The sequence below is a fragment of the Trichosurus vulpecula genome, chromosome 4 (genome assembly GCF_011100635.1).
Source record: "Trichosurus vulpecula isolate mTriVul1 chromosome 4, mTriVul1.pri, whole genome shotgun sequence".
Taxonomy (NCBI): domain Eukaryota; kingdom Metazoa; phylum Chordata; class Mammalia; order Diprotodontia; family Phalangeridae; genus Trichosurus; species Trichosurus vulpecula.
Genome location: NC_050576.1, coordinates 391,845,282 through 392,133,639, shown reverse-complemented (window position 1 = coordinate 392,133,639; position 288,358 = coordinate 391,845,282). Strand labels below are relative to the sequence as shown.

At 40.2% G+C, this 288,358-nt stretch overlaps 3 protein-coding genes across 6 annotated transcripts; 1 reads left to right on the top strand and 2 right to left on the bottom strand.

Moving 5' to 3' along the window:
• Window positions 1-92,202: 92,202 nt before the first annotated feature.
• GRK1 (G protein-coupled receptor kinase 1) lies at window positions 92,203-111,873 on the bottom strand. Its single transcript, XM_036758095.1, has 7 exons — window positions 111,172-111,873; window positions 107,677-107,804; window positions 105,278-105,435; window positions 103,735-103,818; window positions 98,345-98,469; window positions 94,892-95,093; window positions 92,203-92,501 (listed from the first exon to the last, which is right to left on the bottom strand). Exons 1-7 carry the CDS (start codon window positions 111,871-111,873, stop codon window positions 92,203-92,205), a joined length of 1,698 nt encoding a protein of 565 aa, XP_036613990.1.
• A 10,406-nt stretch (window positions 111,874-122,279) lies between these two features.
• Window positions 122,280-147,604, top strand: ATP4B (ATPase H+/K+ transporting subunit beta). Its single transcript, XM_036753185.1, has 7 exons — window positions 122,280-122,391; window positions 128,599-128,727; window positions 136,746-136,859; window positions 137,778-137,977; window positions 141,015-141,074; window positions 143,986-144,087; window positions 147,443-147,604. Exons 1-7 carry the CDS (start codon window positions 122,280-122,282, stop codon window positions 147,602-147,604), a joined length of 879 nt encoding a protein of 292 aa, XP_036609080.1.
• Window positions 147,605-151,714: 4,110 nt separating this feature from the next.
• TFDP1 (transcription factor Dp-1) lies at window positions 151,715-283,887 on the bottom strand. 4 transcript variants are annotated; one of them, XM_036757617.1, is made up of 12 exons: window positions 283,760-283,887; window positions 281,270-281,344; window positions 220,815-220,881; window positions 182,699-182,805; window positions 175,391-175,512; window positions 174,026-174,191; window positions 173,517-173,660; window positions 171,842-171,910; window positions 166,423-166,574; window positions 165,234-165,400; window positions 158,910-158,991; window positions 151,715-152,516 (listed from the first exon to the last, which is right to left on the bottom strand). In XM_036757617.1, the coding sequence occupies exons 2-12, from the start codon at window positions 281,279-281,281 to the stop codon at window positions 152,369-152,371; spliced, it is 1,236 nt and encodes a 411-aa protein (XP_036613512.1). In that variant the 5' UTR covers window positions 281,282-281,344; window positions 283,760-283,887; the 3' UTR covers window positions 151,715-152,368. The 4 variants fall into 4 exon arrangements, with proteins under 4 accessions (XP_036613512.1, XP_036613510.1, XP_036613513.1 ...); XM_036757615.1 differs by having other exon boundaries at window positions 173,517-173,663; window positions 283,760-283,883; XM_036757618.1 differs by having other exon boundaries at window positions 283,482-283,764.
• Between the last annotated feature and the right edge of the window lie 4,471 nt (window positions 283,888-288,358).

The window sequence follows — 288,358 nt, the reverse complement described above, 5'->3', positions numbered from 1 at the left end:
CACCTGAACAAGAGGAGGAGTTGGTGAGAACTAAGAAGAAGAGAGATACTGGTTTTCTGGCTTCTAGCTTGCAGAGAAGAGTGACGAGCTTTCACAACCAATACTCCTCTTCCCAAGGAGAAAAGGGTATTCTGTGAGTAAATAGAGTGCTGTAAGAGAGCAGCAGAGCAGTTTATTTAGAAGACTAATGAACAATCAATCCCCTGTTAGTCACACTTTCAAAACTATTATTTTTAATAGCTTAATACCTCAAGATGGAAGCAGAGACAAACATGGCTTAGTGGATAGGGAGCTGGCCCTGGAGCCAGCAAGATTTGGGTTTAAGTTTTGCCTCTGACATATGCTACTAGTATGACCCTACATAAGTCTCCATGCTTCTAGATCAGAGATATCAAATTCTTTCCAGTGAGCCCCAACGCACTGGAAAAGTAAGAGTACCCAGCTGGATTAAAATGTAATTGGGATTTTCCTTAAAAATGACATGTGAGTGGTTGCGAGCAACATGGAAATGTCATGCGAGTGACGTGGGAATGACATGTCAGTGACATGTGATTGTCATGTGAATGACACGGGGAGTGCCGTGCGAGTGACATAATATTGTCGTGTGAATGACATGCGATTGTCCATGGAAATGCCATGCGAGTGACACTCGACTGTCATCTGAGCAGCATGTGATTGTCGTGTGACTGACATGCTATTGTCATGTGACAGACATGCTTATGACATATGAATGACATGGAGGTGTCATGAGAATGACGTGCTAGTGTAACGAGAATGCCATGTGAGCGACATGCTGATGACATGCTATTGTCACGTGAATGGAATGTAATTGCCGTGTGAATGACATGCGAACATCATGCAAATAACATCCTATTGACGGGTGAATGACATGCCATTGACATGTGAACGTCATTTGAATGCCATGGAAATGACATGCGAGTGACATGCGGTTGTCGTGTGAGTGACATGTGATAGGATGGGGGAAATTCAAATAGTAATTATAACTTTGAATGTGAATGGGATGTTTGTAGCAGCTCTCTTCGTGATGGAAAAGAACTGGAAATTGCAGGGATCCCCATCAATTAGGGAATGGCTGTACAGATTGTGGTGTATAGTTGTGGTGGAGTACTGCTGAAGAGGCTTGGGGTTGAGGGGTGCTCGATACCCCAAAGTACCCACACACCGGGTCCTGCCGAAAGAATTCCACTCAAGCCTTCTCAGCCAAGGGAAAAGACAAAGTTTATTAAGGGTTAGCCATATTGGTTTGTCTTAAGAAATCCCACCCTTTATGACGCTTGTAACAAGCGGGCCAGATCAATCTGAGCTGAGCTAGATTGGATCTGAGAGTCTTCATGGAGGCAAGATGGAGATTATATGCACAAAGATAGTGGGAGGGATTGAGGGGTGGTCTGGGGTGACTAGAGGATGGGTTTAGGGAGGGACTTGAGGAGGAGTCTAAGGAGGAGTTTGATGGGACTGAGATGAGGTCAGACTCCAGGGTGGGAAATAGATGAAGGCTACATGGAGATGACAGACAATAGAGGGCTAGGGTAACAGAGCTAGGGTATAGATATTTTGATCAGGATTAAGGGTGGGAAACAGCTGGACAATAGAGGGCTAGGCTAGGCAGAGACTTGGGCCATGGCCTTAGGGGAAGGCCAGATCCAGTTGGAAGACTCAAGGAGAGTTCAAGGGGGCTCCCAAAGACTGTACTCCAGGTTCAAGGGGGTCCCCAGAGACTGTGCCCTCATCACTACTGTGCTATAAGAAATGATCTTAGAAAAACATGGAAAGATTTGCAGGAAACGGTGAAGAGGAAAGTGAGCAGAACCAAGAGAGCTTTGTGTACAGTAACACAATATTGTTTTAAGAACAACTTTGAGTATCTAAGTCATTTTGATAAATTAAAAATGAAGGACATATGAAGAAAGACACTATCTGCATCCAGAGAAAGAACTGATAAATAGAAGTTATGTATAGATTAATTTAATTAAGATGTATTTGTGTCTAATGGTAGCCATCTTTGGAAGGGGGAGAAAAAAAAAGAAATTTAGATGATAACTTTATTATATATTTAAAAGAATAACACATTGTACATAACAGATTTGCAATTTCATGTGCAATTATCTTTTTTATTATCCTATGTTATACAAATGCTTCTTTTATGCCATAAATTAAAAATAAACAAATAAAAAAGAATAGACTTAGAAGCTTAAAAAGAATACTTGGAGGGACATACAATCACGCATAACCGCCACCCCACCACCACCCCTCCACCACCACCCACCACCCCCACCAACCCCCCCCCCCGGTCAATTATCAGCATTAGGTATAAAACAGGTTAACATGCAAGTGTTCACTTCTGGGTCACTTAAGCTGCAAGCTGTTTCAGTGCTAGTGAAGGATAAAAGCACAACATACTTTTGGACCCTGGAGCCAACATCCTGCCTGTTTAGTTTTAACCATGAGGATCACTGCAAACTTCAAATCTTGGTGTAAGCAAGTATATACATACATACATACACAAATATATACATGCATATGTATGTGTATATACATATATTTGTATGTGTGTACATATGTGTATGTGTGTATTCCCACATGCATTTTGAATGGGATGGATAATTGTGAAGATTTCACAGCGTATGTCTAATGGAGAGGTTTTGGGATTTGATTTAGCTTTGTGATTTTGGAAGGTGAGGGCCTGGAACTGTGGGCATGCCCTTCTCCCTCTCTCTCTCAGATGTTAGAAGATAATGAACTTCCTGTGAGCTATTTGTTCTCTGCTCCAGGAAGGGTCTTTCCTTCCCCCACCCCATTTCTTCTCCTAGACTTTCAAATGCCATCCTGGCAGTTGAATTCTGATAGAGAAAAACCTGAATGGACTGGATCAACCTTGGTCCTCTGTGTAGTTTTCACGCCTAGACTATAAGCCCACCTCCCAGCCAATGGTGAGAAGGGATAGAGGTGGGTGGGAATCCTTTTCATTAAGACTATAAATTAAGGCAGGTTCCCTTTTACCTCGCCTCCTCCATTATGGAGGTGTGCCCAAATCTTGCAAGGTTTGTAGAATAAATTTACTTTGTTTCTCCTAAGGATGTCTCTCCTATTATTTTAAAATTCTGTCCCATACAATTTCCATTACTATCTGGGTCACTCACAACTTTGACATTACTGAGATTTGGAAATTCTAAGATTTATAATTATTCATCTTATATCTAATCCCCTCATTTTGTAGATTAGAAAAGATTCATGTGAGTTATAGGTTAAAGGACTTAGTCAAGATCACAGAGGTAGCGGCTGCAGTGATGACAAGCTTTGGATGGGGAAAGTATGTTTATTGAGATTACCAATCCCACAGAATAAAGGAGATGCAGGCCTTTCTAAGAGAGGGGGGTTTGCCAGTGGAAATCCATTAATTTAAATAATTCTATATGTAAGAATGGTTAAGTCGTCCAGGCACATGCCTAACTTGCTCTTTTTTGTCCATTCCCATGTACCCTTCTGTAGGGGAGGGAGAGAACTCCCTTAAACACAAATCCTCTATAAAGACTAGTTCTCAGATTCAGAACACTTGGTGTGGCTCTGATGGTAAAATATGACCCCAACTTGTAACCAAATAACCAATGAAATGAAGTCTGGCAAATAAATAATGTAGACTCTGCAATTAAGGAAATGGAGAGATGGGGGGGGGGGGGGAGAGGGAGAGGAAAGAGTTTCTGAGCTACATGAATTTAAAAAAAATCCACACACCATGGCACTCTAAGAGCATTGCTAAAAGACATTTGTAATCATGATCTCCCAGACTTCCCTAATGAACATTAACAGAAAGGTAAGCTCATGGCCTCCACATCTCAAATTTGAAAGGCAAAGCATTTTGGCTCCTGACTCATGTAAAGTGAAAAACATAAAAAATTCATTTTCTGGAGCCCAGTCCCCAGGGACAATAGGAACTTTATGCTCTGTGTTTGATTTTGGTAATTGGTTGGTAAAGAACAATGGTTTGGCCAAACAGAGGATTCTAAAATGTATGGGAACCACAGCCCACTCATGTGCACTATCAGTGAAGGCTTTGTCCATCAGTCTCTTTTCATTATCTTATTGAAAGAGGAGAATTGTGACCTTTTGCAGTTTAGGAAACTGGATCTAGCTTTGTTGTTTTGAACTGGTGTCTGAGGCTCAGATGAAACACTGAAGTACAAAAGAAAAAGGAGATAGGATGGCCTTTTACTCTTCCCAGAAGCAGTGGTAGAAACAAAGAAATAAACAAAGACCATGGAGCCGTTTGCCCAGCTTAGAATGGTTTTACTGCCAGGCATTTTCACTGAGCCCCAAACTTAACTCATCTGCTTTTGCTTATAAAAACCGATACCTGAACCCATACCTTCCATTTACGTCTCTTGAAAATGAACAGATTGGACATTCCCCTCCACCCACCCTTAAATGGAGATATTGGTGCTTGGTTTATTTAAAAGTCGAATTAATCTTTGTTCTGTTCATTTGGGATGAGCTAAAAACAGAAACAAGCAAAAAAAAAAAAAAACCAGCCCAAGTGACCATTTCCTTTTCTTTTTTTGAAATTTCATGCTTTCAACCTTCCTAGGAGAAAATTGTTCTCCCTCCTGTTAGAGGAAATGATGTCTGTAATCTTTTTCTTTTGATGCTCAATTTTGGCCCATTTATGCATTTAAACACTCCCAGAAATGGATGTTTTTTTCCCTGTAGAGTACAAAACCCTGCAAGATAAAAAGCTTTTGGGCACCCAGGCATCGAGTAATAAACAACCTTTCACTGACGCTGTAGATAGAGTCATTTTTGCCAAGTGCTTGTGGAGGTAGCAACAATTTTAGTAATCCAAAAGAATAGTTTGGAGGAAGCCTTTTGTTGTCATGAGAAGAGGAAGAAGATTGAAACAGATACTGGCAGAAGATAACATTTTAAATAACTAACCTGACAAAAAATGACCAGATAAAAAGTTTTGATGACTTTTATAATGAACTTTTTTCTTCGTTCCCTGCACACACACAGATGCACACACACACAGACATACAGACACACACACACAACACACACACACACACACAAAACCAATTCTTTATTCAGAGTTCCTCTGACTGGTCCACTTGATGGTGTTGTTTGTCTCTTGTTCTTGAAGAAGACCATGATATATGCTAGAGTAAGGGATAAAACTAGGGACAGGCAGAAGGGAAACAGAGAAAGCTGGAGATGCAGGCTCCTTCCCATTCTGAAAATACAATTCACCAAATGTTTAAGTATTAAGCCTATAATGTAAAAGACACTATGATTGGTGCTAGGAAGGGAAGACAAAGACAAAAATGAAACACCCCCTCACAGCCAGGAGCTGATTTTCTACTGGGGGTACAACTTGTAGAGAAGTTCATATAAGCATACACAAAGCAATATGACATAATTTCAAGAGGGAAAGACTAACTGGAGGGATCAGGAAGGAGCCAGTGTGTGGGTTGGGATCATCAGGGTATAGTGACTTTTATAGTGTTAGGCATCCATCAAGTCTGAGAGGTAGCAATGAAGAGGTTAAGAAAAATGATGATGGTAATGAAACCATAGGTTTCTAGGGGTGCTCAAGATCCCAGATACCCTGGGTCCTGCGGAAAGAATTCGATTCAAGCCTTCTCAGCCAAGGGAAAAGACAAAGTTTATTAGGGATTCACCATAGTGGGTCATCTTAAGAAATCCCACCCTTTGTGGCGCCTGTGGGCCAGATTCAATCTGAGCACCTCCATAGAGGCAAGAGGAGACTTATATACACAAAGATTGTGGGAGGAATTGAGGGGTGGTCTGGGGTGACTAGAGGAAAGGTTTAGGGAGGGTCTTGAGGAAGAGTCTAAGGAGGAGTTTGATGGGACCCGGATGAAGTCAGACTCCAGGGGAAATAGCTGAAGGCTACCTGGAGATGAAGGACCACAGAGGGCTAGGGTGTAGATATTTTGATGAGGATTAAGGGTGGGCTAGGCTAGGTGGAGATTTGGGCCTAATGAAAATGTAAGGCTTATGACCTTTGGGGAAGGCCAGATCTAGTTGGAAGATTCAAGGAAAGTTCAAGGGGGCTCCCAGAGACTGTATTCCAGGTTCAAGGGGGTTCCCAGAGACTGTACCCTCATCAGCAACTATATAAGGGTCGGGACCTTTTATGCCACTATACCAGAAATCTGTTTCAGAAAAGTTGGGGCCAATCAGGTCTGGGGTAGGGAGTAAGAACAGGTGACAAGGTAAGGGAAGCTATCAATAAACTTTTGTCCTACCACATACCCAGGGGCAGGTAGGTGGTGCAGTAGATAGAGCACCAGGTCTGAAGTCAGGAAGACCTGAGTTTCAATCTGGCCTCAGATACTCACCAGCTGTGTGACCCCAGACAAGTCACTTCACCCTGTTTGCCTCAGTTTCCTCATCTGTAAAATGAGCTGGACAAGGAAATGGCAAACCAGTATCTTTACCGAGAAAACCCCAAATGCGGTCGCAAAGAGTCAGACCCAATTGAAGCAAGTGGACAATAAAAGCAACAACCTCATACTCCCATCCACTTGATGAGATTTTGGAATGGAAACCTTAATTTATACAATGGAAGGCATCTTTCATGGAGATGCAAATGCATATTAGCTTTTACCAAGAAACATATGCCCTAGTGCTTTACTGGGATGGCCAGGAGACCTCTCAGTTGGTCCTCATTGACTAGGAACTGTATCAAATGCTCCAATGCAGAAATAATCAGAATAATGCAAATTCAAGTCACCCTAAGGTTTTTTCATTCTTTCATTCATTCATAACAGTGGAGATTTAGGTTGTTAAACCTGAAAGTTTGGTTGAAGGAAACAACAGAGCTAGGTGATAGAAAAATCCATGTTGTTTATTATTTTCCCTTAAAGCATAGCTAAGCTAGCTTACTTGTACGTACAAGGAGTCAGAGCATAAGCTCTGGCTGCTTGAACAAAGGAATGAGAAAACTTATGTATGTTATTTCAGCAGACCCAGCAAGCCTGTATTACCTCATGTTTATGATCCCCATGTATGTTTAACCATGATACAAGAAGAAGATTTTCCTTAATGGAATAGGGTTGTAAAGAATGTTGACAAAGGTCAGTTAATATTAAGCGAGGCAGTCTCTCTTGAAGTTAGGGTCTCATCCTTTAATGGCTAACAGCGGTAAGAATGTCCTTAGGTCAGTCTAATCTGGCCTCATTGACGGTGGTAAGGGTGTTTCCTGAGCAAACTTTTAGAGAACAAAGAAGCCCAGGTCCTGGATCTTCATCCAGTTACTCATTAATTCAGGTTCTGGGTCTGGTTGAAATTAAAAATGATATAAAATAGTATAATATTTTCCACAAGGTACTATACTGCTTAGATGAAGACATTTTGGAGATAGAGTATTTTCCCAGCACTCCTTGGATCCTGTATTGTAGGCAACTGTTTACCTCACCTGTAAATAATACCTCACCTGGCCCACAGATTGAATAGCATTAGTAGCATAGATTTACGATATTAACAAAGAGCATTAGTATCAGTGAAGGGATCTTAAAGTCAATGTAGTCTAATTGTTTCATTTTACCTCCCTAAGGAGGTTAAGAAACCATTCAAAGGTCATACATGTAATAAGCATCAGAGGTGGGATTTGAACTTGGATCCTATGGCTGGAGAGGCAGCACTCTTTCCACTTCCCATGTGGCATTCCTTATTCCCTATAGAACTATACAGGAATGAAGGTGCTATAAGCATGCACGGTCCACCACAACCCTCAATGACATTCTTTTGGATGCCACCTTTGTAGACTTCCACCATATATACATATTACCCACAAGAGGAGTGGGGATCCACAGGCTACCGTTGCAAGAAGTTGTTAGTGTGGTCACAGCAACACACACCCACTCATGACTGTTCCAGGAGCCATGGAGCCACTGAGGGTGAAGGATTGAGGAGAGCAACTTTGGATGTATGGGGCATCCTGAGATAGGAGAACTCTGGTTCTGTTTCTATAACTTATCAACTATTCTAAGAAAAGGTCAAAACAGACACCATCATCATCACAGCTAGCATTTACGTAGAACTTTAAGGTTTGCAATGTACTTTACATAATATTACCTTATTTTATCTCCATAACAACCCTGTTTTCTTTTTGTAGGTGGAGTCTGAAGTTAAGTGACTTGTCCAGGTTATACAGCTAGTGTCTGAGGCCTTATTTGAACCCAAATCAGTCCAACACTCTACCCATACATAGCACCATGTAGCTGCCTCTGAAGAGGTTTAATCAAAATGAATGTGGTAGGGAACCATAGGTTTCTAGGGGTGCTCGTGACCCCAAAATACCAAAACACTGGGTCCTGCTGAAAGAATTCCACTCAAGCATTCTGAGCCAAGGGAAAAGACAAAGTTTATTTGGGATTCACCATAATGGGTTGTCTTAAGAAATCCCACCCTTTGTGATGCCTGTTTCCACAAGCTGGCCAGATTCAACCTACTGAATTAGATTGAATCTGAGAGCCTTCATGGAGGCAAGATGGAGATTATACACACAAAGATTGTGGGAAGGATTGAGGGGTGGTCTGGGGTGACTAGAGGACGGGTTTAGAGAGGGACTTGAGGAGGAGTCCTCTAAGGAGGAGCTTGATGGGACTGAGATGAGGTCAGACTCCAAGGTGGGAAATAGCTGAAGGCTACATGGAGATGACAGACAACAGAGGGCTTGGGTAACAGAGCCAGAGTATAGATATTTTGATCATGATTAAGTGTGGGGAAACAGCTAGACAATAGAGGGCTAGGCTAGACAGAGACTTGGGCCCAACAATAATGGAGGCCCATGGCCTTAGGGGAAGGCCAGATCCAGTTGGAAGACTCAAGGAGAGTTCAAGGGGGCTCCCAGAGACTGTATTCCAGGTTCAAGGGGGTTCCCAGAGATTGTGCCCTCATCACCTCCATAGAGACATGATACAGAAAGTCACTATGAAACCTCAGCTCATTGAGAGGCTAAACCAGGGCTCACGTTTCTGATAGAATTCTCAGACTCAAGCTTCTCCCAGGCACACAAATTAACTCTATAATAAAACCAAACTGGGTGTTTATTTCAACATTCTGAAAGTTTGAAAGTAACTCAAACTATATTCCTCAAAACAAATTACTTTACAAAAGCAAATCAAACAATAAATGAATGAATAAATAAATAGACAAGTATCTAAAAAGCTTAAGAATCATGAAGGATTATGAGATGAATGTGAAACTGATAGAGGGTATAGTCGCATTATAAAACATATAATAGGAGTTTCAATTCAAAATATAACCATGTATCCTACATTACATTTTGTCATGAAAATGTTCAACAACACCCCTGAAAAATTACTTTAAAGTGGTCACACTTAGGATCCTTTATGTAGTTGTTTTTGCTATTTAATGCTGTGTTTAGAACTCCTGTAGTTTGCAAAAACAGTGTTGTGCTATAGCTACAACTCACTTTTGGTGGTTGTCCTTTGTTCTTGAAGAGGACCAAAATGACATCTTTATGTCAGGGTCAAGGTACGGTATGTCTGACTGTGTCTGCTTTGGATACAGCATTGAACAAAGTCTAAGAAAGGGAAAATTGATAGGGTAGCTTTAAGGCCAGACTACACAAGGTAAGAGTCCCAAAAGAATCAAACTGCTGAATGTCATTCTCAAAACTGGCCTGATCCTTCACCCAGATTCCTTGTCTTAGCTTTCTTGCCTGGACCAGGTACAGGTGTGCTCCCCTACTCTGGCTTTCTAGCTCTGCTATGCTTCCTGTGCCAGCCGGACACCCCTTTTACACCACATACTCATTTATTGCCTTGACAGCATGGCGTCTCAATGCTTTTTAGCTCACTCCATCCAAGCTCACAATGATCTCCCTATTGCTAAACCCAGTGGCCTTTTCTTGGTCCTCATCCTTCTCGACCTTTTTTGTACTTAATCACCCCTTCCTCCTAGACAACATTTCATCTGTGAGTTTTCATGCCCCTGCTTATCATGGTTCTCTTCCTACCTGACTGATCATCCTCTTCCTACTTGGCAGGTTCATAATACCATAGTCGCATAGATTTAAAACTGGAAGGTACCTTAGAGGCTACTGAACTGACCCCCTCATTGTGCACCTAAGTGAACTGAGGCACAAAGAGCCCGAATGACTTACCCAGGGTCACCCAGCTAGTAGGTGTCTGAGATGAGATTTGAAATGAAATATCCCTAGGTCATCATCCCCGTCCTTTCCCCGCTGAGTCCCCCTTTTTCCCTTCTACACTATGTCAGTGATCTTATCAATAACAGCTAACATTTATATAATGGTTACTATGTGCCCGGCACTGTGCTAATCACTTTACAAATATCTCATTTGATCCTCATAATAACCCTGAAGGCAGGTGCTATAACTATCCCTATTTTACAGCTGAGGAAACTGAAGCAGGCAGAGGGGTAAGTGATTTGCCCAAAGTCATAGAGCTAGTAAGTGTTCCAGGATAGATCTGAATTCAGGTCTTCCTGAACCCAGACCCAGCACTCTATTCACTGCACCACCTAGCTGCCCACCTCCAACGTGACCACACCTCAAAGAGTTAAGATTGGTGTAAGCTTAGGAAGCAAAGATCCCAGTGAAGTCATCATCACTTATCTAGGAAACTTCTACCTGGTCCCTTAACTCAGTAGGGTCAAAGTCAAATAGAGATCGGTCCCTGCTAACAAATTAACATTATCTATGTTGTATTGTATTTTTATGTATTTGATTAAACAATTCCCAATCTAGCCATGAGTGGGGGAATTTTGCCTTGATTTCATGCCTGCACACTGGTACCTGAATCCCATCTCATGATCCTTTCATGATGACCGCCATGAATGTTATCATTTAACCTCTATCAACAGAGAACTAATTCTACTCCACTCATGCGCTGGTCCAGGAAAGGATCTTGTAGGCCAGGGCTGTCCAACCTTAGGTTATCTAAGGCCACATTAAAATAAAATAATTATTTGAGGGCCGCACCCAGAATGAAAAATGCAGTACACTAATAGAAAGTGGGGAAACATGCGTCATCAATATGACAGGCAAAGGCATGAAGCGTGAAAACAAACACAAAACAACAAAGCAACAACACAACAGTATAAAGGTAGGTGCATACTGACTAGTGTGCATCATACAGATGGAACACATCCCACGGAACAATTGAAAATTCTGTGCAATATGTTCCATCCATAATACTGCTTAAAAACACCAAGGAAAATTAACATCAATTAGATTATTTATTAGTGATGGAATTAAAAAATCTAATATGCATTCCATGCAAATTATTATTTTATTTTTTCATTCATGAAAATTAAAACCCACAGGCGGGCCTCATAAAAACGTACTGTGGGCAGCATGTGGCCCTTGGGCCATATTTTGGACAGTCCTGTTGTAGACCATCAGGAGAAATTCAGGGTTCCCCACACAGGTGGTGACAGTGAAAGGACACCTTGATAAAAGGGTAAAGAAGGCACAGCAAAAGAAAATCATACAGATAGGAGACAATCCCCCCCCAAATTTTTTTCCTCTAATACAACCTGCCAATGATACACTAAACAACCCAAGAGAAAATGGCTCCCCATCCTACCTTAATAGGAAACCCTTATTCAGTCCATGCCACCGTTGTCCATTACTGGCTCTCATGCTGCTTAAACATCAAAAGGTGACTCTGGATTTGAACTTCTCAGCCAATATCTGGTACTAAATTGTGCTATTTCCTCATACTAATGCTTCATGGCTCTGCAAGGAAATTATAAGGCCCATCAGCGAATTTTGTTATATTTGGTAATTAGAGGAATAAAGACTAAGACCAATTTGAACATAGTATGTATAGTGAAGAGTCCCACATAATGTCTCCATAATTGTTCATCAAATGCATTCATTTTCCTCGCACAGGGTACTATCACCAAATCAAAATGTCTGACTTCTCTAATGCAATGTACTGTTTATCCACATTTTTTAACAGAACCCATGTTCCAAGTGCTAAGCTTTTGGATCAATGGGTGAAAAAAGTATGGAGATTAAAGAAACTCATTTGTCATAGACATCATGTCATTGGAGACCCAAGCTTTGGGGGCAGTGTATGATTTAGCCATCCGTAAATATTAAATAACTTCAATGTGTCTGGTACTCTGCAGGACTCTGGGAAAACAGGTTCAGGGGGAAAGTTGGGTGGCACAGCAGATAGGGTGTTGGGCCTGGAGTCAGGAAGGCTCACCTTGCTGAGTTCAAATCTGGCCTCAGACACTTACTGGATATATGACCCTGGGCAAGTCACTCAACCCTGTTTACCTCAGTTTCCTCATCTGTCAAATAGGCTGGAGAAGGAAATGGCAAACCACTCTAGTATCTTTGGCAAGAAAACCCCAAATGGGGTCACAAAGAGTTAGAAACAACTAAAAATGACTAAACAACAATTTTGAATGCCTCTTACTTAATCATCTTTATGTCCCTTTGTGAATAGCAGCGAAACCATCACAAACGCCTAAAGCAGGGTTGAGAACTCTTTTCCCAGAGTAGGGCAAGAGCAAAAAGAAAAATTTCTGTCCTCTTCTGGTGGGACACAGTGAATGGGGAGAAATCGGGCCAAGAAGAGTAGTGGTAATTGCAAGGAATTAGTGGGGAACACTTTGAACCATGTCCTGGGGACAGAAAGGAATGGGGGGGATGCCACAGGTATGATAGAACAGGCCTCATGCCAAAAACATTGTAACTGCAAAACAAGAAACTGTGTCACAATCAAAGTATTTGGCACTCTGGCTTTTTTCTCTATTTGGACATGCTGCTACACTCAACTTACTGTATCCCACTAGATAACTTTATCTACTGTCATTGGGCCTATTGGTGAGAACTCACCGTATTTGGGGGTATCAGGAGCCTAGACCCACCGTGTTGCTTTCTGTCCATCTTCTTGTCTTTCTATCACATGTACTCCTCCTTTGCTGGTTTCCCTCCCCTCCAATACTTTCCACTTCTTGCTTTATGAGCGATAATCAAATCAATACTATCAGCCCTATAAAAGATGCACCAGATCAATTGCCTTACGAAGCCACTCACCATCACTTTGGCTGCCCATACCAAAACCCCTCCCTCTACGTGTTGTCTTCCCTCAGTAGAATGGGAGCTTCTTGAGGGCAAGAACTGTGTTTGGGCCTTTGTTTGCTTCCCACCGATTTTTGTATTTGTACCCATAGCACTTAGCACAGCATATGACACATAATAAATGCTTTTTCACTCATTCATCTCTTGCTTTTGCCATTCTTTTGGCTAGATGAAGAAATAAACAAAGAAGTTAAAGCTGAAATCAGTTTTAATTGTGGATTATCATCTACTCTGCTGCTGCCCAACCCATCCATACCCAGACCTCCAGACCGCCTTCCCCACCTATCAATCATTCCCTCCATTTGGAGGCTCTCCCAGGATGAAGCTGCCTGAATTATAGAATGGGTCAATCCTAATTGGCCCCAGACCCATAGACCATGATTTATCCCATCTAGGCCCCCTCTAGGGCATCAAGACATTCATCTTGCCATTTGCCCTCTTCTTACTAGAAGGAATAGCAATACTCAGATCAGGAACCACCAGAGTATCTGCTTCCCCACCCAAGGAAGTTAATCCCTTTAACTCCTAGTAGAGAATAAACATATTAACCTTTACCTGAGTCACTTCTATCTAGCTGACCTCTGACACCTAGACCATATTTTATCACATTCAGACACATAACAAGATAGTATCCATCCAGATAGGGCATCTTGCCATGTCCCCCTCAACATCCTCACTGCTAAGCTTTTCACCTTTTACTCAGAAAACATAATTAATTATACCATTGCCACTAGAAATGGTGTAAGAATCTTCTGCCCTGTGCCTTTCCTCACAATCCTTTTGACTGCCCCATTTGCTGGCCACCATCTGTGTTGTATCCCTCCAGTAGATTAAAAACTCTTTCAGGGCAAAGACTGTCACACTTTCATATTAGCATAGTGCTTGGCACAGAACATGCACTAAATAAGTGCCTGCTGGTTGCTTGTCGTGTTAGCATTAAAAGAACAAAATTTGCTGTTCTAATTTGCATGATTTAGATAATTTCTATGTCACACAGTGGCATGTGAACATATAATTCAATGACACCTGCTATACACTTCCACTTTCACAGAAATTAAAGATTCCAAAAGTTGTAGGCTACTTCAGAGACTAACAGAGTTACTGGGAAATATACAGAACTTCCTGGACAAAGAGAGGGGAATCAAAACTGGAAAGAAAAGAAATTATGCCTTTGTTCTTAACACTGACCATGTTAGGTGGAAGCAGTAATAGTTGTGAAAACACACAAACAAAACTTACATGGGCTTGGAGAAAGATTACCTGAGATACGCCCATACTCGCATACTCCAGTGGAGCCATGAACATACAAATGTAGGTATGGCTTCTGTTAGTGCAGATCATAGGCCAGCCATGACTTCCCATGCTATACAATTCTTGTCTCCATCTTCCATCCACAAATCTGCCGGAGAAGAAAGAATCTACTCAATGTGTTTGAGGTTTTCCTCTTGGTCTTTTAGCAATTCATGGGTTGCCCACTGCAGGCAAAAGTCAGGCTATCTTTCTGTGATGCCTTACTCTGGTTACAGGACTGACTTACCTTTTCCAATCACACATCTATTGAATTATATATTTTATGCTCCTTCTTGTATGCAAGCCATCATTAGTCATATGGTGCCGCTTATTTATGCCCATTATGAATCTTTACTATCCTTTGCATCACACACAGTCTTGATTTTTCAAAGGCTATGGTGTTCCAAGATTGCAGCCACTTAGCATTGCCAGAAGAACAGATGTATTTAAAAGATAAGTTTGTGTGTCAAGGAGCAATTTGGGATATAATTTTTATTATATATATAATTTTTACCAAAAATAATTCAACTTTCACTTCCTCCTCTTCAGTCCTGGGTACATTTCACCGTCCATCTTCAATTATTGTACTCAAGGGCTGACTCCTTAGGCTGCCCAGTCAATTATATGTCATAGTCTAGAACAGTGTTTCTTAAACTGTGGGGAAAATTTGGCAACAGTAAAAAGTTTCTGAATGTGCAAAGACCAAAAATTAATTAAAAATCAAACATGTAATGAATCCAAGGTGCTTCTGGCAGCCCTTGCCTGGGTTGCATCGTTCATCACTTCAGCCTTGGTTCTGAACACAAAGCCCTCAGGCCATGAATACCAACGAAATAGGAAAAAGGTTTGGGAGTGGAAAAGGTTTAAGAAGCCCGGGTCTAGAATAGGCATTCTTCATCCATTTGATTTTTTCTTTTGTGTATTGTTAATAGGACCTCTTTTGAGTGGTCGTACATCTTACTGACGAAGCTCTGTAGCATTATGGGATTTGAGATAAGCAGTACAGCATTATTTACCAAGAGCACTTATAAGGAATCTCTTTTTCCATGTGAGCTTGGCACAGAAAATACTCCAAGAGAGTTCAAAATATCTTTCAAGAGTATATGTCTATTTATTTTATGACTCATTTAGTAGTGGTGATAATCAGAGAATTGCTAAACAAAATTGTCTCTTGTCGTATCTATCAGGAATTTGTGTATTATTTTGACAGAATGCATGAGAGGTATCAGCATTATATAATAGAGAGTCCTGGAAGTGGTTTCAAATTCTGTCTCTGACACTTGGAATACATGATCTTAGGATCATGTCTAATCCTCTCATTTACAGATAAGGAAACCAAGGCCCAGAGATATTAAATGACTTGTAAAAAGTCACACAGAAATACCCTTCAGTGAAGGAAAGTCTCTTAGGTCATGTTTTGCTCTAGGGTGTTGTTGTTTTTTTTAATAATGAACAACTAAAATATACAAGAAGATATTGAACTTTGTACCTTTCAGTCAACTTTGTGGTTCTAAAGATGCGTTCTATAGAACACCATTTGTGAAAGCCTGCCAACTTCTTTCTTATATTTTCATTAAGGGTACTCAACTCAGACCTGGATAGATCTGACCTCCTTTCTTCTTTTCTCACTCTAATCCATCTTTCCCACGCTTTTCCTTAAACAAATACCTGACCCTGATACTCCCCTACTCAATCAATTCCAGTGACTCGCTGTTGCCTCTACAATAAAATATAAACTCTGTCTTTCAAAGCCCTTTGCAACCTGATCCTAATTTATTTTCCTAGCCTCTTTGTATGTAATTCCTTCTGTGCTCTACTGTCCAACCAAACACATCTTCTCTCTCACTCATAACATTCCATTTCTCATCATTTGTATTGGCTCCCCTGATGCCTGGAATATATGGACTCCTTCACAGCAACCCCCATTTCATAAAATCACTTACTTCCTTCAAGGCACAACTATGAGGGCCTTCCTCCCCAACTTTGTTTGTATTTAACTCTCTTATACTTACTTTGTATTTTTCATGTGCATGATATCTCATTTTCGATATTCATCTTTGTATTCCCAGAGCCTGGCACAGTGGCTTGAACACAGAAGGTGCTTAATAAGTGCTTGTTGGTTGATTGATATGTGTAGCTCATTCTTATAAAGAATTAATAGATGCTGTTGTGTGGGGAGGGGAGAAATGGGGAGAAAATTTGGAACTCAAAATCTTGTGGAAGTGAATGTTGAAAACTAAAAATGATTAATTGATAGAAAAAGGGAAAAAAGAATTAATAGAGATGACAAAATAAAAAATGAGTAACAGTTACAAATATTCTCTTGATTACTTTTATTGGCTAATAATTCTGTTCATGATTTTTTTGTTCCAGAGAGAATTCTCTATTTGCACATATTATGGTATACAAATTACACATGGTTACTCTTGGGACCCTCCTATCTATTATGACCTCTGTTATCGTCGTTCAGTCTTTTTCACTCACGTCCGACTCTGTGTGACCTCATTTGGGGTTTTCTTGGCAGAGATACTGGAGTAGTTTGCTATTTCCTTCCCCAACATATTTGACAGCTAAGGAACCTGAGGCAAACAGGATTAAGTTACTTGCCCAGGGTCACATAGCTAGTGTCTGAGGCCAGATTTGGACTCAGAAAGATGTTTTCCTGAGTCCAGGCCTGGCACACTGCCACCTAGCTGCCATTATGGCAGGTATTTGGATTTATCTAAAAAGTTTACTGAGCTGCACAATTCTCACTAAAAACCAGGTGTGTTGGTAAGCAAAATGGGTTCCTTAGCACTTAGTTCAACCAAGTGCCCTTGAATAGTTTGGCTTTTGTTCTCTTTGAGTAGTTTAGTGTATTTCATTGAGCCTTACTAGGTGCTAAGCCCCAGGCCCAAACCCCTATTAGGTGTAAAACCTTAGTGGGTGTAGATTGGCAACTAAGGTGGGGCCCAAGGTGGGGCTAACTCCAGGGGGGGCCTAGTTTACATGTCTGGGAGAGCAGAGGCTCTTAGACCACGTGGGTTTAAGTCGCCTCTTTGTGACGATTCTAGGTCACGTGGGTGAGTTGCATGTGTGACTGACCAAAAAGATATAAAACCAGAGGTTGGCCTCCTCTTCCTTGGAACTCTTCCCCACAGCCATGGTGGCGCGCGTGACTCTGGACCAGCCCTTGTTCTGAGCTCCCGGGCTGAACCTAGGTGTTGGTAACTATGAATTGCATTGGGTCTGTCTGTTGATGTTCATAATTTGTTTGCATTTTGCTCTGAAGTTCACTGTGCTGGTCTCTTCCCCTGAACTAAGTGAATGATATTTGTGTGCTGAATTAAAGTAAGCTTGTCAACCCCTTCACCTTGCTTTCCTTAGTTAAGCAGATCAAAAGAACCTGTGCTGTTGGCAGCTTTCTGGGTGCTGGCTGTGGGTGGATCTTAAACCCCCACAGAAGCTGCTAGCCAGATTGTTGAAACACCAGGAAAGGTAGGAAGGGGCATCAGAACAATTAGAAAAAGAAAGAGAGAGAGCATCAGTTATGAAATCCTCCTTCCAAACCAAGATTACACAAAAAACTACTGAAATCCTGTAGAAACAGTGAATAAAGACAAGCCAGCACAGTAGAAGAGTGCAGTTCAGAGCAGTCACACTCCAGCTAACCCCAAGACCTCAGCAGAAGAACAGAGTGACCTTGGAATGCAGGCCACAGCAGGAAACAAGACAAGGAACAATATGCAGACAGCCCAAGCCCAAACCAGCATTCAGGTAGCCTAGAACTGTCACAGCAGGAGACAAGGACAGTTCTTGCAGATGGTGGGACTTAGTCTTCACCACCGCACTCAGAACCAAGCAGGACCTGCCCATACCATTCCATAGTGTGAGAACAGAGTTTAAGCCTAGAATAAACCCTCAACCCAAAAACTGAGGCTGGAGATATGAGTAAACATAATGAAGATGTACTTTGGACTAAGATGTCCAAAGAATAAACTCATGAGAAGAGAATAACTCCACACTTTGAAGCAGAGCCTTAGCAAAAAAAAAAAAAATCCTCATACGGACTTGAAGCATACCTGGAAGAAATAAAAAAAGAGACTAGCTAGAGAAGAAGGAATGACAAAGAGAATCAACAATTTAGAATAGATAGTGCCCTGAAAATTAGAATGTGCCAAAAAGGAACCAATGAGACAAGAAATATTAAAAACAGAATATAAATAATGAAAAGCAGTGTAAGGAATATAATGTTAGAAACAACTGTCCTGAAAAACAGACAAGGAAAGAGAGAATCTAAGAATCATCAAACTATCTCAAAATCATAACAAAAAAGGTGGTCATGTTTCAATAAATCAGAAATGAAAACCGTCCAAACCTGTTAGAATCATGTGACAAAGTGAAAGTAGAAAGGATCTACCTCCCGAAAGAAACTTCAAAAAGAAAACTCCCAAAAATATCATAGCCCAAATTCTGACCTTTTAAGTCAAAGAAAAAAAAAATCAGAAAGCATCCAAAAAGAAAGAGCGCAAGTGCCAAGGAGCCACAGGCAAGCTCACATAAGGTGTGGCAATTGCTACTACAAAGAATAATCTACTAGAGAAACAGAATAGAAACCTACAGGGGGAAACTGGATCTTTGATGAAATAGACTTCCAAGACTTTCTGATGAAAAGGACAAAGCTGAGTAGATACTTTGAAAGAGGAACATGGGAATAAACAGATGGTTACACACATCTGATCCACTAGAATGGGAATATGTAGGGATGAATTATTTCTAATATAATAGAGGGACAAGAAACCAATGTTTTTTCAGAACTCTTGTGTGTTCAAGAATCATTGAAAAAAATAAATAAGATCAACGAAAGGTCTTGAGGAAGTTTTGTTCTGCTTTGATAGTCTTAGGAGAAGACAAATAGGGGTGACAAGGAACTATACTGGGAAGGAAAGGAAGAAGAAAGGGAAGAAACTCAGTTCACATAATAAAGGTACATGAGATAAAAAGTATTCATATTTGAAGAAAGGGATAGGGGAAACAGGCATCTGATAAACCTTACTTTCATCCAAACCAGACAAATTAAGGAAGGAGAGAGAGAGAGAGAGAGAGAGAGAGAGAGAGAGTGAGAGAGGAGAGAAAATATGGAACGTATAATATTTAAGGGTGCAGAGAGATGTGATTCTAGTCCTGAACACCCTCTCTCTTTGAAGGTGTCTCTGCCCCAACCTCCTGCTTCTCTTTCTGGCAGAAAGCAAAGTCGCCATTGGAGAAAGATGAGGGAGAGAGGCAGAGAAAATGCCAGAGATGTCTTTTCTTGTCTGCCTGCAAACCACATGAAGACAGGCACACTATAACAGTGTAACGGAAGGTAATCTCAGAGGGATAAGTCACTCAATTTCTAAAATGAAGGGGTCAGACTAGAATATTTCTAACATCCCTTCCATGTCTAAATCTAAGATCCTAAGTTTTCATTCACATGACAGCCACGTGCTGCTCATATGACATTCATATGCCACACAACATTCCCATGTCACTCACATGCCACTCGCACATCACTTGCATGGCATTCCCATGACACTCGCATGACATTCCCATGTTTCTCACATAGCATTCCCATTGATGAAGGCACAGTCTCTGTGAACCCCCTTGAATCTGGAATATAGTCTCTGGGAGCCCCCTTGAATCTTCCTTGAATCTTCCCTGCTTGATCCAGTCTTGGCCTGAGGCTATAGCCTTACATTGTCATTAGGCCCAAATCTCTACCTAAACCTTGCCCTCTATTGTTACTATGCATGCTTTCAGCTACTTCCCACCCTTAATCCCATTCTCTTGGTTCCCAGACTCTGACCTCATCTGTCCTCCTTAGACTCCTCCTCAGGGCCCTTGCTAAAGCCCTCCTCTAGTCATCCCAGACCACCCCTCAATCCCTCCTACAATCTTTGTGTATATAATCTCCATCTTGCCTCCATGAAGGTGCTCAGATTCAATCTAGCTCAGTTTAGATTGAATCTGGCCCACTTGTGAAAACAGGCATCACAAAGGGTGGGATTTCTTAAAACAACCCATTATGGTGAATCCCTAATAAACTTTGTCTTTTCCTTTGGCTGAGAAGGCTTGAGTCGAATTCTTTCGGCAAGACCCAGTGTGTCGGTACTTTTGGGTCTTGAGCACGCCTAGAAACCTATGGTTCCCTATCTGTCATCATTTTTCCTTAAACCTCTTCACCATGGCATTACTCACGTGATGTCCACATGTCACTCACATGACACTCATTCACATGACATTCCCATGTCACTCACACGACATCCACATGACACTCGCACATCATTCGCGTGACATCCACGTGTCATTTTATAGGAAAAACATACATACACATGGCTGAAAAGTGGAGGACAGCTGGAAGGAAGGAGTAGGAAACTGGCATGTATGTAGGCATGGTAGAGAAGGCAAAGAAGTACTATGCTGTATTGTGCTGAAAGGTGCCATAGATGATGAATTAATATCAATACATATAAATACTGGATGATACAGTATCTAAATACTTGAAGGAAAAGCAAAATGAGATATGGGAAGAAATAGACCAAAAGAAAAAACTATCATAGTTAGGAATATCCATGGGCACTTGCTTTTAAGACCTAGATAAATATAACAAAAAATATAAATAATAAATAAATTAGGGAAATGCACAGAACTTTAGAAATGTTAGAGCTCTGGCGATTACTGGCTAGGAACATAAGGAGTTCACATGCTGTGTATAGAATCTTTACAAAAATTGACTATGTTAAGGTATTGAAAATTTTACCCCCAAAATGCAGAAAGACAGAAATACCAAGCACATCATTTACTGATCACAATGCAATAAAATTATATTCAATAAAGAGCTTTTGAAGAAAGAATTAAAAATTAATTGGAAACTAAATAACAATTTGAAAGAACTGGTGACTAAAAGAACAAATCAATAGAAAATTTAATCAGATAAAATTACAACAATGAGACAACATGCCAAAATTTATGAGATGCAGATAAAACAGTGCGTAGAGGAAAATTTAGATCTTTAAATTAACAATATTTATATCTCTCATTTATTTGTATCTCTTCATCAACAAAAGAAAAGAATAGATCAAGAAATTGGTCATGCAACTAAAAAAATACTAGAAAAGCAACAGATTGAAAAACCTCAACTAAACAATTAAATATAGATTCTGAAAAGCAAAGAGAAGAAAATTGAAAGAAAAAAAATTGTTGAACAAAACTGGGACCTGAGTTGTTGTTTTTTTTAGGGGAAAACAATAAAAATAAGCAGCTAATTTTATTTTAAAATGAGAGGAAAATGAAATTGTTCATATCAAAAATGAAAAAACAATCATAATTGAAGAGAAAATAAGGGAGATTTCAGAAAGTATTTTGCCAATTACTTGGTAACCAGAGAGATAACTTAGATAAAATGAATACTAACAAAAATACAAAATCCCAAGATTAACAGTAGAATAGATTATTTAAATAACCTAAGATTGGAAGGAAGAAATCGAACAAGCCATAAATGAACTTCCAAAGAAAAAAAAAACTCCAGGACCAGATGGATTTACAACTGGATTTTATTAAATTTTATCCAATTGATTTTATTATTACAAATACCTTTTGGGAGAAAAATAGAAAAAGAAGAGATTCTTCCAAACTCTTCTATGATGAAAATATGGTTTTGAGCATTAAATCAGCATTACAGTCTGCCTCTTGTTCTCAATTTGGTCTTTCCTGGTCTCCATTACCAGTGTGTTTCTGATGCTGTTTAAGGGGTTCAGGGACCCCTTAAGGACTAAAGTGCAGGAAAGGGTCATCTGGAATGAATTCACAGACACTAGCATTCTTTAACTCGAGGTGCAAAGGTTTATTGTAAAGGCAATATAGTGGGCAGAGCTCCTTAAGGAACTTGCCACTTAACAGGAATGATGCTAAAGCTTATATAGGAAAAGCAGTGGATTATCTGGCAGATGTGCTAATTAGGTGATAACTTACAACCTTGGTCACAGGTGTCATTCACTACTGGAAACCAAGGGAAGGTGTTTCTCAGGGGTGTATTTTTGGTCTCTTATGTCTGTAGCAAGATAACTTTGAGAGTTGATGTCTATAGCTTGACCTCTGGATTGAATATGATAACTTCGGGAATCAATACATGATAATTCTATGGTTACAAGAGAGTCCTGTTTTTACAAGAGAATTTCTTCAGAGGTCAGCTTGTTCTTGGGATGGGGAAAGATGGTTTGTTTTACTGGGGCCCACTCATGAGTAGTTGTGGGAAAGGGTAGTTTGTTTTACTGGGGCCCACTCATGAGTTATTGTTAGGCATAGTGTCCTTGGGCTGGGGAGAAAACTGTCAGGGATAGTGTTTTGAGGCTAGGGAGAAATGTGATCTTGGAATTGGGGTCTAAGCACAAGCACCCAAGCACCCCATCAGTTCCGTCTCAATGTCCATCTCCTCTCAAACTGAAAACCAGTCAGACAAATCAGAGTTCGATGTGCAGGGCCTCTGAGCATGAGTTTTCACTATAGCAAGATACCAACTCCCCAAATGTTACCACGAAAGGCTATGATAATTTACTCTGGTCTTCAATAGATCTGACACTCCCTTTGACACCAAAGTAAATGTCAAGGTTTCCTTTGATGTGTTTACACAGGGGAGAGAAGAAAACAGCTCCTTCTCCTTATTAATAAGGCATTATATTTACATTGTATCCTAAGTGGTTTTTTTAAATAGACTACCTCTTTAATTTTGTAAGTCTATTTTCTCTTTCTCTCTCTTGGCTTGCTTGAGCTAATGCATTCCTCCCTGGATTGGTCCTAGTCAATATTGTAAAGTAGAGTGAAATTGGTGTCTGGCACCTCTGACCAAGAAGACCACAGATACCAACTCCTTCCAAAGAAAGCAAAATCAGGCTACCTCCTTGATGATCCTTCTCATAGCTGACCTCTCAGAGCCCTACCAAGAAGCATACCTGGAAAAATGAGTCCATTGTCCTAGGGGGCAAATGAATCAGGGCTATTGTTAGGCCTGGCAAACTTTCCTGAGCTAAGCTAAGATCAGAGTGCTCCAGCGTGATTCTCACAGTCTCTGTAATTCTTCTGAGAATTTCTTTGAACAAAGTCATAACCTTTGCTAAGCCTTTTTATCCCCACAGAAATGCAGAGCCCACCCACAAACCTTAGGTCATGACCCTCTGAAAACCATTCTCTAACTATGGGGCTAAGAGAGCTATTTATAACTCAATTCTCTTCTGTTTCTCAGGCTCTTCATCTTCCCTCTTCCAGTTCATCACCCCCTTAAGAGATCAAGACAGGAATTAATTCCTGGCTAAGTAGCTCCATCTTGCTAAGAGAAGGTCAAGCAAGTTTTACCTGTAGGTGGCATGGTATGACTCCAGGAAAAGGGAGTCCTCTGACCTGAAAATGATATTTCTGCCTGCTGTGAATATCTTGATGTTTCTATAAAAGGACAAAGTAACCTTTCTCAATGAGATGTAAGGCTTAAAATACAAATAGCCATTAGAGAAACAACAGGTCAATTTAAAATTGAAATGGAATAACGATAGTAGTTTGCATTTGTATAAGCTTTCAGGTACCTCTGAAGTCAATAGACATTTTCATTTTTATTTCTATATTCACCAGGTAAAATGTAAATGACTGGGGGGCGGCTAGGCAGTGCACTGGATAGAGCACTGGCCCTTGAGCCAGGCAGACCTAAGTTCAACTCCAGCCTTTGTGACCCTGGGCAAGTCACTTAACTCTGCCTCAAAAAAAAATGTAAATGACTTTACTTCAAGTTGTCTCTCCTTTCCTGCTATCAACAAGTTCCTAAATTTGAGGCCAATTTTGTCTGGTGGGATGATTCCAAGATCTGTCTTCATCCTTTATAAGAATAAAGATTTTATTGTTATAATTGATGCCTTTCAAAAGCCAATTCATTGGGGGTATCTCTGAAGTAGCAGACCTTTGAGAAATTACCCGTGGCAACTGTATGTTGCACAAAGCCTGTGATACTAGGTACAACGTTAGTTTCTATATGATGAGAATTTTTACACTACTGTTAGTTAAACACACAGAGGATGTATGAAACAGTTAAAAAGCTATAAGATTACTAAAAGATTAAATGTAAATTTTTTTAAATGAACAATGAATCAGGATCCAACTCCCCTCCCCAAGTTTGCTCAAGGACTATTAAGGAACTCATAAGGTCTGGAATGAGACAGGGAAAAGCAAAGTCCTTTTCCTTCTGAAACTTGTGTTTAGAGCTGGGTATCATAAGAATCATCTTGGACTACCTATCTTCTCTAGTCTTTGATAAGAATATTTTAGTTGGATCTCTCTTCTATGAAAGCTCCTATCTTTAGCAAATGATCTTTGGGGATGATTTTAGTCCTTTTGTGCCTTACTCCATTTTTTCCAATTTTAGTCCACTTAGTTGCACATTCATGGGATCTCAGAATCAGAAAATCCCTCAGAAGTGATCTAATCAAACAGACACAGATTTGTAGAATCTCCTTTGAAAGAAACCTCAGAAACCACCTGGTCTAACCCATGTCTGAATAGGAATCCCCTCTACAACATGCCTGAAGAGACTTCCCAAGATAGCAAACCCACAACTCCACGAGGTGGACAATTACACTTCTGAAAAGAAAGTTTTCCCTTAAATTGAACCCCAACTGCCTCTGCAACTTCCCGCCCATCACTCCTAGTACTGTCCCCTGGGCCCTAACAGAGCAAATTGAATGCCTCTCTCACATGATAACCCTTCGCCAACTTGAAGGCAGTGAATATGTCCTCTCTAACTCTTGTCTCTTCCAGGCTAAGCGTCCCCAGTTCCTCCAATTCTTTCATTTCAACATGAGAATTCAACACAGTGCTCTTACCATCTTTTCAACCTAATTCATTCATTGATTCCATTGCCTCATTCCCCTTGAAACAGAACACATTTATGGATTCTCTTATTGAGGGATGCCCAGAAAGGGAATTGTGATGACTGTTTAATGACTGATCAACAAGAAGCAGACATTAGCATGTAAAGCTCTTCCCCAGGGAGTCAGAGACACTAACACACAGGTCAACAAAGTCTTTTATGATGTAAACACATCAGTAGTAGGACCTGAGTTGGGACGGTGAGGCAATGAATTTAAATTGGGGAACTGATGGCTCAGTATGGTTTGAAACGTCACAAAATCCCAGATGATGGCAATGAATGATAGTAGCTTACATTTATATAGCACTTTTAAAGACTTATATGGCATTTTCCATGCCACCATGTTCTTCCACTGCAGCCTCCACCAAGGATTCCAGCTGCTAACCAGGTTTCTAACCCAATCTAGTTCCATATTTATGCCAGGCCACCGCACCTACCCTCCCTCCCTCGTTCCATCTCTAGCTCTGAGAACAGAACTGCCATACCTGGAAAGGACATGGGTCCTATGACCCATCACCAGTCCTATGACTCTACTAAACAAAACACTGTTTCCTAGTCACTTCAGAGTGAGGCTGGTGACTTTGCACAGCCCTCCCTCACTTAAATCCAATTCACTTGCATGTGTATGGGACAGAATTTTCAAATAATAGGAGAGACATCTTTAGGAGAAACAAAGTAAATTTATTTTACAAACCTTGCAAGATTTGGGCATACCACCATAATGGAGGAGGCAAGGTAAAAGGAAAGGCTGCCTTAATTTATACTCTTAATGGAAAGATTCCCACCCACCTCTACCCCTTCTCACCATTGGCTGAGAGGTGGGCTTACAGTCTAGACTCAAAAACTAGACAGAGGACCAAGGTTGATCCGGTCCATTCAGGTTTTCCCTCAATTGCCGGGGGTGGCCTCTGAAAGTCTAGGACAGGAAATGGGGGTGGGGTGGGGAAGGGGAGACCTTCCTGGAGCAGAGAACAAATAGCTCACAGGTAGTCCATTATCTTCTAACATCTGAGAGAGGGGGAAGGGCATGCGCACAGCTCCAGACCCTGACCTTCCAGAGTTACCACAAGGCCAAATCCCAAACCTCTCCTACTCCCTTAGACATTCCCTATTTCAGAAATACGAGAAGAGTGTAACCCTTGTATTTTACCCTATGAGGTCTTCACAATTATCCATCCCATTCACATGTAATGGCATCATGTCCCTGATGTTGTGGTCCTCTTCCAGAAGGAAGGACAAACAACAACTTTGTCTTAAATCCCTTGAAGGCAGGGGCTGTCTTGCTTTTTATATCTGTAGGCCTAGCTTAGCCCAGCGTCTGGAATGTACTAAATGTTTAATTTTTGTTTTTCATTCATTAAACAACCTCATGAGATAAGTAGATCAAGTGTTATAATCTTTAAATCCTTGTTATTACTTTATGAAAAATCTCCTCCTTAATATAATTTTGAAAGATCCAGCATTTCACTTATGGAATGATATGGACATTGAGAGAGAGTTCTGATCTAAAATAGTTAGACACTTTCCTTCTTACTCACTGTTATTTATGCTAGAAAAGCAAGGAATTTGAATAATTGTTTAGAGTCTTTGAGGCTAAAACTTTCAAAGGGCATTATTTTCAATTAAAAAACCTTGAAGCTTGGCTATTGATCAACAAATATTTATTACGGGCCTATTGTGTGCCAGGCACTGGGGACAAAAAGAAATCAAACAGTCCCTGCTTTCTAGGAGTTGCATTTTAAAGGGAGACAATAAGTACACATTATAACATATACAAATAAATATCCACTGTTTGGGGAGGAGGAAGAAGCACTAGCAGATAAAACTTGTTGCACATCAAGCTGCTGATGAGAATCTTTGAGTTAGAAATGTAAGTACATACCTGAGATTTATCATTTCCAAAATACAAAAAAAAAAAACCCTCTCCCTTTACTAAAAATGATCAGTGATTCATCTGTTGATACTTGGCTCCTGGAACTCCTCCATAATAATGACACTATTCTAAGTCAATCAAATGTCAAGAGCCTGAATAACATTGATTGCAAAGACCTTCTCTTGGGGTTAATAATATATGGCTAAAGAACTCCAAGTCTCTGGTTTCTCAACAACAGACCAGAATGCTGTAGGATTATGCATCTGGACCTGTACAGTACAGAGCAGTCCTTCCATTACCTATATGTCTATTTTCAGTGACAATTGCTTAAAGATCATTAAACTTGTGAGGTTTAGCAGTACGCCTTGAAGTTGTCCATAAGTGGCATAGGCTTTGGACGTTAGATTTTTTTAAAATTTTTTTGGAGTGGGGTGCAAAGCACAAGCAATCTCCTCCTTCTTCGAGTAACTTTTGGGAGGACATGCCAGATGATGTACTTACCTGAACAGGATGGCCTACTCAAAAACAGCTCAACTTTTCAAAATGGCTTAAAGTTGGGAAATTTTTAAAAGATCAGCTCTGAGATGTGACGTTTCTGAGGCATCTGTGCCCTGATAATACATAGGGGCACAGACAGAGTGCAGCTATGATTAAGTAAGAAATCTCCAGTGAAACTTTGACAGACTTAGCTCTTCTCAGCAATACAAGGATCTAAGACAACTCCAAAAGACTCACGATGGAAAATGCTGTCCACATCCAGAGAAAGAAGTCTGGAGTCTGAATGCAAATGGAACATACTATTTGCTCTCCTTTCCTTTTGTTGTTTTGCTTTGTTTCATCTTTCTTGTGGCTCTTCCCATTAGTTCTAATTCTTCTTTAAATCATGACTAATGTGAAAATATCTTTAGTATTAATGTGTAAGTAGAGATTGCATGCCATCTTGGGGAGGGGGGAGGACAGGAAGGGGGAGAAAATTTAAAACTCAAAATCTTATGGAAGTGAACATTGAAAACTAAAAATTAATTAATTAATTGTAAAATCTCCTGGGAGTTCTGACTGATAAGTCTATCATCTTTGCTCTGTTCCAAGTTCATTTTCCAATTGAGGAATTTAAAAATACAACAACCTACTGTCAAGGAGAATCATGGCTCATTTAAATAATTATTAATTACTTGAAAAGTCAATCTTGGGATAATTGGTTCTCTGATACTGATGTAATTATCACTTTCAGGATGAATAATTCTGAAAAAAGCCTAAAGTGTAAGAGTGATCTCTACAAACAACCATTTTAGGACATTATGTCATGGCCCAAAATGCTGAGCACCTCAAAACCTATTAATCAGGCAAAGTACCTTGGAGGAGGAGAGGGGAGGTTTTAATAATTATTATCAATCACTGTGCCTCTAACTTTTAAAATTTACTCCATGAAAAATATTCACATAGCAGATATTTAAAATATTTCACATAAGCCATTGTCTATTGCTGTCAGACCTGTTAAAGGAGTGTGATGACTCAAAGAACTCTTGATCTTCTGAAAGGATAAATGGGAAAATGGAAATTCAGGCCCAACACTTGTCTTATTGGGCTCCATTGGTATTTGAACACCTTTCTCATCACCAGTGGGGCAGCTAGGTGGCACAGTGGATAGAGCACTGGGCTTAGAATCATGAGTCTTCTTGAGTTCAAATCTGGCCTCAGAGACTTAGTAGCTGTGTGACCCTAGACAAGTTACTTAACCCTATTTGCCTCATTTTCCTCATCTGCAAAATGAGCTGGAGAAGGAAGTGGAAAACCACTCCAGTATCTTTGCCAAGAAAATGCCAAATGAGGTCACAAATAGTTGGACAACTGAAATGACTCTACAAAAACAACAATAACCCATCACCAGGAGACATGTATACTAGCAAGGCAATAAACACAACATTGATGATAACTGTGAATATGCCTATGTAATTCTGTATCACAAAATATGATAGACTTTCCATACAGAAGGTAGAAGAAGTAAAACATTTATTCAGACACCAGAGGACCAAATCCCATAACCAATAAGTCCAACCCATCCAAGCAGCAACCAACTCCCCAAACCAGTAAGCCCACTTTATCATAACAGCAAGGAACTTAAAACACAATATCACAGCATGGAGCCTCGCCATCCCATTTGCCTTCTGCCCCCTGCTGGGACGTTGCCACCAACAATCACTCACAGCACAGCCACCACGTCTGCTCTTCACCTCAGTTCTAAATGCTCTCTCTCCAAGCATTTCCTGTGACACAATTTCCTTTTCCTCTCTGTAAGCTTTTCCCACCACATGTGACTTAAAGGTTTCCTGAAATGTAAGCAGGTCACATGGCCTCTTAATGGGTGGGAAAGATCTTCACATCTAAATTGTCATTACAACATTCAAGCAATCAGCTCACGCAAGTGAACAAAATGGATGATGTCAAGTTGGGATCAAGGGATGGACCTTGGCCTATGCAATAGGCATTTCTTATGTCAGGGTCCCATGGCTTCTGACACAGGTGCATCTGTGAGAATATGAAAGGGATCAGAAAACATTATGAAAAACACAACTGTGGCTGACCAGGTAAAAAGAAAGTCATAATTCCCTCAATCCCTTGAGTCCTGAAGATAGTCATTGGTATGCCATACATTGCCAACCCTGAGAACTTTGTCCTTCATCACTGGCCCCCACTTTCATGGGCTCTGTTTCTCTTGCCTTTCAGAGCCACCCACTTGTCTGAGGCCTTAATTCACTCTTGACTTCCAGAAAATCTTTTATTGATGTAGACCTGCCAGAATATCTTGAAATGAGTGTACTGCTAACTAATCCTGAAGCTTCTCACATAGTCAAGTCCCTTCTCAAATATTGTCCTTAATACTAGTAGGCACTTAATAAATGTCTATTGACTGACAGTGCCTTCTCCCAGGCTAAAATAGCATTTAGGGGTCAGAATTCTCTTCCTGTAACATATAGCTAAAGTCAAAATGGTAGCATCCTGTTTTCTCTGAGGATCCCCTGCAATTGCCAGGAATTCAACTTTTAAAAGACTGGTAGTGCCTCAGAAACTGGCTTCCCTCTGCCACAGGAATTGTCCAATTCTAGGTGTCCTCTCTCACTTTTCCAAGAATAGAACCTATCCTAACCAAAAATTAGGGGGTCTCGCTCTTAAAAACCAGCTTGCTCTCACCTGGGAAGTCTGCCCTGACAGAAGGGTAGAGGTAATACCTCGGAAGCCAGAGGCCCTGTTGGAGTTGCCATGATCACCAGGATGGGGTACTCTTCTCCTCACTAGCTGAGACGCCCTGCAGTCTTGCAAATGTTCAGTCAACCCACAGAAAAGCTCCATGAGAGTCTTGTACGCAGCTGGCTAGCTGAGTATGATCCTTTCTAAGGGCAACTAGGTGGCTCAGTGGATGGAGCGCTGGGCCTGGAGTCAGGAAGACTGATCTTCCTGAGTGCCAATCTGGCCTCAGACACCACCCTGGGCACAGTCACTTAACCCTGTCTGCCTCAGTCTCCCCATCTGTAAAATGAGTTGGAGAAGGAAATGGCAAACCACTGTAGTATCCTAAATGGTGTCAGGAAGAGTTGGACAAGACTGAAACAAATAAACAGCAAAATCCTTCAGGTTTACAACCTCGGAGTTGTCCTCTACCCCTTAATCTGCCTCCCTCCACCTATGCAGTCCATACCAAGACTTGTTGGTTCTGTCTCCATAGCATTTCTCGTGTCTTTCCCTTTCTTTCTGTTCAGGCCCTTATCACCTCATAACCTCTTGCCTGGACTATTTCAACAGCATCCTAATTGCTATTTTGTCTCAAATTTCTTCCCTCTCCAAAACCCATCCTCCACATAGCTGCCGAAGTGATTGTCCTAAAACCCACATCTGTCTACCTCAATTTGTTCCTCCATAAACCTCAATGACTCCCTATTGCTTCTAGAATAAAGTAAGAATTCCTGCATTTGCTACTTTTTGCTCTTTTTTTTTTTTTTGCTTCTTGCAACTTGGCTCTAAATTTTCTTTCCAGCCATATTATACATTGCCCTTAGCATATTAGTCCCATCAAACTGACCTTGCTGCTCCTAGTCCCCTCCCTGTCTGTGCCCTTTACACTCGCTATCCCCCATGCCTGCAGTGCACCCCCTTCTCACTTCTGCTTCATAGAATCCTCAGGGTCCTTCAAGCCTCAGATCAAACACCACTTTCAGCATGAGCCTTCCCTTTTTTTTTAAACAAGCATTTATTTAGCATCTACTATGTGTCAAGTGAGTCACAAATATTATCCTGCTTTATCCTCACAAGAACCCTGGGAGGTTAGGAGCTATTATTATCTCTATTTTGCAGATGAGAAAACTGAGGCAAAAGTTAAGTGACTTACTCTGGGTCACACAGCTAGTAAGTGTCTGAGGTCAGAGTTAAACTCAGGTCTTCTTGATTCCAAGACCAAGGCTCTATCCACTGGGCCACTTAGCTATCCCCACCCCCAACTAAAATTACTTCGGATTTATTTTGTTTATACTTATATAGGTACACGGTTGTCTCCTCTACCCCCAATAAAATATAAGTAACTTAAGGTCAAAGACTTTCATTTCCCCCCCCTTGACCTCCCAGGATGCATCACAGTGCCTAGAACATAATAGTCGCTAAAATTCTTGTTTATTAATTGCTTAACAAATGTTTGTTGTATTGAACTGAATCGACATTCGATAGAAACTGTGGGAGGGAAACATGCTGGACAAATAGAACTAGCAGTTCTATTGTTACTATCAGGATCCCGTGATCCCCTGGTTGTCTCCAATTCTGTTACAAACACACCCAAGACAATATGAGAGACTTCAAAAAGCATTGTCAGTGTTATTGACCTAAGCCAAAGGCATCACAGTTTGCTTTGTGCTCTGTGCTCAAGACCTCAGGCAGCCATCAGCACAGCACATACGCTTTCTCCAGGAACACACTAGGTACTTGGGAACATGAAAGCAAACCAGCCTCCTGGGACTGTATTGCTCTGACATGAAGAAGACTCAGTGAATTCTCTTGCTCATTCTCCTATCAAGACAGTCAGCTCTGTAACTTCAGGTCTGTATAAGAAGCACCAGCCCAGAGGTTCTAGATTGCCCTGGTATTATCTTTGGCCCATAGACAACCTCAAAACCCAGATACCAGTAGGAGCAGTTGTTAGGCCTATGAGAAATGCTGCTGCATATCAGCCTCTCCTACTCCTAAGAATGATAGAACAATCTCCTTTCTCCCTCAGGGCACTGATTTACTTGGAAGGATTGAAGTCCCACCTTTTAGTTTAGTCTTTCCACAATCTAGTCATAAATTACCTTTCCAGTTTTTCCTCCCACAATTCCTTGGCATGAATCCTCTACCAAACCGTCTCTTAAACACCTTCTGTGATTTCTGAGACCTTACTTCTTCCAGTTCAGTTTTGTAAATTTGTAAATTTCAGGGTAGAGAGACAAGTGTATCACACCCAGTTGCGTGCAACATTAGTTTCAAAATATTATTTTCCTTTCTCCCCAAATTTGCTGCTGTATCAGATTCATTCTGAGAGCTCTGGGTGCTCTCAAGTACCAGCCTATAGACTCAGGCTTGGCTCATTTCTCTGCTGTTTTTAGCATTGTCGAAATGCCTTGAGCAGACCTCTTTCCTCCATATTCCGAGGATGCTGCTGCTGGATTCTCTGTGCACATTGACCCACACAAGATCACAAGGTCACGTTTAGATCAGGAAGGCACCTTAGAGACCAGCTTAGAGAACCTTAGTCCAATGCTCAGCAAGGCATGCTGGGCTTGGAGTCAGAAAGACTTAGTTATAGATCTCACCACTCACACTTGCAAGATCATTTGACCTCTATATACCTCAGATGCCTAAGGACTTACCTGTCAAAATATAGATGGATTTTGGTGTAGTTGGGTAGAGAGAGTCTTCTTATAACTTTCCGGGCAAAATATTGGAAGCATTGTGGTCCAGTGGAAAACTCATTAGCTCTTGTCAGAGGATATTGAATGTAAATTATATTTCAGATATTTGCTATTTGTTTGATTTAAGGCAAATCTTTCAACCTCCCTGGACCTCAGTTTCCCCATATGTAAAATGAAGAGAGTGGGACTAGACAGCCCCCAAGGTCCCTTGTAGCTCTAGAGCTATGAGACTCCTCCCAAAAAAGCACAACTTCCCCCCCAAAACCAATGAAATATGTGTTCTCCTCTCTAGTCACTGATAGTCCCGTTTCCAAGCTTCTCAAGCCTTGTCTACTACTGAGACATTCATCATCTTTCTTCTTTCAGTTTATTTGGCTTTTCCCATAGTGCACTGCTATTCCCAGTGACACCATAGATTTTCAGAGGTTTCTTGGAGCAAGATCCCCATCTTAGGACTTCCAGCTCCCTCAGAAGACTGGAGAAAAGACCTGAAAGCAACCTTGAAAGGTTAGTCCCTAATTCACATTTATTGAGCTTTCTCAGGTCATTAATCCCATGTTCTTGCCTTCAAGCAGGACTTTATTAAATCCTTTTCAATGAACCAGTCCACCCATACATCCCAGTGACCTTCCTGCCTTTAGGTAAGCATCCTTGGAAAAGGAGACCTTACCTAACTGGAACAGGGGATATTCTGCTCCACAAGGTTAGGCAAGGGGAGAGACCCCTGAACCAGCAAGGAGAGAAGTTCATTTGACAGGTAAAGAAGAAATGGTTGTACACATGGAAATATTCCTTATTCCTGCTTTCTTCTTTACCTTCTCAATGCACTCCTGTTGTTACTGACTCAGGTCTCTCCCCCCTTTCATAACCAGAGGTTCTTCCATCTTTTTTTGTGTGTCATGGGCCCCCTTGGCAATCTGGGGAAACATATGGATCCCTCCTCAGAATATTTTTTAAATAACTGAAGAAAATGTTAAATTTCAGGTAGAGCAGTAACAAAAATAAAGATGTCAGTTTTTTCCCATCCAAATTTGCATATACCCTAAAATCTATCCACAGGCTCTTTGTGGGGGGTAGGGAGGCAGGGATCTGTGGACCCCATGTTAAAAGGCCCTGGCCTCATCCTTTTGGGGTACAGGAGGAAACTACAAAAATTTTTAAAGAAGATACTCAAACAAATCTAGTGCATACTTCATCGAATGCCATTTTTCTACATTTCTAGAATAATTTAAAAGATAAACATTTTGATTTTTATTGTTAATAACAATAGCTAACATTCATATAATGTTTTAAGGTTCGTAAAATGTTCTCATAAGGATTATCTCATTTTATCCTCACCACAACATTGGGAGTCAGCTGTTATTATTATGTTATGATGTTATATCAGTTATTATTATGCCTATTCTACGGTGAGGAAACTGAGGCAGACAGAAGTTAAGTGACTTGCCCAGGGTTCGAGGCAGTATTTTAACTTGAGTTTATCTTCGTTTCAGGTCCAGCACTCTGTCCACTATACCACAAAGCGATCTCCAACTGCCTGATTAATTTTTAGCAATGTGAGATTGACTGTTTTTGCTTCTTTTTCTGTTGCATTTCCCAAAAGATGAAATAGTTTGCCACCCTGGTAGGACAGGGTCTTTTTGAAGGATTCTCTCCTCATTTCCAATTTAGGACATTACTCCCCAGTCAGTTTGACACCTGGATTGCCTTACAAATCCCAAATTTGCTTTCTTGCCCTTGAGCGTTCTTCGACTGTTCAATCATTAACATTCTCTGCCAGCATGACCTATCATATCCAATCTGAATTCCATTCAAGTATGAAAAAAATCATTCAACCTGCAAGCTTTCTAATAGCAGCTAGTAGACCAGAAAAATTAACATCTTACTGAGGACGTCCCAATCTCCCTCCCCTTAGATTCTTGTGGAAGCCAACCCGGAGAAAGTCAAAATCAGCAGTGAAGGAAGCAGGGTACAAAGGTTTTCATTTCTATTCCACCATTTTGATTCTCATACTCTTTGCCACACTGGAGCTTATGGTTGTTACATATATATATATATATATATATATATATGTAACAACCATAATCTTTATCAGTAACAATAACAGCTAGCATTTATATAGCACCTTAAGGTGTACAAAGTACATGTTATCATTTGATCCCCACAACAACTCTGTAAGGGAAGCACTATTATCGTCTCCATTTTACAGACGAGAAGACTGAGAAAGGTTGAGAGATTCAGTCAAAGGGCTGCATTTGAGGACCTAGAGGGTCACACGTAGCCTGGAGGTCACAGGTTTCCCACCCGTGGCCCAGACTCTTTCCAATAAACCCTGCTTGTTAATGCCAAAGTCTGTGATTTCTAGGAAAAGAGATTGTGAGGGTATATGATTAGAGAACAACATCAATTCGAGTTTGTACGTCACTTTCTCCACAACAACTCAGTGGGGTCAACAGTGTAAATGTTACTGTCACCATTTTAGAGACTAAGATCTGAGGCAAAGAGAAGCTAAGGAATTTGCCTAGGATTGTTTATCTGGTGGGTGTCCAAGCTGGGACTCGAATTTAAATCTACTAACTCCCCAAACCACCTGTCTTAACATTCATTATACTGTACGACCTCTCTTCACAATCTACTACTGTGCCTGGACATTTCCTACTCATTCATTCATTCATTTATTCAGCAACTTTGTTAATTGCCTTCTATGTCCAAGGCACTGCGCAAGAGATAAAAAGACAAAATGTCTTATTATTGTCATTCTCTTGAATGAAGTTATTCATTGTTTCTCTGATTTGTTCTTTGGCCCACTCATTCTTTAGAATTAGATTATTTAGTTTCTAATTAATTTTTAGCTTATTTTTCCATGATTCTTTAATACAAATAATTTTTATTGCATCACGATCTGAAAAGGATTCTTTGACTACTTCTGCCTTTCTGCACTGGATTGTGAGGTTTTTATGCCCTAGCACATGGTCAATTTTTGAGTATGTGTCATGTACCACTGAGAAGAAAGTATATTCCTTTTTATCCCCATTCAGTTTTCTCCAGAGGTCTATCTATCCGCCTTTTCTAAAATTCTGTTCACCTCTTTAACTTCTTTCTTATTTATTTTGAGGTTAGATTTATCAAGTTCAGAGAGGGAGAGGTTGAGGTCTCCCAATATTATAGTTTTGCTGTCTATTTCTTCCTGTAACTCCCTTAACCTCTCCTCTAAGAATCTGCATGCCATACCACTTGGTATTGCTTCATTACTTGTGGTGACTTTTAGCAGGATGTATAGTGTCCTTCCTTATCTCTTTTAATTAAATCTATCTTTACTTTGGCTTTGTCAGAGATTAGGATTGCTACACCTGCTTTTTTTTTTTTACTTTAGCTGAAGTACAATGTATTTTACTCCAGCCTTTTACCATTACCCTGTGTGTATCCCCCTGTCTCAAATGTGTTTCTTGTAAACAGCATATTGTAGGATTATGGTTTTTAATCCATTCTTCTATCTGCTTCCATTTTATGGAGTTCATCCCATTCACATTCACAGTTATGATTAATGTCTGTGTCTTTTTCTCCATCCTATTTCCCCGTTTTATTTCTCACTTTCCCCTTCTACTCCTCAACAAAGTTTTGCTTTTGACCCCTGCCTTCCTCAGTTTACCCTCCCTCTTGATTCCCCACCCTTATTTTACCATTTTCTGCTTTCTACTTTTTCCCTCCTTTCTGACCACCCCCCTCCCTTTTTATCCCCCTTTCTCCTCCTACTCCCTGTAGGACAAGTTAGATTTCTATACTTATCAGGGTGTATTATTACCTTCTTGAACCAGATCAGATGACAGTAATGCTCAAATACTGCTCTTCTCCCTCCCTTCTTTCCCTCTACTATAATGTGTTTTTGTGCCTCTTCATTTGATGTAATTTACCCCTTTCTACTACCTCCTTACCTCTTCTCCCATAACCCTCCCTTTACATCACTTAATTATGTTTTTTATCCTTATATCCGTTAATTTATAGAGACATTCACAGTCTATGTGTATCCCTTTCAATTGTCATAATAGCTGTACTATTCTCAAGATTGACATATATATATATATATATGTATATGTGTGTATATATATATGTATATATATATATATGTATAACGTACATAAGATGATATAATCCTATTCGAAGATGTAAATAATTTGCACATAATGATTAATAAGGCTTGTGGGGGGTTTTCCCCCTGTTTATCTTTTCATGTCTCTCTTGAGTTTTGTATTTGAAGATCAAATTTTCCATTGAGTTCTGGCCTTTTCATCAGGAAGTTCCGAAATTCCCTTATTTCGTTGAATGTCCATCTCCTTGCCTGAAAAATTATGCTTGATTTTGCTGGGTAGTTGATCCTTGGTTGTAGTCCCAGCTCCTTTGCCCTTTGATATATCATATTCCAACTTCTCTTGTCATTTAATGTAGAAGCTGAGAGATCCTGCGTTATCCTGACTGTAGTTCCACAATATTTGAATTGTTTCTTTTTGGCTGCTTGCAGTATTTTCTCCTGGACTTTGTAATTCTGAAATTTGGCTATAATATTTCTTGGTGTTTTCAATTTAGGATCTCTTTCAGGGGGTGATCAGTGGATTCTTTCAATGACTATTTTACTTTCTGTTTCTATGACCTCTGGGCAGTTACCTTTAATAATTTCTTCGAAGATACTGTCAAGGTTCTTTTTTTCATTATGGATTTCTGGTAGGCCAATCATTCTTAAATTGTCTCTCTGGGATCTCTTTTCCAGGTCAGTTGTTTTTCCAATCAGATATTTCACATTTTTTTCTTTCTTTACATTTTGTTTGACTACTTCTTGATTTCTCATAGAGTCATTAGATTCCCCTTGCTCAATTCTAATTTTTAATGAATTGCTATCTTCATTTTACTTTTGAGTCTCCTTTTCCAATTGGTTGATTTTACCTCTCAGGGTGTCATTTTCTCCATTTAGATTCTGAATCTCCATAGCCATTTTGCCTATCTTATTTTTTAAGGACTTGATTTTGTCATTGTTTTCTTTTTCCATTTTTTTTCCATTTTTTTCTTTTACCTCCCTAATTTGATTTTTAAAATCTTCCTTTAGCTCTTCCAGTAATGCTTTTTGGGTTTGAGACCAGTTCACATTCCCTTTTGAGTTATCAGATGTGGGTATAGTGTCATTGCTATCCTCTTCCAAGTTGGTACTTTGATCGTGCCTGTCTCCATAAAAAGAATCAATGGTCCTCAGTTTTTCTTCATGTTGGTTAGCCTTTCCTGACTTTACAATGAATTTCTGTTTTTGGAGCTCAGGGCTCTCTGTCCCAGGTTTCTTATTCTGAGGATTGTAAGTCTAGTTATTGGTTTTGTGAACTATAGCCTTCAGTTTGCTGAGGTGTGGGGGAGGAGTCTGGCTGCCTGAAGTCTCCCCTTTCCCTGGGGTTGCTCTCCAGCACTGTTGCTCTTCAGCAGTGGTCTCAGCTGTTTGTTGTTTGTGCTGGTGTCTGGCACTTCCCCTGGGGGAGCAAGGGTAGGTCTGGGCTCCTGGTGTTGACCCCTGCTGCCTCTGCCCCTCTGGGACTCAGGAATCCCCAGTGCTCAGCCACTGAAGCCCCACTTCTGTCTCCTCTATTGCAGCGTTTTTTCCCCGAGGAATTCTCTGGGGGGAGAAGGGGGAGAGAGGGATTAGAGCCATTTACCTGGCCCTCCAGGAAGTTCAAGAAGACTTTTTTATACCTTTGGGCTGCAAGCCTCAGGAGTTGATGTCTCACAGGCTGTGGTGTTGCGCTGTTGCCCCTCCTTGCTTCCACAGACTGCCGTCCTGTGTTGGGAGGCCTGGGGATCTCCGCTGGTTTCAGTCGCCCAGCTTTCTCCCAGCCTTCTCCCAGCTGGTCTCCCATGTTGGTTTCTGCAGCCACTTCCGCTTTGGTGCTGTCTGGAGCAGCCTACAGATTTGTCCTGTCAGCCTTTTGGACTCTCCTGGCTTGCAAATTTGCCTTACTCAGACTGCTCGGGGTTTTTAACTCCCTCAAATCTGCTCAGATTCACTTTTTTATAGTTATTCTGACAGAACTTGTGACAGAGCTCTGGTAAGATGCTGTTTTCATGTGGCCATCTTGGCTCCACCCCCCAAGAGATGTATTTTTGACTAAATAACAGAAGGAATTACAAAACATAAAGTAGATAAGGTTTATTACTTGAAACTGAAAGGCTTCTGTACAGACAGCTTTAATACATCTAGTATAAGAAGGGAGGTATTCAAATGGGGGGGGGAATCTTTGTATCTAATTTCTCTGATAAGGGTTTGGTTTTTAAGATCTATGTGTGTATGTATTTATGTGTGTTTATTCATACATATGCATTTATGTATATGTATGTGTGGTGTGTGTGTATTAATAATAACCAATGCCCAATAGATAAGCGGTTGAAGCATATTAAAAAAAATCAATTCCCAAAAGAACTGCAGAGTATTCACAGCCACATGAAAAAGTGTTCCAAATCACTAAGAATAATGAAATGCAAATTAAAACAACTCTGAGATTTTATTTCACACCCTTCCAATGAGCAAAAATGACTCAAAAATGACAACAGTCAATGTTGGAGGGGTTGTCAGAAGATAGGCACACTAATACACTGTTGTTAAAGCTGTGAAATATTACAGCCATTTTGGAAAGCATATTGGCATATGCAAATAAAGTAACTGAAATGTCCATACCGCTTAAACCAGAAGTTCTATTATTGTGCTTACACCACAAGAAAGCCATTGATGAGAAAAAAGTACCCATATATACTTTAAAATGTTTTTAAACAGCACTTTTTGTGATAGCTAAGAACTGGAAACCAAGTAGATGCCTATTGATTAAGGAATGACTAAGCATTGTGGTACATGTATGTGAAGGAATACTGCTGCACTGTAAGAAATGATGAATATGATAAACGTAGAGAAACATAGAAAGATTTACATGATTTGATGCATAGTGAAGTGATAATCATTTCATTTCAATTTAGTAATTTCAATAAGGGCCAGAGACTGAACTGATAATCAACGAGAAGAAGAGCCTGGACCTAAGCCTCTCTGTTCTCTGAGTAAAATCAGGGAATACTTCTTCTTATCTCCACAAGCCCAGATGGGGCTGACTTCAGAAAATTCTTTAAGAACGTTCTGTTCATGGCCATTAAGGATGAGACCCTTAACCAGAAACACTATCTTGAATAATGGGACTTTTTCTTATCTTAATATTTTATGGACATATACTATGTTACAGTATGTTAATGATAAAGAAAATCCAGATGTCCTGGATCATAATTTCAGTGGCTGTTTTGTCAACCCTCTTATTTTATTTGCCACTTATTTAATTAAGAAGTTCCTGTCTTACACTGTGATTAAACATACATGGAGATGATCAATTTCAAGTGACACAGACATGCTGAGTTGGAGCTGTCCTAAAATGCATTTGAGCCTTCTCATTCTTTTGTTCAGACAGTCAGATTTTGTCTGGTGCCATACATGTATGCATGCTGCTAGCCTTAAGGGAATAAACAATATGAATTGACACATCACCTAGCTTGTTTGCTTCCCTTAACCAAACTTTCAGGTCGACAGTTATGGTGCCATAGACTGCAGATGGAACTGCTGGAATGGCAGAACAGTATTTCAACCTCGCCAACACTAGACTCAGGCACCAAAGGATTCATTTTTTCCTGGAGTCTTAACCTTGATGGGATTGGGTAAGGTCCCTATTCCCACCTTCCAAAGAATTCCCACTAATTGGTTGAAGTCTGAAATTCCCTTTGGGCTAGCTGCAGGGGCGGGTACCAAATCGAGTTAACCTGCCTTGGATTAATTAGGTCCCCTTTGCAGATGAATCTTTGGAAACTAGTGCAAGTATTGTCATCTCTAGTGTCAGTTAACTAAAGATAGCCCCAATTATGTTGGCCACAATAGGGCTCTTTTGGACGGGTCAAAGTTACTTTATCTTAAAACCAAATTAAGTTTAAAGGCCAATAAAACATCTACCTAGGAGTGGAAACGTTTTCATCGTGGGTTTGCTGAGATGGCTGAGCTAGAACAGAAAGCAGAAGTCTCTTCCCGTAAGGCTTGCAAAGTTGATTCAGAGTCACACCCCCCCAATACTGGCTAATTCTCTCCACCTCACTCTCCCCTCTTATCCAACAACTCCAGCCATAGCTGTTCATCTAATCTTTCAGCCCTATGCCTTGCCTTGCCTCCTTCCTCCCTCCCTTCCCTTAAAGGCTCTGATTCTGGGGAGAATAACTGCACTTTGCCTTTACCCCCTCCCTCCTCACCTTCCCTTACCTGCCCCAGGCCAAAGGAGGATAAGAAAGAAGGATAACTTTGTTCCACTGCAATGACCTCCTCCCTCTCCCCTTCCCCCCATTCCCTTAAGGGCTCTGTTTTTGAGATGGACAGCTACACTTTGGATGCAGGTTATGGAAAGTCAGAAACATCAGGGGTGCCACGGCTTCCCCCAAAGACCTTAGAGGTCCTCCGAGCAAAGGTTGCAGTATCTGACCTCCATCCACTCCTCCTCTGTCAGGTCTTAGATCCTTGCAAATTCCCCAAACCCCCTTTTCTTGGAATAATACCAAGTCATGATGGGGATTTCTAATAAGCCTCTAATTCAATTGGGAGCTCAATTTATATTTGTCCTGTCGTTGTCAGTTTGTCTGTCAGTGTGTGTGAGTGTATATGCTGTGCAAAATGAGTCCATTTCTTTGTCAAATTTAAAATGCAGACAGCTAGAGATTTCTGAGGGCTGCAGCTAGGGAAACAAACAAAACAGACACTTTTCCTTGTAATTTCTGGTCCATCCAATCCGGAATTACAGTGGAAACAGATAGAGCTAAAAACATTTTAGCAGATTCTGGGATTAATCATGAAAAAGTTTGGAAACTGATTAGTTGGAATTTTGGGAGAAAACTCCTGAGACTGTAGGTAACTCCAGGAACTCTCACTCATGCTGAAACACCTCCTCCCAATCCTGATCACTTATTCCCCACTCCCCCCTCAGAATTAAGAGAGTATCACAGTGTGAGGATTTTTAACAGCCACAAGGATTCTTGTTAACTCCTCTCATCCCAGGTCAGATTAAGAGAAGAGAATGCTAGAGAGTTGTAGAGTAATCTTAAATCACCCGTTCCCACCTGGCAAAAGGAGGGGAGCGGTAGCAATTTGCACACTGGCAGTGATCCTGACAGTTCTGTGTCCCTGGGCACCTGGTAACCTACCCTTCTAGGCAAAGCTTGGAAATGTCACCCAGGTCCTATCCATTCTTCCCACCCTATCCCAGCAGCTGCAAACAGCCCTAGGCTCAGTAAATTCTGCCGTTGTGGGGGAAGGAGAGGGGGATGGATTGGGCCTGTAGCTAGAGTTCCCTAAGCCCAGGCTCCAAGAATTATAATCACTGAGAAACCAGCTTCTGCTCTTGCTAAACTTCACCCTTCTGTGTTCCAGTTGCAAAAATGGATTTTATCTCTGTTTGACCCATTTCCGGATTTGCGAAGGGAAAATAATAATGGTTGTTGTTATGGGATCAAAATGATAGAATGATTGTAAAATGCTTGACATAGCATCTGATATATGTTAGACACGACATTATTCTCTCTAATTTAATGTAATTATTACCTTTGAAGTGGTTTTTAAATACCAGAAGTAGTAAATTTAATTAGATCCAAGCTCTTCTTCTGACTGATTATTAGTTCAGGCTCTGGCCCTTGTTGAAGTTACTAAATTGATATTAAATTATTATCATATGTTAATGGCAAATTAAACACAGAAACGCTGGGTTGTAGTTTCAATTCTTATTGTATTTACAACCTATTCAATTTAGAAAAATCCTTTCTTGTATCATGGGTAAACATACATGGAGATCATAAAATTGAGTAACACAGACACGCCGAGTTGTGACTCTTCTGAAAATGTATTTCAACCTTCTCTTTCTTCTGTTCAGGAAGTCAGCTTTTGTCTGGCGCCATACATGTATGTATGCTGCTAGCTTTAAGGGAATACAAAATATGAATTTACATATCACCTAGCTCGTTTGCCGCCTTAAACCAAACCTTCAGGTCAACACCCTCAAACAATGAACTCGCATTTTGTTTATATTTATACATAATTATATTTGTACTTCTTGCCTCCACCAATAGGACTTAAGCTCCTGGGAGGCTGAAGCTGTTTGAGTATTGTTTATATCCCCAGCATCTAGCTTTGGGCCTCATACAGAGTACAGTAATTCCCCCTTGTATAAGATGCACCTTAATTTTGGGACCCAAAATTTGAAAAAAAAATTTCTTAAATAAAGTTATTGAACTCAAGTTTTATTTATCATAAAATTCATACAATAAAACAATGAAATCCAAGGACCACCTGCTCATAGCTTTCAGGCGTCCTTTGGGCAAGTCTGCTGCGTGTACACACGCTTAGTCTATTCCATTTTATGAACCTGAAGCACCAATTGTGTCCTCCTTTGATATCAGTAACTTCTTTGTCATTAGCAATTCTTCTTGCCTCGTGTTGAACCATCTTTGTGGACAGGAATTCCAATTGCCCTTTGCTCTTCGATCCATATATTCAATTCCTTCTCTAAATCAGGCCATTTTGCTGATTTCCTTCTCATCGCCTTTTTCTTTCTTGGCGTTTTCAGTAGGGTTTCTTCTTCCGGTGCCCAGTCTCGGGTTGTTTTCTCTGTTGGAATAGGACCAAACTTATGTTCAGCAGCACGATTTCCATTCACTTTCACAAACTGGATCACTTTTAACTTGAATTCAGCACTGTACAAAAATCTTTTCTGAGCCATTTCTGGGCAGAACCTGGCAAAACGTAACCTAATGTGCCGATAACAAATGTGAAACAGTGAGCGCAAAGACAAGAAGGGCAAAAAAAGCAAGAAATACAAGTAAAAAAATCTAAAACCACTGTAAAGACCCACCCAGTTTTGAGATGCCAGTTTTTGGGGGGAAAAGTGTGAGTTTTATAGATGGGGAAATATGGTAGATGCTTAATAAATATTTGTTGACCACTTCATGGCTGTTGAAAAAAAAAAGTCTTTCACTGACATCTGCTGACCAGAAAAAATACTGCAGCATATGAAAAAGTTTGCTCAGTCATTTCAGACTCTTTTTGACACTGGTTGGGCTTTTCCTGGCAAAGATACTGGAGGGTGTTGTCATTTCCTTCTCCAGCTCATTTCACAGATGAAGAAACTGAGGCAAACAGAGTTGAAGTGTCTTGCACAGATTCGCACAAGTGGTAAGTGTCTGAGCACAGATTCTAACTCAGGAAGATGAATCTTCCTGACTCCAGGCCCAGCATTCTGTCGACCTGAAAGTTTGGTTAAAGGAGGCAAACAAACTAGATGATATGCAAATTCATATTGTTTATTCCCTAAAAGCTAGCTTACTTGTACATACGAGGAGCCGGAGCATAAGTTCTGACTGTCTGAACAAAGGAATGAGAAGATTTAAATACATTTTTAGCTAGCCCCAACTCAGCATGACTGTGTTACTCAATTTTATGATCTCCATATCATAAGAATGGAAGTTTCTCAGTTGAACAAGACAATTGACAAGGTAGTGTCGTTGAGAGATTATGATCCCAAGATGCAAATGTCCCTTGAACATCAAGATAAAAGAAATCTCACTGTTGTGGTTGCAGACATCCTGTCACCAACAGGACAGATACCCCTTATCAATCTTATCTGGTCTTTGAAGTTGCTAACACAGAAAGGGGCATTTTTAGGACAGAGGAAAGCACTTTGGATGATTAATTCAAGCTTTGGATTTTATTGGGGTTCAAGTAATTTGAAATGATGGTCATTTCCTCCTTTTGGTCAAAGGTGAGCAAAAGAGACACCTGTAGATGAAGAAAGGTATGACTTTTGTTCAGGGAATGGGAAAGGAAGTTCTTAAAAAAAATCTTCCTTTGCTGACCAAGGAAAAGAGCTGCTCTCTGTGTCTGGAGCAGGTCCTGCAAATAGAGGGAAAACAACCATGGACAGCATTGTTTTGTTTACAGAGTTGGTGGAAAATTTGTAGGCCTAAGTCAGCCCTAGTTGGACCCTTAGTAAGAGGAGAGCAAGTGTAGTAAGCACCCCAGCAACAGAAAGTACAAGGAATCTGAGCAAGCTGCCCACCCCCAGGAAGAGGCTTCAGGTGGGGAGGGAGCTTTGTTTCGTGAAGGCCTGGTCCAGACTCTTGGGAAAGCTGTCTATGTCTAATGTCGTCTTTTTCAGGCCTCTTGGAAACTGGAGGGCAAGTTCTCCTATGGGCTCAGATGTCCTCTCCAGAGCAGGGCAATCTTTAGATGTGATAGACAGATGGATCTGAGAGTCCATATCCACATGTTGGCAGGTATGTGGGTAGTCAGACCTGACAGGGCTACGAGAAAACACATGATTTGATGATTGAGAAGAAACTGCACAACATAGGTAACATGGCTAAGTTCAATTTCCCAGCCACACATGGCTAGGTTCAAACAGTACAATAAAGTTTTAACCACAATTCACAAAATTACATAATTATATTAAGTCAGATACAGATTAAACAACTTTGGAGAGGGGACATTTACATGTCACATGTTTACATTTGCACATTAGATAACCAAGAAAACTTAAATATGAACCATACAAAGCAACATGGTAATTACTAACAATGTTAAAAAACATTAAATTTCTTGTATCCCAGTTACTTATTCCCAATATCCATTTTAGCAGGACCTTTTATTTGAATCCCAAATGCCTGAAGTAGGTCTCTAGTCCCTAGATGTCCTTTCTTTAACAATGATGTTTTATTCTTAGGACAGTTCTAAAAGGGAGCTCTGCTTCTTCTAGTTCAGATCTAGAATTTCCCAGATGCTTCTTACTTAGTATAACTAAGTTCAATCTCTTAAACTTGGTTCTCCTTTTTTGAAATTTCAGCGAATTTTAGTTTATATATATTATTTGCTGTCTGTATGTCCCTCTCTCTGTGTGTCCCTCTCTGTCTTTCTGTATGTCTGCTCTCAGTCTGTGTGTGTGTCTCCTCTCTGTGTGTTGTCCCCTGTCTGTCTTTCTGTGTGTCCCTCTATGTCTGCGTGTCCCTTTCTGTCTTCCTGTGTGTCCCTTTCTGTCTCAGTCTATCTTCATGTCCCTCTCAGTCACTCTCTGTTTCTCTGTATGTCCTACTCTATCTCTGTGTCCCTCTCTGTCTCTGTGTCCCTCTCTGTCCCCCTCCCTCTGTGTGTCCGTCTATGTTTGTCTGTGTGTCCCCCTCTATCTCTGTCTGCCCCCCTCCTCTATTTGTCTAGATCTGTGTTTCCTGCTCTGGCTCTGAATCCCAGCAGTGTATATCCCTCTCTGTCTCTGTCTGTGTATCCTTTTCAGTCCCTCTCTGTTTCTGTGTGTCATTTATGTGTCTGTGTGTCCCCTCAGTCTGTACGTGTGTTCCCTCCATCTGTACGTGTGTCCCCTCCGTCTGTCTATGTGTCTCCTCTCCTTAGGTCTCTGTGTCCTTCTGAGTAACTGTCTGTGTGCCCTCTCAGTCCCCGTCTGTCTGTGTGTCCCTCTCAGTCCCTGTCTATCTGAGTATCTCTCTCAATCCTTGTCTGTCTGTGTGTCCCTCTTTGTCTGTCTCTGTGTCCCCTCTTAACTTTGCCTGTCCATGTTTCCCCTCTCTGTGGGTCCGGTCTCTGTCTGTGTGTCCCCACTCTGTCTTTGCGTCCCCTCTTTCTCTGTCTGTCTTTCTGTGTCTGTCCATGTGTCCCCTCTCTCCCTGTCTGTGTGTCTCCTCTCTGTCTGTGTCCCCTCTGTCTGTCCGTGTGTCCCTCAGTGTCTCTGTGTGTGCTTTCTGTATCTGTTTGTGCCCTCTATCAATCTGTCTATCCATGTGTCCCCTCAGTATTTCTGTGTGTAGCCTCCGTCTGTCTACGTGTCCCCTCTCCATCTATCTGTGTGTTTTTCTCAGTCCCTGTCTGTCTGTGTGTCCTCTGTCTGTGTGTGTCCCCTCTTTCTCTATTTCCCCTCTCTGTCTGTCCATGTGCCCCCTCTCTGTGTGTCCCCTCTGTGTCTGTGTGCCCCCTTTCTGTGAGTCTCTGTGTCCCCTCTCTGTATATCCCTCTCTGTCTCTGTCTGTCTGTGTCCCTCTATTTTTCTCTCTGTGTCCCTCTCTGTCTGTGTTGCCATCTTTGCCCCCTCTCTGTCTGTCCCTCTCTTTCTCTGTATATCTGTGTGTCCCTCTCTGTCTCCGTCTGCCTGCGTGTCCCTCTTAGACTCGGTCTGTCTGTATGTCCCTCTCAGTCATTGTGTAATCTATGTGTTCCTCTCTGTCTCTGTCTGACTGTGTGTCCCTCTCAGTCCCTGTCTGTTTGTCCCCCTCAGTCCCCCTCTGTCTGTGTGTCCCTGTCAGTCCCCCTCTGTCTGTCTGGGTGTCCCTCTCTGTTTCTGCCTGTCTGTGGGTCACTCTCTGCCTGTCTGAGTTTCCCTTTATGTCTGTGTGTCCCCCTCTGTCTGTCTGGGTGTCCTCTCTGTGTCTATCTGGGTGTCCCCCTCATTCCCTGTCTGTCTGGGTGTCCCTCTCATTCCCTGTCTGTCTGGGCGTCCCTCTCTGTCTTTGTGTGTACTGTCTGTGTCTGTGTGTGCCCTCTATCTGTCTGTGTCCCCCCCTCATCTTTCTATGTGTCTCCTCTCCATTGGTCTGTGTGTCCCTTTCAATAACTGTCTGTTTGTATGAGCTCTTACTCCCCATCTATCTGTGTGTCACTCTCATTTCCCATCTATTTGTATGTCCCTCTCAGTCCCTGTCTGTCTGTGTGTCCCTCTCTGTCTATCTGTGTGTCTCCTCTCTGTGTGTTCATGTTTCGGTCTATGTGTTCTTCTCTATTTGTGTGTCCCTCACTGTCTGTCTGTGTATCCCCTCTTACTCTCTTTCTTTTTTGTGTGTCACTCCTCAGCCTGTTTATCCCCTCTCTGTCTATCTGTCCCAATCAGTCCACCTCTGTCTGTGTGTCCCCTTTCTGTCTCTGTGTGTCCCCTCTGTGTCTCTGTCTGTATGTCCATCTGATTCCCCATCTCTCTGTGTGTCCCCCTCAGTCCCCCTCTGGTTGTTGCTCTGAGTCCCCCTTTGTCTGTGCATCCCTCTCAGTTCCCATCTGTCTCTCTGTGTGTCCCTCTCTGTCTCTGTCTGTCTGCGTGTGCCCTCTCAGTCTCAGTCTGTGCCCCACTCTCTCTGTTTGTGTCCCTCTCTGTCTCTGTCTGTGTGTCCCTCCCTGTCTTGGTCTGTCTATCCCTATGTATCTGTCTCTGTTTCCCCTCTGTGAGTCTATGTATGAATTCCAGTTAGCCAAAAAATTCTCCCAGAATGCTTTTCTTAAATTTTTCTGAACCCTTTTATCAGTAGCCAACTTATACTTGAAATTCAAAAGTGATTTTACAAATAAAGTTGCATCTCAGTTGGCTGACTCTTTTTCCAATAAATTTAATGTCAGTATATCAGATAGGTAATACAAGAGTAATTTCAATGGTGACGATTTAGTCTCAATTTCTATTGTAACTGAAAGAATTCATTACCGACATCAGTTCATAAATCCCGGATTTCATTTGTCTCCATTCTACTTTTCTAAGACCAAGTGATTTTTCAGAAGGACAAAAATCCAGGAAGAAAAAATAATTGAAACGGGAGAAAATGTAATACTAGGGTTTGGACACGCGATGGCAGACTAAAACTGTAATATCTAAACTGGCCACAAGGCGGCAGGCGTGCAATGCAGAGATTTAATGAAATGTAATATTCTTTCTGGACACCAGATGTCACCAAAAGACCATGTTATCTTATTCCAAGTCAATTAATTGTTCAAAAAACTTTTCTTAAGCACCTACTATGTTCTAGGGGGTGCTCTGAGCGCTGAAGATACAAAGACAAACATGAGGCACTCCGTGGCACGGAAAACATAAACATATATATGTCTATACAAAACATCAACGAAAGGAAGGGCAAAGGGGTAGGGGTCTAATCATTAGAGGGGACCACATTTAGTCAGTAACAAGCATTTATTGAGTGCCTGCTAAGGGCCAGACACGGTGCTCAGCTCTGGGGGAGGAAAAATAGGGCAAAAAAAGAATTCCATACCTCAACTAGCATACAATCTAATTGGAGAATCAAAAAACATATGAAAAAAAAAAGCTATATACATTTTGAATAGGAATTAAATTACAGAAGGAGGGCAGTGGAATTGAGAGAGTTTGGGAGAGGTTTCAAGTCAAAGATGAGTTGTTGACTGCAAATTTAAAATGCACGGGAGCCAGGAGAGAGCAGTGAGTACAGCCTCTGCCTTGGAGTCATGAGGGCCTGAATTCAAATCAAGGCTCGGACACTTGACACACTTACTAGATGTGTGACCTTGGGAAAGTCCCTTAACCCCAATTTCCCGGCCTTCCCCCCCCAAAAAAAAAAGAGAAGTAAGAAGGAAAATCTTGCCAGGAATGTTGGATAGACAGAGAAAACGAGATGGAGTATCTTGATCATGGAACATCAAGGAGGCTCTTGTCACCAGTTCAAAGAATAAGTGGAAGTGGGTAAAGGGAAAGAAGATAGGAAAGATAGGAGGTAGCTAGGTTATAAAGGACTTTGGAGAGGAGAGGAGAGGTACCTCAGATCACAGGTAGTGGTTTGTCATTCATTCTCACATAGGACCATGACATCAGGTGGATAATGTCATGACTTGCAGTTGAATTGGATTTCAGTGAGGGAGGGCTATGGAGAATCACCAGCCTTACTTTCTCCTCCAGAGCCATCTGGGTCCAGTGGCCAGATATGTATCAGGATGACTAGAGATGGCCCAGGATGCAGTGGGAGACATTGGCCTTTTGAAGCTAAGGTCTTTCCCAGGTCTCAATATGACAGAGGCAAGTCCCATTCAATGAATAAGGCTAGCTTGGTTGGTTGTTGTCCTTTCTTGAAGAGAAAACTTGGTGTTTACTGGCTAGACTTCTTTATCAAAGACCATTCCTTAAACCCAATTCCTTCTGGATCTCATTGATTGGGTCCTGAGAGGAGACATCAGCTAGAGAGGCTTCAAAAGTGGAGGGTACTTCTGAAGTGTGAGTTCAAGACCTAGAGTCCAGTCTCAAGATGAAAAGCAGGAATAAGGAAGAGGAAATCCAGGACAAGGAGAAATGAAAACAAGTGGGGAATGAGAGCTAGGTTTTAGGAATGGCAAGACTTGGAAACTACTTGGATATAGGGACTGAGACAGTGAGGACCATAAAGTGAATTCACACGCACAAACATTAGTTAATTGCCTACTATGTTCCAGGTAGTTTCCTAAGTGTTTTGAATAATAATGCAAAAAAGAAAGAAAGAAAATGAATGAAAACAGTTACTGCCCTCAATGAACTTTCAATTTCATCAGGGAGGAAAACAGAGAAAAGGAAGCAGAAATGGGTGTCAGGGACATAATTCAGGGACCTGAAGGAAAACTCTGAGAAGTCCCAAAGAAGAACACCTAGATAAATGCTAAGTCTGTCCTTAACCATCTCCTTAAATGGAGGTTTTCATGTTCACGGTTCTGCTCACCAATCACTGTGGAGGGAAGGTAGTGAAGAAGTATGAGTACCTTTACTATCATTTGATAGACAGATAGATAGAATTGAACATTTATTAAGTGCCTTCTAAAGGCCAAGTATTTTGCCAATGGATAAATGGAAAAATACAAGCAATCAAGAAGGTCTCTGCCCACAATAAGGAACATTATAGTAGAGAAAAAGATTGCATGAAGAGAAGCTGGACGTGGTAGAATAAGACATGGTTTGAAGTCTGTAGTCCTTACCCCACTGAGAATAATGGAAAGGTGCATAAAATATTTAGGGATCGGTCTGGAAAAGCATGCAGAATAACTGTATGTTTAATTACAAAGTTGCCCTGCCCCTACAGAAATAAAGAACAGCTTTACTAACCAGAAAGATATTCAGTGCTCATGGATAGATCATGCCAATATAACAAAAACATCAGGGCTCCCCGACGTGTTTCTGGCAGCCCTTGCCTGTGTTGCATCACGCAACTTCACTTCAGCCTTGGTTCTGAACACAAAGCCCTCAGGCCATGCAGTGCCAAGGAAACAGGAAAAAGGGTTGGGAATGGAAAAGGTTTAAGAAGCCTGGGTCTAGAATAGGCATTCTTCATCCATTTGATTTTTCCTGTTGTGTATTGTTAATAGGACTTCTTTTGAGTGCTCATACATCTTACTGACGAAGCTCTGTAGTATTATGGGATTTGAAATAAGCAGTACAGAAAAAACCTATAAAAATGGCTCTGAACAAATTCTAGAACTGCAGAACCCACAAAATATCAGAGGGAAGCAGGGATCCAGCCCAGGACAGCCTGGATGGTCGCTGGATGAGGTCTATCGGGCACGGAGTAGAGGGGAGTGGAGCTCAGCGTGGGAGGCAGCAAGACCAGCCAGACCAGGAGCTGAGGAAGAACAGGCCCTAGCACCCTGAATCAGTGAGCTGTGGCAGTTACCAGACTTCTCAACCCACAAACACCAAACACAACAGAGAAGGTGTGTTGGTAACCAAAAATGGGCTCCTTAGCACTTAGTCAACAAGTGCCCTTGAATAGTTTGGCTTTATCCCCTGAACTAACTGAATGCTGTTTGTATGTTGGATTGGAGTAAGCTTGTCGGCTTCCCTTGCTTAAGCAGATTGAAAGAACCTGTGCTTTCCCGGTCAACCCCTTCATCTTGCTTAAGCAGATCGAAAGAACCTGTGCTTTCCCTGGCGTACCTTACACCCCCGCAGAAGCTGGATGGTTAAAAACAGCTTCCGTTGGAGCCAGAGGCTGCCACAGCCACAGCCACAGCCACAGCCGAAGTTGAAGCAGGAGCTGCTGGTAGCAGAGCTGACCTAAGGGAGGAAGCTGAACAAGGACTTGAGGCCAGTGGGTAATCTTTTTACCATACAGGGGAAGCATGTATATGATTTTGCTTTACACCATCATGCTTCTCTGTGGCCTCCTGGTTACTCTTGTGAGGCGTACTTATTGGGCCTGGAAGCTTTTGACCAATATATCAAAATGGGGATGCTGGTTCATGGGTTGGTTACTGTGGAGCCTAAATATATGCTTTGATTCTTCTGCCTCCTACTTTGAGAGTTTCTTATATCCAGCGGTTCCAAACCTTTCAGACATATATATGATCCTCTTTGAAATTATAAACTCTGCCCTCCTAATACAGAAGGTTAGTGGGAAAAGCTGTGGGGGACAGAGTTCACAGTTCGGTCACCACCCCAGGGGCAGCAGGGGAGGTGCAGCTACAGAACTATAGCTGCAGTTACTTCCAGCCCCAGGCCCACAGTGGTGGGAGGAATTAAGTGGTGGATCAGAGCAGGAGTGAAGAGCCTGCTGAAGATTTGCATCAGGTCCGGCTTGGTGGTTCTTGAGGAAGGAGGAGTGCTGGGGTGGCAGAGCTGGCTATATAGAAATAGCTCTGAAATCAACGGCACATCCCCTCAAGCTTGGAACAAAGTACTCTTTGCTCTACAAGCAGTCATACCCCGCTGAAAAACTCAAGGGTCAAGTAAGTTGGCTGGGAACATGGCCAGGCATCAAAAATGCACCCAGATTCGGTCTCAGACTTTGGAATCTTTCTTTGGTGACAAAGAAGACCAAAACATACGGCCTGAAGAAGTCAACAAAGTGCAAGAGCCTACAACAAAAGCCTCCAAGAAAAACATGAACTTGTCTCAGGCCATGGAAGAGCTCAAAAAGGAGTTGGAAAGGCAAGTTAGAGAAGTAGAGGAAATATTGGGATGAGAAATGAGAATGATGCAAGAAAATCATGAAAAACAAGTCAATGACTTGCTAAAGGAGACCCCCCCCCAAAAAAAACTGAAAAAAAATATTGAAGAAAACAACACTTTAAAAAATAGACTAACTCAAATGGCAAAAGAGCTCCAAAAAGCCAATGAGGAGAAGAATGCCTTGAAAGGCAGAATGAGCCAAATGGAAAAGGAGGTCCAAAAGACCACTGAAGAAAATACTACCTTAAAAATGAGACTGGAGCAAGTGGAAGCTAGTGACTTGATGAGAAATCAAGATATTATAAAACAGAGCCAAAGGAATGAAAAAATGGAAGACAATGTGAAATATCTCATTGGAAAAACCACTGACCTAGAAAATAGATCCAGGAGAGATAATTTAAGAATTATTGGACTACCTGAAAGCCATGATCAAAAAAAGATCCTAGATATCATCTTTCAAGAAATCATCAAGGAGAATTGCCCTGATATTCTAGAGCCACAGGGTAAAATAGAAATTGAAAGAATCCACAGATCGCCTCCTCAAATAGATCCGAAAAAGAAAACTCCTAGGAACATTGTCACCAAATTCCAGAGCTCCCAAGTCAAGAAGAAAATACTGCCAGAAGCCAGAAAGAAACAATTTGAATATTGTGGAAAAACAATCAGGATAACACAGGGTCTGGCAGCTTCCACATTAAGGGACTGAAGGGCTTGGAATACAATATTCCGCAGGTCAATGGAGCTAGGATTAAAACCAAGAATCACCTACCCAGCAAAACCGAGTATCATGCTCCAAGGCAAAATATGGATTTTCAATAAAATAGAGGACTTTCAAGCTTTCTCAGTGAAAAGACCAGAGCTGAATAGAAAAATTGACTTTCAAACACAACAATCAAGAGAAGCATGAAAAGGTAAACAAGAAAGAGAAATCAAAAGGGACTTACTAAAGTTTAACTGTTTTGTTTACATTCCTACATAGAAAGATGATGTGTATGATTCATGAGACCTCAATATCATAGTAGCTGAAAGGAATATGCATATATATCTATGTGTGTATACATATATATATACATATGTGTATGTATATAGGTAGGTGTATATAAATACACACACACACACACACACACACACACAGGGCACAGGGTGAGTTGAATACGAAGGGCTGATACCTAAAAAAATAAAATCAATTTAAGGGATAAGAGAGGAATATATTGAGAGAGGGAGAAAGGGAGAGATAGAATGGGGTAAATTATCACACATAAAAGTAGCAAGAAAAAGCAGTTCTGTAGGAAGGGGAGAGGGGGCAGGTGAGGAGGAATGAGTGAATCTTGCTCTCATTGGATTTGACCTGAGGAGGGAATACCATACATACTCAACTGGGTATCTTACCCCACAGGAAAGAAGAAGGAAGAAGATAAAAAAGGGGGGATGATAGAAAGGAGGGCAGACGGGGGGAGGAGGTAATCAAAAACAAACACTTTCGAAAAGGGACAAGGTCAAGTGAGAAAATTCAATAAAGGGGGATAGGTTAGGAAGGAGCAAAACATAGTTAATCTTTCACAACATGAGTATTGTGGAAGGGTTTTACATAATGATATGCATGTGGCCTACGTTGAATTGCTTGCCTTCTTAGGGAGGGTGGGTGGGAGGGAAAGAGGGGAGAGAATTTGGAACTCAAAGTTTTAAAAACTGATGTCCAAAAACAACAACAAAAAAATGTTTTTGCATGCAACTAGGAAATAAGATACACAGGCAATGGGGCATAGAAATTTATCTTGCCCTACAAGAGAAGAAGGGAAAGGGGGATGGGAGGGGAGTGGGGTGACAGATGGGAGGGCTGACTGGCAAATGGTGCAACCAGAATATGCCATCTTGGAGTGGGGGGAGGGTAGAAATGGGGAAAAAATTTGTAATTCAAAGTTTTGTGAAAATCAATGCCGAAAACTAAATATATTAAATAAATTTTTAAAAAAAGAAAAGAAATAAGCAGTACAGCATTATTTACCAAGAGCACTTATAAGGAATCTCTTTTTTCATTTGAGCTTGGCACAGAAAATACTCCAAGAAAGTGCAAAATATCTTTCAAGAGTGTATATCTACTTATTTTATGACTCAGTAGTGGCAATAATCAGAGAATTGCTAAACAAAATTGTCTCTTGTCATATCTATCAGGAAATTGTGTATTATTTTGACAGAATGCATGAGAGGTATCAGCATTATATAATAGAGAGTCCTGGAAGTGGGTTCAAATTCTGTCTCTGACACTTAGAATACATGATCTTAGATTCATGTCTAATCCTCTCATTTACAGATAAGGAAACCGAGGCCCAGAGATATTAAATGACTTGTAAAAAGTCACACAGAAATACCCTTCAGTGAAGGAAAGTCTTTTAGGTCATGTTTTGCTCTAGGGTGTTGTTGTTTTTTTTTAATAACGAACAACTAAAATATACAAGAAGATATTGAACTTTGTACCTTTCAGTCAACTTTGTGGTTCTAAAGATGTGTTCTATAGAACACCATTTGTGAAAGCCTGCCAACTTCTTTCTTATATTTTCATTAAGGGTACTCAGCTCAGACCTGGACAGATCTGACCTCCTTTCTTCTTTTCTCACTCTAATCCGTCTTTCACACAGTTGTCAAACTGCTTTTCCTTAAACAAATATCTGACCCTGATACTCCCCTACTCAATCAATTCCAGTGACTCGCTGTTTGCCTCTACAATAAAATATAAACTCCTTTGTCTTTTAAAGCCTTTTGCAACCTGATCCTAATTTATTTTCCTAACCTCTTTGTATACAATTCCTTCTGTGCTTTACTATCCAACCAAACACATCTTCTCTCTCACTCATAACATTCCATTTCTCATCATTTGTATTGGCTCCCCTGATGCCTGGAATATATGGACTCCTTCACAGCAACTCCTATTTCATAAAATCACTTCCTCGCTTCAAGGCACAACTATGAGGGCCTTCCTCCCCAACTATGTTTGTATTTAACTCTCTTATACTCATTTTGAATTTTTCATGTGCATGATATCTCATTTTTGATATTCATCTTTGTATTCCCAGAGCCTGGCGCAGTGGCTTGAACACAGAAGGTGCTTAATAAGTGCTTGTTGGTTGATTGATATGTGTAGCTCTTCTTATAAAGAATTAATAGACACCATTGTGGGGGGAAGGGAGAGATGGGGAGAAAATTTGGAACTCAAAATCTTTTGGAAGTGAATGTTGAAAACTGAAAATAAATTAATTAATTGATAAAAAAGGAAAAAAGAATTAATAGATAGGACAAAATAGAAAGTGAGTTAACACTTATGAATATTCTCTTGATTACTTTTATTGGCTAATAATTCTGCTCATGATTTTTTTCTTTCTGAGAAAATTCTCTATTTGTACATATTATGGGGTACAAATTACACATAGTTACTCTTGGGACCTTCCTATCTATTACAATAATCTATTATTATGTTGTTCAGTCTTTTTCAATCATGTCCGACTCTGGGTGACCTCATTTGGGGTTTTCTTGGCAGAGATACTGGAGTGGTTTGCTATTTCCTTCTCCAACTTATTTGACAGCTAAGGAACCTGAGGCAAACAGGATTAAGTTACTTGCCCAGGGTCACATAGCTAGTGTCTGAGGCCAGATTTGAACTCAGAAAGATGTTTTCCTGAGTCCAGGCCTGGCACACTGCAGTGCTGCCTAGCTGCCCCACTGTACCACCTAGCCGCCATTATGGCAGCTATTTGGATTTATCTAAAAAGTTTACTGAGCTGCACAATTCTCACTAAAGACCAGGGAAGTAGGGAAGGAGCCTCAGAACAATTAGAAAAAGAGAGAGAGAGAGCATCAGTTATGAGATCCTCCTTCCAAACCAAGATTACACAAAAAACTACTGAAAACCTATAGAAACAGTGAATAAAGACAAGCCAGCACAGTAGAAGAGTGCAGTTCAGAGCAGTCACACTCCAGCTAACCCCAAGACCTCAGCAGAAGAACAGAGTGACCTTGGAATGTAGGCCACAGCAGGAAACAAGACAAGAAACAATATGCAGACAGCCCAAGCCCAAACCAGCATTCAGGCAGCCTAGAACTGTCACAGCAGGAGACAAGGACAGTTCTTGCAGATGGTGGGACTTAGTCTTCACCACCGCACTCAGAACCAAGCAGGACCTGCCCATACCATTCCGTAGTGTGAGAACAGAGTTTAAGCCTAGAATAAACCCTCAACCCAAAAACTGAGGCTGGAGATATGAGTAAACATAATGAAGATGTACTTTGGACTAAGATGTCCAAAGAATAAACTCATGAGAAGAGAATAACTCCACACTTTGAAGCAGAGCCTTAGCAAAAAAAAAAAATCCTCATAAGGACTTGGAGCATACCTGGAAGAAATAAATAAAGAGATTAGCTAGAGAAGAAGGAATGACAAAGAGAATCAACAATTTAGAATAGATAGTGGTTACCCAAGAATCAATGCCCTGAAAATTAGAATGTGCCAAAAAGGAAACAATGAGACAAGAAATATTAAAAACAGAATATAAATAATGAGAAGCAATGTAAGGAATATAATGTCAAAAACAACTGTCCTGAAAAACAGACAAGGAAAGAGAGAATCTAAGAATCATCAAACTATCTCAAAATCATAACAAAAAAGGTCGTCATATTTTGATAAATCAGAAATGAAAACTGTCCAAACCTGTTAGAATCATGTGACAAAGTGAAAGTAGAAAGGATCTACCTCCCGAAAGAAACTTCAAAAAGAAAACTCCTAAAAATATCTTGCCCAAATTCTGACCTTTTAAGTCAAAGAAAAAAAAATCAGAAAGCATCGAAAAAGAAAGAGTGCAAGTGCCAAGGAGCCACAGGCAAGCTCACATAAGACGTGGCAATTGCTACTACAAAGAATAATCTACTAGAGAAACAGAATAGAAACCTACAGGGGGAAACTGGATCTTTGATGAAATAGACTTCCAAGACTTTCTGATGAAAAGGGCAAAGCTGAGTAGATACTTTGAAAGAGGAACATGGGAATAAACAGATGGTTACACACATCTGATCCACTAGAATGGGAATATGTAGGGATGAATTATTTCTAATATAATAGAGGGACAAGAAACCAATGTTTTTTCAGAACTCTTGTGTGTTCAAGAGTCATTGAAAAAAATAAATAAGATCAACGAAAGGTCTTGAGGAAGTTTTGTTCTGCTTTGATAGTCTTAGGAGAAGACAAATGGGGGTGACAAGGAACTATACTGGGAAGGAAAGGAAGAAGTAAGGGAAGAAACTCAGTTCACATAATAAAGGTACATGAGATAAAAAGTATTCATATTTGAAGAAAGGGATAGGGGAAACAGGCATCTGATAAACCTTACTTTCATCCAAACCAGACAAATTAAGGAAGGGGGGAGAGAGAGAGAGAGAGAGAGAGAGAGAGAGAGAGAGAGAGAGAGCGAGAAGGAAAGAAAGAAAGAATGAAAGAAAGAAAGAAAGGAAGGAAGAAAAAATGTGGAACTTATAATATTTAAGTGTGCAGCGAGATGTGATTCTGGTCCTGAACAGCCTCTCTCTCTGAAAGCGTCTCTGCACCAACCTCCTGCTTCTCTTTCTGGCAGAAAGCAAAGTCTCCATTGGAGAAAGATGAGGGAGAGAGGCAGAGAAGATGCCAGAGATGTCTTTTCTTGTCTCACTGCAAACCACATCAAGACAGGCACACCATAACAGTGTAATGGAAGGTAATCTCAGAAGGATAAGTCACTCAATTTCTAAAATGAAGGGGTCAGACTAGAAGATTTCTAACATCCCTTCCATGTCTAAATCTAAGATCCTAAGTTTTCATTCACGTGACACTCACGTGTTGCTCATATGACATTCATATGCCACATAACATTCACATGTCACATGTCATTCACACATCACTTGAATAGCATTCCCGTGACACTCACATGACATTCCCATGTTTCTCACATGGCACTCCCATTGATGAGGGCATGTTGTGCCAAAAAAAGCGAGCGAGACCCGGATATAAATTTGGATTTATTGAAGCGCGACTGTTCGGAGTAATTACTCAAATCTAACAGCCTCGAATAAAGGAAGAGAAAGAGTATTTAAAGGGAAAGAACACAATTAGATTTCCATGAAGATGGGGACACAAACAGTGGGACAAGCTGAGGCAGGATTATTTCCGTGGAGAAGGGAGCACAAACAGTGGGGTCCATGGAGATGGGAGTAAAAACAGTGGGATGAGCTGGGGCAAGATGGAGAAACTGGAGGGGGGGGTAGGGCATAACATTCCCCACTTTTTTTTTTAAGTGTGTCAATTCTTTGACACATTCTCAGGGGATCTGTCACAAGAATCAGGGGGACTGGGATTTGCAAATCGGTAATGGAGATCCCTAATCAATAGCAGTTTAACAGAGTTTATGCCAGACTTGACAAATTGCAGAAAACAATTAATTAGACAGGGGCCCACAACCAGAGCTATAATGAAGAGGAGGAGGGGGCCAGCCAGGATCGTCACCAGGGCAGCGAGCCAAGGGGATCTATGGAACAGGGACTGATACCAGTCCTCAGAGTTTTCCAGCTCCTTTTGTCTATTGGCAATATTTTGGCGTACCAACCTCAGGCTTTCCCGCACCACCCCAGAGTTGTTAGCGTAGAAACAACAAGCCTCTCCCAGGGCCATACATAGGCCACCCTGCTTGAGAAAAAGAAGGTCAAGGCCTCTGCGGTTCTGGAGGGCCACCTCCACCAACGAGTCCACTTGTTTTTCTAGGTCTGAGATGGACTGCTCTGTGTGGGAGAGGTCAGTGTTTACCTGTGCACTTAAGGCCTCATAGTTGAGATCCCCTTTGACTAGGGCTGCCGTTCCAGTGGCAGCGGAGCCCACAAGCCCCAGGCCCACTAAGATGGGGATGAGGAGTGGTATTGTTTGCCTTTGACAGTAACTTGGTTGCCCTTGGGGGGAAAAATAGCGCCAGCCTTCCTCACCCAGGAGGAGGGAAACCCAGGGAGTTATGGCCACCAAGATGCACAGGCGGCCCTCTGGGTGTTGTTGGTGTCTGAGGAACACAGTAGCAGAGATACACTGGGTAAGGCCTTCGTGGCACGCCCACCAGGCTCCAGGAGGAGCCGGGAAGTAGTCTGAGCTGGAGGCCTGAATCTCCTGAGTATGTTTGCAAATGGAGCCATACTGAGAACTGGATAAAGTGGTGTTAGATATGTAAGGCAAAGGCCTGTTCCCTGTACATCCCCAAGGGTGAGCCGTGGTTGGGTCCACTCACAGTTCTCCGTGTTGGAGGTAGGGGTCATGGAGGCATTTAGTGCCACCACTACATAGTAAGGAGGCTAGGGCTTAACACAGATCCAACAACTTTTGCCCAGTATGTGGTTAGAGCTGTTAAGTGTCTTATGAACAGCCGATAAAAGGGCAAACAAGGAAACCTGATAGGTGTGGGGTTCCTGAGTAATAGGTGTTGGGGCAGGGATGGCTAGGTTCCCTAATGGGGCAGGGATGGCCAGGTCCCCTATTGGGCCAATGGGATGGGGACCTGGTAAAGGCTTCTTGGTCACAGTCAGGGTCACAGTCTCTCCCACGTGTGGCAACCCCATGGTCACCCAAGGGATAATAATGAGTCCCAGTACCCGAGAGACTGGGCCTCTCTAGGCAGGGTCAAAAGGGTTTAGGACAATAAGATTGAGTTTCGGGTGCCAAGGATTGGACCTGGTGGTATGGATACGGAGTAACGGTCCGAAGGTTGGTCTGAGCCCCTAATGCTGTCCGGTGGGACACACAGGGAGTCTACTAGGGTCAGTTGAGGGGAGGTTGTAGACCGTGACACAAGGGCAGGCACATGTGGTTGGGCATCCTGAAGTAGAGCAGAGCAGGTAGCCTGGGTCTGCTGGTGGGCTGCGGAAAAAGGGTATTGAGGGGGAGATGTATGTCTTCGTAACTTTGGAAAGTCCAGGACTGTTTGTTCCCTGTAGCGATTACCCAAGTAGAGCTTAACTTGGGGGCATGGAGATTGTGAGGGACCACAGAAGGGGTTAATAGGAATATTAAGAAGGCGGAGTGGTCAGAACAGTCCTAGCTTTAGGGGGTTGTCGAGGGGCTCTGCCTTCCATTGTGCGGATGTAGCTGCTTTCACACGGCTGTGGTGGAGCCAGACAGGAATGGAGTTAACCTTGAATGCAGATGGGGTGGTCAGGGTGAGAGTGTACGGGTCCTTCCACTTAGGCTCGAGACCAAAGGCTGTATGTTTTCAGACTAGCACAGAGTCCCCAGGCTGGAAGCAGTGGAGGTGGTCAGAAGTTGGAGTAGGCGGGGCTTCCCAGACAGATTTATGAAGCTGAGACTGGGTATGTTGCAGACCCCGTAGGAACTTAATGAGCGAAGCGTTAATGGGAGGCAGCCACCCAAAAAGAATTTCAGAGGGGGTCAAACCTAGTTTATTAGGGGTGCATCGGCTGCGGAGCAGGATGAGGGGGAGCAGAGTGACCCAGTTCTCCTGAAACTCCTTAAGGGTGTGGTTTGCTCATTCAACCTGACCAGAGCTCTGGGGCCATGGGCACACCTTAAGATGCTTTGGCAACAAAGCTAGGGCCATTATCTGAGCCAGTGCTAAGGGGAAGGACAAAACAGGGGATCAGCTCATTCAAGAGTTTCTTTACAACCATCGGGGCTGTCTCTTTCTTCAGCAAAGACCAAGAGACATTTAAAACCTGCTGCTGGTGGTTTGACTTCAGCAAAATCCATTTCCCAATGTTTCCCTGGTTACTCCCAGCAGCCCCACCCCCAGTGGAGCTGTCTCTGCCTGCCTTGCACTCACTTGAGCACAGGATGCGCATCTGATGACTGTGCTGGTAAGGATGTTGTCTATGTGGGGGATGTAATATCATTGTCCCTGAGTAGCTCTCCCCCCAGGGATGTGACCTGATGGAGTCTTCCCACCCAATCCCTCCCCAAGACCTCAGGAACAAAAGTTTGGCCTTTTCCCAAAACTCACCACCCGGACTCCTTCTTCCCCGCCTTTTTTCTTTTGGCCGCAAAGGAATCAACCGAGGGTGAATAGGAGGGAGGAGGGGTGGCAGAAGGGAGGGGGTCTGAAACAAGACGAAGGGGGGCAGCTTCCGAGAGGGGTGTTGCCCGGGCAGCGGCTGCGGCTGCGGTTGCCAATTGCTTCGGGGGAGTCACCGAGTTGATGGCCCGGGCAATTGTAACCAGAATGGCCTTTGTTTTCTTTGAATGACTCAGCTTACCTCATTGAGCCTCTGGACACTGTAGCCTGCTCTTCCGGGGCAGGAGGCCCGGGGAGCATGCCGGGAAGCAGACAACTTCCTGTGTGATGAGTCATGAGGCTGGCTGAGGGGAGGTGTTAACCTCTACCCTAGGGGGAGGGGCCAACTCAGGAACCAATCGGCCCTGGTCATTCGGGCGGAGCTTGATGATGTCAAAAACCCTATAAGAGGGGAGAGGACAGCTTGAAGAGCTCTCTTTTCCTTTTCCGGTTGGAGCCAGAGACAGTTACAACGACAGTTACAGAGGCAGTTACGACAGTTACGTCAGTTACAGCCACAGCCACAGACACAGCTGAAGCAGGAGCTGCCAGTAGCAGAGCTAACCTACGGGAGAAAGCTGAACAAAGACTTCAGGCCATTACAGCGACAGTTACAGCGACAGTTGGAGCCAGAGGCAGTTACAGAGGCAGTTACGACAGTTACGTCAGTTACAGCCACACCCCACAGCTGAAGCAGGAGCTGCCAGTAGCAGAGCTGATCTACGGGAGGAAGCTGAACAAAGACTTCAGGCCAGTGGGTAATCTTGTTGCCATCGAGGGGGAAGCATGATTTTGCTTTACGCAGTCATGCTTCTCTGTAGCCTCCTGGTTACTCTTTCAAGGCGTACTTATTGGGCCTGGAAGATTTTGATCAACATATCAAAATGGGGCTTCTGGTTCATGGGTTGGTTACTGTTGAGCCTAAATAAATGTTTTGATTCTTCTGCCTTCTACTTTGAGAGTTTCTTATATCCGGCGATTCCGAACGTTTCAGACATGTTTATGATCCTCTTTGAGATTATAAACTCTGCCCTCCTGATACATTTGGCGTCACGAACAGGATCGCTAGGTATAAGATCTCTATTTAGAAGCAGAACAATTCCAGAGGAGGAGATGAATATCCCAGGATGGGAGGATCCATTTTATTCCTCCCTAGCAAAAGAATTGGCTAAAAAAGCTGGACCCTGTGAAAACTGGGAACCAAGGCTACGGAGAGGAGATCCTAGGGATTTGGAAAAGTGTTTACGAGAAGTTGGGATTCAGTCAGGGGCATCACTATCTAGGCAAAGCTGGATAGTGTTATCAGCCTACCGGCTAGTATACGAAAGATTGAGATTAAGTGAAAGACATGGGGGCACTCCTACCCCACAGGAAGAAGGGAAATCTCAGATAGCAGGAGACCAAACTGACTCAAATGAGAACTTTTCTATTAATGTGGCTAAGAGCAACAGGAGACCAAAAAAGCCCAGAGTGCATTTCAACCCAGCCCAGAAAGAGCCGGCTGAGGCACAAAACACTACTGGGGTTCAGGATGTGCCTCACACAGAGAATAGGAGATGGTTAAATGATCAGACAAGGGCTCGACCCATACAAAGGAGGAAGACAGAAACCCGAGGTGAAGATTCAGTTACAAGGGAAATTCAGGAAGATTTCTCACCGCAAGAGGTCACAGATATTTTGAGTAGATTCAGCCAAAGAATAGGAGAACCATTGATATCTTGGATGGTAAGACTCAGTGATCAAGGGGCCGGTGGAATATCAGTAGATGGGACAGACTGCATGAGATTCATAGGTATCAGCCATGATCCTCTAGTTCAACGAGCTTTTAGGGAACATCATCAGCAAGGAGATGGTGATAGCAGGACTACTCTGTTGGCATTAGCCGCTGTGGGATGCAATAAGAGATATGCTACTGATTCTATGTGGCCCACTGAGCACAGACCCTGGTATTCACTTAGAGATTGTATCATGAGACTAAAGGAGGAGGTAATGAAGACTGCCATTATGGTAGGAACTGCAGACAAATATTACAATGATTCAATGGAACTGCCTCATAGGAATTTAATAATTAGGACAGCTCCCCCTGCTTATAAACAACTAATTTTGAATTTATTACTTGGAGAAGTAGGGAGCCGTCTTACAACAGTGATAAATAAGATTTTACAGTTACATGACTTAGGTGACTGGGGAAGGGATAGATCTCCTCGAGAGAGAAGAGTGTATAACCAGCAAACTTGGCGCCAAAGGAGAGTAACAAGGAAAGAAATGTTTACTGCTTTATTGAGAGCAGGAGTAGGTTTTGAAATGATAGATGGAATTCCAACCAATGAATTATACAGAATGTATAGAGGACTTGATAACACGAGAAATAGGGAAATAAGAACTGCTCCTGCAAGCCTACAAGCCACTCAGACTGAAGGTGACCTTGTGTGATTAACGGATGAAAACTTGTACATTTGGGGAAAGGCTGGGAGGACAATCTTAGTCTATATCTAGGGTGGGATCCTCTTGGCTTCCTCATTATGTTCCTTTTGAAAAGAAACATTTCCCACCTGAGTTTGGCTCTGATGTTGGATCTTTGCATAACTGAAATCTCAACCAAACTTGAGATGATTTTATTTGAAGAATTATAGTCCATACTTGTCTATTCTTTTTGTCCTTTGTTTTGGCTAACCTTGTTGCTAGTTTTGTTTCCTTCAGGCTTAAGCACCCTGCACTTTCCGGTGACTGCCTAAGCATGTAGCATTCTTGGAATTCCTGCCAGCTTGTTAAAGAAATGACCTCTGGAATGGGACTTTTTGGGGGCAGGGCCATCTCTACATCCAATTTCAGCATGAAGAAGCTATGGAAAATGAGACCTTCACCCCTCACCCCAAGATTTTGAGCCCCAATCGTTCAAGGGGGGTGGAAATGATGATAGTGTTCTGTTTACTTATTTTGTGTTATCCTTGCTGTGTTGTTTTATTGTTATGATATTATTGATCCTATGTAATGGATACAAGGATTTAGGGGTGGATATTTGAATTATTAATAATTATTTTGGGGATGATTGATTGAAAAGATTATTTTGCTGGGATCTAGGGGTGGATCGCATTTGAATCGTTAACCAATGTTTGGGAATGTCACTGAATGATATGTTTTGCTTTATAATGAATGATATGTTTTAGTTTCCTTTGTAATTGGATCACAATGTATGTTCTAGGATACATGGCTGATTAGATTATGTATCCTATAACAAGGGGTGGAGTGTAGCCATAATGGCTTTTGTTTTCTTTGAATGGCTCAGCTTGCCTCATTGAGCCTCTGGACACTGTGGCTTGCTCTTCCGGGGCAGGAGGCCCGGGGAGCATGCCGGGAAGCAGACAGCTTCCTGTGTGAGGAGTCATGGGGCTGGCTGAGGGGAGGTGTTAATGTCTATGCTAGGGGGAGGGGCCAACTCAGGAACCAATCGGCCCTGGTCATTTGGGCGGAGCTTGATGATGTCAGAGACCCTATAAGAGGGGAGAGGACAGCTCGGAGAGTTCTCTTCTCTTTTCCTTTTCCGGTTGGAGCCAGAGACAGTTACAACGACAGTTACAGAGGCAGTTACGACAGTTACGTCAGTTACAGCCACAGCTGAAGCAGGAGCTGCCAGTAGCAGAGCTAACCTACGGGAGAAAGCTGAACAAAGACTTCAGGCCATTACAGCGACAGTTACAGCGACAGTTGGAGCCAGAGGCAGTTACAGAGGCAGTTACGGCAGTTACGTCAGTTTCAGAAACAGACACAGCTGAGGCAGGAGCTGCCAGCAGCAGAGCTGATCTACGGGAGGAAGCTGAACAAAGACTTCAGTCCAGTGGGTAATCTTATTACCATCAAGGGGGAAACATGATTTTGCTTTACGCAATCATGTTTCTCTGTAGCCTCCTGGTTACTCTTTCAAGGCGTACTTATTGGGCCTGGAAGATTATGACCAACATATCAAAATGGGGTTGCTGGTTCATGGGTTGGTTACTGTTGAGCCTAAATAAATGTTTTGATTCTTCTGCCTTCTACTATGAGAGTTTCTTCTATCCGGCGATTCCGAACCTTTCAGACATGTTTATGATCCTCTTTGAGATTATAAACTCTGCCCTCCTGATACAGCAATGGACAAGAGAAACTTGAGAGGGGAGCCAAACAGAGTCCAGGAGGGCGTGGATCTCCCCCCTGCCTCCGACTGTCCTACTAGAAGACGCGAGGGGGCCCCGTTCTTTGTAAATAGACAGAAAAATTGTCGAAGTCAGGAAGGAGTGTGGCAGGGTTATGGGCAGAAGACTTAGAAAGGGTAGGGCGGGGGCTGATCTGCCACAAAAAGATGAAAGGGCTTAGTGATGTCAGGGAGAGCAAATGCAGGGGCAGAGGCGAGGGACCTTTTTAAGGGATCAAGGGAGTTCTGTTCTGCCGGGGCCCAGACTAGAAGGCCAGACCCAGCAGTAGAAGAGTAAAGGGGTTTTAGCAAGGTCAGCAAGCCCAAGGATCCAGCAGTTCACGGACCTGCTTCTTGGTAGTAGGAACTGGAATGTTTAGGATGGCCTGGATACGAGCTTGAGAAAGAGATTTCTGGCCTCAAGGCGGTACTCAAGGTAGAAAACAGAGGTGCAAGAGATCTGTACGGTAGCCGAGGGAATTTAAAAGAGACAGAAGAGGGTGAGTAGCTTGAAAGCAACCCCCCTCAGTGGATGTAACTAACAAGAGATCATTAACATACTGAATGAGGAAGCAAGAGGGGTTAGATTCCCGGAAAGGCAAGAGATTACAGTGGAAGGCTTCATCAAAGAGGGTGGGGGAATTTTTGAAACCCTGAGGCAACGTTGTTCAGGTCAGCTGGCCAGAGAAGCCCGATGAAGGGTTAACTCAGGTAAAAGCGAAAAGGCACTGGTTTGCAGGAGCCAAAGGAATGGAGAAGAAAGCGTCCTTAAGGTCCAAGACAGTGTACATAGTGTGGGTGGGTAGCAAGAGGCTGAGGAGGGTGTAAGGATGGCTTATTGCCCTCCCGAAGATCTTGCACTTGCCAAAAGTCAGAAGTGCCAGGCTTTCTAACAGGAAGCAGAGGGGTGTTCCAGGGGGACCGGCACGGGACAAGGATGCCAGCCTCCTTGAGGTGGGAAATATGGAGAGTTACTGAGGAAAGAGGACGAGTCTGTCTGAAGGCTAGAAAAGCAGTTTTGGGTCCTGGTGGAGGGCCACTGGAGGAGAGAAAAGCAGAGAGCTATGCCCCTGTGGGCTTCAGAAGGGATACTGATGAATAGAAACCGGAGAGGCGGTGGCTAGAAGCCAGGAGGGTGAGATTCGGCCCAAACCCCAGGGACCAGGGGAAAAAGGCGATCCAGGTGGGGGCTGGCGGAAGCTGACTCGGTGGGCTCATGAAGGAAGAACTCAGCACAAGAAGGGCAGGTGGAGGGGGGGGCAACAGGAAGGGAGGTTGGGGCTAGGTCCAGGGAGGCTGACTCACCATGGTATCACAACTTGACAATAATAGCTGTTTCTGACAAATACCTTTTCTTTTTGAAGCTTTTACCTGGACCTCACAATCAAATTTTAATTTTTAAAAGAATATCCTAAAAGCCAATTATTAAAAATTAGTCCTACTGACTTTAAAAACCAGGTTCAGAGGTCAGCTAGTTTCTGACTCCACTGTTCTTTTTTCTTTCAGTACAAACTTCCACTTCCAGGTTTTTCCCAATTTATTGTACAAATAGGGATCCCGGTACTGCTGTTACAAAACCTGGAGGTTTATAACTTCTTAAATTAAACGTCTTTAAAAGACATGGTCATATGAAATGACTTAACAGTTTCCTAATCCATTGATTATTTTAACAGTACAATTGTCAATCTAACATCACTTAGAGAAATTGTTTCTCTAACAACACAGATGAACCAAACAGTTGTTACTTAGCAACATGAACTTAATTTGTTATCAAGAAATATAACAAAATTTTAGAAATACAATATCATAAACAGATGTAAACCTTTAGAATCATAATTAATTAATTACCAATCTGACTTGATGTATTTTCACCTTCATCTTCTCACCATTGACATAGACTTCACATCTGAGAATATTCACATATGAAGCAATTCTATTTAACTTGACATTTGTTTTTGCCAATCAGTATACTAAATAATTTTACAATTAAGAATACTATTACAATTTGGAATCACCTGTTATAACCAGGTCAGTTTAAAGTGACATACTAGACCAACATTCATGTTAAATTTAATAGAACCTACTCACAGATCTAGTCCAAACGGTGGGTGGACATAATCCTTTCCACCTCTCTATAACTTCATCTATTGGGTTTTTAACTCAGGCTATCAAGCCTTTTACTCAAAGCTGCTTGCTCAAGATTTTAATTTACTAATCTTCCACTTTTTATCACAGTCTCTCTTTTCCTTTTCCCATAAACTTTAGTGACAAGAAGTAAAATGAACTCTAATTTATCTTAAGCATTGAATTAGGAATGACACATCTTCACTTTTCACTTCTTTTCTGGTTGGGTCCCATTACACAAAAACTTTTTCTGCTTTATGTAGGCAGAAAAAGGGTTAAAATACCTCTCTATCTGTTTCCCTTTTGCACTCTAGGGAGGAGTTAACTGTTCCTTATCTTGAAACTTTTTAGTGCAGAGAAGTTCAAGGGCACTTTTCCCACGTACCTTTAAGTTTTTCTCCTGAGCTGTTACCTTTAAGTCTTTCTGCTCGGATAACTCTGCCTTTTGAGCAGAAGTTATGCCAGAGCCCTGAGAACTCGGTCTTGACACTTCTCAGGCTTTCTTTTCTCACATACCCTGTTTTCTCCTGTCTTCGACATAAATCAATCTCCCCACCACAACTAGACTTTAACTTATGGGTACTTCTCCTTATGGTGCTAAACTTCAACCAGACTATGGACACATAGCCTGCTCTGCTCCCTCCTCAGGAATGCCAGTGTGATAGGGAGGGGCAAGGGGGGAGTTTGCTGCCCGCTGCTGCTGCAGCTGACAGGCTACTCTCACTCACTCATGAATGGACACACGCACACACAGGCACAAACAGACAAAAAACACACAAAGACAAAACACAAAACAGAGAGACACCCCGGGACAGATACCAGAAACCAGAGCAGGCAGAGGGTGGACCATCTCCAGTGTGCCTGGGAGATGGTACTTCAGAAGGTGGGCCTGTCAGACTAATTAGGTCTGTCTCCCAGCCTTACTGACAGCTAAAGCCTCATCCACCCCAAATCTCCACCAGAACCACAAGGGAATTCCCACCAGAAACCAGAAAACAGAAACTTGACTCAACTTACCCTCTGGGGCTCTGGAACGTCTCAGAGATGGATTCCCCTAGAGGTTTTTTTTTTTTTTTTTGATCCACAAAAGTCCGAATAGAGGGCAGGTCGGCATCGGAGGGTGGGTTAGTTCTCCTCCCTCTGGAGCTCCAGGGGCTCTGAAATGTCTGGCCTAAAAGCCAGTTATTAATGTCTCAGAGGCCGGCCCCCCTTAGAGGTCGGGACTAGGAGACGCCCACTACCCAAGGACAAGACCCTATCTGGCCCAGGTCTCAGTGGGGGGGGGGGGGGGGTGCCACAGACCACCCCCAAATCTCGCTTGGGCCTCCAGAAATGTTGTGCCAAAAAAAGCAAGTGAGACCCAGATGTAAATTTAGATGTGGATTTATTGAAGCGCGTGACTATTCGGAGTAATTACTCAAATCTAACAGCCCCGAACAAAGGAAGAGAAAGAGTATTTAAAGGGAAAGAACACAATTAGATTTCCATGGAGTTGGGGACACAAACAGTGGGACAAGCTGAGGCAGGATTATTTCCATAGAGAAGGGAACACAAACAGTGGGGTCTGTGGAGATGGGAGTAAAAACAGTGGGATGAGCTGGGGCAAGATGGAGAAACTGGAGGGGAGGTAGGGCATAACAGGGGCAGTCCCTGGGAACCCCCTTGAATCTGGAATACTGTTACGGGCTCCCAAAGCCTCGCAACTATACTCGGGGTTCCTCCCAAGCCCCAGGCCTTTGCCTAGCAAAGGACCTGATCTCGCGGACAATGAATGGGGTGGGAGCCGAAAGATGGTGAATGACTCCGTTTATTATTTCAGCAAGCAGCACTTTTATATCTTTAGTGATGTAGGTACATTCTTCGGTTACGTGGGTGAAGGACAGGTAAAAATCAATACACCTGGATACTAGGACCGCCCCGACTCCGCCTACTCTCCTCCCCTCCTCTTCCCACGCTAACCCGAAGCTCCCTGCGGGCAGGCAGTCCAGGCAAAGAACCGGAAGTTCCACGTGCTCTGGCAAGCCCAGACAGAGAGCTGGAAGTTCCATGTGGTCAAGCAGGTCCGGGCAAAGACCAGGAATTGCCAGGGAGGCAACAAAGGCGAGACCCCTCCTCCTGGCTCCACCCACATCCCAAAGCCCCGAGTCTATCTCAGCAGGCCCCTGGGCCTGGAGGTCCGAGGAGGACAGGGCTCAGCTCTAACTCGACCCCTAACAGAACACAGTCCCAGGGAGCCCCCTTGAATCCTCCTTGAATCTTCCCTGCTTGATCCAATCTTGGCCTGAGGCTATCGCCTTACACTATCATTAGGCCCAAATCTCTACCTAAGCCTTGCCCTCTATTGTTACTATCTGATATCCATGCCTTCAGCTACTTCCCACCCTTAATCCCATTCTCTTGGTTCCTGCAGTCTGACCTCATCTTGTCCTCCTTAGACTCCTCCTCAAGGCCATCCCTAAACCCCTCCTCTAGTCACCCCAGACCACCCCTCAATCCCTTCTACAATCTTTCTGTATACAATCTCCATCTTGCCTCCATGAAGGTGCTCAGATTCAACCTAGCTCAGTAGATTGAATCTGGCCTACTTGTGAAAACAGGAGTCACAAAGGGTGAGATTTCTTAAGACAACCCATTATGTGAATCCCTAATAAACTTTGTCTTTTCCCTTGGCTGAGAAGGCTTGACTCGAATTCTTGCAGCAGGATCCCGTGTGTAGGTATTTTGGGGTCTTGAGCACCTCTAGAAACCTATGGTCCCCTACCTGTCATCATTTTTCCTTAAACCTCTTCACCATGGCATTACTCATGCGATGTCCACATGTCACTCACATGACACTCATTCACATGACATTCCCATGTCACTCACATGACATCCACATGACACACATCATTCGCATGACACTCGCATGTCATTTTATAGGAAAAATTTACATACACAAGGCTGAAAAGTGGGGGACAGCTGGAAGGAAGGAGTAGGAAACTGGTATGTATGTAGGCATGGTACAGAAGGCAAAGAAGTATTATGCTGTATTGTGCTAAAAGGTACCATAGATGATGAATTAATATCAATACATATAAATACTGGATGGCATAGTATCTAAATACTTAAAGGAAAAGCAAAATGAGATATGGGAAGAAATAGACCAAAAGAAAAAACTATCATAGTTAGGAACCTCCATGGGCACTTGCTTTTAAGACCTAGATAAATATAACAAAAAATATAAATAATAAATAAATTAGGGAAATGGACAGAACTTTAGAAATGTTAGAGCTCTGGTGATTACTGGCTAGGAACATAAGGAGTTCACATGCTGTGTATAGAATCTTTACAAAAATTGACTATGTTAAGGTATTGAAAATTTTACCCCCAAAATGCAGAAAGACAGAAATACCAAGCACATCATTTGCTGATCACAATGCAATAAAATTATATTCAATAAAGAGCTTTTGAAGAAAGAATTAAAAATTAATTGGAAACTAAATAGCAATTTGAAAGAACTGGTGGCTAAAAGAACAAATCAATAGAAAATTTAATCAGAGAAAATTACAACAATGACACAACATGCCAAAATTTATGAGATGCAGATAAAACAGTCCATAAGGGAAAATTTAGATCTTTAAATTAACAATATTTATATCTCTCATTTATTTGTATCCCTTCATCAACAAAAGAAAAGAATAGCTCAAGAAATTGGTCATGCAACTAAAAAAATACTAGAAAAGCAACAGATCAAAAAACCTTAACTAAACAATTAAATATAGATTCTGAAAAGCAAAGAGAAGAAAATTGAAAGAAAAAAAATTGTTGAACAAAACTGGGACCTGAGTTGTTTTTTTTTTAGGGGAAAACAATAAAAATAAGCAGCTAATTTTATTTTAAAATGAGAGGAAAATGAAATTGTTCATATCAAAAATGAAAAAACAATCATAATTGAAGAGAAAATAAGGGAGATTTCAGAAAGTATTTTGCCAATTACATGGCAACCAGAGAGATAACTTAGATAAAATAAATACTAACAAAAATACAAAATCCCAAGATTAACAGTAGAATAGATTATTTAAATAACCTAAGATTGGAAGGAAGAAATCGAACAAGCCATAAATGAACTTCCAAAGAAAAAAAAAACTCCAGGACCAGATGGATTTACAACTGGATTTTATTAAATTTTATCCAATTGATTTTATTATTACAAATACCATTTGGGAGAAAAATGGAAAAAGAAGAGATTCTTCCAAACTCTGCTATGATGAAAATATGGTTTTGAGCATTAAATCAGCATTACAGTCTGCCTCTTGTTCTCAATTTGGTCTTTCCTGGTCTCCATTACCAGTGTGTTTCTGATGCTGTTTAAGGGGTTCAGGGACCCCCTTAAGGACTAAAGTGCAGGAAAGGGTCATCTGGAATGAATTCACAGACTCAAGCATTCTTTAACTCAAGGTGCAAAGGTTTATTGTGAAGGCAATATGGTGGGCAGAGGTCCTTAAGGAACTTGCCACTTAACAGGAATGATGCTAAAGCTTATATAGGAAAAGCAGTGGATTATCTGGCAGATGTGCTAATTAGGTGATAACTTACAACCTTGGTCACAGGTGTCATTCACTACTGGAAACCAAGGGAAGGTGTTTCTCAGGGGTGTATTTTTGGTCTCTTATGTCTGTAGCAAGATAACTTTGAGAGTTGATGTCTATAGCTTGACCTCTGGATTGAATATGATAACTTTGGGAATCAATACATGATAATTCTGTGGTTACAAGAGAGTCCTGTTTTTACAAGAGAATTTCTTCAAAGGTCAGCTTGTTCTTGCAATGGGGAAAGATAGTTTGTTTTACTGGAGCCCACTCATGAGTTATTGTTAGGCATAGTATCCTCGGGCTGGGGAGAAAACTGTCAGGGATAGTGTTTTGAGGCTAGGGAGAAATGTGATCTTGGAACTGGGGTCTAAGCACAAGCACCCAAGCACCCCATCAGTTCCGTCTCAATGTCCATCTCCTCTCAAACTGAAAACCAGTCAGACAAATCAGAGCTTTATGTGCAGGGCCTCTGAGCATGAGTTTTCACTATAGCAAGATACCAACTCCCCAAATGTTATCATGAAAGGCTATGATAATTTACTCTGGTCTTCAATAGATCTGACACTCCCTTTGACACCAAAGTAAATGTCAAGGTTTCCTTTGATGTGTTTACACAGGGGAGAGAAGAAAATAGCTCCTTCTCCTTATTAGTAAGGCATTATATTTACATAGTATCCTAAGTGGTTTTTTTAAATAGACTACCTCTTTAATTTTGTAAGTCTGTTTTCTCTCTCTCTTGGCTTGCTTGAGCTAATGCATTCCTCCTTGGATTGTTCCTAGTCAACATTGTAAAGTAGAGTGAAATTGGTGTCTGGCACCTCTGACCAAGAAGACCACAGATACCAACTCCTTCCAAAGAAAGCAAAGTCAGGCTACCTCCTTGGTGATCCTTCTCATAGCTGACCTCTCAGAGCCCTACCAAGAAGCATACCTGGAAAAATGAGTCCATTGTCCTAGGGGGCAAATGAATCAGGGCTATTGTTAGGCCTGGCAAACTTTCCTGAGCTAAGCTAAGATCAGAGTGCTCCAGCGTGATTCTCACAGTCTCTGTAATGCTTCTGAGAATTTCTTTGAACAAAGTCATGACCTTTGCTAAGCTTTTTTATCCCCACAGAAATGCAGAGCCCACCCACAAACCTTAGGTCATGACCCTCTGAAAACCATTCTCTAACTATGGGGCTAAGAGAGCTATTTATAAGTCTATTCTCTTCTGTTTCTCAGGCTCTTCATCTTCCCTCTTCCAGTTCATCGCCCCCTTAAGAGATCAAGGCAGGAATTAATTCCTGGCTAAATAGCTCCATCTTGCTAAGAGAAGGTCAAGCAAGTTTTACCTGTAGGTGGCATGGTATGACTCCAGGAAAAGGGAGTCCTCTGACCTGAAAATGATATTTCTGCCTGCTGTGAATATCTTGATGTTTCTATAAAAGGACAAAGTAACCTTTCTCAATGAGATGTAAGGCTTAAAATGCAAATAGCCATTAGAGAAACAACAAGTCAACTTAAAATTGAAATGGAATAACGATAATAGTTTGCATTTGTATAAGCTTTCAGGTACCTCTGAAGTCAATATTTCTATATTCACCAGGTAAAATGTAAATGACTGGGGGGCGGCTAGGCAGTGCACTGAATAGAGCACTGGCCCTTTGTAGCCAGAATGGCCTTTGTTTTCTTTGAATGACTCAGCTTACCTCATTGAGCCTCTGGACACTGTGGCTTGCTCTTCCGGGGCAGGAAGCCCAAAGAGCATTCCAGGAAGCAGACAACTTCCTGTGTGATGAGTCATGGGGCTGGCTGAGGGGAGGTGTTAACGGCTATGCTAGGGGGAGGGGCCAAGTCAAGAACCAATCGGCCCTGGTCGTTCAGGCGGTGCTTGATGATGTCAAAAAACTCTATAAGAGGGGAGAGGACAGCTTGAAGATCCTCTTTTCCTTTTCCGGTTGGAGCCAGAGACAGTTACAGCGACAGTTACAGCGACAGTTACAGCGACAGTTACAGCTACAGTTACAGCCACAGCCACAGCTGAAGCAGGAGCTGCCAGTAGCAGAGCTGACCTACGGGAGAAAGCTGAACAAAGACTTCAGTCCAGTGGGTAATCTTATTACCATAGAGGGGGAAACATGATTTTGCTTTACGCAATCATGCTTCTCTGTAGCCTCCTGGTTACTCTTTCAAGGCGTACTTATTGGGGCTGGAAGCTTTTGATCAATATATCAAAATGGGGTTGCTGGTTCATGGGTTGGTTACTGTGGAGCCTAAATAAATGTTTTGATTCTTCTGCCTTCTACTTTGAGAGTTTCTTATATCCGGCGGTTCCGAACCTTTCAGACATGTTTATGATCCTCTTTGAGATTATAAACTCTGCCCTCCTAATACACCCTTGAGTCAGGCAGACCTAAGTTCAACTCCAGCCTTTGTGACCTTGGGCAAGTCACTTAACTCTGCCTCAAAAAAAAAATGTAAATGACTTTACTTTAAGTTGTCTCTCCTTTCCTGCTATCAACAAGTTCCTAAATTTGAGGCCAATTTTGTCTGGTGGGATGATTCCTAGATCTGTTTTCATCCTTTATAAGAATAAAGATTTTATTGTTATAATTGATGCCTTTCAAAAGCCAATTCATTGGGAGTATCTCTGAAGTAGCAGACCTTTGAGAAATTACCCGTGGCAACTGTATGTTGCACAAAGCCTGTGATACTAGGTACAACGTTAGTTTTTATATGATGAGAATTTTTACACTACTGTTAGTTAAACACACAGAGGATGTATGAAATAGTTAAAAAGCTATAAGATTACCAAAAGATGAAATGTAAATTTTTTTAAATGAACAGTGACTGAGGATCCAACTCCCCTCCCCAAGTTTGCTCAAGAACTATTAAGGAACTTATAAGGTCTGGAATGAGACAGGGAAAAAGCAAAGTCCCTTTCCTTCTGAAACTTGTGTTTAGAGCTGGGTATCATAAGAATCATCTTGGCCTACCTATCTTCTCTAGTCTTTGATAGGAATATTTTAGTTGGATCTCACTTCTATGAAAGCTTCTATCTTTAGCAAATGATCTTTGGGGATGATTTTAGTCCTTTTGTGCCTTACTCCATTTTTTCCAATTTTAGTCCACTTAGTTGCACATTCATGGGATCTCAGAATCAGAAAATCCCTCAGAAGTCATCTAGTCAAACAGGCGCAGATTTGTAGAATCTCCTTTGAAAGAAACCTCAAAAACCACCTGGTCTAACCCATGTCTGAATAGGAATCCCCTCTACAACATGACTGAAGAGACTTCTCAAGATAGCAAACCCACAACTCCGTGAGGTAGACAATTACACTTCTGAAAAGAAAGTTTTCCCTTAAATTGAACCCCACACTACCTCTGCAACTTCCCGCCCATCACTCCTAGTACTGTCCCCTGGGCCCTAACAGAGCAAATTGAATGCCTCTCTCACATGACAACCCTTCACCAACTTGAAGGCAGTGAATATGTCCTCTCTAACTCTTGTCTCTTCCAGGCTAAGCTTCCCCAGTTCCTCCAATTCTTTCATTTCAACATGAGAATTCCACACAGTGCTCTTACCATCTTTTCAACCTAATTCATTCATTGATTCCATTGCCTCATTCCCCTTGAAACAGAACACGTTTTATTGATTCTCTTATTGAGGGATGCCCAGAAAGGGAATTGTGATGATTGTTTAATGACTGATAAACAGGAGGCAGACATTAGCATGTAAAGCTCTTCCCCGGGGAGTCAGAGACACTAACACACAGGTCAACAAAGTCTTTTATGATGTAAACACATCAGTAGTAGGACCTGAGTTGGGACCGTGAGGCAATGAATTTAAATTGGGGAACTGATGGCTCAGTATGGTTTGAGACATCACAAAATCCCAGATGATGGCAATGAATGATAGTAGCTTACATTTATATAGCACTTTTAAAGACTTATATGGCATTTTCCATGCCACCATGTTCTTCCACTGCAGCCTCCACCAAGGATTCCAGCTGCTAACCAGGTTTCTAACTCAATCTAGTTCCATATTCATGCCAGGCCACCGCACCTACCCTCCCTCCCTCATTCCATCTCTAGCTCTGAGAACAGAACTGCCATACCTGGAAAGGACATGGGTCCTATGACCTATCACCAGTCCTATGACTCTACTAAACAAAACACTGTTTCCTAGTCACTTCAGAGTGAGGCTGGTGACTTTGCACAGCCCTCCCTCACTTAAATCCAATTTACTTGCATGTGTATGGGATGGAATTTTCAAATAATAGGAGAGACATCTTTAGGAGAAACAAAGTAAATTTATTTTACAAACCTTGCAAGATTTGGGCACACCTCCATAATGGAGGAGGCAAGGTAAAAGGAAAGGCTGCCTTAATTTATACTCTTAATAAAAAGATTCCCGCCCACCTCTATCCCTTCTCACCGTTGGCTAGGAGGTGGGCTTACAGTTTAGGCTTGAAAACTAGTCAGAGGACCAAGGTTGATCCAGTCCATTCAGGTTTTCCCTCAATTGCGGGGGGGGGGGGGCGTCTGAAAGTCTAGGAGAGAAAATGGGGGGTGGAAGGAGGAGAGACCTTTCTGGAGCAGAGAACAAATAGCTCACAGGTAGTCCTTTATCTTCTAACATCTGAGAGAGGGGGAAGGGCATGCCCACAGCTCCAGACCCTGACCTTCCAGAGTTACCACAAGGCCAAATCCCAAACCTCTCCTATTCCAGAAATACTAGAAGAGTGTAAGCCCTGTATTTTACCCTGTGAAGTATACACAATTATCCATCCCATTCACATGTAATGGCATCATGTCTCTGATGTTGTGGTCCTCTTCCAGAAGGAAGGACAAACAACAACTTTGTCTTTTTCCATTAGATTGTAAATCCCTTGAAGGCAGGGGCTGTCTTGCTTTTTATATCTGTATGCCCAGCTTAGCCCAGAGTCTGGAATGTACTAAATGTTTAATTTTTGTTTTTCATTCATTAAACAACCTCATGAGATAAGTAGATCAAGTGTTATAATCCTTAAATCCTTGTTATTACTTTATGAAAAATCTCCTCCTTAATATAATTTTGAAAAATCCAGCATTTCACTTAAGGAATGATATGGACATTGAGAGAGAATTCTGATCTAAAATAGTTAGACACTTTCCTTCTTACTCACTGTTATTTATGCTAGAAAAGCAAGGAATTTGAATAATTGTTTAGAGTCTTTGAGGCTAAAACTTTCAAAGAGCATTATTTTCAACTAAAAAACCTTGAAGCTTGGTATTGATCAACAAATATTTATTAAGGGCCTATTGTGTGCCAGGCCCTGCAGACACAAAGAAATCAAACAGTCCCTGCTTTCTAGGAGTTGCATTTTAAAGGGAGACAATACGTACACATTATAACATATGCAAATAAATATCCACTGTTTGGGGAGGAGGAAGAAGCACCAGCAGATAAAACTTGTTGCACATCAAGTTGCTGATGAGAATCTTTGAGTTAGAAATGTAAGTACATACTTGAGATTTATCATTTCCAAAATACAAAAAAAAAAAACCCTCTCCCTTTATTAAAAATGATCAGTGATTCATCTGTTGATACTTGGCTCCTGGAACTCCTCCATAATAATGACACTATTCTAAGTCAATCAAATGTCAAGAGCCTGAATAACATTGATTGCAAAGACCTTCTCTTGGGGTTAATAATATATGGCTAAAGAAGAACTCCAAGTCTCTGGTTTCTCAACAACAGACCAGAATGCTGTAGGATTATGCATCTGGACCTGCTGTTCCTCATTCAGTACAGAGCAGTCCTTCCATGACCTATATGTCTATTTTCAGTGACAATTGCTTAAAGATCATTAAACTTGTGAGGTCTCAATAGCAATATGGCTTGAAATTGTCCATAAGTGCCATAGAGTTTGGACATTAGATTTTTTAAAATTTTTTTTTTTGGTTGGGGTGCAAAGCACAAGCAATCTCCTCCTTCTGCTAGTAACTTTTGGGAGGACATGCCAGGATGGCCTACTCAAAAACAGCTCAACTTTTCAAGATGGCTTAAAGTTGGGAAATTTTTAAAAGATCAGCTCTGAGATGGGATACTTCCGAGGCATCTGTGTCCTGATAATACATAGGGGCACAGACAGAGTGCAGCTATGATTAAGTAAGAAATCTCCAGTGAAACTTTGACAGACTTAGCTCTTCTCAGCAATACAAGGATCTAAGACAACTCCAAAAGACTCATGATGGAAAATGCTGTCCACATCCAGAGAAAGAAGTCTGCAATCTGAATGCAAATGGAAGAGTACTATTTGCTCTCCTTTCCTTTTTTCCTTTTGTTGTTTTGTTTTGTTTCATCTTTCTTGTGGCTCTTCCCATTAGTTCTAATTCTTCTTTAAATCATGACTAATGTGAAAATATCTTTAGTATTAATGTGTAAGTAGAGATTGCATGCCATCTTGGGGAGGGGGGAGGACAGGAAGGGGGAGAAAATTTGAAACTCAAAATCTTATGGAAGTGAACATTGAAAACTAAAAATAAATTAATTAATTGTAAAATCTCCTGTGAGTTCTGACTGATAAGTCTATCATCTTTGGTCTGTTCCAAGTTCATTTTCCAATTGAGGAATTTAAAAATACAACAACCTACTGTCAAGGAGAATCATGGCTCATTTAAATAATTATTAATTACTTGAAAAGTCAATCTTGGGATAATTGGTTCTCTGATACTGATGTAATTATCACTTTCAGGATGAATAATTCTGAAAAAAGCCTAAAGTGTAAGAGTGATCTCTACAAACAACCATTTTAGGACATTATGTCATGGCCCAAAATGCTGAGCACCTCAAAAGCTATTAATCAGGCAAAGTACCTTGGAGGAGGAGAGGGGAGGTTTTAATAATTATTATCAATCACTGTGCCTCTAACTTTTAAAATTTACTACATGAAAAATATTCACATAGCAGATATTTAAAATATTTCACATAAGCCATTGTCTATTGCTGTCAGACCTGTTAAAGGAGTGGGATAACTCAAAGAACTCTTGATCTTCTGAAAGGATAAATGGAAAAATGGAAATTCAGGCCCAACACTTGTCTTATTGGGCTCCATTGGTATTTGAACACCTTTCTCATCACCAGTGGGGCAGCTAGGTGGCACAGTGGATAGAGCACTGGGCTTAGAATCATGAATCTTCTTGAGTTCAATTCTGGCCTCAGAGACTTAGTAGCTGTGTGACCCTAGACAAGTTACTTAACCCTATTTGCCTCATTTTCCTCATCTGCAAAATGAGCTGGAGAAGGAAGTGGAAAACCACTCCAGTATCTTTGCCAAGAAAATGCCAAATGAGATCACAAAGAGTTGGACAACTGAAATGACTCTACAAACACAACAATAACCCATCACCAGGAGACATATATATTAGCAAGGCAATAAACACAACATTGATGATAACTGTGAATATGCCTATGTAATTCTGTATCACAAAATATGATAGACTCTCCATATAGAAGGTAAAAGAAGTAAAACATTTATTCAGACACCAGAGGACCAAATCCCATAACCAATAAGTCCAACCCATCCAAGCAGCAGCCAGCTCCCAAAACTAGTAAGCCCACTTTATCATAACAGCAAGGAACTTAAAACACAATATCACAGCATGGAGCCTCGCCATCCCATTAGCCTTCTGCCCCCTGCTGGGGCCTTGCCACCAACAATCACTCGCAGCACAGCCACCACATCTGCTCTTCACCTCAGTTCTAAATGCTCTCTCTCCAAGCATTTCCTGTGACACACTTTCCTTTTCCTCTCAGTAAGCTTCTCCCACCACATGTGACTTAGGTTTCCTGAAATGTAATCAGGTCACATGGCCTCTTAACGGGTGGGAAAGATCTTCACATCTAAATTGTCATTACAACATTCAACTAGTCAGTTCATGCAAGTGAACAAAATGGATGGTGTCAAATTGGGATCAAGGGATGGACCTTGGCCTATGCAACAAGCATTTCTTATGTCAAGGTCCCATGGCTTCTGATACAGGTGCATCTGTGAGAATATGAAAGGGATCAGAAAACATTATGAAAAACACAACTGTGGCTGACCAGGTAAAAAGAAAGTCATAATTCCCTCAATCCCTTGAGTTCTGAAGATAGTCATTGGTATGCCATACATTGCCAACCCTGAGAACTTTGTCCTTCATCACTGGCCCCTACTTTCATGGGCTCTGTTTCTTTTGCCTTTCAGAGCCACCCACTTGTCTGAGGCCTGAATTCACTCTTGACTTCCAGAAAATCTTTTATTGATGTAGACCTGCCAGAATATCTTGAAATGAGTGTACTGCTAACTAATCCTGAAGCTTCTCACATAGTCAAGTTCCTTCTCAAATATTGTCCTTAATACTAGTAGGCACTTAATAAATGTCTATTGACTGACAGTGCCTTCTCCCAGGCTAAAATATCATTTAGGGGTCAGAATTCTCTTCCTGTAACATATAGCTAAAGTCGAAATGGTAGCATCCTGTTTTCTCTGAGGATCCCCTACAATTGCCAGGAATTCAACTTTTAAAAGACTGGTAGTGCCTCAGAAACTGGCTTCCCTCTGCCACAGGAATTGTCCAATTCTAGGTTTCCTCTCTCACTTTTCCAAGAATAGAAGCTATCCTAACCAAAAATTAGGGGGTCTCGCTCTTAAAAACCAGCTTGCTCTCACCTGGGATGTCTGCCCCTGACAGACTTGGTTAGAGGTAATACCTCGGAAGCCAGAGGCCCTGTTGGAGTTGCCGTGATCACCAGGATGGGGTACTCTTCTCCTCACTAGCTGAGACGCCCTGCAGTCTTGCAAATGTTCAGTCAACCCACAGAAAAGCTCCATGAGATTCTTGTACACAGCTGGCTAGCTGAGTATGATCCCTTCTAAGGGCAGTTAGGCGGCTCAGTGGATGGAGTGCTGGGCCTGCAGTCAGGAAGATTCATCTTTGTGATTTCAAATCTGGCTTCAGACACCTACTAGCCATGTACCCCTGGGTAAGTCACTTAACCCTATTTGTCTCAGTTTCCAACTAGGTAGTAAAGTGGAAAGGGAGTCAGGAAGACTCATCTTCCTGAGTGCCAATCTGGCCTCAGACACCTACTAGCTGTGAGACCCTGGGCACAGTCACTTAACCCTGTTTGCCTCAGTTTCCCCATCAGTAAAATGAGTTGGAGAATGAAATGGCAAACCACTGTAGTATCCTAAATGGTGTCAGGAAGAGTTGGACAAGACTGAAACAAATAAACAGCAAAATCCTTCAGGTTTACAACCTCAGAGTTGTCCTCTACCCCTTAATCTGCCTCCCTCCACCTATGCAGTCCATAGCAAGACTTGTTGGTTCTGTCTCCATAGCATTTCTTGTGTCTTTCCCTTTCTTTCTGTTCAGGCCCTTATCACCTCATAACCTCTTGCCTGGACTATTTCAACAGCATCCTAATTGCTATTTTGTCTCAAATTTCTTCCCTCTCCAAAACCCATCCTCCACATAGCTGCCGAAGTGATTGTCCTAAAACCCACATCTGTCTACCTCAATTTGTTCCTCCATAAACCTCAATGACTCCCTATTGCTTCTAGAATAAAGTAAGAATTCCTGCATTTGCTACTTTTTGCTCTTTTTTTTTTTTTGCTTCTTGCAACTTGGCTCTAAATTTTCTTTCCAGCCATATTATACATTGCCCTTAGCATATTAGTCCCATCAAACTGACCTTGCTGCTCCTAGTCCCCTCCCTGTCTGTGCCCTTTACACTCGCTATCCCCCATGCCTGCAGTGCACCCCCTTCTCACTTCTGCTTCATAGAATCCTCAGGGTCCTTCAAGCCTCAGATCAAACACCACTTTCAGCATGAACCTTCCCTTTTTTTTTAAACAAGCATTTATTTAGCATCTACTATGTGTCAAGTGCTTCACAAATATTATCTTGCTTTATCCTCACAAGAACCCTGGGAGATTAGGAGCTATTATTATCTCTATTTTGCAGATGAGAAAACTGAGGCAAAAGTTAAGTGACTTACTCTGGGTCACACAGCTAGTAAGTGTCTGAGGTCAGAGTTAAACTCAGATCTTCTTGATTCCAAGACCAGGGCTCTATCCACTGGGCCACTTAGCTATTCCCACCCCCAACTAAAATTACTTCAGATTTATTTTGTTTATACTTATATAGGTACACGTTGTCTCCTCTCCCCCCAATAAAATATAAGTAACTTAAGGTCAAAGACTTTCATTTCCCCACCTTGACCTCCCAGGATGCATCACAGTGCCTAGAACATAATAGTCACTAAAATTCTTGTTTATTAATTGCTTAACAAATGTTTGTTGTATTGAACTGAATCAGACATTCGATAGAAACTGTGGGAGGGAAACATGCAGGACAAATAGAATTAGCAGTTCTGTTGTTACTATCAGGATCCCATGATCCCCTGGTTGTCTCCAATTCTGTTACAAACACACCCAAGAGAACATGAGAGACTTCAAAAAGCATTGTCAGTGTTATTGACCTAAGCCAAGGCATCACAGTTTGCTCTGTGCTCTGTGCTCAAGACCTCAGGCAGCCATCAGCACAGCACATACCCTTTCTCCAGGAACACACTAGGTACTTGGGAACATGAAAGCAAACCAGCCTCCTGGGACTGTATTGCTCTGACATGAAGAAGACTCAGTGAATTCTCTTGCTCATTCTCCTATCAAGACAGTCAGCTCTGTAACTTCAGGTCTGTATAAGAAGCACCAGCCCAGAGGTTCTAGATTGACCTGGTATTATCTTTGGCCCATAGACAACCTCAAAACCCAAATACCAGTAGGAGCAGTTGTTAGGCCTATGGGAAGTACTGCTGCATATCAGCCTCTCATACTCCTAAGAATCATAGAACAATCTCCTTTCTCCCTCAGGGCACTGATTTACTTGGAAGGATTGAAGTCCCATCCTTTAGCTTAGTCTTTCCACAATCTAGTCATAAATTACCTTTCCAGTTTTTCCTCCCACAATTCCTTGGCATGAATCCTCTACCAAACCATCTCTTAAACACCTTCTGTGATTTCTGAGACCTTACTTCTTCCAGTTCAGTTTTGTAAATTTGTAAATTTCAGGGTAGAGAGACAAGTGTATCACACCCAGTTGTGTGCAACATTAGTTTCAAAATATTATTTTCTTTTCTCCCCAAATTTGCTACTGTATCAGATTCATTCTGAGAGCTCTGGGTGCCCTCAAGTACCAGCCTATAGACTCAGGCTTGGCTCATTTCTCTGCTGTTTTTAGCATTGTCGAAATGCCTTGAGCAGGCAGGCCTCTTACCTTCATATTCCGAGGATGCTGCTGCTGGATTCTCTGTGCACACTGACCCACACAAGATCACAAGGTCACATTTAGATCAGGAAGGCACCTTAGAGATCAGCTTAGAGAGCCTTAGTCCAACCCTCAGTAAGGCATGCTGGGCTTGGAGTCAGAAAGACTTAGTTATAGATCTCACCGCTCACACTTGCAAGATCATTTGACCTTTATATACCTCAGATGACTAAGGACTTACCTGTCAAAAAATAGATGGATTTTGGTCTAGTTGAGTCTTCTTATAACTCTCTGGGCAAAATATTGGAGGCATTGTGGTCCAATGGAAAACTCATTAGCTCTTGAGTCAGAAGATCTTGAATTTAAATTATATTTCAGATATTTGCTATTTGTTTGATTTAAGGCAAATCTTTCAACCTCCCTGGACCTCAGTTTCCCCATATGTAAAATGAAGAGAGTGGGACTAGACAGCCCCCAAGGTCCCTTGTAGCTCTAGAGCTATGAGACTCCTCCCAAAAAAAGCACAACTTCCCCCCCAAAACCAATGAAATATGTGTTCTCCTCTCAAATCACTGATAGTCCCCTTTCCAAGCTTCTCAAGCCTTGTCTACTACTGAGACATTCATCATCTTTCTTCTTTCAGTTTATTTAGCTTTTCCCATAATGCAGTGCTATTCCCAGTGACACCATAGACTTTCAGAGGTTTCTTGGAGTAAGATCCCCATCTTAGGACTTCCAGCTCCCTCAGAAGACTGGAGAAAAGACCTGAAAGCAACCTTGAAATGTTAGTCCCTAATTCACATTTATTGAGCTTTCTCGGGTCATTAATCCCATGTTCTTGCCTTCAAGCAGGACTTTATTAAATCCTTTTCAATGAACCAGTCCACCCATCCATCCCAGTGACCTTCCTGCCTTTAGGTAAGCATCCTTGGAAAAGGAGACCTTACTTATCTGGAACAGGGGATATTCTGCTCCACAAGGTTAGGCAAGGGGAGAGACCCCTGAGCCAGCAAGGAGAGAAGTTCATTTGACAGGTAAAGAAGAAATGGTTGTACACATAGAAATATTCCTTATTCCTGCTTTCTTCTTTACCTTCTCAATGCACTCCTGTTGTTACTGACTCAGGTCTCTCCCCCCTTTCATAACCAAAGGTTCTTCCATCTTTTTTTGTGTGTCATGGGCCCCCTTGGCAATCTGGGGAAACATATGGATCCCTTCTCAGAATATTTTTTAAATAACTGAAGAAAATGTTAAATTTCAGGTAGAGAGCTGGCAAAAATAAAGATGTCATTTCTTCCCATCCAGATTTGCATATACCCTAAAATCTATCCACAGGCTCTTTGTGGGGGGCAGAGGGGCAGGGATCTGTGGACCCCATGTTAAAAGGCCCTGGCCTCATCCTTTTGGAATACAGGAGGAAACTACAAAAATTTTTAAAGAAGATACTCAAACAAATCTAGTGCATACTTGATCGAATGCCATTTTTCTTCATTTCTAGAATAATTTAAAAGATTAACATTTTGATTTTTATTGTTAATAACAATAGCTAACATTCATATAATGTTTTAAGGTTCGTAAAATGTTCTCATAAGGATTATCTCATTTTATCCTCACCACAACATTGGGAGTCAGCTGTTATTATTATGTTATGATGTTATATCAGTTATTATTATGCCTATTCTACGGTGAGGAAACTGAGGCAGACAGAAGTTAAGTGACTTGCCCAGGGTTCGAGGCAGTATTTTAACTTGAGTTTATCTTCGTTTCAGGTCCAGCACTCTGTCCACTATACCACAAAGCGATCTCCAACTGCCTGATTAATTTTTAGCAATGTGAGATTGACTGTTTTTGCTTCTTTTTCTGTTGCATTTCCCAAAAGATGAAATAGTTTGCCACCCTGGTGGTACAGGGTCTTTTTGAAGGATTCTCTTCTCACTTCCAATTTAGGACATTACTCCCCAGTCAGTTTGACACCTGGATTGCCTTACAAATCCCAAATTTGCTTTCTTGCCCTTGAGCGTTCTTCGACTGTTCAATCATTAACATTCTCTGCCAGCATGACCTATCATATCCAATCTGAATTCCATTCAAGTATGAAAAAAATCATTCAACCTGCAAGCTTTCTAATAGCAGCTAGTAGACCAGAAAAATTAACATCTTACTGAGGACGTCTCAGTCTCCCTCCCCTTAGATTGTTGTGGAAGCCAACCTGGAGAAAGTCAAAATCAGCAGTGAGGGAAGCAGGGTACAAAGGTTTTTATTTCTATTCCACCATTTTGATTCTCATACTCTTTGCCACACTGGAGCTTATGGTTGTTACATATATATATGTGTGTGTGTGTGGGTGTGTGTGTGTGTGTATGTGTATATACACACACACACACACATATATATATACATATATATATATATATATGTAACAACCATAATCTTTATCAGTAACAATGATAACAGCTAGCATTTATATAGCACCTTAAGGTGTACAAAGTACATGTTATCATTTGATCCCCACAACAACTCTGTAAGGGAAGCACTATTATCGTCTCCATTTTACAGACAAGGAGACTGAGAAAGGTTGAGAGATTCAGTGAAAGGGCTGCATTTGAGGACCTAGAGGGTCACACGTAGCCTGGAGGTCACAGGTTTCCCACCCGTGGCCCAGACTCTTTCCAATAAACCCTGCTTGTTAATGCCAAAGTCTGTGATTTCTAGGAAAAGAGATTGTGAGGGTATATGATTAGAGAACAACATCAATTCGAGTTTGTACATCACCTTCTCCACAACTCAGTGGGGTCAACGGTGTAAATGTTACTGTCACCATTTTAGAGACTGAGATCTGAGGCAAAGAGAACCTAAGGAATTTGCCCAGGATTGTTTATCTGGTGGGTGTCCAAGCTGGGACTCGAATTTAGATCTACTAACTCCCCAAACCACCTGGCTTAACATTCATTATACTGTATGGCCTCTCTTCACTATCTACATCTGTGCCTGGGGATTTCCTACTCATTCATTCATTCATGTATTCAGCAAGACTTTGTTAATTGCCTTCTATGTCCAAGGCACTGCGCAAGAGATACAAAGACAAAAATGAAAGTCTCTATCTGAAAATGCCTTACATTCTACAGCATGATGAAACATTAAGAACATTTAAAGGCTACCTAGGGCAACTAGGTGGCACAGTGGGTAGAGTACCAGGCTGGAATTGGAAAGAGTCATCTTGAGTTCAAATCTGACCTCAGACACTTCCTATCTGTGTGACCCTGGGCAAGTCACTTAACCTTGTTGACCTCAGTTTCTTCATCTGTAAAATGAACTGGAGAAGGAAATGGCAAACCCCTCCAGTACCTTTGCCAAGAAAACCCCAAATATTTGAGGTCACAAAGAGTCAAACATGATTGAAAAAATGACTAAACGATAATAAAGTAAGTTTTACAGATTACAGAAGAAAAAGATAATCTGTAATATTTTTTCACAAGTCCTAAGAGAACTATTTGGAGCTAGAAAGACTCTCAGAGGCAATCTAGCCCAACTCCCTCATTTTAGAGATGAGGAAACTAAGGATCAGGATCAAGTTAAATGACTTACCCAAAGTCACATAGGTAGACAAGATTCAAACCTATGTCCTCATGATAACAATGCTGCATTCCATATATATCTTTTATGTATCTATGTATATAGCTCTTTCCTAGCCCATTGGAATGTTTGTTCCTTGAGAGTGGAGACAGATTCCTTTTTCTTTGCATCCCTAGTGCTTAGCACAGTGTCCCACACATTTTGTTATTCAGTCATTTTTCAGTCTTGTCCAACTCTTTGTGACCCATCAAAGATACTGGCATGGTTTGCTATTTCCTTCTTCAGCTCATTTTTATAGATGAGGAAACTGGGGCAAAGAGGATTAAGTGACTTGCCCAGGGTCACACAAGGCTAATGTTTGAGGCCAGATTTGAACTCGTGAAGATGAGTCTTCCTGACTCCCAACCTAGTGCTCTATTCACTGTACCACTAGCTGCCCTACACACAGTGAGCACTTAAATGCCTATTGATGAGTTGGTTCTTTAATTGTTGTTAGAGGTCAGACCACCCGGGTCCTACCATATTTGAAGCCTCTTTTCCAGTTCTGGGTTCCACATTTTTGGAAAGCCACTGATAAGCTGGAAGGCATTCAGGATGCCAAAGCACCTTAGAATCACACCATTTTGAGAATCAGTTGAGGGGAAAAGGGGATATTTAGCCTAGAGAAGAGAAGACTTGGCCTGGCACGATACCTACCTCTGAATAATTGAAGGGCTATCGTATAGCAGGATCAGACTTGTTCTGTTTGGTTTTAGAAGGTAAAACTAGAAACAATAGATGAAAATTGCAGAAAGGCAGATTTAGGTTCCATGTAAGAAAAAACAAACTACTTAACAATTAGGGCATCCAAACATGCCATAGTCTGCCTTGGAAGGCATCAGGTTTTCCCAGATACCTGAAGACTAGACATCTTCAGGAAATGACTGGGTGACCACTTGTCAGGGACATCAGAGAAGCCATTCTTGGTCAGGCGCACATAGGATAATACATCTTCTGAAAGTCCCTTCTAACTGACATTGGAGATTTGGTGATGTGTAGGCCATATAGAGTTCATCTAAAAAGGTCTCATTAGGGAAGTCAACTTATTCCACTCTAAAGAAAAGAAAGAAGCAGTGGGTTGTAGGAGATAGGAAGCAGCCCTCATCCCAGAAGACCTGGGTTCAAACCCAGCATGTCTACCACACAACATGTGACAATGGGTAAGATATTTGACTTACCTTAGCTGCCTTCTCCCGTTGGTGAGTTACTCCTAGAACCTCCATTGGACCAACCAATCTTCATTATCCAGACTTCCTCCGCATAATTACCTTCTACTCCAGCATCCTCCCTCCCCTACTTTTACCCCAGCTTTTCAGCTCTTTCAGAAAATGTCTCCCTTGTTAGAATCTAAGCTCATTGCAGGCAGGGTCTGTCTTTCTTTTTGCTTATATTTATATCGCCAACATTTAGCACAATGCCTGACACACAGTAAGGTCTGAATAAATGCTTGCTGACTAACTAAACTGACTTTTCAGTGCAGTCCAGGCCATTCTCTAAGACTATAAAATATAGAGAAGTTGTTCTGATAGACCTGAAATTTTTATAGCTAAAACAAATCCCTCTATTCTTTCTCTTTTAACTTGTTAAAAAAAACCTATTAGACAAAGATAGAAAAAACAAAAACAGGAATAGAGTTAAGGAAGGTATTTTCAATACAGTTTATTTCGGTGGTTCAATATGCATTTCATGATAAAGCCATCATGTATATAATTTTAGCTCTAGAGAGACTATTCACTCACACAAGGTCTCACTGATAAAATACATACACTAATTTTCCAAGGAAAGTATTACTATTTCCTTCAAAACGGCTGCTGCGCTAAGTAATGGCTACTTAAGGGATTAGGTCACCTTTCTTTCAGGGGCTTTGACTAAAGCCCGACAATGCGTACAATCTGAACTGGAGGCAGCAGCGTCCTCAGGAAATCAATCAGAGGGGTTGGCAGACTTGCAAACATGGCATGCCATGGACCCAGCTCTTTGTTTTCTTGTGCTTAGATGAGGTGGGAAAGGGTAATGAGTGTGTGTGTGTGTGTGTGTGTGTGTGTGTGTGTGTGTGTGTGTGTGAAACAGACAGGGAGGGAGGGAGAGAAAAAAGAGAGGAGAGAGAGAGAGAAAGAGAGAGAGAGAGAGAGATCTGGTGTATGTATGAGCAGGATTGTGCTGGTTTGAGATGGGTGTGATTGCAACAAGTGGCTGAATGAAATGTATATGTACAGCCACTTGCCATCTCTTTTTATTTCATTTTTTTCAGTTATCAACTATTCATTTTTTCTCCCTTCTGCCACCCCTCCCCTTGAAAAAAAAAGAATAAAAGAAAGAAAAACATGACCCTTGAAACAGATATGCGTAATCAAGCAAAACAAATTGTCATATTGGCCAGGTCCAAAAATATATGTCTTGCTGTGCAGTCCAAGTCCACCACTTCTCTGTCAGGAGGTGGGTAGCTTGTATGCATCTTTGGTTCCCTGGAATGATCATTGGTCATTGCACTTATCACAGCTCTTAAATCTTTCAAATTTATCTGTCATTATCATGTCTTAGAGTATAAATTGTTCTTCCAAGGCTGCTCATTTAATTCTTCCTGAGTTCATGCAAGTCTTCCCAGGTTTCTCTGAAACAGTCCCTTGTAACATTTCATATGGCACACTCATATACCATAATTTGTTCATCACTTCCCTAATTGGTGGGCACCCCCTTAGTTTCCAGTTCTTTGCCATTATATGAAGAGATGCTGTAAATACTGTTATATAGAAGGGTCTTTTTTCTCTTTCTCTGCTCTCTTTGGAGTATAGGCTAGTAGTAATGTCACTTGATCAAGGGTATGCTCAGTTTAGTAACTTTTAGGACATATTCCTAAATTACTTTTCAGAAGTCATATGACATCAAAAACAACCTCTGACCAGTAACAGGCAAAACCAGATTTCAATCCTTTCAGAAAGACGGCTACCTGAATCTTCTGAAAATCATGAGTACAAGGCTCCCTCACAAGTCCAACGTCATCCAGCAGTCAGTCTTCAGGCCACACTGCCTTTTCCCTGGCCTACTGGGATTCACAACAGGAAGGAAAGTGTGCCTAGGCTGCTTGCCTTGAGAGTATTTCCAACAGAGAGGCAATATGGCTGATCATATTCTTTCCTCTCCCTCTGGTCAAGAACTTGAGCTGTAAGCAACTCTCTATCCCCCTTAAATCATAAGACTTGTGGGGAAATCGAAATCACCCTCTTAACTTAGAATAGACACATTTCAGGGGCTGATGATACAGGAATTTAACCCTAAAATTAAAATGCCAAAGAACTTTGGAATCCTATTAGAGGTGAAAAGTGACATGTCCAACTCAAGTAAGGCATGGAGCATAGGGATTAGTGGGAGAAATGGCCCCTAGTCAGTGCTTTCTGAGTCTTCTGACTTGGGCTAAGTTGTTAAATCTTTATTATAGGAACTGCAGGTTTGGGGGATTTTGATGAAAACCTCTTAGTCTGGACAATCCCATGGACCAGTCAGCCTACAAAAAATACACCAGGTTTCTCATTGCAAAGGATGAGATCCATTGACAAAGAGCATAAACACCCCTCAGAGTTCCATCAGCAAATCTGTTCTACTGTAGATACTGACAAATGCTAGTAACAAAACATCAAAATACTCTCTCCGAACCTCTCTATGGTTGCCCAAAATTGTCCCCCAACCGTCAGATTGCATTTCTATGCAAGATACATTCTAAGAGGTTTATACTATTCCTCCTGGAGAGCCAGAGCCATAACTAGGGCTGGACAAGAAAGGCTTTTCCCCAGAATTTTGTACATCTAGAGTAGCATGTTTTCTCCTCCCCCCAATACTGAGGGTCTTCATACATCTTCTGCTCCTTTGCTAGCTCCACGTCACAGCTCCCACATCCATAGCATGATCACTTCCACTTTTTCCCACACACCCCAAGTGACCACCCCAGCAGCAGCTCAGGGTCTCTTTTCTCCCCATGGTGTGATGTTTCAGGGTCTTCCCCTCCATCCCCCAGAAGACCTTGTTCCCAAGAGGGTACAAGTAATGGCTAGTAATGGCTTTATTGGTAATTCTTTCTTGTCTATTCTGACTCAGTATGAGGTCAAAAGAAGCTTATTATTATAGATTAGAAAGTTATTACACTTCAGTCCAGCATGGCCACCCATCAGCACACACTCCTTTCCTTTTCTTTTGTTCCAGGTAGAAAAGCTACCAAGTGGTTAGCTCTACTGCTAAGGAGGCAGTCTGTTATACTAGGGGCAGCCTATAGCAGGCAAAGCCTACTTGCTTAAGAGGGTAATGAGATCTTAATCATCAATTAGGTGGACTGATATCTGAGTACAGCTGAGATTTCCAGATTTTTAAATCATTATTATTTGGTTTTACTAAGTAGACTGGTCTTTTCTCCCTTTCTTGGCCTGGTCTCCCAGTGTTAGGCTTCCTATGAAAAAGATTCTCAGGCCTTCGATGAGCTTTTCTCTAGGAGATCAGACACATTCCTGACTTGGCTGATGAGGATGGCTCTTCCACAGCTATCCCCTTCATGTCATCGGGCATCTGGCCATCAGCACGCCACACATTCAGGTCCCCAAAAATACCCATTTCAATCATCTCTTCCTGCCAGGGTATGGGACAATTTCCAGTTGCAAATTCCTGAAAGAACTCAGTATCTGCTTTGTCAAAGATAATCCCTTTAACAGTGGAAAAGGCACCAACATCCTGGATGTTCTTTGCATAGACAGTTCTAGAGTCAGGGATAAAAGGAGGTATCAGCATACCTGTTGGAAGAAAAAAAATAAGAAAGGATAGATGGGCCAAGACAGAGTAAGGAAAGAAATAGCCAGTTAAGCAAAGGAGAAATAAACTAAATATTATTATAATAATAATAATTGTCATTTTTTTCAACTAGAGACATTGCCTAGTGCCTAGTAGAGAAAGTGAAGCATTATCTATCTAGATCAGAAACTCTTTGAGTACAGGGACTATATCTCATGCTTCTTTGTATGGCCCAGAGTTGCAAGTATAATCCTAGGGTATATTGTAGTTATTTAATGTCATTGTTGTGGTTGTTGAGTTATTTCTGTTGTGTCCAACTCTTCATGACCCCATTGGGGTTTGCCATTTCCTTCTCCAGCTCATTTTACAGATGATAAAACTGAGGCAAACAGGATGAAGTGACTTGCCCAGGGTCACACAGCTAGTAAGTGTCTGAGGTCAGATCTGAACTCAAGATGAGTCTTCCTGATTCCAGGCCTGGCACTCTATCCACTGTGCCACCTAGCTGCCCCAACAGCTCAATGCAATTTGAAAATTCTTTATGTAATTTGCAAGATTAAATTGGAAAGCCCCCAAACACACCCTTAGATTCTAAAATGTAAGCGAATGCATAATGCATACAACCATGTTCTCATCACCTCTTGCTCAGACAGGTATAAAAAACTCTTAACTGGCCTCACCACATTCCATCTTTCCATTCTACCAGCCATGCTAATCACCCCTTCCAGATTATCCTTTCTAAAGCACAGCTTTAATCACATGCATCCCCTAACCAAAAACCTTCAATGGCTCTCCAAACTCCTCAGCCTGGCATTCAAGGCCTTCTGTAGTTTGAAATTTTACCTCTCCCGGTTTATCTTCCATTATATAAAACCTCTAATCTAATCAGAGTGGTACTTTTTTTTTTTAACCATGTTTGCTCCTGCTGGCGATTTGCCTCAAATACCCTACCCTCCAAATCCATTCATCTTTCATATCCCTCAGTTCAAATGCCACCTTTTGCTTGAAGACTTCCCTGATCATCCGATCTGGGTGTCAATTTTTAAAAGTCATTATAACACTTAGAGTCTGTACTGTTCAAAAGTCTTCCTTTCTCACGAGGAATTCTCTACCATGCCTCCAGAAAACCCTTCATTCTGGAAAGGTGAAGAAAGACTCCAGCAGTGGAATCCATACCTAGAAAGTACCTCCTGCTTATAGTTCCTCCCTCTAGAGGATTAGATGGTTCTTCCCAGAACCTACATTTAAGGAGGGCATGCAGGCCAGCCATGTCTTCAGTTCTCACGGGGCTGTACTCCAGAATTTTGCAAGGTGGTTCCCGTCTTCCTCATCCTTCATCCCTACTCTTCGGCTTCCTTTTATATGTTATCTTCCCTTATCCCCCATTGGGATGGAAGCTCCTTGAGGACAGGGACTGTCCTTTTTGCTGTATTTTTTCCCTCAGGGCTTAGCCCTTTGTCTGACACACAGTAAGTACTTAATAAATGCTCCTTGACTGAAGAGTACCTTTCATATTCTGCTTTGTCTCCTACTTATTTGTGCACATCTTAGACACTAGACTACATGCCAGGCCTTAGACCTGAACTCAATTTTATTATTTATTCAAATTTATCAATAATTTAATATCTCCATTGGACAAATTTCAGCTCCTTTTTAAAGAGAGGGTTTTAATAGATTTAGAGCTAGAAGACACCTCAGAGACTTTAGTCACTTAGACCTGAATTCAAATAGAGCTTCAGACACTGACTAGCTGTAGGTCACTGGGCAAGTCACTTAACCCTGTTTGCCTCGGTTGCCTTCATCTGTAAAATGAGCTGGAGAAGGAAATGGCAAACCACTCCAGTATCTTTGCCAAGAAAACCCCAAATGGGGTGGACAAGACTGAAAATGACTAAACAGTACCAGCATATACATCAATGTGTATGTATGTGTGCATATATATACATATAAGTGTGTGTATAAAATACAGGGTGTCCCAAAAGTCTTAATACACTTTTAAGCTATTAAAATTTATATGAGAGCTACTAAGTTGATGTGTGTGTATGTGTGTATATGTGTGTATGTGTGTGTGTGTGTGTGTGTAACTACACTAAGACTTTTGGGATGCCCAGGACTGAATTATCTGTGTCTATATTGTCTATATATGATCTCTCTCAACATTCCAGAGAAGCTCCTTGAAGGTATATAATATTTTTTTAAGTATTTGTATCTCCAGAGTTTAGCACAGTGCCTGGCTAATAATAGAAACAAGCAGTCACTTGTTAAATACATTGATAAATTATCAAGTGAGATATCTGTAAAGCTCTTTGCACACCTTAGAGTGTTATACACAAGTCAAATATTGTTACTATTTTTTTTCAGGTATGGATACGTTAAGTCCTTGGTACAGTACCAGCTTCTAGTTGCCTCCAGTTAATATCCTTGAAGAGGACGTTGACTCGGAGTTCATCGCAGCTGCCATTTTTGAATCCGAGGCGCTTCCCTGGATCTTTTTCAAGTAGGGCTTCACAGAAGTCCTTGCTGGCTTTGGTGAATTTCTCCGTGTACTTCACAGGCTCAGAAATAATTCTCTGTTTGAGCTCTTTATTTTCAACCTAAGGGGAGAAAACACTGCAGCCAGTTCAACTCTACAGACAGATAAAAGTCACTAGTGGCCCACCATAAGCAAAATTGTAAAGTTTTTGAATTGGGGGTGGGGGGCGGCGCTTACTCCACTCTGTTTAGATCCCTAATATGTTTGATCTTCCCTACATGTATCCCACCAAACTCTGCTCTTAGGAAAGGATGGAGGGAAAGCAGCACAGGTTAGTGGAAAGAATGCTTCCAGAATTTGGAGTCAGACAACCCAAGCTTGAATTACTGCTCTGCCACTTAACACCTGTGTGACTTTGGGTAAGTAGCTTCACCTATTTGAGCCTCAATAGGGGGTTAGAAACCAGGAAGTCTCTGAGGTGTTTTCCAGTTCTAAATCTATTAAAACCCACTCTTAAGAAAGGACCTGAAATTTGTCCAATGGAGATTATTAAGTGATTGATAAAACTAACTATCCCTTTAAATTGGAACCTGGAAGAAATTTAGTTACTTTGTTATGCCAAGAGCAAGTGAGACACACCACAGAGTATAATTTTTAAATGCAGAATTTATTAGCCAGCGGCCATTCGGGGTTCAACCCAAATCAGAATGGCCAGGAGTTGGGGTGGAAAAGTCGAATTTATACAAAAGATCAAGGTGCAGTGGTTAATTATCTCTTGAAACTTACATATGTCATTTTAGCAGGCTTGGCAAGTCTTTGTTATTTCACTTTTATGATCATGATACACGAAGAGGAACCTCCTGAATACATTGTAAATACAGCATATCAGACAGCTGACAAAGTGTCAACTGAATTACAACCCAGGAACTCTCCGTCCAATTTGCCATTTACATCCCACAACATAAGATAAGAATAAGGAACAGTCACATAATTCAAGAGAATGTCTGGGGCTGAGGCCTTCAACCTTCAAGGCCATAGGCAGACCAAGGGATGCTCCAGCTGGGTTTGTTGACACAAGATAGAAACATCTCTGAGCCCACTCAGTGAAGCAAAAAGAGATTGTTAGCATCAGGCCCCTCCCCTGGCCAACCAGTCCACACTCCCCAGAACAGTCACTGGGCCCAAGGATACCCGCTGAATGCCAAATGGCAGGAACTAAGTCTGTTTTTCTTATGCAAACGGGGGTTTTTTTAGTTAGGGGCTGGGGGCAGGGGTCTCCTCAGCAATAACTGATTTCTCCAGCACCACAACTTCCTTAATAGTTATAGACTGCCAGTATTTTACTTTGGTGATGTTTCTTTGACTTTACTAGGGGCAAGATTACTTTGATTTTTGTTATTTCTGTGACCAGAGATTTAGGTCCTGTGGAACATTTTATACCATTTTATATCATTTTTGTAATTTCAATCAAGGGCCAGGGCCTGAATTAATGATCAGCTGGACCTGGGCTTCTTTGTTCTCTACAGTTTGCTCAGAGAATAGCTTTTCTCTGTCAACAAGGCCAGATCCAGCTGACCTAAGAACATTCTTTTCCCTGTCAACCGTTAAGGGATGAGACCCTAATCCCGAGAGAGACTACCGTGGCTTAATATTCTACGCATATATACTTTAACTGACCTTTGTCAACACTCTTGTCTTTACAAACCTATTCCATTAAGGAAAAATCCTCTTCTTGTATCACGGTTAAACATACATGGGGATCATAAAAGTGATGTATATAAGTTTTCTCATTTCTTTGTTCAGATAGCCAGAGCTTATGCTCTGACTCCTTGTACGTACAAGTAAGCTGGCTTAGCTATGCTTTAAGGGAAAACAATAAACAACATGGATTTTTCTATCAGCTTGTTTGCCTTCTTCAACCAACTTTCAGGTTCATGGTAAAATTTGGGTAGTTTCTTTCTGGTTGGCAGTACTTCCAGGTCACGGACATCTTATTTTTTAGCTTATGCGCTGAGCCACAAGATAAGAATCCCAGCCCCCAAAGTTCCAAGGATTCAGTCATTAATTCAAGACTTTCTCCTCTTATTCTTCACTTGATAGAGCTGAAGATACCTTCTCTTATGGTGAAAATCTGGTTCTAGCCCCCCTAATCCTCTATGCTTATTTACCAATCTTTCCAAATCCAGTCCCAAATTGTCCATAAATCTTGCCCAAGGGTAGAAGTTAGGGAGCTCTTTGAAGAATGAGGGGAAGACATAGGAAATGAATACAGTTTAAATCTTGTTCCATGGTTTGGGATGGTAATTAATAAAATTAAGTAGCTGATGGTGGTCTCAGGTTTGGGCAAATCAATGAAAATTTAGTGGGACTGAGGTGCTGAAAGAGGCATAACTGGAGTTCAGGGTTAAGTCTACTGAAACTTGGGAAAATAAAAGGATGTATAAGTTATCTGAAGATGCTTTATCTGACATATGAGGCATGAGTCTGAGATATGAGTCTGAATCTTGCCTCAGATACTTATTAGCCTGCTCTAGAGATATCACTCGACCAAGAATGAACACTAACATAAAGAAGCCCCTGACACAGTTTCAGAGAAACCAGAGAAGACATATGAATTGATACAGTGTAAAGTGAGCAGAACCAGAACAGTTTATACAGTAAAAATTTTTGTTGTTAAGTCATTTTTCAGTCATGTTTGACTCTCTGTGACTCCATTCAAGGTTTTCTTAGCAAAGATGCTGGAGTGGTTTGCCATTTCCTTCTCCAGCTCATTTTACAGATGAGGAAACTGAGGCAAACGGGGTTAAGTGACTTGCCCAGGGTCACCCAGATAGTAAGTGTCTGAGGTCAGATTTGAACTCATGAAGATGAGTCTTTCTGACTCAAGCCCAAGAGAATAGAATAAGTGATACAATAATAACACCATTGTAAAGACAAATAACTTTGAAGACTTAAGAACTCTAGTCAATGCCATGACCAACCATGATTCCAAAAGACCAATGATGAAGTATGCTCCCCACCTCGTGAGAGAGAGTGAACTCAGACTGAGATATGCATTTCTTGGACATGACCAATCCAGGTATTTGTTTCGCTTGACTTTGCATATTTGTTAGAAGGGTTTTTTTTTCTTTTTTTTAAATGATAGGGCAAGTGGGAGGGGGAGAATAGAGAGTTTTAATTGAAAAAAAAAAAGAAGTAAGTCCTTGAAAGCTGAAGTTACAATCCCAGAATACGTGGAGGTGTCTCTTTGCCTGACATACAACCCTCTCTCCACTCTCATGCTCCCTTACCATCACTGTAAATAAGATTCAGTACCAAATGACCATCAGTGTAATCATAGATGCACCTTGTCAAGAGAGCAGATTCTAATACCTTTTCTCCTCTGGCTCGAAAGGGTCCTCTGGCTGCAATCATCTCATATAATGTAACCCCCAAGGCAAAGTAGTCCACGGAGAAATCATATTCCTCACTCCGGAGTAGTTCTGGTGCCATAAAACCTGCAAAGACATTAGCACCAGCTGAATGCCAGATCCCAAAATCACAGCTGTACTAGCCATGAGCACTTATCCCGAGACTTGCAATCATGGAAATGATGCTTTAATGAAATCAAGAACAGCAGAGGATATGATATGAATTCTTATTTCTTGGCCTCAGTATGCACATAACCCTAATGGAGAAATGACAGAAATATCACCCCAGAATCCATTGGAAAAGAGGAAATTTCCTCCTTTCTGTGTGTCTGCTGGGAAGTATTGGGAATCTGTGACTGAAGAGGATATGGTAGAAACCAGTTAACAAACATTTCGTAAGTGCAGATGTTCAGGCACTGCGCTAACAGTGATACAAAGAAAGGCAAAAGAAAGTTAGTTTGTCCTGTGTTTGGCTTAAGAAGTGATTTCCTCTTGTTTGTTTTCCTTTTATGTCCATAAAAGGATAATCGATAACAGCAGCGATTCCAGGCCCTCCTCCAGGGCCTCATGCTTTGGAGGAACCATGCAGCTGCTCCCAAGGGGCTTACATACAATGCCAGTACTCTAGAAGGAAGGGAAGCAGTCTAGATAACTGGTGTACTTTAAGAGAGCGTGGGGGAGGGGGAAGAGTGTGGAAATAAGAGGTATTTAATCAACATGAAAAGAAAAGGGGGAGACTGGCCTCCTGGTTACAATTTATTTCCACACACCACTTCATGTGTTCCTTTTTTGAAATCTCCCCTTTTTTTCTTTTACAAGGTTATCAGAGACATCCATTTGAACCAAATTTCGCCTATGTAGAAAATGTTGAGAGTCCACAAAGATGATTTTCCTCAGCCCTGATGATTTTCCATGACAAACAACCTTGGAGTGAAACATAATGGAGTTCCAAATTTGTGAGATTATTTAGTATACTATTAGTAAACTAACTTGGTATTTCACAGGAAAAATGGTTCCCATTCCATTGTCGTTGTGTTTGTCCTTTGTCTTCAAAGAGGACCATGACCATGACGTCAGGGAGATGACGACATGACTTGCAGTTGACTTTGATTTGAGTGAGGGAAGGCTGTGCAAGGTCAGCAGCCGCACTTTCTCCTCCAGAGCCATCTGGGTCCAGGGGCCAGACATTCATCAGGATGACTGGAGATGGCCCAGGATGCAATGGGGGACCCTGGTCCTTTCAGGCTAAAGACGTTACCATTCCATTCTAATCATAACAATAACAACAACAATAATAAAACTAGCATTAATGTAGTGCTTGCAGGTTTGCAAAGTCTTTGTCCATGTTCTCATTTGATTTTCACAACAACCCTGTGCGGTAAGTTTTCTTATAATAGATAAAGAAACTGAGGCTGAGAAGTAAAGTGGCTGGCCAGGAACCACACATTTGGCTTCCCCATCTGTAAAACGAGGGAATTGGAGAAGATGATCTCTGAAGCCCCTTCTAGCTCTGACATTCTAGGCCACTGTGAAATAAATACACAGCATTTATCCAAAGGAAAATATTAGTGCCTCTCTTCATGGCAATGACAGGGGGGCCCTCTAGTGGTCATGCCTATTAATGTGATGAGCAAAATCATGTATTCTATTCAACTGCCAAATGAGGGGACTCATGCCATCTCAACATTTGGATTTGATTTGGTTTTTATTAAATTGTATTTAAATTAAAATTTAATTAAATTCTGTAGCATTTTGGTGTCAAGCAATCGTTTATATTTCTGTTCTGAAACAATATCATCCCATATTGAGGATCTACAAGATAGGAATATCCTAATAAGGATAATAATAATAATAATAATAAGGACCTGGGTTCCAGTCCCACCTCTGACATACATTAGCCATGTGACCCTGGGCAAGTCATTTGGCCTCTGAGTGTTTTAGGTCAGAGGTGTCAATCACACCATCCACAGGCTGCATGTGGTCCACAACACTGGTTCTGGCCTGAACCATATTAAAATGTAGTTCCTATATGATTGTAAGGTGTTGATGTAGTAACAATAACCAAAAAAAAGGAATATATAAACATATGTGGTTTTCTAAGTCAATATGTGGCTTTCAGGGATCCTTATGTATGGGTTAGTGGTACTAGTTTTTAATCGAGTTGGACACCACTGATTTAGGCAATTCTCTGAGACTATTCATCGCAGAGAAGGTGCTGACCCAAATTAGCAGAGAGGCTCTCTAATTGAGAATTCTCTATGACAAAAAAAAATCACAGGTCCAGTCTCTTACCCTACTCCTATCCCTACCTTCAAATGTTTTAAAGAGAACGAAGAGATTGCCTTTGGGGAATTAAAAGGTTCTTTTAGTAACCCCCTAAACTTCTCCCTAAAACAAGACTTGTTTTTTTTATACCAATATTCCACTTGTAGATTATGGACTCAAGTTACAGAATGCTACAGTCTCAAGAACAGACTATGAAGAAGATAGTGGTACAATCCAAAGTACACTAACTCAGAAGATCTGGGTTAAAATTCCACCTTTACTTACTACATATATGTACTCGCTACATATATGTAATATGGTACTACATGTGTGATGAGGTATTTACTACATATATGTAATATGTTGCTACATTATATAATATTGTAGTTACTACATATATGTAATATGGAACTTATATGCTTGTAATATGGTGCTTACTATGCATACATAGCATGTTACTACATATATGTAATGTGACACTTGCTACCTATGTGTGATGTGGCGCTTGCTACATATATGTGATGTGGTGCTTACTGCATAAGTGTAACATAGTACTTACTACATATATGACCCAAGGCAAGTTGCTTCACTTCCCTGAGCCTCAGTTTACTCATCTGTAAAGTGAGGAAGTTGTACTACACAGCCTCTGACTACTCTGGACTACATAGTCCATTCCATCTCTAAAGCTATGATCCTATAAACATTGGAATAAAAAGGTCATCGGAGGGCTGTATGATTAAAAAAAAGAAGCCAGAATGGTGATGTGGCCAGAGTGGTCTCATTGATACATACACTCATATGATTTTATGAAAAAGCAAGGAAGAACTTATCGCCATATTGGGTGGGCCCCCTTTAATGAACTTTTGTGAAGGCGTGAGCAAGAGTCAATTACACGTGATAGGAAGAATTGGATGGGTTGCATTTTTGGAGGGAATTTCCACATGGATGAGATCACAGAACCATTTGTGTCTTGAGTCTCATAAAATGCATGACCGAAGTCTTCATAGTAAGACTACTGCATCACAAATCTAGAGTCAGAGGCCATCTAGTTATGGAAGAGAAAAAAAAAATGTTGACTTGCACCTGGTTTGGGGATGAGCTACGTGAAAACCCAAGGAAGAGTCAGGGCTTATGTAATAAACTGAGATAGGGCAAAATGGAAATGTAAACCAAGCTATCATGACAGCCTCATTCGGACCCCATCCTCAGCACTGCCTTGTTTTTTTTTTTGTTTGTTTGTTTTTGTTTTTTTATTGAACTGAATGAATGATGAAGAAGCCCTAGATTGTATCTTCACAGGTGATGAGAGTGGTCATATGATTTCATATATCTTTTGTTGTTGCTCACTCATTTCAGTCCTGTCTGACTCTTCATGACCCCATCTGGAGCTTTCTTGGCAAAGATACTGGGAGTGGTTTGACATTTCCTTCTCCAATTGACTTTATAGATTAGGAAACTGAGGCAAACAGGGTTAAGTGACTTGCCCAGGGTCACACAGCTAGTAAGTGTCTAAAACTGTATTTGAACTCATGGAGACAAGTTTCCTGATTTCAAGCCCAGTGGCTATCCACTGTGCCACCTAGCTGCCTTTTCATATATCCTAATATAACCAAAATCATGCTATGACAAGACAGGCTCTAAAGAGCTTTCCTGTCTTTTGTAATCCTTGAAGGGTTTTGCACAACCACCTGACGGAAGCATAAGGTTAATGGCCTTAGGGAAGAAGACTAACCCATTGCTTTAAATTACACTGACTTCTTTCCCACTTAAAGGAGACCCACTTAAAGCCATAGCCACAATATTCACGCATCCGATGAGCAACTGGACCAAACCACAAGGTTTTCAAGAAAATATAGCCTGGAATTCAACTGCCAGATCCCAGGCTCTCATGTTCAAAGTGTTACCAGAAGAAAGTCTCACAGATGGCAAGTACTGTGTGATTTGGGTCTTTGTATCCCAAATGCCTAACACCAATGCCACGCACAAAACAGGTGCCAAATAAATGTTTGCTGATTACCACATAAGGGAAGGCTATGGACTCGCTTAGCTAACAAGGCATCAGCAAAGCAATTATAGATTATGATCATTTTGTGACAGCTGGATGGAATAATTTTTAGAGCACTGAACTGGAATCAAGAAGATCTGAATAAAAATCCTGCCTCAGATTATTTACTAACTGTGTGACCCAGGACAAGTCATTTAACCCTGTTTCCCTCAGTTTCCTAATCTATAAAATATGGATTATAACGGACTCCATCAGGGTTGTTGTGAGGATCAAATGACATTACATATGCAAAGTGCTTTTCAAACTTTTCAAGTGCTACATAAATATTATTATTATCAATATAATGTTATTAATAAATATATAATATATTGATACATAATAAAAATATGTGTTATTAATAAAATATAAATATTGTTATTAATTAGAAGATACAATGGGATCAGCTGGGAAGGTTAGGATTGGAGCAGTAACAGATTAGCAGGGGAGCCACTAGCCACCTACCTACAAGCACAACTGCACCACTCCTCCAAGGTCCCAAGGGAGAGCTTCATTTCTTCCTCTACCCCTCCTAAGAGACTCACTCTCACTATGACCTTGAGCAAATCACCACCCCTTAGGGCTTCAGTTCCTTATCTGTAATTGAGGAGCTGGACTAGTTAGCCTTAAATGTCCCTTCCAAACCTATGGGGCAGGAAGACACACCCACCAGTGGAGATCTAGCATCAGATTGCTGAATTCTCTTACAAATGCTGAGTCTCCCAATTAGAGCAGGGACTGTCTTGCCTTTTCTTTTTACATCCCCCAGCACTTAGCCCAGTGCTTGGCACATTGGAGGCACTTAATAACTGCATTTTCATTCATTCATTCACTCATTCATTCATTCATTCCAGGCCTAAACCTGATTTGGGGAGGAGGAGGGCCAGCATTGCTTCTTTAAGAATTTCTATGCTGACCAAACAAAATGACATCCTCCCCTCCTTAAGAAGGGGATAACTCTTGGTTTCTCCTAAGGCGGGACTTGGCCGAGCAGCTCCTCTGGCTTTCTCCACCACCCTATCCCTTACAGATTTATGGGTGTTTACCTGGGGTGCCCGCGTAACCCTTTGTCTTTGTCTGTCCTTCCTTCAGTTCCACAGCAAGGCCGAGATCAGAAATCCGTACATTCCCTGAAAAGCAAACATCAATGAGGCCAAACATGAAGGAAGCAGGCGTACCCAGCACCTTGCTGGAGCCACAATACAGTGCTATGTACACACCCTGCCCAGGAAGGCGAGCAATAGAATAAGGTCACAGACGATTCAGAAACAACCTCTTCCACTCCTCTCCGTTGGCAAGCCCTAGCCATGTCCAAATAAAACTAAAGATAAGCTTCAGTCCTCTGCAATCAATTAGAATTTGCAAAGACAATTTCTCCCCAAATCTAAATATTTGCACCATTCCTGAATTTCCATATGGATTTAACTATGTGGCTATTTAGTAATTATTCGATTCAATAAATGTTTATTAAGTATCTTGACCTTGACACCAGTTGCTGATACCAAGACAATAAATGAAACAATCCTCACCCCCACAGAACAAAGTTTATCATAATTGCAAAGAGAAATTAGTTAAAAGGAAGTCAAAAGCCCATTCTGTATATATTTAGGACTGCATTTTAAGAGGTCTCTGATGTGTCTTAATCAATCAATAAAAATCCACTTATTAGTCATTGATAAGTACTTTTTATGTGTTGGGGATTGTGTTAAATTCCAGGATTGAAAAAAAGGCAGAAAGTCCCTGTCTTCAAGGAGTTTGCCCTCAAATAGTACAGAAAACACATACGTAATTGAAACACATTCAAGATAAATATAGAGTAGATGGAAGGTATCTATAAAGGTGGAGGCACTGGCAGCTGTAACTGCACATCATAGGCAGAAAGTACAAACATTTGCTAGAAATTTGACCATTAAATCATAAATACTCACTAGTGATTCTATATAGGGCAGCTAGGTGGTGCAGCGGATAGAACACCAGGTCTAGAGTCAGCAAGACTCATCTTCCTGAGTTCAAACCCAGCCTCAAACACTTAATAGCTGCGTGACCCTGGGCAAGTCACTTAACTCTGTTTATTTCAGTTTCCTCATGGTTGAGCTGGAGAATGAAATGGCAAACCATTCCATTATCTCTGCCAAGGAAACCCCCAATGGGGTCACAAAGAGTCAGATACAACCAGACGAGTGATTCCATGAGTTGTAGACTCCACACAGTTAAACCACACCTCTGTAACCTGCGCCTATCTTCCCATTCTCATTCAAGTTTGGTAAAAATGATGGATGAGATGCCCGTTTGAAAAATTTTAATGGTGGCCATTTTGTTTCAAGATGAAAGCCTTAGACCTCAAATCAAACAGAAGGTACACATCAATACCTTTTAATAGTGCACCAAAACATGAGCCCACTCCTCTTAAAGATTCTGTGGGTCAGCCAGACACACCAATTCAAAGTGCTGAGTAAGCGGACTGGAAGAGACCTCCCTTCCCTGGATCAATCATATTGACAACTGATCATCCCAAATCTGGGGAGAATACGTTGAAAAGCAAAAGGTACAAGGCAGACTAGTTGGTTACCCAGGGCAGGTTACACTTACCGTCGTTATCCAACAGGACGTTCTCTGGTTTGAGATCCCTATACACAATCCTCTTCTGGTGGAGGTGTTCCATGCCACAGATGATCTGGGCAATGTAAAACACGGCTCTTGGCTCCTCAAAACCGGGATTCTCCTCATTGACGTTGTAGATGTGGTACCTGGCAGAGCAGAACACCGTGGAAGAAGTGGGTACTTCATGGGGTCTATCTATAATCGTATTAAGAGCTGACATTTTTCTGAGGTTCACAAAGTGCCTTGTGGGAGATTATCTCATTTGATCCTCATGACAACCCTGTGAAGTAGGTACTATTATTATCATCCCCATTAAACAGATGAGGAAACTGAGGCCCAGAGAGGCTAAGTGACGTGCCTAGGGTTACAACTCCAAAAGACTCAAGATGGAAAAAGCTATCCACATCCCGAGAAAGAACTATGGAGTCTGAATGGAGAGTGAAGCACACTATTTGCTCCCTCTCTTTTTTGTTTTGTTTCTTCTTGTGGTTCATTCTATTGGTTCTAATTCTTCGCAACATGACTAATGTGAAAATATTTTTAATGTGAATGTCTATGTAGAGCCTATATCAGATTGCATGCCATCTTGGGGAGGGGGGAGGGGAGGAAGGGAGAGAAAATTTGGAACTCAAAAGCTTGTGGAACTGAATATTGTAAAGTGATAATAAGTAAATTAAAAGGAAAAAAATAACAGAGGTGCTATGAGAAAAAAATAAATAGCAAAATCGTCATGAAGGGATGATCTCTAGATTTAGGGGAAAATACAATGTCTCACCATTGGATAGCTCTAAAAACATTTTGTTCAGTTTTTATCCCAATTTTCAGTTGCCCAGGGAAATGAAGAACACAGATAAACTGAATGAAAGTTCTAGATGATTCCAAGACCTCATTTCAGCTTCCATAACAGAAGATAGAGATCATCTCATTCATCATTCCTCATTTTGCACATGAAAAACCTCATGGCCCAGAGAAATTAAGTGATTTAGAAATTAAGTAGCACTAGAGCAGCTAAGAGATGCAGTAGACAAGGCATTTGGCCTGGAGTCAGAAAGATATGAGCTCAAATCCCAACTCAGACATTTACTACCTGTGTGACCCTGAGCAAGTCACTTAACCTCCACTTGCCTCAGTTTCCTCCACTGTAAAGTGGGGATAGAATGAGATCATGTTTGTAAATTGCTTAGTGCAGTGCCTAGAACAGAATAAACTTAATAAATGCTTGTTCCTTTCCCTTTCCCTAAACTAGAACAATAATCATTCAGCCCCCTTCATTTATCAGGTGACTTCATTTTATGTCATCCATTAGCAACACATTGTGTTACATACCACCAAGTTTTTATTCTTGTGCTATTCAAAACTCTGTTTCTGTCTGTCTTTCTGTCTCTCTCTCTCTCTTTGTCTATCTCTGTCTCTCTGTCTGTCTCTGTCTCTGTCTCTGTCTCTGTCTCTCTCTCTCTCTCTCTCTCTCTCTCTCTCTCTCGGCCTGGAGTCAGGAAGCCCTGAGTTCAAATCTGACCTTGGACACTTACTAACTGGATGACCCCAGGCAAGTCACTTAACCCTGTTTGCCTCAGTTTCCTCATCTGTAAAATGAGCTGGAGAAGGAAATGACAAATCACTCCAGTATCTTTGCCAAGAAAACCCCAAATGGGGTTGAGAAGAGTTGGACATGACTGAAATGACTGAACAACAACAAAAACAACAATACATTGGTTCTCTCTAGCCTAGTAATTATTCTAACACGTCTTTCAAGGCTGCAACCTGAAGAACAATTAGGAAGTTAGCAAAGCTTATCTTTTGTGTCCTTATTCCTCCATCACACCCAGCTTCCTTCTTCTCCACTCCCCAAACAACCCAGTGCCCACATCCCCTCAAATCCTTCTTCCAGGGAAAAGTGCTAAAATCTAAATCACATAAGTATGCTCCTTCTTCACCAGGGGTATAGATGCCAGCTGAGAGCCTAAGGAAAGAATCTTCTTATAACAAAATTCCAGCCAACCCAAGAAGGCGATGTAAGAGATCTATTTTTGGTTGGTCCTTTTCAGCTAGAGGAAATATGGCGTAGTGGTTAGAGAACCAGAAGGAACTAACCTACCTCTGACACATCCCGGCTGTTTGACCCTGGACAAATCTCTCGCTAGTCTAGGCATCTCTTTAAGACCCAAAGTTACAGAAAAAGTACCAACCTGCATCGTCTGTGGGGAGTGTCCTCTACTCCATTCCTACCTCTTCCTGGCTATGTCAAATCACACCACGGAGACAGTTTTCTACTATACCCTATGTCTAGTTTGCATCTTACTAAGACCACTTTTCACAGAAGGGTACTGTCATATCACTTTGGCCCATACCAGCCTTACCTCCCACTTTGGCCCATGGGTTCAATTTACCTTAAGTCTCCTCCATTCATGATCGTCATCACCAAACAGAGGTCAGTTTTGGTTTCAAATGCATAGGCCAAAGACACTATAAACCTGCTATGGACCTTTGCTAGGATCCTCTTCTCTACCATAGCGCCCTAGAAAGCAAAACTTTGAATAAGTACACACATTCTAGGCTGAAAAAAATGCATTCTCTACAAATTCCCCAAACTCAATTAAACAAAATAATATTTATACATTCTGTACCGCCCCTCCCTCCAAGGGATTCTCTCCACGCATATGCAATATTTATATAATCTAAATAGGAGAAACAGTAGCAATGATCGAAAATACTTAGCCTTTAGTTAGCAACAAGCAAGCTCAAAGAACTTCACCAACACATACTAGCCCCATTTCACAGATGGAAAAACTGATACCTCATAAAATCATAAAGGTACAAGGGACTTAAAGAAGTCACCTTGTCTAATCCCCTGCTTCCAGACAGGCTAATGTCTAAAGTAGCCAGGTTAGAAGTCGCTGCATTTTGTTTTTAAAAGATAGCCAGAAATGACAATTCCACAACCTCCCTTGATAGCCTGTTCCAGTGTTTAATCCCCTTACAGTCAAGCAGTTCTTCCTTATGTCTAACCGAACTCTCTCTTGCTGCAATGTCAGCCCATTTCCTCTTGTTCAGGCCTCTGCAGAGATGGAGAGCAACTGGTCAGTGTCCTCCCAAATTGTGTAATACCTTTATTTTAAAACCTTTTAACTTTCTATTTAACTGTGTCTTTAAAAATTTGTTCTGTTAACCTTGGATATTAACTAGAAAGAGGATATAATCTCTTGGGGAAAAAAAAGAAAGCTTGGCATCAGAAAGGTTTGTATGTAAGCCTACACTGGGGGAAAAAATGTAGATTTTATTTCATTTTTACCTATACCTAGCTAGCTTATTGATCTGGAAGAAGAAGGTAGTATGGTAAGTATTGAGAGAGGGACTGGTCCTGGGATTTCACTGGCATGAGGAACTCCCATGTGAAGAAACTCTCTTTACCAATATAGGTCAGCACCTACTCTGCAACTCATAGTCTTAGAAAGCTGCCTAGATTCAGCACACAGAGAAGTCGTGTCCTGCCCAGGATCACACAGATAGTGTGTGGAAGAGGCAACACTTGACTCCAAGTCTTCCTGGTTTTAAAGACAGCTCCCTCTCCATTATGCCAAAGTACCTCTCTTCCGCAGGTAAAAGGAATATTTATTACTTTTCTAAGACCCCATCATCAGAATTCTACAGGCTTTTCCTTGGAACTCAAGTTCCCCTGGATTGATTTAATATTTTCATCTTTAACTTCTTCAACTCAGATCAATTGACCAGAGATATGGACATACCAAGCATTATCACCATCTAGTTGTGTGCTAACTTCTCTTTCTTCCTTCCTTCCTTTCTTCCTTCCTTCCTTTCTTCTTTCCTTCCTTCCTTTCTGTCTTTTTCTTCCTTCCTTTCTTTCTTTTTCTTTCGTTCTTTTTCTTTTTATTCTTTCCCTCCCTCCTTCCTTCGTTTCTCCTTTCCTTTCTTTCTCTTCCTTTTTTCTTTCTTTCCTTCCTCCCTCCCTCCCTCCGCTCCTTCCTTCCTTCCTTTCTTTCTTTCTTCCTTTCTTCCTTTTTTTCTTTTTTTCTTTCTTTCTTTCTTTCTTTCTTTCTTTCTTTCTTTCTTTCTTTCTTTCTTTCTTTCTTTCTTTCTTTCTCACAGTAATAGATTGTCTCCACTCACCAAATAGTACTGGTTTCTGTCTTTCTTCCTGTCATAGACTGTCCCCACTACACCATCTAGTTGTGCACTATTTGTTTCTTTTTTAAACAAGTCACAGACTGATCCCACTTACAAATTTCCTTCATTTGAAATGTGCCTCAGTAATAGCACTAGCTGCCCTGAACAACTTTTGGAGGAAAATAGAACACCTCACTTGGTCGGGTATGTGTCAAGGTTAATGGGAAGGCCAATAAGATGTGTTTACAAGTCATTTTAAAGCAACTTAAACAGACTCTTTCTCAAATGGAACAATGGCATAAGTTAAGGTGGAGTGGCCCCCATGCAGTAGGACCCCATCATGACAAGGAGAAACTGCAATTTTTAAAAGCTAGGATGAAATGTGCGTTTCCTATATGATGAAGGGTAGTGTTGGTCTTTACTACCAATAGATAGATAGATAGATAGATAGATAGATACATCTACTATAATAGATATATACATATATATTATAATAGATATAAGGCTGGCCTCCTAGCCAGGAAGACCTGGGTTCAAGTCCTACCTCTGACATATACTGGTTTTGTGACTCTAGGCAAATCACTTAATCTTTCAATGCCCTAGGCAAATAAATTTTAAGTTGCAGAAAAGGTGCCAATCTGTGTTGTTAGAGGGAGTTTCTTCACCTGGGATTTCCCTATTCAGTTGAAATTACAGGTCCAGGCTTTATCCCTAGCCGCCATGGAAAGCTGTACTACTCTTTAGAGCACAAAGTAAGTTACTATTGTGCTGAGCATATTTCCAAAGGCCAGGCTGAGGCAGCTGGAAGAATGAGGCATTCCTACAGCTATGGTAGTGGTTTAAAAATGTATATATGAGGGGCAGCTAGGTGGCACAGTGAATAGAGCACTGGCCCTGGAGTCAGGAGGACCTGGGTTCAAATTTGGCCTCAGACACGACACTCACTAGCTGTGTGACCCTGGGCAAGTCACTTAACCCCAATTGCTTTGCCTTCCCCTGCCTAAAACAAAATGTATATATATGGTAAGATCTGTACCAATATATCCTGTGGGTTGGCTACAAACCAAAACCTAAGAATGCCCAGTTTACTTTTAAAACAAGTGATATTAATTGTACCAATAGAACTGGAGGAGGTGAACCATATAATCACTGGACTGGAAGGGGTGTTGAGAGGTCATTCCATCCATTCTCTTCCCTCAGTGATCTAGCTTTCAGTGTCATAAAACATCAGAACTCAGCTCCTGTACCACCAGGTACAGGTGACCCATTTTAATAATATAACATATATTTTTTGGTCTGGATCTGTGATTTCATCTCTGTAGGGAGCTCCAAGGTGGAAAGACACCCTCTTCCAGTGAAGAATTGTAACTGTTGTTCTGGCCACTAAGAGGTTAAATGGCTTGCCTACCATCACACAGTCATTATGTGTCAGGGTTGGGACTTGAATTCAGATTGGCCTGACTCAAAGGCCAGCTTTCTATTCGCTATGTCGTGGTTGCTTCTCATTACAGATTGACCAGAATCAGAGCCAGGAGAGTTTGGCTACTCCTCCAAGTCAGCATTTTCTATCCCCAAAATGGAAGCCAGCCACCTCTACTCTGTTAAAGACATATAAAGAGAATGACTGAATTTCTACATCCCAATTAATGCACCACCGTGCCCCCTGCCCCACAACCTTGCCACCTCCCACCTCTGCCCCATTTTGGGAATCTCAAAGGCATTTACTTTGGACTTGCTGGGACCTATTTGCTGCTGCTTACTTGATACCCTTTTCGTTTCTTCAGCCTCTTCTTATTCAGTTTTTTACAGGCGTACATCTTGCCTGTGGCTTTCATCTGGCAACCTGACACCTCCCCAAAACCCCCTTTTCCCAGGACCCTGAAGTCCAAAAACCAGTCTTCCCCGATGGGCTGGGCTTCCAGCCACTTCCACTGCAGGAATCTCAAGAAATACAAGCTCTCCAAGTACTCTCGGAAGGGAACCTCACTCAGGTAGCAAAGGGCTGCCTGAAGAAGAGGCTGGAAGAGTCCATTGGGGATGCTTGAGTGCTTCTCCTTGACTTTTTCAACCGTCGCCTCCTCCAGGAAGCTGCAGAAAAGCTTGGCCTTGGGGTCCAGGTAGTCAGCAAGGATGCCCTGGGCTTTCTGAAGGCGAAAATCATCGTCGGCAGTGTCATAGTCCTCGATGTCCCTCCATAACTCAACTGCGGGGACATGCCGCTCGTCATTCTTTAGAAACTGCTGGAAGAGGCGCTTGCCGATAGGCTGTTCAGAGCAAATGTTTTCAAATTCTAAGTTAAGAGTATCGCGTAGGGATTCACATTTGGAGAGAGGAGGCAGTTTGAGCTTCGAAAAGTACTTCTTGTCCCGGGACAGATGGGAACTACCACTGGCATCAAAACTGCCCCGGGCAGCTATGAAGGCAGAGTTGGCCACAACGGTCTCCAGCGATCCAAAATCCATCTCTTGGGCTGTTCAGTCTCTGTGTTCACGCGTGAGAAGTCATGAGTTAAAGCTGAATTGTAAGAGTCCACCAGGATCCTGAGAACCAGTTTTCTGGGAATGACCTGTTGCCCTTGGCCCGTGGCACCCTCCTGCCCTCACAGGGAGGAGGGAGACGTCCTGTCCAGTGCAAGGAGGAAGAAGCAATGCAAAAAAGCAAACAGATCCCCTGGGTCCTGGGGAATATGCAAGATCAGCACCAGCACTAATCCCTGGGATCCTCAGATACAGGTGGAGGTTGAATTAGATATAATGAACCAGGGGCAGAAAAAGATAATCCTTCTGAGTCATCACCTCTCTGTAACCTTCTTATCTGATTAAACAGATAATTATTCTCGTCTCCTCCCTCTTTGGGATCATATTTATTTTGTTGCCTAGAAAATTCTGAAGACTTTGGGTAACATTCCTTGCAAGGCCACTTAAGAGAGATGAAATACCCAGAAATGACCAATTTGTCCCTCCAATTCGGCATTCTGCTTGGACAAACACAGTTGGACTCCCTACCTAGCTGTTCCAGTATCCAAAGATTGTTAGCATATTTGACACTTCTTTAGCCAGAGCCTTGAGTTCTTTTGGAGGAGGGGTGTTAAATAAACACAGAAGATTAAATACCTCTATGGTATTTATATTGGAAAATCCAATTAATGAGGTATTAACATAACTAATCAGAACCCTTGTCTAACTGGATTTTTATTTCTGTAGTTTACTTTTATGAGAAAGAAGAAAGTGAAAAGAAAAACCAGTGATAAGAAGGCTTGAGAAGGAAAAAAAAAACCACCTTTTTAAAATATACAAAACCACTTCCTGGAAACATTCTGAATTTAAAAGCAAAGCATTATGCTCCAGCTTTTAGCACAGTGCCTGGCACAGAGTAGGCATTTTAGAGATGTTCATTGATAATGGCAAAAGAAACATCTGAGGTGTTGACTCCTCAGAATGAGGAGATCCATAACTGAATCCTGGCCCTGTTGCTTACTGTGTGACCTTGGACAAGTCAATAAATTACTCTGAGCCACAGTTTCCTTGCCTGTAAGATGAAGGGGTTGGACTAGAAGCCCAAGGTCCCTTGCAGCAATAACTCTCTGATCTTACAATCTATAAAATGGAAATGATATTTTCATGGATATTGTGAGGAAAGGATTTTGTAGATGACTTTTTTAAAATTGGAAATAGTGTTGGAGAGTCTATGGGAGAACGGGCACATGAATGCAGGATAAGAGTAGCTGTGAATTGGTGAAACCAGACTGTAAAACAATTGGGAATTATCTGACAAAAGTCACTAAACCTTTCATACTGCTTAGTCCACAATCGCTTCTCTGTCTGCGCCCCAAGGAGATCAAAGTAAAAAAGACAGGCCTCATTTATACAAAATTATTGTTAACAATATTAATGTTGAAAGAACACATACGGGGTGTCCATAAAGTCCATGTGCAATTTAAAATAGTTGTAACTTTGTAACTATAGGTGATAGAAAGAATCTGTAACAAGGATTAGAAAGATTGGTGTATCTAGTTTATTTTTGTCTTTAGAAATTTTATGTTTATTTTATTTTTATTTTTAGAAATTCAACTTAAAAATTACTTATTTTTCAGGATTACTGTTGACCCATGGCTTCACTAGAAGAGAAAGTTCTTTGTTCTTTGGTTGGCTGAACTAAAATCTACAACCGCCGTCCAAAGTCTACCATTTTCTTGGCCTCCACATTCGCCAGATTTGACTTCACTGGATTTCTTTTTATGGGGACATGTGAAAACTAATGTTTATTCAACCAAACCTTGATCTAAAGAAGACTTGCAAGCTAGAATAATTGATGTGATTATTGGCATTACTGAAAATCAGCTTGAAAATGTTTTCCATGAACTACAGAATCGTATTACCCTTTGTAGTAGTAATGATGGCGGACCTGTTGAAAACCAACAAGAACAATAAAAAAATTAAGTGTTCCTTCTTTCTTTTGCTTTTTACAGATTCTTTTTATCAAATACAGTTACAAAGTTACAAGTATTTTAAATTGCACATGGACTTTTTATGGACACCCTGTATGATGATAATATAAATGACACTCTTCTCTGTCTCCTGGAAAACCGGTAAGGAAACACACGTTTGTTTCTTTTCTCCCCCTTTTTAGTAGATGTCACCAGTGTGGCAGTTTGTCCATACTGCTCTCAGTAGACAGATAGAAAATTTTTTTTCCAGAGCATACCAATTTGGAGATGAGATCAGGGCTTTACAGATTGTTTCAGAAATAGTCTGCATAACAAAGGAATGGGCTGGAGAGTTAGAAAGAATAGAGAGGATCCAGGGTAGGGTTGGGAGAGGATAAGAATTTAAAAGTAGCAAGGGATGGCTATACATCAAATAATGGAGGTAACATGCTTTGTAAACTGTTATACGCTATACAAATGTCAGCTCGTTATTACTGAGGGGTGGATAATCTCTAAGATTTTTTGTGTCTCAAGCAACTTTCTAGGACATATAGATTAAATCCCAGATGAGTTGCAATTTTTTTTGAGGTGGAAAGAGTTCCTAACTAGAGACTTCCTTATACTAATGAAATCATGGATGTTTTGTACATTTATGCACAATAAATGTATAGGAGAGGTCCAAATAGCATAGTAAGAAAAAGCAAAGATTACTTATCGCTGGGAAAATCAAGGAAGGCTTCATGGAAGTGATGATGACACCTGACCTGAAACTTAAAAGAAAAGGATTTGAAGAGGTGGAGCTAGCAGGGAGACCCTTTCACAATAACTACTTACTAACTTGAATTTGGCATGGTAGGTGTTGCAGTGGATGGAGCACTGGACCTGGAGTCAGAAAAACTCCTCTTCCTGAGTGCAAATCTGGTCACAGACACTTACTAGCTGTGTGACCCTGGGCAACTCATTTAACCTTGTTTGCCTCAGTTTCCTCGTTGTAAAATAAGCTGGAGAAGAAAATGGCAGAGCACTCTAGTATCTTTGCAAAGAAAGCCCCAAATGGGGTCAGAGTCATACACAACTGGAAATGACTGAATAACAACTTGAATTTATATTTCTTTCTAACCTTTGCAAAAGAGTGAAAATAGGAAAACAAAATCACCCCTGAAACCAGGTTTCCTGCAAAGTCCTTCTGGCTAGGATGATAGGATCATAGTTTGGGAGCTGAAAAGGACCTGAATGGTCAAATTCAACCCCTTTTACAGATGGTGAAACTGAGACACAGGAGTTAAGTGACTTGCCCTGGATCATATAGCATGTGGCACGATTTGAACTCACGTATTCCTGATTCCAAGTCCAATGCTCTATGCACTTGGCCACCCAGCTGATTTAGGATAGGAATACAAATTAAAAGAAGATATAATTCATCATCAAATAATGTCAAAGCTATAATTATGCATGAGTTGGCTGGCGTAGTAGCATGAATAATACAAATATATTTAAGACACTCCCCCCAACTCAGTTTAGTCACTCGTTTTAATCAGCACTAAACCTTTAATCAGAACTCTTCACCATAATTAGAGATGAAAGTTCCTTTGATTTCTCCATGAGAGGATGATGAGGTGCTGTGGTTTAGCAGAAAGGGTCACAGGACTTGGAGACAGGGGAATGCTCGGTTCAAACAAAGCCTCTGACACTAGCCACGAGCAAGGACAAACCTCTGTGAGCCTCAACCTTCTCATCTGTAAAATGGGGCTAATAACACCTGTAGGACCTCCCTCACAGAGCCATTATCTGGATCAAATGAGAGGACCTATGTAAAGTATTTTGTAAACTTTGAAGTATCATGTAGATATCGGCCATTATTATTATGAGGAGCATAGGAAGTGCAGTATAATGGAGCAACCACTGGAATCACGCAATCTAGTTTCTAGCCCTGGCTCTACCATTTATTAACTAATTTCTGAGCCTCTCTTTTCTCATCTGTAAAATTGGGATAATAAAGTATAGTCTTTCTAACTTACGAGATTGTGATGCAGATTAAATGTGTGATTGAACGAAAGTCTACCAATGTTTTCCCACCTGGGTAGGTTAGGTCCATCCTTCCTTCTTTCTTCCTATGTCAGAGATTTGTTCTTCAGTTATTTTCAGTCATGTCTGACTCCTAGTGACCCCATTTGGGGTTTTCTTGGCAAAGATACTGAAACGGTTTGCCATTTCCTTCTCCAGTTCATTTTACAGATGAGGAAACTGAGGCAAACAGGGTTAAGTGACTTGCCCGGGGTCACAGAGCTAGTAAGTGTCTGGGGCCATATTTGAACTCAGGAAAATGAATCTTCCTGATTTCAGGCTTACCACCCTATCCACTGCACCACCTACCAGCCCCATGACAGAGATTTGTTTTCCCTAAAAAGAGACAAAAGAGGTCCCATGCTTCCCTGACGAATGTAAGGGCATAAAAAGTCCCATATGTGCACAGTCAGTGTCCTCCAGTGTGCTGGATTTCCAAAAACCATCTAAGTCACCACGTCCTTCACCGTATACTGCCCTGTTGACCATTTTTCCATATGGAGGGGATATACCCAGTGCCACTGTATCCCTGCTGCATATCCTGGCTACAGTGAGGCAAAGCGAATCTCCTCTTGTTAATTGTTCAATTACTTGTAAGTTCCACAATTCATCCCAACATTGAACCTGAATCAGGATGTTAGAACTGACTCCAACAAAATGAAATCGCATATCAGAAAATGATCTGTGAACTGGCCTAGAAATAGCGCTAGGCTTGGAGTCAGGAACACCTAGGTTTAAATCCCATCTCACATTCCTAATAGCTGTGTGATGCTGGGCAAGTTGCTTAACCTCTCTATGCCTCAGTTTCCTCACCTGTAGAACGAGGGAGGGAGCGGGGCTGAATTTGATTTGTTGATCTTCTGACCTAAAGCAGAGGGAGTTTGCAAGCACTGACTATTGGAGAGTGCTGGTACCCCAGGGGAAGGAAAAGGAAGTCTTAAATGCTGTATTACCAAGAAATTATTAATGTTTATTTAATTAAATTAATTATTACATATTATATAATAGTATGTTTTATTTATCATACTACATATTATAATATATTCTGTGTATTATATAATATATTTTACATATATAATTATTATAATATATTAAATACAAATGTTAAATAAATAAAAATAATATATAATACAATATATAATAATTAATTTTTAAAAACTTTAATAATTAAATAATGCTGGATTATCATAGAGTTTAATGAACACAAAAAGGACCCTCCACCTGGTAGGCTAAGTTTTGCTCTGCATAGACTAGAGAAACAGAACATGTTTCAAAGTCATCATTCCTTTTCTGCCTCTCCTTTCATAAAAGATTTCTGAAGGAAACAAGGTCATTTTGATAACGCTGAATAGCGATCGGCACACGGTGTGCACGTCTGGGATTCTAAAGGCTAAGTTAATAAGTAGACCCTGGAGAGCCAAGAAGAATGGGGTGACATTGAGGCTGGAGGTCAACACCTTTTTCCTCAGAGTTTTGAACCAGCATAGATTTGGTTGCTCATGGGTCTCTCCAAGAAGGGGGACAGTTCATTATAACTTGAGGGGCTACAATCAAGCAATGAGTCTGGAAGGGCCACCCCATAATCTGAGCTAAAAATAGTAGTCTGACATTCGGATGAAGAGAGGTGATAGGCAGTCCCGCTGAATTCGGCTTTGGTCAGACCTCATTTGGAGCATTGAAACCAATCCTAGGCACCTATTTAGGGCAGTGTGGCCTGACTATTCAAGAAACAAAATGGCAAAGGGATTCTAAACCATAACATATTCATTGAAGAATCTGGGGGTGTTTTACTTAGAACAGAAAAGACTTAGGGAGGATCTTTCTGCTGGGGGAAACAGAAGGATGTTGGCATTAGCTTTTCAGGATGACTTTTTCAGAAATAGGCTCGCGCTGATAGAAATCAACCTAGCCATGGGGTCAGAGAATGGGAAGCACCTTTTTGCTTCAGATATCAGTATACTTGCCTTCTGGGGTCTAATTTTGTCCTTAGAGTCTCTTCTCTGCTATCAGATACTGGCAACATTCAATTTCATGAGCACCCTTGCAATGTCTATGCACATGAGAGAACAGACAAAGGCTATATAACTAAAACTTGGCCACCCAACGAATAATTAATGTCATCAGCATTAAAATGCTGAACTGCTTGACCCTGGCATTGGTACCATCAGGGTACAAGGCTTTCCCCTTTTCCTCTGTGTATATAGTGATCCCAAATAAAGTTCAAGAGCATAAAAATAATACCTGGAGAAAGCGAATGGCTATTTTGACCCTTGGGAAATTGCAAGGCCTCCACTATGCAGTGGAGATAGTGCTGGAGCATTGGACCTGGGTTCAAATACTGCTTAGACTTACTACCTGTGTGACCTTGACAATTCACTTAACTTACCTGGGCTTCAGTGTCTACATCTACAAAAGTGAGGGAGTTAGACTAGATGCCCTCTGAGGTCCCTTCCTCATCTACTCATCTGTGATTCTATCAGATAAATTCCATTTAAGCTTTAAAGCATTCATTTTAATGTGCTGTTAAATATGTTATCTCCCAAATGAAAATAAATGATGATAACTCCTGAAGAGTTGTGGGCTCTCTCTTCCCAGATTCGATGAATAAATCAAAGGAAGAGGTAGAGGTGGTGAGGTTAAATGATAGGAAAGTTCTTTGTATCTTCAAAACACCAATTATTTCAAAAAGAGTTTGACTTATCTACCTTTATATGCCATTACTGCATAGAACTCAAGAAGAAATAACTCAGCAAACGAAACTTTTATTCTTAAGTTACTTTCTCTTCAACTCCTCTCAGCAGCTGTTCCAAACTTTTTCTTCCAACAAGTCCCCAGTGTTTTCTCCATCCCCCTCTCTCGGCAGATGTCTTTGCCTCCTATTTTGCTAAGAAAATAGAGGCCATCTGTCAGTACTCCCTCCTATTACATACCTCAAAACCTTCATCCTTTCTTCCTTCATTCATTTCTGAGAAAGATATAGGTCTTCTTACAATGGCTAGTCTCACTACCTTTGATCACATCTTCCCCACCCCCACCTCTCTGTCTCTCTCTGTTTCTCTCTGTTTCTGTCTTTCTCTGTCTCTGTCTCTGTCTCTGTCTCTGTCTCTCTCTGTCTCTCTCTGTCTCTCTCTCTCTGTCTCTCTCTCTCTCTCTGTCTCTCTCTCTCTCTCTCTTTGTCTCTGCCATTCTTCATTCTCTCACTCTTCAGTCTCTGTCTCTCTGTCTCTCTCTTCCCTTCCCACCTCCTACAGCACTGTCCAGGTTTACCCCAACCTTAAAAAACTTCTTGGCCTTGCCACCCCTCAAGCTAACATCTTATTTCTCTCTTCTCCCTTCACTTCCAAACCCCTGGGCAAGGGAATCATTTCCATTTAAAGCTTCCCCTTTCTCATCACCTACTTGTTTTCAGTCCTTTGCAGCCTGGCTTCTGACTCTACTACTCAACTGAAAATGGTCTCTACAAAGTTACCTGTGACCCCTTAACTACTAAATCTAATGAGTTTTTCTCAATCCTTATCCTCCTTGATCTTTCTGTGGCTTTTGATACTCTTGCCCATGACATCTTCCTGGAACAGGGGTGGGAAACCATCAGCTCCTTGAGGCCACATGTGGCCCTCTAGGTCCTCAGATGTGGCCCTTCGACTGAATCGAAGCTTCACAGAACAAATTCAGTCAAAGAGCTGCACTTGAGGATCTCAAGGGCCACATGTGGCCTTGAGGGCTCAAGTTCCCCACCCCTGTCCTAGATACTTTCTATTCCCTTGGTTTCCACGACATTTTCTCTCCTAGTTCTCTTTCTTACTTTCCGAATGCTCTTCCTCAATCTCCTTGGCTAGATGATCAACCATTTCCTTCCCCTTTAGTGGGGATGTTCCCCAAGGCTCTATCTCGGTCCCTCTCGTCTTCTCTCTCTACATTCTCTTTCTTAGAGATCCCATCAGCTCCCATAAACCCAGGCATTGCCTCTACTCATATAACTCCCAAATCTATATATCCAGTCTTAATCTCTCTACTGAACTCTATTAATATATTATCAATTGCCTCCTGGATCTCTCAAGGGCATCTTAAACACGGTATGTCTGAAATAGAACTGATTGGGTTTGCTTTTTTTTTTTGTAAATCTGTCCTCAGGTTCCCAGTATGAATACAGAATCCTTCCAGGATCCCAGGTTCATAACCTCAGTGTCACTCTGAGTTAAACGTGACTCTCCATCAAGGATCCCCTACTCCCATATCTGACTGTCTGTTAAATGTTGTCAATTCTATCTCCACCATATTTCTTGATCTGCCCCCTTCTCTCCACTATCACTTACATCGCTTCTCACCTGGGCTATTATATTAGTTTCTTAATTGGTCTCTCTGCTTCTAATCTCTCCCCTTCCAACCCACTGCACACAGAGATGCCACAGCACAAAGATGCCAAACCTTCCGAAAGCACAGGTCTAATTGTGTCATTCCACATTGCCTGTAGGATTAACTATGAAGGCTGTCCATAATCTGGCCCCCATCTACCTTTTCCGGCCTTATTTTCTACTGCTTCCCTTCATAAACTCTATATTCCAGCTAACCTGGATTATTAGCTGTTCCCTGACCTCAATATTCCATCTCTCGGAGCAGGCATTCACACAAACTGTTACAATGCACTAACTCCTCTCTTCATCTCATAATCCCTGGCATCCTCCAAGACTCACTTCCGCTACCCCTCTGTTTAAATCCTTTCCTGAACACCATAGTTTTTAATGCTTTGGCCTCAATTTTCCTCATACTATACTTGGGTTATTATTGAGTAACCCCAATAGAATGTAAGCTTCTTGAGAGCAGGGCCTTAATTTTGTGTCTTTGTATCTCAGCACCTAACATAGTACCTTGTACATAATAGATGCTTAATAAATGTTGGGGACAGCTAGGTGGTGCAGTGGATAGAGTGCTGGGCCTGGAGTCTGGAGGACCTGAATTCAAATCCAGCCTTAAACACTTACTAGCTGTGTGACCCTGGCCATGTCACTTTACCCTGTTTGCCTCAGTTTCCTCATCTGTGAAATGAGCTGGAAAAGGAAATGACAAATCACTCCAGTATCTTTCCCAAGAAAACTTCAAATGGGGTCACAAAGAGTCAAACACAACTGGACAACTAAACAACAAAATGAATTGAATCAAATCTCCTTCTGCAACCAGGCAGAAGACCTCCAAAACACCGATCCTGGTAAGTTGTTTACAAATAGACTGCAGAAGACTAAGGATATGAGGTCCACAACAGAGGCATAAAGCTTTTCCTCAGCTCAACCTGGTTATACAAGTCATCATCATTACAATTATGGAGGGGGAAAAAGCTATCAACAGATCGATAAGCATTTATTGAGCATGTGTTAGGTGCTGTGCCAGACAGTGGGGAAGGCAAAGACAAAAGTGAGACAGTCCCTGCCCTCAAGGATCTTACATTCTGTCAGGAGCGAGGTGCTCACATACAGGCACACACAAATCCAGCAAAATGAAGGAAGGACATTCGACCATGGGGATACATGTTCACAGATAAGTAAATACAGCCTATATACCCCACAAAATACACAGTCATAGAGGGAGATGCTAATAACTAAGTCATTATGAAAAGTTTTTTGCTCTGAGTGACAAAAAGCCCTGGAGGATTTCCACACCTCACAGGGTCACAAATATAATATTATGGAATTATGTTCAAGTCAACAAACATTTGTGAAATGCTTATGACATAGGGGCAGAACACTGCGGTAGAAACGGGGGAAGACTAAAGTGACTGACACAGAGCCCCTGCCCTCCTAGAGCTATCTACGTAGGACTGAATATGATGCACACACAATATGATACAAAATGGAACATAAGTCCTACATACAAAGTGCTACATGAGAGTGTAACTTAAATGACGTCTGTCTTTTTGGACTCGATTTTACGGCAGCTGCAAGAAAGAAAAAAGAACTATTTCTTGTTTAAATCCAGCCAATGAATAGAAGTGAGTAAAGCCTGAGCCACAGATGGCCCCATCAGTCAAAGAAAAAAAAAGCACTTTTTTGTTAGTCATTCCAGAAACCATTGAAGTGATCAGGCTGGCCAAGGGCATAACAAACAGTAGGTGGGCAGAGGAATTGAGGAGAATGGTAAAGGGCATGAGATAGCAGGTTAGCCTTCCATTGCCTGCCGGAATGCAGTCCCCAGTCCCCAGTGTTTGCCCATGAAGATAGCTGAGGCAGGTATGATAACCCCCTTCGGGTGTTTTCTGTGGAATAAAATTACCCACAATTCCTTTGACCTCCAGAAAAGGAAACTATATAAATCAAAGAAAGGGCTTTTCTTTTCTGACTCTTGGGGCATTAATTTTCACAGAGTGGGGAACTCCTCAGGTTGGGGAAAATGGCAGCTTTACAAGAAAAAAAGACATGCAGTCAACGGATGGAAGAATTCCGCCACTACTGCTGGAATCCGGACACAGGGCAGATGCTGGGAAGGACCTTGTCCAAGTGGGGTATGTGCAATTGGCAGCAGGTTTTCTCCTCAAAGACCAGGAGGGTTAATGGAGGCATTCTATGTACGGGTGAGGAAGAGGAAGGTGTTCTAACAAAAGCTGTGCAAGCTTCCTTTTACAGGTGAGGAAACTGAGGGCCAGAGCCATTGAATACTTGTTCATAGTCATACAGACAGTGGTAGAAACCATAATTCAAACCCAGACCCTCTGACTCCCAGTCTAGCACTCTTACCACTGCATCACGACACTTAACAACACCAAAAGAGACAAGGTAGAAAGTAATTAGTCACTCTCTCTTGAATAACAATGTATCTGGTCTCTCCATGGCCTCCTTTCTCTCTGTCTATAAACTACTCGGGTCCCCCATTTCCTTTGGGCTCCTTGTAACATGGCTTCTACCTCCACCCCCTCACTACTATGCTGAAACCATGACCTCCAAAGGGCTAAATCCACCAGCTAGTTCTGAGTTCCCATCCTTGATCTTTCAGCAGCTTATTGGGATTATTATTCTACCATGATTCCACTGGTATCAGGAACTACCAAATGAGGAAACTCTAAAAGTAATATTATTGACCGTCCCCTGTCTTTTGAATATAATCTTCATTGACTTCTATGACAGTTTTTACTCATCTTCTTCATTTTCCTCTCCCACAGCTGATCCTTCTATCTCTCACAAGGTTCCCTTCTTCCACCATGTCCACCAGTGGCATCCTTGGTCCTCTTTTTGTCTCTTCCTACGTTGTGATATCCACTTTCATAATTTCATCTATTATTTCTCTGCCGAAGGATCCCAAACCTGTGTCTACAGGTCTACAGTCCTGACCTCTCCCTCTCTCTCTCTCTCTCTCTCTCTCTCTCTCTCTTCACATTTCTAATTGCCTGTTGCATAACATTGCCAATTGTCTCTGCAACTCAAACACATTGAAAACTGAACTCATCATCTCCCAAACCCAATCTCCTTCTTTAATGCAAAGCCCAGTAATCATTCTTGACTCTTCCCTCTCCCTCACTCCCTAGAACTGGTTTTCTACAAATCCTTAGAACTGCCCTCAGGCAGGGCAAAAAAAATGGAACAGGGAAGAGAATGAGAAGTAGGTCCAACAATATCTGTTCTGTTGCACATTTATACTACCTCTCCATGTGTCTTCATACTAAGTCTAACATGAAGGCCTTATGGCAAGATTTGGAGACAGATACAAATTGGACCAAAGATTCCACTGGTATTGGGAATTTGTGGATGAAGAAACGCTACCAATGCAAGCCAGCAGCTTCTCTGCAAAGTGGTGCCAGGCCACCAAGAGGTTAAGTGATTTGCCCAGGGTCACACGGCCAAAATTCACCTATTCTAGCTCCCAACCCATTACAGGCATGGGGAACCTGCAGCCTCGAGGCCACATGTGGCCTTTTAGGTCCTTGGGTTCGGCCTTTTGACTGAGTCCAAGTTTTACAGAGCAAATCCTTGTACTGAGGGGATTTGTTCTGTGAAGTTTGGATTCAGTCAAGGGGCTGTACTTGAGGACGTAGAGGGCCACATGTGGCCTTGAGGCTGCAGGTTCTCCAACCCTGAGCTATACCCTACTGTCTTTAAGCAACAGGATTTGGACCACATAATAATTATGATTTAAGAATGGGGTTCCTAATTTCCATTCAACAATTTTTCAGATTTTTACTGCCTCCTACACAAATGACACTGTGCTAAACCAAATCCCTCAGAATCTTTTCACATCCCAGTGAGAATGTGGAATTAGGGAGAGCCATATCTGCCACAAATATCTGGGAATGGTCTCCCCCTTTATTTAAAAATGATTTCATTTTCTCTCAGCTTACTGACATTAGGTGACCTTTGCACAGTGAGCCACTGGCCTCTTTTCACCCCACATCCTCTTGTCAGGATAGATGGGGGAGGGAAGGAGAGGGGAGAAAAGGGAATTATCTCTTGACCAGAGTTGTTATTTAAAGAAGGGTTGAGCTCATCTAAACGAGCTGGCAGCCATTTGCAGATTAGTTCCGGGGGTGATGTGATCTGAGGTCAGCCCCTGGAGACAGCTGCTCAGCTACCCAGGAAGAAGGAGCTGTCCGCTCCACCCTCAGAGGCAGAGCCACCACCAGACAGCCCCTGAAAATGCAGGGTTAAACTGATTAGCCAGCCGCCCTTCCTCTACCCACAGAGACCTCAAGGTGTCAGGCACTCCCGTTGAAAAGTCATGGGAACCTAAACTTACATCCAGCTGCTGGTCTGGAACTGTCTGAGTGTTCCACAGGCAGGCCTAACCTGAATGGGTCTGGTGGAAACGTTCTCAGGGTGAAGCCGCCTGAGCATAGACTCCCAAATCTGTGGCCCAGGAAAACTCAATTTAAATTTTATCTTTGACTAACTCAGGCCCTGGCACAGGGCTGGGAGGGGATCCTAGGAGGACACTTAGTGCCACATCCTCATTTTATAGATAAAGCAACTGAGGCCTAGAAAAGTAAAGTGACTTGTTTAAAGTGACACAGATTGTACTTAGTAGAGCTGGAATATGAATCCAGGTTCTCTTCAAACCTAGCATTCTTTCCATTGTTTGAGTAAAAAAGAAAACATGATAACATGAAGGGGGGAAGACTTTTCTAACCCCAGATAGGTAATCCTTTGATCTTTATATTTCTTTAGGCAGTTAAGTGGTACAGTGTTTAGAGTCAGGAAGACCCTGAGTTCAAATGTGGTCTCACATGCTTACTGCCTAGGTGACCTTGGGCACATCGTTTAACCCTGTTTACCTCAGTTTCTTCATCTGTAAAATGAGCTGGAGAAGGAAATGGCAAACCACTCCAGTACCTTTGCCAAGAAAACCCCAAATGGAGTGAAGGGGAGTCAAATATGACTGAAAAATGACTGAAAACAGCTATGTTTCTTTGGATATAGGACACAGATCCCTTGGTTTGAAGAGAATAGGGTCTTATCTCCTGGTGTAATTTAGAGAGACAAGTATAAGAGGCAGCTTGGCATTATGGATGGCCAGCTGATCCTAGAACCAGGAAGACCTGATTTCAAATGCCATCTCTGACACACACTAGCAGTGTGCCTCGGGGAGAGAGAGAAATGTGATCAACAGGTAGGTCCCCCAAATGGCTTATGGACTAGACCTGTGATGTCATTGGTATAACTAACACCTGAACAAGGAAACTCCCTTCACCTATATAGGTTGTGTAATTTATAGTCTTAATTTCCTGGAGCACTGAGAAATTAAGTAACTCTCCCAGAGTTACCTTTGTAGGATCTCGATTTTTTTTCTAAACTTAACGAATATCCAATAAAATGGACATTTCTATATGTATAGTAAAAGAGGAGTATACACGAAACTGTGAATCTCTTAGGTAGAGTTAGTCTTTCTTTTTAAATATGCAATAAATTCAGCACATATTTTTTTCTTTAATAGTATTTTATTTTTTCCAATTACATGAAAAGATAATTTTCAACCTCCATAGGTTCCAAATTTTTCTCCTCTCCCTCCCTTTCCCTCTCCCCAGACAGCAAGCAATCTGTACAGGTTATAGACAGCACGTAACTTTAAAAGCTGTCCTGCTTGCCTGTGACTCTTTCTGGCCTTCCTTCTTGTCTCTTCCATGAATTTTTTAAATTGCTCAGTCATTTCTCCCTCCCTTCTTTTCTGTTTTTTATTATTCAGTCATTTAGTCATGTCTGACTCTTCCTGATCCCATGTTGGGGTTTCTTGACAAAGATACTGGAGTGGTTTGATTTTTCCTTCTCCAGCTTGTTTTTACAGATGAAGGATGGAGACAAACAGGGTTAAGTGACTTGCCCAGGTCAAGCTAGTAAGTGTCTTGAGGTCAAATTTGAACTCAGGCCATCCTGACTCCAGGCCTGGAGCTCTATCCACTGCACCACCTAGCTGCCCTTCCTTTCTGCTACTTTTTCCATAATCACTTTTCCTTCACCCCTCTCAACTAGGGGGAAAAAAAGAAAGAAAAAAGAAAACCCTTGTAACAAATGTGGATAGTCAAGCAAAAACAAATTCCTACATTGGTTTTGACTGAAAATGTATGCCTTATTCTGTTCTGTCCGTCCATCACCTGTCAGGAGTTGGCTAGTAGCATGCTTTATTATCAGTACTCTGAAATCATGGTTTGTCTTTCAAAGTTGTTTCTCTTTATAGTGTTACTGTTATGCATATTATCCATGTGGACCTCATTACATGGCAAGAAAAAGCACCCCGGTGCAAAATCCTGTCCCCTGGGGGTCAGGAGACCCAAGCTAGTTTTGTGATCACTAGCTAATGTCATACAGGGGAAAGGCAGTTTGATTTGGAAGCAAAGGACTTGGGTTCAAATTTTGCCATATACTTCTTATATAACCATGGGCAAGGGACTTAATCATTCTGGGCCTCAGTTCTTCATCTATAAAATAAGTGTTCTTTCTCTAACATCCCTTCCAGCTATAAATCTATGACCTTATGATCAGAGGAATCATTTAACCTTTATCCTTCACAATTATGAATTGATATTAACTCTCAATTAACCAGAATTCTCTCCTTTTCCTAGTCCTTTGTTGTAACTGAACTGAGAGAGATGTCCTTGGAGGGAGGCCAACATCTGTCCATAAAAAATTGTAGCAATCCAACAAATAAATTGGAAGTGGCATCCCTGGACACAAAAAGCCAACACAGGGTTTGGGCCACAAGACCAAAGGTTAGATTTAATCAATCAACAAGCATTTATTAAACTGCCTACTATGTGAAAGGCATTGGCATAGAAAGACAAAAATGACTCGTTGCCCTCAAGAAAATTACCTTCTTATTTGAGGAAGATATGAAAGTCTACCTGTGCACATTAATCTGAAGGACAGAGTAATTACAACACTTTAGCCATAAATTCCTAGGGTGCAGGGACAGTTTTGTTTTTGGCTCTGTGTGGCTAGCTAGCATGGGGCCTGGCATATGGTAGATTTTTAATAAGTGTTTGCTGAATCTAACTGAATGGGGGTGCTGTTATGGTCATCGGTCAACATTTCTGTTACAAATGGTTTATAGTTCTTTTTTCATAGTGTGATAAATAATCTGAGACAGGTCAGTATTTGGATCACTACATCACAGATGAGAAAACTGAGGTCCAGACATAACTAGAGTTGACCAGCCAGTTAGGGGAGTAGAACCAGAATATAAACACAGTCTTTAAATATACGGTGCTTGGTCCTGCTCCTTTTGCCTCCTCCCACACTTTAATTCTTTGGCTCCTGGCCTTTAATGCTGCTGTGGGCCATTGGAGAGACTGAGTCACTGACTGGTGCCTACTCCCAGTCACATGGCAATTTATGAAGGAAAGAAAAGCTTGGAGTCCTTATTACCTTATCTAGAAAATTATAACAAACAGAAAGTCATATTCTACCACATGAAGCTTCAGTTCTTTAGAGGAAAAAAAAAGAATATCTGCTTTAACACAATTTTTTTTATTTATTTGAAAATTTTAAGATATGGGGACAACCATCCCAGGTAACTAAATGATCAGGATTTAGTCACAAACCAAGAAAATGAAAAACAAAAACAAACACTCCCAAACTTACTCATCTGCATATTTTAAAAAACAGGAAAATCAAATCCTCCCATATAATTTCCTCTTTTGAAATATCAGAGTGCTCATCAGACCTTCTTGCTCACACTTTAAGCAGAGTTGGATGAAGTCCATAAAGCAGGTTGGGCAAATTTCCAGGATGCCAAAGTTTCCAGAGTGCTATGCACTTACCATTCTCATCCTCTCCCCTGGAAAAGTACAAACATTTCAGATTACCCCAAAGGTTGCTGGGTAGATGCCCAACTAATCTGGCTGAAATCAAAATCCCCTTGTCATATTGATAGATGTCACCTTGACCTCCTCTAAGTTATACTCCCCTTGAGGTGTCATTGAGTTAACATAACAAGAAATTCAAGGACACTCCTTCAGGGTAGGCAGTATTGGGATGCTGTGGGAGGAGAGTTAGACTCAGATGCTGTCTCTACTAAATAAATGACTGTCAGTTTAGCCTTCATCTCCTCACCTGTAAAGTGGAATTCTTGAATTAATCACTTCTAGGGTGGCTGTGGAAGAAGAACTTTATAAAGCCTAAAGTGCTTTTAGCACATTCACCTGGCTAATTCCATAGCTTGCCTAGCCGAGCAACAGGGACCAAATTAATATGGGTAGCTATTTTTAACCTTGTTTTTTTTCTCTTCACAGTGTGGATTAGTCTCTACTATGTGGCGTTCTATGTGGTGATGAGCGGGCTGTTTGCCCTCGCCATCTACTCTTTAATGCAGACGATAGATCCATATACACCAGACTACCAAGATCAGTTAAAGTCACCAGGTAAATATGATGACTTGCTTCTACCCAATATTAAAAATATATAATTTACACTGATGTCTAAACTCCTCAGATATTTACCTGCATGGCAAAGCCAATGGTAGAAGCAGGGCTTGGCCTCCAGAGTTTTCCTCCTTAGGAAAAAAAACAATCAAGTCCAGTTAGGTCCAGAATATCAATTAATTTGTCAGTCAAATATTTATAATGTACCACCTACGTGCCCAGCACCATTAATTCATCTCCTGCAGTTCCTGGCTTCTCATCTCTTCTTGCGCACATTTTAAGCAGAGTTGGATGGAAGAAAAAAAAAAGCAGATTGGGCATAGCAGGGAAAATAGAAAGTCTATGTGCTTCATATCCTCCAAGAGCTTATAATCTAGCTGGGGAGAAAAGAGTAATGCCAGGAAAGCAACTAGAGAACAAGTCAAAGAGTATAAATACAAAAGGATGTTAGAAAGGGGGAGATGAACTGGCAATGACAGGTATCAACCTTATTGCTTATTACTGAGGACTTCTGGGAATTAGATCTCATCTCTGTATGACTTCCATTAAAAAGTGCCCCACATAAGCATCTGGACATGGGATTATAATGAGTGTATTAAAATACATATACATGTGACACGCAGCTCAGCATAGTGGAGAGCTGGCCCTGGACCTGGGTTCAAGTATATTGACATATACTGGCTGAGTGATCTTCGGTATTTGACTTAACCTCACAGTGCTCCAGGCAAATCTCTTGAGTATAAGATAGAAAACAGATTTTGAACGACAGTGGCAAAGAGTTTCCTAAATCGATAAACAGGTCCAGTCCAAAAAAAGGAAAAAAGTATAGATTATTAATTTATTTATTTCTATCTGGAGGTCAGTTAGAGCCAGCCTCAGTCAGGAATGATAATAGCTAGCATTTATTTATACAAATGAATATAAACTTATTATAAATATCATATATTATAGACAATTAATAAATTATAATATACAATGTTATATATAACTATTACAATATAAAATTATTATAAAACTAAATATAAATATAGCTAGCATATATATTTATATATAGCTCTTTACAAATGTTATCTCATTTTATCCTTATAGCCCTGGGAGGTAGGAGCTACTACTATCTCCATTTTACAAATGAGGAAACTGAGGCAGAGATAAAGTGACTTGCTGATGGTGACACAGCAAGCAGCTGGGGCTGGATTGGAACCCAGATCCCAGGCCCAGCACTCTGTGACACCTAAAAGCCTAGGTCAAGCCCTACCTTTGATATAGGGACTGTATAGTCCTGGGTCAACCATTTAACTTCTCAGCCCCAGGACTTCTCTGTGACTAGAGGCTACAAAGCAGTTGCTGGTCTGCATTGGAAGGAGCTTCTTCACGGGGAGTTCCTTAGACCAACAAAATCACAAATGTGATCAAAAATCATAATTTGGTTCTAGATCTGCTTGTACTCTTTTTTTTCCTTCAATAAATCCATTTAAGGAGGCTAGATTTAACTCATTTCTCATTAAATTTTTTTTGGATCCTGCTTGTTTTATTTGTTGTGTAGACTATCAGCATTGTAGCATCTGCATATTATAATATTTATGCCTTCATCAAATCATCAATAAAATGCCGGACACAGTGCTAAGGGAAGCTCTGTAGGATACTCCATTCTCCCTGAATCACTCCATTCTGAGGCTTGTCTTTAATTCTACTTACACTCTTAAAAAAAATGTTCTTTTGGGGCAGCTAGGTGGCACCGTGAGTACAGTACTGGCCCTGGTGTCAGGAGGACCCGAGTCCTTACTTAGCTGTGTGACCTTGGGTAAGTCACTTAACCCCAATTGCCCTGCCTCCTCTCCTCCGAAAAAAACAAAAACAAAAACAAAAAAATGTTCTTTCAAGGTACCATATAACTGTGACTGTGGCCTCCAAAGCAGGTTCAAATATGATCTTTTTAAAAATAAATCTTATTGTTTTTACGTCATCTATGTTACCTAATATGTCCTTCTATCTTCCTCTTCCAGAAAGCAAACCATAAACAAAAAAATAAAAATGAGAATACAACAGTTTACCAAAGCAGACCAACATATGTGACATTGTATGCAGTATTTCACACTCATAGTCCCCCACTGCTTCTTTGGAGATAAGTTTGGTCATTATAAGTTTCTAGAAAATATAATGCCTTTTTTAAAAATGAATTTTGTATAGAAGCTTCCATTTTGGACACTGGAATCACATTTTATTTTAACAGCATGATCAGCTAACAGGGGATTTACAATGACTCATCCTGGGTCAAGGATGTCCCAAGGTCCATTTGCCCAACAATAGAGAGTCAGTTGTTAGGTACATTTTATGAGCTGCTCCCCGCCTCCACCCCAGCACAGAGCTGCTTCACTTGGTACCACAAAACTCAGTTAACAGAGACAGAAAATCTTAGAATTGTTTGAGTTGGAATAGATTTTGGAGATCATTTGAACCAATTTCCTCGTTTTTCTGACGAGAAAACTAAGGTCCAGCATAACTAAATGATAGACTGTACTTACAGAGTTGAAAGTGACCTCAAAGGCCATCAAATTACAAGTAAGGAAACTGAGACCTGGTGAGGTTAAATGACTTGCTCGAAGTCACACGGTAAGCACCAGAGGTAGTTCTTTCCAGAAATAGCAACTGATTACAGCTAGTTAAAGACGGAGTGGGGCTGGGACTCAGGTTCCTGACTTACATAGTCCAAAACGATTTCTGTTATTCCACAGAACTATTTTTGACCTCATAAAAGTAGCATTATACTGTATATTATATATACACATTTATCATGCTATATTATAGTACATTCTATTGCATCATATCACCGGATTATAAGGTACTTTATCATGTTTGTGCAGCACATAAGAGAGTTGGACCTATAGTCAGAAAGACAAGAGTTCAAATGTGACCTCAAACCCTTACTAGCTATGACCCCTGGCAAGTCGTTTAGCTTGTTTGCTTTTGTTATCTGAAAAATGAAGATAATAAAAGCACCTAAAGATAAAATATGTTAATATTTGTAAAGCTCTTTGACAGCTTTAAAGCACTGTATAAATGCTAGTTTTGTTATTAAACAAATCTATAGACTTATCATAGAGATAATTGAACTAGGCTCCAAAAACCCTCCCTTAACGTCCTCCCCTCCCTTCCACACACACACACACACACACACCCTCACCCCTGAAGGTGACCCCTCCAGTTAGTGCAAAGGGCATTGGATTTGAAGTCAGAAGTTCAGCTCTTGGCTCTGCTACTGACTAATGGTGAGACATTGGGCAAGTCAATCTCTCTGGGTCTTGGACTAGATCATCTCTGGGTCCTTTACAGTCCTAGGTCTAGGATCCTCTGAGCTCTCCTCCAATGTTTCCTCATACTCTGCGAGAAGTGCCCTAAGAGATTACTTAGTCCAACCCTTCCGTTTTACAGAGAAGGAAACTGAGACTCAGTGGTGGGAGCTAGGCCAAACCAATAGTAAACAGCAGAGATGGCATTTGAACCCAGGACCTCCAACTCAATGTCCAATATTCTGTCCACGTCTACTTGCTGCTTCTCCTTTGCCCCTGTGACCTTCCATTTTGTATCATGCTTATGTAGCTGTTATATCTCCCCATTCTATGCCCCTCCCCCCAAACCCCACTTTTTTTATAAACTCCTGGCAGGTGTTGCGCCCATTTTCATCTTCATCTCCAACAAATAACCCAACGCCTCACACATCTCTGGGCCTCATTTATAAAAAGAAGGGGGTGGACAAGATGTTCTCTAAGGTTCCCTTCCCCGCCCCCAAAGTCTCTATCAACTCTAAATCCTAACCATGTTGTCTATGAATACGGCAGTTATCAAATATTTGTTAAACAGCAGAAAAGCACACTTGAAAAGCAAGTGAGTAGCCACCTAATGAACAAAATGGAGAGACCAGGGACTATGCCCAAAACAGCCTTCTCATCCCACCATTCCAATGACCTGTCCATCCCTCCCTGTTCAATCTTTTCACAGCCCTTTGCTTGGTTCTCATAGGGTCATAAGACACAGAGATGAAAGTGTTCTTGGACATTACCTATTTCCATCATTTCATTTTCTAGATGAAGAGATGTGCCCAGAGAAGGGAGGTAACTAGGTTAAGGTCACATGGGCTTTGGGACGTGATACGATGGAAAAATCATTTGCAAATTCTGTTCTGCTTTATGGTCACCAATTAGCTCTTTCACAGTCTAATGTTTCAAGGATGTGATCTTTGATGCTTACAGCTTGTGTGCCCTAGGGTAAGTCGCTTCACCTCCCTGGGCCTCAGTTTCTCCATCTGCAAAATGAGGGGGTTGAAGTAGATAGCCTCGGGGATCTCTTTCCAGCTCTAGTGGTCCTATGATCACACAATCTGTGATTATGTTGGCGTGATGGTATACCTTAATAAGTGCAAGCATTTATTAAGTACCTACTGTGTGCAATGTCCTGTGCTATGAGCTGGGGATGATAAGGGGGGAAAGTTCCTATTATTATTAAAGAGCTTAAATTATAGTGGGAAATGGGTGGGGAATACAACATTTCAATACGTACATGATAATTTGAGGAAAAGAATAAATATTAAGAGAATAATGAAAGGATGACTATTAGGAGGACACATATCAGCTGAGTCTTGAAAGAAGTGAGATTCTAAAAGGTGGAGATGAGGTGGAAGTTTATTTCAGGCATAAGGAAGGCAGGGGAATCCAGAGAGGTGAGAGAGGGATGCTGAACCAAGGAAGGGCAAGTCAGTCTGTTTCATTAGAACATGGTGTAAGTGAAGGTGAGTAATTGGAAATAAATCTGGAAAGTCAGCCTGCGACCACATTGTGAAGGGCTTTACATGCCAGAGTAAGGAATTTCTATTTTATTCTAGAGGCAATGGAAAGGTATTGCCCAGTTTGAGCTTTAGAAGATTTGTTTTGGCAGTGATGGGATGGATGAATTGGATAAAGAAGAGACTGGACAGTAAGGATACATTAAAGGAGAAAAGACTTATAGAAAAGGCTACTGAAAAAAGATCCATGTATGAACATTTTAGTCACTTCTCTCCCCTGCCATCCCCAAATGCACATGCACCTACAATCACGTGCATGCACACACACACACACACACACACACACACAATTCCAAATTTTCAGAAACGTTCGGACCAATATATGGCTCTGTCAACAACACATCAAACAGTTCCTCCAACATTAACTAGTCCCATCTTCTGTCATCTTGGCCAATTTTGATGAGTATGAGGTGAAACCTGTTATTTTTGATTTGCATTTCTCTGATTTCATGTCATCAAATGGCCTATTTTATCTCAATTCCAAACAAACTTAAAAACCTATCATTTAATTTATTCTCTCAATACTTTTTATGGTGAAAGAGGGCTACATACCATTGCTTTTCTTTTACAAAGTAGGAAACTTAAAAAAAAATAGGAATTTATCCATTTGGGCTTCTAGGTAACAAAGTGGACCTAGGCAAATCTTGAGTTCAAATCTTCCCTCAGACAATTCCTAACTGTGACTCTGGAAGAGTTACTTAATTAACTCTGTTCTTCAATTTCTTCAGCTGGAAAATCAGGAAAACAGTGGCACCCACTTTCCAGAGTTGTTGTGAGGAACAAAAAAGATAAAGTTATGTATATATGTACTTTGCAAATCTTAAAGCCCTGTGTAAATGCTAGTTATTAATGTTATTTATTCCATGTTAAAACAAAACAAAACTCAGACAACCTGTGTCTCAAGAGCCAGGCCAATATTCCTTCCACTACCTAGGTTTATTGCCAAAGGGGAGGGAGGAATCTGGAAGGTCAAAGACTAACAAGTGATGAGCTTTGGGGTTGAGGGGTGTTCGAGACCCCAAAATACCGACAGGCCGGGTCCTGCCAAATGAATTAGACCCAAGCCTCCTCAGGCAAGGAAAAAGTCAAAAGTTTATTAAGGATTCCCCATAATGGGTTGTCTTAAGAAATCCCACCCTTTGCGACACCTGTTTTCACCAGAGGGCCAGATTGAGTCTGAGGGCTTTCGTGGAGGCAAGATGGAGATTATATACAGAGAGACTGTGGGAAGGATTGAGGGGTAGTCTGGGGTGACTAGAGGAGGGGTTTAGGGTGGGAAGTAGCTGGACAATAAAGGGCAAGGCTAGGTAGAGATTTGGGCCTAATGATTATGTAAGGTTATAGCCTCAGGCCAAGGCCAGATCAAGTGGGAAGATTCAAGGAGAGTTCTAGGGGGTTCCCAGAGACTGTACCCTCATCAATATGGCAGATAGTATTGGGCGTGAAGCCAGGAAAACCTGATTTAATTGTTGCCTCAGACACTATGCAACTGAGGCCAAGTACTAGGATCATAGATTTAGAGCTGGAAGGGGCTTAGAATCCTTTTAGTTCCCTCTGCCTCCATTTTGCAGATGAGGAAACTGAGGCACGAGGCATTATCTGTAAAACAGGGATAATGGCTGCACCTACTCCAAATGATTATAAGGCACTATACACAGAACACTTCGCAAACATTAAAACACTACATCAATATTTGCCATTTTTATTACTGAGAGCCAGGATTGTTTTCTTTTTGTCATCATATTTACCTGCTCCTATCACAGTACTCAGCATGTGGTAGATGCTTAAGAAATGCTTCTTGCATTTATTAGGAATAATGATTAAGTGACTTTCCCAGGGTCACACACTTAGGATTTCCCTAAAGTAGGATTCAAAGTCAGATCTGCCTGAATTTAAGTCCACCAAGTCTGTCACTTAGGGGGCATCAAGGTGGACCAGTAGAAGGAGTGGTTGGCCTGGAGTCAAGAGTACTCATCTTCCTGAGTTCAAATCCAGCCTTGGACACTTGCTAGCTGTGTGACCCTGGGCAAGTCACCTCACCCTGTTTGCCTCAATTTCCTCATCTGTAAAATGAACTGGAGAAGGAAATAGCAAACCACTCCAGTATCTTTGCCAAGAAATCCACAAATGTGGTCCAAAAAAAAAAAAGTCAGACATGATTGAAATATCTGCACAACAAAAACAGTATCACTTAGGAGTGAATTATTAGTGAATTAGAAGGAATTCCCTCCTTCCTCAATGCCACCTCTGCTACTCTTGCAAATCGGATTACTAATCCATAGTAGATTAAGATAAGAAGTGGGGACCAGGGTTAGGAGAAAAGAGATACTCCAGAGACAGCGGCCAAATTGAAACAGTGGTGAAGGTTTTACCACACTTAAGGGCCTCTCTCACAGGTGTTCTTTAAGAGATGAACCTACCTCAGGCCCAGAACCAGCTAAACACCTATTTCAAGCTGTATTTATCTCCAACCAACCAGCCCATCTCCATACACCTCCTGGTCACTGTGATATTAAATGATGACTTTGATGTTAATAACCACTAGCATGTGTATGCTCCTTTAAGATACGTAAAGCACTTTACATATTGTCCTATTTGTTCCTCACAACAACCCTGAGAAGTGGGTGCCAGTATAACTCCCATCTTACAGATGACAAAACCGAGACAGAGAGGTTATGTGACTCACCCAGGGTCACACAACTAGTAAGTGTCTGAATCAAAATCTGATTTTGATCTGAGACCTGAACTCAGCTCTTCCTGAGTCCAAGTGTTACTGTGCCACCTAGCTCCTTGGGGATGGCAATGAGTCATATGATATATTCTAACGACTCCCATTTATATTGTGTTTTAAGAAGTAAGCATTGCGTTTCAATCAGGTTGTGGCCACATTCAGACAAACTGTCTTTAGATCTAATTAAATCCCCTGAAACGTTTGAAGAGAGGAAGCCTGGTGTACAGGCAGCACAGGGGTCTGCTCAGGGGGTGCTGAGGTTTTTATTCCAGCTCTCCCAGATGCTTACTGCATAACTTTGGGACAAAACGACCCGTGTGATGTATCCCCATCAAGAAGCTAAATACACCGCTGCTTCCCATTTCTCCCTGGTGTGCCAGTGTAGACTGAGATCACTGAGCCCGTGTCTTAAGAAGACAAACACGTCGAGCATTTTCTTTTCTCCCTCAGGGGTAACATTAAGGCCGGACGTTTATGGTGACAGAGGTCTACAAATCTTCTACAATGTTTCTGATAATTCTTCCTGGAAAGATCTTACCCAGACACTTCACAAGTTTTTGTCAGGTAAAGTCAAACTTTTTTTTTGTTTCACTTTGACTTTCCAAATGAGAAAATAACAAAGAAACCGAGTTTATATCACATATATTATTATCCCCACTTGAGGAAAACAAGTTGGGAGGACAAATCTCTTGGTCACTAGCACAAAGACCATAGATTGCCTCAGGAGGAATTCAAACCCAAGTCTGGTGCTCTATCCTCTCTACCACCTCATCTCTCTAAACCAGGACTTCACATGTCCATGTAAAACATTGAAGCATTTAATTTTTCTCCCCTGGAATCATCCTAATATCAGGATATTTTAGGCAACAGTTGGGAGGATTTTTTTGGCCTGGATTATACAGATAATGCTTCATTTGCTTTGCACGTGTAGACATAGCTCTCTATGTCCATGTCTGTGTCTACACATCGACCTGTATCGATGTCTCAGATCTTTCAATGACTTGCCTTGTGGCTTTGGGCAAATTCCTCTACTCATGAAAGGGGGTCTCACACAACCTCTCAGGACCTCGTGAGGCTATGGGACATCAGAATTGGAAGCTCTTTGGGCAGTTGAGAAGAATAGATTTGGTGAAATCCAAGTCATATTCTACTATGACTTGACTTGTCTTTAAATGGATTTGCTCTTTCCCCTCGTTTTGGGTCTGGACCTGTGACCTCACAGGTATGTGGAACAAATAACAAATTTTTTTTTAATTTTAAAGGAAATCTCTGTTGTGAGGTTCTCAAGGGCAATTTAACATTGTGTGAAATTTAATTTCTTTCTGATTGAAAATCCTTCCTCCTCAGTGAGTGAGCTAAAACAGGAACTTCTAAGTAGTAAATTGAGAGGATGGCTATAACACAAATAAGCAAGGAGGTTCATTCCACCAGTGCCAAGGCTGGTGAAAATTCATTGTTTGCCAAACTGTCATCCTACCCCAGCTTACTCTCCGGCCGCACAAGAGGAAAACATAAACTGCTCATCCGGGCAGTACTTCATTCAGAAAGAATTTCATGCTCCAAACCACACCAAGTTTTCCTGCAAGTTCACAACAGATATGCTTCAAAATTGCTCAGGCCTGACAGATCCTAATTTTGGATTTGAGGAGGGAAAACCATGTTTCATCATTAAAATGAATAGGGTAAGTATCGAGTTTCCAAAAGGCTGGTGCTAAGACTTCAAGTATAATTTCTTCCTTTAGACAGGGTAGGTCGTGGAATGATAGGAATCCTTATACTTAACCTATCCCCAGGTTAAAGCATATTCAGTTCAGGAAGATCCTGCCTCCCACATTACTCTTTCATGCCTTTGCTACAAGCGAACAAAATGGACAAATGATTATCCTGGGCCCATCACGTGCATGGCGCTGTGGTCGACACTGTTAGACACTACAGATGGAAAACTTCTCAGAACCATGATTTCATAAAGAAAATATATGTTCAGACCCCTATAAAACCATTGCACAAAATGCTAGCATAGAAAGTTTAAAAGGTATGTATGTCCTTACCTTACTTGTGTTTATATAGACATAACACACATATAAATATGTGATGTACCATTATACACCCAACAAATTTGTGGAACTTCGTGGAGGATACAAATAAGTTTTATAAGACATAATAATAGGCAGCTAGGTGACACTGTGGATAAAGTGCTGGGTCTGGAGTCAGGAAGACTCATCTTCCTCAGTTCAAATCTGAACTCAGACAGGAGCTGTGTGATCATGGACAAGTTGCTTAACCCTATTTGCCTCAGTTTCCCCAATTGTAAAATGAGCTGAAGAAGGAAATGGCAAACCACTCCAGTATCTTTACTAAGAAAATTTCAAAAAAAAAAAAAAAACCAAACCCAACCTCTCCCCTCTCCCCCCAAAAAAGAAAATTTCAAATGGGGTCATGAGTCAGTGGGACATGATTGCAAATGACTGAATAACAATTACAGACAATCAAATGTCATAGGTTAAGGAACTTTACAGATCTTTGGTTCAAGCCCTCTCAGTTTATAAAGAAACTGAGGCCGGGGAAGCACATTTAAACTGTGCTTTAAGGTTTATAAATCACTTTCCTCCTAACAACCCAGGAGTAGGAAGCGGTGCATGAATCAGGCACTCCCATTTACAGCTGAGAAAACCAAGGTGACATGAAATCAAGTATTTTACACACAAGTGTCAGAGTCTAAGATGTGAACCCATCTCCTGATTCCAAGTTCAACATTTTTCTTTCCTTTTGGGAATTTAAGATCTAATTGAGAATATAATGCATGTGAATAGTGATGCAAAGGCTACAGAATCAAAAAAGCAGAGATTTTTGGAGCTGGAAAAGCCCCTGGAAATTTACCAAATCCAACTCGTTTTTACAAAGAAACCAAAAAACAATACCTGGGCCCATCAAAAGAAAATTGGTCTCAATGATCTAAGGTCTCTTCCAGCACTAACATTTGGTGGTCTTTGATTATGTCAGAATATGATAAAACTCATAAGTTCAGAGACTTGTGGAAGCTTGCTGCTACACCACACACAAAGCCTCCTGATGGGAAGGTTAAATGTGTACAAGTGGGATGGGCAATACAGGCTAAAAAAAGAATGGGTCATTTCCTCCTAGGGTGATCAAGAAAAGCTTCATGAAAGCTAAGGATTTGAGCTGGGCCCTGAAGGATAGTTAGAGTTCCAATATGTGGAATTTTGGATTGAGGCAGGGAATGAGGAGTATTTGGGGAATGAGGAAAAGCAAAGGTGTAGGAAAATCTATGTCATCAAGAAATGGCAAGTTGGCTGCTTTGGCCAGAGCAGTGGGAAGTGTGTGTAGGGAAGGGACAGTTGGGATTCCTATTCAGAGTTTTTAAGGACCAGCAATACTTGGCTAAGTCCATTTTCCATTAACCATTGAAGGTAGGTTTGGGAGTTATTCATTAATTCATTATCTGGAAATAAATCATTCAACAAAAGTGGAATTAATTAATCATTGCTATGGTCTTTGTGAAGTTCAGAATTTAAAAACAAAACAAGATTAGTCATCACAAACAACATGTAAATAAGTTGGTGAAACCCAACAATTCCAACATAAAACACACGAATATGGAAATATTATATATTTAAAGCCTCTTCACAGAACCAAGTTAGAGGGGTTTCCCCCCTTATAAGTAAAATGACTTTTAAAATAGGAATTTCTTTCATATAAATGTAGAAATGGCCACATTCACTTTTTGGATGCACAAAAAAAAAGCTTACTTTCTTACTAAACCATGTATATCTATGACCCATCTGTACCACTATCAGCCTTCTACCTCAAAGAAATTAAAGAAAGAAAAACAGGATCTATATGTACAAAAATACTTATAGCATCTCTCCTGATGGCAGTCGAAAATTGGAATTAAGTGGGGAAAGGAAGGAGTCCTCCCATTGGGAAAGGGCTAAACAATCGTGGTATATGAATGTAATGGAATGTTATTGTGCCGTAAGAAATGATGAAATGGACAATTTCAGAGGAAACTGGGAAGACCTTTATGGGCTGTTGTTCAGTTGTTTCAGTCCTGTCCAACCATTCATGACCTTATTTGAGGTTTTCTTGGTAAACGTACTGGAGTGGTTTGCCGCTTCCTTCTCCAGCTCATTTTACAGATAAGGAAACTGAGACAAACATGGATAAGCCACCTGGCCAGGGTCACATAACTAGTAAGTGTCTGAGGCCAGATTTGAACTGAAGAACATGAGTTTTCTTGACTGCAGGCCCAGAACTCTAATCACTGAGCCACCTAGCTGCACAGAGCAGATAGAATTAAAGTAGGAGAACAATCTACACAATGATAACACTATACAGAAAAACAACTTTGAAAGACTTTAGAACTGCGATCGATGTAAACATAAAACACACATCCATTACAATGAAAATGAAACACACCGCTCACCTCTAAACAGAAAGGAGATGGATTTAAAATGCAAGAGACAAACGCTTTTGGACACGGCCGACGTAAGATTTTGTTTGGCCGTGTTATTCAGCTATCTGTTCTGGGACTTTAAAATCTCTTGTGTTTTTTAAAATGTGGTGCTCAATGAGGAAAGGATAGTGAGGACTGATTAATTTTTAAAAAAAATACATATGAAGAAATAAAACTAATAAATTAAGAAAAAATAAGTAGTTTATTTTCAGTGTGTTTAACAGAAATGTCCTTTTCTTTCCCAGATTGTCAATTTTCTCCCTAGCAACAATAATACTGCTCCCAGAGTGGACTGCACGTTTCTAGTAAGTCTGACTCTTCCTATTCCAGACCTATTTCTATGATAACCAGTGTGTAACACAAAACCTGGCAAACCGTAGATATTTAATACATTCTTTCTGATTGATGATACAAGCTTGATGAGTGAACAGCGTAACTAGAGGAATAATATGACGATAATGAGACCAATGGTTACATTAATCAAAACACTGTTGAAAACAAGAGTTGATAGCCCTAGACAAACCGCATGAGGACAACTGTACATTCACATCTGGATGCCATATTTTAGGAAAACTATTAATGAACTGGAGTATGTTAAAAGGATGGCAAGGGTAGTGAGAGGGCTGGAACCTATGCCGTGAGGATCTAAAATAACCAAGGGGGCTTTACCTGGGGAGGGATTAGTCCTAAGGAAAACAAGATGTACAAAAATATTTAAAGCAATCTTTATTGTGCTGGCGAAGAATTGGAAACTGGTAAGGCGCCTATCAACTGGGGAATAGCTGAACAAGTTGTGGTGTATGAATGTCAGAGAATACTATTGTGCTGTACGAAATGATGAAAGCAACGATTCTGGAGAAACCCGTGAAGACCTATATAATGAGACAGAGTGAAGTGAGCAGAACAGGACAATTTATACAATAAAAACAATATCATAAAGACAAAAAACTTTGAAGAACTTATGAACTCTGATCAGCCTAATTATTAACCATGATTCCAAAGGACTCAGGATGAAACATGCTACTCACCTCCCGATAGAGAGGTGGAGGATGTAAGAGTGTCGATTGAGACATATGTGTGTATATATGTATATGGGTGTATACATACATAGATAAACATGTGGAGTCACGCACAACCAATTACGCACAACCAATTACAGAACTTGTTCTGCTTGACTATACATGTTTGTAACAGGGGTTTTATCTTCTTAATTGGGGATTGGGGAGTGGGAGAGAAAGCATATTTTTGCTGATTAAAAAGACAACAACCTTAATAAAGGATGCTTTACCTGGAGAAGGAAAGGCTTGGGGGGCAGGCTGGGTGTAGATAGCCACTGTCGGCCATTTATTAGGATGTCTTGTACAAGAAGGATTAGACTTGTTTTGATTGGCTCTAGACTGAAGAACAATGAGAGAGAGCAGCAAATGGGCGTTCTAGTGAGATGTGTTTCAATCTGACTTAAACAGAAAAACCTCTGAATAATGAAAGCTGTTCAAAACCCAGAGGCAATACAGTGTGGTAGCAAGTTCACTGAATTAAGGGTTAGGAGGTCCTGGATTCAAATTGTGAGGCTGTCACTTACTACCTTGTTTGACCTTGAGTAAATAGTTTACTGTTTCCGGGCCTGTTTCCTTACCCATAAAAGGGGGGACAGGCTGCCTCAAGAAGCAAGGTATTCTGTATTTTATTTTATTTTTGTAAGTTTTCAGGGTGTTATATATTTCAATTCCATAAGCATTTATTAGACACCAAGTAAAGGTTGCATGACCATTTGCTAAGAGATGTATAGGTTAGGTTTGGACAAGATGATTAGTGAGGTCTCTTCCAAATCTGAAAATCTACAATTTGAGTCATGTCTTTCAGACAAGAAGTAATTTCAAAAAAGGAAAAAAAGGAGCTACTAGGAATTCGTTTCCCTGACAATTTTAAATGTGTTTATGCTATTAGAGAATCAAATTCATGATAACTTCACATTTCCTGTGACTATCCTTTTGCTTAATAAAGCAATTTTTAAAATAACAATATATAATTTCAAGATACATCAGTAAAAGAAAAAAAAATCTACAAACAATGACGGCAGAAACCTTGTTTAACAAATGTATCCAGCATAGATAGCATCACTTAGAGAGGAATACTCAAAATGTTTGGTGACAATTATAATGAAGAACCTAGGCAGTTTTGCTTCCTCGTAAAACGATATCATAATTCATTTTGTATATAGTTATACGTTCATGTTGTTTCTCTGCTTTAGAATGGAAGCACCTTGAGAGCAGGCACTATTTCATTTTTGTTGAATACACTGTTAATATTAATACATAACATCGTTATATGTCAAAATTGTGTGGTATCATACAATTATAACATTATTATTAATGTAATATTAATATGTTAATATACTAAACTTGGCATATTCCTTGCTAGATAGTGCTTAATTTTTGAATGATTATGAAAATGAAGTTTAGTTGAATTCACATTACCAATAGTTACCACGCATTACCAACTTAACATCAGTAAACATATAGAATATAATATTAAGAGAGTCAATAATATATTCATATTTAGTTCCATCAGAACCTCATCTGCTAGCTTTTTAAAAAGACTTGGAACATTCCTTCTCAAACTAAAAATAGGGTTTTTGTGTTAACTGTTTAAACATACCTATCCAATTTGTATATTAGTTGAAAACGAAGTATCAAAAAATAAATGCTCAGCTATAGAGCCTCTGGATTTCAGTAGGTATCATATAAAATATCTTTTCCCCCTCCAAACTGAAGATCTAATACAAGACAATTTGTTGGTCCGGTTAAAAAAAGCGAAAACAAAAACAAATCAGGTAGTTATCAATGAATTCTGAAAAAGGTGTGAAAAGGAAATTTTATCGCAACTTGGTCTCCCATATAGCAACAAAACACATGTAGTTCTTATTCCTAAATGTGGAAAAACAAACAATTTCTGCGCTTATGAACATATTTTGACTTGTCTATACCTCAGGAAATAGAAGTTCTCTTCAGGCAATTTATTCAGGAATGTGCTCTCAGCACTGTTGCTTACAATTATATTCCACAGGCCAAGGTGATTATAAGGATTAAATAGTTTACAGGAATGGCTCGATATTTCTATTATCGCTTATCTGATAAGCTATACCATAAAACTCATAAATAAGCAACTTGCTACTTCTCAAAGTAATTGGATTAAAAGTTTATTTCTTGCTCTTAGGAAGAGGACCACAAAGACGTCAAACCTCTGGAAGTGGACTACTACCCATCCAATGGTACTTTTAGTCTACACTACTTCCCTTATTATGGGAAAAAAGCACAGGTATATTTTTCAATTCCTACTTTTCTATCATCCTGACATCACTGAATTCTTAGAGAGGCAGCTGACATAGCAGATGAAGCTCTGGCCTTGGAGTAAGGAAAGCTTCAGTTAGAATCATCCCTGGCATTTGCTAGCTATGAGGTCATAGGCAAGTCTCTGGCTTTGGGCAACTAAGGCTACCAACTATAGGCTTGTTAAGGATCTGTGTTTATGAAGGAATTTCTTTCTTCTTTTTTTTGGGGAGGGGGGAAGACAAGGCAATGGGGGTTAAGTGACTTCCCCAAGGTCAAACAGCTTGTATGTGTCAAGCGTCTGAGGCCACATTTGAACTCTGGTCCTCCTGACTCCAGCGGCCGTGCTCTTTTTTCTAGCTGCCCAGAAGGAAATTTCTTACACTGATGACATACAGCTCCTTTATGTACTCACTCGTGTGTCCTATTCTTATTGGCATTCTCCAGTGAATGCTACCAAACTTCTCTAGTCAAGTGTTCAACTGCACCTCCATACTTAACAAATGACTTAGCCTCTTATTTCACTGAAAAGAGCTTCTCCAACAACCTTGAGTTCCCGGCTAGATTTCTTTCTCAAAAATCAAGCCTTAAACCCACTTCACTCTGGATCTCATAAAATTGGACAATAGGTCCCGGCCCTCCTAGCACAGAGTGAATGTAAGTACTAAATAGTAACTGTTTCTCTTTTGGCAAGGAACCCTGAGGGTCTTCCCCTCCCAGTTTGTTTTTTTTTTTTTTTTTTGAGTTTTTGATTGAAGGGGCCAACCCTTAATTAACTTCCTATTCACTGAATGGACTTTACCTCACTCAAATTGAGAACCTGAAAAGACTTTAGCTTGAAAGGGCCAGGGTGTCCCACTGCATCCTGAGATCCTGGGCCATCTCCAGTAGTCCTGGTGAATATCAGGCCACTGGACCCAGATGGCTCTTGGAGGAGAAAGCGAGGCCAGTGACCTTGCACAGCCCTCCCTCACTCAAATCAAAGTCAACTGCAAGTCATGTCATCATGGACCTCTTCGAGAAAGGACAAACATAACACACAACTCCTCAAAACTTCACAGCAGTATCAACTCTCTTCCTCCTCTCTGGCCGTAGAGTAAGAGGCACCTACACCAAAACTAACACTAATTTCTTAACTGGGCCCTTCATCCCATCCTTTCCTACCTTCCTCTGCACTTTGTTCCAAGCATTAATTTCTTCACTCTTGGGTATCTTCAACCTCTGGGTCCTCCCCATTTTTCTACAAATATGTTTGGGTTAATGAGATTCTAAACATGCCTTCTCCTGATTTTTAAAAATATCTCAATTTTATATTTACATCACCTTCATATCTGACTATATCTTCTCCCTTTCTCTCAATAGGCCTCTCTAGCAAACAAAAAAAGAAAAAAATAGGTGATTCAGCAATTTTTTTTAAACATACCAACAGTTTGACAATACAATATTCTGGTCTACAACAAATCCTCTCAACTCTAAAAAATTTAGACAGGAGCAAGGTGCATTTTCATTTCTCATCTACCCCATCCCCTTATCAACGACTGAAAAAGTTGCCTACCCTGGACATCTTCATTACAACTCATTTCCTCCTCAAATTTTACACCTATTATTACTCATTGAAATTGCTCTCTAGGTTCTAATGAAGTCTTATTGTAACACCACTTCCTTGTTTATACTCTCCTTTTCTAGCTTCAGGCCCATGTGACACACTCCTGATTCTATTCTCTCTAACCAGTGTCTTGTCCATCGACTTCTTGCCATCTTAAGGTGGATCTCCATGGGGTTTTATACTTGAGTCTCTACTATGCTTACAATACTCTACCTTTGAAATCTCAATTTTATGGCTTCAAAAATCTTTGCTTACGATCTGCTCAAGGCCTGACCCTGTCACCTGCAACCTGAGTGTCCAGTTGCTCATGGTCTGTTTCTGCTTAGATGTTCTATCTTTCCACTGCAGCACACCTAACATGTCCACAATTAAACATAGCCTTCCTAAATGTACTTCTTGTGACGTACCACTTATTTACCAGTGGCCCAGGTTTGAAACTTTGGTGTTGTTTGGTTATATCCTCACCCTCACATTCAGTAACCAGATCCTGCTGATTCTACCTCTGAAATACCCCTGACATCTGCGGTCCTTTCTATTCCCAGTACCACTCTCCCAGTAAGGCCCTCCTTGTCACTCATCCAGACCATTATATTACCCTCCTCAACAGGTTTTCACCTTGCCTCCGCCTTCAGAGCAATGAGGGGCTTTCCTTAGTCATACACCTTGTACAAATTTAGCTGCTCCCTATTCCTCAATGAACCAAATTCCAATTTCTTTGTGTCCCCAGTCTCGTACTTCTCTACCTTTCTAGGCTTGTTTCACATCTCCCACCTAGCCAAGCTTGACTACTTTATAACAAAACTAAACCACTCTGGTCCCTGAATTCCATGCAATGCAGAGATACTTCTGATTGTCTTCCATATTTGAAATGTCCTTCCCTTCTCTTTCTCATATTCCCACTTAACTCTTTAGAACCCAATTCAAATGCCACATTCTCTATAAAATATCCCAAAGCACCATAACTTTTCCCATTTCCCACCTTATTCATCTATCTTTTCCTCCAGACTAAACTGTAAGCTCTTTGAGGGCAGGGATCTCTGGTACACTTATATAATGTACTATGCTTTATTATATGTGTCATTCTCTCCAGAGTAGATTGGAACCTCTTCAGCACAGCAATCTTACCTTCTATCTCTTCCTAGTACTTAGGTGCAGTCTTCAGTAGATAATCGGTAGTTAATAAATATTTGAGGAAGTGAATTATTAACTACTGATGTCAGGTAAAAAAAAATACATGTAGAAAAATGAAAGGCATTATTTAATGCTAACCTTTGCCTATCAGGGAACCCAGTATTTCCCTACTGATCTCACCATGAAATCCTAAATCATTCCTTTCCTTGTTTAAGGAGAGATATGATCTATTCTTTCTTTTAATGAAAAGGGGATAACACACTTTCGGAAACCAGTCGCCCACTTTCTCAATCTTGCTTTGAGTATACTTATCTCAAATGGACTACACCTAATTTGTTCCTGCATGTACTTCCCTCCAGTAGATATGAAGAGTGAATGCTGCTAAAATAACCCTGAGAAGGGTTAGATGTCTGCAGCATGGCCTCTCACTAGGGTACTCAGTTTTGTTGGGGGACATGACATGATCTTCCTGCACGGTGATTGTTTCCAATACCAACTCCAGTAAAATCACGTTTCACGTTCACTTTCCTTACATTTGTTGCTTAAACAAAACCAAAAGCAATGCAGGAAACCTAAAACTACTTATTTATCTTATGCTTCCCTTCAGCCCCACTACAGCAACCCACTGGTAGCAGCAAAATTCCTCAACATTCCCAAGAATAAAGAAGTTATCATAGTGTGTAAAATCATCGCAGAGAACGTAAGTTTCGACAATCCTCATGACCCATATGAAGGAAAAGTGGAGTTCAAGCTTAAAATTGAGAAGTGAAACAAGCATTGTTCGTACTCCAGGTGAAGATTCTTTCAAGAAGGCTGGTCAACATTCATAAAATTATGAACTGCTGCTTGTTTTGCATCGATTTGCTTATTTCTATTCCATATGAAATCGGCTTCAGTTTTTTTTTCCTCTTAATAACAATGCTGAAGTCAACTTGGTAATTTCTGAGAGGCAAGTGGGTAAAACCATTAGGTATTTCCTATGACATCCATACTTCCAAGGCTCCACTGGTTAGACTTTGTGGCTACAGTAAAGATTTGCCCATCTATTACAGCTACCTTTACTCAGAAACCATTTAGTGAAGGATGTTATAACTGACATCTCTATCTTTGTAGTCACTTTCCTACTAAAATTCCATGTATTTTTCTATTGTTAATGATTATTAGATTAATGTAAAACCATGTGTCATAAATAATGGCTTGTGATAACAGATATTCTGTATTCTTGCTTTTAGTAATGATAAGAAATGTTAAGAGATATATCCAAGTTATTCTTATAGTAACAAGAATTTAGTTTTCTTTAACTGGACATCTACAAGTTTCATCTGGATTATAAAAAAGGAACTGATGTGAAAACTCAACTTTCATTTTGATGTACTTAAGTTTCCATGATAAATGACTTTTGGAGAATTACAAAATATAACTATTAACCACTAAAAATTATTACTTATACAACATTAACTTAAAGAGTAAGTGCTCAACTAACCAAATATTATGTGGGGTTTTTTTAAGCAGTAAAGAATGGTGCCCAGACCTCAAGTAATTAATCCATGACAGCAAATTTGCAAAACCAAACACTTGCAGGATCCATCATGACATTGACGTTGGCTCTCCTTCCTCTCTTCCTGGTTGTAACTCTTCTCACCTTCATAGGGAGTCTCTGTGAGGGGCTGGGGGTGAAAATATTTATCATGCAAACCCTCTGGTGATGAGCATCTCTATTGCATAAGGGCTACTCTTTGGATGATGGCTATGCCATCCGTCGCTAGGCCCATACTAAAAGCTCAGTAAGAAATGCAGTGTTTAAGTTCTACTGACAACCTGTTTGATAGAATCATAGTTTTAGAGTTGAAAAGATCCTTAGACATCACTGAGCCAACCTCCTCATTTTGTAAGTAGAGTCAGGATATGAATCCAAGTCCTCTGGAACAGAGGTATTAAACGGGTGGCCAACAACATTTAAGTGCAGCCCGAAACAGATTAAAAATGTAACCGGAAAATATTTAACAAAATAAATAAATATACAATAAAATACGGAAATAACATATTCCAAAACTAAGCCAACAGGCAGCCTGCTGGAATCATTGTGTCCAGATTCGTGGCCCTTGCTTCGATTTGATTTTGACATCGCCGTTCTAGCTGTCTCCAAGTAGAGCGATTTTTCCATGACACTCTACTGTGTCTCCCTTTTCAACTGCTTTTAGTGTTAGTAGGTATTTCCTTATAACAGGATGAAACATCTCACCATAATTTGTACCCATTTATTCCTGGAGTTGTTATCTTGCATTAAGCAAAAGAAGTTTTATTAGTACACTTCCCAGAAGACAGCCCTTCCAACACTTGAAGACGGCCATTCTGTCCACAGATCCCCACAGGCCTTTTCTTCTCCTTCAAGCAAAGCACCAGGGAGTCTATGGATCACACATAGGTATGACTGCCATGGTCTGGTGGATATACAGATTGGCTAAATCCTTAGGCCAAGGTCACAAAGGAAGAAGCAAGCGGTTGAAGTAGAATTCTGGGCTAAGATTCTTTTGACCAGACCATATAACCTCATTCAGGAAGGACCACCACTATCTTGACTCATCATCAGGAACACGGGGAAGAACTGGAGAAACAATACTCAGAAACAAACAGCTAAGAAGGAACTATAACTCTCATATGAAGTGACACGTTAAAAACCATTCAATAATCCAATACTTTAACCCTATGTTCTGTTTTGGGGGTAACCCTTGCCAATTTTCCATGGCAATGAAAACCAGCCCCAAATATTTACCATTAATACTGTTGACCCATAAACCACTTAACTAATATCTGAGCCGCCATTCACTCATCGATAAAAATGATGTAGGAATAAAAACATTATCTCTAAGTCAAATCCTTAGTCCAACTTTACAAATCACCATATTGAAAATGCAATGGTTAGATTATCCCTAAAATATGCTATATGCAGCTGCAAATACCCAGTGACTAAAGGTCCTAATTTCAACACAAGGGACTATTTTGGGTGTAGATAAACAATTCACAAAGATGCAGGAAGGGAATTTCCACAGTGCCCTTTTGCATTCTCCATTAACACCTAATTCCACATAACTGATATCTGGGTTGTGAATGACAGACCATCTAAGCAATGTGTATGCAAGCTTTTGACTATGTTTCAGAGTCAAATGGAAATTCTCAGATTACCTGTTTTGAATTTTCTACTCCTCTTTCCCAATAGCACAAATAATGAAGAATTGCTTAATACATTAGCCATAATAATGTTTTCTAATCCACCTCTGAAATGTAAAAGTCAAAAGTGTCATTGGTATTTCCTTGGTATTTAAAGTTCATTCTTGAATGGTTGATTCCAGTACATTACTAAAGACAAAGATGTTTAAAATACACGAGAGGTCTTTTGATGATAGAAAAAAAGCATAAGGTATCAGAAACACGCTTCTATCTAATGGTGAAGTCTCAATCTTATATAGCAGGAGGAGTATGGAATAGCGTGGATAAACAAATGTAAAGTTCATTGAGTTTGTTATTCCAAATTCCAATTATACACAAACACTGTACTGAAATTAGCTGATGAGATTAATTGATTTGAGTTTCATGTTTTTCTGTTCATTTGGCTTTTTACATATGAGATACTTATCTTGAATGATCAAAAGTTGACTGTACATCTACTACATGGGTCATTTTTGAGACTTTCTACCCTTTTGAATTTCATTAACCTATTTCACTTACTAAAGGATATCAAGATTAAGTAAATGGACATAATCTCACTTTTTCCTCAATAAAAGATCATCTTTTCTAATGGTCAAAAACCTTAAAAAAAATCCAATGTTATGATGTTACTTGACTCAAAATGAATACATTAGCAAATCAGTAGCATAGAGATCGAAATGTATGGGGTTATATAAATAAATAAAATTTGCAAGTCACTTTCAATTACCTATTATTAAGAGAGTGAGATGAAAATCTGTCCCAATTATTAGGGCACTGTAAAAGTTACTGTCTACCAGAAAATAAAGCCATCTTTTATGTTATATACATTATTATCTATCTCCTTCAGTCTTCCACAAATTAGCCAGGAGAACACTGGTTCTTCTGGCCCCACCACCTCCATGCAGGCAGGTAGTGTGGCCAGGTATAATGAACATTTGAGAGGCCAAGAAATAAAACCCTTCATAAATGCAACACAGGGCAATGCTGGGAATTAAGGGCGTCACAAAATTTATCACCAGGGTAAATCTTTTAGGTCCTGGCAATTAAATTTCACTCAATTTTTAAAGCAAAGCCAGACCAAAAAAATTCTAGACAAAATGATCCTGAATTAGAAAAACACAGAGCTTGTTTAAAATGCCCATGCGCGTTTTATTAATAAAAACTAACAGTGCCAAGTTAAACAAGTCAAACAATTAAAGTCTCTTTAAATTCCATAAAATATTACAGAAAAGTTTATTTGTGTTTCAATAAAAAGACTATCGTCTTTGAACAGGCAGCTGACAGCATTTGTGCAGTTAATTTTGCTTTGTGAATAAATTTAAAAAGAGACTACATTGCCTGCCTGAAATGCCTTTTTTTAATAAAAAAATGAACTATTAAAAATGATTGACAAATTTTGAGTTAAAAAACTGTTAAAACATTTTCTATATTTAATTTCAACTTTATAATAGATTACAGGAAGATGCTTACGAAACAAATACAAACATTTGTTTCTGTACATGTCTTTAAATGATAGACTTATAAGTATGTAAACAACTATATAATAAAAAGTTTCCAAAGTCTGCCTGTAAGAAATCAGGCAAATTTTACATAAGCAATAAATCATTCCAAACCTTCAAGATATTTTATATAGCTGCACCAGCATGGCAGTAAACTTTTGCCAAACAAAAACTTTTTTTTAAACCTTTTTAATCCATACATACCAACATATAGAGGAAAATTATATAAACTTGATGGAATTACAACAGTAAATATAATTTAAGGGAAATAAATTCATAACATTCATGGAGTTTAATGTTTAAAAAAACTTTTTTTTGTTTGGTTCTTTGGACATTGCATGATTTAGCAAAATAAAAATCTTGCTATCCACCAACTAGTGGCACCACTCGAAACACTCTTCAAATAAATGGCCATTCAGTGAACCATCTTCCACAAAAGGATAGCCTTTTATTTTCATTGATGTGGATGAAGTACAATTTCTTCAACAAATTCAGCGAGAATTGTTATGGGGCAAAATGGACATTCCTTCAAGTAAAAAATATTAGAAAACAAAACACAAAATCCTACCGAGTAAATAAAGGATCTGCATTAGCACACTGGTATCAAAACACACATTCACGCCACATTTTAAAAATCCTACGAAAAACAATCCTTGCTTGCTTATCAGAGCCGCACTCTCTAAATTCAATAGCTTACCAATATTTCCTTAGGGGTAGGATCAAAAATAAAAATAAAAATCCACATTTTTAAAAAAAGTTCTCTTCCCTAGAACAATTTATTCCTGAAGCTGAATTTGAAGGGAGGGACATGTCTACACGCCAAGAAATCAGTCTTCGTCGTCATTTTCATTAAAGTCCTCGTCATCGTCGTCATCTTCCCCAACATAAGATACTGGAGTTTCGACTCTGGAGCCACTGTATTGAGAGCCGTTGGAACTCGTTGCCAACATTCCATCTGTACCATTGGTAAAATCACTGCAGGGTGAAAAATAACAGCGTCATTGCAGTTCCCAAGATGAGCTTTTTTTTAAAAACCCACTTACATGGCAGAAGGGCAGCATGCAGTGCAGTCATAGCATCAAGGTTTTAAGGTCTGGACATAGAAATGTAAACAAATAGATCTACTGCCACTGACACAGAATCTTTGCCCCTCCAGGAACTTTCACTTACAGTGGCATATTTGTTATCACAGTATTCCCGTGAAGATGGTGACAGGTTAAGAAACAGCCTCTCCAAAGATCCGTGACTTACTCAAGGCTACAGAGTAATCACGACGGCAAAGGCATCTAAACGACACCTTCCCGCAAGGGGCACAAATGATGGGCCAATTTGTATGATGGGTTTAAAAACAAAAACAATATTTGCTGCGAATCAACATATCAGACAATTGGATTAAGTATTACGTGACTTGTTCAGGGTCGCAAGTGGCTGAGGCTGTTTTCCTGACTCCAATTCTAGCACTCTTAACTACTGAACCTCTTCTCATAATGTATGCAATGACTGGGCTAAAACAGGAGATGCTACCAGGTTTACTTGAGAGCTACACACCTTCCTGTCAGTAAGACCTACCCCAATGGGACTGTTTCTGGAACATTTCTGGGATTCAATCTACTTGGTTCAGGTTGAAACCAGAAAGATGTCCCAGAGCAAGAAGATCCATGGGCCCAAAATGGCTAAGAACTCGTGAGTCGTCATGCCCAAAGCAGCTAACCAGAGATGCTGGGATGTCTTTGGTACCCTCCAGACATTCTGGCAAGTTACCCAAAGATATCTGTGAACTAAATATCACTGTTGATCAGTATTCAAAACAACCTAGAAACTTTAACAAGCACAGGCATTCAGGAGGCCCCAAAATACAAGTACATGGCACTTTGCGCATACTGCAGAAGATGCAAAATCCTTAGTAAATTTTAGTTAGTAGTGATGACAATCATTTGCAGCAAAGTCAAGCATCAAAGCAAGCTTTTTGGACTTCCAGCGGGTTTCTTTTACCGTAAGATCACTGTCCTAAACATGACACAAGAAAGAACAGCTATAGATCTGTCAAAGCGACTTATTTTCATCACTAATGCTTGCTTGATACGGTGATGAATCAGTGTCATGCGGTAGGTAACTTTTCTAATGGTACAAATGGCAATATAGTAACATCTTGTCATTCTGTCAGATTCTTGTCCATGTCCTTCTACAAATCCCCTATAGAGGATTTCCCTGATACAATGGAGAGCTTTAATATTTTATGGATACCACTGCAGGTGTTAGGCCATCCACCTCTCATGCCTATAGTCTAGTCAATCTCAGATAATTTGCTTGACGATGGCTTTGAAACCACTTCTTGTGTACAAGTTAAAGTTGGCAATGAGAAAGTATATTGGGGTGTAAAATTATCATGTCTTTCTCCCATGTCCTTTGTCAACTAAGATTTTGATTTACCAGTGATCATAGTGGTCCATGACTGACAGCCATATCCATTAGGAGAATAGTGTTAAAAAAAAAAAACAAAACCAAAACGATTTTGTGGGTCATGGAGATGTTTGGAAACGTTGCATAATTGTCCCAAATAAATCCTGCCTGTCTGTTTTTATTCAATTCTTCACCTACATCATATATAGTCTCCATTTAAGACAGATGTACTCAAACAACTCAGTGGGCTTCCATCCAACTGCATGTCATAAGTTGGGTAATAGGTTTTCTTTGTCCATTTTTTTCTTCCCCTCTGTGGATGCTAAAATGTTTTAATTGTCTATGGATCTTTTTACTGGGGAAGGCCTCAGTAAGATGCTGGAAGCAGTATACTCACACTATCTGTGAACAAGAGCTAGAGGACCCAACCCCTCTTTCTCTCCAGCTTTATGCAGGACATCTTCCATGACATGCTATCCTTGATCCTACAACATGTAACATTCACACAGCACTTTTTAAGGTTTGGCAAAGCACTTTACACACATCTCGGTCCTATTTGACTCTCACAACAACCCAGTGAGTTAGGTGTCATTTTCAATTTCATTTTAAGGATGATGAAACTGAGGCTGAGAAGTCAAGTGGCTTGCCCATGGTCAGAGAAGTAGCAAGTAGATCACACAGGATTTGAATCTAGTCCCATCATTCCGTACAAAACAGATCAAGGAATTTTATCATCTTGTATGCATAAAGGATAGCTTGTTTTAGTTTTGCAGGCTACATTTCAATTAACCAAATCAAATCATTTTTTATAATCAAAAAATACAAAGACATGTTATTTATACTTTTCAGGCAATTGTGTGACTCCAGTGATACAGAAATTATGTGACTAGTGGTGTAGATGCTGAAGAAAACTGTAAAAGCCTGCAGGTTTTCTTCATAAGGGATCCTCAAAGATACCTTCAGTTTATGTACAGATCATGGATACGAAAAAAAAAATAGGTATATTGGCTAGTAGTTGATGACATTTTCTTAGCTGCTTTTTTTCCTAATGATGCTGTCTGGGTGCTTTTTTCATTTTTTTCTCCTCTCCTTGAGACAGTTTTAAAGTCGATGCCCGAATCTATTCAAAAGTGTGTCACTGCCAAAAACAGGTTTCTTCTGTGTGTTCTTGCTCTGGTCAAGCTGCTCTTTCTAACTTCATGTGTCTTGATGGTTCCAATGACCAAGATGAGAAGAGATCATTATATCAAGGATGGCAAATCCACTCCATTCTGTATCACGATGCTTTATAGTTTAAGCTCTATTAGGTTAGATTTGCTTAGTTGGTTTTCAAACAAAATTCCAGTTGCTTGTTTTGAGATGTGGTGCCTTCCACTATCTTCAGTAATCCTCCCCCCAAATTTTTGTAAATGGTCTTATATTCAAAATGAGTGTTATCTATGGCTGCCGTGTTTGTCTGCTTAGTTAGAAAATCAAATACATTTACAGACTGTGGTGGTTTTCAAGACTGTTTTGGTCTTCCCATCGCGGCAACTGTTTTAAGCAATTAAGCATCTCAAAGAAATGGTGATAATTAGATGCCGTTCATTTTTCCTCCACTTCTCAGAGTCCACATATCTACGTATGTTGGGTTTTTAAAGACTTTCTTTGAACAAAGTAAATTTCATGTAAATGTTAAGATTGTACCAGAATCCTTGATATTTATAACAAGAGATACCTCTGTTTGATGATCCTCCAATTATCAAGGAAGCCATAAAACAAGTGTATAAGTGTAAGGATATTCACCACTGTCATGAAGCATGTGTGCTGCACAGAATCCAAACCGAAGACAGATTTTTCCCTATAGAGAAGTCCACCTGATATTCCTGTAAGTGGATGTTTTTGTGTTGGATATATTAATCACTGAAATATCCTCAATGAGATCCACCACCACTCAAAATAGTTCAGCCTAATAATCCACGGAAGAAAATCAAGGTGACTGAAGAATGACCACTGTAGAGACTGTGATATTCAGATAAAGAGGTAGTCCATTAAGCTGATCCATCAGTAATACTCTTTATCATGGAGCTATCCACCGATGGACAATGAGCCAGGACCCAGAATCAAATGGGAAAAGAGAGCAAGTTAGACTGCATTTGTGAAACTGCACAATGCCTCAGGGGTGCCAAGCTCTCTTCAAATCTTTGTCTCTTAAACATAAATATTTTTTGAGTAATGCTAGATGGCTATGAATCATCCCCAAAGCACTAGATACAGATGAATGAAACGAATGGAAAAGCACTCGAGCCATTCCCATGTGCAAATCCCTAGGAATACAGATGGAAAAGCAGTAGTCCTTGCCCTCAAGAAGCTGGTATTTCAATAGGAAGCAACGACACACAGATTCTAGGGCGTTTTAGTTGCAAGTCAGGGGGGCAGGTTCAGAGGTGCTTAGGGTGCAGAGGGTGGGACATCTTCTTTAATGTCATTTCCAAGATTAAATTAACATTTCTTATGGTGAGCCGATGGACAGCGTCATGGACTTTGGTGGTAACCGCTTCTGTGCTAGGCCTTCAGGGGCTTTGGCTGCCGACAAGGTGATGGCAACGACCCCTGCAGAAGCAGTTACTGGTCCCCATCTCCACAAGAGCTGATTCCCTGTATGATGGCTGAGGTGGATGGGTCAGATGTAGGGCCTACGGTCTGGGAGGTGTGTGAGGTGGGGGTGGGGAGGGCCACTGCCATTCTTAGGACTCAAGCTGTCCCCACATGGGATGGCGTGAAGGGAGATAGTGGCAAAAATCTGACACGCCTAGCACATGCTGCCTCTCGTCTTTTTCCTTTGTGATATTTTTTAGAACTTCTTGTTGTTCCAAGTATTGTTGTTGGTGGTACTGAAAAGATGAGCCATTGCCTTGGGGCCATTAGAAGAACTCCACAATTATTTAGAGACAATCTATTTTCCTCCCCTCATCCTAATCACGGGTTAAATCGTCCATCTCTATGGTCTATCACGGATATACATATTGACAGACAAATTTTATAGGGAGTCCATCCAAATGCGTGTTGTAACTTGGACAATGGACAATCTGCACCCACAGGTTTTTCCTGTGTGGATGGTCAACCCAAACGCTTCTGAATAATTACACCATTTTTCCAGGAGGGAATGTTCTAGAGCTTGATGCAATCAGCACAGTGCCATCCACCAGAAGGAACTTGTAGAAGACACCATCCACAGGGAATCCCAGTTCAGCTCGTACTTCGTGCTGGATCTCATCTACCACAGTGGCACACATGTCTGGGGAGGATATAGTTTCCCATTTTATGTTTCAACCGATGTTATCACCAGGGGGTCACTGAATAGACTTATTTTTTTTTTAATTTTTTAAGGAATCTGGAATGATCTTAAATGGATGGGTGGTAGATGTCGTGTTGAAAAAAGGCCCATGTAATGGTGCTTTGTTATAACAAAATCAAATCAAAAGGAATTTACTGAGTGCCTACTATGTGCCAGGCACTAAAATGCTTTGTGCGGGTGGAGGGTGGGGAGAAAAGAAGTGAAGGTGTAATCAGTAATAAACACAATGGTATCTTACACTCTGCATTTCTGAGACAATTATAAGATGGTAAGTGCGGCCCACTATTGAATATAACTATGAATGTGCACTTGTTCCCTATTAAAACCTCCATCAAGATGCCCCTGAGTCACATATTTATATAAATGAGAGTTAGCATATAGCTCAGTAGTTTTTGACAATCTGGTCTCCTTATTGTGGCAATAAATTTACATTAGTTACATGCCTATGTAAAATTATTATGCTCCGTATTTATTCATTTGTTTCTGATGTCACTTTAGCCATTTCTGACTGACAGAATTCAGCTGTTTCAATTTAATAGCATATCCTTTTCTCACTATCATTCCTTCTTGGTTTTCACTCATTCCGACTTTAGCTGCACCAAGTCAGTAGTCTGACTCTTCATGATAATTTCAACATTGATAACAAGTCTTCTTTTCTGCTAAAATATTGATTTGATTTTTTTGTGTGATGTTACTTGGTGCTCACCAAATCTAACATCAACCAATTATTTTCTCAAATAAAGTGTTTATGATATAAAGGTATGAGGCTTCAGTTAATTAGGAGGGTCTTACTGAGTTCTTTAAAGAAATCTCTCTATTTCTTCACTCTTAGCAAATCTTAGGGATATATGTCAATACTTCTGCAGTGATCTTTTTTTGTAAATACTTATTAATACTGTAACACGTGATATTCCACACAAGGTAATGTTTCTTACTGCCTTTGGATGTGTGAGCAAACCCATTTCTCCAACTGTTTTTTGTACATGGGTGAGCCATCTTTCCATTTAGGGTGGAATTTCCTTCTTCCTTCTGTTTTCATTTACAGTGAGAATGTCTTCCACAAAGTCCTTGTCAGATGCTTTGTCATGGTATGCAGATAACCCCGATTTCCTGAAGGCTGTATGAGCAAAGCATAAGGCTTGGCAGGTTCTATCTTGCTCAAATTTTTCAAGGATGGCCCCAGCAATAGATGGAGTCTGTTTCCCAAGGACCAGCCTAGCTGAGCAGAGAGTGGCAGGTACATCACCAATAGGCTGACCACTTGGTGGTGATGGAGTTTTTGGTCATGGTAACTCATAAAATGCTATATAAATGTGAATGATTACTATCGCAACAAGCAAAGTTTTAAATTCAATTAAGAGTCCAATATGATAAGAGTACCACTTGAGGGAAATTTGTTAGGAAAAGAAAGTAATGTAAGTAAAGGAAAAACTTACAGGTAAGTTAGACAATATAATAACTTAAGAGGCAGAAATCTAATTTGTTATGTGGCACAGCTAGACAAACTACTCATGTTTAACCAGTATGTCAATTATGCACTTATAAGTACTCAGCCATGTTGAAAACAAAAAGTAAAACACAGTTTTTAAAAAGATATGCTCTTTTGTATTAATTCTATAAACTGGTTTCACCTGGCAGAAAACCTTGTGCCACTTGAAGTTGAACCTGATGATGATGTGACATATACACTGCTGATTGATCCCTGAGCCATTTCTGAAAAACAGAAAGAAAATAAGTCACTTAATTTAAAAATGAACAAGAAATGTGAAAAGGGAAAGGAAATTGAGGTTATGCACAAAAAAAGAAAAAAGGCAAAGAGGCGGAAGCTTAATGACACCTTTCGTACATGTAAGCAAATACACGAATGATGGTGATCAATTGTTCCTAATATCCATGAAAAACAGAACAGAAGGAAACAAGTTTAAAATAACTGCAGCATGGGGATATAAATAAGCCTGGAAGTCAGAAAGAGAAGAAGCCTGAAAGTTATTTGACTTTATGGAAATAGATTTTGCTTTCTCTAGGATGGTTTGGTCGACTTCTACCCAACTGTAAAGCAATAAACTAATCTCTTCTAGCTTGTTCGTAGTCTTCTTCATTTTTTCTCTCTCTTTTTTTTTTGCCAATTGATGTTTTTTATAAAATGTTTTATTGACGGCTTGCCTTCAAATAGCAGTCATTTCCCATTCTTCCCTCTAGACTAGAACCTCCCCAAGTGACAAAGCAAAACAATGGAAAAAAACATTCCATAAGGAGACTGTCTGACACTGTTACATCCTGACAGGACCTGACCCTTTTGAGACAAGGCAAGAAGTCTATTTCATTATCTCTTCTTTGGGACCCTTCACTGATTTGAATTCAGATTCTTTCAGGTAATCTGTTCATTTACATTGCCCTAGTCACTGTGTATATTCCTCTTGGATCTCTTATTTTGTCCTGTATAAGTTTGTACAAACCTCCCCACATTCCTTTGAATTCCTCTTATTAATTTATGCATAAAAATATTTCATGATATTAATTTGCCATAGTATTTTCAGCCGCTCCCAACTGAGGAGTACTCGCTGTTTACAGGTGTTTGCTACCACGAGCAGCGCTGTTACGGACATTCTGGCATGTTTACCTGGTGTTTTCTTGAGCATCATTTTGTCTGACATCCTTGGGGCATACACCCAGTAATGGGACTGCTCAGTGGGGACAATTCAGATATTTTATTTCCACGGTGACACATTAAGAGAATGCTGGGCTCATTCTACAAGTCCACAAATAGTAGTTAAGTGTGCCTGACCTCCAGAAGCTCCTCCCATAATATTCTCATAGCTGTTTGCCTCATTACCATTACTAACAATATGGAACATATTTTCAGATGGTCATTTAGGGTCGGCTATTCTTTTGAAAACTATTCAAATCCTCTGATCATGAACTGGGGAATGCCACTTGGTACAATTTCCTGTATACGTGGAGCATCAGGCTTGAATCAATGATATCCGAGTCAAACACTCTGCCCACTTTATTCCTCCAATTCCACAGGAACAATTACTTTGTGCAAAGGCTTTCTAATTGTATACTCATGATCATCCACTTCCTCTTTTGTGCCTCTGTCCCGTTTTAATTCCTTCCCTAGCCACAGGCATAAAGGGTACCTTATTTCTTTCCCTTCTTACTTGTTAATGATATGCCCTTTTATATTTCAGGTCATGTAGACGATTTGATCTCATTGTGAAACATGGTGCAAGATAATGGGGATAAACCTAATTTCTGCCCAACTTGAGTCTAGTTTTCACAACAGTTCTCATCAAATTGAGTCCTTCCCCCCAATAATTTCGGTTCTCAGGTTTATCAAACACTCGACCTACTGCTTCCGTTTGACCCTTATCTAGTCTGTTCCATCGATTTATTTTTCCATTTTCCTTTCTACAACATAATAAAGGTATGACAACACAATGCCCATTCCATTTGTATCTTTTCTCATTATTTTCCTTAAGATTCCACAACTTTTGTTTTTTCAAATGCATTTTATCATTTTTGTCCAGTTCCAAGAAAATATCTGCTCGACAATCTGACTGGTATATCAATAAATCTCCAAATGAATTCAAGAAATAGCTATTTTTATTATAAACGACATAGTCCAAGCAAAAGCACTGACTATCATCATTTATAGAAGTCTCCCACTATTTCTGTAGCATGTTTTACATCTCATCAGTTATTAACATTTAGAAGAGGAGGGGAACTTCAGAAGCTAACTAATCCAATCCCCTCATTTTACAAATAAAGAAACTGAGGCCTGAGTAGGTTTAAGTAATTTTTCCAAGGTCTCACAGGCAACAAGTATTAAAAGCAAAATTGAACCTAAGTCTCCTGACACCAGAACTTCTTTCTGTTATATAACACTGTTGTACCTATGTAAATCTGATGGGAGCCTTCATAGTTGTTAACTCCTACATATTTGGTGCATTTTATGTTTATTTTCAGTGAAATTTCTCATCATCATTTCTTCCCTGTTTTTGTTAGACTGTACAGAAATGCTGACGATTCTTGTGGATTTATTTTATACTTGCTACCCTGCCTTATCTATTAATCACTCTTATCAATCTCTCTGCTGATTCTTCAGAATTTTTTCATTATGCCATTGTATCAGCAAACAGAAATAGTTTTGCCTCCTTTCTAGATATTTGATTTTGTTTTCTTGCTACTACAGCTAGCATTTCTAGAACTGTGTCACGTAATAGGGTCTATTTGTTTTGGCCTTTTTGAAATAAATGAGTGCAGTATTTTGTCAAAAGCTTCTCCTGTATCTATACAAATAATGATAGGGTTTTTCTTACATATTTGGTCTAAATGATCGGTGATCATTTAAGTGAGCAAAGAGATTACATTTTCCTAATGTCAAACCATCCTTGCATCCCTGGTAAGAACCCAGCTTGGACATACTGAATTATCTTCTAAGGATTTTATTTAAAAGTTTACAATGATGTTCTTTACTAAGACTAATTTATAGTTGCCTTCTACTTTTTCTGCTCTGTGTATCAGTACCATTTCTGTCAATAACTCCAAAAATGTTAATGAAAACCACAGCAACAACAAATGGTTAAAACTGAATGCTGTAAAATTATAATGACCGAATTCGGTCCCTAAGAAGTTCTATGGAAAGAAATCTCTCCTTGCTACTTTGCAGAACTTGGGGGGAGGCGGAAGGCTTCAAGGGCGTAGAATACTGATCATAACAGAGATGGCTCTCTGCTGAGAGTGGGGTCAGGGACACAATGGATAACGTAGGCGATATATCAGTAGATCTGTATTTTTTAGAAGTTTGGTGATGTACTTTCTGTTTGTATTTTAGAGAATGTTTTTAGTGGTATAAATGTCCAAAAATGTTCAATTATAAATACATTTGTCTCAGGGTGTTTCACCTTTTTTGGCAAATCATTTAAGGACTGGTGACATCTTTCTCTAAAGCAGGGCTGTAAGATCTCTACTTTATCACTCCATCATGCCCTACCATATGATCAACTTTTATAAAGTTGCCTTGTACACACTGAGAAATACGCATGTTATTTAACATATCCATTCACAAGTCATCACTGGTCAAGCAAATCTAGTTTAACAATTCATTCACTTTTCGATTTTCCTTATCTTCCTGTTTAATTTTTCTCCCTCCTAGAGCAATACTAAATGATTTTTGTTACTTTCATTGTCTTTTTACAGTTTACTTCTTTTTTAAGAACTGAATTTCTATGCCATCTGATGCATACACATTTAATATTGTTCATTTCCCAACATCTTTGGTTCCTTTAAACATAACAGTCTCTCTGTCTACCTGGAATTGATCAATGTTTATTGCTGTCTTATCAGAGAGCATTATTGGGGCTCCCTTTTTCAAGAGTTTCCTGAAGCATAACATCCCTGTATTTTTTTTTCTCCATGTAACTGTATTTTAATTATGTTTCTTGCAGGCAACAAACTGTTCAGATTTTGTTCTCTTATCCGCTTCTTTGAAATTGAAGAAGTTAACTTCACATTCGGGGTTAAGTTGGTATAGTCCTCATGGTTATTACGTTTGTGTTATCTTCCATCAACCACTCGACGTGAATGTACTGATGTAGATACATACGCTCTCGGGGAAGTGTTCCACAACCAGCCTCGGAGTGGAAGCAGGGGTCATCCTGTCTTTGTCCTTTTCTTCATTACTTCTTTTAACCTCTGCAGCTCAGTTCGACCTTCTCTCAGTTCTATCCTTCCAGGATGTCCAACGATCCTCTTAGACAGTGGGAGTAAGTACTGAAATGCATCACTCAGTCTAGTAGCAGCCCCCACAGTACAGTCCACTGCGAGACCTTTATCTGCTTCCTTCCTCTTGCCTCCTTGGAGTCGCTACACGATGAAGCCAGATCACTTCCTGTTCTGCGGGCTATACCTAAATCCTACTTTTTCCTCTGTATTTTGTACCTCAATGATACTCCCCAAAGACAGAAGGAAGAACTGAAAAATTCTAATCTCCCTCTCCTCTCCAGTGCTGACCAGTCACTACTTTGGTCCTTTGTTTCACTCTCTCCTGTCTCTATTTGGGAGAAATTTCTTTGTATTATCTTACCACCCATAATATTGGCTTATCCAGGGCATAGGATTTTTTTCTCACAAAAAAATAATTTACTTCCTCTACCTCTTCTCCTCCTGATTTTTCCTATTATGCCTTTTACTCCTTAGAGTACCTGTCCGTTAATATTCTTTTTGCTTTCTCCCTCTCAGCATGTCAAGGTGTTTTTTCTTTTTAAAATCAAACAGAACCTATTTTCAAGTTCAGTACTCTTGTTTGGCAGAGCTCTCATGTTTCCAGTGTGTGCTTTTCTTTTTAAAATTCTACTCCAACATTTTTTCCTTCCGGAGCTTCATTTTTCTTTCCAATCATCACTTTGTTTGTCTGACTCCAATTCTTTTATACATACACTGTCTTTTCAGATTGCTCTTCTGAATCATTCTAGACATTCCTGGAGTTGCTTCACTGTTACTTAAGAAGGGCCTTGCAAAATCTGTTGCACTTTTTTCACCTTCTTCAAATGACTGTGATTCAATTTCTTATTATAAAGTACTCATCCACTGAGAGGGCTCTTTTCTTCAAACATTTACCCACTTCTCCCCTTCAATTAGCTCTTAAACAATGATTCTGCTGTTTTTATGGTATTCTTTCTGAAAATGTGTTGGTTGTTAATCATCTCCCCTCACCAGGTCTAATGTTCCTGCGCCCCCACTCTCAGCCCTGGCTGTGCTTTCAAACCAGCTCCCTCCACAGGCTGGATGAAGTCTGGTTCCTATCTGAGGGTGAGGGTGGTCAGCTGGGACACAGATGCAGGGAAACTCTGAATGTCCACTATTCATTCTCTACCTTTCCCAGTCCCACTCTTCTGTTTTCCATCATCCTTTCTGGAAATGAAATCCCTCTCACCAGAAGAGCTGCTTGTGAAAGAGAACAGAAAAGATCCTACAAGATGCCTCCAGAAGGGGTACTTCTGGGAAGCCTCAGAAGCGGGTGCTCTCTTCTACCCTCTTCTGACTCTTTCCACTGACTGCTTTTTCCCCCTGCTCCTGTGCTGTACTCATCAATTTTCTTCAGCATGGAGTTTCTGGTTTCCTCCATTTCCTCCCCCAAACTCCACAATCCTCCATGACCACTTCCTTTCCAACTTCTCTAGACTCAGGGCTGTCCAGTTTCAAAGGCTTCAAAGCCACCCAAGGACTGAGATTTCCAGTGGGATGCTGACACAGGATTAGTTAGGGAGGGACAAGAAGGTGAAGGGTAGGAAAAGGGTACAGGACAAGAGGGTGGCTAATTGGTCTTCATAAGCAATTTCTCCTGCAAAAATTATCTATGCCAGGTTTTTTTACTTATCTTCTTGATGTCACTGCTGAGTTTTCTAAGCTTGGGGCTTTTAAATGGTATTACCTGATGTGGTGGGGAGAAAGATGTCCTTCACAATTCTAGCAGGATTCTCCAATCCATATTGTAACAGAACACATTCAAGCCATACTTCCAAGGACAACATGTCAAACTTCTCAGAAAGGGGTTTTAATCATAAATCCTGCTCTCTGCAAGCTACCACATGCTAACATACTCAACCAAACAGCCACCAGAGAAACACATTGCTTTTCACTGGGTACATGGGATTGAAATGATGCTAAAGTAAAAGAACTGAATTTGTGCCGCCCTGCTCACTGCATCTGAGCACTCTGTGACTTACACATTTCAACATCCCCTAGTTTCTGATTTTATGCCCAGTCTTTTCATTTCATTATTATCCCTGGGTACTTTACATTTGGAATCCTTTAGAAAGGAAAGGTGTAATGTACTTTCACCAGAAGAGGAACGACCAACTCTAAAGTTTGTCATAACTTTAAAACATTTTTGTCTTTGCATACTGTCAAATGTGAATAGCATCATGGCAATTAGATATGGCCTCACTGACCTGTCACATAAGGTTCCAGAGCTTTAGGTACCAAACTTCTTGCCATCTTTAGGTCTTCTGCAGAACAGCTTCCAGATTCTAGCCCACAAGCCATTCCCATTCGCTTTAATACTTCTATGTCATCGTGGATTTCAAATGTGTTGTCAAAATTAAATAGATACTCAAATCTGAAAGGGAAGATTTCATTATTAAATCACCAAGAAGACTGTGAAGACATCCCAACAATGAACACACACACACACACACACACCCCCCACATGCCTGACTGACAGGACAACTGCTCTTGAAAGTGAAGCAAAGCCAGCAACAAGAGAGAAGGGCTGGTATCCACAGGGAGAGAATCTGCTGCCTGGGAGCTACAAGTAGAAACAAAGAACCCCAAAGCTTACATCCTCAACTTCTCCCATTCTCCAGTACAATCTCTCTCTGAAAACTTACAGGCTGATAATTCCCATTTCCTTAGCTTCGATAAACACTCACTCCTCCCCTCCAACCAGAATCATGTCTTTAACACTTAAAAATACTGGAGCAGGGGTCCCAGACTCCCAGTGAGGAAAACTCCCCACGCCACTGAGATGAGCAAGTGTTCTACCTGTAACAGTTTTACAGAGTTGGTAAAAGGACTTGCCCAGGATGACAAAACTAGCACATAGAAGAAGTTGGACTTGAACACAGCTCCTCCAACTTAGAAGCTTGCCCACTATTTACCATACTAGGCTGCCTCTCATATTTTTAAACACCTATAGAATTTTTAGGTTATTATTTTCTTTTAAATAAGCAATCTGCAGGCAAAAAAAGCAAAATTTGTACTTTAATAATAAAAACAATGAAGTGTCACTAGGTTGCATTTACAAACAAAAATTAGTAGAAGCAGAGTGATACAGCCAGTCTGGGAGCCAAGAAGACCTGAGATCAATTCCTGCAGCTGCTGATACATCTAGGCTCTGTGACCCTGGGCAAGCTACAGAGAAGGTGCTGACTAGCTGCACCACCGATGAGTTCCTCATATCAGATAAATCACAGGGGTGGTCCCTAATCCTGTCCCTAATTAAAATTAACTGAAGGAGGTGATATATGGATATTTTGTTTTTAACAAAACCAACTATGGGATTTCTTCTTTTTTGATTTGAAACTCACAGCTGAAGCAAAGGGGCAGATGGAAAACTTCTCTTTTCCATGAACAACCTACTTGTCGTTAGAAATACTGCAGTCGATCACTGTCTTCTTGCTGGTGTTCACAATGATAAAAGGTAGGTGTATGACAGAGTTGGAAGGTGGTGGTCGGCTGGCTTGCTGCTCTGCTTGACGATTTCTCTGCACCAAATTCTTGAAGGCAATTTGCTGAAATAAGATATACCAACTTATAGACGCACCATGTTAGTCACTCACTTTTGATACTAAATTTATCTTGACCTCACCCAGAAATATAACACCTTCCTCCCAAAGAACTCTTCATACTCACATCACCATGAGGTAAGAAATCCTAGGTTAGAGCTGGCAGGTAGCTTACAGCCCACACAGTTCAACCCTCTTATTTCATATAAGTGAGGCAATTCACCCAAGCTCCCACAACTAAAAAGCCCCTGACCTGGGACGAGAACCTAAATCTCCTGTATTATAGTCAGGAAGGGAGGCTTAACTCAGAGAAGACACCAGAAATCTCCTGATTACAATGATTAATTCATGTAACCTCTTTGGCATTCAGAAAACTTCACAGTCTTAGTAAAGAAAATTCATTTTGAAAGTCCAATACTCAAAGTAGTGATATGGAGTTAGGGAGTACCCTAATATGTAGATTACTCATCACATCATGTAAACTAAAAAAAGAGTCCATGCAAAAAAAAAATTAATCTATTTTTAAAATATCATAGCCCACTCCATTACTCTACCCCTCACCCATCCCAACCACACCAATACATGACTGGGGGAAAAAAAACTTTCATTGTAAACATAAGCTAATTGCAAAGTCCTAAAGTTCTAAAGTTTGAAAAAATCTAGGATCACTTATTTAGCCCAGAAACAACACTAAGCAAGCTCACATCTAAAACACCCCAGATAAATGGAATCTAATGTCTTCAAGGGGCTATACTTTTAGTTTCTAATTAATGTGAGTCATCCCACCAATGACATATGTTGCAACCCATCTATGCCTGCCTTTGTGACTCTTATTGTTTTCCCCTCCTAAGTTCACCAAAGGGTGTCCACTCTTTGTGCAGGGGGTGAATATAGATTTTTCCTCACGTGACAAGGATACCAGAGAAGCAGCACAGGAGGTGGCTGGGCTGTCCATCCCTCAATCATGACACATGAATACGCTGTCTTCTTTTTTGTTCATACATTTCTTTGATGATATTCTTCATTATAGTTCTTGGTAATTCTGCATTTGTTATGTTTTACAGCTGCCCCACAACCACCATGAGCCCCTCCCTCACACTCAGAGCAATGCATAATTTTAATTCTTTGGAGATTATAATGTTCATGATTTGCAGGCATACAATGTCAACAGTAGAATACTGGTATTAAAAATATGGGCCTTCCTTTCAGCCAAAAGTCAGATCACTAAAGAAGTGCTATAACTTTCTATTCTCTTGTCCTACTCTCTCCACTTCTTGGGTCTGACTCACAAACAGCATCCATAATAATACATGAGGTCTAACGGTCAACTATCAAACTGCATGTTATAGTCTGGAAAACAGGTATTCTTGAAACACTTGCATTTTCGTGCATGAATGATTAGGGCGTATTCTTTTGGGTGGGTATGAATTTCATCTTAGGAGGCTCTAAAATTTGGGGGTGTCTTGATGTAATCAATAATGTCACCCACAAACTTCAACATTCAAAGAGCCTCACAATTTATCCTTCATTTAGGACGCTATACCGACTATGAAAGACACTTTCAGAAAGTACGGATCTCAGGTTTAATCCCTTACCTAATATGAATGAATGAGCCAGATGCCCAAGTGATCATTAATTGAAAAAGTCTGGGTGGTATTGGTTAGATCACATGGTAAGAAAAAAAAATTAAGTCCAATCAGGAAACCAAATCTAAGAGTTTATATGTAAAGATAAAGTACTACCACAATGGAAAACCACCCTGCAGCACGCCATAGTGCCGCACGCAGATGTTTCAAGCAGAACACAATTTATTGCTTCTATCACCTTTTCCCTGAAAATATAAAGGAAAAAATTAAAATGCAGAGGAGGTCACTCTCCAGACTCCACTGCACACTCTCTGTCTCTGTCTCTCTCTCTCACCACTATGACCATTTCCTCTTCTTCCTCCCCCTTCCTTATTTAGTATTTCCTCAAGTCTTAACTACCTTCTTGTTTCTCTTGTAGTCCATTCCTTCTTTGTTTTCTCTTTTTAAAATCAAACAGTCCTGGAGTTAGAAAAGACCCTTCACAGCCCATCTACACTGGCTAATTCCAGAAGAGGCATTCCTTCTTTAGCACAGCCTTGTCCTTACAAGGGTTCAAGAAGCTTTTGTTAAAAGACTTCTAAGATCAGGGAGCTCACTATCTCCTAACAGCTGCCCATATCCATTTTAAGTTTTGCAGAGCACTTTATAGACATGCTCTTCATTTGAGTGCTGCAACACACCTGAGAGATAAATGCAAGTATCAACCCCATGCTGGTGGGAGAAGTGTATGAGGAGGAGTTTAAACCAAATTCTTGTCTCCAAGTCCGGCACTCTATTCACCTCCTCCATTTGTTAAGAAACCAACCCTACAAACTGAGCTAAAATCTGCACATTTCACCCTCTGCTCCTCCTCTAGCTGCCTAAGGCCACCCAAACCAGTCTGCTCTTTGATTCAGGACCGGTAAATACAGCTATCGATAGATAGCAATTGATCACATCTCCCTACATTATCTCTTTTCCTGGCTAAAAAAAAAATTTCCAAAGGCTCCTCCCAATGCTTAGATACTGTGCTTCTTCCCTTGACAAGCCTTCAAAAATCTGAAGCCACACGCTAATAATAACAACCCCACCAACCTACCACGTTTTCTCTTCTCACAAACATTCCCAGTTCTCTCAACCTGTCTTTATAGGTATAGCTTCAAGTCTTTCCATCATCCTGTTCACCCTCTTTTGGAAGCACATTAATTTGTCAAAAATCCTTTCTAAAGTGTGACTCTGAAATGAACACAATATTCCTAATGATAATAATAATAATGATAATGATAACTATCTATTGGGGCAGAGGGCAAGAAGAGTACCATCTCCCTTCACTGATAAGACTTAAGTTTCTATTAGTGCAAACGTTACACTGTTGATAATAATGGAGCCATCAGCCTCTATGTTACTTCCACGATGGCAGATACTCTCAAATCTCCCTCTCTAACTCAGTCTTCTTTTCTCAAGGTTCTGACTCCACATTTCCAAAAGCCTAAAGGACACCTCCTCCTGGGTGTACCCAGCATGTTCACAACAGACCTTGCTCCTCAAAACCAGCTCATTTCATGCCTTCCCTATGCCTTATAATGTCACCTTCAACTCCTCCTTGGCTCTTACCTTCAACCAGTCGTTAGGGCTTGTAGCTTCTACCTCTCCTAAAGTCTAGGCAATCCAATCCCACTGTCAGCACCTAAGTTTAGGCATTCATTACTTTCCCCCTCAACAAGCCCAACAGCTTGTTTCTGATTTCCATGACTCTTATCTTTCCCCAATCCGTATTAATAACAGGTTAATTTTTCAAATCATGGTCTACTACAAAGAGCACAGCACTGAGGCAGAAGACCCCTGGGTTCCAAACACCCACCTCCAATACTGACTAGCCATGTTATCATGGGCAAGGAATTCAACCTTACTGAGCCTATTTCCTCAGCTGTAAAATGCTGCAGTAGATAACTTACAAGGTTGTCTTGGAGATCCAATGGACAGTATATAGCAGTGTATCGTAAATATTGACATTTTATATTAAGATGAAGGTGCTATTGCCATTCATAAGTGATAAAACACAGTTCTGGCCATACGGATCCTGTAATTTCACATACTGCCCAAATGCTTTAAATGACTTCCTCATACTTCAATCGAACTATTTACAGTTCCCCAAACACATCCAGCACTTCCCCACCCAAAGAACTGAGTTCGGAAGGTTCTTCCCCTGAATGCACTTATTATCCTTTATATCTATTAAGATCTTAGTGATCTTTTAAGGCTTAGATCAAAAGTAATCTCTCTTCCACAAAGCTTTCCTTAATTCTCCACCCAACAGAATAGCATGGTTGTATCTCTATGGCACCTGTCATATTTGGATTCATTATTAGTTATTTCCATACTTATTTAACCTTTCCTATTACAGAATAAATTTTTAAATGTCAGGAAATGTGTTTCATTATTCACTTTTATTTCCTTACATCATACCTAGTAGGTCTCTCAATATCTGAAATTTCAAATGCAGACGAAAAGAAGCACGGAGATAATCAGTGTTTAACATATCAATTGACATGAAGAATAAAAGTATCTAGCAGTTATAGACTGCTTTACAATTCATTAAAGGCTTTTTTCCTCAAAGAGCCCATGAGGTCAGTCAGGTCAAGTAAACAAGTATTTACCATGTGCTTATCATGCATTTATGCACTTACCAAGCATTACCTGAAGTGCTGAGGAAACAAAGAAAAGCAAAAAACCAGCCTCTCCCTCCCCCCAAGCAGCTTACATTTTAATGGCGGAAATTGGAATCAAGGAGGAAGATACATGAGGTCCTCCAGGGGAAAGGAATTAGAAGCTGAAAGGCCTCCAGGAGCAGGAAGGAGGGAAATGAAGGGTGGAAGTGAGGGAGCAGAGTCATCAAAGCTTGGGTAAACCAGTTAGTGCAAAGACCCAGAGACTGGAAACAGGGTCAGGTTTGAGGCACTTCAGGTAGGCCAGTGTCGCTGGAGAGCTACATGTGTGTAGGAAAAGGGCTGAGAAAAGGCCAGGAGATTTGGAAATTAAGGGATCACCTGAAACTCTGGAGAGGGAAGTTTTGGTCCAATGATGGTGTCAGAAGGGAAAATGTAAAGGGTTTATAGGTGAATGGGAGTTGAGGGAAATGGAAAGACCTACAAAGACATTTATGTGTCTTTCTGAAGGAGTTTAGCCAAGGAGGGGAGAACCCCAGGATGATAACTAGCAGAAACAGTAAGATCAACTGAGAAAACTATTTTTTAAGGATAGAGCAGACATAGCAGCAAAGAAGGAGTCTGAAGGTAAGAGAGTGGAGATGCCAGTGGGAGCCATCTATTGGTCTGCCAAGGTCACAAGGCAATGAATTGGAAGTAAAGTACAAACCAAGTCTGCCACATCACACTGCCTCTCTGACTATAAAAAATTATTACTATTTTTTTTTTTTTGCAGGAGGGAAGGCAGGGCAATTGGGGTTAAGTGACTTGCCCAAGGTCACACAGCTAGTAAGAGTGTCAAGTGTCTGAGGCCAGATTTGAACTCAGGTCGTCCTGACTTCAGGGCCGGTGCTCTACTCGCTGCGCCACCTAGCTGCCCCTCAAAATTTAATTATTTAGATATTATTACTTAAAGCTACAGTGTATTTTGTTTCTTTGAAAGATATTAATTGAATGAAGGGAACAGAAATTGTTGCCCACACACAGAGAAGTATTTCATTACCTGTAGAATAAGTTCTTGAAGCTGAGACTGCTTTTGTTTTATTCTTTCAAGTCTTCTCTGCCTCTCTACCTTTAGGAATAAAACACAAAACAAAAAACATCTCAAGAAGTTATAGATGGAAGCAATCTCAGGATTCCAGGGCAATTTAATATAGCATTTTTTAAAAAGATAAAACAACACTAGTTCTATTGTTGAAAAAATAAAATTCTTGACTTCAGGGACTTTTTGATGTATGTTTCTAGGATCCTTCATTCAGCCTCTAAATATACTTGTCAAATATTTTTAAAGTTGAATTTCAATTTCCCTTTAATACTGTCCATGTTCATATAACTATCATTTGTTTTAATGATGTTTAAATCTAATTTTTAATTTGTTTTAAGACATCATATATTATAGGAACAAAGATTTAGAACTGGAAGGACCTTAGATCCCGCCTAGTCCAGCTTTTTCATTTTATAGTTGAGCAAACTTAGGCCCAGGGAATTTATTTCCCAGGGTCACAAAGCTCCTAAGGGTCAGACTTTAATTTGTGGGTCTTCCTATATTAATTAAATAAAAAGAACTCTCAAATCAAGAGATGCTATTTCTGTAGACATGTACCATGGAGAGGGAAAACAGGAAAAGATTCACTTTCCCATCATGTTGAAGTAATAAAGTCCTGATAAAGTTAACAATTATTTTTAAAATGGCAGGCTAGCTATCCTCATTAAAATTCAGATAAAACTGATGTCATTAGGTCCACCGTGCCCACAGCCATAGTATTACTACTTTAGATTTGGATCCATATGAAGGGAATGAATGAAGGGAACCCCTTTTCACAAGGGTTAAAGATGAGAAAACGTGTCTCTTCACCAGCATCATTCAATGCCTTCATGCAGAAGCAGTAATCCTAATATTGTATCTGATTCTATTACCTTTAACAAATGTAGGCCCATTTAGGAAAACAGCAAACACCGCAAATTCTCCAGCTATTTTCCCAAGAACAAAGCTAAAGCCCGGCATGCTCACTGTAAAGGATAACCAATCAGCTAGAGAGGACACCGATTCTAGCTAAGTGAGATAATTACTCACTGAAATCCAAAAGGGTCTGGGGGTGGGGCAAGGAGGATGATTTTCTCTCCTCCAGAATTCTAGAGAACATACTGAACAGAGAAGGAGAAACCAGGCGGGCGGCTTCAAAGGCTGAGTCATATAAACGCTAATTAGTGACACGAGGATTGTATGAGAGCACAAGCACCATTTATGCTCCTTCAATAATGGTTGTTATACCAAATAATTCAGAAATGATTTGCATTTTCAATTAAGCAACAAAAATTACTGATGGCTCAATTACTGAGGTCTTTAATTATATAATCTGCACATATGTGCTGTCATTAGGCCTGGGAGGACAGACAGCTGAATTGATAAGTGGATGGGGAAGATAGGTAAAAAAGGAAGCAAGAATATCCCTCCATCACCTGACTCACAGAACAAAAAATTCTACAAAACCAGCAGGGATGCCGTCTGTGTGATTTGTTTCATGCAGCGAGCAGAACCATCTGATAAGAAGTGACTAAGAAATGTTTAGGTAACCTCAATGGAAATATAAAAATACCTACCTCATTATACAGAAGTAAGCTTGAGTCAGATTAAAATTAGTTAATTAAGGAGAAAGATAGTTTTTTGTCAGTCATACCTCTAAATTCTGACATTCTTGAGCGGAGTTGGTCGGCAGACCAATCCATTTTATTTCCTTCTTCTCCTTTGAGATAATATTCATGGCCATTAAGACGTTTAAGGCATCATAGACTCTTCGTCTTATATTCTTCTGGTCATAAGCCTGCTAAAGACATTATGCATTAGAGGAAGAAAACAGAAAGCTTCCTAAAATTGGTGTTTAAAGACATGTGGCAGGAGATGGGCAATTCTAAAGGAGGTGAGATAGACTTTGTTTTATACAGTGGACTGCTAAAAACAGTTTGTTATACTCCTCCCCCTGCCCCATAGGTAAGACAAAACCAAAGTCCCAAAACAGTAAGCCTGATAGAGTGTCAATACATTAACTTAATGTTATTGATCTCTCTCTCTCCCAAAGCCTTGATTATAATTAGCTTGACAGCTCTTGAAAGAAAACACTCTTCAAAAGTCCCAAAGGGAAGCTTTGTGGACCCTCAGAAAACATGTACCTATCTACACGATACTTACTGATTCATTTGGTAAAATGTGGTTATCAGCAGCACTGAACTCTGCGACCAACTCATCTGCCACTTCGTTATATGAAGTGGTTCCTTTCCTCTGTACCTTCTCACAAACCTTCATTGAAAAATGTCTTAATCCCTTGCCATTCTTCTCTCCTTTTCTATTGCGCTTCCTTAAAAATAAAAAGTGAAACCATATCACCTAAAATCAACCTTCAACTAAAATCTAACCTTATCTAAAACTGAAATCACTGTATTTACAAGCCACAAGTGTAACCAGAGCAAGGAAATCCTATGGGATGACTGCCGCTTGAAGCATGCTTCATTATATCAAGGCAGAAAACCATTAGACAGACCAGGGGAAGTTGAGGGAAGAAAACGAACATTCCAAGAAGTCAAATCTCACATTCATACATTCATATTGTTAAAATACTGTGAGAAATCTGTACACTACATAGTAAACTTTTTTGAAGACACTGTTCAATATAAAAATTCTGCTCTTCTTAACAAAATTCCAAGAAAGTTAACATACTTAAATAATGAACGTAACAAGAGTGATGTTTATCTACAAGGTAAGATACATGATTAAGATCTACCTTGTAAAAATAAATAAGATTCACAACTATTAAAGAAAATTTCTAGCGTTTTGGGTCACATTAGGAAAAGAGGTTTGGGATTTTTAAAAATAGGCATAGTAATAAAATATTATCATTTGGCTTTCCACCTCTAAAATAAGCTTAAAATGCAGGGATGCAGACATGTTTTTTGTAGGGAAGACACATAAGACTGATCATAAAGCAATTCTACTTAAAAACCTATTTAAAAGTGACCTTTTGCTTAAAGGGAAAAACTATTTCAGGAGGAGTATAGCTAAAGTTAAAAATAGAAGTGTATTATATAACATAGGATATCACCATCCCCTTCTACAGGGTTTACAGTCATTGAAATGATACTGAACTTCCCAAGGTGTCATTTTCTAGTACGGACAAGGAAGAGTTTCAAAGTTACCATCGTCTCATTGAAGACATCTCAATTCCTCATCTTCAGCCAAAAATGATAAACCTTTAAAGTGTAACTACAACATTAATGTAGATGGAGCCGTTGAACTGCTTTCCCAATAATCTGATTTCTCAGATGCTAAAGTGAAAGTGTGTTCTTGATTATATACCTATTCTGGGAATGGTATGAAATTTTTTCACATGCCCTAATTTTTTCAATATCTTAAAGGAATAAGATCTCTGAAAAATAAATTTAAACTGAAGCCCTAATATATTTGTTTCGGTTGTAGCTCATTTAGCTAAGACAGAGAAATTTATGACTAAAATCCTAAGAAATTCTTTAAACTTCTAATAATTTGAGGAATATTGCTCACCCCGCCGACCAAGGTGAGGAGTCTGAAGCCTGGTTCTGTGATACAAAATGTGTGTTAGGCGTATGTGGACTTCCTACAAGGATAGTATTTGGCGCGGCAGATCTCTGAGGTGTACCAATTACCTACAGTTAAAAGAGACAATTCAAAATAGAATTAGAAATCTCCCATGTTATGAAGATGTCATTTTTTTAATAACTTACTAATCAACTAGAGCAACTTAATTTAATCAACTAAGGAGCTGCCTAGAACAATCCATCACTCACAGCCAATCCTTAAGGAATAATACAAACCCACCTCTTCTAAAAACACATTTTTATTTTTCCTTCATTAGCCTTAACTCCTTCACCACTTTAAACAAAAAACATCAATTAGCCAAGAGTCTAAACAAACCAAAATCAAAATAATACATGTCATAGGTGAATAAAATAATAAAAGCTTTTTTTTTAAAGGGGGACAGTCAATTGCTAGGGGAAAAAATTAGTGAATTAGTTCCTACAATACACTGACTTAATTACCATATGTGTGGAGGTGGAGTGAGGAGGAGTGATTAGAATACTTCAGTAGATTTAACAATACTAAAGAAACAGGCAAACTGAAAACTCTTAGAAATAAAGTACAGAAAGACAACTCCATGGATACATGTACATATGATCGACCTCAATCAATGAGGTAAAGTCTATTAATCATGAATAAACTGATAGCTTAGGGCTCCCACTGACATTTGTTTCCAATTTCATTTTCTTTACCTGTCCTTATGGAGGGTGGGGATAAGACGAGAATAATGCAAACCAATTCAATATAGTTTAATATACACTAGGCACTGAGAACAGTGCAAAGATAAAGAAGGCACATAATCTAGACTAGAGGTTAGCATACTCTCGCCAGTTGGCCATATAAGAATAAAGTTAAGAATGATTTTTGCATTTTTCAATAAAGTTTTATTGTATTTAAAAAATATAAAAGCCATTCTTCAGTCCAGACAGCCAGATTTGGCCCACAAGGCCATAGCTTGCAGACCCCTGATTTAAAAGATTGGAATAAACTGTGCACACAAATAGATATAATACAAACGTGTGTGTGCATGCGTGCCTGCGTGTGTGTGTGTGTTAGGTGAAGGAAAGTTATTTGACAGAGACAGTGTTGGAGCTAGCAAGGCTTGAAAGGCAGGCTGAAAGCAAACAAAGGACTGTAGTCAGCATACCACTAGGAGCTACTGAAGATTTCAGAGAAGGGGAGCAATATAAAAAGATCAAGCTGGATGCAAGAAGACCAAAGGATTTAATAATGATGATCGCAGCTAACATTTATCTAGTACCTGAAGATTTGCAAAACACTTTACAAATGTTATTTCATTCGATCCTCACAACAGCTCTGTGAGGTGGTGCTCTAATTCTCACTTTACAGATATGGAAGCAATTAAGTGACTTTGCCAAGGTTACACAGCTAGTAAGCATCTGAAGCATGATCCAACCTCCTATCTTCTTGTCCCCAAGTCCAATATTCTAATCACTGCACCTCTCAGTGGCCTTACAACTACAAAAGACCTTACATAATCTAATTTAATTCCTTCATTTTACAGAGGAGGAAGCTGAAGCCTGAAGGAGTAGCCTGATCAAGGTCACAAGGGCACCAAGCGACAGCCCAGATTCAATGCCAGACCTTCTCATTTGAAAGGCAATATTCACTTCACCATTGCAGTCCTAGTCAGTCACAGTCCATACAAGACAAACTAGACTGGAATTGTAGCAGCGGGAATAAAGAGAAGAGATTAAATGGGTTTAACAAGCACGACTTGTTAAATGATCAGGTAGAGAGCAAGAGCGTGAAGAACCAAGGTGCTGTTGTTAGAAATAGGTGTGTTTCGGAAGGAAAATGATGTATTCCATTTTAGACATGCAGAATTTGAGGTACTAAAGGCTGAAATAACCTACAGGCAATAGGAAACACAAGCTGAGGACTGAGGACACAGGGCAAGGCTAACAATAGATTTGGGCACCATGCATCTGGGCAGAGGTCAAGAGTCATGAGAGGATGACAGTGGAACTTGGGAGAATGCTAAATTGAGAGAGAGGAAAAGAAAGAGCAGATGCCGAAGTCGACAAGGAAGCAAGAGGAGAACAATCAACCACATTGTCAAAAGATTAAATTATACTATTAAGTAAAATACATGGTCACATTGTCAGGCTCAAATATACACCCCATTTCCTCGTACCCTGAATGCTTAAAAGCACTGACATCAGTCAAGATTTCCTTACTTTCACACACATGCACACATACACACTCTTCCATAATCCTCCCACTGTGCCGTTAACATAATGCCAAATGAAATACTGTTCAATGAACAAGTAATTTTAAATCCTTTGATAATAATTCTGAAGTTACATATCAATTAGTGCTTCAATATTAAAATGTAACAAAAGTACACCCCATAACACGTACAGTTAAAATTTTACCCTTTCATAGATTCTGTATTATATTTTCCTTCAAACTTCATTGCATTATTCTCAAACATTTCTGAATAAATTCTCAGATTCCACCTATAGCTAAATTTAATCATACAGCTATAACGTGTAGTCAGTGTATTGAAAAACTTCAGCAAAATGTATTAAAGTTAGATACTGAAGGTCAAAAAAAAGACCCCCAAAACAAAAAAACCCCAACTCAAGAAAGAATCTATCATTGAAAAGCTTCACCATAGATAATATCTTGGGTTATTTTAAGCTTGCTGTCCCCTTTTGTTCCCCTTCTTAACTGGATAAATGCATTACCTAATATGACACCATTAAGAGCTGACAGAGGAGCTTTTTTTATTATCTTCCTTAAGTCCAGGTGACCTCATTCAATGTTAATGGTTCACACATCAAGTTATGGTCCATGAAAGGAGAAATGAATTTTCACTCCTTTCCTTTAAAGAGTATTTAAATTTTCAATAACATGTTTATGGAGCTAACCCTGAGCTGTTAAAGTCCAATTTTATGCTGAAGTCACAGTATTTTTTACTTTCATAAGGAAGTAATCTAAAGACCCTCCCTATTAATGAACCCCCTTGCAGTACTTGTTAGTTACTCTACATGTACACAGGCAACATTCATTTCATCTAAATACTAAACTTTAAATATAAATTTTGTAACCTAAAGTATCTGTCCCTTTGGGATTAGAAAACTAATTTGGGGCAGCTAGGTGGCGCAGTGAGTAGAGCACCAACCCTGGAGTCAGGAGGACCTGAGTTCAAATCCGGCCTCAGGCTTGACACACTTACTAGCTGTGTGACCTTGGGCAAGTCACTTAACCCCAATTGCCCTGCCTCCCCCCTCCAAAAAAAACCCCCCAAACAAACCAACACTAAATTCATAATGTTCCACTTGAAATTCTGGACACTGTTAATATACCTTTTGAATTATGCTGCAATATAGAATGGAAATGTGCATATTTACAAGTAAAATTGGTATTTATTCCTAGGAAGACATTTTTGGGAAAATATAGCTTGAATATTACAAAAACTCATCTCCACTACACTGTCCTTATGTTCTATTGTTTTATAGAGTATTTCCAATTTTTTAAAACTCCTTAACATATGGATACAGTACTGAACCTAACAAAATTAATTCACTATACAGACATTTACTAAGCACCCACTGTCGTGAAAGAAAAGCTGGGACAAAATCTCATCTCTGCCCTAATACAATCTTGGTCTCCTTATAACTCGTCATTTGAGATAATAAAACACTGGACCCCAGAAAAATAAAGTTTTAGCCTGATAGGATCATCAGGAAATGACTTGTTCTAGAACAGGGGGTCCACTGATAGACTTAAGGCTGGGGGAGAGGGAGAAGAGGAAGGATGAGATGGGGTGGGTAGGATCAATAAACTTATTTTTAATAATGATGAAAATAACAGCAGTTAACATGCATTTACTCTATGCTGTATTTACTATGCTGAGCGCTTTACGTATTCTGACACCCAAATTTCAACTTGGTTGGGTTTCTATTTATTTTATTTTATGCATTGAAAACATCATTCTAAGAAAAGGACCACATGCTTCACCAGATTAACAAAGGGATCCGAGGCACCAGAAAATGTCCTGGAGCAACCTTGTTTTTAGAGTGACAAGGTTTCCATAGTATACCTAAGGAACCTTTCTACAATAATTTGGTTACTCTAGATGGTGATCGTCTTAAGATATATCACATCCTGCCTTTAACAAATCTAACCTTTTCTTGGTTACTCTTAGCGATTTTTATGAAAGTCAGTTATTATGCTATTTTCCTTTGCATCAAGCCCAGACTGTGGAGATTTTTACCTATTTGGGGCTACCTTTTATAGGTTTCCTACAACGTCCATTATTCATCAGCAATTATTTCTCTCCACCTGAACATAACGGTACTTTCCCCTCCTTTTAAGTGGCCGTTTCTATGATCCAGTGGAAGTAGCTAGAGTCAGAACACCTGGGTTATAGCTTTAGCGTAATATCTATTTGGGCTGTGTAGACGTCTTGTTGCTTAATTCCTTCTTCTTGGCTGGGTTCCAGATAGGAGAGGGTGACTTAAGGTATTCTATATATTTGATTAAAACATCCTGCTATAGGTATACGGTGACTTAAATTGTATCTTTTGTCTTTAATCTTTATATTTTCATGTTAAAGAATTATTTTAGATAATAAAAGTGTAACAATTTCAAGGAAAATGAAAAGAGGAGGTGATGGAGAAAGTGGAGGGAATAGACCAAAAAGCAGGGCAAGAAATGAGAGAGAAAGAGAATCGTTACAATTATAGAATTTAGGAGCTTGGAAAATAATACCGTAATTTCATTTCAGGGTAAGGCTAAGAGCAACATATGAAAAGAAATCACAGCATACTGAGGTTATATGAATAGCAAATAGTTTAGAGCAAGCTCAAAAATGGCTGCTTCTGAGTACAGCAGGTCTTCTCTATGCATTCCTGAACCACTGATAACTGAGTGGGAAGGAAGTCACATCTTGTGGAGCCAGTAATGACTGTGGGACTTGAAAAGAAAGCAAACGTTTAAGTAGTTATTTTTATGGATTCTCTAATATTATCAGTCTCCAAGATATTCAATTAAAACCCCTGTCAATAAACATTTAGTAAGCACCTACTCTGTGTCAGGCACTCTGCTAAGTAGGGAAAGTATAATAGTTCAAGCCAAAGAGAGTCACCTCTAAGAGTGATCTGATTTATTGTCAAATACTGACTTCTTATGTAAATCAATACAAGGAATGATTACTCATGATGGAAACTGAAGACACTAAACCAACTCACTAGACAATCACAACTTTCTGTTAAAGATAAGGGTTCACTAGCTCAACTTCTGATCAGGAATCAACAAATTCTTGCTTCTGAGCAGCACTAAAATGTTTAGTGAAATTTGCTGGGCGGTTTTTCCTGTTTGTTTTAAAATCTACAATCACGTGATCTTTCTGGATATAAACTATGCAAGATCAAAAGAATCAAACAGCTGTAAGAAACTTTAAAATGCTAAACTTAAAATCATTTGACAGAAAGGATCCTCTCATCAATGAAAATATTTCTACATATTTATATTGACAAACATAATAGAACTGCTGAGGGAATGAAAACCTTATTGAAAATAACAAATTAAACTCTAATTCCCTTACAGATAAATACAAACTGCAGTTTAAGCCAACATGGAGAAAACTGTTAATAAGATAAATGTTCAACCTATGAAAATGTACAGAATCATAAATTCTCAGGATAAAATGGAATTAACAAAGTGCCTATGTTTTGAAAGCCCTAAGCAGTCTGTGGACATGGTAGGCATAAAACAGAGAGCTAGAGATACAAAGAGGAGTTCTGTTACATACACAAGGTGTACAGCTATTCTAGACAAAGAAGTATGAAAGGAACCATAGTATGGAAACTCTCTAACTAGGACCTAAGGAAGGTGCTGTTGGAATACAAGCTGGAACAAAAAGCAGTAGGGAATGAGCTATAGATAGATTTTTTTAAAAAGGATATGACAATGGAGCAGGTGTGTCATGACTTTATTGAAAGCAAAACAACACAAGGTTACTATACAGACAAGATGTTTACAAAACATAAATAAGTATTGTAGGCCCACTTAATTATGGGATAGACTACTTAAATCTGTTAAAAGTGGTAGAAAAGACAAAAGGACAGAAGCTGAATGTGAAAGGAAACAAAAAGAAATCAGCGAAACAAAGATGTGTACTTATGTCATTTGGCAAAAACAGCTTATTACTAAGAAAAACAGTAATTACTAAAATGAGCAGATATTTTCTGAAAGCTGTTGCCTTCAGAATTGTCCCTCAACAATACTGTAATCTATTCTTTCCCATTTCCTTTATAATCACTTAGCAAAAGGCAAAAATAATCTTTCCTTCTGACGCTTTGATCAGAATCATTCAGGGGTTTTCCAACGTCATCCACAACTTGAAATTACTCACATTCCATCTGACTGCTCAAGCCTGTACCAACTCTAAAAAGACCTGTTTCTTCCTCTACTTCTACATCTTCACCCCTTCTATAACTTTCCATAATCCACAGACTGAAAAGTCTCCTGCTTCTACTTGAAATTCTCATTTGTATTTATCACTTGTTCAAAGAATTCTGACCTGATTCAGTGTTGTGACTATCAAATCAACTTCAATCTATTGATAACCTCTCCCTTCTAATCTAAATAAAATCAGTTAGTATGACATTTGAATGTGCAAAACAATCCATAAGATATTATGAATGCACAACAAATATTCATTAATTCGAAAGCAGGAAATTATCACAGACCAAAAAAGGAACTTATAAAAGGGTTGGAAATAGTAAAGCAAAGTTAACAGAGGAAAGTGTAAAACAGTATAGAGAATCCTGGAGAGGAAGACAAGCAGTCCTTTGTAGTCCCCAAACTCTGCTCCTAACCAGCTGTGTGAACTTAGCAAAGTCCGAATCTGCATCCCTCACATATAGATAACAATATTTGGCCTAATTCCCTCATGGAGCCTTTAAAGAAGACAAGGTACCAAAGTATTTTAAGAAATACTAAGCAGCACATAAATAGAAAACATTACCAGTGCTACTAAGAACTCTTGGAGGGAAAGCCAACAACTCTTATTCAAAGAAATGAAGTCTTTATGTCTAGATTTGAGAGGAATTATGACACTGAGTCCTATAAGATAAAGAGAGTAATGTCTCTAAAGGACATATTACTGTACACATCAAATTCACCAGTGCAAAGACTAATCCTCATGTTGATTTATCTGTAATGAATCCAACACAGATGCCAAAGGAACATTCCACCCTCCACCGAAGAGCTCCTTACCACTTGCTGGGTAATGTTGACATTAGACTGTCCAAAAGTTTTTGGCAAGAGTTGCTTCCCAACAGCACTAACTGTAGAAGGATGAACAGCTACTAATGAAACAACTCCTAGGATACAAACAAACAAACAAACAAAAAAGGTCACAAAGCAATGTTACCTTTAAGAATTAAATCTAAAAAGAAAAAAAGGGAAAAAAAACCTTTTTAGTATTAAGAGATGTAATTATAAAATCTTTCTTACTACTGCCTGACCGGCCTCTTTAGAGTTTGCTCTGAGTCTGTTAAATAATGTTCATTTATGTGGATGACACAACTGGGGAGTCTTTTGCTTTTTTTGGAGGGGGAAGGCAGGGCAATTGGGGTTAAGTGTGTCAAGTGTCTGAGGCTGGATTTGAACTCAGGTCCTCCTGACTCTAGGGTTGGTGTTCTACTCACTGCGCCACCTAGCTGCCTCTGAGACCCTTTTTCAAAAGTTATTTTGGAGCTTAGCTTTCCATAAAAACCGAATAAAATTTTAAAAGGCTTATTTGCTTCTGTTTTAGAGTTCCATGTATCTTTCTTACATTCTCAAATCAGATATAGTGAAACCAGTTCTAGCCTCAGACCCTGGACAAGTCTTTTAATATTTCCAGGTCTCAATTTCTAAATGTTAAGTGAAGGAGGTTTAAACTAGATCAGGGATGGGGAACCCGCTGTCTCTTCTCACATGAATTTCTATTAAAATGTGGTCTTCATACAAGTAATACACAATAAAACAAAATTAAACATTTCAATCCAGGCATTTCTGATTATCTCACTGTAAAAATAGTTCAGAAACATAACAATTTATTTTCCTTTAGATATCATTTTTTGGGAGAAGAAACAATTTTTCTTATCTCATTCAGTTTACAAAAGGCTTATTAATATAATTAACAAAAAACCAAAAAGAAAAAAAGGTTAGTTGCACAAGGTAAAGAATAGCATTTTCATTTCGAAAAAGTACAATTATATCACTGTTGGCCTTTGCTATGACAAATAGTACCATATCTTCAGTAAGATCTTCTGTTGCTGGCCTTTAGATTTATAGTCTATGTTATCCTTTAGAACCAGCATCCTCACCAGAGTACATGTCAGTTACCACCACCAAATCAGAAAATGTGCCTCAACCCAATGTTGGGGAAAATAAAATCAGAATTCTTGTACTATTATTTCAATTTAAAAAATACAATTACAGTACTGTCGACTGACTTCTCAGCTTCTTAACTCTTCCATAATACTAAGTTCCCACTCAGTCCATTTAATCAGCTAATCACACTGCTCATAATCTGAAAGCCAAGGTGTAAACTTTGAGAACTATCCATCATGAAAATACTTAAGTATTAGCGTGGCAACTGAACATTGTGAAAGCATTTAAAATTAACTTGCTTTGAAACAAGCTCTTAAGCAAACCCAACCTCCTCCCAAAGGCACAAAATTAGACAAATTCTTTCATAAATAATAAGCGCTGATGCTGTGCAGTGCTGTGAGGTTTGCAAACTACTTTGCATCTATTTTCTCACATTACATCTAAAAAGCAAATGCCTCCCTTTATGCTGTCTTTCACTTCTTTGTGGGCTCTCTTTTTCTGCTTTCGAGGCTGGCTGCGTCCTACTTCTCTGTTCTCAACAGCATACACTTGCTTCCAAGCTCTCCTACTGTTTGCTACTTGGAGGAGCCGGAGGAAGCTACTGTTTCTCCCCTTATTCTTCTCTCCTTTTCTCCTGATGTAATCAACCTATTGTACTTTTGGAAAGCTCCTGGCATCATATCTAAATCTGCCTTTTTGCAGCGTCCATCCGTGTTCTGCCCCTTCTAAAGCCTAGGATAGCAAATTTCATCTCTTCTTCTAATAAGACTTTCAAATACTTGAAGATACCACATTCCCCCTAAGTCTCCTCTTCTCTAGACTAAACATCCTCACATGGCATCACCGATGTCTGATTTCACCTCCTAAAATCCAAAAATGAAAACTCCGCAGTAATGTCATAGTCAAAATCCAGAGCTTCCAAGTCAAAGAAAAAATGCAATAAGAAGTCAGAAAGAAAAAGTTCAACTATCCAAGAGCCAAGTTAGGATTACTTAAAACCTGTAGGTTACAACTATAAAGTCTGGAACATGACATTCTAGAATAGAGGTCAACAAACTATGGTCCATAGGTTAATCTGCCCCATCTCCAGAACTTATTAAATTTTTAAATACAATTTTAAAAATGTAGTTTGCTGATTCCTATTCTAGAATTTGCTGACTCTAGAAGGCAAAAGACAGAGACAAGACTTGGAGAAAGAAACACTTTGAATTGCAAACATGAGTTGAAAAAAAAAACACAAAAAGGTAAATGCACGGGAGAAATAAGTGTCCCCTCAAAACCCTAGACTACAAGGGTTATGGAGGAAGTGAGGTAAGAGAGAGGCTGGGATCACTTTTGTTACATTTTGATGATTTGAAGAGAAAAAAGTTAAAGGAAGAAAGAAAAGGAGGAAAGGGGTAGAACTTAGTATTTCACATAATCAGGGTTCATAAAAAGACTATTAAAATATGAAAGGGGTGAGGAGAGGAGGCTACACATGAACCTCAGTTTCATCTTAAATGGACAAAGGACTGAAAAAGACAGAGATGTGTGTACATACACACTTGGTATAGATATAAAATAATAGGGAATCAGGCCAAACAAGGCCTGGGGAAAGGGGAAGTAAGAGGAAGGAATTAATACTAAACAAAACAAATACCATGGGGGGGGGGGGGGGCACAAAACGATTAGTAAAAGAAAAGGACAATAAGCTTAAGAACTTGTGATGAGCAAAGAGGGAGAGGAGGGAAGGGAAAGGAAAGAAGGTTAAATGAGCAAAGAGGAGGAGAGGGGAGGAGTATGACAGAAGTAAATTGCATCAAATATACAGCATTAGTGATGAGCACAATTCTCTCTCAACAGCCTTTACTTTGTAAAGAGATTATGTGGCAAAAAGAAAAATATGCAAGGATGAGATGAAAGACAATACAGAATTAACAGTCAGAAATGTGAACACAAAAAGCATAAGATGACCCACAAAATAAAGAAGAGTAGCAGAATGAATTAGAAAAGAAAAATCTAACAATATGCTTTTTGTAAGAAACACCTGAAAAAGGACTCACACAGTAAAAATAAAGAGCTAAAGTAAAATAACTCAAATGCAGATGGTGTCAGACAAGGCAATAATAAAGACATACGTGATTTAAAAAATAAACAGCAGATGTGTGGGGGCAGAGCCAACACGGAGGAATAGAGAAACACTCAGTTGGGATCTCCCAACATTCCCCTCCAAACAACTTTAAAATAACACCTCAATTAGAATTCTGGAGTAGCAGAATGAACAAAAGGTCGGAGTGAGACATCATCCATCTCAGCCCAAGACAGTTTAAGAAGCTGTAAAGAGAGATCTGTGACATGAGGGTAGAGGCTCCCCCAGAGCCCACCGCATAAAATCCCAGTGATGGAACTAGGTGCTGGCAAAAGAGGCAGCAGCAGCTTCAGGAGCTATCAAGCCAAAGATGGTTAAGGGGACCTGGCGACTGGTCCTCTTGTGCTAGCACTAGGCACAGGACCAGGCACTCTTTGGCAAGTCCAGTGCCAATACCTATCTTCTTGGTCATAGTTCAAGGGCAGGAAGAAGTACTTCCAAGAGGAAGTGGAAGCCCTGAGGGGCAACTATTTAACAACTCCATTGTCTACACCCACTTCTGGGTCATAGTTTAAGGGTAAGGAAAAACAGTTTTAGTCAAGAGGGAGTAGAAGGGACACTGAGGGGCAGTATCACTTCTGGCCCCAAGGGACCAGGAGTAATATCAATCAATTTGAATCCTACAGGATCAGGGATCTTTCTTGGGAAAGGACCAGAGTTCAGACCAGGACAGCAGGGACCACACTTCTCCTCAGATTACACCTCCTTGGAAATACAGAAAACCTCCAAAGTCCCAGAACTAGCTTGGAAAACAGCAATGCAAAAAGTCTGAAGCTTGAGGCAGTATCCCACCATGCCCTATGCCAGGAACAGAGCCCAAGTCTAATATAAAGTTCCATATCAAGAAACAGGGTGAGAAAATGAGCCAACAACAAAAAAGGGACCTGACCATAAAAAGATATTATGGTGACAGAGAAGATGAAGATACAAACAAAGAAGACAACTGAGGAAAAAAAAGCCACAAACAAAGCTCGAAGGGGGGAAAAATGTAAATTGGACACAAATCCAACAAGAATTCCTGGGAGAGCTATTTTTTTTTTTTTTCAAAATCCAAGTAAGAATGGTGGAGGAAAAATTAGACCAAAAAATGAAAGCAAAAGAAGAAAATTATGAAAGGACAAAGAACATCTTTGTAAAAGAGATAGGTAGCTAGGTGGTACAATGGATAGAGTGCCAAACCTGAAGTCAGGAATACTCACCTTCCTGAATTCAAATCTGGCCTCCGTCACTTTCGTGAATTCAAAACTGGCTTCAGACACTTACTAGCTGTGTGACCCTGGGAAAGTAACTTGCCTCAATTTCCTCATCTGTAAAATGAGCTGGAGAAGAAATAGCAAACTACTCCAGTATCTCTGCCAAGAAAACTCCAAATCGGGTCCCACAGAGTCAGACACAAATGACAAATGGCCAGACAACAATTATAAGAGGAACCAAAAAAAAAAAAAAAAAAAACCTGAAGAAAATAACACCTTAAAAACAGAATTAACCAAATGGAAAAAGAGGTACAAAAATTCACTAATGAAAATAACTCCTTAAAAAGCAGAATTGGCCAAGTGGAAAAAGAGGTAGAAAAGGTCACTGAAGAAAATAATTCTTTAAGAATTAGAACTAGGCAAGTAGAAGCTAATTACTCTGTAAGACATTAAGAAACAACAAAACAAAGTCAAAACAATGAAAAAATAGAAGAAAACGTGAACTATCTTATTGGAAAAATAATTGACCTGGAACACAGATCAAGGAGAGATATTTTAAGAATTACTGGATTACCTGAAAGCTGTACCAAAGAAAAAGCCTAGACTGCATATTTCAAGAAATTGTTGGGAAAAAAAACAAAAACCCAACAACTGCCCAGATAGCCTTGAACCAGAGAGTAAAATACAAATTGAAAGAATCTACCAATCACCTCCTGAAAGTGATCCCAAAATGAACATTCCCAGGAATATTATAGCCAAATTCCAAAGCTCCCAGATCAAAGAGAAAATACTTCAAGCAGCCATAAAGAAACCACTCAAATACCATGGGACCACAGTTAGGGTCACACAAGATTTAGCAGTTACCACATTAAAGCAACGATGGACTAAAGTTGACTGTGATATCCTAGAAAGCAAAAGAGCTGGTATTAAAAGCAAGAATAATCTACCTAGCAAAACTAAATGAAATCTTTCAAGGGAAAAACACAGAGAAAAATGGATATTTTATGAAATAAAAGGTTTTCAATCATTCCTGATGAAAAGATCAGAGCTAAATGGGAAATCTGACTTTCAAAGACAAGACTCAAGAGAAGCATAAAGTGGCAAATGTGAAAGAGATAAGGGCCATAAGGTTAAACTGTTTACCTTTCTATATGGGAAGATGATACACGTATCTTCTAAGAACTTTATCATTATCACTGTAGTTAGAAAGATTCTACATAAAAAGAGGGTAATGAGTTGATTATGTTGGGGCGATGAAAAAAAAGGTTAGGTGAGAAAGAGGAATCCCTTAGGAGAAGGGAGAAGGAAAAGGAAGAACAGAGAAAATTATTTCACATAAAAGAGGTGCATAAGGAAGAGCTTTTATAATAAAGAGGAAAATGGGGGGAAATCAATGTTTGAATCTCACTCATATCTAAACTAGCTCAAAGGGAAAATACAAATACATTCTCAATTAGTAATAATAATCTATCTTACTGAAGAGGGAAATAGGAGAAGATGGAGGAGAGAGGAGTATGATAAAAGGGAGGGCAGATAAAAGAAGGCAGCGGTCAGAAGCAAAACAGACTCTAGAGGAGGAATGGGATAAAAAGAGAGAAGGATATTATACTAATGGGGGACCTCAACTTTTTCCTCTCAGAGCTAAATAAATTTAACCATAAAATAAACAAGAAAAAAGTCAAGCAGATGAATAGAATCTTAGAAATGTTAGCTATGACAGACTTCCAGGGAAAACTAAATGGAAACACTTTTTTCTCAGCTATACATAGCACCTTCACAAAAATTAACCATGTATTAGGGCATAAAAACATCACAACCAAATTCAGAAAAGCAAAAATATTAAATACAAATTTTTCAGACCATAAAGCAACAAAAATTACACTTAATAATGGGTGTGGAAGCAGAAATTAAAAGCTGATTGAAAACTAAATAATCTAATCCTAAAGAACAAATCATAGAAACAATTATTTCATTAAAGAGAATGAGAACAATGAGACAACATTCCAAAATTTCTGGGATGCAGCCAAAGCACTACTTTGGGGAAATTTTATCTCTCTAAATGCTTACAACAATAAGAGAGAAAGAGCAGATCAATGAATTGAATTTAAAAACTAGAAAAAGAAGAAATTTAAAACCCCCAATTAAACACCAAAATGGAAATCCTGATAATCAAAGGAGAGATTATAAAACTAAACACAAGAAAACTATTAAACTAATGAATAAAACTAGGAGTTAGTTTTATGGAAAAAAAAACCAGTAAAATAAATAAGCCATTGGTTAATTTGAAAGAAAAAAAACCAAATTAATAGCATCAGAAATGAAAAGTGAATGCCCTACTAATAAAGACAAAATTAAAGCAATTATTAGGAGTTTTTTTGCCCAACAATATTCCAGTTTTGACAATCTAAGTGAAATATTTACAAAAATCTGAATTGCACAAATTAACAGAAGAGGAAATAGAATACTTAAATAACCCTGTCTTAGAAAAAGAAATTGAACAAGCCATCAATGAGTTTCCTAATAAAAAATTCCCAGGATCAGATGGATTTTTAAGTGAATTCTACCAAATATTTAAGAACAATTAATCCCCATAGTATATAAACTTTATTTGAAAAAAAAAATGGATAAAGAAACCCTACCAAATTCCTCTTACAACACAAATATGGTGCTGATAGCTAAACCAGGAAGAACAAAAACAGAAAAAGAAAACTATACATACCAATTTCCCTAATGAATATTGATGCAAAAATTTAAATAAAATACTAGCAAGGAGATTATAGCAATATATCACAAAAATCATACACTATGACTAGATTTCATTTATACCAGGAATGGTTCGATATTATGAAAACTATCAGCTTAACTGGCCATATCAATAAGGAAAACAACAAAAATCATATGATTATCTCAACAGATGCAAAAAAATCCTTTGACAAACTACAACATCCATGCCTCTCAAAAACACTAAAAACCATAGGAATCAATGGAATTATCCTTAAAATGTTCAGTAGTATAATCAACCAAGAACAAGATTATTTGTAACAAGGATACACTTTAAACCTTCCCAATAAGATCAGGGATGAAGCAAGGATGCCTAATTATCACCACTATTATTCAACACTGTACTAGAATCACTATCTATATTAATAAGAAAAATAAATCGAAAGAATAAAAATAGGCAATGAGAAAATGAAACTATCACTCTTTGCAGATGCTATGGTGAGAGAACTCTAGAAAACCAACTAAAAACTTAGTTGAAATAATTAACAACTTCAGCAGGTTCAGGATATAAAATAAAACCACACAAATCATCAGCATTTCTATATAATACCAACAAAACACAGCAGGAAGAGATAGAAAGAGAGATTCCATTTTAAATAACTATAGACAATATACTTGTTGGAATCTATCTGCCAAGACAAATCCAAGGATCAAATGAACATAATTACAAAAAACACTTTTCACACAAATAAAGACAGATCTAAACAACTGGAAAAATATTCAGTGCTTATGGGTAGGCTGGGCCAATAATAAAAAATGACAATTCTACCTAAGTTAATTTACTTATTCCATGTGATAGCAATCAAAACTACCAAAAATTATTTTATAAAGCTAGAAAAAGTAGTAACAAAATTTATCTGGAACAACAAAAGGTCAAGAATATCAAGGGAATCAACGAAAAAAAAAAGGCTAAGGAAATAGATGGCCTAACAGTTTCAGATTTCAAACTATATTACAAAGTAGTAATCATCAAACAATCTGATGTTGGCTAAGAAACAGAGTGATGGATCAGAAAAATGGATTAGGGACACAATACATAGTATGTAAATGACCACAGTAATCTAGGTTTGATAAACCCAAAGAGGCAAGTTTCCAGGGTAAGGACTCACTATTTGATAAAAATTGCTGGGACAACTAGAAAGCAGTTTGGCAGAAATCAGGCACAGATCCACATCTTACACCACATACCAACCAATATACAGTCAAAATGGACCAATGATTTGGATATTTAGATAAATGATTTAGATATAAACTGTTATATCACAAGTAAATTAAGGAAGCACCCATCAGATCTATAGATAAGGGATAAGTTTATGACTAAAGATGAAATAGAGAGGACAGGAAGTAAAACAGATTAATTCTGACCACATGAAATTAAAAAGCTTTTGCACAAACACAATTAATGTATCCAAAATTAAAAGGAAAACAGGAAAGTGGGGAGAAGGAATTCAGAGAAAGTTTCTCTGATAGAGGCCTCATTTCTCAAATATATAGGGAACTGAGCCAAATTTATAAAAATAAGAGTTACCGCCCAGTTGATAAATGGTCAAAAGATATGAACAGGCAATTTTCTGAAGAAATCATAGCCATCAATAGTCACTTTAAAAAAATCACTACTGATTAAAGAAATGTGAATTAAAACAACTCTGAGATACTACCTGACAGCTAACAGATTGGCTAACACGACAAAAAAGAAAATGACAAATGCCAGAGGAGACGTGGGAAAAGTCAGACAACTAATTCACTGCTCATGTCGATTCAAACTAGTCCAACCATTCTGGAGAACAATTTAGAACTATGCCCAAAGGGCTATAAAACTGTGCATATTCTTTGACCCAGCAACATCAGTGCTAGGTCTCTATCCCAAAGGCACTAAAAGAAAGGTTAAAGGACCTATTTACACAAAAATATTTATAACAGCTTTTTTTGTGGTGGCAAAGAATTGAAAATTGAGGGGATGTCCAACACCTGGGGAATGGCTGAACACTGTGGTATACAATTGTGACGGAATACTATTGTGCTATAAGAAATGATGAGCAGGATGGTTTCAGAAAAACCTGGAAAGACTTATGAACTGATGCAAAGTGAAATAAGCAGAACCAGGAGAACACAGTTACATCAATATTGTAGGGATGTTCAACTGTGAAACACTTAGCTACTCCGATTGAAACAATGATCCAAGACATTTGGATGCAAAGGACCCATGACATAAGATGCTATCTACTTCCAGAAACAGAAGTGATGAACTATTAATGGAAAGTGAAGCATACTTTTTCTCACTTTATTTTTATTGTTTTCTTTTGAAACACAACCAGTTGGATGTGTTTTGCGTGAATTCACAGGTATAATCAAATTGTTTTCCTTCTCATAGGGTAGGGCAGGGAAGAAAGAAAGAACTTAAAACTCATATTTCAAATGAGTTAATTTTTTTACATGTAACTGGAAAATATTTAACAAAATAAAAATAATTTTTAAAAAATTAAAACAGGGAAACTTCTGTATACTTAGAGGCATGATAATCAATATAAATAACAATATAGATTCATCAAATGACATGGCATCTAAATATTTAAAGAAAAAGTTAATCAAATACACTCTTTCCAGAAATGCTTATTCAGAATTACTTTAGAGAGTTTTAAATAATAGTAACAAAATTCATTTGGAAGAACAAAAGGTCAAGAATCTCCAGGGAAATAAGAAAAAAGGTGGGAAGGAAGAGGGCCTAAAATATCAAACCTCAAACTACTTCATTATGGTTAAAAAATAGAAGTCAAATAGTGGAACAGTTAAAGCACACAACATAAAGAATAAACACAGTAGTATAATGTTCAGTAATCTCAACTATCATTGTAAAGGCTCACTGTTTGCCAAAAACTTTCAGGCAAATTGTAAAGTCATCTGGCAAAAATAAGATTTCAACCAACACCTCACACATCCTATACCATAATAAGCTACAAATGGATATATATCTGTAGCTCAGATACAAAAACTCACATCATAACTTAGCAAAGCAAGGAAGAAAACACTTTTTGCAACTATAGATTCATGATCAGATAAGAGATGGAAAGGATGATAAGATAAAATAGTTATTCTTGATTACATAAAACTAAAAAGTTTTCACACAAACAAAAGCAATTTAGTTAAAATAAGTAGAGAAACAGTTAACTGATAAATTTTTGGAGCAAAATTCTCTGATAAAACTTATCTAAAACATATAAGAAATAAATTGAAATAAATGAGAATGCTAGCCATTCCCCAACGGACAAATGGCTAAGGGAGGGGAACAGGCAGCTTTCAAACAAAGAAACTCAAGCAATCTACAACCACTTAAAAATGTTCCAAATCCCTAGTAATTAGAGATGTGCAAATTAAAATAAGACTGGTAAAGATGACAAGAACACTGGGGCACTTAACAGGGTTTTGAATTGGTGCAGCCATTCTGGAAAACAATTTGGAACTATGCCCCAAATCACTAACGTGTGTGTGTGTACACATACACACATGTGTGTATGTACGTATATATACACATGTGTGTATGTGTGTGTGTATGTATGTATATCTTTTGACCCAGAAATACCATTAACTAGGCTTATACCTCAAGAAGATCAAAGAAAAGGGCCCACATGTATAAAAATATTCCTAACAGCTCTTTTGTCAGAGCATAAAATTAGAACCTAAAGGGGTCCACCCATAAATTGGGCAATGGCTAAACAAATTACAGTATATATAAATATAATGGAATATTATTGTATCCTAAGAATGATGAAAGGGATGCTTTCAGAAAAAGCTGGGAAGATTTACAGGGACTGGAGAATGCCATTAATAAACATTCACATGACTGTGCTGACTAGGTACACTTACAGTCAATGCTAAGGCAACCCCATTTTTCTTTCCAGATGGTTCCAAACCTCTTTTCTCAGGCTTCCTAGATGGCACCTTTGCTTTCATTGTAAGGTCTCCCCTTCTATTTTACCAAGGAAGTGAAAAGACAACCGCCACACCAAGTTCCCTCTCTCTTTTTATTTTCAATCCCTCCACATGAGCGCCATCCCCTCCTTTGTTCTCAGTCTACTGAGCAGTGGAAGAGGTGGCCTCTCTTTTAAAGGTCAACTCCTCTCTCTACTTGCATCCCTGATTCCATCCCTTCCTATCTCCAGTATACAAACATACATTCTATGCATACACACATGGAGGAAGGAGCAGAGGAAAACAGAAAGTTCTAGGAAAAAAACATCTTTTTTCATTCTTTCTCTTGCTTCCAAGTATGTCCAGATCTTTGCAAACCTTAAAAACCTTCACTTAACACTGTTATTCCTTCTAATCACTAGCCCGCTCTTTCCCCTCTTTCATAGTAAACTCCTAAGAAAAGCCTTCATTTTCTTCACTTTTTCACCTTCCACTCACTTCTCAATCCCTTGGAAATCTGGCTTCCAAACACACCATTCAGAAGAAACTGTTCTCTCCAAGATTATAAATAAGCTCTTAATTGCTAAATCCAACAGTGTTTTGTTAGTTCTTGACCTTTCTTCACACTTGCCACAGGTAGAGATACTTTCTTTGTCCACTACATTCATACCTATTTAAAAACTCCTTATCAATCTCCTTTCCTGGAGCAAAGTGTTTCAGGTTCTGTGGCAGAAGGCACTGGAAGCATCTTAGGTACCTAATTGGCTCCAGGTGGCCACTGATACCACTTTCTGTTTACATCAGTACAAAACAGCCACAAGGAGCTCCAGAGGATAGAGGTCTGATGTTTGGGTGGCTGAACACCATGGGCAACTCAGGCAGAGAAGAATCTGCTGAATGAACTCTCTGTATCCCTACTGAATTTCCTTTTCGAGTAAATTTCATTTTTTAAACTGTTGAATGTTAAACTGAGTGTCTCATTTTGTTCCAGTATCAAAGAGGCGCATCTCAGAACAGCCTCCTAACTAGGGCATTCCCAGAGGCTCTCTTCGAAGCCAGCTTATCCAATAGTCACCTTCAATGGTTCAATGTTCATTTGGAAGGAAATCTTTCCTGGAATGGCTCACAGGTAAAGTGCCACTGAACATGTTTATCAATGACTTGAGCAAAACTATAAATGTCAGGCTAATCAAATTTTTTAAGGACACATAGCTAGGAAAGTTAGCTGAAACAGTGGATGAAAGTGTTAGGGTTCAAGAAAGCTCGACGAAGCCACTAAGATGAAATCTGATGGGTTTAAATAAAAGTGTTTCCCTTAAACTCAAAAAATGAAGTTCATAGGTCTAAGACGGGAGAGGTATTGACAAGAAAATAGTTCGCCCAAAAACGATTACAAATACTTCAAAAGAAATCTGAAAGCTGAATGAATTAGCAGTGTAATAGAAGTGTTAGGAAGACCACTGCCATGCCAGACTACATTAAGAGAGGCACAGATTCCAGGCCTAAGAAGATGATGGTCCCACTGTATTATGCTGTGGGAAGCCCACGTACGGAGTATTACGCCTGTTTCTGGGTACCACATTTTAGAAAGATATTGCTAAGCTGAACATGTAGGAAGGAACATTAACATATGCTGAAGAATTTCAAGACCATGCCATATGAGGAAAGAACTGAGGATGCTCTGGCCTAGACAAGAAGAGCCTTAGGGAAAACATGGTAATTGTCTTTAAGTATTTGAAAGACCACCCCACAGAAGTGCACATAGTAGGCACTTAACAAATGCTTGTGGATGACTTGAAGGAGGAAGAATGAAAAGCGTACTGACTGAGTCTAGTAGTTCCAAAAATGCAGATAACAATGAGAATAATGCAAAAGTTGAATAGGCGATTGCTTTGGGAAAGAGTGGGCTCTTCCTACCTGGATGTATTCATGTAAAGACTATCTACTCGTTGGACATGTTGTGGGAGGATTTTCTTTCTGGGTATTGTTTGGACTCTGGATTGGATAAAATAGTCTCTGAAGTTCTTTTTCAATTCTAATGTTCTGTAACCTCTGAAATTGAAGGTTTCCTCCCTAATGACTTTGTATTTAAGTACCCTGCATTTATGTTGTTTTACATATGTATCCAATTATATATTCAAATATATATTCAATTCTGTAAGCATGTAAAAGTTCATGGTCTTCCCCAATACAACATAAACACCTTGAAATCTGAGATTGTTCCATTTTTGTCTTTATATTCCCTGTGCCTAGAACATTCTTATACTTCATAAATGCTTGTTGGTTAACTTGAGAACAAAAACACAAACAACTGCAAATGAATATAAAGTACTAAAGTTTAAAAAACTTATATTCTTAAATGTTTTAAAAATAATAATTTTGACAAAATCTATAAATATTATATGTACTGATACTGATCTTCAGGGCTCATTAAAATACTCATTTTTTTAGGCATGAACACTTAAGCAAGACCTTCCATGGGATGTTAATGCTACACCATTCTCTTTTAAAATCTGAAAATGCCTTGTATCTATAATTCCTCATCTTTAGGGGAAAACATAAAAGCAAAGTCTGGCTTGTATGTCCCATCATAAACCTATCTTGTGATTATTCACTGTCCTACAAAGAAAGAACCTCAATAATTCTTAATGCATGACTGGTACCCTGGATTATATGGCTTTAGGGGAAAGATTTGGGATCAACGGGAAAAGAAACTTCAATATTTTTTCCTCAAGCAAGCCTTCCCTTCTATGGCTAAAGTGGTCCTTTGGCAGGGAATTGCACAGCTATGTTAGACAACTACATTTGCAAGTGATGTTTGTGCGAGGTATTAATACAGGATGAAGTTTTTAAAACCAAAAAAGTAATTTTCTCTGGAAGTATGTTGGCACTGAGTAAGGAATTTCATTTTATTCAAAGGAAAGAATGAATCCTATTCCAAACCTTTCAACTCCAAACATAACAACTCTCTCCCTTTGCAGTTATACAAATATCATTCTCCACCCAAACAAAAAATATCATGAAAATACAACTCCCAAATACAAATTAGCTCCAGAGCAAAATATATGCATGCCACATCACTAAAGGGGGTGCTTTATATAGAGATTTCAAAAGTAATTCTTTACAAAACACCTTTAATCCCAAGACTGCATTGGGGTTTTTCCCCCCCAAAATAAATGGATTATAAATGCTGGTGATGCTGCCTTACCCAAATAGTTTTCTCAGAGGTTACTGTAACTATGCCACCTACTGGTAATAGACCTTCCTTAAGGTTTCAGACCTTTGTTCAAAATCTAGGAATTGAGATTTACCTAAAATCTAAGGACCAAATTGATGGTAATATCTTAAAATATTATATATTTCGTCCGCTGAGCTATACTACGACTGAATGGTAGCATGTTCCTTCCTCACTTCTACTACAGAGTCTCCCCAATAAAGCAATGGAGTTGAAAGCGGTCTAAGGTCCACTTGGCCTACCTTTGTTTGAACAACCACAACCTCATCATTAAACATTTGGAGGCACAAAAATTTTATCACGATGATAAAAAATGCACAATGAAATCAATCTAGAGAAAAGCCACTAATCTCTGGTGGATGCCCAAGCTGAATGCACTGCCGTCAGTGTGAAGAAATGATGCAGCCTCCACTCCAAAATTTTTGTTCCAGTGGAATGTAAACTCCTCGAAAGCAACGCCTGCTTGGTTGTAGTCTTGGTATGCCTAGCATCTAGCACCGCAGGAACTTAATAAATGCTTGCTCAATTAAACTGAATCAACTCTTCTGAGGGTTAATTAGTATATCTAGGAAAAAGCTTTCCCATTCGTGTTTTCCGGGCCTTCTTATGAGTTGTATTACACAGGAGGGAGACTGTGGCAAGAGACAGTAATAGTTCAGGCCTTGCAAGATTTAAAGCAAACAGGATACTAATAGGGAATTGGTGAATCTCTGAGTCAATCCAACTATACTACCAAATAATTTGGAACTATGCAAGAAAGCAACTTAAATGTCTCTGTACCCTTTGACCAAGACATCCCATTGTTAACTACGCATCTCATCACTAGGCATATACACTAAGGATATACAGCATATAAACCAAGGGCAAAAAGGATGGTCCTATATTTATTTACTAAAATATTCACAACAGCAGTTTTCTAGTAGCAAATAATTGAAAATCAAGTGTGTGTTCACTGACTCTGGAATAACTAAACAATCTGTGGCCTATGAATGAAATAAAGTACTATTGTTCTATGTGGAAAATGAATGACAAATTCAGAATAGCCTTGGAAAAATTATATAAACTGATGCAGACCAAAGAAAGCAGCAACAGGGGGACACTATACAATGTAAGTGAAAAGAACAATGCAGGAAACTGAGTGCCTCACAAATAAATAGAATGACTGAGCTTGGCCCCAGGAGAGAGAACAAAACATACTTCTCCCTTTCCACTGGGGAGACTAAGGGTGTAGAATACTCCATTCTCCATAAGACCGCTCGATGCGTTGGAGGGGAGAAGTCTGCTGCTGAATTGTTAAACAGACATGCAAGGCCCACTAGGAAGAGGGATATTTGAAAATAAATGATAGAAAATCAAAAGGCATCACCCATACAACTATGCAAAAGCAGGGTTGATGAAGTGCCCCTGCTCAGGCGGACAAAAGCAGCCGCCAGGTCAGCTCCTAAACTGTCCACACGTGTCCAAGCTGGACAAGATCACGTCCAAGATGAAGAATGGCTCCAGAGGCCAGAAGGCAAAGGAAGGAGGCTCCGGGTTTCCTTCCCCAGTGGCGGGGCCAATGCTGAACTAGAACACAAGCGAGAACGTTCTTCCCAAGGGGCAGAGGCTGGCCAGAGGCCTGGCTATCCCCGGCTGCACCAAGGGACGTCTTGGGAATGGGAGCCATCCACGACTCACCCGTGGGCCCACTCGGCTCCATCCAGAAGGGCCTGTCAAAATGAATCAGGATGACTGGCCTCGAGGGGCAGTTTTCCAGAGTTGGGAGACCGATCCTTGATTCAAAACTGGGCTCCATACCTCCAGGACCGGGTTTACAATAAACAGAGGCAGAGCCTAAAGGGAGGCTGGTAGGAAAGCAGGCAGGGTCTGAGACCATGTGACCAGGCAGTGGCTAGGCGGAGCTTGGGGCCTCCTCCTGCCTCCTCCCTGCTGCTCTGCTCCCTCCCTCTTGGCACTGTCTCTTCTTCCTGAGGGGCACTGGGACATCCCCTGGCATTTCCACTCCCCCAGGGCAGCATCTTGCAGAAGCCATCTGGATATTTTTTATTTGAAATGGACTAAAAAATTTCCCAGAATATTTGAATGCATTCCTAAAGACAATAGAGCAAAACCACCTTTTCACTTAGTGAGGTTGAGCCTGCTAAGCCTCCTTGGTGTCATGGACCCCTGTGGCCGGTGGACCCCTTCTCGGAAGAATGTTTTTAAAATTCACAACTGAAGTAAACGCTACCTTTAAATTAAAGATGTAATTTTCTTCTTAACAAGTACACAGACCCCTTAAAAGACCCAAGGATTCCAAGTTATGAACCCCTACCTGAAAAAAAAAATCAGAAGTCACTAGATTTACAGATCTGTACTTAAGGAAAATTACTCTGGCACCTGAGAGGGGAGAGACTTGACCAGGGAGGGCACTGAAGGAACCACTGATACAGTCCATTAGCACAATCCTCAAGATCTCACTAACAATGATCCTAAGAGGTACCTATAATGTACTTTTTAAAGGTTTCCAGATCCAAATCTGTTAAGAATGCATTGGAGCTGAAGAGAAAGTAAGATAATAAAGGAAACTTCTAATGGGTAGCAAACAAAAGAGAAAGCAGCGCTGAAAATCCCCAAACTAACCTTAGTAGAACCCAAGTGCGGATAGGGCACAATGATATTTATCAAACAATTAATACCAACTTTTATGGAAAGCAATGACTCTCAAAGAATTACAACACAGGTTAGGTCCCCTAGAAGTTTTCACACTGTAGACGGTGATGATGCATTTAAAAAACACAAGAATGCTAAATGATGTGCTGAATGGTACCAAGAGAAATAAGAGTTCCGAGAAGGGAATGATAACTTGTTTTTATTGTAAACTTAATATCAGGCATTAATACAACCAACTAATCTTGACCAGCAACTATTTAAATTTTAGTTATTCTTAACATCAAATAGGATAGCTTTTCAGTCTCTCAGAGTCCCCGCCAGTGTTATTCTTCATTCTTCACTTTTCCACAGATCATTTCTTTCTGGGCAACAGGGAAAGCTTCTCAGAAAACAGGACCTGAGCCAGGGCATGGATGGGTTAGAATTTAAGTGGGCAGACAAGAATAAAGAACACATTACAAGAGAAAGGATACGGCATGTGAAGAGATTTGGGTGGGACAGCACAACGTGTCTTTAGAGAAGAGAAAGCAACTAGTTTTTTCCTGGAATGGAAAGTTCACAAAGAAGAATACTGAGAGATAAAGCAGGAAAAAGAAGTTGGTGCTAGATTGTAGAAAGGGCCCTGATGCCGGGCCAAGTATCACAGGATCATAGATTATGAGTGGGAAGAGGTGCGACAGGTAACTTAGTTCAATCCCCTTCATTTTGAATGAGGTCAAAGTAACACAGGTAGCAAGTTGCAGAGCTGGGATTTGAACCCGGGTCCCTTTTTCTAAATCCAATATTACTAAATACGTTCCTGCAAGCTGTGGGGAGCTCCTGAAGGTGTTTCAGAGGAGAGCGGCACGATGAAAGCAGTGTTTCATGAAGACTGATGTGACAGCAATATATAATGGTGCCTTAGAGAGGAGAGAAGATGAAGGCGGGGAAACAGGCTACTGCAATAAACTGGGAAATAAGACACTTAATTGAAGCGCCGGTTGTAATAAGAAAATGAGCAGTTTACATACAGACGCATGGAGTTTGAAGTGATGATGGAACTTTCAGGGTAGCAGCAGGTGTCCGGAAACACGGAAATGGAACTCAAGAAGAGACCACCATACAGGTGTAGATCTGGGGGCCAGTCACATGACAGCTGAAGCTGTGGGAGCGGGCATGACCCACAGGTGAGAAAGTGTAAGGTGTGGAAGGCAGAACCTTCAAGAATACCTACACATGGAGGAGAAAGAGGAGCCAGTGGAGGAGATGGAAAAGGGGGAAGAGTCAGGATTATAAGAAAATCAAGACAGGGATGGTAGTCAATAGTAAAAACATCAGAAAAACATCCTCTTTGCATGCTGTGTTTTACCTAGTGTCACGAAGTAGTAAAAGTCTGCAATTATCCCACAAAATATTCTCAAGAGAGATGAGCAAGTCAGGTACCGTCCTATAATTACACAGCTCACAGGCCCTTCCAAGTTTGGGTACAAGTTGAACTGCAGAGTCTCTCTGGTCCCTTTCACACTGGAGATTATCTGAATGAAAACATCCATTGACAGACATGGGAAGAGATGAAAGGTTCCAGCTGGTGGTAGGTGAGGAGCTGCTGACTGATACACAGATGAACTGACAATGTAAACTGACCCATTATAAAGTGCCACCATGTAATCAGGAAGTAATGGAGAGCCCCTTGGGATCTGTCCAACTTTAACAACTCTACCCCCTTCTCTATGTGGAAATGAATGATACTACTAGAAAGAACCTAGAACATGTCTGGAAGAACCATGAAACACTTAGTAGGGAACTAATACTTGGGAACACAAGGGTTTTCATTATTACTTCCAGCTGAACATAGTGGAGGTTGGAGGAAACAACTTGCTAAGAAGGCAGCATCAGAGAAGAGGATTCAGTTTTTTGGGCTATATCTTAAGATAAAAAAATAAAAGGCTTTTGGCTAGTGTTCCTAATATGGGTGTGGTGTGTGTGTGTGTGTGTGTGTGTGTGTGTGTGTGTGTGTGTGTGTGTGTGTAGACATGTACACACACAGACACACACACACGTATGCATAGCTTTGTTAATCTTATCAACAATCCTTTAAAAACAAGAATGAAAGCAGTAGGGCAAAACTGCACAGATTCAAATATCAAAGCAAATATTGCAAAGAGAAACAGGCAGGACATAGAAAAAATAGCAATGGGGGAGGGGAGGGGGGTCTCGAAATTTTGAGGATGCAATGATAGGGAAGGGGAAGAAATGATGCTCATGCCTTGGGAGACCTATGCACAAGATAGGGAAGTTTGGATACTTTTTAAAAAAGTGAATAAGGCACCCCAACACAAGGATGTAAATAAATGTGACCTCATAAGTAGCAAGAGTCTTGGCTGGGTTCAGGAACAACACAACAGATAATGGGAATAGCAGGATTCTGTAGTACAGCAACAAGACATACTAAGTACTCTGTAAAAACCCACAGCCTGAGGAAGAATGGTAAAGTTTGTGAATGTTAATAAAAGAAGGAAAAACAAAAGTGACGTCATAATCAGAATATGCCATAGACCACCTAGGATGACGGAGGCAATGGATGATAAGTTAATGACGCAAATCTACACCTCGTACCAAAGATATACTTGCACATTAAAATAGACTTTCTTGTGCCATAGTTTTTGGGTTATGATTTGGTTTTTTTGCTCTACAGCTCATTTTAAGAAGAGCTAGCATTAAGTGTTTTCAAAATGACTGACTAAAAACGAGTTCACTGTGTTTTCATGATAGCTGTCAAAGTTTACATCTTTGCTTTCAGATGAAAACAGGTAATTAGCTAACTAAATGATACAAATATATACATGTGTATGTACTGAAAAGATAAAAAGTTTAGAAATTATCAATGATGAAATGGGTTTTTTTAAATGAAATATTCATACAAAAGCTACGATTTTCTTATTCCCAATATTGGGCTGGGGTATACTTGTTGATGTACTGATGACTGCCATTTAAATGGGGGACATTAAACTCTTTCTAAGCATAGTTTAAATGAATGTGAATGCTGAAATAAAGGTTACTGAATATATGGTAGTTATAGCAAATGCCAACATTAATAAATTGTATCTTTCAAACTAAAACTGCTATTCTTCACCTTGTACAATAGCTAATGCTAATAAATGAATTTTACTAATATTAACTACCTTAGGCATCTAGGAGGCACAGTGCTCAGAGTGCTGGGCCTGGAGTCAGAAAGACTTTACTTTCTGAGTTCAAATCCAGCCTCAGATACTTACCCTAGGCAAGTCATTTAACTCTGTTTGCCTCAGTTTCCTCATCTATAAAATGAGTTGGAGAGGAAATGGCAAACCACTTCAGTATCTCTGCCAAGAAAACCCCAAATCGAGCCATGAAGAGTCGGACACAACTGAAAAATGTCTGGGAAACAACAAAACTACCTTTAGGCTTGTTTATTAATTAAAGTTAATTTTATTAAAGTTATTTTTTAAAATTTCTAACTCTTCTTAAAAGTGGTATCTTAAGGAAAATGGATTATTATATTTCTGAACTACTTTTATAACTAGGTAATCAGGAATGCAAGGTTAAAATATACGTTTTATTTTTACACTAAAATCACATTACTGTACAATACTTCATCTTACAAAGCACTTTACTTACATTACCTGATTTTAGTGTTACAACAACCCTTGCTATACTAGTTAATTGAACTGTTGTTATTCAGTTGTTTTTAGTCGTGTCTGACTCTTCATGACCCCATTTGGGCTTTTTTTGGCAAAAATTCTAGACTGTTTGCCATTTCCTTCTACAGCTCATTTTATAGATGAGGAACTGAGGCCAAGAGGGTTAAGTTACTTGCCCAGGGTCACATAGCTAATAAGAGTCTGAGACCAGATTTGTACCAGGAAGATGAGTCTTCCTGACTTCAGGCCCAGGAGCCCTATCCACTGCACCACCCAGCTGTCCTCAGATCTTCTTTACAGACAGACTAAGGGGTTTGTCCAAGGTCACACAGATAAGTATCAAAGGGTTCTACTGGAACCTAGATCTTCCAGTTACAAAGTCCAATACTCCCCACCCAGGGCCTCCTTTATGGATCTTGATTGTTATTCAGTATGCTAACTAATTCTCTGAGCTTTGGGTCCTTTGTATATTTATTTGAAAGGCATGTCATCTATTTCTTTATCCAAGTGACTAATAAAAGTATACAACAGACCTGCTCAGCTGATTTGGAGGTCCGGCCACAGAAGCAATCTCAAATTCACCAGCTTTTATCAGCTAGCTCAAATACCTTCCCTTCTCACAAGACTACCACAAGTGAACACCTCAATTTCTCTGCCTGGTATGAAAATGAGCATTTCAAGAGCTTTGCTAAAATCGATGTAAACTCCATCGACAGAATTCCCCCACCAGGGTTTTAACACCTGAAAAAAGCAAAAGTCAGCAATCCTGGTCAAACCAATCCAACCCAGTAAGAAATTTATATTAGGCGCCAATGTGCATGGCACTCAGCTAGGGATAAGACAAAAGTAAAAAGCTTACTGTCAACTTCCCCCTCTGTTTTCATATAGCTATTTGGTCTACAATTCTCTTGTATACTTACCATGTGATGTTCTTCTAAGCTTCTCTGAATCAGTGTTACCCTGCCCCACTCTTAATCTCATTAGTAAAAAAAAAAAAAAAGCTCGACGAAAGAAAGAACATCTTACCCAAAAATCTATCTCAGATCATCAGTGTCCTATACATATCAGACACTGAGATATTAAGTGAATGAGAGAAACAGACAGTGGCCAATGTCTGAAAATAATGAGCTGAGAATCAGACACCCCTCTCCATCTGCACCTCTGTCTGGTTTCAACTCCAAGGAACAAGATGCCCACCCAGGTTAAGCTCAGCACCTCTAATCTCATTGCCACAATGCCAACTCAAGCCTTAAAAGCCACCTCCTTCAGCCTCCTCTCTCTTCTGATTGAAGGGCTGGAGAAGAGAGTACCAAACTCCTCCCAAAGCCTTCCTCCTGGAGGGGTGGAAACTGGGCTCCAGCTCACTCCACTATGCTGGGTTACAATCCACAGAACAGGGATGTTCCCCCACATTGTACCCTTTGGTGTCTCCTCCTGTCCCCCCACCTTCCTGTTTCTGTGTGTTGTCTTCCCAATTACATTATAAGATCCTTGAGGGTGGGGTCTGTCTTGCTTTTTCTCATTTGTATCTGCAGCATTTGACAGAGTACCTGAAGACAGCAGGCAGGGGCTGAGTGGGAATCAGACCTGCTCTGCTTGGCCACAGAAGGTAGAACCTTTAAGAACAGCATATGGAAGAACAAGGAGAAGGATTTAGGGTTCCTGATTAGAATTCTATCAAAAGCAGAAATTGAGAGGATGTTACCAACTGGGGAATGTCTGAGAAAGTTGCAGTATACGATTATGATAGAATACTATGGTGCTGTAAGAAATGATGAGCAGGATGTTCAGAAAAACCTGGAAAGTCTTAATGAACTGATGCAAAGTGAAGTGAGCACAACCAGGAGAACATCGTACACAGTAACAGCCAGATGATCAACTGTGAATGACTTAGCTATTCTCAGCAAAAGTGACCCAAGACAAAGGACTCATGAGGAAAAATGCTATCCGCCCCCCGCCCCCGAGAAAGAAGTGATGGAGTCTGAATGCAGATCACAGCTTATTTTTTAAAATTTATTTTTTTTTAAATTCTTTTTGGTTGGGTTTTTTGGTTGTCTTTTCTTTTACAACATGACTAGTATGGAAATATGCTTTGCCTGACTGCCCAAGTATAAACTGTATCAAACTGCTTGCCTTCTCAAAGAGAGGCGAGGGAAGGGAGAAAATATGGAACTCAAAATTTTAAAAAAACAAATGTTAAAAACTTTTTACATGTAATTAAAAAAAATTATTTGGAAGTAAAAAAGTACCTCGGTAGATGAAAGATTACCCTGCTTTGAGCGATGACATGCTCTAAAGTGGATTTGGCGGGGAATGAATCGGACTTGATGACTAAGGTCCCTTCTCATTCTAATTATATGGTCTCAGCTTCAGCAAGTATGGAAGAACATCCATTAATAAGCATTTAAGTACCTAGCATGAGCTGTCTAGGGGCTAAGGACACGAAGACAGAGCTATTTATGATTCTGACAATGCAAATTCAAAAACAGATACACATAATTAAAAAAGAGGAAAGTCTATCAGTAGAACAAAGTAGGAAAGGCTGGATCAGAAACAACTGAATTCAATAACCCAGCGCTTGAGAAACCACCAAAATATAAATTACTTGAGGAAGAACTACCTACTTAATAGGAACTTCTGGGAAAATTGTAGAAGAGCTTAACAGAAAATAAGTTTAGAATGACATACATCACATACCACAATAAGGTCAAAATGAACATGCGAACGGAATACTGGAGATCACACCATAAAAAGATTCTTTTAAATTTTCAAAACAATCATATCAAGTACATTTGAGTTATGGATGGGGGAAGATCGATGCAATCACTTGGGAAAAATAATATCAATGAGAGGTAATGTAAAAGCTTTTATATCAACAAAGATCAATGAAACTAAGAAGGAAAGTAGCTAAAGGGGAGGGAGGGAATCTTTGCCTCAAATATTTCTGATAAGGGTCTGATTTCCAAGATTTGGAACTAACACAAATATTTAACACCAAAAGCAAACAAGTGATCAGAAGAAATGAACAATTATAAAATACTGCTCCAAATAACCAATAGGAGAAAATCAAGTCAAAACTCGCACCCAGCAAATTAGCAAAGACTCCCAAAAATTGAACTAACAATACCATGGGGACTACAGAAAAGTACAGAATGCTCATTGATTAGCAATGGAGCTGAGAAACGGTCCAATGGATATGAATAACAAGTTAGAACTACGAATGAATGAAAATCCATCTTATTACACACTCCTATTCATCAAGGGCTGTGCTAAGTAATGGGGATAAAAGATGAGAGATTTTTGGGAAAAGTACTGAAAGTTCCTGCCCTCAAAATGCTTACACTCTCATAGAGGGTGATTACCCATATGGAAGCCTGTGGCCATGGAAGGATATGTGGTTTAAAAGAATTCAGCGATGGGGCGTGCAACTATAAAATGCAGACCGATACACTCTTCCCAGTATTAAGGGCAATGGTGATTTGATCACAACTCTAGAGCTGGAAAGGAGGCTGGTCAGAGCGGGGGAGTGAAATGATCACAGTGGCTGATCAACATGCCTAACACAGTGGGGTTAAAATAGGTACAGGGACTGGACTGTGATTTCACTGGCGTAAGGAATTTTCCTAATCAGGAAGCTTGGTCTACAAAAGCATATTGGTACTTTCTCGGCAACCTACAGCTTTAGAAAGTTGCCTACTTCACTGAGAGATTAATAAGTAACTTGACGAGGGTCAAACATCTACTATGGGTCAGTCAGAGGCAGGACTTGAATTCAAGTCCTTCTGGCTTCGAGGCCAGCTCTCTCTATCTGCCGGGCCATGATAGGCCAAGAAGGGAGGCCCAAGGCCCTTTGTCCTGGACATGCTACTGCTAGGTAAGGGGTCAAAAATAAAGGACCCAGACACACCAAAATATTTCTAGCAGCCCTTTTTGTACTACAAAAAGTTGGAAATAAAAAAAAATGATGATAAATTAAGCTAAATAAATTGTGATCCATGAATGTAATGAAACATTACTACACAGTTGAGAAATGATGACTATGAAGAACACAGGGAGGCATGAGAAAATTATACATCTATAACTTTATTTCTATATATGCATATATACACATATTTTATGGGGGGGGGCCACAAGGGGGATGAGAGAGAAACACATTATGTGCATTGTCAAAGTGAGCAGAACCAGGAAAACAATATGCAAAATTACCACAGCAAAGTAAGCAGAAGAGACAACAGAAAATGGAAACTGAGCCTTATGTAATAACCATCATCATCATTGAGACTGGACCAGGAAAATGAGAAAGCAATGCCCGCCTTCCTTCTCTTCTTTTGCAGAGGTGGGGGACTATGAAGGCAGAACAGCATATACTGTCAGATTTGATTGATGTGTGGGCTGGTTTCTTTTTTTATTCCTTTTTATGAGGGATGGCTCCCATGGTAGGGAGGAGTGACAGACTGGGAAATGAAAGTAATATAAAAAAACAATACCAATAAAACAGTTTTTAAGAGGTGTGCAAAATGAAAGTTGGTCTTCCTGCTGGAAGAGAAGGCAAAAAGGCTGGCAGAAAACCTCTGTATCTCCAGCTTCTCAAGGACAATGAAAGAACACATCTGTGGGTAAGGGTTGTCACTGCTAGGCACATACCCCCAGAAGATCCAAGACAAAAAAAAGAAAGATCCCTTTTACACCAGGATCTTTACAGCAGCCTCTTGGTTTCAAAAGAGCCTCCTTTCTCTACTAGGGAATGACTAAACAAGCTGCTGCACAAGAATGAAAAAGATTATTTCATTGCTAAGAAACAATTAGTAATATTTTTTAAAGAAACAATAAGAATTCAAAGCAAAGAATGATTTGCTATTTTGCCCCTGGCAGAACAGAAGCTCCTTAAGGTCAGGGAACTTTTCTGTTTTGTCCTTTTATAGCCTGGACTTAGGGTGGTGCCTGGAAATTAGCAGGTGGCCACTAACAGGTGGCTGAATTGATGAATGTAGAAAGCTCCGTCATAAGATTATTAAGGCTAAACTACGTTCATGGTCAAAGGAATTATCCTAGAGAATAAATGAGAAGGAATCATCATCATTATTACATTTATATAGTGCTTTAATTTTTGCAAAGTCACTTCTTTTCATCCTAGTTCTTATTCGTTCTTCCCAATAACACTGCGAGGTAGGTGTCACGATTACTTTCATTTTTATGATGAGGGAAACTGAGGCACAAAAAAGTTAAGTGACTTGTGCAGGATCACGCAGCTGCTACCCACACGTAGGGGTGTCAAGAGTAGTAGAAGTCAGACTAGACGGTTGAGAAGAAAGGGAATGAAGGCACTCGGGGTTAAGTGGAGAAAAGACAGCTTTTAAAAGAAGTATGGTTTAGAAAATGAAGAGATGTAAGATGAAAGCTACTCAGAACGGTAGGACCTAGTGAGGATTTTTCAAGGACGGTGGAGACAGGGATATGTGTAGGCATCCAAGAAAGAATGAGGAGATTGGGAGAGACTAAAGATTAAAGTGGAGGACAAATGGGGAACAAGAATAATCCAGTAATATGAGGGAAAAGGCAGGAGGTTATGAAATCTAGGCTGCATGGATTAGGGTTTCCCCAGGACAAGAGAAGGGCCAGCTCTCTTTTTAAATGTTCTTTTTTCATTGTCAATTTAACAATAATCAACAAATCTAAACATATCAGTACCCAAAGCAGAACAAGGAAGAGGGTTCACCCTCAATCATTCCTTGATACCACGGGGACTTCAACATATATCTTGGTGTTCATTCAGTTCCTCTCTCTACTCTCTGACCTGCTCTTCCACCCCACCTCAACGACATGCAAAAACGGTCAACCCTTGACCCTGACAGCCCTACAAGTGTTCTGCTGCTTTACGCTGAAGAGTTCTGATGTTTCTTCCCCTCACTACCTTTCAGCACTCAATGCTGTGAACCTTTCTGTCGTCAAGTCACTTCAGTTTGTCTGACTCTTTGTGATCCCACTGGGGTTTTCTTGGCAAAGATACTGGAGTCATTTTCTACTTCCTTCTCTAGCCCGTTGTACAGATGAGGAAACTGAGGCAAAGAGGGTTAAAGAGACTTGCCCAAAGTAACACAGCTACTGTCTGAAGCCAGACTTGAACTCAGGGCTTCCTGACCCCAGGCCTGGTAGCTGCCCCAAGATAGCCAGATTCTCCACAGGATCCTTTTTCATTCCTTACTCTCTCAACCCACACATTCTCTCAGTTAACATTTTTATCTCTGTAACATCTCTCATATGGCAATAAAATGGATAGAGTCCTAGACATCTAATGGGTCCCCCTACCTCAAGTCTTTGCCAGTGCCAATTTATCCTCCATCAGGCTGCCAAAGCCATTTTCCGAAACACTTGTCAAACCTTACCCCCTACTCAGTAAACTTCAATGGCTCCCTATTACTTCCAGGATCCATTATAAACTCCTCTGCTTTGGCTTCTAAAGCTCTGGGGCCCTGCTTCTCTCCTAGTTTCTCAGTCTTATTACACTAATCTACCCAATACTCCCTTTGATCCAGTCGTACATCCTACTTGGAGTTCCTCACGCACAAATCTCCATCTTCTATCTCTGCTTCTTTACGCTGGCTCTCCTCCACTGCCTGGAACGTTGCCCCTCCTCCCCTCTGCCTCTCACAAGCCCTGGCTCCCTCCAAAATACTCCTTAAATGATGCCTTTTGCAGGCAGCCTTTCCTGATATATGCAGATGTTAGGGCCTTCATCGCCAAGGCTACCCGAAATTTATTCCATATGTACCTTATCCATATCTATTCATGTACATGTTGTCTCTCATTAGAATGTAAGTTCCTCCAGAACAGAGATCGTTTTTGCTTCTCCTTTTACATCTGTTCTTAAATTAGTGCTAGGCACAAGAGTGCTTAATCATGACTGACTGATTACAAAAGAAAACGTAAACTTCTGTTACATATAGCTTTTAAGGAATAGTGTATATATATATATATATATATATACACACACACACACACACACATATACACACACACACACACAGTTATTCACACACACACGCACTCAGAGTTTAAGCTTTAAACTTAAGCTTAAAACTGCACTAAGACTTTTGGGACACATCGTACAAGCGTGTGTGTGCACACGTGTGCGTGTTTATCTGTGTGAGTGTATAATAAGGTAGTAACAAAACCACTCTATTTTGTCTCCTATTCTTTTATTTAGTTCTGTGCACTTAAAATATTTACTAAGGCTCTCTTTTTCTCACATTACTGAGAAATAATGAACTAAAGATTCAGTAAGATGTGCATTCTCTGACACAGTCAATGTGTTGATTTGGATGATACGTATTTGTTGAAGAGCCACAAATTGAAACAGAGGTTATCAAGGGGTTGTAAAACGAAGAGAAAACAAGAGGAAGCCCCTATCTAGTGGCCTCAATATACTAAATGTACTTGGCACGGATGCTATCTACCCAATTTTTTTCTTATGGGGCAAATATGGGCATAGAATAAGAGTTTAATAAGCATTTATTAATTTAAGTCCCATAAAGACCCCATTAAAAAAGAAAAATTACAGCTTGAAATCATGAATGAATGGATATACTAAAATACTAAAGAAAATAATACCAAATACAGTACTTCAACACATTTTAAAATAATTTTTATGCTGACCAAGTAGGAGTTATAAGGAATTCAAGGAAAACAGTTATCAGGAAGGAAAATAGCACGACCATCTCAACAGATGCAGACCTAGTCTTCAATAAAATATAACTCCCCTTCATGATTAAAAAAAAAACCCCAACACGAAACACTAATGTAACACTTTGTTAGAGCCTTTCCTCTAAAACAATAGGTCAGACTCACACTATGGGGATTTTTCTTAATCCTTAATAGCCTCTAAGGTGTATTTTGTCTCCATCCAGGTAACCCTGGGAACTTCTTCCTCACCTTCAGAGTGAGATTACAGGATCATAGTTGGAAGGTCTCCAACCAGGGACCACCAAGTCAGTCCAATCCCCTTGTTTTCTGGAGAAGGAAAATGAAACCCGTGGAATTTAAGCAGCCTGCCCATGGTTAGACTGGTTGTAAGGGTTACGGCGGGCAGTCAGGTGGCACAATGGATAGTGCCGGACCCAGAGTCAGGAAGACTCATCTTCTAAGTTCAAATCTGGCCTCAGATACTTATTATCTGTGAGACCCTGGGCCACATCATTTAATTCTCATTTTCCTAAGTGTAAAATGAGCTGAGAAGGAAATGGCAAACTACTTCAGTGTCTTTGCCAAGAAAACCCCGTAAGCAGTCAAAGAGTCAGACATGACTGAAAACAGCTCAACAACAAGAGTTAGGGGCAAAAGTTGACCCAGGTCCTTTAATTCCAGAGTCAAAGAACAGGGTGTTCCTAAAGTCTGGAGACACAGGCAAAACCGCTTATTTTCAAGAAATGAAATGAATGAAATTTTAACAACATTTCATTTAATATTAACAAATAAAATCTTCAATATGATTCTCAACATTTGTAATGCAAAAGTTGATGGGCTTTGCAAGATTCATGTGAACTCGATGCAATAACTCCACATTGCCGCCAATTGCCCATGTGCCCAGACTTTAGGAACACCCTGTATTTCTTCTCTTGTACCATGTTGCTTCTTGAAACCTTAAGTAAAAATTAAAGCACGTTTAAAAGGAAAAAAAAATTCCCTTTCATGACTGAAAATTGTAAATTGTAATGACTATGGAAGAATAGGAAAGAAGTTTCTAATATTTTTTTTCCTGACAGGCAGAGACAACTATGAAAGAAGCTTACGAAGGGGTCTCAACCCATCTCAACTGTAGAACCCAGAAAATGACTTTTGCAGGCAACAGAAGAGTTGGTACAAACATGCCCACACTGTCAGGCTCAATATTTCAATGAATCCTTAAGCCACTCAAGCTCTAACCAAGTCTATAGTGTGACATGACATCTAAGAAATAATGTGATCTTAAACAATAGAGAGAGAGAGGCAGGGTCCAGGAATGAAGAGATAGGCCTGTTCTACGCATCCCTCTTTCACAGTAGACACCAGAGTGCAGGAAAGACACAGATAAGCTGGAGACTATCTAGAAGAAGGCAACCAACCAGCATAGAAATGGCCCCAAATCATGCCATATGAAAATCAATTAAATGAACTGGAGGTGTTTCACCTCAAGAAGGAAAGACTTGGGGGGCACACGACAGATGTCTTCAAGTATCTGAAGGGTTGTCATCTGGAGGAAAGATTAGACTTGCCAAACTAGGAACAATAGGTGGAAATCCCAAAGAGACAAATTTAGGCTTGATGTAAGGAATGACTTTCTATAACAATACAAACGATACGAAAGTGCAATGGGAGGTCATAAACCTCAGCAAAGGTATTCAAGCAAACATGAGACCGACTCTAGTAAGTCTCTGCAGCCAGAGTATTTATGCAAACATACAACACAAAAATATTAACTATCGGCTAATCGACTTCAGCTTTGAACAAGTCACTCTGCAAAACGAAGGGGCAGGACTTGATGGTCTCTGATGGTCTCTAAGGCTCCCTTCAATCCTAAATCTCATGATCCTACAGCAATAACTACAACATTACACTGACAGAAACAAAGGAAGGCCTAAATAATCAGAAAGATTCACAGATGGGAATTCAAGGGCATGTATCAAACCAGTAAAACCTGCCAATAGTCCTTAAATCCATTTACAAATGTCAATAAAAATGTGTCTTTATAAAATGGATAAAATGATGGGCTTTTTTCTTGTTTGGTTTTGAATAAGAAAAATAAGCAGGTAAAAATATCAATGGCTCCTTTTATTTTTAAGCTGAAGGTGGGAGTCTGAAGACCTGCGTGCAAACACCAGATGTGCTGCTATTCAAACTCCAAGAAGCCACTTCATCTCTCTAGGACTTGATTTCCTCCTCTGTAAAATAAGGGGCTGCTCTAGATAATCTCCTTTGCCTGTGATCCCCATTAATGCCCAGGGATTAGCTGTTTACATAAGGTATGACTTGCCCTCCCAGACTTTGGAACAATGATGATAAAGAAGCTGTAATCAAAACTACACAGAACTGAGCAAAACCAGAAAAACAAACAAGAGAACAGAGATCAGAAGCACATGTGTGTATTGATTAGACTTCCACAGGATTTGCAGTGGTTGGGTAGATAATTGTCCTTCACAAGTGATGCAGTGTGGCTCCGGAATCAGAGGTGAGAGCACCATGGGTCCACGGTGTTCATTTCAAGAATCTCACGTGAGTTAAAGGTAAACTGTGTCCTGAGAACGGCCCAGCCCCCCTCTTGCAATTCAACTTCTCTTCTCCTAACTCTTCAACAAAAATATCTTTTGAAAATTGCCAGTTCAAGGGCCACTAGGTGGTGCAGCGAGTAGAGCACCAGCCCTGAAGTCAGGAGGACCAGAGTTCAAATCCAGCCTCAGACGCTTGACACACTTACTAGCTGTGGGATCTTGGGTAGGTCACTTAACCTCAACTGCCCTGCCCTCCTTCCCACCACCCAAAAAAAGAAAATTACCAATTCATCTTAGAATGCAGACAGAAGCCTCTTTTTTAGGTCTGGGTTTTCTTTTGCAGCTTGGCTAAGATAGAAATATGTTTTGCATCACTTCACATATATAATCTACATCAAATTGCTTGCCTTCTCAAGGTGGGGCGATGATAGAAAGGAGGAAGAGAATCTGGAACTCAAATTTTTAAAAAATGATAATGTTTAAAAAATGTTTCACACAGCTGGGAAATAATTAAAAAATAAATAGAAATACACCAAAAGAAAAGGAAAAAAAGAAAATTACCAGTTTATTATAATTATTGTTAATGAAAGGCAGGAACATAAGGGGATGAAATCCTGGACCCTGGGTCAGGAAAACCTGGGTTGAAGTCAAGCTTCAGACACCATCTTCTCTTGGGCTAAGGCAACCTACAAACTCTAAGCATGAGGCAACTCTAAAACTGAGTTACTAAATTACAGCTGGCTAATTTATTTCCTGTAATAGCGAAGGGAGTTCCCATACCATGACATGACACCCATATAACACTATAAATTTGACAAGTACTTTCACATACTTATCCCATCTGATCTTTACACCAATATTGTGATATGGTAGCTAGGACAAGAATTTTCCAGATTATCTAAGGCTCACAGACGTTAAGAGATTAACCCGAGGTAAAAGCAAAAGTGAGTAACTAGGGGGTTTAATGTATGTTTTCTAACTTCAGAACCTATTATATATCCACTATACCATCCTAAACTTAGGTTAATTTAAAAAACTTTAAGAATGTTTGTAGAGAATATGCTCGTGAAAATCTTTCAAATATAAAAATATTATGTCCAAAATAGACACTTCACAAAACTGGCATTTAGCAACAGATGAAAATATTGAATTCTACTACATCCAGGCAATAATCACAAAATTAACATTCCATACATATTCTGAGATAGGAAATAGATGAGTACAGGTATTTCCAGATAAATAAAAAAAAATCTATCTTTTCTTCTCTTTTATTGCTTTTTGGAGATTATATGATGGTCTCCCTAGAGAATCCAGAGTTAGCTAAAAATTAACTGAAACGGCAACTTCAGCAAAGTTCAGAATATAAGATAAACCCCCATAAATCAAAAGTATTTCTGTATATTTAAAATAAAAAAACCCAGGAGGGAAAAATAGAGAATTCGGGGGTGGAGCCAAGATGGCAGCTGGAAAGATGGACTTCCTTGAGCTCCCCCACAGGTCCCTCTAAACACCTATAAAAAATGGCTCTGAACAATCTCATTTTTATGGTAGTATTTTTTTCAGTGGTCTTGTTAGCTTATCCTTTTCCGTTACCGTACTTCTTATTCTACCCACCCCTTATCCTCTCCTCCCATCCTCCTAAATCTTAATCTACACACCCTTTTTGGCAGTTCATGGTACCTTAACAAAATCTGACCATGTCTCAAGACATAAAAATTTTATAGTTAAAAGCAAAAGGCAGAAGATGGTGGCTGGAAATCAGGGACTTGCTTGAGCTCCCACCCAGGTACCTCAAACACCTATAAAAATGGCTCTGAACAAATTCTAGAACTGCAGAACCCACAAAATAGCAGAGGGAAGCAGGGCTCCAGCCCAGGGCAGCCTGGATGGCCACTAGGTAAGGTCTATCCCACTGAACTGGGAGCGGAGCTGAGCAGAGCTCTGGGGTGCGCCTGAAACAACCAGACAGGGAGCCTGGTGGAACAGGCCCTAGCGCCCTGAATCAGTGAGCTGTGGCAGTTACCAGACTTCTCAACCCACAAACACCAAACACAACAGAGAAGGTCAGTGGGAAAAGGTTCTGAGACAGAGTGAAAGGACTTAGCAGTTCGGCCACAGCCTGGGTGGCAGCAGAGGTGGTGCAGCTCTGAGGACAGAACTACAGCTGCAGTTGCTTCTGGCCCCAGGCCCACCTGCTAGGAGGAATTAAGTGGCCCATCAGAGCAGGAGTGCAGAGCCTGCTTAAGATCTGAGTCCAGTCTGGGTTGGCAGTTCTTGGGGGAGGAGGAGTGCTGCTGTGGCAGAGCTTGCTCTGCAGAAATAGCTCCGAAAACAACAGAGCAGCCCCTCAAGTTTGGGACAAAGTACTCTCTACTCTACAAGCCGTCATACCCCAACAAAAAACTCAAGGGTCAAGTAGTTGGCTGGGAACATGGCCAGGCAGCGAAAATGGTATCAGATTCAGACTCAGACTTTGGAATCTTTTTCTTTGGTGACAAAGAAGACCAAAACATACAGCCAGAAGAAGTCAACAAAGTCAAAGAGCCTACATCAAAAGCCTCCAAGAAAAACAGGAACTGATCTCAGGCCATGGAAGATCTCAAAAAGGATTTGGAAAATTAAGTTAGAGAATTAGAGGAAAAATTGAGAAGACAAATGAGAGTGATGCAAGAAAATCATGAAAAACAAGTCAATGATTGGCTAAAGGAGACCCAAAAAAATGCTGAAGAAAACAACACTTTAAAAAATAGACTAACTCAAATGTCCAAAGAGCTCCAAAAAGCCAATGAGGAGAAGAATGCCTTGAAAGGCAGAATTAGCCAAATGGAAAAGGAGGTCCAAAAGACCACTGAAAAAAATACTACCATAAAAATGAGATTGGAGCAAGTGGAAGCTAGTGACTTTATGAGAAATCAAGATATTATAAAACAGAACCAAAGGAATGAAAAAATGGAAAACAATATCAAATATCTCATCGGAAAACCCACTGATCTGAAAAATAGATCCAGGAGAGATAATTTAAAAATTACTGGACTACCTGAAAGCCATATTCTAGAGCCAGAGGGTAAAATAGAAATTGAAAGAATCCACAGATCACTTCCTCAAAAAGATCCCAAAAAGAAAACTCCTAGGAATATTGTTGCCAAATTCCAGAGCTCTCAGATCACAGAGAAAATACTGCAAGCAGCCAGAAATAAACAATTTGAGTATTGTGGAAACACAATCAGAATGATACAAAATCTAGCAGCTTCTACATTAAGGGATCAAAATTCTGGAGGTCAATGGAGCTAGGATTAAAACCAAGAATCACCTACCCAGCAAAACTGAGTATCATGCTCCAAGGCAATATATGGACTTTCAATAAAATAGAGGACTTTCAAGATTTCTCAATGAAAAGACCAGAGCTGAACAGAAAATCTGAATGAAGAGAAGTATGAAAAGGTAAATGAGAAAGAGAAATCACAAGAGACTTACTAAAGTTGAATGGTTTTGTTTATATTCCTACATGGAAAGATGACCTGTATAATTCATGAGACCTCAGTATTAGGGTAGCTAAAGGGAATATACATATGTATATAGACAGAAGGCACAGGGTGGGTTGCATATGAAGGGATGATATCTAAAAAAAAAAAATCAAATTAAGGGATGAGAAAGGAATATATTGAGAGAGGGAGAGATAGAACGGGGTAAATCATCTCACATAAAAGTGGCAAGAAAAAGCAGTTCTGTTGGGAGGGAAGAGGGGGCAAGTGAGGGGGAATAAGTGAATTTTGCTCTCATCGGACTTGATCTGAGAAAAGAATAACATACACACTCAATTGGGTATCTTACCCCACAGGAAAGAAGGAAGAAAGAGATAAAAAGGGGGGGGACGATAGAAGGGAGGGCAGATAGGGGGAGGGGGTAATCAAAAGCAAACACTTTTGAAAAGGGACAGGGTCAAGGGAGAAAACTGGATAAAGGGGGACAGGATAGGATAGGAAGGAGCAAAATATAGTTAGTCTTTCACAACTTGAGTATTGTGGAAGGGTTTTGCATAATGATACACATGTGGCCCATGTTGAATTGCTTGCCTTCTTAGGGAGGGTGGGTGGGGAGGGAAGAGGGGAGAGAATTTGGTACTCAAAGTTTTAAAAGCAGATGTTCAAAAAAAAAAAGTTTTTGCATGCAACTAGGATATAAGATATACAGGCAATGGGGCATAAAAATCTATCTTGCCCTACAAGAAAGGGAAAAGGGGATGGGGGTAGGGGGGGAGTGACAGAAGGGAGGGTTGACTAGGGAAAGGGGCAATCAGAATATATGCCATCTTGGAGTGGGGAGGAGGGTAGAAATGGGGAGAAAATTTGTAATTCAAACTCTTGTAAAAATTAATGCTGAAAACTAAAAATATCAAATAAATAAATAAGTTTAAAAAAAAGAAAAATAGAGAATTCTAATAAAAACAGAATTTATAAAACATTTGGGAGTCCACCTACCAAACACACTAGAACTATAGCAATACAACTACAAATCACTCTTAACAAAAATCAAGCATTCCTACACAACTAGAAAAGGAGAAGTGATTATAAGCAGTTGTTAAGTGCCTAGTGTGGGCCAGGTACTAGGCTAAGTGCTGTACAAATACTATCTCATTATGTCCTCACAACAACCATATGAGGTAGATGCCATCATTATCATCCCCATTTTATTGTTGAGTGAACCAAAGCAAATAGAGTTAAGTGACTTTCCCAAGATCACACAGCTAATACGTGTCTGGATTTGGATTTGAATCCAGGTCTTCCTGACTCCAGACCCAACATTCTTTCCGAAGCATCACCTTGCTTCCTCTGGAGAAATATGGACGAAAGGGGCAATACAACAAAAATTATAATAGGGCATAAGTTAATTTGCCTGTTCAGTGCACTGTCAAACTACCAAAGGTTTATCTCGTAGAGCAAGAAAAAAATAATTAAATTATCTAAAAGAACAAAAGGCCTATAGCCACTACATCTACTTATGTAGCTACTAACAGGACTAGATCTCAAAAGTACAAAGCTGGATCATCAAAACCACTTCATAGTGGTTAAGAAACAGAGAGATCAATCACTGGAAGAGATTAGGTATACAAATACAGGAGTAAGGCAACAAAGTAGTACAGTATCTGATAACCCCATAAACCTCTACTACTTAGGAAAGAGACTTATAACTACAAAAAATGCTGGGGGAACTGGAAAGAGATCTGGCAGAAATTAGATTTAGACTAACACCGCACACCAGACACTATACCTGATTTCAGTGTCAAGTATATTTCTAACAGAAATACAATAAATCAACAACCACAGGAAAAAATATTCCATATATCACTAAAAAGGAACATACAAATTAAAACAAACCTGAGAATTCATTTCATACCCATCAAATTAACAAAGAAATATGATTAAAGAACAGAAATCAGAAGTGTTCAATTGTAGGAATAAAATCAGCTCTTAGTACATGCCAAGATCGTTGTTGTGTTGGTAGTGTTGTGTTTGTCCTTGTTTCTCGAAGAGGACCATGGCATCAGGGAAATGATGAAATGACTTGCAGCTGACTTTGATATGAGTGAGGGAGGGCTGTACACGGTCCAGCAGCCTCACTTTCTCCTCCAGAGCCATCTGGATCCAGTGGCCTGGTATTCACCAGGACAACAGGAGATGGACCAGGATGCAAGACGAGACCCTGGCTCTTACCAGGCTAAGGTCTCTTCAGACTCTCACTCTGAGTGAGGTAACGCCCATTCAGTGAATAGGTCTTTTTAATAAGATTAAAGGGGCCAAGATACCAAGACAGGCAAAAGAGATCCCCTACCCTCAAGGAGCTCAGTCTAGTGGGGGATTATTTAGACAGGCTAGTCACAACGGAAAGAAATCCACTCAAGTCTTTCTCTGATTGTCTCAACAAACTGTAGAAGTGAGTGAATTTTTGAAAGGTATCAGCATAAGCGCTCCTATGTCCTGACAAGACTTAAAGTCTTCCACATACATTCAGCAACAAATGATATCATTCATCTGAGAACCAACTAAGTAAGCTGAGAGAAGCTCATCGCCAGTAAGTAGGTCACCGGGTAATAAATGTCTTCAGTACCAGAAACTCAAAAAGATTAAAGTTTGAAAGAGTTGAAATGTACAATAGCAGAGATATAAAAATGGATGAAACATCAGCTCCTTTAAGCACTGAAGATAAAGGTGAATACCTTAGTTTCTTCAACTATAATGATAGCAGCTACTTCGCAGAGAATAGAATGAGATAATATTCAAAAAGCACATTGTGCTGTTGATTTTGGAGAAGTGTCTACAAAACCATTTCGATAAAAGCCTTGCTTAGTTCTTTTTGCAAGTACATTGGAAATCAGTAAGACAAATGTTAACAGGTAATTTAAAACTATTTTTCTTTAATAATATAAAAACTACATTTACATGGAATTATGAAGTTCATAAAACATTTCCTCACAACAACCTTGTAAATAAGACAATGCAAGCATCCTTACTCTCACTTTATAAATGAGCAAAGGGACTCAAAGATTAAATGATTTCCCTGCAGTTATTCAATTGTTAAGCATTTGAGTCAAGTTCAAAATTCTTAATATTATACTACCACATATGGAACTTCGCTAAAAAAATAATTTTCAGAAATATACTTATCAAAATTCCAGAATCAATAAAGACCTACAAACAAAAATGATTAAGTCACATTGGTTTATGACATTACTGAGTCATTAAGCTCTAAAATAGGGAATTCTAACACTGAATGTACTAGTGATACACTATCCAATTTTGATCAGGCCAGTGACAATTCTAAGGTGGCTCAGCTTTAGTCTTGGTGAAAATCGATACTGGGGTAAAGGCTAGTATTTCCATCTATACATCAGTAAGTAAAGGGAAAAGTGGCTCAATGCTCTCCAGCACAGGATTAGCAAAGGGTGCCAACCAAAATGATTTACTGCATACTACTAAACATTAAAACAACTACTTGGTAAACACAAAATGGTCAATTCTCAATTTCAATGAATCTGTCTGTATTCCTATTACATAAAACAATGATAGAAGGGACAGTTATATTAATGAGTATTACATAAAATACATATTATATAAAAATTAAATTAACTTCAATTACTATAGGTATAAAACTCTAAAAGAAGTTTAAAGGTTATTTAATAAATTAATTTTTAATGTTAATTATTTTCAAAATGGGCTTACCTTTTCCAGGACTGAGGTTTTGGTCTATAAAAACCTTTAGCTCTCCATTTGCTTCAATTAGGCCGGCCTATAAAAGAAGATAAAGCATATATTTACCATCTACAAAAGCTACAAAGTTAAAGGATGTGAAATCTTACCAAATTAACAAATATAAAAGCATTAAAATGCAACACAGTCATCTGATTTCCAAAGAACCTCACTGAATCACTACTTTGCTAAAATGTCTTAAATTCATACAACTCATTAGAAAATTCTAAGTTAAAAAAAATCAGCGGTTATTTACTGGAAGACTACTATATCCCCAGAATTATGCTGGCACGAAGGAGGATACAGCTTGTTGAACATCCTCAATAACACAATAATACCATCTGAAAATTATAGCTCTTTAGAACCTGGCTTTTATTAACCAACTAAAGTTAATTTCAAATAGTTCAAGGAATAAGCGATATATTTATGTTCAAATTCAACAAATATTTATCATCTGCTGTGTACGTAGCATCTTGCTAGAGGTTAGAAACGACAAACTGAGGTAAGACTTGATAGTTGCTCTCATTGAGCTTATATATTAATAAGTGGATTTTGGTTGTTCAGTTGTTCAACGGTGACTCTGTGACCCCACGGACCAAAGCATGCCAGGCCCTTCTCCTCCACTATCTTGTGAAGTCTGTCCAAGTTCATGTTCACTGTTTCCACAACACTAACTATGCATCTCATCCTCCTTTTGCCTTCAATCTTTCCCAGCATCGGGGTCTTTTCCAATGAGTCATGTCTTCTCATTATGTGGCCAAAGTATTTAAGCTTCAGCTTCAGTATTTGACCTTCTTTTGAACTGACTTCTTTAAGTACTGACTTGTTTGATCTCCTTGTCGTCCAAGGGACTCTCAAAAGTCTTCTCCAGCACCACAATTTGAAAGCCTCAATTCTGTGGCTTTCCTTCTAGTGCAACTCTCACAGCCAGACATTGCTTCTGGAAAAATCTTAGCTTTGACTATACAAACCTTTGTTGGCAAAGTGATGTCTGTTTTTAGACTGCTGTTCAGATTTGCCATAGCTCTCCTTCCAAGGACCAAGTATATTTTCATTTCAAAGCTGCAGTCACCATCTGCAGTGATCTTTGAGCCCAAGAATATACACTCTCTCCCTATATTTGCCAGGAAGTGATGGGCCCAGGTGCCATGATCTTAGGTTTTTTTTGATGTTAAAGCTGGAAACCATCTTTTACACTCTCCTCTTTCACTGTCATCAAGAGGCTTCTTAATTCTTCTTTGCTTCATTCATCTGCATATCTGAGATTGTTGATATTTCTCCTGGCAACCTTGATTCTAGCTTTTAATTTGTCCAGATTGGCATTTTACATGACATACTCTGCTTATGAGTTAAATAAGGTAACGATATATAGCCTTGTCATATTCCTTTTCCAAACTTAAACCAAGCAGTTGTTCCATATTGAGGTCTAACTGCTGCTTCTTGGCCTGCATATAAGTTCTTCGGGAGACAAGATGATTTGGTACTCCCATCTCTTTGAGGACTTGACACATTTTGTTGTGATTCACGTAGTCAAATGTAGGCAACAAAGAAGCAGGTGTTTTTCTGGAACTCCCACCTCTTTCTAATCTCTTCTATTTCTGTTAAGTCCCTACCATGTTTATCTTTTATCATGTCCATTTCTGGCATGAAACATTTGTTCTGGAAGAGATCTCTTGACTGCCATTCTGTTGTTTTCTTCTATTTCTTTGCACTGATCATTTACGAAAACTTTCTTATCTCGCCTGGCTATTCTCTGGAATTCTGCATTCCCTTGGGAGTATCTTTACCTTTCTCTTTCCTTCTTTCTTGTTCCTTTTTTTGGAATGTTTTTTTGTTGCTGCATCCTGTACAGTATTGCTGTCCATGGTCCATGGTCCTTCAGGCATTCTATCTACTAAATCTAATCCTTTAAATCTGTTCATCACTTCTGCTTCACATTCATAACGGATGTAATTTAGCTCATACTGAATTTTGTAATAAAAGCCTCAAGATCTGAGCCACATTCCAGATCTTGATTGGCTACAAAGAGATGACTAGCTGGTCACAGCAAACACTCTTTTCCAACAACCCAAAAGGTGACTCCACATACGAACATCACCAGATAGTCAATATCACAATCGAGAGGGGATAAGACATAAAAACAGAGAGTAAGAATTCTAACAGAGATAAAAATAATTTGAAATAGAGAAATGATACAAAAATAAAGTTAGAGGGGTACAAAACAAAGAAAGGCTTTGTTTGTGATGGGAGGAGCTTGCTGAATGGGTAGAGTAGGAAGGGGTGGAGCAGGGCTAAGAGGAAATGAGGAAGAGCAGTCAGAGCTGGAAGAGAGAGACACAAAGCAGCAGCTAGTCCGAGTGAGAGGCAGGGAGTGATTTTGCTTGAGGGTGTTCATTTGTGGAAAAGCCCTAACAGAGGGAAGGCTTGAGGATGGCAGTGTTCCCTGCACTGATAATGGGTATAGATTTCGTTGTTGCTATGATGGATTTGGCTTTCTGGTGTTTGAATAAATGCTTTGGTTTCATCTTCAATGAAGAGAATCTGCTATATTATTCAATTCAGAACTACACCGGCATATTCACAGCATTCGCTGTGGGTATCGCGTTGGCCCTACATTTGGCAACAAGTATGGGATCGCGAAGTATCAGACCTCTCTACCTGGAGGCAGGAAGGCTTCAGGGAAGGAAATGGATATCACAGGATGGGAGGATTTACCTTATTCCTCCCTGGCAAGAGAATGGGCTAAAAGCATAGGGCTCTGTGAAAACTGGGAACTGAGGCTACAGAAGGAAGGTCCCAGAGATTTAGAAAGATGTTTGCAAGGAATACCAATAGAACTGGAAAACAACTGGCAGGGGTGTGTAGGAGAGACTGGGCCTTGCTAACAAGTTGTCACATTATGTGTAAAAGCAGAGACAAATTACTGGAGTAAAAAGTTCAGATGGAAAAGGAGTTAGCTGGTTTGCATGAGAAGCTTTCTGTGCTACGGCATTCAAGCTTTCCTTTGGAAAGTCTCATGTGGTAGAAGAAAAAGTAGCTGTGAATTTAGCTCACAAAAAGGAGCAAAAATGTAACAAGAGGAAGGTACACGCAGCCCTTGCACAAGCTGGGCTTGATGGGGACCCAAACACCTGCCAGGAAGGTGCATGGGAGGAGAATGGAACAAAGTTAAATGAGGCTTCTAATGCAGAAGTTAGCCCAATACTATGAAGGAAGCAAGACGGGTACACAGTGTTTAAGGAAATAATTGAAGATTTTACTCAACAAGAGGTCACAGATATTTTGAGTAGATTCACCCCCCAAAATGGGGAAATCATTAGTATCTTGGATGGTGAAAATCAGTGATGAAGGGGCCAGAGGAGTAGGGATAACACAGTTTGAAATAGGTATTAGTAGGCATTGTTCAGAATCCTTTTGTACAGCAAATTTTTAGGGATTAACATATGCAAGGAGATAACAATGCAACTAATCTGTTAGCTTTACCTGCACAAGGATGGAGCAGCCAGTATCTTACTGACTTTATGTGGCCTGCTGGACATAGACCCTGGTATTCGCTTACGGACTGTATGAGAAAGTTAAAGGAAGATGTAATGAAGACTGCAATTGTGATGGGAGACATAGATGTCTATCTCTTAGCAGTTTCTCATAGAAATATCATAGTGAAGATGGCTCCTCCTGCTTATAAGCACCTAATTCTGACTCTACTAATTGGGGAAGTAGGGCACCCTGTTTCAGAGGTGCTGGATAAGATTTCACAGTTAAGTGACTTAGGGAAATGTGAAAAAGATAAATATCCTCAAGAGAGAAGAGTAAATAGCCAGTGGAATCAAAGTCAGAACAGATTAACAAGAAAAGAATTGTTTACTGCTCTATTGAGAGCAGGGATGGATTTTGGAAGAATAGATGGTATTCCAACTAATGCACTATATAAGATGTACCAAGAAAAGGTACTTCACATTAGACAGAACAGGGAAGTAGGAACTACTTCCTTCTGATCCTTCTGAATCATCATATCCAAGTTTGTCACACCTTCAGGGAGAAGAGGAAATTAGTCAAGCTCCAGCTCAGATTAAAGAAATACATAGCAGTAAGGAGGATAGGAATTAATGCAGTTTGAGTTGGTTCATGGACTCCAGAAGCACGGCTGACCCAAGATTTATCCTGCTTCTTGGTTATTGTCTCCTTATTCTTTTTGGCTTTTCAACTTCTTTGCTAGATTTGTTTCCAGCAGGTTTAGGGATGTCACCCCTTGTCCAAGACTGTGCTGTGTTACCCCTGGACCTGGCCGTGACCAAGTTCTGGATGCCAGCTAAAGAACTGACCCCTCAAATAGGACCTCTTGGGGCAGGGACAGCGCTACGTCCAATCTCAGCAGGAAGCAGCTTAGGAAGAGACCTTTGCCCTTTAACCCAAGGGATTTTGGGCCCCATTCAAATGACGGGGTGCTTGTGCTCAAGCTGCACCCTAAGATATAGTTCTGTGCGTTTATTTTGGTTTATCCCTGTTATGTAACAGATGTGAAAGAAAGATCGTAGGGTCGAATATAATGGTAATACAATTTGAAGATCTTCTCATCCATTAATAGGCCCATGTGACCTGTCTGAGTCACATGGAAGCCTGAACCTGTGGGGACAGTAGCTTACTGAATGGGTGGAGCAGGAAGGGGTGGAAGAGGAAGGAAGGAGGTAGAAGGTGCAGTAGAGCTGAGAAGAAGTGAGGCAGAGCAGTAAGAGCTAGGAGAGAGAAAGACACAGAGCAGTAGCTAGCATGGATGAGAGCCAGGGAGAGATTTTGCTTGAGGGTGTTCACTTGTGGGAAGGCCCTAACAAAGGGAAGCTTGGGGATGGCGGTGCCCCCTGCATCAATAATGGGTATAGATTTCTTTATTGCTATGATGGATTTGGCTTTCTGGTGTTTGCATAAATGTTTTGATTTCACTTTCAATGAAGAGAATCCGTTATATTTTTCAACTCAGACCTACACTGGCATAATCATAGCATTTGTTGTGGGTATCGCATTGGTGCTACAGTGCCAAATAGCAAAGCATTCAAATTCTTAAAGGAAAAATTAAGTTAAGGCAGGAAACACAGTAAAACTAACAGTGAGGAACCTCAATTTTCCCTTCTCAGACATAGATAAATCTAATTATAAAATTAAAAAGAAGCTAAGGAGATGAACAGAATGTTATAAAAGTTAAATATGATAGACCTCTAGAGAATACCAATGGAAATAGAAAGAGTATAACTATTTCATAGCTGTACCTTCACAAAAACTGGCCATGTATTAAGGCATAAAAATTTCACAAACAAATGCGGAAAAGCAGAAAGGCTAAATGCATCCTGATTATAATGTAATAAAAATTACATTCAACAAATGGCCTTTAAAGCATAGATTAAAATTAACTGGCAACTAAATAACCCAATCCTAAATTATGAGTGAGTCAAAGAATGTATTGTAGAAACAATCAACAATTTCATTAAAAATAAGGAAAACAATGAAACATATGAAAATTTGTGAGATGCAGCCAAAGTAGTAGTTAGGGTAAAATCTGTATATCTAATCACTTACATCAATAAAAAGGAAAAATGCAGGTGAATGAACTAGACATACTTAGAAAATCAACAAATCCAAAACCCCACATTAAACACCAAAATATGAAGAGATTAGCAAAATTTAAAGTTTTTTGAAATGAATAAATAAAACTAGGAGTTGGGGGTGGGGGAAGAGAAATAAAATAAATGACTAATTTCATTTTAAAAAAAGGAAAATCAAATAATCAACATCAAAAATAAAAGATTAACTAACCAGTGAAGATGAAATAAAAGCAATTATTAGTAGTTATTATGCCCAATTCTATCCCAGTAAAACTAATAATCTAAATTAAATGGATGAATATTTACAAATGCCCAGAACATGACACAGAATATTTAAATAACCTTATCTTAGAAAAAGAAAATGAAAAGGCCATAAATGATTTCCCTAAGGGGGGAAAAAATCTAGGACCAATGGATTTACAGGTGAATTCTACAAAACATTTGTTTAAAAATTCCAATATTACATAAACCCTTTGGAAAAAAAATACGTTAAAAAATCACAGAAATATGATGCAAATAAGGTCTTAATACCTAAACCAGAGAGAGTAAAAACAGAAAAATAAAACTATAGGCCAATTTCCCTACTGAATAGTGATGAAAAATTTTTAAATAAATTACTACTAAGGAGATTTTGGAAATATAGCTCAAAGATCATATACTATATGGCCAGCCTCAATTTATACCAGGAACACAGGGCTGGCTTCACATTAGAAAGACTATCAGCATAATGGACCATGTTAATGACAGAAACAAAAAAAAAATGATTGTTTTGATACAAAAAAAGCTTTTGACAAAATATAACAACCATTCCTATCAGGAACACTAGAAAGCACAGGAATAAATGAAGTTTTCCTTAAAATGATAAGTAGCATCTACCTAAAACCAAGAGCAAGCATTATCTTTAATGGGGATAAGCCTGAAGTTTTTTCAATAAGATCAGGAGTTGAAGCAAGGCTGTCTTATTATCACCATTATTTTTCACTATTGAATCAGAAATATAACAACACAGTAAGAAAAAGAAACTGGAGAAATACAAATAGGCAATGAGGTGAGGAAACAAAATTATCACTCTTTGCCAATGATATGATGGTATAATTAGAGAACCCTAGAGAACCAACTAAAAAACTAGTTGAAACAACTAGGAACTTTAGGAAAGTTGCAGGATATAAAATAAACCCACATAAATCACCAGCATTTCTATATAATACCAACAAAACTCAGCAGGAAGAGATAGAAAGATGAACTTCATTTAAAATAACTGTGGACAATATGAAATACTTGGGAGTCTATCTGCCAAGACAAACCCAAGGACTAAAACAACATAATTACAAAATACTTTTCACACAAATAAAGACATATCTGAACAACTGGAGAAATATTCATTGCTCATGAGTAAGCTGAGTCAATACAGTAAAAATGACAATTTTAAGTTAATTAATAAGTCAATGCCATACCAATAAAACCATCAAAGAAATATTTTGTGGAGCTAAAAAAAATAACAAAATTCACCCAGAAGAACAAAAGGTCAAGAATATCAAAGGATTCAGTGAAAAAAATGTGAAGGAAGGTGGCTAGCCACACCAGATTTCAAAGTATATTGTAAAGTGGTAATCATCAAAACAATCTGATACTGGCTAAGAAACACAATGGCGGATCAGTGGACCAGATTAGGTACACAATACACAGTGGTAAATGACCATAGTAATCTAGTATTCAATAAACCCAAAGAGCCATGTTTTGAGGACAAGAACTCACCATGTGACAAAAATTCCTGGGAAAATGGAAAGCAGTTCGGCAGAAATTAGGCATAGACCAGCATCTCATACCATGTACCAAGATACAGTCAAAATGGATACATGATTTAGACATAAAGAGTGATATAAGTAAATTAGGGGAGCCTAGAAAAAAGTATATCATATCTACAAATAAGGGATAAGTTTATAACCAAACAAGAGACAGAATCGCAGAAAATAAAATGGATAATTTTGATTACATGAAATTCAAAAGCTTTTGCACAAACAAAATTAATGTAGCTAAGATCAGGAGGAAAACAGGAAACTGGGGGAAATTTTAAAATATGTTTCTCTGGTAAAGACGTCATTTTCCCAAACATATAGGGAAACTCTGAGCCAAATTTATAAAAATAAAAGCCATTCAGCAATTGATAAATGGTTAAGGGATATGAACAGGCAGTTTTCAGAAGAGATCAAAGCTATCAAGTTAAATAAAAAAAAATGCTCATATAAAAAAATACATTGATTAGAGAAATGCAAATGAAAACAACTCTGAGCTTACCACCTCACACCTATCAAACTAACTGAAATTACACACACACACACACACACACCCCACAATAATATAAGTGAGAAGGAAAGTGAAAACTGTTTAATTACAATGGTCAACTTGGCCCTGAAGAAAAGATGGGAAAATGGAATTCTCTCCTTTCATTGGAGACACAGGAGATTACGTATAGTTCAAGTTGCATACATTGTCAGACTCCATTAGCTAGAGCACCATCACCATCACCAACCATAAGCATTTAAGTATTTCCTATGTGCAAACACAGATCATCTTCCCCAGCAGTACACATTCTAATGGGGATACAATATTCAAGCAACTATGTATATTTAAGATACAGTACAAATGAGAAGTAATTTCTAAAGGACTGCACTGGAAGTCTGTATTGAGGGGGCTGAAGAATGGAAGGAAGTGCTGGGAAGAAAAACTCCTTCAGAAGGTGAGATTTTACCTGATGAGACTCGAAGGAAGCCAGGGAAGCCAGGAAGTAAGGGTGAGGAAAGCTTGCCAGGCATGAGTGATGGGCAGTAAAAAGGCATCAAGGGTAGAGATGGAGTGTCCTGTGTGAGAAGCTATATAATAAGACCAGTGACGCTGGATCATACAGTAACTAGGGAAGAATTTAGTGTAAGAAGACTGGAAAGACTGAAAGGGCCAGATTGTGAAGGGCTTTAAAAAACAAAGTATTTTATATTTGATCCTGGAGGTAACAGACTAGAGTCTGGGGGGTGGGGGGTGGGTATCATGGTCAGGCCCCATTAGGAAGATTACTTAAGTGCAGGATGGTAAAAACATAAGATTTGGCTAAGTACAGGATATGGAAGGTGAGGAAGAGTCAGAGAGTCAAGATAATGTTATGAACTCTCAAAAGATCAGAAAGACAGCAGCACCTTCAATTTTGTGTATTTCAATTACTATGAAGCTTTCTGTAGAAGCCTAAGCGCCTATCTCTACTTGTACTCGCTGTTCCTTGCTCTGCCCTCTGTAACACTTCTAGTCTGTCTTCCCTACAACAGTCCTTCACTTAAAGATATGAATTCTATCCCTGCCCTCACTTCTCCACATTAAACATTCCCAACCAGTTCTTGAAAGGTCTTGAACTCTCTTCTACAACATTCGCCATCCTGCCCATTGCTCCTCTTTACACGCTCCATTTTCTGAAATGCTTTTTCTAAAACTGACAAGGACAAAGTACAGCGAGGCTGTTATCTCTTCTTCACTGTATGTATGCAGGACGCCTCTCATTTCAGCCCAACACTGAGTTGGCATTTTTTTTTTTGCTGCCATATCCCACTGGTGAATCACACTGAGCTTTCAGCTCATTAAAGCGATCTTTTTCATAAAAACTGCTGTCTAGCTACTTTATCTTATTATACCTGTGAAACTCATTTTTCAACATCCAAATGTACGACATTACATTCATCTCTATTAAACTACATCTTATTTATTCTGGCTTGTCAAGGTCTCTCTGGAACCTGATTCTATTGTTCCATGAAGTTTTCGAAACACAATTTGAAACCAGTTTTCTGAATCCTAATTCAGGGCTTAATCTATATTACCTGCTGATTTTCAGCTGCTCTGCTTTTAACAAAAAGAGCAAATATCTAGGTAGCTGAAGTCACCCATTACAACTATGTCCTGTCATGAAGCTGGTTTTGCAAATCACTATACACCAATTGAGGAACTTTTAACCCACTTCACATTTCTGGGCAAGCTGTCTAAAGTATATAGTCCAGAGCATTATACAGATATTTAAAGTTGGATGAGACCTTACAAATCCTCTTGTCCAATTTTCCTTGTCCAGTTTTACAAAGGAGTAAAATAAAGTCCAAAAGCTTAAGGGACTTTCCCAAGATCAAACTGGTAATCAGAAGCAGAGTCAAGATAGGAAACCAAATACTCAGTTTCCCAGTCCAGTGTTTTCTGTTTATTTTATTCTTACAAATTCATAACCCTCGTGGGATTTTTTTTTCCCTCCTTGAACTAAGATCTTTTTAACTACGTTATCTTTTTTTCTGCCTCCTTTAATCACCCATTGAATCTCTACCATATTTCCTCTCCCAAGCTGTAGACTACTCACTACTTCACACCTTTTATTTAATCTATTCCTTTTGAAAAATTATAGAACCTTCCATTGTCAAAGTCCACTCACAAGTTTCATCCTACACTGTCTTGTCTTGGCAATACCAACGAGATCCTATTTGCTTTCTGCTTTCTTTTTTTCTTTATTACCAATACTCAATATTCTTTCGCTTGGTGGCCTCATCAGCTCCCATGAATTCAATTATCATCTCTATGCAAATGGTTTCCAGGTCTATATATCCAGCCCTAGTCTCTCTCCCTAGCTACTCACACATTACCAACTACCTTTTGGACATCTCCAATCCTATGTCCCATAGCCATCTCAAACTCAATATATCCAAAATAGAACTCATAATCTTTCTCCCAAAACCACCCCCTCTTCCCAACTTACCTATAACTGTGGAAAGCGTCACCATCCTCCCAATTACCTGAGCTCAAAACATTGCTGTCATCCTCAACTCCTCTGTGAAACACGTTCCATATATCCAGTCTATTGCCAAATCTTAGCGTTTCTACCTTCACAATATTGCTCACACCCACTCCCTTCTCCCCACACACACAGCCACGACCCTACGTCCGATAATCATCACCTCTCATCTGGACTGGTCTCCTAACCTCAAATCTCTTCCACTCAGCTTCATTTTTTTCTCAAGTGTTGTAACAATAATTCGGCTAGCAGCTGCTGCAGGGGTGTAAGACCCTAGCAACAAGAGCTGCCAGCACAGACTCTCTGATCTGCTTTTCTAAGGGGTTAACAATCTCACTTTAATCAAACATACATATATCATTCACTTAGTTCATGGGAAAAGCCAGCACCCTGAACTTCAGAGCAAATACAAACAAATTACAAGCATACATTATATAAACACTAATCAGCAGATACGCTTCTAGCTGTCTGTCCAAGCAATACATAGCGACCAAAAAGAGACGCACCAACATCTGGGTTTTCTTCGGGGGTGGGGGCCTCCAGCAGCTACCCAGAGTCTCCACATCAACACTCTTTTGGTGAGTGAGAGCCCCAAAGGCAAACACCAACCTCGGAGTTTATATACCCTGTTCAGGGTCAAGGGGCATCACAGCATGCACCTCAAACCCACGTGACCTAAGCCTCTGGCGTCACAAACATGCGACTCAAACACAAGTAAACTAGGTTTTCCCTTGAGGTAAGTGTGTCATCAAAGACTCCTGATTTAATCAAAGAAACAAAGGCTGGACTCACCAAGGGCACCTGATTATACAGGTGCTCCAAAAGAGAAAACAGTAAAAAGTCCCACTTTAATTACCTATTATACAAGTGTAGGTCTGACCAGATTAGCCCCTTGCTCAATGTGCTCCAGAGGCTCCCGATTACCTTTAAACTCTTCTGCTGGCATTTGAAACCCTCAGCCCTTTCCTACCTTCTGAATCTTCTTATACTTTTGTCCACAGTCTAGCTAACTAGGCCTACCTGCACACAACACTCTACCTCTGCTTCCATTCCTTTGCACTGGTCCCCCTTACCTTTACCTCTCACCTTCCCTGGCTTCCTTCAGTACTCAGCTCAAATCCAAACTTCTCCAAGAGACCTCTCCTCATCCCACCAGCTGCTATTGCTTTTCCCTCCCAAATTACTTGTATGCTCAGTTTACACACTATCTCCCTCATTAGAATATACATTCCTTGAGGGCAAGGACTGTCTTTTGACCCTCTTCTTATCTCCGATGCTTAACATGGCACCTGGAACACTGGGTGCTTAATAAATGCCTGTTAATAGCCTACTAACATTGCTCATTAATTAACATCTGGGATCTATTTTGCTGCTGTTTTTCCACTGTACAGTTATTTTCTCCTGCAAATTACTATTGTTCGTTTTTATTATTGGTTTTGGCAACTCTCTCAACCCCCCTTTTCAATTTAAAGCCTACTAGAACAGATTAGCAAATCTCTAGCCAAGAAAATTCTTCCCATCCTCATTAAGTGTACTGTATCCCTTGCCAAAAGCCCATTTATTCTTGTATCTTAATTAGGCTATGGTCCACAAAACCAAATCCCATCTCTTAGGTAATGGTTTGCATCCCACGTCTTTCTCCTTGGTCTTCTAATACCCCTACTTTTAACCGGCAGCAGCAAGTAAAATTAACCACTTATGCCCACCAAATTCTTCAGCTGCCTACCTAAGATTTCATAATAAGACTTCCTTCCATGTTCCTTTTAGAGTTCTCATTTGCTTCCACATGTACCACCAGGAGCATATATTGATTATCAGGTCTGATTTTAGAAGCTTCCCATCTTGCTCTAGAGATGTCTTCTTGGGTAAAATCACTTAATAACCTCTAGCTAATGCCTTGATACACAAGCAAATACAAACTCGAGGTGTGAGATGGACTGGCTCCAAACATTCCCAAAACGCCAAACTCTTAGCCTTGTATCCTAGATATAAGTCCTAGGAAGACAGCATATTTCCTGATTGGTCATGGCAACAACGAACACCTATGCCACCTTTGCACCCTGCAGTAAGGCTCACTGGTTACCATCATACATTTCTTCTTCCTGTAACCAGTAACAGATGTTGTTCATACCGCTGGCACCATTAGATCCTCATTATGATCCCAGAGCACAGGAAGCTTCTTTTTCCTCTTAAAATCCAGGTTCCTCCTCCCAAGATTGAAATCTCATACCTATCACAATATTTCAATATTTCAGGTCTTTCTCCTTCTCTTTGACTTTGGACTCCTTTCCCCCTCTCCTCAAGATGCCCTTTCACAATGAAGGGATTTAATCACTGTTGGTTTTGTTGTACTGTATTACTTACTGATAAACAAGGGAGGTTAACTCAGCCCTTTGCTTCAAACAGGGAGACCAATTTATTTATATTTTATACATGTAACTTCGATAATAGCCCTGGAAGAAAAACAAACACAGTAAAATCCTTGCAGGCCCCACAAGCTATTCCACTCTCAATACCTATTAAGAATGAAGTATTTCGACCTTTGTAACTCTTCTACCTACTCCCACTGCTATTCTCCCAAGAAAGCAGACAGTTCTCTACTCCATCACCATCAGGTCCACTCCTGCTGTTCTTAGAAGCTCTTGAAAAACTGCTTTTAGGTGCTTCCCGTCTTGCACTGAGGTACATTCTTTGGAGGAAGTGGCCATCAATAAGCAATCTTCTGTTAGTGCTTTGACGCAAGCACTGGCAAAAAAGGATTGTGAAATGGTCTTGCTGTAGACAGTCAGAACTCCAAACGCTCAGCCTTTTTCAACTTTTTCTCTCCTCTTGTCTTGTAGGATCGGAAACTTTATTCCATCCTGTGTCTTCACTGTCATGCAGGCATCCAAATAATCCAAAATAGCTGGGACTACACAAGGAATTTTTATCTAGATTTGGCATCTATTAAAAGAAATTACGCAGCAGATAATTATTTTTGACCTAGATGACTAATAACATCTTGTACTCTCTTAAGTATGTAAACACAATTCATGTCAGAATGGTTTCAAAATATAAAGTTGCTTTTATAGTATATAATGGGAATGTATAGTCCTGAAGGCAGCCGTAAGAAACTATCCTGAAATTAAAATATTGCCTCCATAAGTAACGTAAACCATGTGAATTACAAGCAACACCAGTTTTTCAGTGGTTCACCGGCATACGCTATTTTTCACTGCTTTGACCATTTCTTAAGATTCTGCCAATGACAAAGAGAAATGCCCAACAGGCTTCCAAAGTGCTACTATGAGATGGATTTTCTAAGAAGATGTCACATCTAAAAGCCAGGAACAATTAAAATGGAATTGAGTAACTTTTTTAAAGTATTGGGCCAAGAATTATACATAAAGGAAATACAAATTGAACTAACTTCTCCTAATTTTCAATTAAATTACAAGGCATATGAAATAGACTATTTTATCTAAAAGGTAAACAATTCTGTAGAGTTTTTTCACTGTCATGTATTTTTTTTTAAGCTACCATATCTTAGAACAAAATACTTTATCTTAAACTACAGAGAGTATTACTGGCATAAAAATGATGACATAACATAATGAGTGTCATAACCACAAAGGAAATGCAAACTCTCCCACGAAGGGAATTTAAAAATACTTCAAAAATAAGATTGTTCAGGATTGCTCTCTGTTAGATTTTTTTGTTCACCAGACAGTAGATAATCTGAAATTCTCTGAAATAAGATTTTCCCTAAAACATCATAAAGAGTCCAACAATACCATCTGAACTAGTATTGCCTGACCAAAAATATGTTCAGCGAATGTGAGGCTTTCGAAAATGTTTCATGTGAGTTTAATTCTTTCAGATCAGCCTAGGAGAGATCTGTCATAAAGGCTTGAATACATACATATATATATGTATATATACATATACACACACACACACACACACACACACACACATACATATATATATATCATTGTCATCTGGAGCTCTTCTTTAGAGTGTAGTAATCTGGAAGAATTAGATTTAGGTGAAGCTGCAAAGATTCTCAACAATTTAAATCCGACAACCTTATGACATCCCAATGATTATCAGGTTGTCAAACCAAAACTACACAATCTGCTACACATTTACAAATGACAGCACTTACAGAGTAGCACTAAGCGTAAGCCCAAAGTTAATAAACTGATGATCCTCTTTGACCCAGAGACAGCACCAGTAACAGACAGGGGGAAAAGTCCATATACGCAGAAATATTTATAGCAGTATTTTTTCTTTGTAGTATCAAATTACTGGACACAAAGTCTGTGCTATAGGAATATCACAGAATATTACTGCACCATGAAAAATAACAAATGAGAATTGTGGGAAGACTTGTACGGAGTGAACACAGAATGAAATGAGCACAACCAGGAGCTTACATAAGAGGACCACAATAACGTAAAGGAAAGCAACTCTGAAAGACTTCAGAACGGTAATCAGTAACCAATCAAGACTTCAGAAGCATGAAGCACGCTTCCCGCCTCTTGGCAGAGAAATAACGGCTGGAGACACAAAAAGCACACATACATTAATAGTCAGCCAATGTACTGATTTGTTTCACTTCACTACATTTATTAGTTACAAAGGAGAGCTTCTGAGAGGCTGGGGAAGGTGGTGAGTGCTTAGAGTGACGCAAAAAGAAAAGAAAGGAAAAGGTATCCATGAAAAATTGAGGTGTTTAAAAAACGCACAGATGAGAAGTGAATGAAGTTCGGATGAGAATGAGGACGAGCAGGTCAGTTTTACTACTACATTCTTAGATTCAGCATATGCTTCCAGTCAGTCAACAACCGTTTATTAACTGCCTATTATGTTCCAAGCACCGTGCTACTTGTGGGGATACAAATAAAGATAAAAAACAGTCCCAGCTCTTACAGAGCTCATAGTCTAATGGGGGAGACAACATGCAAAAAGCTATGTACAAACAAGCTATAGACAGTATAAATTGGGGATAGTCTCAGAGGGAAGACCCTTAAGATGAAGAAGACTTGGGAAAGGCTGTTTGGAGTAGAGACTTTAGCTGAGACTTGAAGGAAGCCAGGGAAGCAAAGGGACATCCATGGTTAGTGGGCATGACCTGAACTAGGATACAAAGAACAGAAAAAGGAGACAGTTAGGAGGAGATCCAGAAGAGAACACTGTTCTGAAAGCCAAGAGAAGATAAGGAAGAGGGTGATCTGACAGTGTCAAAGGCTGCAGACAGATCAAGAAGGAAGAGAACGGAGAAAAGGCCACTGGATTTGGCAACTAGGAGATCACTGACAACTTTGAAGAGGGAAGTTTCAGTTGAACGATGAGGCTGGAAACCAGACTGCAGAGGGCTAAGAGAGAAGAATGGAGGTGAAGGCACCTAGTGCAGCTGTTCTCTTCACTTTTCAAGGAGTAAGAAAGGAGAAGGAGTCAACAACTTGACATTGGGTCCACTCCAATTTCCATCTACTGCTCTGCTTGGTTTCAACTCCACAGGACACCCCAGGGTGCCCCCCCTTTTCCAGTTTTATGTCTTATCTCCACCCATTACATTATAAGCTCTTTAATAAGAGGGACTGTCTTTCTTTTTTGCTTATTTGCATCCCCGGCAATTAGCCTGGTACATAGTAGGCACTTAATAAATGTTTAATGAATTGAACTGATAATCCTTCTCCTGTTCTGTTATCTGTTAAATTCATGGTTAAAAAAAAATACAGTAAATCCATGAATAAGAATGTTTCTTCAAAAGGTAGCATAGGTGACTCTTCCAGCTAAGAAGCCTCTAAAATACCAGATCATTTTCTTTTTAATAGATTTTATTGATATCTTTTGTTTTCACATGACCTAGATTTCTTCCTTTATCCCTCCCATTCCCCACAAAAACTACCTGCTATGTTACTTTTCAAAATAGAAAAAAAAATGGCAACAGCGATCAATCAACATACGTTAGAAATGGTCCAAAAGATTGAAAAAGATTTCTAACAGCTCTTTTTGTAGCAGCCAAAAACTGAAAGCTTAAGGGAGTGTCCTCCTATTAGAGAATGGCTAAACAAACTGTGGCATTCCAATATAATGGAATATCACGAGGTCAATTTCAGAGAAAACTGAGAAAACCACTACGAACAGATTCAGAATGAACAGAACTATGAGAAAAATTCATACAATCACAATTTTATAGAGAAAATTACTTTGAAAGACTTTATAACTGATCAATGCAAGGAGAAACGAGGAGGAGTCTATAGGACTAAAGATGAAAACACTACAACCACCTCCTGCCAGAGCATGGATGGATTCAAAATGTAGAGTGAGAAATTGGTGAATTGGTACACTGACAATGGTATATGATCAATTGTGAGATATTTACCAAGGTTTTCTTTTTCCACCCTTACTGTCCAGTAGGGAAGTGGGGGCAGCAGGAGGGGGAGAAAATAAAATCTCTAAACGTTTTAAAGAAATCTAGTGGGGAAAAGAATCTGTTGTTAAAAAGTGATTTTCTTCCAGAAATGAAGAGAGCAATACATTTTTTTCTAAAAGTCTGACATGATATAGAAATCTTCCATACTCATGGATCACACATACACACCCACCCCCACTGTGCAGAGGAGATAAATGAAAAGGAGGTGACTTCTTCAGAGCCAAGCTTCTTCACAATTTCCAAAATTTTATCTTTGCTTTGTGGTGGTTGTTCTATTTGCATTGATGTGGTCATTGTGTACGTAGTTTTCCTGGCTTTGCTTATTTCACTTTGCATCAGTTTGTGTATGTCTCTCCACGCTTCTCTGTATTTATCATGTCCCAGCACAGCAATATTTCATTACATTCACGTACCACAATTTGACCATTCCCCAATCAATGGGCATCTTTGTTTATAGTTCTTTGCCACCACAAGAAGTACTGCTATAAATATTCTGACATATATAGACATTTTCTTTTTGTCAATGACCTCCTTGGGGACCTCTGGGTCAAAGGTGTGGACATTAGCCGCTTTATTTACTTACTTCCAAAGTGATTTCCAGAATGGCTGTGCTAAGTAGCTGCACGACCAATAATGCATTAGTTTGCTAGTGAAAGCAGATCATTGTTATTGGACTACTTAGGCCTCAATTAGAATGACAAAAATCAAAAACAGAAATAGCTTTTCAGAGATCAACAAATCTAACCTTTTCATGCCTCCAAGCATGACTGCATGCTTTAATAGTCCTCGAATATCCAAAAAGATTGGCACAACTTGCCTCAATAGTACACTTTGGTGTTTTACCACCAACTGCCAAGTTTTTCCTATGTCTATAAATTAAATCTCATAATTTGAAAATACTTCTTATTCTGTCCTTAGAGGAGACAAGATTGGATGTATGCTCTCTTAAAATAACTCTTCATAAGCTTACAGATAATCACTCTCAACCTCTTTTCCAGCTAAATACATTATAACCATACATATCCTTCCTGGACCCTCAAACACCCTGACCACTCACTCGGTTTCTCAAACTACTTAACTTCCCATGACCTACTTACTCCACTCCATTTCAGCCACACATAATCATAATCATACTCCTGATCTTGTCCTCACCCACGAATGTACCACTTCCTACTTTATTATTTAATATTTTTAGTTTTGAGCATTGATTTCCACAAGATTTTGAGTTACAAATTTTCTCCCCATTTCTACCCTCCCCCCCACTCCAAGATGACATATATTCTGATTGCCCCATTCCCCAGTCAACCCTCCCTTCTGTCTCCCCACTCCCGCTCCCACCCATCCCTTTTCCCCTTACTTTCTTGTAGGGCAAGATAGATTTCTATGCCCCATTGCCTGTATACCTTATTTCCCAGTTGCATGCAAAAATAACTTTTGTTTTGATCATCTGCTTTAAAACTTTGGAGTTCCAAATTCTCTCCCCACCCACTCTCCCTAAGGTGGCAAGCAATTCAACACAGGCCACACATGTATATAGCCATGTTGTGAAAAACTAACTATATTTTCCTCCATCCTATCCTGTCCCCCTTTATTCCATTTTCTCCTTTGACCCTGTCCCTTTTCAAAAGTGTTTGCTTTTGATTACTTTTTCCCCCTATCTGCCCTCCCTTCTATCGTCCCTCCTTTTTTATCCCCTTCCTCCTACTTTCATGTGGGGTAAGATACCCAATTGAGTGTGTATGTTATTCTCCCCTCAAGTCAAATCTGATGAGAGCAAGATTCACTCATTCCCCCTCACCTGCTCCCTCTTCCCTTCTAATGAATTACTTTTTCTTGCCACTTCTATGTGAGATAATTTACCCCATTCTCTCTCTCCTTTTCTCCCTCTCTCAATATATTCTTTTCTCAACCATTAATATTATTTTTTTTAGATATCATCTCTTCATATTCAATTCACCGTGTCCTGTCTCTCTCTCTCTCTCTCTCTCTCTCTCTCTCTCTCTCTCTCTCTCTCTCTCTATATATATATATATGTATATATATATATATATATATGTATGTATGTATGTATACACACACACACACACACACACACACACACACACACACACACACACATATGTATATTCCCTTCAACTACCCTAAAACTGAGGAAGGTCTCATGAATTACACACATCATCTTTCCATGTAGGAATGTAAGCAAAACAGTTCCACTTTAGTAAGTTCCTTATGATTTCTCTTTCTTGTTTACCTGTTCATGCTTCTCTTGATTCTTGTGTTTGAAAGTCACATTTTCTATTCAGCTCTGGTCTTTTCACTGAGAAAGCTTACAAGTCCTCTATTTTGTTTAAAATTCATCATATTTTGCCTTGGAGCATTATACTCAGTTTTGTTGGGTAGGTGATTCTTGGTTTTAATCCTAACTCCTTTGACCTCCAGAATATCATATTCCAAGCCCTTCGATCCCTTAATGTAGAAGCTGCTAAATCCTGTATTATCCTGACTGTGTTTCCACAATACTCAAATTGTTTCTTTCTGGCTGCTTGCAGTATTTTCTCCTTGATGTGGAAGCTCTGGAATTTGGTGACAATATTCCTAGGAGATTTCTTTTTGGTATCTTTTTCAAGAGGTGATCTTCTATTTTACCCTCTGGCTCTAGAATATCAGGGCAGTTTTCCTTGATAGTTTCTTGAAAGATGAGATCTAGGCTCTTTTTTTGATCATGACTTTCAGGTAGCCCAATAATTTTTAAATTATCTCTCCTCTATTCTCCAGGTCAGTGGTTTTTCCAATGAGATATTTGACATCATCTTCCATTTTTTCATTCCTTTGGTTCTGTTTTGTATCTTGATTTCTCATAAAGTCACTAGCTTCCACTTGCTCCAATCTAATTTTGAAGGTGGTATTTTCTTCAGTGGTCTTTTGGACCTCCTTTTCCATTTGGCTAATTCTGCCTTTCAAGGCATTCTTCTCCTCATTGGCTTTTTGGAGCTCTTTTGCTATCTGAGTTAGTCTATTTTTTAAGGTGTTGTTTTCTTCAGCATTTTTTTGGGTCTCCTTTAGCCAGTCATTGACTTGTTTTTCATGATTTTCTTGCATCACTCTCTTTTCTCTTCCCAATTTTTCCTCTACTTCTCTTACTTGCTTTTTGAGCTCTTCCATGCCCTGAGACCAATTCACATTTTTCTTGGAGGCTTTTGATGTAGGCTCTTTGACTTTGTTGACTTCTTCTGGCTGTATGTTTTGGTCTTCTCTGTCACCAAAGAAAGATTCCAATGTCTGAGTCTACATCCTTTTTCACTGCCTGGGCATGTTCCCAGCCAACTACTTGACCCTTAAGCTTTTTGTCAGTGTGACTGCTTGTAGAGTAGAGAGTACTTTGTCCCAAGCTTTAGGGGCCAAGTGCTGCTGTTTCTACACAGCAACCTCTGCCACACCAGTGCTCCTCCTCCCCACTAACCCGGACCTGACTCAGATCTTAAGCAGGCTCTGACCTCTCCCTCTGATCCACCACTTAATTCCTCCCACAGGGTGGGCCTGGGGCTGGAAGCAACCACAGCTGGTGCTCTGGAAGCAGCCCCAGAGCTACAACACTTCTGCACCACCCTGCCCCAGGCTAGGGCCCACAGGGCACTCTTTTTACTCCTTTCCAGTAGTCTTTCCATTAACCTGCTCTGTTGTTGTGGGTTGAGAAGTCTGGTAACTGCCACAGCTCACTGATTCAGGGAGCTAGGGGCTGTTCCACCAGGCTCCCGGCCTGGTTGGTCCTGGCACAGCCCACACTGGGCTCTATTCCGCTCCGCTCCCAGCTCTGTGTGATAGATCCTTCCCCGGGACCATCCAGGCTCTCCTGCACTGGAGACCTGCTTCCCTCTGCTATTCTGTAGGTTCTGCATCTCTAGAAATTGTTCATAGCCATTTTTTACAGGTGTTTGGGGGGATCTGGGGGTGAGCTTAAGCAAGTCCCTGCTTTCCAGGTGCCATCTTGGCTCAGCTCCCCAGGCAAAATCGAATGTACCACTTCCAAGTTCAAGAATCCTCGAAATCCCCTTATCCAACCACAAACTACTGGCTTCCAACTTCTCTCTTTGCCTTCCCTTACCAAATCCTACTTTCCCTCCACACCGTGATGCCCAGTCCCTTGACCCCTCTCTTCTCTCTAGGCCATCTTCCCTACATTAACTACTCTCTCCTCTTCTCCCCACGTTGACCTCCTGGTGAACTCTACACTGTCTCTTGAATCCCTACCCCATGCCTCAGTCCTGAATCACTCCCACCTTCAGCAATCTTCATTCCTATAGACATGTTACTGAATAAAAGGGGAGAAAATCATGTAACCATTTGATCAAATCCTCTACAAATTTTTGTTACACAATCTCACAACTGGGCCTTACGTGCTGCTAGACAATTCCCTCCCTCACCAATTCACTACAGAATCTCCACAGGGCCTCTTCCAAAGCTTCTCACCTTCCACCCACCCTCTCAACTGAGAACTTTGCCTCGTATTCTACAGAAAACACTGAGGCATTCGCTAAGAGATTCCTCTTCTCCCCGTTTCCTCACCTCCCATCACTCAAGTGCCTTCTGCTGCTCTCCTTTTTCCCCATCTCACATGAGGAGGTGGCCTTTCTCCTAGCCAAGGCTATCCCCTTTATGTGTTCACACAATCCTGCGTCCTCCCACAGATTGCCCTCTCTGTCATCGATCTTTTCTTTCCCTATTAGCTCAGTCCCTACTGCAAAATCCCTCCTTGACGCATTCATTTTCACTATCGTCCCATCTGTCTCTCTTCTGTGGTTAAACTCCTTGAGAAAGCCTTCTGCAACAGGGGCCTCCACTTTCTCTCCTCTCTCTCTTTCTTAATCTCTTTCAATCTGACTCCAGACCTTATCATTGCACTCAAACTGCTCTCTCCAGAGTTACCAGTGACCTCTTAGTTGCCAAATCCAGTGGCCTTTTCTCAATTCTCATTCTCCTCAACCCTTCTGCAGTCTCTGACACTGTCAAAACTACTGATCACCTTCTCCTAAATGATACTATCTTTTCTCTAGGTTTTTGGGACACCTGGTTTTCCTGCTACCCATGTGATCACTTCTCTGTCACCTTTGTTAGATCCTCCTCTGGATCATACTGCTAACTGTAGGTGTCCCACAAGGCTCTATCCAGAGCTGGCTTTGCTTCTCTCTAAATACCCCTTCACTTGGTGACCTCATCAGCTCCCTCAGATTTAATTAACATTTCTATACGGATGGTTTTCAAATCTACCAGTCCTTGCCCAAAACTCTGCAGACCCCCTGGTATCTCTAGCTGCCTTTCAGACACTTAAACTCAGTACATCCAAAACAGAACTCATGCTCTTCCCCACGACACACCCCCCTGCCCCATTACTATAGAGAACAACACCATCTTCACAGCACCTCAAGCTTGCAACCTAGAAGTCATCCTCAATTCTTCACTATCTCTCACCCCCTCCCCCATCCAAGCTGTGGACAGCGACTGCTGATTTCATCTTTTGCAACATCTCTCAAATACATTCACACACCCCCTTTCTTTCCTCTGACCCTGCCACCACTCTGATTACTGCAATAGGCTGCTGGTGAGTCTGCCCTGCCCGCCTCAAGTCTCCCCCCACTCCAGTCCATTCTCCACTGAACCACTGAAGTGATTTTCCTAAAACCAGGTCCAATCATGTCACCACTGCTACTCAAAAAACTCCAGTGGCTCCCTATCACCTTGAGAAACAAATACAAAATCTCTGCTTGGTATGCAAAGCCCTTTATAACCTAGCCTCCTCCTACCTTTCCAGTCTTACCCTTTACTCCCCTCCACACATTCTTCAATCCAAAAACACAGGCCTCTGGACTGTTTCTCAAAACAAAAAATTCCGCATCTCAGCTCCAGGCATTTTCTCTGGAATGCATCTCCTCATCTCTGTCTACTGACTTCTTCCAAGTCTCACCTACTGGAAGCCTTTTTCCCACCTTTCTTTATTGTAGTGCTTTTTCTCTCTTAATTACTTTCTATTATCCGGTAAGTAGTTTTGTTTGTTTGTTTGTTTGCATTGGACTAGAACTCCTTGAGAGCAGGTACTGGGTTTGGTTTTTTTTTTGCCTCTTTTTGTATCTCCAGAACTTAGTAGAGGGGCCTGGCACATAGGAGGCTCTCAATAACTATTAACTGCCTGACTGACAGTATCATGACATTGAGTGGGATTGAAGAGAAGTTATGTTCTTCCCAGACCTTGTGTAATATATTTTATTGAAATAGCCAAAGAACCTTAACGTAAAGGCAGTATCATTGATAAGGTAATCCTACAGTTTGAGCCCTAAGGATCACGTTAAAGTGTGGTTCCAATATAAATCTCAAACCTCAAATTTATCCTCCTTGTCCATGTTTTCCATACTCGTTAAAAGAAAAAGTAGCTGCTCTTCTATCATTTTTCCAAATTTTACTTAAAATATCTAAGCCTAGGCCCACAACATAATATTCTAATAAGGACCTAACCAAGTCTCAGTAGAGGAGGATAATTCCAGACCAACGTCAACTTCCTGTTTGAAAGATCCTAGTATCTACTTGGCCTTATTTTTTTTTTAAAGCGTACAATATGATATAGCTGACTCACATCCAGCCTGTGGTCAACTATGCCACATAGTCCTCGAGCCTTTTATTACTCCATTTGGATTTAGCCAGTCATATCTCATCTTTCTCTTTCTGAAATAGGATGTAAGGACTGGGCCTATAATAGCAAGGGAACTCCCCAATGAGAAAACTCTCGACTACAAAAGCAAGTGAGCACCTTCTCTGTCATTTAAGAGGTTAAGTGACTTGTTCACAGTCAAAAAGCCAGTCTGTGACTAGAACAGGACTTGAACTCAGGCCTTCCTGGCTGTGAGGTTAGTACTCACCCATTTTGTCGCATATATATATATATATATATACACATGCCTTGTGTTCGGATGCCATTTTTTCTTCTTATGCAGTACTTTGCATCCATCACTGCTTTTCAAAAGCAGACTTCATTTTCACCAAATCATTTGTTCTATTTCTTTCTTATGCAATACCTACAACCTCACCCAGATTAACATCTTCTTTAGGTAAATTTCCGTGGTCCACAAATACAAGTAGTAAGTAATGCTAGCCTGAAAAAAGATTCTTAAGATAACACAGCTAGAGAGATGATATATGGAGAAAACATTAAGCCTTCGGGACACGAATGTGTTACAATAATAGAGTTAATATTATCGCCTGTAGCTTGATGAAACTAGCCAGGAAGACGGTAGTCAGTGCTTTCTCAAACTAAGAAGGCCTACATCGAAAATCCCCAGGGACTCCCGATTCAGAATGAAATACACACTTTCTGATCCAGCTATTGTGCGGATTTGTTTTGCTTGACTATGAAATATTTGTTAGGAGGATTTTGTTTTTCCTTTTCTCAATGAAGGGATAGAAAGGACAGAGTTGCCCCTTTTCCCCAAAAAAGTAAAAGAAAAAAATTCTCAGGGTCATCCTCTATCCCTCACCCCTTTTCAAAGACAAGCTTCTATGTGACCCTTTCTAACCTTCTAATTCTCCAAAATTAATAGCTAACAACACTGAATTCCAGGGGTGGGGAAGCTGCAGCCTCAAGGCCACATACGGCCTTCTAGGTCCTTGGGTGCCTCCAAGTTTTTTACAAAACAAACCCTTTTATTAAGGGGACTGTTCTGTGAAGTGTGGATTCAGTGAAAGGGCCACATTTGAGAACTTAGAGGGCCACATGTGGTCTTGAGGTTGCAGCTTCCCCACCCCTCTACAGTCTATTAAGTTTGTCCCTTCAAACACATCCAGCTTTTTAAAAGTAGTCTTCCCCCATTTCCTTCCCTATTTTAGTTCGAGTTTCAATACCACTCATATTAAATGTTATGAGATTCCAAGGGCATGTAACAGATTATCTTATTTAATGTCACATCACTATCATTTTTAAAACATGCGTAAATATCCAAATACAACTTTAAATCAAGAATTTTTTTAAATGTAAAAGTTACTATTACAAGTTTTAGAAAACCTTCAGTAGTAAGTGTCACACCTCAGCATGCTGCATCCTTACCCTCCCAGCTCTGTTCCTAACTCTCTAGACCTTAAAACCAGGTCTGGACTGCTGTCTCCTTCTGTAATTCCCCTCAGTGCCTGGAGCCGCTTTCCCCTGGAACACTCAATCACAGTTATGGCCTTCTCACAATTTCCCTCCACTAGGCCTGGCCTCTTCTTCCACTGAGGAGGTCCTCTAGAGGCCTCCATTTTGTGGAAAACCCCAGGCCAGTCAGCCTTCATTCTCTACCCTACTCCCCCAAGCATACCTCGACTTTCTGAACTGCAAAACTCTGCCGAAGTTGCTAGTTCACCCCAAAACTTCTTTCACTGCCTGCGTTCATCTCCCCATATGCCCAAGTAAATACTTAACATGCTGTATGCTTCCTTCCTTCATAAAACAGAGCAACCCCACGGATCTTCAACCAGTTATAATTCCTCCCTCTTATGGTAGAGTAAGCTTAATAAACCAAAAGTTAAAGCTATTATATGTTATAGAAAATGCTAACATTAAAAATTCAGAATATTACTTTTTTTGTGACAGAACTAGAAACAAGTGGATGCCCATAGGCTGGAAAACAGCTAAACAAATTGTGCCATAATGGAATATTACCGTGCTCTAATGAACTACAAACACAATAAACATAAATAAGCATGGAAAGACGAACTGATAAAAACTGAATTTAAGTACAGTCAGGAAAAACAATACACAAAAGGATTACAACAGTATAAATGCAAAGAACAGCCAGGACAAAGCAATCCAAACGGACTCGTGCAAAATTATAATGACCAAGCTTTGCTCCCCCAAAACATGAGGAAACACCTCTTTCCTCCCCTCCCCTGCAGAGGCAGGAGTCTGTAGACACTGAACATCACATATGATACCAGACTTTTTCCATGTGTTGATTGGTTTTGCTGATTTTTTTCTCTTCTTTGTATAAGGGATGATTGAGGGAGGGGTGAGGAAGGATATCAAGGAAAATGTAGGTGATGTAAAGAAAGAAGACATGAATAAAAATTTTTCTTTTTTGGCAGGGCAATTGGGGATAAGTGACTTGCCCAAGGTCACACAGCTAGTACCTACGTCAAGTGTCTGAGGCCGGATCCCAGGGCCGGTGCTCTACTCACTGCGCCACCTAGCTGCCCCCTAAAAACATGTTTTTAAATTGAGCATACTTAAGTTGAGACCTAAGTTACATTACAATCCGAGTTGTTCCATGAATTCTGAAAACTCTTTCCAAGTCACTTATTCAACAAATTCAACAAACATTTGCAAATGCACACAAGACACTGACGAGGCAAAGATAAAGGTGGCTTAGTTCCAGACCTCAATGCGTTTATTTTCTTTTGAAGAAGAGAGATGTGTATACAGGTAAGTGTAATGAAAGGTAGGGAGTGATAAAGACCAAAGAAACACACAGACAAAAGGCGGATGCACCAGGGGAGTTATCCAGTCAGCAATCCTTACCCTGGGACTGTGCTTTTTAAAAAAAATTCCGAGCTTAACCTCCACTCAAAAAAAAAAAACAAAACAAATATTCATACTGATTTATACTGCGCAGGAGCCTCTGAAATTTCCTCTTCTGTTGTTTCTTCCTGAGGCAATAATATTCCATTACATTTATATAGTACAATCTGCGCAGGACATGCCCCAGGTGATGAAAACCCCCTTGAAATCTCATCTTTTTTTCTTCCTTTCCTCCTTTTAAGTCCCCTCTTCAGGATCAGGAACTGTTCTTTCCCTTAGTAACCTCCTCAATGTTCTCCCTTGTTTCCCTATGAACTGGATGTATTCCTACACTCCACTCTGTGGGTGTGCATTTAACCCTGTCCGTCAGATTCCAGTAAGAGTGAGGCTCCTCTGATGCCCATTCACCCCTCCCTTCTTCTGTGTTTGTGTTATTTCTCTCACACATCTCATCTATGAGAAATACCAAGTTCCACCCCCCTGCCTTCTACACCGGTGTATTCCTTTCTCTTAAAACCTACAGAACAGAACCTTTCCACCCACCAGGGCCTCTGTTTTTGCCTTCTGAAGAGATAAAGGCTCTGAAGGGAATCTGTTGGCGCTATATAACAACTCTTCTAATTGCTCAAAGAAATTTACCTTTCTAGATTTCACTGGGATGCAGCTAGGTGGCTTGGTGGGTCCTGCAGCAGCCCTGAGATCAGGAGGATCTGAGTTCAAATCAGACCTCATACACTTACTAGCCAAGTGACCCTGGGCAAGTCACTTAACACCAATTACATCCAAAAACAAAACAAAACAAACAAGAGTATGTCAAGGATTTATCTTACAGGAATCCCTCCTTCACGTGCACCCCGTAGAGAATATCTCCATTAGAAGGTCACCTTTGGCAAACACATTCCTTGTGTGAGAATACCAATGAGAACATTATTCAGAGTTGGGTTGGTTTTTTTTTTGGGGGGGGGGGGTTATTAATCAACAAACGCAATGGAATCATGTATTCTCTGCACAATCAATTCTATGACTTTTAAGAAGGAGTCTGCTGAGAAAAGAAGTTTAGTGCAAAGGCATATGTAGAACCTGTAGACTACATGCAATGGGCGGGGGGGGGGGCGCTAGGAGAGGGAGGGGCAGAAAATTTGGAACTCAAAAACTTGTGGAACCGAGTGTTGTAAACTAAAAAAAAAATTAATTAATAAAAAATAAAACATGAAAAAAAGTAGTCTGCTACAGAGAATTTTGTGTAAAAGCCTGATTTTTTTACTTCTCATCTTTACTAAGGGTCCTCAATAAATAAGTAGATCATTCTCAAAAAGATTTTACAATGATGAAAAAAGGCCTTTTTGTTTTTAGTCAGTATCCCCTTTGAAATTTCTTGGGTGTTTTTTTTTCCTCTATTCTTTTGGACTCCTCCAAGATATCTGGTAAAGCAATACATAAATTGTTTTCAAAAAATAAAACCTCCAGCATTTATTTCCTCAATGTGTACTAGTTTTGGTATAGTCAGTCTTCCTGACTTTATTTTAGGATTATAGGATTATAAATTTAACGTTGAAAAATAACGTTATAAATTTTATAGATTAGGAAACTGATACCCAGAGAAATAAAGTGGATTGCTTTGAATCACAGGGGCAGGCAGTCACGGTCTAAATCCAGCTTCTGAGACTGCAGATCTAAGTACCTTTTCACAAAGCACATGGTATCAAGGTCCAGATGTGGTGGTTCCTTTGTCATTCATTAATAATATAAAATAGTAAAATTACTTTTTAAAGTTATTTTGTGCTATATCTGGTTGTCCTCTCAATTCCAGAAGTTTTGAAAAGTGTTATTTCTATACCCAAGTTTATTCTAGGAATTTTGTGTGTATGCATGTGTGCGTGTGTGTGAGACAGAGAGTGAGAGAGAAGCAAGAAAATAATCTGCTAAAGAAACTTCAGGAAATTTTTTTTAAAGCCAACAATGAAGTTGGCATGGAGAGTCTGCTGGGTGCTGAATTTTGGTACTGAACTATCACTTAGATTTGTTAATGAGTGAAAATGCTAACAAGAGGTTGGTTTTTTCTCTTATTCAGATATATACAGGTACATAAATATACATATATAAAAAATATGAAGTTAGACATTAGAAAGTGTTTTACTGCATTATCTTGAAATAAACTGTATTCAAGGAAAATTACTGATACAAACTATTTAAATTACCTCTTTCTTCCTAGGAGCTATTGCCTTTAGTTTTTACTGTACAAATGAAAGAGGAAATATTTTAGAAGATGAATGTTCCACTTTTTTGAGTTTAAACTACCACAGTAATCAGACTAAAAAAAACCTATTTAATCTAATTATATTATTTGTCAAATTTTTAAAATTACCTACAGATCTAGCTGTTATTATCTAAATAACTGAAGGGAATTAGGCAAGGAAAGAAAGAAATTTAGAACTATCAATGCCATCAAAACATATAAAACATGACTTAGAAACAAAAGAATTTAGGGTTACAAAATTAACAGGATTATATTAAAAGTAAAAACTTATAGACACAGACAGGAAAATGCAACAACCTGCAAAAGAACTGGTCTTAAATATAAGACATTTGCAAACTAATAGAGATTCAGAAAACTAAACAGGAAGATCAAAGTTTAAAAAAAGAGATTCATAAGAAAAGCTTCTACCTGTTAGAAATTGTTTAAGACAGGAAAATATTTCTGAAAAGCCAATCTCTCTTCAAAGAATTGAGATTTCTAATTATTTTCAGGCTTCTTTTCACAGATGTTGGTATCTTATTAATCTGTAAAAACTAGAACCAGGGAATAAACTTCTAATTGGACACTAGGTTATAGGCAACAGAGCAGAATGGAAAAAAACCACGGGGGCTGGAGTCGGAGGGTGTGAGGCTCCAATCCCAATTGACATTTACTGCCTGTGGGACATGGGTAAATCACTCTCTTCTCTGGGTATCAATTTCCTCCTCTGTATGATGAGGCAGATGGATTAAATGGCCTCCCAAGGTTCCTCGTAGCTCTAAATTTATAATCATATTATCCCAAATTCAGATTTATATTGGGTTTGATAGATTAGTTGGGGTAATTCTTATCCACGGCATAGTTGTTCTGGGCCATGGAGAGTTACTGACGGACAATCAAGTATTTATTAAGCACCTACTATGTCTCAGACGTGCTGGGGCTACCCTATATTACGGAATTTGTAAATAATCCCATACCTCCTAGTACTGATATTAACTGTAAGAGTACCTTGTTTTAATTAAAATCAATGGAACTTGGTTTGTGAGGTGGAATCTCTTGGGACAGCAAAAGGAATTTACTTATTGCTTATGATCTGAGAAGGAAAATTTCTGAAGCCTTTCCCTTGAGCCAGACACTCTGCTGAAAACTGAAGATCTAAATACAAAAGTTTCTGCTCTCAAGAAACTTCCATTCTGCCATGGGGAAGATAACACGTATCAGAAGGGGGTGTCTGAGAAATGACACTGAAACCACAGATCAACTGATTGACACATGAAACCATGTGACTTCAACATCACTGTGTCCCTAAATCCAGCGACACACACAAAGGAATCAAACAGATTTACATATGAGTGCATCAGGTAGGTAGAGAAAGAATATGCCCTTCCTGCTCCACAGGTTAACCTTTCTTGGGTTCCCTCCCCAAGGACTACTTCCACCCTGACGCAGCTCTTCATCCTGAATCCCTGTAGTATCTCCCTCCCAGAACCTCCGTATACGGAGGGTACCCAGGCCAGCCACATCTCCTTGCTCTCCACGATGTATATACTCCAGGTACCTTTGTCCCGTACCCCCCAGCCCAACTTTTCAGCTTCCTTTGAGAGGTCTTCCTATGTTGCAATGTTAGCGGCTTTGAAGGCACCAGCTGTCTTTCTATTTGTACTTGTCTACAAAGAGCTTAGTCTGGTGCCTGGCACATAGTAAGTACACCTAGTCAGTGACTGTTGGAGGCCTGAGCACTCTCATATCTTGCTTTCTTGTATATAAGCATAGAATATATGAAAATGGGAGAGGAGAGGGAAGGGGGATTGCAACAGGTACGGAAAAAAACAGCTTTCTACTTGTAGTCCAATAGTACTGTAAAAACTGTACTCTACTGCAAAATCTATTGGCTGACCCATAATATGGAAAAGCATGTCAGAGCAATATCACTGTGGGGAATCTTTTTAAATGTTCGGATTTATTTTATTCCAATGCCTAATTATTTTAGGGAGCTGTTTTATGTTTCCATTCGGAAGTTATGGAAGACCAACTCTGGCATAAAGGCAGATTCTGCTAGATTTACTGAAACTATTAAAATAATTCATTCCTAGGTCTGTCATCCTTCTACCTATCAACAGCAACAGAGACACTCACTTTACAGGAAAGATGCTAAGAAAATGTGCAAGGTACTTCAGATCCAACATTTTTACTGCCCCTAATACCCTGAGCCTACAAGGGCAGTAAATTGTTAAATAAGAGAGCTAAATTCTGGGCTGAAATCAAACTTAAATTTAAGTGACCAAACATGTTTTACCCACAGACCAAGATAAAAAGGTCTACAACTAACAGAAAAATGAATTTGTTCCCACTTTAATGGGAAGCCAATATTCTGACCTGTAACTGGTCCCCGATTTTCAAAACAATGATCCTTGTGCAGCATAATCACAAAAGAGGCACCTATAGGAGGCCCTAGAAGACAGGCAGTGAAGAGAAGCCTGGATGTGGAGTTAGAGGACCTGGGTTTGAATCCTACTTCTGCCTCTTACTGCCTTGCGAGCAAGTCCTAACCTCTCTAGGCTGTGTCTTCCACAACTGTAAAACAAGGTCCATCATTGAGAGGTCCTCGTAGGTCCCTTACAGGGGACCTATCAACTTGACACCACCTCCCAGTAAAACTCTGCTATCAATTCAGCACACCTACTACGTGCTAAGGAAGACCAAAAAGCGCCTGCTCACTTACTGTCATCAGTTACCTGTTAATAGTTTACCTTCTCAGAACAGTCCAAACAACATGCTTGGCTCCTCGGGAGTCCTTACTCTCATGAAATCTTCCAGTATTATTTAGACTTCTTAACTTTTTACCTCATTCTAGCTCATTTTAAACCACTCTTGCTGGATTTAATTTTTCCAAAATTATAAAAATATTCTGCCTTGTTCAGCCATGTAGAAGAGTTCTTCGTGACACTAATCACATCCGTTTGTGTTTGAATGTTCTCTCTCCTGCCAGAGCAAGAAATACAGAAGAACGTCTCGGCTAAGTCAGGCGTGCAAAGCACTGAGTCAGCCCTTCCACACGTGGCTCTTGATGGCTTACACTTCTTCACCAGAAAATTGCCTGTTCATATCCTCTGGTCACTGCTCTTCTGGGGAACGGATACTGCATTACCTATTTGTATCAACTCCCTATTTATATCTTGGGTATCAATACCTTAACAGTGACATCTGATGTGAAGTTTTTAACAGTTGGTCAGTCAGTAAGTATTCCATAAGCACCTACTATGTGCCAAGCACTATGTTAAGAGCTGAGGACATGAGAAGAGGCAAAAGACAGACCCTGCCCTCACAGAGCCCACAATCTAAAGTTAACTGTTTTTCTTCCAATTCTGGTTGCACATACAAAAAGTTTTCAACCTAAAATAATCAAAAGTACCCACTGTTTTCTAGGATCCCCTCTATCCTTTATTCAGTTAAGAATTATCCCATTAGGAGTGGCTAGAAGGCACAGTGAAGAGAACACTGACCCTGAAGTCAGGAGGACCTGAGTTCAAATCCAACCTCAGATACTTACTAGTTATATGACCCTGGGCCAGTCACTTAGCCCCAACTACCTCGAAAAACAAAATGACAAAATATGCCTTCCTCCTTTAACTCATGATGGAAAACGCTGTCTGCATCCAGAGAAATAACCATGGAGTCTCCATGCAGAGAGAAGCGTACGACTTTCTCCTTTTTTGTTGCTTTTTCTTTCTCATGGTTTTTCCCTTTTGTTCTGATTCCTATTTCACAACATGACTAACATGGAAGCGTGTTTAATATGACAGTCCATGTATAGCCTATATTACATTGCATGCAGTCTTGGGGAGGGGGGAGAAAAAAATCTGGAACTCAGAATCTTAAAAAAGTAAATGCTGAAAACAATCTTTGCATGTAACTGGAAAATATAAAATGCTATTAAGGGAGGGGGAAGAATTATCCCATTAACCATAGTTGTGAAAAATAAATCCTTCCTTTCTCATCTAATAGGTTTATGATAACACCTTTCATTTTTAGGTCGTATATCAATTAGGAGCTTATTTATGGTACTACTGTATAAGACGCTAATCTAGAATATAATTTCTATCAATGTTTTCCAATTTTTGCTTTTTTGGTTTTTGAAGTAGATAATCTTTCTAACAATAATTGGTGTCTCTGGGCTTAATGAACACTATACCACCAAGTTCGATTGGTTCTTAGTCTTGGTTACCTACTCTGATCCACTGATCACATAAGGTGGATTTCCATCAAATGGGAAATGGCTGAATTATGATATGTGAATATAATGGCATTTTTCTGTCCTGTAAGAAATGATGATTATGAAGTATTTAGAAAACCTTGAGAAGAGACTTGTATGTCTTGATGCAGAAAAAAATAAGCAAAACCAGGAAATCAAACGACACGATAATAATAGAGATAAACAACTTTGAAAAACATCAGAACTCTGATCAGCACCACGACCAGTCATGACTTCAGAAGGCTGATGATGAAGCGTGCCTGCTGCCCCTCACCAGAGGTGGGGGACTACTGGTACAGAATGATATATATGTTGAGACATGCTGGTGTTTTGCTTGACTAAATTCATTTGTTACAATGGAAAGCTTCTATTTGCAAAAGGAACAGTGGGTAAAGTAAGCAGTGACAAGACATAGAAAAACAAAAAGAAAAGAGACCACCAATAAAACATTTTTTACATAGAAGAAAAAGACTTCAGAAAAAGACACCCAGTCAATTCTGTCACTATCTTGATGAATTTACATACACTTTTGAAACAAACTATACCAAACAAGGTCATGGTTTCATAGACAATCCCATTTTTTGTTCTTTTTATATGATGGTTAAGTTCACAATAAAAAGGAAAATTTAAGTTGAAAAGAGGCTGTGAAAGAGGAGAAATGTAGAATGGTAGCCTAATATGGTCAAGTAGAGGACTGGGAGTTGGGGAAGGGGGTTAAGCATGGGGGAGATGTATCTGGCAACAGTAGTAAAGGCGCCAATGGATAAAGAAGGAGAGACTGAAAACTGGTTGATCTGTCTATCATTTTTTAGTCATGCACGATTTTCCATGACCTCATTTGGGGTTTTCTTGGCAAAGATACTGGAGTGGTTTGCCATTTCCTTCTCCAGCTCATTTTACAGATGAGGAAACTGAGGCAAACAGGGTTAAGTGACTTGCCTAGGGTCACCCTGCTAAGGGTCTGAGACCAGATTTGAAGTCAGGAAGATGTGTCTTCCTGACTCCAGGCCTGGTGCTCTATCCTCTGTGCCACCTAGATGAAAATCAGAGAGGTTAAAGTTCAGGGGAAAGCTCCCACAAGAGACAAAAGAAGACCAAGGGCCCAAGTAGAAGGGGTGGAGTTTACTAAATCACGGCCTGGGTTGTGTATGGATAAAGGGGGAAGCTCAAAAGCTAGCAGCAGCAGCAGCAATGTGGCTCAGACCCCCAACTCAGAGCAGGATCTCACTTCCAGCATCTAGCCCAGCCTAGAGAAGAATGACCAGAGGAGGAATCCCAGACCAAAGGACAGCCTACAGTTCGGTCACTCCGAACCAACAAAGCTTCCCAGCTGGCTGATAGAAGCTGAATCCAGCAGCAATCTACTCTTGTTCAGACCATGGGGGGCAGCAATCAGACTTTGCCCCGGATCGGCCCCCTTTGGGAACACTGAAAGCTTGCAGATCCCTAGTCTGTCCCTGATGCCTTACCTAGAATAACGTAGCACTCAATGCTACAAGCAGCAAAAGCCCAAGTAACAAACTCCCTGAAAATCTGAAATGGATCAAACAGAAACCAATGAGTTCATGGGGCAACAAGAAATATTAAAACAAAGTCAAAAGGCTGATAAGTTATCTCATAGCAAAAACAACTGACCTAGAAAACAAGTCAATGAGAAAAAACGAAAGAATCATTAAACTATCTGAACACCATGACCAAAGATAGGAGCCTAGAGAATCGTACATCAAGAAATCTTAATAAGAAAACTGCTCAAATCTTTTAGAACCAGGGTGCAAAGAAGAAATAGAAAGAATCAACTGCGTCACCTCCTAAAAGAATCCCAAGATGGAAATCTTCCGAAACAGAAAACAAAATGCAGATTTTCCAGCTCAAAGAAAACACACTGGGAACGGTGCGGAGAGAAAGAATTAAACATATGTCCCTTCGCTCTTTTGCAAGGGTGAAAAGGTCCACAGCTATGGAAGATTACATAGAAGCAGATTGTTTCAACGTGTTGGCTGGTGTTGGTGATTTGTCTTCTCTCCTTTACTTCTTAAAAATTCTTTGATTTAAGCTCTAATCTAGGGAAGGATGAGGATGTGGGGGGAAATCTTGGTGATATAAAAACAAATCAGTTAAATCACTATTTAAGAAAAGAGAAGGCCCAACTCTTCCCCTGAAACTGGAGCAATGCTGAAATGATTCGGTACGCAGTTAGGAAAAAGGAGTTCAGAACTGACAACCTCAATTTTTTTTTATTTGAGTAGTTTGAAAAGAGGTCTGGAAAAGAAGATGAAGGCAATAGGATGAAGAGCCAGCCAGGAAAGCATAAAAGGGCCCACTGAGATCCCATAACAAATTCATAACACACCCAGTCAGTATAATCACACACACACACACACACACACACACACACACAAATATTTTACAGAACTATCTCAAATGCCTGTTTTTGTCCAACTATGGACTTCTTTTTTTTCAACAATGATTAGGTTCAGGTCTGCAGGGTATGCCATCCTGAGCTGCGGTCTGAACTCCTTCACTTTTCACAATATACTATTCCATTCCCTTTCATGATTTCTTGTGGATCCAAAATAATCTTGTGTTGTTTGAACCACCTCCCCTTCAATGTTAAAGTCTCTCTGCTAGTTTCTAAGAAAATGTTTTTCATTGACATCATTAAATTTAACTACTATGTATCTTGGAGGTTGAAGTATAGCTGTTTTCCCCTCGAAGGTAAAACTTCTGTTGATTCCAGTTTTTCTTTATAAGTTTGGGACAATTTTCTCGTATCGTTCTCTACACAATGATATCCATATTTTTGGATTGGTCATATTCTTTCAGGGGCAGCCAGGTGGCCAGTGGATAAAGTGCTGGGCCTGGAGTTAGGAAGACCTGACTTCAAATACAGCCTCAGAAATGACTAGCTATTTCACTTCGGTCAAGTCGCCCAACCTATTCGCTTCAGTTTCCTCATTGGTAAAACGGGGACAATGGTAGACTCCCAGGGTTGTTAGGATCAAATGCAACAGTAACTGGAAAGTGCTTAGGCCAGTGCTTAGTACTACACATAGCAAATGCTACATAAATGTTATTATTATGATGGGACATCTGTGACCATTCAGTTCTCTTCTCATCCTCAATTCAAGATCAATCACTTTAGCTTATACAGGATCCACGGACTCTTTTAACACTGTTTGCTGCCTTTTGCTTCTCTTCTACCAGATTTTTCTCTACTTCATAATTTTTGTGTTCCAAATCTGTTAATCTTTATTTCTTTCTTTAGAGATATTCTCTATCACGCATTCATTTGTTTTACTAATGTAATTGAGCTTTTTAATTCTAAACTTAAAGGTCTACGTATACTCATTTCTACTTTCTTTTTTTTTATGGATTTATCTTTTGAACTACTCTGAAATTTCCTGTTATTCCTGACACGTTTAGGAGTCCACATTATTCTACATTTCAGACATTGGTTCACTTTCCTTTTTCTTTTATTTGTTAAGAAAACCACTTTTTCCTCCCAAAATCTTTGGTGGTTCAGCCTCTTTCTGTGTTCTGGTCACTTACCAGAATCCTGGCCCTGTCTCTGCTGGTGCACAGACCCTTGAGGCTGTTCTACAAAAGGCTGAGCCAGCCACTTCACCTTAGGAGATAGAAAGTTCAGTGACCTGTGTAATCTTTGAGATTAAGAAAGGGTCCTTCCAGTCATCTTATCTCTAGGCCAGATGCAGCATCCTAAAATGATAGCCGTCCCAATTCTTGTCTCGGCTTCCCCGCCCCACCCCCCTTTCCTTCTCTTGGTGGAGCAGTAAGTATCATTATCTGGTGGGGGGCTGGAGACAGGAGGTGGAGGGAGGAAGGTGCTCCCAGTATACTCTCTGCAGCCTTGAGAGTCCCTAAGCTAAGGCCTTCCCCTCTTTGCTTTGGTTGTCAGCCAAAAAAGGAGCTGACTGCTCCTTTTAGGAAGGTACCAGGAGAGTAATCTCAATAAATATAAATCATCTTTTTTTAATGCTAGATTGTAGGCTCCATAAGAGCAGAAACTTTTTTTTAAATCTCCTCTTGTACTCAGAATAGTACGGTGAACACAGTAGATGTTTAATAAATAAATGTGGAGAGGTATTATATTATTTTTGTTAAGCTTCTGCTACATACCAAGTCTCAAAGTTAAGTGACTCAGCAATGACATTTATCATTTCCTTAAGTAGATATCACATCCAGAAGATGTTCTCTAGATATTCTTGGTATCTAGAACCAGTATCTAGTTCTTATCACACTTTGGACTCACTCATCTGTTTACATCTGAATGTTTCTCTAAAGACAAAATAAAGGTATTCAAACCTCCTGTTTTCTCTCTCACTATCCTGTTGTGAATTTTAGTGTATGTTAAAATGTGCCAGGCCACCTAAAAACATCTAAATAGTAAAAACCATGACAGACAACTTAAACATTAAAAATTAATAACAGCAGGCATTTATAAGCAGTGTGGTAAATTAGATAGTGTATTGGTTGTAAGGTCAGAGGACCCAGTTTCAAATCCTGCTTCTGATGCTTATTAAATCTGTATAACAGGGCGAGTCATTACACCCCCATGGACATCTATTTCCTCATCTGTAAAATGGAGGGGTTGGACTGGGGAGAGTTTGTAGAATCGGTACAGTGGCTCTTTCTGCCAGACTTCATTGCCTTTATAGTATTTTATATGGTGATCTAATCACACATCAAGAAAGAAACACAGAGACATTCAGGAGGTGTCCATGAATGGAGGAACAGCTGAACAAATCATGGAGTAGGACTGTAATGGAATACTTCTGTGCTATAAGAAACAGCAGTAATAATATTGACCAGTATTTATATAGCACTTGAGGTTTCCAAAGTGCTTTATAAAGATCATCTCATCTCATCCTCACAACCCTGAGAGGGAGGTGCTATTATGATCACCATTTTACACATGAGAAAACTGAGGCACACAGATCACACAGCTAGGAAGCATCAGAGGCCAGGTTTGAACTTCTTGGCTCCAGGTTCAGCGCTCTATCTGCACCCCTCGCTGCCATGACCTTGTTACGTGTAATTTGTTTCACAGGCACATGGACAATCTAATAAAGCAGTGACAGAACTCAGAGTCCTTGTAACAGATGAATATAGTCAAGCAAAATATGTTGGCCATGTCTGAAAACGTATGCATCATTCTGCACCTACAGTCTACCATCTCTGACGAGGGAGAGCAGACACACCTCATCATCAGCCTTCTAAAGTTACGACTGGCCATGGTATTGATCAGAATTCCAACATCAAACATTTCTGCTAAAAGTCTCACATGTAAAGCCTCTACAAAGTGACAAAAATCAACACAATTAAGAGAGTGATTCCTCAAAGATCCTGGAGGGGTTTGCTATTTCCTTCTCCAGCTCATTTTACAGCTGAGGAAACTGAGGACAACAGGGTTAAGTAACTGACCCAGGGGTCACACAACTGAGGCCAGATCTGAATTCAGGAAAATGAGTCTTCCTAACAACATGTCTGGCACCCTATACACTGCCCCACCTAGCAACAAGTAGTAGTTAATACTAATTGGTCGATACGCCAACAAGTGTTTAAGTACCTATTACTGTAGAAGCCAGGTAGTGTGCTAGACCTTTGGGATTCAAATACAAAGAATGAAATAATCTCTACTGTCAAGGAGCTTCCATCCTATAGACAGAGGTAACTTGTGCATACATAGGCGCGCACGCACACGCACACACACACACACACACACACACCCCCAGCCATAAACACATAGGGAGGCTACCTACAGGTAGGAGATCAGGTGGGCTTCATGTAGAAGGTTGAATGTGGGATTTGTTACAAAGTTTTTTTTTCCTTTTCTCCCCTCAATTTGAAGATGAGTAGGAAAAAGAAGAGCGCCCCAAAAAAGAAAAACAACGGATCACTGAAGTTTTCATTAGAAATGCACAAGCAGGACAGCTTGTTGAAAGTTACGAGTTGAATTTATGATGTAATTTCAAAGAAAATCAATCAATACATAATATTCAGTTTCCCATACAATCTTTTTTCTGTTATGTATATGTAAATTCTCATTTGATTGGTTTAAGATCAGAATTTTTAAAAATCTTCTTCTTGAAGTGATATATGAGCTGTCTTAAAGGAAGGGAGCCTATAAGGAGGAAGTAAGTAGGAAGTACATTTCAGGGAAGGGGGACAGCCAAAGTGAAGATACAGAGATAGGAGATGGAGTGCCATGTGTGAGGAACAGAGAGAAGACCCTTTTGTCAGGATTTGGGGGAGTAATGCATAATGAGTCTGGGAGAATAGATTAGGATTCAGGTGTAAAGGGCTTTAAATGTCAAAACAGAGGAATTTTTATTTTATCCTAAGGCAACAGGGAGCCACTGCAATTTACTGAATTGGGGTTAACATAGTCAGATCTGTACCTAAGAAAAATCTGGCATCTATGTGCAGGGTGGAGCACAGATTTAGAGTTGAAAAGGGCTTCAAAGGCCATTTTAAGTCCAGCCCCCTCATTGAGAAACTGAGGGAAATGAGGAGCAGAGACCTGCCCAGGACCAGCCTGCTAGTATCTGAGGGAGGACATGAACCCAGGTCTTCCCCACTCCAAATCCAGTGCCTTATCCACAAGTGGGAAGTTATTTTAGGCAGGGAGAATAATAAAACTAAGGTGTTGGCTATATGAGGAGAAAAGGGACAGGTTTGAGCAATGGAGACAGAAACAGCAAAATCTGGCAATAAATTATATACATATGAGGCAAAGAAAAATGAGAATGGAGGAAAATGCTGAGGTTATAAGAACCTGGGAGACTGAAAGAATGATGGTGTCTTCAACAGAAATGGTGAAGTCTGGAAGACAGTGGGTCTGGAGGAGAAAGGTAATGAGTTCAGTTTTGAACATATTGAATTTGAAATGTCTCTAAGACTACCAGTTTGAAATGTCCAAGACGTTGGTGACTGGGGGCTGAGGCTCAGGAGAAAGACCAGGACTGGATATATAGGTCTGTGAGTCATCCGAAGAAAAAAGATTTAATTAAACCTGAAGGATCTGAGGAGGTCACACCAGGAGAAAGTGCACAGAGATAGAAGAGATAAGGGGCCCAGGACAGAGCCTTTGGGAATACAGTTAGGAAGCATGCTATGGCTGATAAACTAGTGAACGAGAAAATGCATTCAGATAGGCAGAAAGAGGACCAGGACAAAACAGTGCTACACAAACAGGAGGAGAAAGCCCAGTGTCAAATGCAGCAGAGAGGTCAAGAAGAACAAAAGGAATGAAAAAAGACCATTGGATTTGGCAATTAAGAGGATGCTGATACCTGGGAAAGATTAGTCTTGGCTGAGTAATGAGGTGAGAAGCCAAACTGCAAAAGGACAAAATTAAAAATCAGCAAAACCCAGATGAGAGAAAAGGAGCAATGTAGATTCTATACTATTAAATTTTAACAAGTTAAAACTATAAAAAATGAAAGTTACATATATTGCCAGGCCCAACTACTATAGTGGGTGATTTCACATAACTTTTTTGGAGAAATAGTACGAAGGGAATTATTTACTGAGAAATCGCTGATGGAGCCAAAGAAAAGTGTATCAATTAAAAAAAATTAACCTAATATTCCCGGCATCAAACCCTGAATGTAATTAAGGTGGAAAAGTATCACAGACGTACATAACACATAAGAAAATGTAGACTGTTGTACTGAATACACTCTCTTCCCTCATTATCAATGGACTGTTTCTACTTGACTAAATCTAACAGCCCCTACACACCATCACTCCTCATCTTTCGATCTTACTTTCTCCTAGATTCAGTCATTACCTTAAATTGTTCTTATTAATATTAACGGTGGGGAAAAAATCAAATAAGTTTTTGTGTTCTGAAACTGTCAAGGAAAGCTGTAAAGCCCCGAGGTCCGGCAACAATCAAGCACTGAACTCGGTAAGATTTTTAGGTTTTGCTTCACGTTACCTTTTTTGCTGGGTTTGTAACCCCTGAGAAAGCTACCAGGATATGCTTATACCTTCCTAACCTAATAAAGGATGAGGCGCTTACAGGAGGCGTTGGGGTGGTGATGCAGAAAACAAACAGTGTCAAAGAAAATTCTGAGAGCAGGTTAACAGACTAGGAAGCTGCCTTAAAATTCAGCAACGGTGGAGCTTTCTTCACAAAGAAACGTTAGATTGCTAACTCAGAACACTGACCAACCCTCTGTGTTTGAGGGCTTTTACTGACTATCATAACATGTTCTTCTAGAAAACACATCCTTCACTTAGGACTCCCAAAGCGAACACTAAGCATCAGTGATACCTACAGATTTCTATGAAGGCTACGGGCCTTCAGCACTCTCCAGAGGGGGACACCATGCTTCATCTATACTCAGCCATCTGCCAAGTCAAGTAGTGGCTACCTGGTAAAATACCAGATATTATTTGTCACTAAATAATTTAAGAAACAACAGCTGCATTGTGCTTTACACTGCCCTCTATAAAAGTTCTCAATATAAGGTACATTTTTCTTATTCAGGAACACTTCCTATCATGCGCAGGCTTTTCTTAATTTAACTAAAATTTAGTCAGACACCTCAGGGATCCATGATTTTGCTGGTGTCAGGACCATCACTAATTCAGACCACAACCCTTCTATGCTTTAGTAGGTAATCATGACTTTTTGTGGCCAAAACATCTATCTCTCTGTGACTACCAGGTGACCAGTCTCTCCAAATTTGGTCAAAGGTACACAGTGAGAAAACTTCACAACATCTCAAGTTGCTTTCTTCTCAAATCCAAGTCATTTGTGTGGTTAATTTAGCAGAACACCACAAACCAAAAAATTATAATACAAGCTTACAATGCAATATGAAGGATTTTAAATTGGACTGATACTCCTATGATGTTCACTAATCCTACAGCAAATATGTTGGCTTGAAAGTCACATAATCATTGGGTTAAATGTTAGCAGGATGTTGCTAGCAGAGTAAGGAAAACTCCACTCCCTTCCACTAATCACAGAGCAGGATGGGGAAGAATCACTCTGATAAAGTTCTAAGCACTTTACCACAAAGGCCAAATGCATCAAAGGCCTTGGGCTAGAGGAAAGCAACATTTCTTGACAATAAGTATTCTTAAGATACTGGAAGAGATTATAAGGAACTATGTATGATCTCCTGCTTCTGTCACTGTAATTAGCTGCACGACTTTGAGCAAGTCACGTATCCTCTGGGCCTGACTTTCCTCACCTGTCAAACTAGGTGATCTTCAAGATTCCTTCTAGGCCAGAAGTTCTAAGGCTCTTTCTCTGGGGTCTCTTGCAAGGTGGAATTCCAACCCTTCTTGGAAAATTTATAAACAGCATTAGGAGAGACACAATAGGAATCAGCAAATGTGGCATCAGAGACAGGCCACCAGCCTATAAGTCTGGATGTTACCACCTCTCCACTAAACCTCATCTACAACTCCTGAGCTGATCCAAATCTTTGTTATCACCCAAAATCTCTATGCATACCACAGGCTGCCAACAGCCAGGTTAGGAAATTCTACAAGCAATGTAAAATACTAAGATGGAGCTTTGTAACTCAGAAAATAAGAGATGTTGCTAAATGTTAGTGGATGAGGAGATCAAAGCCACACAGAATAAGGAAGTTCATATGGCTTTCTCCTCTTCCTAATAATACACTATTGCCAATAGGCAAGTACACAGACAAGTAATGTCAAGCCCCTTTATAGTTATAGTAATCATGGTTAGGTTTCACGACAGCTCTCCCTAAGGTATTATTTAGAATCTATTTTTAAAATTAAGATTAATTTTGCTTTCAAATTTTGTTTCTAATTTCACAACACGTATTGAGAAAGGTGTTACAAAACCAAGGTTAAAAATACCTGCTCTAACAGGTATACCAATACCCTAATAGTAGAGCTGTAAATTGGAAAGCAATTTGGAATTTCACTAATTAAGTGACTAAATACCAGTACTCTTTTACAGACAGAAATCACTACTAGAGATATAACCCAAAGAAGTTAAAGAGAGAAAAAGATAAAATAAATATCAGCATGTTTGAAGCAGCACTTTTTGATCTGGAAAGAAAAGAGAAGTCCATCATTTCAGGAACGGCTCAACAAATTGTAGTTCGTGAACACTCAATGCACCCAAAACTATCAACATGGAGAGGACTAGGGAGGCAGGGGAAGCCTCAAGCAGAACCAGGGAAAGAGTAGAGGCAATGACACCAAAAAAGTAAATGGAAAGAATCTCAGTCCAAAAGAAGAGCGAACCCTCCTCTGTCCTTGGCACAAGTGGGCTTTTACAGGCCGTGGCTGTGCACGCTACAGCATCGTGGAGTCACAGATGAGAGTCGGGTGACCGCGGGACCTCCATGACTCGGAGAGAGTGAAGCTGACAACTTTGTGCAGCTCTGCCGCATTTGAAAATCCAGTTCACAAACAAGTCAGTGACGTCATTGGTCCTCTTCCAAAACGAAGGAAGAACAAAAGTGAGAAAATCCACAGACTGGAAAAACTTGGCTAGTTTATGCTGATTTTACTGACTGCTCCACGCTGCCCCACGCTGCACACCCCACCCCCAGCTTTTTTTTTATTCTTTGCTAGAAGGGATGGTTCCCTGAGTGGGGAAAGGAGGAAGGCCATGTTGGGAATGAAGGTGATATAAAAACAAAAGACAACAATAATGCTTTATAAAAGCAACAGAAGCTCTATCTTGTCCCAGTCAGGAGGTCTGGAGTGTGCCCAGACTCGGTTCTTATTTGCTCTGTGATCCTGAATAAAACCCTCCCTTTCTCTCATCCAATCCTCATCAATAAAATAGTGTGTTTGGACTTGATAATCTTTAAGATCACTTCAGTAACACTATGATTCTGTTATTTTAATATGTGGGCAAATAAATTCGCTTTTTAAAAATTTAGATTTACAAGTTCACAAGTATCAAACTATTGAGAATTTATGATTGTTTATAACCTACTACTATGCCTACACAGCCACAACGACCACCGGTGTGAAGAGCGGAGCCTAAATCAAGTATGAGCTTTCCTGAGCTGGGGCCTACAGGAAGAAAGGAACTTGGAGTAAACTTGGAGACACCTGGGTAAGGTTTGGTTTTTTTCCCCCAGATGTGAGAGGGCATTAATACCTTTGAGTGTGGGGGTTACAGCTTTCTACAATAATTAAAATATCTTTATCACATGGATTACAAACTGGAATCATCTCTTCTAGACTTACAGGATCAGAGCTAGAGCCAGAAAGGAACACAGAAATCTTCTAATCCAACCATCTCATTTCACAGCAGGAAAATAAGACGTGAGTGACAGGTCACAACCCAGGTCCTCTGACTCCAACCAATCATTTTTTTTTTCACTAATGAGGCAGATTTATCATTTCCAATCTTGTACTTGAGACCTCAGGATAGTCATCCATAACACAGATGGACACAAGTTTTCATTACTCTTATATGACAACTGGATCTATGAGCAATTATAGGATCAGCTTTTGTCAATAGTGGGTTAAAAAAGAAGCTGGTGCTCTTAACAGACAAGGTCTACAACATACAGAATCACACAAATAGTGGCACAGTGTCTGAGAAATGCGAAGACCTCATTACTAGGAGGATTCGTATCTGACAAAAACTGCTGGGAAAACTGAACAACAGACTGACAGAAATTAGGTTTAGACCAACACCTCCAAACACATACCAAAATAAGCACCAAATGGATACGCGACTTTAACATTAAAAAAATCATAAGCAAATCAGAGAAGCAAAGAAGGAATTCTTTTCTAACCTATGGCTAGGAAGAATGACTAAATAAACGATCGAAAGGATTGTAAAAGACAAAATGGCCAATTCTAATTATATAAAATTAAAGAGTTTCTGCGTATACAAATCTAATTAATGTAGTAAAAATTAGAAAGGAAATAGTTAACTGAGAAGAGTATTTTCAACAATTCTCTTATAAATGTCTCATTTCCAACAAATGTAAGAAAGTGATTTTAATATCTATACTAAGAGCCATTTCCCAATAGATAAACAGGAAAAGAATAATAAGTAGTTTTCAAAGGAAGAAATCCAATTTATCAACAACCATATAAAAAACTCTAAATCATTAATTATTAGAGAAATGTGAATCAAAGCAAATTGGAAATTCTACCTCATACCTGGCAAAGTGACTAGAGGAAAATAACAAATGTTGGAGAGGCTAGAGGAAAACAGGTACAATGGTACATTGTTGGTAGAGCTATGAACTGGTCTAGATATTCTCAAAAACAATTTGGGATAGTGCTCAGAAATTTACCAAAGTATTCGTACCATTTGACCCAGTTCTTCTTCTTCTACTATTACTACTACTACTACTACTACTACTACTACTACTACTACTACTACTACTACGTTTATACCCCAAAGAAAAAGGAAAAAAAAATAAGTTCTTTTGGAAACTGGCTAAACAAATTGTGGCACATGAATATAATGGAATATTACTGTGCCACAAGATACAGTTAAATAGGCATTTTCAGAGGAAGCTGGGAAGACCCTGACAAACTGATGCGGAGCAAGGTAAGTAGAACTGCAGGAACAGTATCATAGCAAAAAATAACTCTGAAAGCCTTTTAACTCTGATAAACCACAAGTTCAAAAAAAATGAAGAGGAAACATGACACTCACCTCCTGACAGAGGGGTGATGAACTTAATGCAAAAAGAGACATACCTTTTCAAACACAGCTAATGGGGGAGTTTGTTGTGCTGGACTATGTAAATATAAACTGATGGTAGCACGGTGGACAGAGAACTAGACTGGAGTCAGGAAGACCTGAGTTGAAATCCAGTCTGTCACTTTTTGGCTGCAAGTGACTTAACCTCTGGTTGGACTCAGTTTCCTCAATTTCAAAATAGGGATAGTAATAGCTCCCAAGATTGTTGTGAGGATGAATCAAGATTATATTTGTAAAGTGCTTAGCACAATGCCTATTTATATAGTAGGCACTAATAAATTGTTATTATTAATTTATCTTTTATTATTTTTATTTTCACATAAGTCACGTTGTAAAGAAGTATTAGAAGCAATGGGAGAAACTACAAGAAAGAAACACAAAACAGACAGAGAAAGCAGATAGTATGCTTCTATCTGCATTCAGACTCCATAGTTCTTTTTCTGGATGTGGATAGCATTTTCCATCATGAGTGTTTTAGAGTTGTCTTAGAACCTTGCATTGCTGAGAAGAGCTAAGTGTATCAAAGTTAGTTATCGCACAATGTGGCTGTTACTGTGTACAGTGTTCTCCTGGTTCTGCTCACTTCATACAGGATCAGTTCATGTAAGTCTTTCCAGGTTTTTCTGAAGTTGGCCTGCTCATCATTTCTTATGGAACAACAGTATTCCATTACATTCATATACCACAATTTGTTCAGCCATTCCCCAACTGATGAGCATCCCTATTATTAATTTATTGGGAAAGATTACTGGGAGGGGCAGATTAATTTTTAAAACACTTGTCTGAAAAATAAAAAAACAACAAATACAATGAGGGAATTTGGACTTTTTTTTTTAATTGTCAACAGTGGGTTTGTATTTCATTTCAAAATTCTTTAACTCTTTTCCAGATTTATCTTCTAATTATGCTTTACTTAAATTCTTACTAAAAGGAGTCTATATTCCCCCTGAATACACTAACCTATGGCAAGTAGAAAAAGAGCAAGCCAGTACTATATTAAAGACAAAAAGAAGCCAACTCTCATTTCAACAAACATGGATTAAGCACCTGGTGTATACAATGTACCATGCTAGGTAGGCACTGAAGATCTAAAGGTGAAAATATAATACACTTCCTGCCCATCTAAGAAAGTTACACTGTAGTGGCGGAGTGGAAAAGAAGGGGGGAAATACAAGTTACGATGAGATGAGTATAAAGGACCATTGAATCACAAGACCTAGAGCTGGGAGTGTGGAGATCATTTAGTCTAAACTGAGGCTCCAGGAAATTGAGCGATTTGGCCAAGGTTATAGAGACAATAGTCACCCAAGATGGGATCTGACCAGTTCTTCTGACTCCAGAGAAAGCATTAAATATGAAGGAGAGGTCACACTGAGAGCAGGCAGAGGGAGGAGAAGGCAATCAGGAGCTCAGGAGGTTTCATGGAGAAAGTGACACCTGAGCTGGGCCTTGCAGGAAAAAAGGGATTTCGACCGGCGGAAAAGTGAAAGAATCCCTTCCAGCCATGGGGAGTGGCATGCACAAATATACAGAGGTCAAGATGAGATCAGGAAACAGCTGGACTTCTGGTTCAGAGGAATATAAAATATGTGAAGGAGGCTAGTAGGGAATAAGGCTGTAAAGGTGGAATAGATCATCAGATCACCCAAGGGCTTGGAATGCCAAAAGAAGCAGCTTAAACAAAAGACAATTTGATAGGACTAAAGCTTTTTGAACAAAGGATTTACAAGACAAGACTTGTCAGGAAGATTAGATTAAATTTGGGTTGTGTTAAATAATCAAAAATTTGTTGTACAGGAAAATTCCCTTTTTTGCAAAACAGGTCAGGGTAGCGAGGGCATTCTGGAAAACAGAGGTTGACAATTTATAATAAGAATATGGGGAGAAGACAGTAGAAGAAGCCTGAAGATGCTTAAATTTCTCTGAAAGAAATCTGATCACCTCAGATGGGGAGGGGGTGAGGGGAACACCTTGCATACCAGGGGAGGAAAGGAAAGCAATAAGAGCCACACCCTAAGAAAAAACTAATAGGTAAACAGAATGGAATCTTTGGAGAAGGATCTGACAAAATCTCTCAACTTGAAAATATCTTTACCTTTCCTACTTTTTAAAAACTAAACCTGTTTTCATCAGTGTGGTACTTCCTCACCACTGTACCTCTGCAGTGATGATAATCTCACTCATAAGTAAGAATCCCGCTTCAGCAGCTCCTTTACTTACTTCTATGACACTGTGATGGATGCTCTGATGTCAGCAACATCTCCCAGTACCACTAAATCTTTGTCAATTTGAGAAGCTCTCCCCCTATTTCTCGTGCTGTGACCATGAGCTTTGCCTTGCAAGTTTTGCTTAATTCTTCCCTTCAATACACACAAACCAGAAACTAATTTTGAAGAATCTTTTAATAGATATTAGAGAAAAAATTTAAATCTATTTCCTCCCCCTCCCCAATGAAGATTTGCAGAGTAGTTTAAAGATTACCAAAATTAGAGCAAAGGAGACCCCTCCTCTCATCTGGGCACAGATGTCCAGCTTACAAGGTTAAAAACCTCCCCACCCCCAGGAAAAGTCTCACATGGTATTGGCCATCGTTGTTCAAGTGAGCTGACAACTCTTGCTAACTCTAGCCTAGTTTGCTTCTCCTCAGGACTCCACAGTTTCTAAGGAGAAGCCACCAACACCAACGGGTGAATAAGCCCACCAAAGAATTATCCAGGATGCTAACACATTCCGTTGAGCCTACTACCTTCACATAATTTCCTCTGAAGTACACAAAAAGGATCATTTTTTTTTTACATCTGTTGACTATTACATACAATCATGTATTCCCCTCACATGGCATACTGGATTTGACTGGACTCAGATCTTCCTAAGAATGCCCACACTTTCCAGATGTTCATGCTTCACAATCTACGTGATCATGCCCTACAACTTCTGACTATGTCTGTGTGTAGCTCTTTAATGCTTGGCCTAGTTGCTCAAATTCCGCTCCTCTGAATCATTTATAAAGAACCTCCCCAGGACAGCAAGGAGACAGCTTCTAGACGCAAACTCTAGACACAGTCTTTGATATCCAAGAACCTCCAAGTCCCCCAGCATTTGGGGAGTGATTGAGCCACTGCTGCCAACAAATGTATAGGAAAGCAGTGCTACCTCCCCACAGGGACTGAGGAATTGGCTTACATCTAGCTCAGACCTCTGGCAACTCGCCTACTTTCTCTGTGTCAGTCACTATGTTTTCACCTGTATCTACAGGTGTCACTAAAATTCTTAAGGTTTGCTCTCCCTATCCATGCTCCCAATTCCTCTCACCGCTACCATGATTTTTGACCCTAGGCTCAGAATTGTCCTCTGACCATAGGAAATGTCAACATCTCAACAGGTCAACCACCTTTTCCTCTTCCTCCTTTCATTTGCTACCTTCATCATGGCCTGCCCGGATAAACCCATCATCAGGAAACTTCATCGTAAAGCTTGCTTCAGTTTTGCTAGTGATCAATACTGTCAGTTGCCTCTGCCTCTCTGTTTGTTTTGTTTTCAAAGAGGACCATGACATCAGGGAGATGAGGGCATGACTTGCAGTTGATTCTGATTAGAGTGAGGGAGGGAGGGCTGTGCAAGGTCAGCAGCCTCACTTTCTCCTCCAGAGCCATCTGGGTCCAATGGCCAGATGTTCATCAGGACTGGAGATGGCCCAGGATGCCCTCTGCCTCTCTAATTGCAGGGCAGAAGGAGAGAGCAAAAAACTCCTCCCAGAGCCTCCATTTACAGAAGGCTCAAAATACCAGTCATCTCTCTTCATTTGCCACCAGCTACTCAGCTTGGTTTCAATATTATCATCCTATTCATCATGCCCCTGTGCCAGGTACTCTTTGACACTCCTACCCCCCTTTTCAGCTTCCTTTTGTGTATTGTCTTCCCCTATTAGACTGGAAGCTCCTTGAGGACAGGGACTGTCTTTTCTTATTTGAATCTCCAGCACTTTGAACATATGTTTATGTATCTATCCTAATCTTCTCTCTTCCTCTGGTTTCTGTAACAGCTCTCTCCTGGTTTTCTTAGGTGTCTGGCCACTCCCACCCTTTAAATGTAGGTAACCCCCAAGGTTCCACTGGAGTCTTCTTTGGTTCTCATTCTCTACCACCTGTCTTGGTGAATTCTTCAGCTCTTGAGAGTTCGTGGGTTCATTTATTATCTTTATGTAGATGACTCTCAAACTCTAAAGTCAGCATTCATCTGTCTCTGGAACTTAAAGGCAGCAGTACCAACTTACCAGTTACTCTCAATAACCTTGTTAACTCTCCCTTACTTCCTTGCTAGGCCTTGCCTAGCCTACCACTCCAGCCTTCCATGCATGCAACCACCACTCTGATCAGAAATCCCATCACCTCTTGCCCAATATTGTAATGACCTCCTAATTGGTCTCCCAGTATCCACCCTCTCCTCTTTCAAGTCCATACTTCACACAGCTGCCAAATCAATATTTCTAGGATGCAGACACGACCATGTCAATTCCCCTATCAGAAAACCTGAGTGGCTTCTTGGACACAGTATAAATTCCTCAGACTAGTATTTAAAGCCTTCTGTAATATGGCTTCCATCTATCAATCCAGACTTATTTCATATCGTAATATATGAATTCCTTTATACATTCTTGTTCTAATTAAACTGGCCTACTACCTATTCCTCAAATTCAACATGCCACCTCTAGTTTCCACAACTCTTCATCTGTGTCCCTTAGAAGCTCCAGCTTCCTCCAGGATCACCTCAGGTCCCACTTTGGATGGGATGTCTTTCCTTATTCCCCTCACTTGACAGTGCTCTCTCCTTCATGAATCACTCTGCACTTACATATCCGCTCCCCGCCCCTCCATCCCCCATAGAATGCAAGCCCCTTAGGAGCAAGGACTATATCCATTTTTATCTTTGTCTTCACTGCGCAAATTAAAAAAAGCTTTAGCTCACTTCTTATCTGAATGATTCTCAGTGTTTTTTAGTCACCCGAATTCGAGTTATATGGGACAAGGTTGGGGAGAGGATGGAAAGGAGAGCTGTGAGAATTTCCAACTTTATTGACAAACTGCTCTATGCCTTTTGAAACTTTTCCCCAACTTTTTGGGGTTTTGTCTGTTATTATTTCTATCCTTAACAGTCTAAACAAAATCATAATCAAACCATGTCTTGGTTAAGCAGAAAAAGAAGCTTCATTACTTGCCAAACCATGACAGGAAAATTCTAACTACTTAGAGGAAGTGACCCCATGATGGATCTCCACAAAAATACCATGATCATGACCCCATGATGGCTCTCCAAAAAGGATGAGTGTGACCCCATGATGGATCTCCACAAAAATACCATGATCATGACCCCATGATGGCTCTCCAAAAGGGATGAGTGTGATCCCATGATGGCTCTCCACGTAAATACCATGATGGTGACCCCATGATGGCTCTCCAGATAGCATGACTGTGACCCCATGATGGCTCTCCAGATAGCGTCACTGTGATCCCATGATGGCTCTCCACATAAATACCATGATGGCGACCCCTTGATGGCTCTCCAAATAGCATGACTATGATCCCATGATGGCTCTCTACATAAAGACCATGATGGTAACCCCATGAATGCTCTCCAAATAGGAGGGTTCTTAATAGGGTTCTTAAAAACTAAAGGAAGTGCCCCAGAGATCAGGGCTGGAATCCAACAGATTGCACCAACTCCTTGCAGTATTTCTCTACCATATGCTCCTTTTTTTTTCCGTTGGCCTTTTTTTTTTAATCCATGAGAAGGAAATTAAATTTGCAAAATTGTCAAATGGAAAACTAGAATAACACACAATGAAAGTTTAGAACTTCAAAGGTCAAAATGTAACTGTCAAAAGTTTTGAGGTACTGGAAAGTGTTGGGCATCAATCCAATTCAAAGCTGGAAGAATCCACAATCAGTGTTGGAAGGGAAGTCAGCAGCCATCCAGTCTAACCCATACCTGTACAGTAAGTTCCTCTACCACCTCCAACAAGGGATCATCTAACCTTCACTTAGAAGCCCACGGTGAGAAGGAACCTACTACCTACAGACAAGAGCAGGCCATTTTGCTTTCGGACAACTATAACTGGTAGGAAGTCTTTTCTTCTATCAAGCCTCAATCTGTCTCTCTACCTAGACCTTCCATGCTGGCCAGGACCAAGCAGGACAAGTCCAACACCTCTTCAAATACCTGCAGGTAACTATCTTGTCTAAGACTTTTCTTCTCCAGTCTCTCCATTCCTCACCATCTTGGCTACTTTCCAGAGTTTCAACATTATTCCGAAAACAAAAGCCCCATATACTAGACCTATTATTCCAGAGGTGACCTGACCAGAAGATTTCCAGAGTGTGAACTATGTTCAGTTAAGAAACCAAAAGCATAGTGGTAGATAATTCAACAGTTTTTCCAAATAAAATCAAAGATTTTGAAGCCCTAAAAACTAAAACTACTACAACCTAAAAACTCTATCCATGCTCTATATGACTATAATGGTAATGAGAAGATACAGCACTTTAAACAAAAGTATCAAAATTATCTTCACATTTAACTGATGATTTTATTCAAGTATAAAAGCTTTAGTTCATTAGCAGCATCTCACATTTAAAAGTCCCAATTAAAAAAATAACATACATACAAATTTCCCCAAGCAAATTTAGGATCACAGGGGAATTTCAAGAATCGGTAACATTTTAAGGCTATTATCAAAATTAGAACTTTATGAGTTGGAGGAGGCCTTCCATTTAACAGAAACTCCCAACCAATAATGGAATGTCTTCTATATTCCTAACAAATAAGCATCCAGTCTCTGCTTGACCACTTTCAGTGAGAAGAAACTCACTACCGCTTTGTAAGGAAATCCATTTTGTTTGGGCACCTCTACTATTTAGAAAATTCTTCCTCATACTGAATCAAAATCGGCTTCCCAATTCTGCCCCTTGAAGAAAAAATAATTCTTCCACTAAACATCCATCATGAATTGCTTCATAAGTAGTGAAAAAATCTAATTTCAAACAAGTTTTAAATATCAAGCGACAACAAAATATAAATGAAAATAAATACCAAAAGTGAATAGTTTAGGGGAAGTGTTGCTGTAAACACATACCTCACATTTTCAGTAACCACTAATTCTCTTTTTAATGTTTCGAGAAACCTTCAGGTTTCAAATTTCATTAGTGGCTTCAAACACATTCAAAGTTAATTCAGAATCGGTCTATGATGAAGTCAAATAATACACGTAAAGTGCTTTGTAAAAGGGCTGTATAAATGTTAGCAATTATTACCAAAACAAACAAGCTTTATGAATCAATAAAGTTACTGCGTGGAAAGACTTCTTCAACATTTAACTCTGAAAGGACTAGAGTTACTGTACTCTGAAATTTATGCTTACAGGCACTTAATGAGAAGAAACATTTGAAAAGAAATTGCTGTACTAGCATTTATTCATAAAACCATTTCAGGAAAAGACTGAAAGGGGACACCAAAGTTATTGCTTACTTTTTCAGCAACAAATCTTATAACCCAGGCCAGTAAAATGATATTAAATATTCTGCGTATGTATACATAGGGCAAGTAGTGGTACAGCACATAGAGAGCTGGGCCTACAGTCAGGAAGACTCCCCTTCCTGAATTCAAATCTATCCTCAGACACTTAATAGCTACGTGACCCTGGCCAAGTCACTCACCCTTGTTTGCCCTTTTCTTCATCTGTAAAATGAGGTGGAGAAGGAAATGGCAAACCATTCCATTATCTTTGCCAAGAAAACCCCAAGTGGGGTCACAAAGGGTGGGACATGACTGAAATAACTGAACAATGACGATATGTATATACATACATAAACATTTTAAAATATATTCATTAGTCTTCTATTGTATATACTTGGTCTCATCATATTATAATCCAGATATTTTAGTTTGATGCTACATTTACGGCGCTGCCATCCAACTCTCAAACAACGTCATAATGCGGGATTTTCTTAGTCACGCAGGATACAAAACCGTCCTCAGAGGAACAGCTTTCACAACTCCGGGGCAGCGACACAGAACGCAGAACAGCACCCTATACAGGCAATCATCACAACTGCCTGCCTACCTTCCTTACCTCCTAGACAGAAATGTCACAAACCATCAGGAGGTGGCGGAGGAGAGGAAAGAGCTCCTGCTTTCATTTCAAATCACTGCCTTTTCACCGACTCTTGGCAAAAACATGAATGCTATAAAGCACTGAGGGAACACTTACTTCCCCTTTCATTTAAGATCCTTCGCATTCACCATTTCAAAAGCTCAAGAAAGCCATCTTCCTGACACTTTGCAACCCATCACTACTGGTGAGGAAAGAGATGCCTTCATGATAAAGCTCATCAGACTTCTAATCAGTTTCCAATGGCGGTTGTTACAATAGCACTTCTCCATCCGCTGTGCGCAGGACAGGGCTTTTATTTCTGAAATCTCATATCCGCCATAGACATCTTTCTTCACGGCAAACTACTACCTCTGAACACATTAAATGGCTAACTCTAGCCACAGCAGGTTCTTAGTATCTAAAAAATCCTCTTAAAAGTAATTCTAATCCTTAGAGTACTCAACCACCTCTGATAATGACACAGGGAACAGTAAAATAAATGAAATTAAGACGTGTATCTTTCACAAAAACTGTTGGGAAAATTGGAAAATGGTAGGGCAGAAACTGGGCACAGACCAATATCTTACACCATATACCAAAATAAAGTCAAAATGGGTTCATGATTTAGGAGTAAAGGCTGATACTGTAAGTAATTTGGGAGAGCAAGGAATAGTTTGCTTATCAGATTTATGGAAAAGAAAAGAATTCATGACCCAACAAGAGTTAGAGAGCATTACAAAATGCAAAATGGATAATTTTGATTATGTTAAATTGAAATGTTTTTGTACAAAAAAAGCCAATGCAACAAAAATTAGGAGGGAAGCAGAAAATTGGGAGAAAGTCTTTACAACTAGTATCTCTGATAAAGGCCTCATTTCTAAAATATACAGGGAACTGAGCCAAACATATAGGAATACAAGCCACTCCCCAATTGAGAAATGGTCAAAGGCTATGAACAGGCAGTTTTCAGAGGAAGAAATTAAAGATATCTATAGGCATATGAAAAAATGCTCTAAATCACTACTGATTAGAGAAATGCAAATCAAAACAACTCCTAGATACCACATCTCTCCTGTCAGATTGGCTAAAATAACAAAACAGGAAAATGATAAATGCTGGAGAGGATGTGGGAAAATTGGAACACTGTTACATTGCTGGTGGAGTTGTGAGATGATCCAGCCATTTTGGAGAGTAATTTGGGACTATGCCCAAAGGGCCATAAAAATGTTCATACCCTTTGACCCAGCAATACCACTTCTAGGGTTGTATCCCAAAGAAATCACACAAGTGGGAAAAGGACCCATATGTACAAAAATATTTATAGCGGCTCTTTTTGTGGTAGCCAAGAACTGGAAATCAAAGGGATACCCATCAATTGGGGAATGGCTGAACAAGCTGTGGTATATGAAGGCAATGGAATACTATTGTGCCATAAGAAATGGGGATGATATGGACTTCATAACAACCTGGAAAACCTACACGACATAATGCTGAGTGAGCGGAGCAGAGCCAGGAGAACTTATACACAACCACAGATACATGGATCCTGTGAGGACCAACCCTGACAGACTTCGCTCTTCTCAGCAGCACAAGGTGCAAGGACAACTCCAAAGGACTCACGATGAAGAATGCTATCTATATCCAGAGAAAGAACTATGAAGTTTGAATGCAGATTGAGGCACACTTTATGATAGCCTTCCCCCTGCCCCATTTTTTTTTCCTTTGCTCTCTTTTGTTTTTGGGTAGGTTTTTTTTTTTGGTCCTGTTTCTTCTCTTGCATGATTCATTTCATTGATCACAGTTCTTCTCCATAACTTGACTAGTGTGTAAATTAATTCAAGGCTAAGTTATACATGGAAGCTATATGGGATTCTATGCCGTCTAGGGGAGGGAGGGGGGGAGGGAGGGAAGAAAATCTGGAACTCAAAATTATGTAGAACTGAATGTTGTAAACTAAAAATAAAAATTAAAAAAATTTTTTTTTCAAAAAAAAAAAAAAAGGACGTGTATCATTTAGGTGTATAGTTTACATACAGATGTATAATTTAACAAATTTATAGCATGACTGTGAGCAAACACCAGGTCTACTCCACGTCCATTCTTTGTCTCTGAATGACAGTACCTAGCACTACTCCTTGGCACACTGTAGGCACTTAAAACATCTGTCGATCAGTAAATTCAAAATCATCACCTTACCAAATAAAACAATACATAAACAGAGTGGGCTGAGCTTAGAGTCAGTCAGAGACCTAAAGTTATATCCTGCTTCTGACTCTTACTAGCCCTGTGACCCTGGGCAAGTCATTAACCTATGCCTGCCTCAGTTTCTTCATCTGTAAAGTGTGAGGTTTGAAGACTAGATGGCCTCTCAAATCCCTCTGAGCCCTAAATCTATGATCATCTACGATGCTCCTGACCTCTAACTTGTAGGTGCTGCTCAAGGTTCAGTCCTTGGACCACTGTCCTTATCTTCTCTATATTCTTTGCCTTGGAGATCTCATGCCATCTCAGGTAACTTCAGTTATTGCTTCTACACATATGATGCCCAAATATACCATTAACACTATCTCCAATTATCCTGAGCTCTAGACCCATCCATTTCCAGTAGCCTACTGACACCTCTGCTTGGATGTCCTACTAGCACCTCAAAGTTATCACTTTGAAAACTGAACTTGTCATCTTCCTCCCAAACCCAGTTCTTCCTTCCTTCCCCATTTCTATTAATGGCTGAACCATGTACCCATTGCCCAGTATCCTCTTTCACTTCTTCCTGGAGCTCGAAGACTCCATCTGATCAGTAGACAAATCCTATCAAATCCACACTATGGCCTGCATCCTTCCCTTCTTTTGAATTCATACTAGCGCTGCCTTTATTTCTTCTCACCTGGACTGTTCCAATAGCCTCTTACTTGATCTTCCTTCCTCCAATGTCTCCCCATACTTATCCATCCTGCCAAGGGGAGCCAGATTAATCTTTCCAAAGTGCTGCTCTGATGTCATTCCCTGATACCTACTGAAAAACCTAAACTCCAAGTCTCTTGATGTTCTGGCCTCAACTCATCCTTTCCAACCTTCTATCACATTACTCTGCTCTACGCCAGGCCGCTGGACCATTAGCTGTTCCCCAAACATATCTCATGCTTCTCATGTCTTCCATACTTTTGTCTGCACTATCCCCTACACCTGGAATGTCCTTCCCCACCCACATCTGCCTACTCAAAGTCTGCCTATCTTGAGACCCAACTCAAATCTAACCCATTAAGTCTTTCCTAAATCCCACAAACTGGATATTATCTCTCCCTCACTTTAAGCCTTTTAAAAAAAACTGTTGGGGGCAGCTAGGTGGCGCAGTCAGTAGAGCACCGGCCCTGGAGTCAGGAGGACCTGAGTTCAAATCCGGTCTCCGACACTTGACACATGTACTAGCTGTGTGACCTTGGGCAAGTCACTTAACCCCAACTGCCCTGACCAAAAAAAAATAAAAAAAACTGTTGGTATTTTTGTTTTTAAGTCATCTAAATTTCCCCCTATAAATACTTTTCCTCTCTACCCCCAACTCCCTCCCAACAAACCATCCCTTATAACAAAGAAATTCCCCTTACATCTGATGGTACTTAGTACCTCTTACACAGGTTATAGCTGTATAAGATAAAATGTGCTAAGTACATACATAACAGTGCCTCAACCCATATTACCGTACAATAATATCACGAATAGACTTAAACCAACTTCAATGTAATCTCACAAAATATCTCTATAATGTCATTTAACCAAATGCTAAAAAGTCAAATCAAATGGTCAGCAACTATCCAAGCTTATGTTTAACTCTCAGCAGAGTTATCCTCCAGGCTTTCTGTAACATCACTTGGCTTCCTGTGTTTTTATGGTGCTAATAATGACACAAGGCAATAGTAATTTCTATACATTATCTTCCCGACTAGAATGTGAACTCCTTGAGGAAGGGATCTTATCAAATTCATCTATCTCTCCCTTGTGGTACCTCATAGCCAGTACCTTACCCACAGCAGATGCTCAGTAAGGGTTTCTGAAATCAATCCACCAGTAAAAACTTGAACTTCAAACTTCCTCTAGCACAACTTTTTTTTTTTATTTTAAGCATTTGATGACAGTGAAATGGATCTAAGCAAAAGGGTGGAGAGGAATATGGCAATTCTAGAATATGGTCCTAAATAAATAAGCTACTATTCATCCTGCTGTTGTACTAAGTAAACTGAATTACACTGTACCTACAGCCTGAAAAAAGGTGGTGGGGGGGTTTTTTGTGTGTGTGATATGCCTCTAAAGATAGTTCTTTACATATACCTGGAAAACATGCACTATAGAAAAAAAAACTACATTCCCTCTATCAAGACACCTTCAAAAATGCAGAGATGGGTGAAGAAGTCCAATGCTATTGTTTAAACTAGGGTATTCACGTTCACAACTCAATTACATAGTTTAGGATTCCTTAGTGGGAATTTTTACTTTTGTTCACAGGGATCACAGGATTTAGAGCTGAAAGCAACTTAAAGATCAATTAGTCTGACATGCTCATTTTCCAAATGAGGGAATTTGAGGCCCAGAAACATAAAAATGACTCGAGGTCACAGATGTAAGCAATAGATGGGAGTACTTCCATGCAGTACTTCCCAATACACCAGTGCCTCAGGTATAAGAGAGCTGAGCACTACCAAAACTTATGTGCCTCATCTGTACCTGAGACAGTAACTGGATAAAGAGAAGTTTTAGAAGAGATGGAGAATTATAGAAAATGGGAGTCTTTTTTCTTCTTTAACCAAAGAGGCAAGGAGCTTTTACACAGAGATTGCTCTGGCCAAGAGCCTTTTGCCTCCCAAAATTCCAAATGACTTACAACATGAATTTGTTAGTTTAATCTAGTTTGCAACTGGCATCCTTGAAAGACTATACCAAGGGTAAGAAAAGGAATAAATTAGATAATAAGAAAAGGAATAAATTAGATAACACACATCTAGATCACATGGGATATTTCTTTGGTGTCCTGAACATATCTTATCCCAGCTTATGCATAAGTTTCTCAAGGTCAGGGAAATGTAGATCTTTCAATATCCCACAATGCTCAAATATGGTCCTGTGCACACTGTAGGTAATCAAATATTTCTTTAGTAAAGTACTTTTAATAAGTCAAAATGCTGGGGTAATTAAAAACTGCAACAAAGTATAACTATTTTGAATAGTTTTACATTTGTTAAGTAGAGGGGAAGAAAACTTATCCAATGATACTTCTAAAAATGCAGGGCCACATAAGCTATATTATAACCAGCTTTTGACTGTGTTCTAACCGTATAAAGTCTTTGCCCAGACACCAAGTATGATACCATGGATCACGTCATTGTTTGATAAAAATATTTACGATGATGACCTTGGGAAGTAAGGTGATTAGTGAAATAGCCATCTTTAGGACTGAGACAGGGCAAAGAACCCACTGTGGAGTCAGAGGGCATTGGTGATGTGTACTCCCTGTGTGACCCTGGACAAATCACTTTACCGCCTCAGTTTCCTCATCTATAAAATCAGGACTCAACTAGACGACTATTTGGTCCCTTCTACTTCCACACCTATGATGCAATGATTCATGATACCAAGTTGTAGTAGGATAGAAAAACAATGTACAAATATATGTTTCATGATAAACATGGAATCTACATAAACATCTGCCATCCTTCCTTCCATGAATATAAGATTCAGTCAACACAATGCCTTTCTCTTGGAGGGACAGGTTAGGTGGAAAGAATAGGATAGGAATAGAGCCCAGCTCATTAATCAAGGGAACTTCTGAACAAGGAAATTCCCTTTACCAATGCAGGTAGGCATCTTCTTGGAAACTGACAGTCATAAAAAGGTGTCTCAAACCCTAAGAGGTTGCATGATTTATCCAGGACCACCCAGTCTGTGCATGTTAGTGTCAAGACTGGAACCCAGGTCTTCCTGGTTCAAAGGCCAGCTCTCTATCCAAATTCACCCCTCAGGAGGACAAAATAAGGTAACAAAAACAAGAATATAACACTTTATATTAAAAGAGAGGCATTTTGGCTTGAAGATGATGATGAAGTTGGGAGGCAGTAAGATTTGGATTCCAATCTCAAGTTCAATTCCTACTACCTATGTGACCATGTTAACTTCTCTGAGCCTATATCAGTAGTACCTCAGAGGATTGTAGTGAGGATCGAAACTTAAAAATGCTCTTACTACATAATTTCTATTCATTAAAGTGTTTAATTTACTCAACTTTGTATGAAACTAATCAAGCAGTCTGTCCAAAAATTTTCGATGATTTTTACACTTGAGATAAATCCCCCAAATTGCCAGTCATCAGAGTCACCTGTCTCTTGCTGCAGAGAAAGAATTCAAATTAAAAGATTTAACAGGGCCCAAAAATCTTAAGTCATAAAGTGAAAATAATGACATTTAAACACCACTTAAAGTTATTGGTAAGGGTATATTAGAGTAATAAGCACAAATGCAGAAACACGCCTGCATGCAGTTATCAAGATCCCTAAGACCATTTTTAACCCAATCATGTTTTCCTCACGTTTTGAAAGTCTTAAAAACAAGCTCATGTAACTTACCTATTGTCAACCTAAAATAAGTGAACAAGACCATATAAAATTCATCATTTTTTTTATTCAAGACTAAAAAGCTAAGCATTAACATTCCATTTATATGTAACATTAAGCAAATATACTTACATCTTTTGCCATGTTACCAGATCCTTGAAATTAATTCTTTAGATGTTCACTCTCCAGAGAAGAAACAATAATCTTCTAGTGAATAAAAGGGCAAAAAAAGACATAAATTCAGTAAAAGATAATGGTTGGCAAAATATTGTATCTTAAGTCCAAACTGATACATTTCTCCCTTCAAATTCAATGCACTCCCTCCAAAGCAAAATGCACCCTGGGATATCAGGAACCTCCTCCCCCTTCCTATGCATGCATATATTCAATCCTGAAAGGAATCTACAAAAGCAACTTGGCTACTTCTTTTAAAAATAATTTAGAGGATTAATGAACTGTAATAGACAAATGTTAGTGTCTTACACAAACAAGATATACAAACTCTTATTCCTCAAACTACTAACAATACCTCAAGCTTAACCCACTACAAACTACTGACACAGGGTAATAAACATAACCATCTCTAAGGATATCCAGAACAAGACTATAATGCACGTAAAACACTCCCCCCGCCCCCCATGAAAAGATATGATGGCTACAAAGCAAACCGTCTAACCCTCACCCATGCACATGCATGCCAAACTATATCCCATACATACACATCCAGAGTGAACTCAATCCATCCTTACACTGCCAGCACAAAAATGCACAAAATAGGTGCAATTCCCCCTAGCCCCCCCCCAAAAAAACCACTGAAAGGCGGGAGGGAGAATTGGGGGGACCCTGCCCCTACTCTAGTCACAGTTGCCAGCTCCACTGGCCCAACCCTGAGCATGCTGATAACTCTGACAGGTGTGTTTCCAAGGGAGCTCTAGGGTTAAAGTAACTGCTCTCAGGCCACAAAGCAAGACCCAGTCCGGGATCCACTCCATAAGCCCCGTGTCCATCTGGGATCTAGATCTTCCTGACCTGTCACTAGGCCTCGGGAACTGCAGCCCGAGGAGGGAGAGTCGGCCCCCCCCCCCCCCACAGCACCGGAACTCGGCAGTGAGCTCTCCACCCTACTGTGCTATTTCAGCACCCAGGCTGGTGAAGCGGCTGCCCCCAGCCCCCTACCCTCCCGGGGTGTCCCGCAGGGAGCTGGTTGGAGCAGGCCGGAGCAGCTCCAGGCCGTAGGGGCTCAGGGAGCTGGTGGCGCGTCTCAGGCCCCATGGACAGACACGAGCAGCAGCTGCAGCTCAGCCGCCCGCCCGCCTGCCTGCCCGGCCTCGCCGGCCTGTGCCTCCCCCCCCCACCCCCAGCTCTCCCCTCCAGACCCGGGCACCACCCTGGCAACAGGCGCCATCCTGACCCTCCGCCGTCGGACCCCACTCCTCAAAGGAGGCACAGCTATGCTGATGGGGTGATGGGGGGGGCTGGAAAGAGGCCTACCACCCCTCCACCAGCTAGGGATCCCCCCCCCACCTTCCTTCGTCCCATCCCAAAGACCCTTCCCCATCTGCAAAGGCAGAAAAGGGGTGAGCACCCCAGAGCCTCCGTCCACGCTGGCCCCTTCTGGTCTTCCCCCTCCTCCCTGAAACCCCACATCTCAAGTCGGGGGTCAATTCACCTGAAGGCGTCTTCCTCCTCTCCGTGCCCTCCCCCCAAGGCAGGCCAGGAGCGCAGCGGAGCCCCGGAGCCCACCACCAACTGCAGCGGCTACAATGAAGAGGAGCAGCAGCGTGGGGTGGGGGGGTGGGGGGCATAAGGATGGGAAAGGGGGGGAAGGCAAGGTTTACCCACTGCACATGTGCAACACACACACACACACACACACACACACACACACAGCACCGGGAAAAGAGACCCGAGGAGACACCAAACCGTGTGCACGGCGCCCACACACAGGCGAGGCGAGGCGGGGGGCAGGGCAGAGGGGGGCCCGCCCAGGGGACCAGACCGGCCGCACGGGTTCCCCATCCCCCGCGGCTAGCCCTGCTGGCCAGCCTCCGCTCTCTGACCGCCCCCCACCCCCATCCCAGGCCAGCACTAACTCTGCAACTACCCCCCCCTACACACACACACACTCAAGTCTCCAGCTGACCTCCACCATCCCCCAGCTCCATCCTTCCCAGGCTCCAAGAGGACACCCTCCCCCCGCAACCTCCCGCATGTGGCTCCAAACCCGGCTGCATCCTTGCACCCCAACCCCCATCCCAGGCTGCAAGCGCCCCCTCCCTTCCAAGGCCCCGCGTGGACGTGCAAACGCGCCCCCAGCCCGCGAGGCCGGCTCCGTGCCCCACACCTGGCTCGCCCGGGTCCTGACGCCCTCGCCGCGGGGGGGAAGGCGGGTTGGAGGTGGGGGGGAGGTGGAGATGGCAAGCGGGGCAGCTCGCGGCCCCGCCGCTGCAGCCCCCGCGCACCCAAAGAGGGGAGAGATCACGGGGGAGGGGAGTAGATCCCGGCAGCTCGGAGGCCGGACTCGCTTTCCCCCGACCCCCCTCCCCCCCGACTTCGCTCCCACTTCTCCCCACGATATTGGGAGAGTTGGCCAAGGGGGGAATAAAAAAAATTGAAACTTACACTTTGTACTGGGAGCGTCAAGCCGGCGTGACGTGCCGGCAACGCGGTGACGTGCGGCCACGAGCGGCCCCATAGAGACTGGCCCAAAGTGTCAGTTTCACCCCCGCGCGCTCCGCCTCGGGGAGCCGGGCGCGCCTGCGCGGCTTTTTCGCGCCTTTGGCTCGCTCCCTCCCTCGCTCCCGCCAGTTCTGCTCCGCCCCCGCGCTGGGCTCCCGCGGAGGGCTCGGTGTGCGTGCTTGCATGTGTTGGTGTGTCTGGCTCTGCCTGGGAGAGCGCGGGAAGCGCGCGGCGCGAAAACGTCAAAGTGGGAAAATTAAACCCGCCCGCGTATCGTACCGGGTGCTGTGCTTTGGGGAAAAACAGTGAAAAAAAAAAAAAAGGCAGCGTGAGCCCAGGCTCGGCGGGGTGCCCCGACGGACGTGCCCGCCACCTGCGTGCGGACAGCCGCAGAGCGTGCCCCGCGCCCTGCTCCCACGCCTCCGTCCCCACGGCCTGCGCGCCACCTCCGTTCCAAACAATTCCACGCATCCCCAAGGGCCGCCTTTACCGGCTGCAATGAGGTCATCCGGAAAGGAGGCGCGAGGAGGGCTGCAGGCCGTGCCGCTGGATCCGATGGCCGCTCAGAGCTCACTGGCTACCGGGGCGAACCCGCCCAGTTGTACCTTCATCCCTTAGTGCCACCCGATCGAATCACGGCCATGTGCTCACCTCTGAAAAGGACCAGTGGGAGGACTGGGTGGGGGAGGGGTGTGCTGTGAAACCCGGCTGGATTGCAGAGTCCAGTGTCAGATGGGGCAGCAGTTGTCATAACAGCGTGATCTAGCCTTCCTCCCTTGCCTCAATAAAATGGGGATAAAAAAAACGTCACCTGCCCCTCACAGGTATTGTGATGCATAATTAATGTTTGCAAAATTCTTTGAGGTTCCTAGACCAAAGGCGCTGGGTATATGCAACGTATCATTACTACATTACACTCCCACTTAACCAGCATGATTTCACAATTTGACCATTTTATGCTGATTACACCCACCTCTGTTTCTCTACTAGTAATGCACTGACCCCTCCCTCAAATTTCTGGACACTTGGGCAAATCAGCCGATTTAATACACTCTTAGAAGACGAGGCATAGCAAAAAATGTTCTTCCGTTTATTCATATTGGTTAGCTGTTTGCCTAATAGGATAAAGTAATACTTTTCCTTGGTGCCCAAGATCCCTTCCCCTCCCATCAATTTCCTCCTGGACCCTTATCAATTCCTTATCAATTCCCTCTTTTTCACTCAACTTCAGACTCTTCAGTTTGGGCGCCTTTCCTCACTTAACCGTGCTCAGATCTCCCAAAGCTTCAAAAACCAAAGAACACCTATACTCCTTACCCTACTGTCTCCTCAAAATAACTATTTCTTTTCCTCTTTTAGAAAGAATACAATTTGCTTTCCCTTTCCACCACTCTACTGATGGAAGCCTCTCCAAGGTCACTAATGACCAACTAAGTGCCAAACTCAATGACCTTTTCTCATTCCTCATCTTCCTTAACCCCTCTTCCACAGGTGACGTAGTTGACCACTGACTCCCTGACTCTCTCTCTTCTCTGGTTCTTCTGCCTCATCTGACTGTTCCACATCTTTGACCTTTTCTGATTGTAATAACTCATATTTATAGTACTTACTGGAATAAGTGCCTTCCTCACAACCCTGTCAGATACGTAGGTGGTAAATATTACATCAAGAACAACCCAGGGATTCAACTGCTAGGCATAAACCCCAGGGAGGTCACTGACAAAAAAAGAAAAGCTACACACACACACACACACACACACACACACACACCCCAAAATATTTATAGCAGCATTTTTCATTACAATGAAGAATTGGAAACAAAGTAGATACCCTTCAGCTGGGGAATGACTAGTCAAATTGTGGTATGTAAATGAAATGGAATGTTACTCTACTGTAAGAAACAGCATACATGAAGCATGGAGAGACTTAGAGGAACTGATGTAAAGTGAAGAATTCAGAGCCAGGAAAAAACATATACATAATGACTACAATAATATTAGTGAAACAGCAACCATGAATTAATCAAAACTGGCCCCAAAGAAGAAATTAAAAAAACAAAAAAGGATACCTCCCTCCCCACGCATTCCTGTGCAGAAGTTGGGATTCATAGATGTGCAACATTGACATAACATCAGACTTTTTTTTATCGTGTTAACCAGTTTTGCTAAGGGGGTTTCTTTTCCCTTTAAAAATTTATGTGTTATAAGGGATAACTCTCTAGGATAGTGGAATAAGGGGACATAGGGGGAAAGCCAGGCATTATCAAAGCAAGAGATATTAATAAAAATCTACTTTTTATAAATAGTCTTAAAGAATTGTCTAAGATGCAGAGATCACTCATAGTCACACAGCTAATAAATACCAAGACCAGAACCTGAACCCAGATCCTCCTGAGCAGAAGTCTCCACTATGCCATGTTAGAAGTAGTAATGGTACTATCTTCTTCAACATCTTCATCATCATTATTTCATACATGTACAGACTGAAGTTCAAGAAAGTTAACTGCCTCACCTATGCTCCTGTCCAGCTCTAAATCTATGTCCCTATGCTCCTCAAGGAGGATCTTCAGCCTTCTTTAATTCTCTCTATATACTCTCCCTTGGCAAACTCATTCACTCCCATGGCTTCCTTTATCACTTCTTGTCAGATGAGTCCCAAATCTGCATCTCCAGAACTAACCAAGCTCCAGTCCCAAATTTCAGACCACCAGCAACATCTCTACCTAAAAGTCCAGCCAATACCACACTTTAAACATTTCACATCGTCCCCCCAAAAAACTGATCCTCATACTAATCCGCCAGTTTTTTTTTGAGGGGGAAAGGCAGGGCAATTGGGGTTAAGTGACTTGCCCAAGATCACACACAGCTAGTAAGTATATCAAGTGTCTGAGGCCAAATTTGAACTCAGGTCCTCCTGACTCCCGGGCTGGTGTTCTACTCACTGTGCCACCTAGCTGCCCCCCACCAATTTCTTTTGATGGCACCACCAACTAGACGTCAGTCACCCTGGCTTCCATATCTATGATTCCTCCTCCTCCCTCAGCGCCTACAATCTATCATGTTGATACTTCAACATTACTTCTCCAACAGTACCCTCATTCAAACTCAAAGTACCTTTCACCTAAAATATTGAAACAGACTTAAAATTTTGTTTTCAATTAACAAGCATTTATTTTCTGTTCCTCCACCTCCTGAGGAGAAAGAAAAAAATCTCACATGGCAGTACCACCTAAATTAAATTACTTAATACCATGCAGTCAAATTACTGAAGGATTACTTTTTAGAGCAAGAAAAAATAATAATGAAATTTATCCGGAAAAATGAAAGGTCAAGAATTTCACCTAGAAGAGGAAATAGACTCAACTAGCTTTCTTCCTTTGGTCTTCCTCTGCTCAGTTCTATTCAACACTCCGCAGCCAAAGTAACATTCCTAATGTGTAATTCTGATGACATCCCTCCTGTTCTCAAAAACTTTGGGGACTCCCCATTGTTTACAAAATACTACAAACTCCTTAGCTTGATACTTAAGGTCTTCCATAATCTGGCTTTACACCTTCTCAGACTTGTTCTGTGGTATTCCCCTTTGCACGAGCAACCTTCCAGTCAAAATGATCATGATTCTATAGCTCACTATACTGCTTCACAATATGTAGTAGATACTTCCCATATCTCTCTCTACCTAGTGAAATCCTTCTTTTCCCTTAATGTGTATTTCAAATGGCACCTCCTCCATGACCCTTACCCCACAAGTTAGAAGTCATTTCTCCAAACAAAGTAAATGTCATCAATTGGGGAATGGCTATTGTGACACAGAAAATCATGATAAGAATTGATGCATAGAGAAGTAAACAGAACCAAGAAAACAATAAACATATTAACAACTGTATAATTGAAAGAACTGGGTGGCTAGGTAGCACAGTGGATAAAGCATGGAGCCTGGAGTCAGGGAAATGTATATTTCTGAGTTCAAATCTGGCCTCAGATATTTACTAGCTGTGTGACCCTGGGCAAGTCACTTAACCCTGTATGCCTTTCCTCATCTATAAAATAAGCTGGAAAAGGAAATGGCAAACCACTCCAGTATCTTTCCAAGAAAACACCAAGTGGGGTCAGGAAAAGTCAACATGACTGAACAGAATGAAAGGTCAGTAAATAAGCAATTTTTAAGCACCTACTACGTTCCAGGTTCTGTGCCTGGAGATACCAAAAAAGAGGCAAAAGATGGTCCTTGCTCTTAAGGATGGTCAGTCAATAAACTTTCATTAAGCACCAACAAGTGCCAAGGTCTGTGCTAAGTGCTGGGGATACAAATCACAAAGACAGTCCCTACCCTCAAGGATCTTACAACCTAATGGGAGAAGACATTACATAATAGAAAGCTGAAGAGCAGGATGAGAGGAAGGGTGGGGAAGAAGGTTTGGCTGGTGGACCCAAGAGGCCAAGGAGTGAAGGTGGTAGGAAATAAAAGGTAAATGGAAGCTGTGGGAGGAGGAGTTCTTTGCTCCACCCTCCTGCTCTCTAATCAGAGAGACAAAGAGTACTG

Bases quoted from the DNA above. Each gene is read 5' to 3' on its own strand.
- GRK1 (XM_036758095.1), bottom strand. From the start codon at position 111,873: ATGGATTTTGGATCGCTGGAGACCGTTGTGGCCAACTCTGCCTTCATA. The intron at 107,805-111,171 runs GTAAGCAGCAGC...TTTGCTTTCTAG, and splicing joins AGAAACGAAAAGGGTATCAA to GGCGCTATGGTAGAGAAGAG. The intron at 103,819-105,277 runs GTAAGTGTAACC...TTTGCTTTTCAG, and splicing joins CGTCCTGTTGGATAACGACG to GGAATGTACGGATTTCTGAT.
- ATP4B (XM_036753185.1), top strand. From the start codon at position 122,280: ATGGCAGCTTTACAAGAAAAAAAGACATGCAGTCAACGGATGGAAGAA. The intron at 128,728-136,745 runs GTAAATATGATG...TTTCTCCCTCAG, and splicing joins AGATCAGTTAAAGTCACCAG to GGGTAACATTAAGGCCGGAC. The intron at 136,860-137,777 runs GTAAAGTCAAAC...ATCCTACCCCAG, and splicing joins ACTTCACAAGTTTTTGTCAG to CTTACTCTCCGGCCGCACAA.
- TFDP1 (XM_036757615.1), bottom strand. The intron at 175,513-182,698 runs GTAAGGAGCTCT...TTTTAACTGTAG, and splicing joins TCAACATTACCCAGCAAGTG to GTAATTGGTACACCTCAGAG. The intron at 171,911-173,516 runs GTATGACTGACA...TTATTCCTAAAG, and splicing joins AAGAATGTCAGAATTTAGAG to GTAGAGAGGCAGAGAAGACT.